The sequence below is a fragment of the Ahaetulla prasina genome, chromosome 5, assembly GCF_028640845.1.
Source record: "Ahaetulla prasina isolate Xishuangbanna chromosome 5, ASM2864084v1, whole genome shotgun sequence".
NCBI lineage: Eukaryota > Metazoa > Chordata > Lepidosauria > Squamata > Colubridae > Ahaetulla > Ahaetulla prasina.
Genome location: NC_080543.1, coordinates 36997108 through 37240016, shown reverse-complemented (window position 1 = coordinate 37240016; position 242909 = coordinate 36997108). Strand labels below are relative to the sequence as shown.

The following is a 242909-nucleotide window of genomic DNA, read 5'->3' as shown; positions in this document are numbered from 1 at the left end:
CATCCCGATCAAGGAAGGGGCGCAACTGCCGAACCAGGCGAACCTGGTGGAAGGCCCTCCTGGAGACGGCCGTCAGATGATCTTCAAACGACAGCCGATCATCCAGGAGGACACCTAAGTTGCGCACCCTATCCTTTGGGGCCAATAATCCCCCTCCAACAGCCAGCTGCGGCTGCAGCTGACTGAATCGGGATGCCGGCATCCACAGCCACTCCGTCTTGGAGGGATTAAGCTTGAGCCTGTTTCTCCCCATCCAGACCCGTACGGCTTCCAAACACCGGGACAGCACTTCAACAACTTCATTGGGGTGGCCCGGGGTGGAAAAGTACAGCTGGGTATCATCAGCGTACTGCTGGTATCTCACCCCGAAACCACTGATGATCTCACCCAGCGGCTTCATGTAGATGTTGAACAGCAGGGGCGAGAGAATCGAAGGGACCCCACAAGTGAGGCCCCTCGCGGTCGACCTCTGCCCCCCTGTCAACACCGTCTGCGACCGGTCGGAGAGATAGGAGGAGAACCACCGATATACGGTGCCTCCCACTCCCAATCCCCCCAACCGGTGCAGCAGGATACCATGGTCGATGGTATCGAACGCCGCTGAGAGGTCTAATAGGACCAGGGCAGAGGAATAACCCCTGTCCCTAGCCCTCCAGAGATCATCTACCAATGCGACCAAAGCTGTCTCCGTGCTGTATCCGGGTCGGAAGCCGGACTGGAACGGGTCTAGATAGACGTCTTCATCCAGGTATTGGGGTAGCTGCCGCGCCACGGCACTCTCTACAACCTTCGCAACAAAGCGAAGGTTGGAGACTGGACGATAATTACCTAAAATAGCTGGGTCCAGGGAGGGCTTCTTAAGGAGGGGTCTCACCACCGCCTCTTTCAAGGCGGCAGGGAAAACCCCTTCCAACAAAGAAGCGTTGATAATCCTCTGGAGCCAGCCTCGTGTCACCGCCTGAGTGGCCAGTACCAGCCAGGAAGGACACGGGTCCAGTAAACATGTCGTGCCGTGCAGCCTCCCCAACAACCTGTCGACGTCCTCGGGAGCCACAGGGTCAAACTCATCCCAAATGGGCTCAACAAGACGTGCCTCCTCTCCCTCGCTTGGATCATCCCAAATTCGGTCCAGACCGTCCCTCAGCTGAGCGATTTGCCATTTTAGACTTTAAATATTTGAGGTAGTACTAAATGTAGGGGAGCTCTTACTTTCTCCACATGTAAAATTTGAATTTAAATTTATTTAACTTACGCATTGAACTACAAAATGTAAATGGGGTTTGATATTTGTTGTAGGATATCCTTTTTATCAATATTGTTGAAGTGAAAATGAAATATACTGTATGTATATGAAAATATGTTGAAAAAGTTAAAAATAATAAATAGGGTGTACTTACTTTTTGCATGACTGTATTTTGAGATTTTTATGGTAAATACACAAAGAAATATATTAAAAGGAACAATTTGTATAAGCTTTATTTATGCCTATATAGTATAAATATGAGTGGATGTGGTCTTAAGTGAATTCTTAGTATAACATTCTTTTTTTTTAAATAGAAATTAGTTTTTATTCCTAAATAGAAGGTTGATTTTCAACAAATTCAGATGGTCACAAAAGTCCCATTGACCCACTTGCTGTTAATAAATCTGCTGTATATATTGTAATTCTATGTGTTCTTTGCTGATCAGTATTGTAGTCCACGTATCTTTTTCTCTTTTCCTCTTCTTTAAAATACTTTTAAATGCAAGGGCCAAGCTGAATATTAGTTGCATAAGTCCCAACGTCTATGCTGTTGAATGTAGTCCTTTAATATTCATAAAGCTAGGAATCAACCTAATACAGTTTTGATAAATCATCCTTTCCCCCCCTCCCCTTCCCCCATTTTTTATAGCCTGTGGTCATGCAAACATATGGTTTGAAATACGTAGTGTTCTCATTTTTACTACAGGTTGCCAAGCATTCCAGATTAGACTGCAAATTCATAAACTCATATTATGATTTATGTGATTTTGTAAAGGCTTTATGCAAGAGGATTCAGGGAACTGTGTATCTCTAGTCTTCATGCACTTTAAAGTGTTCTGTAATACATTCATTCTACTACATGGTGCATAAAAAGGCTTTTTCTGGCCCTCTGTCTCTCTGTCTTTCTCTCTCACTGAGAATTCACCTACCATAAATTCATTACAAAAAGCAACTGCTTTATTTTAATAAACATTCTATTTTACCGACTACAGATAATCCTTGGCTTACAGCAGTTCATTTAGTCAATGGTCAATTCAAAGTTACAATGGCACTGAAAAAAGTGACTTAAGACCATTTTTCACCCTTATGACCACTGCAGCATCCCCATGGTCACGTAATTTATATTCGGATGCAAGTGACTCATATTTATGACCGTTGCAGTGTCCCAGGGTCACTGTGATTTACCTTTTGTGACCTTCTGACAAGCAAAGTCAATGGGGGGGCCAGATTCACTTAACAACTGTGTTACTAACTTAACAACTGCAGTGATTCACTTAATGAATATAGCAGGGAAAGTCATAAAATGGGACAAAACTCGCTTAACAACTTTCTCACTTAGCAACATAAATTCTGGGCTCAATTGTGATCGTAAGTCAAGGACTATCTGTAGTTAGCTTTCAGTTACCTCCCTTATGTAAATCCAAATCAGTACAATGAATCTACTTCTATTTGTTTTAATGTTTAGTGGAAATTTGCTCTATTTCCTTATAAGTTTTCAGAACAGACTCTTGCTACTTTTCCTCCCTTATCAATAAATTGTGTTTCATACAAGAAAGGTATATTTGTTTGTTTTATTTTAATTTAGTTGTATATTTTCCTAATATGTTCAGCATTCCTCCTTTTATCCTTGTACTAAAAATAGAAGAAAAAAAAGATGGCAGAGTGTATAAAACCTAAATAGCTACAACTATTGTATTTCCTACCATTCCATATATCTCCTACCTCATCTGGATTAACTTCAGTCTAGCAATTAAAACAAAAACTTCTTGAAAGTTGGCATAAAATATGAAAGTTGAACAGTTCATATTTTTATTCAAAATCATTGAAATACAGTCATTAATGTGATGATTAATTCCTTGTTTAAAACTAAAATAATTCAGTACTATTGTAAAATATTGTATAACATTACCTGTTTGAATTTATTTCAAATCACGCATAAGAAGCAAATTCCTTGGCGTTACAAGTATCAGGGCAGAGATTATGAAAATGAATTATTCCAAATGTGAAGTACGATATCCTGTTTGCCACATCATGAGGAGAATGTTGTTATGTGTTTTAAGTTATTGAAAGCTTTCTAATGCCATGTATATTAATGTTTCAACTCATGTTATGAAACTTCCTTATTTTTAAAAATTGGTTTTAATTATATGTCCAATGTGGAGTTTATGAAAGGAATAAATTTATTTGATGTGATGCTTGTCAGATCGAGCCCTTTAATGCAGATCTTTATAATACAATATTTCTCATCCATTAATTATTTTAAAAACACTTTAAAACAGTAAATAGAGATCTTTTACAACAGCTTTTATATGTAGAGTTACATAAGCAAATGGACATCAAAAAAACTCCATCAGTCACTAAGGATGCGATATCTTATTTGTGCAACAGCCTGTATAACTTTGCCATGTTGTGTCTAGGATCTTGATGCTACCATCTCAGTTACAGTAACAGAGTTGGAAGGGACCTTGGAGGTCATCTAATCCAACCTCCTGCTCACTCAGGAGACCTGTACTAGGGATTCGAACCGCAGAACTGCCGCCCTTTCTGATCAACAAGCTCAGTGTCTTAGCCACTGAGCCATCTAGTCATCTCCCTTCTCTGTTTGGCTGGTTCCATTTTTAATTCTTGTATTAACAATATTAAATTGGAAAATCTACAAGCTGCAAAGGGGGAGTTCTTTCTCATCAAATGTGTTTTTTTAAAAAAAAACATTCATTTTGTGAATAGACAAATCCTTTTGTAAGAGCAGCAATGAAACTAATTACTCTGAGGAAGTGCTTGAGACCACAAAAAGAACTATGTCAGATGTACAAACAATGTTGTGGTGATCTTTGGTTACTGACTGATCTTAAATTTCAAGGAATCAAAAAGTGTTACTTTGGTATTCTTTAACTTTACAGAATGTGCATTGGATTATTTTGAATTATAATTTGTATATGTGTCCTTCAAGTTCTCCCATAGCCGTACAGATGAAAACTACAAAACAGTAAAACTAGAAAATGAAATCTGACATAATTACCATTTATATTCCAGAACAACTAAAATCAAGGATGATTATTTTAACATGGTATTGAAAATAGTACACCAATCTTGGCATTCACAAAATTGGGTGCCACTATAGAAAATGGCCTCCCCTTTATGAATAAATTCAGCACTTTTCTTAACCTAGTATTCTTCACATTAATATAAGATCATCCAATGATCTTCATGACTTAGCTATTACAACAAAATGCACCCTCCTCACTACATTGGTTTATACCGTACAGGAGCTCCTATTTTTCTTTTCTATTTTTCTTTAAAAAAAACACATACTGGTCCATTGTTGCCCAAATAGCACTGTACTATTAATTAGGAAATAGGATGGGAAGATAGGACGATGAGTTTCACTGACCATCAGTCTTATCCAATGAGAAAAAGTGATAAAGACTTTTTTTGCTTGAAGAAAATAAGAGTTAACCTTAAAGAAACTGCAAGGAGATGTGAAGTGTTGGATGCTGGATTACAGGTGATTTTTCTTCACCCCTTTCTTTTGAAAGAAAAACAATACTGGAAATGAACAATTGGTTCATTTTGGCTAATGGTGTGTATATTTCCAAGCTGAGATGTGCTGCACAAAATGTGATGTGCTAGGATGAATGTATTTGAAATATACATTTGGAGGAAATCAGTCAGAGCCAGGAGTGATGCACTACGCCCATCCTGCTCTTTCAAGACATTATCCAAAAGCATGATCAGTGCCATTTCTGTCCCATGTCCAAGGCTGAATACTAACTGAAAGTCATCCATATAATCCAAACTCCATTGAAACAGTTTGTGCAATTACTTTCTCCACAACCATCCCTAAAAAAGGGAAGCTGGGTTCTGGATAAACATTGTTCAGTATGGTGAGATCCAGAAATGGCTTCTTGAGGAAGGGTGAACCAATACCTCCTAAGGAGGAGAATTAAAGCCCAACTACATGTTACACAGACACATACATGCACAGAGTCAGCCTCCGCCAACCAGGACAAGCCTGGATCTAATGGGCAGGTGGCCGAGCTCACAATCATAAAAACCTGGCCACTTCGTCAGGTCCAACAGGCTCAAACCATTCCCAGATAACAAAGTAAGATTGTTCCTTAGGCAACTATGCAGAACCTGAATCAAGTCTGTCACATACAGTATGCATTACACAGCAATATGGCTGAATCCAGAAGGTCCCCTTACCTAGAAGGACTTGAAACACGGCCATTGAATAGCTGTCTGGATGCAATAAGGATAGAGAGATATTGACACTTTGCCACTCTTACCACCACAAGGTAGGTCCTAATAGTTCGTACTTCTGTTTGGTTGAGTTCATCTTCATCAACCTAAGGAACACTCTAGACATCTCCCATTTCATTTCCCTCAGTTCTTCCATAAACCACAGAGTGATGGGATCCATGGGAAGAGTGATGATGCAAGGTGCGATCCAATCCAAGCCTTGTCCGCATTCCAAATAACAACCAAAGCAAAGTTGGACCATGCAGCAGATTCTCAGAAACAACCTCTAGTTCCCTTTGGATTCCATTTGGGTCCTTTAGTCATCAGAGGTAGACCAATTTAATCTGCTTGAGATAACCAACCTAATCATAAGAAATGGATCAATTTTCCATTGATAAATGAAGGGAGGAGGAATGTGGTGATAATGTGGGACTTCAACTCCCCAGACCAATTCAATCAACTTTCCTAAAGTTCTGTAATGGGCCTTACTATTTTGTTTTCAGAAAGGTGAAAGAGAGGAAGGATTGGTTTTCCTACATTTGATTTAAATAATGAAGAAGAGCTGATTCAAGAGGAAAAAGTAGAAGAAACTTTGGAAGTAGGTAGTAACCATGTCATTTTGGAATTCAAAATACTACCAAAAGAGAAATTGGGAGAATGAATGTGTATGGATACTAGATTTCAGAAAATATCATTCCAAGAATCATAGAGAAACACAAGACAGAATCCCAAGGACAGAAATTATCATAGAAAAGACGTGGGCAGTATTTTTAAGTAGGATACCAAAGATACATCTGCTTACATTCAGAAATGAAGAATGGGTGGAAGTTTGGGAAACTGTTACATGTAAAATATAACTTAAAAAGGATATGCATAAGAAATGAAAAATGGGTTTAATCAGTTATAATAACTAAAGCTCAAAAGGAACTTAAGCTAAATAGGGATGCTGAAAACAACCCAAACTGGGGGGGAAAGTGTGCATGTGTAAATAATAAAAAAGGAGGATTGTATAATTCAGTCTGCTTCACAAGAACTGGATGTTAAATTTTTGTATATATTGTGGCTTAGCCAAACTTTCACATTTTTCCTGCTCTGCCTGCCAGAGAAGCTAAGCCTGAAGTGTATCTAATAGGAATTGGGCTTACACATGTAAAGACTCAGCCATAACAGGAACATGCTTGGCTTTCCAGATAGTTTTTCCAGGCAGAGCATTAAAAAAAACACATGTATTTATAGTTTAGTTCTGAACTGTATTGAAAATAAAGGGACTTAAGCATATAATGAATAATTTAACTTTCATTGATTTCTTCTTAATAAGACTAGATGTGTGCAATTGCAGTTTATGGTTGAATAAATCTTAACTAAATTGTATACATACAATATGCACCTACTGTATACCTATTAAATTCAATGGCAGTCTGGGGACAAAACCATTATATATTAAATTCTAACTAAGAGCTCTGGCCAGTAATTTTAGACTCGCATCTGGTGTCTTTTAATTTAAAATGTTTTAATGATCTATGTACCATGCTATGTACTATAGCATCAATATTAGAAATGGGAGGAAGTTAAATGAAAAAAGTTTCTAAAGTTTATAATTTCATCATTTACACACAAGCTATTTTGCCGTATATCTTCACTTCTTGACTAAATCAAATTTTCTAGCCTTTTATTATCAAAAAATGTCACCTACTTAAAAGGAAATATATATATATGAAAGGATTATTTTCTCTTAGTCTAGCATTCTAAAACTACTATATTATTCAAAAGTTCTAAATCATGGGTGTCAAATTCACAGCATCACGTTGCCGTCACTTGATGTTTTGCAACATTTTTTCCCCTTTGTGGAGCTGGGGTGGGCGTGGCCTGTGCATGACGCATCTGGCCCACGGACCGTCAGTTAGACACTCTTTTCTATATTAACTTTAGTCAAATTTTGTTATTTAGAGAAAAATTGTGAATTTGTATAAAATGTAATGTATTTATTATGTCATTTAACCAACATTAGAAATAAAGAAAAAATGGCTACAGCAAACCCAGTATTAAAAAAAAAATCATAAAACTGTTAAAGAATGTATCTTGTGCAGTTGTATGACTCAACAAAGGTTTTTGGCAACCAAGATTGAATGAAGACTTTAACATTCTTTAAAAAATAATGAGTGTAAGATTTAACTGTACAGTTCTCAACTTTGGAAATAATTGGACAGAGCAGAATGAACATCATATAAGGGATGCTGAAGAGTTTTGACCTCTCTGGAACCACTAGGACTCCTGAGTCTTGGCCTTTCTAATTTAGGAAAATTAATCCTGGTGGAGGTGAAATCAGTGACAAAGGAATGAATTAGGATAATTTATCATCAGAATTATCTCACTTAAATGTTATCTGCAAATAAAATTCATTCACACAAGTTTGATGCCAATGACACTTGTAGTTATCTGATAGTAGCAAAGATAACAATCCCTGTAGACCCTGATTTTGAGTTCTGTCTCTGAGTCAAGCCTGAGATATAATGTGTGGAACATTAGCTTCAAGTCTTAAAACTGCATTAGGGACACATTTTGGAGAACTGAATCCTAAGGAAAGGTTTTGAATTTAATATCAAAATGGCAAGAATTTCCTATTTGTAAATATATTTTTTTTACAAGTGTATACCTTAAATTTGGTTTGAGTGATTGATTTTAGTAGGACAAATCCAAACTGACTGTGGGACTTTAGCAGTTCTCTAAATAAAAAAAAATGTTTGAAACTAATGTCAAAAGTAGTAAGACCTTTGAGATGTTATATTCTAGAGCTGCGTATTTTTAATTAGTTTTAGTTTTGGATATCATCCTTATTAATTTCACCCAATACTACTAGGAGACAACATTGATATCTGTCTCTAGATATTCAACTAAGAACAAACACTGCACAGAAAATAGTTTTGTAGAATAGAGAATACAGAGAACTCAGTCAATAGATTTATCCCTTAAGTTCAAACTAAAATGAATGAAGTTTTATTTCTCTGTTAAACTGGATGTTTATTTGTATTCAAGAAAGCCTGCTGAGTTTTCACTTTTCTTCTTTTTTGAGTCCGGGGCATAGCTTTCCTTGGGTAAAGAATGAAGAAGTTATTAGTTATAATCACAACAGAAGTCTGATATATTTCAGTATCAAATGCAGCATGCTGCATCAGTACCACTAAATCAGTTCTTTAGAGAAATTCAGCTGCCAATGTACCCTGCTTTGTTTGTCTTTTCCATTAGGACAACAATATTGTACTGAGGATAATGGAATGACCTGAGATTCAAGTCAAAGTCAGAGTGTATGTATATTGATGTTTTGCTGTTCTGTGCTGTTCAGCAGGACATAAAATAGAGAATCCATTAACAATAGCAGAACCATGAACTTCCAGGCTGGTATAAATAGTCTTATATTCCTTTTTAAAGAAGGCAATGCAGAATCTGATATTTATGGTCTTTCTGTGTTCTAAAAGTTCACTCTAGTAGAAGTAACTACGGTCCTTTTTATTTAGTTATGAGGAAATTGAGTTAAGAGTTTGTGAAAACATAATCTTTTGGCTGAATCTGGGTAAAGGTGAGAAAATTCATATATCTCATGAACTAACACACAAAGGGTATTTATGGTTGCTACCACTGGTGAAATCCATTTTTTTTTACTACCAGTTCTGTGGGAATGGCTTGGTGGGCGTGGTATAGCTTGGTGGGTGTGGCTTGGTGGGCATGGCAAGGGAAGGATACTGCAAAATCCCCATTCCTTTCCCACTCCTGGGGGGAAGAATATTGCAAAATCTCCATTCCCACTCCACTCTGGGGCCAGCCAGAGGTGGTATTTGCTGGTTCTCCAAACTACTCAAAATTTCTGCTACCAGTTCTCCGAACTGCTCAAAATTTCCACTACAGGTTCTCCAGAACCTGTCAGAACCTGCTGGATTTCACCCCTGGTTGCTACTAAAATCCATCCAAGATGACCTAATTACTGAAATGCCTAAAAAGGGAGATGTCTGTATTATAACTTTGAAATTTATGTCTCGGTGCAATATAATTTTATTTAAAGTTTTAAAAACAACAGTAAAGTAATACAAACTAAAAGAAAAGAAAAGGGGAAAAGAAAAAGAAAGCTAGAAGAAAAAATAGAAAAGAAAGAAGATCTAAAGAAATGGCTTCCAATCTTCTTTTATAGCAATTATACATAAAGTACAATTGTAAATTTACCTCCTTCTCTAAAATTACCATACCTCTTCTCATTCTTTTTTATCTGCATTTATTAAAATTTTAAGATGAAAGGTTAAAACTAACCAGAATTACTATTTATAATAAAAAAGAAGAGAAAGGAAAGAAGAGAAGAGAAGAAAAAAACAGAAGCAAACATCCATAAAACAAATAAAGGAAATATAAAGAATAACTTCCAATTTTCTTTTCTAGCACTAAAGTAAGAAGTTAATTTACATACTTATTTATTATAAATGAAAATTAATCTGTTACTTATAGTTACAGCATTGTTTATATTTTTCTATAATCTACTTTTCTCTAATCAACAAAACCATATATCATATTTTTCCCAATTTCATGCAAAAAGTCAATTAAAAGTTTCCAATCAGCATTAAACTTAGACAATTTTCTGTCTTTTAATAAAAGCCACCAAGGAGAAGTACCAAAAGAAGGAGTAAAAGAATGACGAGAGCAGCTACTAAACGCAAGGAACAGGAAGTTAAGCTCCAACAAATTCAAGTGGCAGAGGCTACTAAAAGAAAAGCTGTGGCAGGAGCAAGACCCAAAGGAAAAGCGGAGCTACATTGGGTGTTCCAGCTTCCGACTGCCAAAAATGGCAACTAGTTTTTTATCCTGGAATGTTAATGGTTTAAATTCACCACAGAAAAGAAGAAAGATATTTCATTATTTGAAACAATTTAAAAATGATATAGTTTGTTTACAAGAAACACATATTAGATCTTTGGACCAAAAATATTTGATTAATTCGAAGTTGGGTACACATTTTGTTGCTTCGGCTTCAGAGAAAAAGAATGGTATAGTTGTTTATATAAAGAAGGACTTAATAGTGAAGTTAATTGAGACAGATAATCAAGGAAGATATATTGCAATTGAATTGTTACTGGAAGGGAAAAAGACACTTTTAATTGGCGTTTATGCTCCTAATCAACAACAAGATTTTTTTTTTTAAATTTTTACATAATAAAATAGTACAATGGGATTACAAATCATATATATTAATGGGCAATTTGAATGGAGTGATGGATACCTGGAAAGATAAAAAAGGATTACAGAATATTTCAAGTCGTGCAAAATTGCCAAAGGCTTTTTTTGATATGATGGAAGACTTGGAATTAAGAGATGTTTGGCGTGAACGTAATATGGGAGAGAAGGATTTTACCTTTTTCTCTGATAGACATCAATCTTTTTCCAGGATTGACTTTATATTAACTACCAATGATTTGTTTCCTAGGGTGAAGAGAACCAAGATATGTGCAAGAATTTTGTCTGATCATAGTCCGGTTTGGATTGAATTTGAATGGGGAAAGGGAAGAAAATCGTGGAGACTGAATGAAAATTTGTTTAAATATGAACAAAATGTAGAAGAGTGTAAAAAACAAATGAAAGAATTTTTAAATATGAATATGCAAAGCACATCTATTGAGATAGTTTGGGATGCAAGTAAGGCTTTTATGAGAGGTGTACTTATACAAATTAATAATAAATGTAGAAATAGGTTGCAAAAAAAAAAAAAAAGATTGGAATTAGAAGAGGCAATTAGAAAGAATGAACAGTTACTTATAAAGAATCCAGAAGACAAGTAAACAAAAAAATTAATTAGTATCTTAAAAGGACAGTTTAATATGATGATGCCAGATCAAGTGGCAACTAATTTACAATATGGCAAGCAGAACACGTTTAATAATGCTAATAAGCCTGGAAGGTGGTTAGCTTATTTAATAAGGAAGAAGCAGAAATCATGTATAATTGGTAAGATAGAATATAGAGGTAAAGAAGTATTTCAACAAAATTGGATTAAAAAAGCCTTTTTAGAATTTTATACAAAATTATATGCTGGAGATTTGATTAAAGACATAGATATAGAAAGATACCTACAAGAGCAAGGTATATGTGAGTTTATAGCAGAGCAAAGGGAAGAATTGAATCAACTTTTTACTTCAGAGGAAATAATTCTAGCAATTAGACAGCTTAAAATTGGGAAAGTGCCTGGAACAGATAGTTTAACGGCCTTTTGCTATAAGAATTTGCAAAATGAAATGATAGAACCGTTGAAAGAACTATTTAATAAAATAAAATTAGGAGGGGAAGTCCCTCCTTCATGGAGGACAGCTTTTATCTCATTAATACCGAAGGAGGAGCAAGATTGTAATAAACCGGAAAATTATAGGCCAATATCACTATTGAATAATGATTATAAGATTTTTGCAAAAATATTAGCAAATAGATTAATGCCAGTTATGTGTCAAATAATTCATACTGATCAATCAGGATTTATTATGGGTAGACAAATGAGATATAATATGAGATATATTGTAAATTTATTGGAATATTTGGAAAGGAACAGCCAAGTCTCAGCAGCATTCTTTTTTTTTTGGATGCTGAAAAGGCTTTTGACAGATTGCATTGGAAGTTTTGATTTAAATTAATAGAAAAAATGCAATTTGGAGACTACTTTATACAAGCAATTAAAGCAATATACCAGAAGCAGACAGCACAAATAATAATTAATAATAGTTTAACAGTCTTTTAGAATTGAGAAAGGGACAAGACAGGGATGTCCCTTGTCCCCATTATTGTTTATTTTAATTTTAGAAATTTTATTGAATAGATTACATGGTGCAAGCCAAATAAAGGGAATAAAAATTAAATATCAAGACTATCGATTAAGAGCGTTTGCAGAAGACTTGGTTGTTACTTTATCTCAACCTATTTATTCTGCTATATATTTGAAAGAGATAATTGATCAATATGGTAAGGTATATGGTAAGGATCCAGATGGTAAGGTATCTGGATTTAAAGTGAATGAACAGAAGACTAAGATAATAAATAAAAATATGAATATTAAACAAAAAGACGAATTGGAAAGAATAACTAGATATGAAATAGTTAATAAGGTTAAATATCTAGGAGTATCTATCACAGCATTGAATGTGAAATTATATAAAAATAATTATGAAGCATTGTGGCAGAAAGTACAGAAGGAAATGGAACATTGGAAGAACTTACAATTATCCTTACTGGGAAGAATAGCAGTCATAAAAATGAATGTTCTGCCTAGGTTTTTATTTTTGTTTCAAATGATACCAGTACTTAAGAAGGATGCAAATTTACAGGAATAGCAAAAAGGGATTAATAATTTTATTTGGATGGGTAAAAAACCAAGAATAAAATTAAAGATAATGCAAGATACACGTGAAAGAGGAGGTCTAAAAATGCCGAATTTGAAATTGTATTATGATGTAGTTGTTCTCTCATTGATCAGTGACTGGTTTAATTCAACAGAGGAAAGAACTTTGAATATAGAAGGTTATGATTTGTTGTATGGATGGCATGCCTACTTATTTTATGACAAGAAAGTGGATAAGATTTTTAAAAGTCATATTCTTAGAAATGCTTTGTTAAGGGTGTGGAAGAAATATCAATATAAACTAGATTATAAGATATCAATAAGGGTAATTGCTAGACATACGAGAGAGAATATAAATATAGAACAAAAACAAGAGGTGGTTACTTATAAAGAACTTCTTTTTGTAGAAAAGGGTAAGCTACAACTAAAATCTTTAAATAAACTGAGAGATGAAGGTATGAATTACATTTGGTTTCAGTATGGACAGTTGCAAGCTAGATGGAGATTAGATGAGAAAATTGGTATTATGCAAAACGAGGAAAATTTGGTAAAACAAATTAGAGATCAAGGTCAAATGCATATTAAGAGGTTGTATAATGTATTGGTAGAAATAGACTCTGAAACAGAATTAGTTAAGGAATGCATGATAAAATGGGCACAAAATATTCAACAACCTATAATGATGGAAACATGGGAAAAAATATGGGTTAGAAATGTCAAATTTACACAAGCACAAAGTTTAAGAGAGAATTTTTATAAAATATAGATGGCATTTAGATCCTAAAAAATTGGCATGTATGTATCCGAATATGCAAGCTAAATGTTGGCGATGTGAATGTGAGGAGGCTACTTACTTTAATATATGGTGGACTTGTAAAAAAATCAAAGCATTTTGGATTAAAATATGGTGGATTATGCAGAACATTTTGAAAAAGAAGATAAAATTAACTCCACAGTTGTTCTTCTTGGGTATAACTACAGATTGTACAGTTATAGAGACTAAGCTGATTCTAAATTTAATAACAGCAGCGAGACTTTTGGTTGCACAATACTGGAAGAGAGAAGATTTACCTACGATTGAAGAATGGACACTTAAAGTATCAACCTTAGCAGAAATGGCAAAAATTTCTACATATTTGAAAGAACATTCACAAGAAAAATATGTATTGGAATGGAAAAGGTGGATTGATTATGTTCAAAATAAGTATCGGACTAAAAAGTATCAAATAGTTTATGAATAATGTTATGAATGGCATATATTAATGTATATGATTAAATGGGAAAGGGGAGTTACGGGGGTTTTGGAAGAGAGTTGATATGAGCTAAGATTTTTGTGGTATTTTAGCTTATGATTGATAAATGTCATACCCTGCATTTTGTTCTGGGAAGTCTTGAGGGGGGGGTTAGGGGGGGCTGGGGGAGAGAGGGAGGAGGGAGGGAGGAAGTGAGGGGGGGGAACAATGGTTTAAAAATTTGTTCTTTTTAAAACTTTTTCAATAAAAAAAAATAAAAGCCACCAACTTAGCCATCTCAATCATCTTCACATCCATTCCTCCATTCTGGATAAATCCTTATAAGCAAGGATCAGTCCCCAAAGAAAAATGTCTCCACAAGCTTAATATGTCAAATAAAAATGATGACATTTTGTAGCTTACCTTGAGTGGTTTAAATATTCTTCTCACAGGTTTCATACGACTAACCCACCATTTTATCAGTCAATAAATATTTTGACTTTAGTTGAGAATTAATATCCAAAACAAAACTTTCATTTTTTTAGATCCTGCTGAAATAAATTATTTATCTATTTTTTATGAATCAAATATTTTATATCTTTCTTCCTAATGTGAGTCTCCTCTAAGCAAATTATATCTTGTTTCATTTTTTTTCAGTAATAGGATTTTTTTTTTCTCTTTTGGGGAGCATTTGCTCTATTTATATTTCATATAAGACACTGGTAATCTATAGTCAACCCAAGAGTTTAGAAAATCAGTATTAGTTGTTCCATTCAGTGTCATCTTTTTGAGTGTCCTTTCACATCTGTAATTTTTCTGAACTCTCCACTGAAAGTTCTGTTTGCTCTTCCAACTCTCCTTTATATTTTTTCAAAAATTTCTTGCCCTTTGAAAGGTCAAAATTCTGCTGCTTAAAAGGAAAAAATCATCACTGCTAATTTATTCTAGCAAAACTTTTTCTGCTTTAATTTTTCAGTCAAAAATGGTAGTACTTGACTTACAGGTGTTCAAAGTTACAATGGTGTTGTCAAAGTGACTTTCAATTGGTCTTTGCACTTACAATCATCACAGTATTTCCCCCCCCCCATCACATGATCAAAATTCAGACACTTGGCAACTGACAAGTATTTTCAATGGTTGACTTGAGAATCCCAAGGTCATCTGATCGCCCATTTGCAACCTCCCTACCTGGCATTTGCCAAGCAAAGTCAATAGGAAAAGTCAGGTTTGCTTAATGACCACATGATTCACTTCACAGGTTCAGTGATTCACTTAACTGTGGCAAAAAAGTCATAAAATTGGGCATGAATTACTTAACAGCTACCTTGCATAACAATGGAAATTCTGGTCCCAGGTAGTAATTCAAGAACTACCTGTATTTCCTTCTATGCTGAGGTCTGATAAGAATTTTTTTTAAGAATAACTATATCTGCAGTTTCAATCTTGTATCAAAATGGTACCTCTAGAACCTGATTTCTTGTCTTCTTCGTCACAAAATGCACCAAAACATCTCAAGGGACATTTTTTGTTCTTGCATATTGCGAATTTATTGTATTTATTTATCAATCTCTGCCTCGGTATCAATTTCCTTCAAATCTAGTCAAATAAACTAATCAAAGCTTGTGTAATTAATTCTTTACTATTTTGATCACAGCTTTCTGAAATAACTCTAAATTTCAAACAAAATTGTTTCTTTCTCAATTCCAGTAGAGCTCAGTTATCCAATTCTCTCTCTAATTTTGTACCAATGACCACTGTTTTACTCTCCCAAATTTTCCATCTTGTAATTAACTTGCTTTACGTGTCCAGATATTTGCCTTACAGAACTTTCAATTTTTTTTCAAATATGCCAACTATTTTCTTTTCAAAAGCTATAAATTTAGCCTCAAGTGATTGAAATCTGTTTCTCAATTGACCAAATATCATCTGAAGTAAGCCCAATTGAACTGGCTACTTTCTCTGACTGGTCAAAAGAGTCCAATTATAGAAGAAGACAAGATAGCAGGAAGCAATGATCCAATTTTCTTAATTTTCCCTTTTATTTCTTTCAAGAGGGGAAACAGGACAATGCAGCCTCCATCTAAGCAGCAACTGATCATTGACTGTCTGACTGTACTTTGCGCTCCGGTGTAGGGTTAAAAGAGCTAGCAATGACTAGCTGCAGGTTTCCTAAATATAACCATGCATCCTTGAATATACTGACTTCTAAAAAAACCTGAAATAGCAGAATGCCCTGGAAAAATATTACATGGATCTTGAATTGGCACCAGAAGAAACTGGTGGTAGGAAAACTAATTGCAAATTAAATCATATTTCATTTGAACAAGCAATAGAAATATTTAATGGTAGTTTTGCAATGTACTACTCTATTGTTATAATAATACCTTGAATTATAAGGCCCATTAAGTTCTTAGATGTTATAAATGCACAATGAAATATATCTGAATTAATTTTAAGGTAGGAAAAAGCAAAAAGGAAAAGCTGAGAATCATTAACTTAACATTGACTACAATTACTGAGTTCACAGCATTATATCAAGAAATGAATACTTTCTAATGGTATTTGAAAAAGCATTCAGCACTACTGGGACCACAGACTCATCTGTTGTAGGCTAGTGAAATGCCTTAGTGGTTTCTACTGCTTTTCTGAAAGAATATTTAGGAAAATTATCTTTTTCTATCTGAAATGTTTTTGCTGCTTATATGGATTGTATTCTAGGAATTTATAAGTATTATTAGCTATCAGAGAGATCAAAATCAGAGTTGTTCTAATTATAGTCCCCTCCTATTCTTTCATATTCTGGTAGCTGATATATCTTATCTGTTACTTCTCATTCCATCCTCTTCTAACATTCATGAGTTTTAACCAGAAATAAGAACTGACCTCAAATGGCCGCAGATGAACATGTTATAAGATTGTTATATTTATTTCTAATGGTTCATGTTTACTGTTTCAGCCAAGTATCTCCAAGTCACATTTTGCTAAAAGAGCACTGCATAAGCACAATAAACAGAAACCAATGAATTCCCTTCTATAATATTTTCCAGTCAGTTTTTGGAAATAATTTCAGTTGTCGAAAGATGATTATGTACCACTGGATTTTGTTGCTGCAGTATATATAAAGACCTTGTAACCCTCTAATATTTTCCCACCACAAATCCCAGAATCCTTCACCATTGATCATGATGGCTGAGGTTGCTGAGATTTCAGTAATATTTCAAAAGAGCCAGAAGTAAGGAGGAGGAGGGTTTGTAGAGAGAAGCTAAGCTCAGAGATCAATTGGAAAAGAAAATGTCAGATCTGGTTAAGACACCAGTCTAGCAAACAGGAGACTGAGAGTTCTAGTACCCCTTAGTCATAAAAGGAAGATGGGTGACTTTGGGCCTGTCACTCTCTCTCAGCCCAACTCACCACACAGGGTTGTTGATGTCAGGAAAGCAGGAGAAGGAAGATCTATTTGCCTCCTTGAGTTATTTTTAAAAATAATAAAAGTGGCATACAAATAAATAAATAATTGCTCTTTTGAGGGAAACTCAAATCTCTCAAGTCTTTCCCCCTCCTGTTTTAATTATGTCTAGTGGAAAGGACTTAAAAGGTTTGAGGATCCCTTAATTTACAGAAGAGAAGGATTTATATGTGTGTGTGTGTGTGTGTGTGTGTGTGTGTGTGTATAATGTATATATTATACATTTTGGGTAATGTATAATAATTTGTGATTTTGCAATGTACATTCTTTGTAATGTTTGAATGTGATTAAAAATGAATCCCTCCCACCACCCAACGACCACTTCAACAAAAAAGCTTACAGGAAGACTGGCTTTCCAGCTGTTCAGTCTTAATTATCTTTCAGCCTCCCTTGTTCCTAGCTAATTATTCATACAGGTTGGGAAAAATGGAAAATCCGGCCTCATGTAGATAAAGATATGGGGGAAATGACAACACATATCAATTGCTCTGCCTGTACCTTCCTATATTTCACAATTATTCTGTACCTTTACCAGAATCCTTCTGCTTCCTGCCAACCTAAGATAGGTTATCATCAACATGGTTGTATGCTTGGTGGATGTTAATAAGATGCATCTAATATTGAAACTTCAAAATCTGTATTACAAAAACAAAAGGTCACTGTACATTTCATGTAGAAGTAAAGGGAGACTAAACATCATAAATTCTAACAAAAGAAATACCCACCAGCATCCCACAGACTGTATAGAAAATCTATCTGGCAGGCAGCTTTATTGTTTCACTGTCTTTCTCTGAATACCCAATGCTCTTTATTAATAAAACACAACACCCACCCCACAAACTAACTTTTGCTGCTTTGTATTGGTTAGTTACATGGTACAATTAAAATAATCTATTTTCCGATATTTTCTGCCAACTGTAATTTACCGTCTCCTCCCACGTCATTTTTTTTTTACATCTGTTTAGACAATTTTCCTTTTCTGAGAATGAGTGATGCTTGTTAAATATGTTCATTTGCAATTTTTTGGTTAATCTGCATTTCGATGCCAACACATACTGTAGAAAAGATGTTTCTGTTTTAATGTTTAAACTGGCCAAGAATTATAATGACTATTAGACACATTTCAAAATGCATTTCTTTAGAGCTAGCAGAAATAATGACATGGAAATAGGCGAACTGAAGGGAAAATGGCAGCAGCACAGGGAAGATGTTCTGCCTGCCTGTAGAACTGAGTCTAACTTACTGGAGTGCAGCCACCATATTCCAATATAACTTTCAGGCAATGATAAAGAAGCAGAAGTCACTGAACTGCTGTGTAGATTATTCATATAATTACTGCAACGCTCTCTACATGGGGCTCCCCTTGAAGGGCATCCGGAGGCTGCAGTTAGTCCAGAATGCGGCTGCGCGGGTGATAGATGGAGCCCCCCGTGGCTCCCGCATAACACCCATCCTGCGCAGGCTGCACTGGCTACCTGTGGCCTTCCGGGTGCGCTTCAAGGTTTTGGTGACCACCTTTAAAGCGCTCCATGGCATAGGGCCGGGTTATCTACGGGACCGCCTACTGCGACCAGATACCTCTCACCGACCCGTGCGCTCTCACAGGGAGGGACTCCTCAGGGTGCCGTCAGCTAGGCAGTGTCGTCTGGCGACGCCCAGGGGAAGGGCCTTCTCTGTGGGGGCTCCCACCCTCTGGAACGAACTCCCCCCAGGACTCCGTCAACTTCCAGATCTTCGGACCTTCCGTCGCGAGCTCAAGACTCATTTATTCATCTGCGCAGGACTGGCTTAGATTTTTTAAATTTAGAGGGGTTTTAAATCGATTTTAATATTTATATTTCTATTTTTAACAATTGGTTTTATTAACTATTGGCATTAGAATAAGTCTTTTAATGATTATTTTAATTTGTATATTGATGTTTTTTATATGCCTGTAAACCGCCCTGAGTCCTTTGGGAGATAGGGCGGTATATAAGTTTAAATAATAAATAAATAAATAAATATCCTGCAGTAGCAACTGCTGTTCTCTGATTAGAATTTAAAGGCAAGTTTCCAATCAGAAACATCAAGAAAGCAGTTTCCCATTCACTTCTGTGGGAGAAACTATGTGCATGTAGGGATGTCTGTTTCGTTTAAATTGAATGTGCACCGGAATTTGCAATGTGCAATTGTTTTTTGGGTTAAGGTAGCTGCACTGCAAAACACAGCAAAAAGGCGGTTGGTTGCATTGTTCATTCCTTCATAAATTCAGATATGGAACTATATGTTTAGAATATTTATAAGGCAGGGATGAGGAACTAGTGGTCCTTTAAATACATTCAAACTCTATCCTCCCCTTCCCCCAGTAGCTCTAGTCAGGATAGCTAATGGGAGGGATAGCAAAAGCAATAGCACTTAGACTTATATACCACTTTACAGTGCTTTACAGCCCTCTCTAAATGGTTTACCGGGTCAGCATATTGCCCCAAACAATCTGGGTCCTCATTTTACTGACCTCGGAAGGATGGAAGGCTGAGTCAACCTTGAGCCTGATGAGACTCGAACTTGCAGTAGCCAGCAGGTAGCAGAAGTAGCCTTCTACCCACTGCACCACCACGTATTGCATTCTAGCCACCGAGCCACCAAGGACGCTAGGAGCTGTAGATCTGGAAAGAAAAAAAAATGACCTCACCTGCATTAATTGGATGGGAAGTGTAAGACATTTTGTTTCTCATTTGATCATATTTAAGAAATTGACTCTGCTATTAACTCAGTGGGTTGTTGGGAAGTTTCTAGTGAAGCTAGGTGTTGGTGAACGTCTTCAAAGCGCTCCATGGCATAGGGCCGGGCTATTTACGGGACCGCCTGCTGCTACCGGATACCTCTCACCGACCCGTGCGCTCTCACAGAGAGGGACTCCTCAGGGTGCCGTCGGCGCGACAGTGTCGTCTGGCGACGGCCAGGGGAAGGGCCTTCTCTGTGGGGGCTCCCGCCCTCTGGAACGAACTCCCCCCAGGACTCCGTCAACTTCCGGACCTCCGAACCTTTCGTCGCGAGCTTAAAACTCACTTATTCATCTGCGCTGGACTGGGTTAGTTTTAAATTTATGGGTTTTTTAATGGGTTTTTATTCTAAATTTTAATCTTGGCCAATTCAATAAGTTTTTTAACTGTATTTTAATTGTATTTATTGTATCATTGTGTATTTTAATTGGCTGTGAACCGCCCTGAGTCCTTTGGGAGATAGGCGGTATATAAGTTTAAATAATAAATAATAAATAATAAATAAATATCCTGCAGTAGCAACTGCTGTTCTCTGATTAGAATTTAAAGGCAAGTTTCCAATCAGAAACATCAAGAAAGCAGTTTCCCATTCACTTCTGTGGGAGAAACTATGTGCATGTAGGGATGTCTGTTTCGTTTAAATTGAATGTGCACCGGAATTTGCAATGTGCAATTGTTTTTTGGGTTAAGGTAGCTGCACTGCAAAACACAGCAAAAAGGCGGTTGGTTGCATTGTTCATTCCTTCATAAATTCAGATATGGAACTATATGTTTAGAATATTTATAAGGCAGGGATGAGGAACTAGTGGTCCTTTAAATACATTCAAACTCTATCCTCCCCTTCCCCCAGTAGCTCTAGTCAGGATAGCTAATGGGAGGGATAGCAAAAGCAATAGCACTTAGACTTATATACCACTTTACAGTGCTTTACAGCCCTCTCTAAATGGTTTACCGGGTCAGCATATTGCCCCAAACAATCTGGGTCCTCATTTTACTGACCTCGGAAGGATGGAAGGCTGAGTCAACCTTGAGCCTGATGAGACTCGAACTTGCAGTAGCCAGCAGGTAGCAGAAGTAGCCTTCTACCCACTGCACCACCACGTATTGCATTCTAGCCACCGAGCCACCAAGGACGCTAGGAGCTGTAGATCTGGAAAGAAAAAAAAATGACCTCACCTGCATTAATTGGATGGGAAGTGTAAGACATTTTGTTTCTCATTTGATCATATTTAAGAAATTGACTCTGCTATTAACTCAGTGGGTTGTTGGGAAGTTTCTAGTGAAGCTAGGTGTTGGTGAACGTCTTCAAAGCGCTCCATGGCATAGGGCCGGGCTATTTACGGGACCGCCTGCTGCTACCGGATACCTCTCACCGACCCGTGCGCTCTCACAGAGAGGGACTCCTCAGGGTGCCGTCGGCGCGACAGTGTCGTCTGGCGACGGCCAGGGGAAGGGCCTTCTCTGTGGGGGCCCCCGCCCTCTGGAACGAACTCCCCCCAGGACTCCGTCAACTTCCGGACCTCCGAACCTTTCGTCGCGAGCTTAAAACTCACTTATTCATCTGCGCTGGACTGGGTTAGTTTTAAATTTATGGGTTTTTTAATGGGTTTTTATTCTAAATTTTAATCTTGGCCAATTCAATAAGTTTTTTAACTGTATTTTAATTGTATTTATTGTATCATTGTGTATTTTAATTGGCTGTGAACCGCCCTGAGTCCTTCGGGAGAAGGGCGGTATAAAAATTTAAATAATAAATAAATAATAAATAAAGCTGCCTGCCAGCATGTTTACAGCAAGTACACTACAAAATGTTTTGGGAGAGTGATAGGGATAAGATATTAACACAACTTGCTTTGAAACAAATGCTGTTATTCCTAAAAATGCTTGGTCCACCTGCCTACCTACATTTCCTTTAGTATTCCCATATGTCTACATTGATTTCCACAGTTTTATGCTACATCTGAGCCAAAAAAAGTAGAAAGTAAGAAACAATCCCTGTAAAAGATACAGGAATGATATTAAGAGGAGTTGAGTTATGTTCTGGTTTATGCATTAATGGCCTGAGGAAGAAGAAATCAATGCATGACCCATAACTGCTTTCTCTCCCTTAGGCTATCTGGAAGTGTTGGCATTTGGGAAAGAGCAACAGTGCAGTCTCCTTGCTTCACAATTACCAACATGAGCTGAAGAAGCTTCTTGGATGAGAAGTGAAATGTCTTCAAAGAAAAAAACAACAAGAAAGTCCAGTTGCCTCCTGAAAAAGCACATTTGAGACAACCATGACTTGGATGACTGAGAATCTCTACAGATGTTTAGCTATACAATTTGGGATAAAGACCCTTTGAATGGTGTGGGAGTAGGAATGGATTTCCAGAGAAAAAATGGCAGACTACAGGAACTAGGAGCGCTATTCAGGTGACCCTGAGGACACAGATAAACCTCCAAGTGCTTCAACGACCCTCTAAAAGGATGCAAATGACCAGCTGTCTGCAAGGACTTTAAAACCTTCCATTCTGCACCATCCAATCAGAGCTGAAGAAGCTTCTTAGATGAGAAGTGAAATGTCTTCAAAGAAAAAACAAGAAAGTCCAGTTGCCTCCTGAAAAAGCACCTTTGGGACAACCATGACCTGGATGACTGAGAATCTCTACAGACTTTTAGAATCATTAACAGTTCTCACCAGCTCATGCAGGTGAGTTGATTGGGCATTCCCTATACCTTCTTCCAGCAGATTCCTGATCAGTCATGAGAGAAAGAAGTTGATAACGCATACCCTATCATCTCTTTCCCACTTAGACTATCAGTGTTCCTGGTCTTCTTTCATCCTTCTCAACCATTGTTGAGGATTCCTGATACTATCCAGCCTAGAACCATTTCAGCCAGTGCTGGGGGAGAAAAAGGAAAAATCCTTATGTCAGTATTGGACAAAGCATTTCCGGAGTAGATTGCTTCAGGAATCTTTGCTAAAATCATCCCATCTTGGACTATTTAACCAGCAGTTGGAGTGGATACTGGATGGCTTCAGAAAATGTCTCTGTTTTTTATTTTTGCCCCAACTCAGTTGTCTGGAAATAAGATAAGATACCTGACTTTGCTTTGCTTCCCTGAAAATTCTGGTAGTCGTGATTAACAAAAATAGAAAAGAAAATGAAATTTCAATGAAGAAATTAAGGAGGGCAGGGTTTGTCTTCACAATTGAGATAATTTAACATATGTTTCTAACATATAAAGTTTCATTTGTTCCAACCTTGTCCAAACATTTGGGAGGGTTTGTTGCCCTTTTTCTAAATTATAATAATAAGAAATGGTTAAATTAAAATATATGGTGAAGATATGCTCCTTGTTTAGCAAATTGCTAAACTTTTTCCAAAAAGACATCCAGGACTGCTGACCTTGTATGATGGGAAAACTCATATAGTAGCTCTAGAAATTACAAATCTATATAGCACCTTAAACTGTATTACAGGTTTATTACACAGCTAAAATACTATTTGGAATATCCTAGAGAAAATGCAGCATCATTTTTAATTGAAAATCAATAGGTAAAGTTTTAATATATTCAAAACATGAAGAATAGAAGAAAAAATAGAAGAAAAAAGATCAACCTAAAATTATCATCATCACTGGACAGTTTTTGTTGCATCAAAAATTATGATTCACTAGCAGCTTTTGGTTGGGTTGTAGGGCTGCCCATAGTCCTGGATCCTCAGATTTTAGCTTTCATTTTAGAATAAAGCATGGCAAATAAGATTAACTAGCCCTAGTCGCATCTCCAAGGGGCCCATCTAGTCCCGAGATCACTTTTCTGCCACCTCTCCGACCAGGGGATTATTTTTTTCTTGGGAAAGTAAAAGTACTAAATTTCCTCTCCATTCCTGCTGAATTCCTGACACTTATCAAACACTTCTGTTCAGCTGATACTATTGGCATTTTAAAAATAACTTTGGTGCAAAGAAGCTGTTAACTTCACTTTAGTTTGGCAGTAGTTTTACTGCCCAGGGGGTGATTATTTCTTTTTATGCTTAATTTTGTGTCACAGATTCACCAACTGCCCAGGACTTTGTCTCAAGCTTGGTTTTTCTCAGCTGTCAAGTGGAATAAATGTTTTCTAAATGGCATAAGGGTGATACCACATACGTGTGCATCAGGTGTTTGACTTTAACTCAATAGCCTGTGGCTTTGACCATCTGTTTCCATTATCTGAACTTTTTTGCTCTGTGGATACGTCATTTGTTATTGCTTGTAACATACTTATAGCCTAAACTATGCTATATTAATCTGTGGGGTGGGAAGCTGACATGGATTTGTACCAATTGGGCAATAAGAAATTCTTAAGTCCCTTTAAACCAGGGAGATTTTATGATTATCTTTTTCCCTATCAATAAATCGAACTTGGGAAATTTAGGTACCAATCTTTTTGAATTTAAAATCTGTCACCCTCATCAGATACGGAATATGCAGTAACATTGCAAGGAAAAAAGAAACAGGCTAGTTTTGGATAATATTTCGCAGCTGCCAAAACAACTAAAATAACATCCCCAGAATAACTAGATTTCCTAAATATCCTACAAGAAAAAAAACCCTCACACATGTTGCAATTAAAATATCCTTTGGTATTGAAAAAAAACTCCAAGTTTCTTCGTTGCTTTACTTAACTTTTTAGAGACAGAAAGAACATCAGTATAAGCTCAACAAATGTTTAACATAGTATTTAATGTATGACTTTAGAACTTTCCTTTCTAATTTTACTTGAAACTAGACTCCTCTCCTCCACCTGCTGCTCCTGCAAGAAACAAGCAATTTTTCCTGATTATTATTTTAAAAAAATACACAAATAACCTGTGCTGAACGGATAGCATGCATATTTCAATGTAACTACGGTTGTACAGTTATCTGTGGGACTACTGGCTATTACACATTCATTGAGTGGATAGTCTTATTATTGACGTTAACAATTTTGCCCATTTGCTTTCCCTCACAATAAAACATTATAGCTCTATTGTCAGAAAAAGAGGACAAGACTAGTAGTTAGATTATTTGTTTCTTTCTCCTTTCTAACAGAGGACAAATGAAGATGTAGCAACAAGGATCTGAAGAATCAGCAATGAGAAAAGTCATAGTTCAGTTGTGGCTCAAATATAGATAACATTGAAAGCAATCCTGTCTGAAACTTCAAAGAGTAACTGTTAGCTTGCACAGACAGGAAATACATGTTATTTGTCTGCCCAAATTCAGGTTTTAACCTTTGGCTGGATGCCAGAGGCACCAGAAAAAGAAATATATGCATGCAAGAAGTAGTGAGTTCAGGCTGAGGAATATTGAGCTAAAACATCTCTGAATGAACAGAGATGATAACCATGACTAATACTGAAGGGCCGTGATTAGACTGGTCATATGAAAAATCTCCAAATAAGGAGAGGAAGGGAGGTCACTCAGTTGTATTCCAGATGGCTTCTTCTCAGGAGACTACAGGACAGCAGTTTCCTGTAGGTTTGAGAACCATAAGACAAAAGGAACCATCATACTTTCAAGTACAACAAAGCCTTTTAAAAGCAGGAGTCTTCAACCCACGGCCCATGGCCCACTACATGTTTGGAACCAAAGTTGGCCAGCGTAAGAGTTGGCCAACATCTACATGCGCACAGCTCAAATTATGTGAGTGGCGGGCTAGCTCATGCACACATAGCTTGATTTGCATGTGCCTGTGCTTGTGCAGCTCAACTTCTGTAAGTGGGGAGCTAGTGCATATGCACGCATCTCAATTTGTGCAAGTGGGGGGCCGGTGGACATACATACAGCTCAACTTGTGCAATCAGAGGGCTGGCATGCATGCATGCATACCTAAACTTGCACGATTGATGGGCCAGTACACACACGCAGCTCAACTTGCGTGAGCAGCAAGCTGGCACACATGCACTTACAGCACAAGTTGTACAATTGGCAGACTAGTGCACAAGCCTGTGTAGCTTGATTTTTGCAGGCCAGTTCTCCTCTCCCCTCACCACCAGGCCATCAACCCATAATAAAGATTGGGGACTGCTGTTTTAAAGAACATTGAGTTCAATCATTTTATAATCATTTTTGAAAATTACCTGTTCAACGACCATCAGACAACTCCAAAACAATTTGGAGTTCAGGAACAACTTATCTGGTAAGTTGTTCCTGAATAAAATAAAAAAGTAACTATAAGCTTAAGAATGTAGAGAATTAGAAATAAATGGAAAAAAACTAAATAAGAATCTGATTTAAGAAAAGTTATAAATAAATTAAAGGATCAAACAAACTTTGAATAATGAAACATTGGGACCTTTCCTACAAGATTTTGGAAATAATTACATAAATTAACAGTAATTTGTGAAACCAACTTGTTTATCATCTTCAATCAAAACAGCATTTTGAGAGTTGATGTTATAGAAACAGAACACTAAAGGTGATTAAAGATTCCAGGCATAAAGAGAAAATTAAAAGCGAGTCTGTCTTATGTCTTTTATCAGCATTGGAATTTGTAAAATAACAGAAATGCTTTTACATTTGAAATACTTCATGTGATTTTTTAAAGAGTGGGGTCAAAAATAGTATTCTTATGCTTCTATGAATATACTATGCCCTAAAAACATTAAGGAAGAAATTACTGATGTGAAAGAGGACATCTTGGAAGATATAGAAAATGAAGAAATGAAGCAAATTTCACCTGATGCAGAAATATCAGAACATTAATGGAACATACTGCATTTTTTAAAAATAAAAAGCACTATAAGACAGATAAACTAACTAAAGTGGAGGTACAAATGTCAAATCAAGAAAATAACTTGGATAAGAGATAGAAATATTTTTAACCTGGATAATGATTTTTTTAAAAAAAACAAGATTTAGAAAAGAAGTTGGTTAAAGTCTTGAAGAAAGCTTCAAGTTGGGAAAAAGGAAAATGGAAGGGAGATAAAATCCTACAACATTTGCAAAGTACAAAGCTGGTTTGTTTGATTAAGGTTCAAACTACATGTTTGTATAAATCTGGGATCCCTATAACGATTTTTTTGCTGAAACTAGAACTGTAATGTTAATGATTTATGGATTTGCGTATGGATAAGGGGTGGGGTTATGGGAAGAAAAGATACTTGCATGGAATGTTAAAGGGATGATGGGTTATTAAGTTTGTATTTTGGATGCAGCTAGGAAGCTACTTTTTAATATTTCTTTCTTCTTAGTCTTATACTTTCCTTTTTCTTTATTTTCTCCTTTTGTCCTATACAGCTTTTTCCCCCTCCTTTTAGTTTAGTTCGTGTATTCTTTTTAAATTTATAATACAGTTAATATGAAGGTGGCTGTATATATTTTTATTATTTTATTATTATCTATTATTCCTTAAGGATTTTTTTTCTGGGTTGGGGGAATGCTGAGGTCCATATTCAAAAAAATAATAGTAGAGAAACAAAATTTAAATTTATGGACAGAACGTTGAATGCATGCTGAGACCTGATTCCTCTAGCTTTATAGGGGAAACATTTCATTCAATTTAACTTTATATCTTATTAAATTTATATATGATTACTCTCTAGCAGAGGTGGGTTTCAGCAGGTTCTGACCAGTTCTGGAGAACTGGTAGCGCAAAAGTTGAGTAGTTTGGAGAACCAGTAGTAAAAATTCTGACTGGCCCCACCCCCATCTATTGCCTCCCAGGTCCCACCTGATTGGGAGGAAATGGGGATTTTGCAGTAACCTTCCCCTGGATTGGGGAGGGAATGGAGATTTTACAGTATCCCTCCCCTGCCACACCCACAAGCCATGCCCACTAAGCCACGCCCACAGAACTGGTAGTAAAAAAAATTGAAACCCACCACTGCTTTCTAGTTATGTATTTAGTAACTTTATTTTTCTTTTATTTTGTAAAAGCTTTTAAAGGTGCTTTGGGTGGAGCAAATTCAAACCCTTTAAGGGCCCCATGTAACCCTGGAGCCTCTGCTGTAGATAACGTTTGTCTAGTTCTATCATGAGATTGATTGAGTAGAAAATACAATTTATAAGTTTCAGTGGTTTTTTCACTGAAATTAGTCTGTGGGAGTAGATTATGGTGTTCTTAACACATCATAATGACACTAAAATGACTATGGTTGCATGGTGACATCCTCATGTAAATATCCTAATTATGTACTTGAGGCCTGACATCATATTCAACCCTGTAAGCTGTTGTATTTTCAGGCAGACACCGTCATACATGCTTTGTCATTTTCCCTCCCTCCCTCACCTCCAATGGATGTCTATGGTTGCCATTGCATCAGGGAACAGGTATTTTATCCTATAATTAGAATAGAATAGGATATAATTCTTTATTGGCCAAGTGTGATTGGACACACAAGGATTTTGTCTTGGTGCATACGTTCTCAGAGTACATAAAAGAAAAGATACATTTGTCAAGAATCATAAGGTACAACCAGTGGTGGGATTCAGCCAGTTCGCACCACTTCGGGAGAACCAGTTGTTAACTATCTGAGCAGTTTGGCAAACTGGTTGTTGGAAGAAATCATTAGGCAGAGAACTGGTTGTTAAATTACTTGAATCCCACCACTGGGTACAACACTTAATGATAGTCATAGGGAAACAGTCAATATAAATCTTAAGAATACCAGCAACAAGGTTAATTTATAATTATAATTAATAATTAGATAAATGTTATAGACACAGGAGGAGTATTAAATCTCTCCTTATCAAAATATAAAATCATTCAGACTTTCTGCTCTGAAAGCAAACTTGTAAACTCCATTTAATTCGAAATGTTATCTATGGTTCAATTTTTTTTTGAGGCGTCTTACTTTAGAAAGTATTTCTTCAAGTTCAGTCATAATGTTGCCTTCATGTCAAGTTTTCATGTCAAACTGAGAACCCCATTTGTGCAAAACTCGTATTGAAGTACATACATTAAAGATGATGTGAATTGCTAGCCAAAGAATGTTACTACAAAAGTGACAGCTAGAAAAATGTTAAAATATTCACTGTGAAAACAGGGAGTGGGGGGAAACCTTCCTGTGAATTACACTTTTCCCTCTGTTCTAACCTGCCACAGAAAAACCTGTATTAAATTCCGAACAAAACCTCCTTAAAAAATTCTTCTTAGAGGATCTCAGTGTAAGTGCACTTCAATGACTACAAAACCAGCTAATGTTCAAGAATATTTTCTACCATCAAGATAGTCCTTGTTGGAGGAGATCTTAGGTTTCTCTGTCATTTAGCTTTTACAAACATCTTAGCCTCTGCATGACAAAAGGTTTCATCCTTTCATGTATTGCAAAATAACAGCTACTACTGTGTATCACAGGTGTCAACTTCACTCTGGAGATGGTGACCTTACACCACAGCTTTGCTAAAAACTCTTAACACTCAGATCAAGATCTGCAGTTCAAATCTATATTTTTATTCTGCCAATCTGCCTCCTTCTCTACTCCCTCCTTCTGCCTCCCTTTTCCAGTTGTACCTTACCATTTCTGTATACTGTATACCACATTGAACTGTAACCCTATGGATACTTTCATGAAAGCTACTCCAGTTAAATTCAATTAAATTTCATCAGATTGTGCAATTATTTCCAAGTGCTCACTGGGGATGGAAGGAGGAGATAATTGAAAGTCTTCATGAAATGTATACGAGATGTTTTAACCGAATAACCCTAAAATTATATTTCAACTGTATGTCACATCATAAATTATGCCAAATTTGTAATGCTTCTTTCCAACCCTCCCAAGATTTTTCTCTTCTAAAGTTTCTGGGTCTGCTCATATACTATTACCCTTACCTATTTCAGATACTGCCTTCTCCTTTATTCCCTTAATTTGTAATCAAATTGGTGAAATAATAGCAATAGCACTTAGACTTATACACAGCTTCATAGAGCTTTAAAGCACTCTCTAAGCTGTTTTCAGAGTCAGCATATTAACTCCAACAATCTGGGTCCTCATTTTATTGACCTTGGAAGAATGGAAGTCAACCTTGAGGAGGTCAGAATTGAACTGAGTCAACCTTGAGTTGGTCAGAATTGAACTGCTGGCAGTGGGCAGAGTCAGACTACAATACTACTGTGCTCTTAATGCAAAATAATGTCTTGGTAATGCATGAAATATGGTAATTTTAATAATAAATAGTAACTATGAAAATCTACATTTTATGATTACGTTGTTTGATTTTTATTATTCAGGATTGCAAGAAACAATCCCTTCCTTCTTCACCTTTTGACTGAAATTCCTATTTGTCCTGTAGACAACTATGATCTTCACTGCTACAATTTATTTTTGTGGTACTGCTAATCTGATTCATCTCTCCCCATCTCAGTTCTTCATCCAGAAGTGTAATAGAAAAGATAGTCACCTTTTTCATTAGTCAATCCATGTCCATAATTCCCACTCTTTATTCCACACTCAATACAAATTCCTTACTTTTGCTTTTATGACTCTTCATAGAATATCAATTTCATTCTTAGTTTATTGCTATAAACTTTTTATGACCTCTTTTATCTAAGACTGACATCATTATTCACTGGTGCCCATTTATAGTATCTTAGGCAATCTCTGTGGTTCTTTAATTTTTGTCATGTAAGAGTTCAATCTATGGTGAACTGCTTTAGAGCTAAGTCCTCAACAAATGACTAGTCCCTTAGCAATCATTCAAAGTTACAACAAATTGGCCAAAATATACTTACAATCCAGTTTTGAAGTTCTGACAGACACCCATTCCTTCAGTAATGTGACCACATTATGGGCACTCAGTAACTGGTCTGCATTTATGGCCATTTGCAGTGTTCTATGGTCTCATGACTGCAATTTGCAACATTTTTTGCTGAAAAATTGTATTTACTTCTGGTTTTTTTTACAAAAACAGCTCCATAGGAAACAGCAGGTTTACTTAATGACAACTGTGTTTACTTAACAACTGCTGATTCATTTAACAATCATGGTGATTTGCTCAACAATGGCCACAAAAAAATTGTAAAATCAGGTCAATCACGTGATGACATACTTTACAACTGTCACAATTTATGACCATAATAGACAGTTTCCATTACAATCATAAGTTGAGGCCTGCTCGTAACATTATCAATGTGAGAGACACTGAGGTTTTTTGTCTGTTTATATACAGTATAGTAGTTGTGGGAAGAGGGATGACTTCTTCCTTAATGCTTCCTTGATATTTCCTTGGGGTAGTGCATTCTCCCAGATTATTTATTTGTGTATTGGCTGTTGTATGTCTTTGGGGTTAGAGGGGTTGTTGTAGGGTGTTTCCTTCCTAGGATTTTGATTGAATCTTTGGATATGTAAATAGGATTTACTGTATCTCTATGTGTCTATTAATGGCTGAATTGTCTGAATTTCAGGAATTCTTTCAAATTTTTGAATTTGGCTTGATCTAAAATCTTGACTTTCCCACTTGGTTGAATTTATCCATGTGTTGCAGCATGGCAGAGTTTTGTCATGTCTTTGCATCACCAGATCATGTTCATGGATGTGATCTACTAGTCTTTTACCAGTCTATCCTAATTACTGTCTTAACATTATATGTTGTAAGTGATTCTTGTTTTTTCTTCTGTGGTTTTGGGGTCCTTTGGTTTTAAGATATTTTGGAAGAATTTTGTTGGGTTTGTGTGCTACAGTGATGATGAGTCTGAAATAGTCTGTTAATTGTCTCAGAAATGTTTTTGATATCAGGGAACAGTATCCTGATTAACACAACATATTAAGATTAATGTGCTAATGTATACAACAACCATATTTATTTTAGCTTAGTTTAGAAGTTGGTTTGGATCTACTATTGATTTCCAGAACATAGATTATGTCTTAGCTTGATGTGTGAATCAGCCAAGTATAGCTTATTCAACCAATCATAATTAACCAAAATTGTGCTAGGCAGAAAAAAATATTCTGCATTTCTTTTTCTACTAAATTTTATTCAATTCAGTCAAGTAAGACGACCCTTGGTTTAAGAAGAAGAATTTTAGCTCTGAGAAGTGAAAACCGAAGGGAATAGCAAGCACGAAGACTTTTATATGCATAAAGGTGGAAGGGCTTGCAAATGCCTACATTGGAAAAATGGATGGTTCAACTGATGGAATTGGTGATGATGATGAAATTGACAGCTTTGATTGAAGACTGATCAATCTTATTTCTACTTGGAGGCCATTTTTGGACTTTTTGTGAGACAGTGAGAGAAATGAAATTTTGAGTTTGAGTTTTGATGATTGAAGTTTTATGGGATTAGAGGTGGATACTCATTTTAGAGTAAGAGTTGGAATTATTTTTTATCTATATTTTATCTATATTATCTATATTCAAGAACCAATGAAACTTGAAAGGGATTTTTTTTTCTCTTTTTCTTTTCTGTTTTTCTTAGCACTTTTACCTTGCTTTTTAACAAACAAGACTAAATTAGATGATACTGCCCTCTGTGGTGGACTCTTCAACTTGGACTTTACAGTAACTTGCACTTCATGTCTAAATGACTCCTTCCAATTCCATTTTTCCAGATTCTATTATTTCCAATGTCATCTAAAGCAATGGTCACCAACTGTCTGTGGACCACTGGTGGTCCATGAGAAAATTTTGGTGGTCCACAGAAAAATTATTTGCATTTTTCATATTGCACTAAATCAGGAGTCCTCAAACTATGGCCCCTGGGCCAGATACGTGCAATGAATGCTTGTGTTGCTGCAGAGAGTCTCCCCTTCAGGGTCCTTTTGTGTTGGTCAGAGGAGGGCAGAAATTCCAACTTGGGGTCTGCTTCAGCCTCCTGGTGTGGGGCTTTGGGTGAAGGCTGGAGGGAAGAGCCACTGGTGGTGATGAGCTGGAGGGCCTTGTTCCAGTAGGACTGTATCAGTGGGATACAGTGGGAACTGGCTGACCATCTCAGCCCACTGAGCCTCCAGGCAAAGGTACCTGGCCTTGAACTCCCACAGGTCTTCCCTCTGCTTGGAAAGCCTATGCTAGTAATCCTTAGTGAGGTGCTTCTGCTGAGCCTCCTTCTTGGCCAGATCAATTTGAACTGAGCAGCTGTTTTGCCAACTCTTTCTCGTGGTGGCTGCTTAGCTCCAACTACTGCTTCCTGTTGGGTCCCTAAGGAGCCCAAGTGGGGAGGCGAGGAGTGGCTGGGAAAGGAGGGACGAGTAGAAGCCGGCAAGATACCTTTTGATGTGCGTGATGTCAAGTTGGCCATGACCACCCAGTCACATGACCACCCAGCCACTCCCACCCAGCTGGTCATTAGGCAGATCATATTAGTGGTCCGCAGGATTTAAAATTATGAATTTAGTGTTCCCTGAGGTCCAAAAAGTTTGTGACCTCTGATCTAAAGGGTTATGTAAAAGCTATTTTTATACCATTCTGTCCAAATTTAAAGCAGTTAGAAACATTTGATGCTATCATATTATAGCTTATACTTGACTCATATTAAATCTCTGATCACTTTGAATTAAACCTTGTTTCATTACATCTGAAATGTAAATAAAATCTTGGCTGAGTCATGAATCTCTACCGCATGAATTAAGCCCTTAATTAGCGCAGATGGTATTCTCTTCTTGCTCCTCTTGTGTGGGACAACCGTGATAGCCAGCTAATTTATTTCCTTATGCCACCTTGAAATCAACAGTAGAGATGCCTCATAATGCTGCAGAAGAGTGCTTTGAGCAGTTACAACATGGCAGGCAGTATTTCCATGGTAGGGAAATAGCATCTTTTTGGAACAGGTAGCTGAGGATTACAGTGGGACTAACCAGGCCTTCTTAAGACATGTGGGTTTATTTTTTATTTTTGTAATTATATTTTCTCTTTTGAATGCGTTAAACTTTTTTCTACAATTTTCACACCTGTTTTTTCTCACGCTGAAAATAAGTATAAATGTATTTTTGGGAATGGGGCAGGGTTTGGCAATTTGCTGCTGAATTACAAGAATTTCAAGAGGTATGGCACCTGCAAAAAGAGATTTGGAGCCTCTTTGTTGCCTATAAGTTCATGGGTTAGCCATCCACTAAATTTACATCAAAAGTCAAACAGAATCAGAATTCATTATTACAGCATTTCCAATGAATGCCCAGCCATACCCTAAATAAAAGTCTAATATCACCAAATAAAGAGGTAGTTTTTGGATGTGTCTCATAATATATTATTTTACCAAATACTTTTTAAAAATGTGCATTACCTATGCTTTCTATCAAGCATTTTAAAATGTATAAAAGAAAAACTATTTTCTTTCATACTTTTGCTCTGGCCCAGCTCCACTCTGAATGCTCAAAATGTTTATGAAAGGCTTTTTCTTTGGGTATAGTTCATCTATATTTGGAAGTTATCACTGGCATGCAGAGACAGAGGAGGAAAGAGAGGAGGAGGAAAGGTCTAGTTGATAAAAAGATTGAAGACTCTGTTTAAAAAGAACATCTCATCAGATTTGCAGCTTTTGAATAGAGTTTGTGCCAAGAGGAGCTCTTACAGGTCCATGTATAGTGGGCAAATGAAGAATAACTATCATTTTAAAACTCAATCACTATATTTATATCCCAGCTGTTATTTTAAAGCAACTTTCTGGGAACAAAACAAGACAAGACAACAAAAAAGCAGGTTTAATTACATTTCAAGAGGGCAGTACAATTTGTGGCTTACAACTGTACTACCTGATTCTGTCAACTCCATCTCAAGGATCTCAAAAGCTAGAATTTTCAATGGCCATGGCACATGGCTATATTATTTTTGTATGTGTTAAAGACAGGGGTGAAATCCAGCAGGTTCTGACAGGTTCTGGAGAACCGGTAGCGGAAATTTTGAGCAGCTCAGAGAACTGGCAAATACCACCTCTGGCTGGCCCCAGAGTGGGGTGGGAATGGGGATTTTGCAGTATCCTTCCCCTGCAATACTCACCAAGCCATGCCCACCAAGCCACGCCCACAGAACCAGTAGTAAAAAAAAATTGGATTTCATCACTGGTCAAAGACTTAGAGCAGTTTAAACACTGTAAGAATCAGCCAGCAGTAATATTGTTATCTTTAAGCAGAGGTCAATCATGAAGAGAGAAAACAAACTAATTCTTCTGGTTATGATATTAAAAGATTATTGACTGTACAGGTTTGGCTTTCTTCTGCTTCAAGGAAAAGTTCCAAAAAATGGACATCAAAAACTATTGCTGGATCCAAGAACGCCCATCCTGAATTCTTTCAGTATTGCACTTCTTAAAGCATCCTAGAACTGTAGTTGAGAATATTTGGTAAGTAATCCCTTTTGTTTACTTATGGCCACACCAATATCCGCACTTCATGAACTAGTTAAGAGAAAACAGCATTACTATGGATTCTTGATCCTGTGACAAATGCCATGTGAAAAAATATCTCGGCAGCAAAATGTTCTGAAAATGTGAGAACCAGCATGAATGTGTTGTCAGGAATAGTTCTGCGTAGAATATTTAAAAAGAAAGTATTTGTGATACTATTTATCACAATTCACATAAAGGCAAAATTATTCTATAGTTTGTAAATACTAAGCAGAAATCCTTGCTGACTTTCAGCAACTTTATCTCTGTTTTCCTATACAGTCTATGAGCAACTATAAATTGATGGTTTTAAATATCTTATCCAAGTTTTTATTTGTCTGATCATATATTTGTAGAAATCCAGACAATTGATGTTAGAAGTGTTAATTAGTAATATTTGAAATCTGAAAAAAAAGTTATTCCCCGAAAGGGACACCTTTTTATAAAGAATGTTCATGCCTTTGACAGCTTCTCCAACAACTGTCATAATTCATATACTGAAATCATAATTAATTTATGAACATATAATAGTTTATCTGTCACATTATCCTTCCAATGAACCTTTTTAAAGCAATTTCTTTAATATTGAAGGAGACAGATATAAATAGAAATAGTTGCCAAAATGGAAAGCCAAGTTTTTGTTTCAGTTTTTATCTGGCATTCCAGCTCCCAGATATCTCTAAAAACTCTGTCTGTATATGTATTTTAAATATAAGTGAGAGGTTCTTCTTCTTTTTACTTTTTCATATTACATTGCCTAAATTTTCATTGTTGTAATATAATAATAATAATTCACAAAATACAAAGAGTGCAAATAGAAACAGAACGGCTGGGGCAAAAGAAAGCAAAGATGGTACTAATAGTAATAAGCAACTTGGGTGCAATCCCAAAACAACTGGAATACAACTTAACACTTTCAGCACTGACAAAATCACTATCAGTTAACTGCAAAAGGCAGCATTACTTGGACAGCTTACATTGTGCAATGATATCATCAAACAATAACATCTGTCTAGCCCAGGTCCTTGGGGAGGTGAACAAAAAAGCAAAATCCAGTTTAAACATCTGGCTGACTGTGCAACAAACAACAACAAAAAATAATTTAGATCTGCTTATTCCAGTTTCTTGGAAAGGACTTGATAGGTAACCAAAAATGCCAAAACTAGTCTGAATATCTGACTGATTTTAAAGCAGCAGATTTGTTGGGAAGAAATATAGACATGGAAATTTCACAAGTGGTGGAGAACATTGAGAAGAAATGTGATTTCCCAGCTGTAAATTGGCCAGGAAGAAATATAGACTCAGAAATTATAGAGTCAATTCCATACACCTTCAGGAAGCTTCACACTGTGCTTTTATATAATAGCAGAGAACTCTCTAGGTGGATAAATGGCAAATAGTTTTTCTTAAAGAGGTTTGAAGGAGAGTGGGAAATAGACTTAATATATCTAATTGAGGAACAATTTTATCTGGTTTTTTGGGGAAAGGTAGGCTTTGGCAATTGGACTTAATGTGTTCAATCCATCAGCAATTGATACGACTAGCCTTGTGGTGCAACCAAAACAATCTGGAACTGAACACACTCAAAACCGTAGAAATGGTGGTAGACTTTAGGAGAAACCCTTCCATACTTCCACCTCTCACAATACTTGACAACACAGTATCAACAGTAGAAACCTTCAAATTTCTGGGTTCTATCATATCGCAAGATCTCAAATGGACAGCTAACATCAAAAACATCATTAAAAAAGGACAACAAAGAATGTTCTTTCTGCGCCAACTCAGTAAGCTCAAACTGCCCAAGGAGCTGCTGATCCAATTCTACAGAGGAATTATTGAGTCTGTCATTTGCACCTCTATAATTGTCTGGTTCGGTTCTGCAACCCAACAAGAAAACACAGACTTCAGAGGATAATTAGAACTGCAGAAAAATAATTGCTACCAACCTGCCTTCCATTGAGGACCTGTATACTGCACGAATCAAGAAGAGGGCCGTGAAAATATTTGCAGATCCCTCGCATCCTGGACATAAACTGTTTCAACTCCTACCCTCAAAACGACGCTATAGAGCACTGCACACCAGAACAACTAGACACAAGAACAGTTTTTTCCCGAAGGCCATCACTCTGCTAAACAAATAATTCCCTCAACACTGTCAGACTATTTACTGAATCTGCACTACTATTAATCGTTTCATAGTTCCCATCACCAATCTCTTTCCACTTATGACTGTATGACTATAACTTGTTGCTGGCAATCCTTATGATTTATATTGATATATTGATCATCAATTGTGTTGTAAATGTTGTACCTTGATGAACGTATCTTTTCTTTTATGTACACTGAGAGCATATGCACCAAGACAAATTCCTTGTGTGTCCAATCACACTTGGCCAATAAAAATTCTATTCTATTCTATTCTCTAATTATAATAAAAAAACATGGATATGTGATCCAGGACCAATTAAGGTTAATATTTGGGATGATTGGCGATTGAAGCTATGGTCAATTTTCTATGAGTTGATTACAATAAAAGTTTTTTAACAGAGGGTTTGGAATTTCAATCTTGTTTCTCTCATTACTGTTCACAATTTTTATTACTTTTATACTTTTACATAAGATGTTCATTATTATTGTTTTTCTTCTGTTAATCATTTTGTTCTTAATATAGTTTATTGATTTGCAAGCTAACAATTCCAAGTAGATTTAGTAGTTTAATAATTTAAAGGTCTTTTGGCCTGCTTCGCAAGGAGTGGGAAACCAACATTGTTGTATTATACTAATCAGCATTCAACTAGATAGGATGTTATGTGTATATGTGTCAGTCTTTTTTTTTAACACTTCTTTTGTGTTAATGTCATTTTTGTTGTATTTTTTCTTTCAGTTTCTAAAAAACATTTTGATGTTTTGTATTTTAACCTTCTTTGAATAAACTAATATTTTCAAACAAGAATCAAATTCTAGTGAGTCAGTTTTCCACCATTTCAATAAGAGGCTTTAAATTGAATATCACAGTTTTATAATTATATAAAATATATTTTAAAGGTTTTAGGAAAATTAACCCCTTAACTATTGTGTATGTGAATATAGAGATACTCACCCATATACAGATTATACCAGAGTACACTGTGTCATAATATTTCTTTAAAATTTCATGTTAGGTTCAGATCTGAAATTTTAAGGATAGCTGAATTCAATGAACTATGAACAGCATTTTTACATATTTTAGATTTCATTTTCCCAGAGAAGAGTTTAGATAATTTAACACCAAAATTATGCAGCTTTATGAATAAATTTAATCTAGTTTCTTTTTGTAGCATCAATTGACCTGAAGTAATTTGTCTATTTTAGAAAAATCCACTAAGCAAGATATATTTATTGTAGTAATATTTCAGACGTTTTGGAGTTTTGAAACCTAGATCATGTTTTAAGATTATCACCCACAGCTGAATATGAAAAACCTGCTTTTTGCCACTATAAGCTAACATAGCTCTGCTATAATGTTCTGAAAGAAGCCAGTGCCATTTGTAATAAGGTTTCTATGGAGATGTATAAAAAATTGGTTTATTGCTTACATTCTCTGGGAATAATTATTCTTGGAAAAATATCTTTGTTAATATAAATTTATGCCACAAAGTATAATACGTTGTGTTAAATACATATAATATTATATACAATTATTGTACATTTATGTGCAATAATTGTGTACAATTACAATATATTATGTACAATATAAATGTACATTTATATTGATTTGGCGTAAACCCAGGGGAAGCTCGTTCCAGAGTGTGGGAGCCCCCAAAGAGAAGGACCTTCCCCTGGGGGCCGCCAGCCGACATTGCTTGGCGGACGGCACCCTGAGAAGTCCCTCTCTGTGAGAGCGTACGGGTCGGTGGGAGGCATGCGGTAACAGCAGGCGGTCCCGTAAGTACCCAGGCCCTAAGCCATGGAGCGCTTTAAAGGTAGTGACCAAAACCTTAAAGTGCACCCGAAAGGCCACAGGTAGCCAGTGCGGCCTGCGCAGGAGTGGTGTTACGCAGGAGCTACGCGAAGCTCCCTCTATCACCCGCGCATCTGCATTCTGGACTAACTGAAGCCTCCGAATGCACCTCAAGGGGAGCCCCATGTAGAGAGCATTACAATAATCCAAGCGAGAGGTAATGAGCGCGTGAGTGACTGTGCACAAGGCATCCCGATCAAGGAAGGGGCGCAACTGCCGAACCAGGCGAACCTGGTGGAAGGCCCTCCTGGAGACGGCCGTCAAATGATCTTCAAACGACAGCCGTTCATCCAGGAGGACACCTAAGTTACGCACCCTATCCTTTGGGGCCAATAACTCACCTCCAACAGTCAGCCGCAGCTGCAGCTGACTGAATCGGGGTGCCGGCATCCACAGCCACTCCGTCTTGGAGGGATTAAGCTTGAGCCTGTTTCTCCCCATCCAGACCCATACGGCTTCCAAACACCGGGACAGTGCTTCATTGGGGTGGCCCGGGGTGGAAAAGTACAGCTGGGTGTCATCAGCGTACAGCTGGTATCTCACCCCAAAGCCACTGATGATCTCACCCAACGGCTTCATATAGATGTTGAACAGAAGGGGTGAGAGGATCGACCCCTGGGGCACCCCACAAGTGAGGCACCTCGCGGCCGACCTCTGCCCCCCTGTCAACACCGTCTGCGACCGGTCAGAGAGATAGGAGGAGAACCACCGATAAACGGTGCCCCCCACTCCCAATCCCTCCAACCGGCGCAGCAGGATACCATGGTCAATGGTATCGAAAGCTGCTGAGAGGTCTAATAGGACCAGGGCAGAGGAATAACCCCTGTCCCTGGCCCTCCAGAGATCATCCACCAATGCGACCAAAGCTGTCTCCGTGCTGTATCCGGGTTGGAAGCCGGACTGGAACGGATCTAGATAGACGGTTTCATCCAGGTATTGGGGTAGCTGTCGCGCCACAGCACTCTCTACAACCTTCGCAACGAAGCGAAGGTTGGAGACTGGACGATAATTACCCAAAATAGCTGGGTCCAGGGAAGGCTTCTTGAGGAGGGGTCTCACCACCGCCTCTTTCAAGGCGGCAGGGAAAACCCCTTCCAACAAAGAAGGGGTTGATAATCCCCTGGAGCCAGCTTCGTGTCACCTCCTGAGTGGCCAGTACCAGCCAGGAAGGACACAGGTCCAGTAAACATGTAGTGGCGTGAAGCCTCCCCAACAACCTGTCCACGTCCTCGGGAGCCACAGGGTCAAACTCATCCCAAACAGACTCGACAAGACGTGCCTCCTCTCCCTCGCTTGGATCATCCCAATGTCCCCAAGTCCTCCTTCCCGCAGGAAGAAAGAAGGTTCATCCATCAATTGCTAGTGCCGTCCAATCAACCCTACCTTAGGAGCACGCATCTGAGTCACTTCCTCATCCTTTCCTTGCTGCCCACTGCCATTAAGAGATTTTGAATTTGAGCCTTGGTCCCAAAGCAGCCAATGACCACTTACCTTTCAGGCCTTGCTGCAAGCTGATTAGTGCAGAGGCAGAGGGAGGAAGGAAAGAGGGGAAACATCCCTATCCTCCCTTGTACCACACAACTTATGGTATTGTGGGAAGTATATTCAGACGCAGAAGGCACTGAGGTAGCTACAACTTCCCCAGATTTCTCTCCCACATGAGTAATGAGTCCCAGCTTTCTGGAAGTCAGCTCATTTGAGTTACCTTGGTTCAATAATTGTTGCCCTGTATCTTCCAGTTTTAGCCAATTGAAGATTACAAAAAGTCACAAGAGTTTTAGTAATATAGAGATGTTTTGGCTTAATTCATTTTAAGATTCACTCCTTAAAGCTGCATTGTGTGGAAAAGGTCTCTACCAGCTAATGAAATGCAGCTACCTCTTCATTAAAATCAGTGAGATGTTTCATAGCAATTCTCTACATTGTAACCATGGAAATGGGACAATATATAGCATCAGAATGAAGTGATATGTAGAAATAAAATGCTCTTAGTCACACTAAACATTTGCTACCGCATCTTTAAAAAAATCAGATGACTAGATGGCTACTTCAATAACTAGAATTTTATTTCATAATCAAGTAGGAAAAGGTATGTCAAAGCTGGCAGACCAAAATGTTCACAATAATGGTTCTGATATAGTTCATGTACGTTGCATATGACTAGCAATCCAAAGAGTTTCTACATATCCACCCATATCAAGTTTATGAATATGCTAATCTTAATAATGCCCATACGAGCATCCCAGAGGCCCACAGACAGATTTTACTGCAGCCTTTCTATTGCTAAAAGTAAACGATTTCTCTGAGTTCCAGGAGTATATTTTTATATTCTTTCCTGTTCTCTGAGCAATAACATGTTTTAGCACTTCACTACTTATTTAGATTTGAATTCTTTCCCCCCTCAGTCATAAAAACAAAAGAGCTGATCAAAATAATAGATGTTATTCAACACTGTTCTCACTTTAGTTAATCAGATGCCAATAGAAAACTCACAAACAGATGATACAAAAATAGCGCCCTCTATTCATATTCCTTGGCAACTAGTATTGAGAGTTTGCCTCTGATACTGAAGATAACAGAGTCTCTATGGTTAACGTTATTTACAGAATATATAGGTTGCAAACCAGTGGAGGCATATTTTGAAGCATTCCATTCGGCAATTGGAAAATAGTTTCACATCAGAGGGAAGAAGTCAACATATTATTTTATAGACCTGAAATATGTTGCATTTGTCTTTGTCCAGTAGGATACCTTAATCCCATTGAAAGATGTCCATCATTTGGTTGATGTAGAGATATTTTAACTGTATCATCTTTAGACTGAAGTAGGGAAAATAACATCCTTATGTATATCAGGTTTTCTCTCCTGCTCTGAAAAGAATGGTCAGATTTCAAGAAACAGTTACCTAACAATTTATAGAATTATAAAGTTGGAAGAGGTATGATTTCTTCAGTTAATTGAAGACTGCTATCATGTCTCCCACAATTGTCTCTTCTGTAGATGAAATATATATAAATATTTTAACTGTTCTGAATGGCACACAATATTCTAAGTGGGGTTTAAACAGGGAAGAATTACTTCCCGTGCTCTGGACTATATGTTCCTTTCAAGGAATTTAATGAAGGTAGGATTTTATCAACTACATTACATTGCTGGTTCATTTTTTACCCATATGTGGCAAAAGTACACAGATCCTTTTCATATGGACTACTGTGAATCCAGATATTCTCTATGCCAGTGATGGCTAACTGTTTTGCCGTCACATGCCAAAAGCATGGGGAGCGTGTGTGTGTGGGGGGTGTCACGTGCACACGTGCCCACGTGCCCACACCCATAATTTAATGCTCCCCACGCACATGCAACCCCTCTCCAACGCTCCCCCCACTTTTGGCACGCGATGGCAAAGTGGGACCCAAAGGCCCGTTTTTTGCTCTTTCCAGGCTCCAGTGGCTTTCTAGGGCGAAAACAGCCTTCCCCACCCTCTCTGGAGGCCCTCCAGAGGCCGGAAACAGCCTGTTTCCTGACTTCCTATGGGTCCAGAAGGCCTGAAAATAAGCTGGCCGTGCACGCATGCGCTCTGGAGCTGAGCTAGAGGAACGTTTGCGTGCCCACCGATATGGCTCCACTTGCCATCATGGCTCTATGCTATACTTACACCTTTCTTTTTTCTTGCCCAGATTCAAAACTGTACTTCTCCTTATTAAATTCCATTCTATTAATTTCAGATGTGGATATCTCCCTCCTCTAAAGTATAAAACAACTTTCTAGTTTTTTTGTCATCTATGATCTGAAAAGATTCCCTTCAACTTCCTCACCCTTATCATTGATAAGCAAGTTAAACAAATCAGAACTTAGGGCAGAGCCCTCTGAATATTCCACTCAATTCTTCCTTCCAAGTAAAGAGGATCCATTAATCACTTATTATAAATTTACCTATTTGTAATAACTCCTAAATTCCATATTTTATCTCTTTATTAATTGGGATTGTGTAAGATATCCTATTGGGATTGTGTAAGATATCCTGTTGAAAGCTTTGCTAAGATATGTCTCTGACACTTATTTGATCTACCAAACAACTAGTTCTATAAATTATTTCTCACTACAGCTAGACAATGCTCCACTTCAGATTCCTAAAATGTTTCTGTCTCCCCAAAGTGCATAGGGACAGGAACTCAGCAGTTAAGTGTATCTCCTTAAAGCAGGGGATCACCAGGTTATCCTATTAGAATCCCTTGCCAAACTCTAAGCCCTGTCTGTCTTGGGACAATCCATAAGACATTCCAGGGTTATACAACATGGATTCCACAGGCACCAATATTCATCTTTTAATCTGCTCAGACCTTCCTGTTCCACCTGATTTCTTAAAAATTCTTTAAGTAAATAAAAAAGGAACTGGCTTGCCATAAAGCAAAGCACCAGGGGCGAAATGCTCCCAGTTCGGACTGGATTGGCTGATCCGGTAGCGATGGTGGTGGATGGTTTGGAGAACCAGTAGCAAAAATCCCTGCCCACCCTGCCCATGCCCACCCAATCGCCCAGTCACCCACTTGCCGCTTCTTTCCAGCTCGCTCGCTTTTCCTGCCCGAATGGTAGGAATAAGTTGTAAAAAATGCTTTTAAAATGTCAAAAAAAAAGGCTCTGACAATCACAGCTGAGGCGCGTGATCGTCAGAGCCTTTTTTTACTTTTAAAAGCATTTTTTTACAACCTATTCAGCCAAAAAGGTAGTTAAAAAAATGCTTTAAAAAAGTAAAAAAAAAAAAAAGGCTCCGACGATCACACGCCACAGCTGTGATCGTGGGAGCCTTTTTTTTTACTTTTTAAAATGCATTTTAAAAAGTAAAAAAAAAGGCTCCGACAATCACAGCTGGGGCGCGGGATCATTGGAACCTTTTTTTTTTACTTTTTTAAAGCATTTTTTTACTACCTATTCACCTGAATAGGTAGTAAAAATGCTTTTAAAAAAGAAAAAAAAGAAGCTCCGATGATCCCGCGCCACAGCTGATCAAACCCCACCCCTGCGTGCTGTTCTACTTACCTTCCTTTCCATGCCTCCTTTTGGCGTGCACTGCGTGTGCATGAGCATGCACCTTGCATGTGGTGCATGGTGCGCACTGCACATGCCTGTGCGCAGCATGCGTTTAGCGCATAGAGTGCATGTGCAGCCACCAAACCAGTAGTAAACCGGTTCAGATCTCACCACTACAAAGCACCCACTTCTTTATTGGAGGAATGTTTAATGGACCATAAATATCTTACTGGAATGACAAACAGTATAGCACAGAAGTTTCACTTTGTGGAAAATACTATTTTGCAATAAATCCTGTCTATTATAGCAGCCATTTTCTAAAAGGCAAATCCTGATAGTAGCTGTTTTTGTGTGTGTGTGTCTACCCAGTCTCAAAATACTAATTGAACTCTGAGACCAAAACGGCTGCCCAGTACAAACTCATTCACAGAAATAATAAAAAGAAATGTAAAGCATTGTGAAATTCATTCTGAGATACATAGGTAGAATGAGACATGATGATGATGATGACAATGATAGCCTAATTTTTTATAAATTTCTACAAAGCATCCAGTGTTGTTTTCTGTGATTTTCCATTAGTTTTTCCTTAAAAACAAATGCAAACAAAAATAGGGGAAAGACAAAGTGATTTGCAGCATAGGATGTCTTGCCCGAAAGCACCTTGATCTGCAATTTGAATAAGAAAACCTGTGTTATCCCTGTAAACAGAAAAGATAAGGTAAGGTAAGGATGATATTGGAGCACTCCCTACGAAACTGAGGATATCACACAAAGGGAGATCATCTTTTTTGGGATATATCCAAAAGAAAAGAAATATGATAAATCAATAAGGAAGGGTTGAAAATAGATATTGTTATTCTGTAAAATTCCAAGAGTGAGACAGGCTGATTCTTCAATGAAAAGGAAATATATTTTCTACATTGACTTAGCTCAACTCTATATTTTTCATGAATTCCAAAAGGAACTCATCGGGTGATGGAAAGGGAATCAGTAGAAAAGACTGATCATGCCACTGATAATATTATTTGTGGCGTTTGTCAACAAATGTGCACTTTATATATAGGGAATTTGTCTCTGGTGCATATCCTCTCAGGGCACATACAAAGTTATATAATCATAACATACCAATAGGAGAAAATATGAAAAACATAATGGTAATACAGCCATTATATGGATGAATATCCTTAGACATAAGATAGTACTGTGGTAATTAGTTGCTCAGCAGAGCGATAGCACAAGGGAAAAAAATGTCTTTGTGTCTATTGTTTTGATATGCAATGCTCTATAGCAGCATCCTAGGGGGAGAAGTTGGAACAGATTATATTCAGGATGTGAGAAGTTTGTAGATATTTTCTCATTTCTCTTTCTGACCCGTGTAGTATACTGTAGTCATGGGTTTCAAACATTTTTACTACCGGTTCTGTGGGTGTGGCTTGGTGGGTGTGGCTTGATGGGCATGGCAGGGGAAGGATACTGTAAAATCTCCATTCCCACCTCCCTCTAGAGAAAGGATACTGCAAAATCCCCATTTCCTCCCAATCAGCTGGGACTTGGGAGGCAGAGAATAGATGGGGTGGGGGCAGTCAGAATTTTTACTAGCGGTTCTCTGAACTACACAGAATTTCCGCTACCGGTTCGCCAGAACTGGTCAGAACCTACTGAAACCCACCTCTGGTATACTGGTCCTCAGTGGAAGACAAACTGGTTGCAATTTTTTAAAAACTATCCTTTGAAATCTGTACCTGTCCTGTTTGGTTGCTGTACGAAACCAGACAGTTATAGGAGTACAAATGACAGACTATATAATTCCTCTCTAGAACTATATCAATCAACAGCTCCTGGGGCAGTCTGAACTTTCTGAGTTGATGAAGGAATGTGGTTAATAAAAGGAAAAAAGCAGCATTGTGATAATAACACGTAGCAATATTGCCATTCCTCAATTACACAGAGGCAGAAATGCTATTAGGCTTGTATAGGAAAGGATGTTTTCAAATGTATGGGACAGTTCTGCTTTTCACTTTCTACAGGCCTTATTTTCTTTCCTTGTGAAATATTTAGTTTAGTTTTTAAAAGGAGGAGGAAAATCCCAACGAATCACCAGTTCAACGATCTAATTTCTTTCCCCCCACCCCACCCATTTCTCCTTTTAGTACCTTTCCTTGTTAACATTTATTAATTTGGATTGTGTAAAGAACAGAAGCCGGTGTTTCACAGCACATCTCTGCTTAATGCAAGTCAGGAGATTATATCGTGCCTGTCTTTTTTCTGGGCCCACATACTTTGATTCTTGCTTAGAATGCCAACTTTGGCTAATGATCAAGCAGTGTGTAGACATCATCCTTGGATTTGTTGTGGGTGCTGCATCTAGCTGTAAAGCTCTTTGAGGTGTCATTAAATCCAGAAAGGAATAAATAACAGGGGGCCTTGCTCCAATATGTTTTAAATGTGTAAAAATGTCACTTTAAAATGTTGAACTGATTATGCGCTAATTATAACTGACATTTTAACAAATTGAGTTTCTGTTTAATTTTAACACTTCAATCCTATGATGAGACCTGTGTTGTAATTTCTGGTCTCAAGGACAGTTTGAGCATGTCTTTGTAGCATGACACATTATGATGCAGAGAGGGTGCAGCCAACATTTTCTGAAAGATTTCACTGGCTCAGAAGAACAAACTCCTTTGAATCATGCTGCATAGTATACAAGGGTGGAAAGTTACATTGTCACCTAAGGAAGAACATTCACAGGTTCTTCGTCTCTCCTACTTGTAAAAATAAAGGAACATTACATTAACACCTGAACATCTGCTGCCCTTTCATCCCATGCAAAATTAGCTGCCTTAAGGTAGTCATAGCACTCTACCTAATCTAGCCCAATCATTTTTAATTCCAAACCTCATGACATCAAGCTACCCACCTCTATACATAAATACATGTATGATAGCATAAAGTAAGATGCTGGGGATGGGTGGGGAGGGGAGAAAGATGATAGAAAGGATCAAATACTGAGCTGAATGAAAAATGTGAGAAATTAATTGGAAGCAGGATGTACAAAATTCATAAGTAGAAAGGAAAGTAACACTCCTCCGGGCCTTTCCCTACTGCTGAGTTGGTGTTATTCACCTATGCTTGATTCAGCAGAAAACTCTATAAAGAAGAAACTTGCAATCTCCTGCTGCCTCTACTGTTTCTTTTGCAAGTCCCTGTAATCACCTGACTTCCCTCTAGGATAATGGATAACAAAGTTGAACAGATTTATATGAAGAATATCCTTATATTAGTACCAGTACAGTTAGACAGCTTAAAGTTTTGTTCTTCGTGGACTGGGGTTGTGAAGAAGGCATTGCCGTGAGGAAACAGAAGGACAGAGATGTGGTCAAGACAACAGTGTGTAATCATCACATGGATATGGGGAAAGTCTTTTAGACAAGTGGGCTGGCCTCCCTTGAAAAAGGAAAAGTAAGAGGATTATGAGACTTAATATTATTTGTTTCAATATGTCAGGAGACATTAATTAAAGTAGATGATATACATGATAAATGAGACAAGATGAGTTTCAGGCAAAAGATTTCACATCTCAGAGGCTATGTACAGAAAAATGAAAAGAAAATTACAACATTGCATATATAAATTGGGAAACAAGGTTATGGACTCAGGGCAAGAGATAACTGGCTCAGAACTGACAAGATAAATGTGGAGGTCATCAAAGAAAAGAATGGTAACATTGACAAACAGGAGATATATCTCTGTCATGAATGTTGAAATGGAACCAGGATGGGGGAAGGTGATAGAATACAGCATATGGCAATGCAGGAGAGAAATATACTGGGTGAAATTCAAAGGTTGAAAAGCAAAAGAAAACAGGTGTGATATGAAAGTTGAGAAAATAATCAGGGTCGGATGAAACATGGATAAGGGAACTTTAATTTTATAGTATCTACAAAATCTTGAATGAAATTCTTCTTGCCTTGTACTCATCATGTAGTAGCCATGGAATTTTAGGGAGGCATCCAAGCAATGTTGCCTCCTTTGTGTAGACTTCAAATATTTTCTTACATATTTTTTCCCTTTCTTCTTATTATTTCTCTAGAAAAATGTGTTAAGAATGGAAAGCAAGAGAGAGAGAGAGAGAGAGAGAATTTATGATGTGAAACTGGAAAGGGGATGGGGAAGAAAACATAAATATGAGATGAGTCACTTTGTATTGTAGTAAAACTCAGTGACTAACTGCACAATATCTTTAGATTGGGTGGTCTTTCCCAAAGGCAAATATTGTTGTCTGATCATGTTGTCTGATACATGTTAAGATATCATCACAAGATATAAGCTGTTCCAAGTAAGCTGTTTGCAAAGGACTGATGGTGATTACAACAGCTAATTTAGGTGCTGTACCATCCAGTGGCTCCCTGACACCAGTAGCAATTGAGTTACCTATGTAGTACCATTATAAGCAGCAAGCTGTTATTTTGGAATCTGAATATATTCTTGAAAGAGGAAGGGGTAGAGAGTAGTAGTAGGGGGCTTCATTCCATAGGTAATCAGAAATGCATCTTGGGGATGGTAAGGGAGGGAAAGAGACATGAAAAAGTCAACCGTGTAAAGGGGACCCATCAGCATGCAGAATCCCTGGCACTGGATGCAAGAAAAGATGCAGAACAGCATGTGGAAATCTCAACCCTATAACTGAGATTCATTTACTATCACTATTTCTACGGAAACTTGGCACTGTATTCCATGAGCTCCAGCCCACCAAATGTAGATCTGTAGGCTTCTAATGTACGATCACAGATCTCTAATGTGTGAAATTCCCAATGGCATTGGTGTGGTGCTGAATAAGAGTACTTTTATTCTATACAATGTTTATTAAATTATCAACTTAATCCTATATTTTTCTAACTTCTTTGCCAACTCCCATGTGATAAGGCAACCTAGAATTTGTGGTCTCTCCTTGGGTTCAAGACCTGAGCTCTGTGCAACAGGGTGAGTTCCCTTTACTCGCCCCAGCTCCTGCCCAGCTAGCAGTTCGAAAGCATGCAAATGAAAGTAGATTCCCAATTTGGTGGGAAGGTAACAACATTCTGTCTGCCTCTGGTGTGTAGCCATGCTGGCCATATGACCATGGAAATTGTCTTTGGACAACGCTGGCTCCCTCAGCCAAGAAGCAGGGATGAGCACTGTGCCCTAGAGTCAGACATAACTGATAGGGAAACCTTTACCTTTTTAAACCTGTGTTTTTAGAGATGTTCCCCCCCACCCCCACCCCCACATTCCTGCAACTTTAGTGATATTCCTCTTGAAGATTACATGGGGATTATCTTGGGTATTCCTCCATGTATTTTGGGCCTCTGACACAGGGTATCTCCTGGCATGCAATGCATGATCACTCATGTACTGTATACTCTTTGCCCAGTTTTCCTTGACTTACTGTTCAAGGAAACAGTAATAAGTTTACTGGGGGGGGGCAATAAGTTGACTTTGTATATAAAATATACAAATAGGATGAGACTATTGCCTTACACAATGTAAGCTGCCCTGAGTCTTCGGAGAATGGCGGGGTATAAATGAAAAAAAAACCTGTTAATTCACATGGACGGTTGCTATAGAATATGAGCCACACATATTGTTGAACGTATCATCTGCCTGTCTTTCAGATGACTACTGCTTTCTGTGTGAGTTGTTTGGGTGACAGCTCTGCTTTGCTATTTGAAAACTAACTGAGCACTACATGATAGTTTCAAAATGACTCAGACCCTGACTTGATCAAAGTGTAGCCAGCATGATGGGCATCTTCTTATCTCTGGGGGATGCTATTCCAGAGACCAGGGATGATGAAAGAGAAGACAGATTCCCCCAATATGTCAAAATATAATAGAAGCAACTTGGAGTCCTGAATGCACCAGGCAGGCAGGTAGAAATAATGAGGAAGAAGCAGTGCCTCAGATTGCCAAGGCCTGTCCCTATCTTTTTTGGTGCCATGCCTGTGCTCATTTTGGGGGCATCCCGCCTTACTCAGCCTTGGTATCTGCTGCAATGTAGCAAAGTGAGGGATAACTCTGCTTCTGGAGTTTTAGAATATCATTTAATTGACATAGATAGAGATATGTGACATTCATGCAGGATCCTAGTGAGTGAGGAGTACTTCCGTTTAGTTTCCAGATATTTTATGTGAGGTTTAATCAGTTTTCTTTTGATATAGCTCCTGTTGTGAGAAGATAAGGTACCAACATGTGCTAACACATATGTCTGTTACATTGGACCCCTCTAAAACCAAGTTGTTGGCTATATCTTCTTCAGGATCTTTTTGAGCAAGTCCACAGAATGTATGCTGTGTAAGCTTGGACCCCTTTACAAGCAGGCAACTCAATGTTGGCTTCATCTCCTTGAGCATCTCCTTGAGAAATTCCATACCATGTATAGTTTATTGCAAATGGAGCTGAATGAGCTTACCTGACAGTTGTCATCAAAGAATCTATAGATTCCAACCACATCTATGGATTCCAACCACATTCATATCTTGGGTCTCAAGGTATATGGATTTGACTCCTCCCTCCCTCCCTTGAATTGCTGCCAGCTTTCCCAGTTATTCTGCTTGTGGGAAGCTTGCAGGGAGAAAGTGAGTTGGGAAGCCAGCAAGAAATTGCAAGTATAAAGCCAACAGGCAGGTAAGTGGCTGCTGCTGGGTGGTGAAGGGAATGAGGTGATATGCAGTAGTGCAGATCAAGAATGGTATTTAAGGGTACATGAGAGCTGCCACTTAGGTTGAGAAGGGTATGTGGTTGTGCAACGATGTTGCTGCTTAGGTTGTGGATTATGTACAGGTGGGCGGCATAGGTCAGGAAGAATACTCAAAAGAAACACAAAAAGTGTAGTGTGGGTCAGTTAGAGCATGGAGGGAGGGCAGCATGAATCAGAAAGGGTATGTGGGTATCACAGAGATGTGTGAGAGGTGGTTGGAGCAAGTGCAGGCCTGGTGGTGTAGGTTGGAAAGGGTGTTTGGGAGTATGCAAGAGGTACCATGAAGGTCAGGGATGGCACACATGGGACAGTACAGTTTGGCCACTGTCACATACGGTGGCTGCATGCATGAGGAAGGTGCAAGGAGGGGCATGGGTCCTGGAGGTTATATAGGGTTAAGGAAAGCTCATGGGGGCAGGGTGGGTTGGGAATGTGCATGACAGCATGCAGGAGGAGCCACATGAGTCAGGGAAAACATGTGAGAGTCTTGGCTGGGTGGGAGAGGTAGCAAAGGATTGTGAGACTGACTGGAAAACTGTCATGGAATGTTGGAAACGAAGATCATGTGACTGCAGTAGCAGCCCGGAAGTGCAGTAGCATACAGCAGCACTGAACCAGCCACAAATTTCTTGAATTTCATTCCCTTAGAAGTTATGGGTCTGTGATGTTTACCTTCGACAACTCCTCTGACTCTTCCTCGGAGGCCAGCTTGAGGGAGGATGAGCTCATTCCTGACACCTCAGGAACTGGGTTAATTAATGACTCTGAGCTGCCAGTTGAGGGAAATTTGCAGGCTTCACTGGGGACATCTTGCACGTCAGTGAAGAGGAGGGGAGGGGAGGGAGGAGCTGCATTCCTGCTTTAACCAAAAACTTTCTACTATTGACCTCACCCCATTCCTAAGAGGACTATAAGGGGCGTGCATAAGAGCACAAACGTGCCTACCGTTCCTGTCCTATTGTTTTTTATTCTTATACACATATGCTTATACTTCCTCATATTTCCTCATATATATATCATATTTATATCACACACCATTTTGTGTGATGCTTATGTATATTGTTGTGACAAAAATAAATAAATAAAATAAAATTCTGTATTGGATCTGAGAGCACACAGGGCAGAGAAAAGGCAATAGCAAGAACAACAGATTACTCAGGAGAAGGCCCTACCTGTCTTGATGGGCTGCACTGGAAAGCTATTTCTCCGGGCAGGCAGAGGGAGGCCTTGCTGGGAACAACATGTTTGGTTTATGGCTGTGTGTTCGTTCATGGCTCAGTGGCTAAGATGCTGATCAGAAAGGTCAGTGGTTCGAATTCCTAGTATAGGTCTCCCATGTGAGCAGGAGGTTGGACTAGATGACCTTCGAAGTCTCTTCCAACTCTGTTACTGTTATTGTTACTGTGCTTCCTGCATGACTTTTGAAACTCTAAAATTTTCTTGACAAGTGAGCTCTTGTGGATGTACTTTCAGTTTTGCTTGGTGGGTTTAGTGGACTTGTTGGAGCAGCTTTCCATTTGTTTTATGGGCTATTGGCCATTGCCTTGTGGATTAATCTTGGCCTGCTTGTGGCAGGCTTTATTTGGGACAGTTCTGAGGCCAGGTGAAGGGAGGGAACATCAGTAAAACTCTCTATAAACCAGGGGTGAAATCCAGTAGGTTCTGACAGGTTCTGGAGAACCAGTAGCGGAAATTTTGAGTGGTTCAGAGAACCAGCAAATACCACCTCTGGCTGGTCCCAGAATGGGATGGGAATGGAGATTTTGCAGTATCCTTCCTCTGCCATGCCCACCAAGCCACACCCACCAAGCCACATTACGCCCATCAAGCCATGCCCACAGAACTGGTAGTAAAAAAAAATTGAATTTCACCACTGTTATAAACCATACTTATACTTCTGTGTGTGAATGGGACAGCACAGGATCCCAGATGTTGGATTCATTCTGTAAGTTAGCCCATTTGAGGTACTTTGATTCAAAAAATGTTGTCCCGTGATGCACTATTTCAGCCAGTTAAAGAATATGACAATGAGATTTTTAGTAGCATATAGATGCATGCAGAGATTTCTAGCTTTGTCTTTGTCAATCATTACCGTATGTTAGGGTTCCCCTCTCTTGCAGGTGCTATAGCAGAGATCTTTTCAATGAATTGTTATATTGGAGAATGGTTTAACGGGGAACTACAGTAGGGCACAAACAAAGAGCAATCAGAGACCAGTCAGATCAGTAGAGTTAAACATGTTGATGCCCCCAATATACCTGATGCAGGGTAAAATTGACAACCTTTGATTCGATTCGATAAATCAGCTGGATTAGTGGATAATTATAGAAACATGGCATTGTGTTACAACCACTGTATTCCCCCATTTATTCTCGAATCAGGCAGATATACAGCTACACATTTGAGCAGTCCGAGTGGGATGTGTAGTGGGCATGAGAGTGCATTGTTCTATGTTTGGAATTGGGCATTCGGCATTTGTATTGATTAAATCTGACTGTCCATAATTCCTTTTTGGTAAATATACCAAAAAGCTGTATACTTTGATTTAATAAATAACCATGGATAAAATTGCTCTACTACCATAGGCATCTTTGGAAACAGGAGGAGTGGCAAAATGTGTATTGTGATACAAATCTATTCCTTGTATAGTTTCATGTGATGTTGTGACCTTGGCACAAAAGTCTAGAGCTTGCATTGTGATATCAAGAGATCACGTTTCAACCCTTCGGCATGATCATAAATGCCTGGTCCTTCTCATTCAGGATTTATAAATACGAGTAGCAGAAATTCTTCAGCTTTTTAGGCTTACTAATTCAGATATGAATCAGTGATAGAGAGAAATGTGAATCATGTAGCTTATAAGGATCACTTTTGAAGAAAAGGGGTGTTTTGTCAATTATAATATTTCCAGGTTACTGCATATAGCTCACAATTTCAAACAAGCAAGATACAAATGAATACAGAAAATCAACCTCTATCTGGATAGTACACCACCCTCCATCCAAAGACCCATTTAAAAAATTATTGTGTAAATTTCAGTGTATCCAGATTTCTTCAGTTTTTGTAAACTATTTTCCTTTAGAGTATAAGCATGCTCTTATTTACAAGTAAATCTTACTAAGCTCAATAAAACATGCATCCTGGTAATTGTGCTTAAATTTGAAGCTCAATACCATTAATTTTTAAAAGGCAGCTTAAGCATGATTCTGCCTCTTGATTTAACAACTTGGCTAGACAGAAGTGGCATGGAGAACTCAGGAAACAATTTACCCTATACAACTTTATTGAATTGATAAGAACAATATCTAAAGAAAACTGAGTAAACAAATACTGTGCAGCAATTTGGAGAAGGCAGCATAGAAGAAAGGTTAGCAATTAAAAAGATAATAACACTGCCAGCTTACCAGAAAGCTATTCACAAGTGTGCTACAGAGTTTTTGTTATAAGAGTTGCAACCAAAGTCCCTCATAGAAACATGACACTTTTTCTCTTTTTCACATCATAGCATCTGTATCATTTTTCCCCATTATGCCAGATCAGTCACTTTTTAATTTGGTTCCCAATTCTCATGATAAACTAAATGAATCGGTGCCTGAATGGCTGTGCTTTGTGTCTTAAGGAAATTTTCCTTAAGTTTTCATATCAAATGATCTAAGTGCCAAAGCTCACTGTAACTACATCGCAAAAAAGGCTTTAAGAGTTGTAAACTTAATCTTGCGTAGCTTCTTCTCCAGAAACACTACATTACTAACCAGAGCATATAAAACATTTGCTAGACCAATTCTTGAATACAGCTCGCCTGTCTGGAACCCATACTTCATTTTGGACATTAATACAATTGAGCGAGTCCAGAAATATTTTACAAGAAGAGTTCTCCACTCCTCTGATTGCAACAAAATACCTTATCCCACCAGACTTGAAATCCTGGGTTTAGAAAATTTAGAACTTCGCCGCCTTCGACATGACCTGAGTTTAACTCATAGAATCATCTGTTACAACGTCCTTCCTGTTGAAGACTACTTCAGCTTCAATCACAACAATACACGAGCACACAATAGATTTAAGCTTACTGTGAACCGCTCCAATCTTGATTGCAGAAAATATGATTTTAGAAACAGAGTTGTTAATGCCTGGAATGCACTACCAGGCTCTGTGGTCTTGTTCTGTCCCCCCTTGCCTCCGTCCGAGCAATGGCTTAATTAGCCGGCACTATCAGCTCTGGCAGCAAAATAGTGAGCGTATGCCAAGTGTTTCTGTTATCTCCTCGATGCCGATGAGTCACTCAGGAACAAACAGTACTTCAGCTCTTAGTTAAGCAGTTAATTTGCCTGCTATGCTGCCTTTATATCCTGTGTGGTGTGGCTCCATGACTCAGCACTTCCTAGGCCTGCCCCACCCCTGCTTCTGTTGTTCCCGCCTCTCCTGCCTACGAAACCTAGGGTCCAGCATGGCCTGATTGCCATCAGCTGGGTCTGGAGGCATGGCCTGGGGGGGGAAGAGTCAGGGGACGGAGGCCTTGTTATCTCTTCCACCTGGCCTGCCTCTGGCTCCTGGAGCTGAGCCAGGGAAGCCGGTGCTCCCAAGGTAAGTCCTGATGGCCCTTCCCCCTCACTTTCCAAGTCACTTTCTGGCAGGAGGCCCAGCTCGGGGGGGCACAGACACAACAGGTCTCCTCCCAAAATCCCCAAAGCTTTAACCAAAAACTATCTACTATTGACCTCACCCCATTCCTAAGAGGTCTGTAAGGGGCATGCATAAGAGCACCAACGTGCCTACCGTTCCTGTCCTAATGTTCCCTTTGATTGTATCCAGTTTCATATAGTTATTACATACTTATGATTATATTTATGCTTATATATCGTATAGTTATTTCATGCTTATGATTATATATACTGTTGTGACAAATAAAATAAATAAAAATAAAGAAATAAAGAAAAATAAAGAAATAGAAGAGAAAGGCAATAACAGATAGGGAGAAGAAAACCATTGTGGCTTCTAGCTCTTTGCTCAGGGAAGGAATCTGGAGAAGTGTAGAAGAATGTCACCTACTGTGTGTGGAGTATTTCTCAATCTGGCCAACTTCGATATATGTGGATATCTCCTAGAATCCTTAGCAGTTAATATGATGGCTGAGAAAGCCTAAAAGTAGATGTCCACAGATATGGAAGCTGGGAGATTGGATTAAGTAATACACTTAGAGGTAAATGCAAGCTGCAATGATAAACTTGCTACTTGTTAAAGCTATCGGATTTGGGATGCAAAAATCCAGATAATGGTACCAGAGATACAGCAACTCAAGTTTTCTTCTGGTGGCTACCTATATTTTCGGTAGCTTGGATATGGTAGCTCTGTGATGCATCGGATCATTTTTTTCCCTGATGTCTCTGCAAATGCATCGTGGAACATCTTAATTTTTATCTTTTATATTGTAGGATTTTTCAAATATAATGAACTTCAGGTGGGCAGAACCTATGTATTCTATAGCCAGGATGAGAATCAGAAAAATAGGAGCACTTAAAAACAAACAGAAACTTTAAATGTTCCCTCTTTGATACTATCAACTTGTTTTAGAACTAACGTCACAGTCCAACGGAAAGCAATGCTGAGAAATGAAAAATAAAGATAATACATCAAAGTCAACAATTAATATCAATAAGGTACAGGAAAAGCCCCTTTCCAAGGGCATCCGGGAATGTAAAGAGGTTTCATAAATTGGAGATCTGGCTAAATTGGGTCTTACTGTAATCTCATTGGTAGTATCCATCTTGTGCTGCTTGTTTCAACTTTTCATTTTAATAGGTATGTATTATTTATAAGCGGTTGTGATGTGCCACACGTTGTAACTGTTGCTTTGCTATGGCTGCTTGTCAAGAGCACTCATTATATTTCTGGATATAGAGGATGTAAACACACATACACCCTTTTTATTGTGAGCACATTAATAATTCATCCATTTGTCAGGCCAGGGGATCTCTCTAGAGCCGTTTGCATTTTGAAAATACAAAGTTGTAGAACCCCAAGGACCTTTCTCACTTTTGACTAAAAAAATACTGTTTTTTGGAAAATAGAGGAATCTTATGGAGAATTTAGAGCAGGAATCTCTAAGCTTCTTAAACTATTGAGTGCATTTGGAATGTAAAGGCCAGAGCATTGTAGCAATTCAGAAGCAGGACTCAGATTCTTTTCTACTTTCAGGCATGAAAATTCAATGAGTGCCTCTGGACCTGACACAGTCTCTCAGCCCAACGTATTTCCCAGGATTGTTGTTCTGGAGAAAAAAGGAAGATGGAGCTGTAAAGATGCCACCTAAATTTATTTATTTATTTATTTTTATTTGTCAGGCATGTAAAAGATAACAGATATAAGCATAAACATGATTATGAATACAGGAAATGGATACGAATAAATTGAGACAGTAGGACAGGGTAGGCACGTTGGTGCACTTATGCACAGCCCTTACAGACCACTTAGGAATAGGGTGAGGTCAACAATAGACAATCTAAGGTTAAAGTTATGGGGGTTTGGGGATGAAACCACAGAGTCAGGTAGTGCATTCCAGGCATTGACCAAATAAACTAAATATGTATCAAACAAGATTGAAATTAAGAATGGAATTCTTCTTCACTCTAATTAAGAATGAAAAGTTAGCACAAAATGGTTATTTGGTATCTCCTGGTACACAAAACGGTTAGCCAATCACAAATCATTAATTTTCCAAAACAAAATCTAATGCATGTGTGACAAAAAAAGTCTTTGGACACAATCCAGACCGGGTGTCATGGTTGACTCGCTATGCAGCCCCACTTACAACCAGATAACTGTAACTGGAGGTGGGGAGGGAAGGCACTGGAATGTCAAGGAGGTTTGGGAGGGAAATTTGGAATGCAAGTGTGCTGATTGGAAGCCTCAGACAGACCCAACACCTCAAGGTTGCCAGCTGGGGAAGTCCGAGGCAAACAGATTGTTTGTAAAACAAAGAGAGTGCAAATACCGTATATACTCGAATATAAGCCGATCCGAGTATAAGCCGAGGTCCCCAATTTTACCCCAAAAACTGGGGTAAACTGGGGACTCGAGTATAAGCCGAGGGTGGGAAATGAGGCACCTACCGGTTGAAACCCTCCTCCCCCAGCTGAGAAGGCTGGCGGCCCCCCCCCCCCGCCCTCTCACTGCACCGGCAGGGCTTCAGTCCGGTAAAATGTGAAAAAAAGAAAAAAAAAAAACCTCGAGTATAAGCCGTATATACTCGAGTATAAGCCGAGGGGCTTAAAAAAAAAAAACTTGAGTATAAGCCGTATAGACCCGAGTATAAGCCGAGGGGACGTGTTTCAGCACAAAAAATGTGCTGGAAAACTCGGCTTATACTCGAGTATATACGGTAATTGGTGGGAAATGGACAATGGGAGGTCCAGGGAGAAAAGGGAAAGTTTCCCTATGCTGTTTTTGTATGAAATCATTAGAAATGGCTTTTCTACTTCTGTAACCACATTAAATCTTCAAAAACTTATAATCTTGGTAAAAAATGTCCCAGGAGTTTCTTTTGCTGTCTAACCTAATGGGATGGTTGACACCGGGTCTTCCAAAAAGACACAGGATAGAGCAGAGGACAGCTGCTTAAAGCAGAGATGAATTTTATTCAACAATGTAACGGACAATATGGCGACCAAAGATGACTACAAAATTACAGTTACTTTTATAGAAAAGCCTTCCCTTTGTTTCTCACAGGAACAGATCCCACCCTCTAGGAATTACTGAAAACTCTAATTGGCTTGATGGCCCAAAAGGGGTGCTCAATGGTCAAGCACCCTGAGGAGTGGGGGTTTTTTCCACATATTTAATAATTTCAACTGGTTTTCTACTTAACTAACATCACAGATACAAGTAGCAGGCACATAGAGAATTATATCATCACAGGGCTCAAAGAGATCTTGGAAGTCTTCTAGACCAACCCATTGCAGAGAAAGGGATCTTATGTTTATTAATGGGTGGAATCTCTGGTATTCTGAAAGGAATGTTTACCTGAATGTGCTGTCTCCTTTGGCCACCTTTCATCCTTTGTGTACCCGGGTGAAGATCTTGGACGATACGTCCAGGTCTGGGAAATTCTTCTGTATACCTAAGGGATTTCCATATCTTAAGGGGACTTCTAATGATTTTGATTGAGTTGCTGAAATTAGCTAATTTCCTAGTGGGAGATGCATTTCTCTTAATTGTCAGTATGGATGGAAAGACTTAAATAGACTTTGTTCTAATGAGGTCAGGACTGGGCTGGTTTGGTGAGTGGTCGGGTGGTGGGGATCGACGGTGACAAGGGGTCCTGTCTTCTCACAAATGCAAAATAAATAAGTAAATATGAATGAATACTTCAAGTGGAAAATGGGGAGGTGAGTTTCAGAACACAGCAGTGCCTTTTTCCGTTTTTCCCTTCACTTTTGTTCCAACACTAAACATTAGTTGAAAATATGAACTCCTGGCATCATCCTCAACCTACCATGTTTCCCTGAAAATAAGATCCTGTCTTAAATTTTTTTGAGCCCTGAAATAAGTGCTTGGCTTTATTGCCGTGTGCTCAAAAACCTGATTGGGCTTATCAGGGGATGTCTTCTTTTGGGGAAAACAGGGTACTTCCACCCCACAGTGAAGCTTCTGCCTGTCATTCAACGTTTGGTTCCAGCAATAGGGTTTTCCTACTTCTTGCACAAGAGACAAATTTCTGGTCTATTGCCAAAGGCATTGGAATTTAGACCCACCCACTTCCCAGCCTGATCAATTCAATTGCTGTACATTAAAAGTTCCAGAACATCCATGGAGCTGCTTCTCCTTTAGTTCTTGGCCCTGCCTCCTTTACTCAAATCAATAATGGCAGCAAGTAATATTTATATATTGGGCTGTAAATAAATGTGGGGATGGTGATGTGCCTTTAACCCCAGTTGATGCAAAACTAAGGACATAATACACAATTTAATTTCCAGACATAAAATTAATTTTATTATCTTGTAATTAATCATTGCGAAGAGTAAATATATGTACATTACAATTCTTCAGGCAACCAGCTATACACAATATAAAGAAGGGATTAAAAACTATCCCTTTATGCAGTAGTGGCATTATAGTATTCACTGTCAGTAGTAAAATCTCTGTATTCCATAATATACACAGGATTTAATCTTATAACAAATATATAAGGTATATAAGGGATTCTGCAGAAAGCGATACAAATGCATTATATACACAGGCACCTTTTTTAGAGCAAAACAGAAACTATCTAAGATGAGAACTACAAAACCCCAAATAGGCTGTTGTATAAATATTTACTTGAACATTATCAACAGCCTTTCCATGTTGGCTGATCATTATTTTAAGCATACAGAGCCTTATAAACATTTGTTAAAATGGCACGGACTTCCTGTAGTTCTTATGCTAGTTTTTAAACAGTCTTTCTGACTTTGCTTGCAGAACAAGTATTAAAAATAACATACACATTTATTGTGGACCGTTACAGTCATATCTGTCTTTGATCCTTTGAGTATATTTCTATGACTCTTATTTTAATCAGTGTTTCAGGCATTCAGTTTGTATTTATATTGTCATAATTACAAGCACTCATAGCATGGTATATTGTAATAGAATCACAATGGACTTCTATGGTTTGGAAGTATTATGGAGGGGATGTAGCTCAAACATACCTTTTTATTTAAATTGCCATGCAAATTAGTTATTCAAAACACTGTACTGTGAAAAGTATATCTCCCATGGCATTCCACAAAAGGCTTTAAGTTATTAAAGCATTATTCACAAGACAATATTTAAATATTCTGTGAATCATTTCTAATAACATTTCCACACAGTGAACTCTGAATAACTTTAATCCGTAGTTTGAAAATATGAAACTTTCTTTTGTTGTTATCCTGTACTCTCCAATACAAAGAGATAAATTGTTTTCATGCCTCTATAGCCCAATGAATAATTATGAGCTGCTAGTAATACACACCAATTGCTCCCAGGTGGAAGGTAACTGATACTTTTTAAAATTCTTTTTTCAAGAAACCTGATCATGTGACATGTTGAATAGGCAGCTTAGAAGAAATTGAAGGTATTTGGCGTAGTGGCATTTTGCAGGATTATACTTGGGCTTTGGGGAAAAAGGGTGACTTTCCTTTAGATAGTTTGGTGGCCTAATCTTTATCTATAGTTAGTCTTGACTTTTTTGGCGCTAGGATCAGCTTCTCAGAACAAGCTTTCTTTGAAATATAAAAGAGATACGAGGCACAATCTATAGTACATAAAAGCTGCTATCCATAATTTCATCCATAGTGCATCATATTTTTGATAGCAACCACAGAATTTCAGAATTTTGTCCATAGTAAGTGATTACAGATTTCTTTTAGGAAGCCAAGTCAAGTCATGGTAGGTAAAATGCAGAAACATTGATATGAATTGAGGTGGGAATGGGGCAAAAGCAGAAAACACATCTAAAGTGGCCAATGATTAGCTGTTGAGTATGTTGTTTAATTTCAAGGAATTTATAAATGTGAACAATTCAAAATTACAGCCAGTGCCTAAACAAGGAGCACAAATCTAATCTCTGCAATATTTTGGGAGATCAAGGGGTCATTTTAATATGACATGTTTATCCATCTTCCATAAATCTAGCAGACCGTCTAGCTACACACATAGCTATGTTGCAATACATGTTGTACAGTATAACATACATAGGCATGTATTAAATCTGTGGAGGTATGATAATAAGCACAAAGCATGGCAGCAATGTAAGAAAACAATGAAGTAGAAGTTTTCAAATTGTATGTAATTCTTTCTATAAGTCATTTGATGCATTGATTTAATCTATCATTAAGGTATCAAAAGCAAAATATGTCTTAGAATACTGTCAAATCCTGATCATTTGCTGAACCGTACTCTAGTGAAGCCAATGCCCCAGCTTTTGTTTTAAATGCTATGAACTAATGATTGAAAATTATATAGGTAGTCTTTGACTTACAACAGTTCATTTAGTGACCGTTCGAAGTGACAAGGGCACTGGAAAAAATCACTTATGACCAGTGGTGGGATTCAAATAATTTAACAACCGGTTCTCTGCCCTAATGACCAGCTGGGTAGGCATGGCTCAGTGGGCATGTGATCGTGTGGGCGTAACCAACTCAATGTCACTCGGGCATTTCTCCTTAGCTGTTACAATGTAATAAGGGTAAACCAGAGAGGCAGTTTCTATAAGCAGGGCAATAAAAATTAGGCTAGAAATAACACCAGAATGTTTCCTTCCTGCTTTCCTTACAGGATTAGCCCTGTAAAGTGGAAAAAAACAAACTAAGATTTCTTCCTACAATCGGTTGTCCGAACTGCTTGGAAAGTTAACAACCGGTTCTCCTGAATAGGTGCGAACTGGCTGAATCCCACCACTGCTTATGACCGTTTTTCACCGTGACAACCTTTGCTGGATCCCCATGATCACGATCCAAATTCAGATGCTTGGCAACTGTTTCATAATTATGACCACTGGAGTGTCCTGGGGTCAGGTGATCCCCTTTTGCAAACTTCTGAGAACCAAAGTCAATGGGGAAGCCACATTCACTTAACAATCATGTTACCAATTTAACAACCGCAGTGATTCACTTAACAACTGTGGCAAGAAAAGTTGTAAAATGAGACAAAACTCATTTAGCAAATTTCTCACTTAGCAACATAACTTTTGGGCTCAATTGTGGTCGTAAGTCAAGGACTAACTGTAATTTGACAAGTTTAAACCTTAACTGCTTTCTCATGAGATTCAATAAATAATGGTAGCCAAAGCTATTAAATTAAAATTAAAATTCAAAGAATGAAATATTGTATGTATTTGAAGTATTGGTACAGTATATACTTACTGAAAAGGAATGAATTCTTAGTATGTTTTGCAATCAAACTATCCCAACCCTGAAAATTTTTAATCTTACCGGAAGTGGCTTAAGCTTGAAATGACTGTTTAAAGACAAAACAAAGACTGGAATGGGTCAAAGAGACTGTACATATATAATAAAATTGAAGCCAAATATTTCCACCTGTTTTCGCTTATTATCCTCTCTACTTCATAAATTCTAGACATACTTCAAAGCAATTACAATAAGAACACAAGCAAAGGAAATGGCTTTTTCTAGGTCAAAGATTTAATCATCCAGACTGTAGCTGGACTTCAACTTGTTCTACCAATTGCTCTGGAAGAAGGAACCTAGAAGTATGTTCAATCTTTTTCTAATTTTGTTCCCAATTGTTCACACTGTTTTATCAGGCACTTTAGGAGACTTGATACATTACAAAAATAATGGCATAATAATACAATAAATAGAAATGAAAAAAATTACATATTAACATAGCATTGTCTTCACTACATCTGAGGGACTCTTAAATGAAACTAGAGTTCCCTTATACTCAAGTATCATGTCCAATAGAAGTGGATTAATAAACATAAGAATGCTAGGAGTCTGAGTCTAAGACATAATTAGAATTTTCATTTTTAATTACAGTCTGGAATGTCATAAAGTAAAGGCAGATTTAGCTGAATTACAGTGAAACCCTCTAGTTGTCTATTCAGATAGAATCCCTACTGAATTTAATAATTGTATCTTTATTGGCATGACTGCAGGCTTGAAGTCTTAAAAGTTATTTCATTTTGGTTGAAATGTATAATGTCGGGTTTAAAATATGTTACGTGTTATAAGTGTGTAATTTTCCACAAACTACAGCTGCATAATTATACAACTTTAGGTATCCCAGTAAATATCTTTCTCTATAAAATACTTTCCTACCCACCCAACATTGTTCAACACCTTTTTCCCTCCTTAATCAATGAGCATTATTAATTTGAAGTAGCAGACTCCAGCAATAATAGTAAGACATATGGTCCAGACCAGTGATAGCAAATCTATGACCTATGACACACCATGACATTTTGGGTGACAGGCCAGCATTCACTCACACCCAACAATATTCTCAAAAGCATATCCTCTTCGTGCATGATTTTCGGAGACTGTGCAAAAATGGAGTGTACTTTTGTGCAGCCACCACAGCCATCAAAAATCATGTGATAAGTTTTCTGAGGCTGCAGAGGCAGAGAAAGAGCATTGGGTAGGATGAAGGGCTTTATCAATAGAAAGAAATCAACCACAAGAAGCTATCTGGCACACGGCAAATCCTGGGAATCACACACAGGATTGGACTACATTTTTTAAAAAATAAATGAATATGTAAAGTCTTATTTCTTTTTTAAGGGGTGTGTGCGTGTGTCTGTGTGTGTAACACACCAGTAAAATCAATGTAGATACTTTTCAAATTGTTGACATGACAAACCCAAAAAATTTGCCATCACTAGTCTAGACCAAGAACAGTTAACTTCTTTTCCTCTTAAGGTTAACATTATCTCAGGGTAATCTTTTTGAAACCTACCTAGCAAACTGGAATGAAAGTAGCAATGAGTTGATCAGAGTTCAAAGTAAGTATAAGAGTTTTTTAAAAGTATTTTTCTTTTTTGAACACTTCTCACATTTCTCTAAACAATAGCTTATAAAAAGGCATAGATGAGACTCCTAACAAAGATAGAAAACTATCATTTAGGAAGAGCCTCTGAAATTTAGTAAAAAGGTACACATTGACTACTCTTAATTTAGATTATGACTAAGCATCTTCTGGCATGCAATGTCACCATAGCTTTGCTAAGTCAAGCACACATTATGCAACAGCACTGTCTCTTTTCCAGTTGAAATGGAAGGATTAACCTTTGTAATTGAATCTTGCATATGTATAATGCATAGGCATTTTGCAATATTCATACTGTATGATTTTTTAAATGCAGAATTTCCAGCAGAAGAGGAACATAAATTTTTATATTATTAACAGTTTGATTAAAAAAAGTGTAGCTTTTTGAAGTGTGCCTTCAAGAATCAAAATACAAACTGATAGGTAGAGAAATAGATGTAAAAAATAACATTTAACATTTTAAAGATAAAGCCTACTGCTGAGGTTACAATAGCATGGTTTGATAAAAATCAAATTGAATCAAAAGATTCAAATTACTTTTTAGCTGGATTTGCTTAATGACAGCATGTTTCACTTAAAACCATGATTTGCTTAATGACTGCAGCAAAAAGCCCATAAAAACAGGCATGACTCACTTAACAATCATATCCCTTCATGGCAGAAGTTGTTCCCAATACGGTTGTAATTTGGGGACTAACTGTACTCATTTATTAACTTCCTCAAAAATGAAACCTGGTAGACTGAATGGTGAAAATGGAAAGGAGCACAGTATTAATGAGAAAGAAGTTAACTTTTATTAGAATATTTAATTAGAATACCAATTATTATATTAGTATTGGCTCTGACTTCCAGCATAATTGTACAATGTTCCCCGATGTCTACATATCACCTGAACATAACATAACACTGTATTGCTGAAGGGGATATTGGCTTCAGATTGAATGGATAATTCTTAACAGTAATAAATAAGGATCTTCCTTATAACAAAAGGGAAATTGTCAGTTTTCAGCAAGCCAGGATCTCGGTTTCTTCTTGAGAACTATAGCTTTATCCAATTTATTCATCTCCTCTTTTCTTGCATAGTCTTTTTTTTTCTTTCCACTGGCTATGTTACCCACTTTCATCTTGTAACTTTCTGCTTTTATCTGCATCTTAATTCATTACAGCTAATCCTCAATTTACAACCATTCATTTAGTGACTGTTCGAAGTTACTAAATGAATGGCACTGAAAAAAGTAACTTATTTGACTTTATCATATTTACAACCTTTACAGCATCCTTCTAATAATGCAATCAAAATTCAGATGTTTGGCAACTGGCATGTATTTATGATGGGATGCATTGTCCTGGGGTCATGTGATCATTTTTGTTACTTTCTGACAAGCAAAGTCAATGAGGAAGCCCATTTCACTGAACAACCACGTAACAACTGCAGTGACTTACTTAATAAGTGTGGCAAGAAAGACTGTAAAATAGGGCAAAACTCACTTAACAGTCTTGCTTAGCAAGGGACATTTTGGGCTGAATGGTGGTCATAATTCAAGAACAACCTATATCTAAATTGGCTTCTAATACCTCCTCAATTAGGCATGTTAACATTTTGGATCTCTCTGATATGTGTGTTTTTATGGGATATACTTTCCTCAAATTCAAAATACTTATTAATAGTAAAAACAATCTGTCTTGAGCTCAAAATTTATTACATTCAAAACATTTTCTTTATTGCTAGACATCTTTTATCAATACCAATAGTGGATTTCCCTAAAAAAATATTATTTAGGAAAAAAAGTTAAAACTCGCCATGGCTACCGAAATCCTAATATTTGCATTAAAAAATCTGCCCAGCAGTACATGCAAAGCATCTTGCTTTGCTCTAGGATTCATACTAAGTATATTTGAAATCTGCCAGTTTCATTTTTCCTCTTTTGGAGAAACAAATGCATCCAGATCATTGAGTTATATTGTGTTAGTCAATTTTTAACTGAATACCAATAAGAAATGGCACTTCATATGCACTTGGTGCATTCTAGTCAGATACCATCTGCCAGAAAAGCACAGTACAGTTCTGAAGCTTGTTACAGAAAACTTGCTTAGGCTGTAATTAAAACCACAGTAAGAACTTGATTTGTTTATAGAATATGCAAACAAATGTATTTGTTAACTACAATCATGCAATGAGCTAAATACATTTTTAATGGTGAAGCTACAGTGTTCTCCTAGAATATGCATTGCCCTTCTGCACTATATATTCTTGCCGTTGGAATATTATTGCTGGGAGCCCAGAATCAAAATCATGACAGCTGTTTCTACACTAACTACTTGGTTCACTTCAGTTCTTTGGCTACAACAAAACACGTCAATTCTTTTAACATCAAAAAACTCAGCTGAGATATTTTTTGAGGCGGGGCAGATGCCAAACACATTAGCCTGATGATTATATTATGCAGAGTACAATGTTTTTCAAGATAAATTTAAAGTTCTCTGCCTTTGTTTAAAGATAATGCATTCCTATGCTGCAATAAGCGCTATCTTAGACGTGCACTCCAATTCTAAATTGTGCTCACTGTAAAAGCCATGTGTTGTCTAAAAAAGAAACGGTTAGCTGTTTTCCTGAAGAATTCCACTTTAACTTTTATTTATCAGATTTCAACCCATGCAACATATTAAGTTCCCCTTAATTAACAGCCCTATAATAAAGACTGCAAGTTCAAGACATAATTTCTATACACAATATAGAAACAAGCAAATCTTGTTATCAGTTTTTCTTAATCATTCTTTATACACTTGTCAAACAAGCAGGATCATTATCCAGATAATGCCTAGCACTCAATTACTGAATATACGAAGAAGAGATTATAACTTTACTGCTTACTCTTTTGACCAACATTCAGGAGCTAGGGCCACTGGTGGCACAGTGGTTAAATGCAGTATTGCAACTAATTCTGCCCAGTCTTGGCATTTGATCCTGACCGGCTCCAGTTTGACTCAGCCTTCTATCCTTCTGAGATCAGTAAAATGAGGAGCCAGATTGTCGGGGGCAATATGTTGACATTGGTAAATCATTCAGAGAATGCTGTGAAGCACTATGGAGTGGTATAGAAGTCTAAGTGCTATATATTTTAAAGTAAATGAATATATAAAGAATTATCTCTTTTGTTCAGAGGGTTAGTGACATGCTAGAAGAATCAAGTTAAGCATTTTCCCAATGTTTAACATGCCAAACCCAAAAGGTTTGCCATCACTGATTTAGTATATATTTCCTTCTTTTGCTCATAGTTGGCACCAAGTATGGAAGGAGCCACATGTTTCGTAATTTGTTTTAAGCAGGCATTGGGCTGTTTTTTCTGAATGCTTCTACTCATCTGAATGGATATATATTTGTTTCTCATTTTGTAGCCTATTGTAACATTGGTACAAGAAGTTAATTTTAATAGCATTTGTTTTTAAATATGTGTGTTAAAGAGCAGGAAATCCGATTCATCATTAATGTGTTTGTTTTTTTAGGAGCATTTGATGCTAATGTATTGCAGGTTTCACACTATTGATTTACAGAGTAATTGTTGCCTTCACACAATAGATTGTACAGAATTGTTGTCAGTTCTCATACTCTAATTCACTTCACTACCATAAAAATAAATATACACATTCAGATCAAAATGAAACACTTGTTAATGATAAATGTCAACATGTTCATAGTTTTGATGAGCAACTTTTCTTTGCATCAGGATAATTTTAAAATAAGTAGAATTACATATTAGTAAATACTAAGGAAAGTATCCTCTCTCTTTTTTTCTTCCAACATGTCTGCAACTGAAAGCATCCAAAACATAATAGAATAGAATTTAGTCATAAAGCCATTTTGATCCTAAATACAGTCCCATTTTCAGGTGCAAAGATTTTGGTGATTAATTTGAGTCCTAAGTTCTTATATTTCTTTATCCAGCTGTATTTTTCTTTTTCAAGTTACGTGGATGATACTTTCCCACCCACACATCTAAACAAAGAGCCAAATTATATGTTATTTTAAAGATGTAGCTAGCAGCCTTTTACTAAAATATAAGCACAGAACTGATCTGTATCAAAATCCAGATTATATGCATGCATATTCCCTAACTTGACTGGAATACTGGAAGGCAGCAAAAGGTTAAAGATATTGTGCTCTCCCCTCTGCTACTCAAATTAACAGTTTAACTCCTAGATGTTAGGAAAGGGTGTCACACTAGCCACACTTAGCACAGTATATCTTGCACAACAAATCTGTCTCATTTATTTCCAAGCAACTGATTACTTTTCAAGTTACTATTAAATCTATTATTGACCTTAATGTCTTTACTTGGTACAAAAAGAAGTTTTTTTAAAAAAAGACTGATAAATTTAGTATTTTTTTTAAAAAAACAACAACATTCAGTCAGAGGTAACTAAAACTTTGGCATGAGATGATCCAATTTGCTGCAGGAATTCTTACAAAAGAAGCAGAGTAACAATGCTCCAAGGTACTTTATTTAGCATTGTGTCCTAGAGCTAAGTTGGAATTTGATGGTGATGATGGCTGGAAATTTTGAGTGACAAATCCAAAGTATCCATCTGGAGGCTGTCTAGCTGGAAAGGGTGTTCTGACATGTTTCATTAGCTGCATGATTATTGTGTCATTGTCATTTCCTGAGAGAATGCAGTACATGTGAATTCTGGAAGTGCAGTAGTATGACTTTTTTTTTCTGATTTATACTATTGCTTTTGGCTGAATGCTGATCAGGTGGGAAAATATGGTAAAATTAGTTGTTGAATTGTAGTATTGGTGTTGTGCGCCAGTTGCGCCCTTTCCTAGAGAAGAGAGGCTGTCCATTCGGCACTCGTGCCCTGGTCATCTCATTTGGATTACTGCAATGAGCTCTACAAGGGGTTACCCTTGAAAAGTATCCGGAAACTTCAGCTGACCCAAAGTGCAACCCCATGACCTACACTAGGTGCCCAAAGAAGGGAAACACATTTGCTCTGCAAACTGCATGGACTACCAGTTTGCTTCTGGATCCAATTTTAGATGTTGGTTATGAACTACAAAGCCCTACACAGCATAGGGCCAGGCTACAGATGGAATGGGCTTTATTTCATTACATCAGTCCATCCCACCTGGCCAGGCAGGGGAGATATGTTGCAAACGCTATCAATTAAAGCAGAGAGCCTTCTCTGCGGTTTCCTCTGCCATATGGAATATTCTTCTCTCAGAGATACCAGCTCTCCTAGCCTTACAAAAAGGGGTTAAAACACGGCTCGGCGGCCTTATGTGGGGAACCCAAAGGAGTGGGCAGTCATGGCATTAGTGCTATGAAAGCTCTCCTTTGCTCTGGTTAACCAACTTTTACAGGGTTATCTTTTCTTGCCTCCTTAAAAAAATGTTAACTTCAAAAAAATTATAATTTTAAAAACATCTTAAATTTGAACTTTACTATTTTAATTTTTATACACTGCTGTATATTTCAATGATTTATTATATACCATCTTGGTCCCTGCTTGAAGGTGATGGATAGTTTAGAAATATGAAATAAAAATAAATATTCATGAATATATTCTAAGTATGGGGTATCCAAAGTAAGGAAAAAAAGTTTTTAGGAATGAATGGTGCCATATGTAAGCAGCAATATAACTACAAGTTGTATACCAAGATTTTGAAACTGTTCTGCAAAACCTAGGATTCCATTATAATTCCATGGGATTTGGTAGACGGTAAGGGGCAGGAAGTTTATTTGAATAAACCCAGGGGTATCCATAGCAATTTTTCTAAGATACATTGGAAAAAGCAGGGCTTGTCAGTTGACATTTAAAAAAGACTATGGTGTGTATATTTATAATAAATAATTGCATTGCTTTTTGATCAAAGGTTCCACTTTTTTAAAAAATTAAAACTTCTTTTCTGTGGTCTGAAAGTTTGAAAAATTTTGTTAAACAAAGTTTATCAATGAGAATATTTCAGAAAAATATGTTTTTAATTAAAATGCTTTGAATTAATAAAGAAAAAATCTTTTAATTGCTGTCTTCAAGTCATAAATTGAACATATTTCTTATACTCTGAATGGCTGAAGATATGTTAATATATTTGAACGCTTTAAAAATGTTACATTTTATGAATTATAATCTCTGGAATATTTACCTCTAATATATCTAAATATCAAATGAAATTTGTTAGATTTATAGTTTTTCTGCATGACACAAAACCAAGAAGATGTAATACAACTGAACACTTGAGACAGTTTTTCATTTTGCATCAGTTTTTTTAAAGTAAATACATACATAAATAATCCAAGTATGAAAAAGGATCTATTGGAATTCTTTTCAGGCACACAGATTAAGAGAGGACAAATGAACAGAAAGAAAGGTATGGCAAATGTGATATATATCCAGCAGACTGATAATCCTATTAAGCAAAGATTATAGCCATTCATTATAGAAGATTAGACTTTCTCACATAATTGCAGATAGCTCCTTTCACAAACCCACTATACATCATTGATATTTTGTAAAAATACAACTGTTCACATTTTAAATAGGACATGTATACACCTGTAAATAAAGCCTCAAGTAAAAGATTTAAATGTCTTAGACTGCAGGGGTTACCTACAATCAGTTTAAACAGACCATTTAGTATAATTCTTTAACAAAACATTTGGGATAATGCCCAGATTTAGTTTACAAAGAAAAGCAGATGTGAATTAATATAAAAAGGCAAAGTAGCTCCACATATGGACCTTTTAAAGGGCTGATAAAATCTTTATTTGAAAAATATGATCTGCAACCGATATTTGAAATGAATTGAAAGATCTGATCTTCCAAGACAGGTGAGCTGGCAATAGCTACCTGGTACTAAAACACAAATTAGATATTCACAGGGAAGCAATTCCTTGGAATAATAGGATGAAAAGATATTAATTTATGTTTTGACAAATATTTAACCACTATAGTTGACAGTCCATTGTGAACTATGGCAGTTGTATATTTTTATTCAAAAGATCACAACCTATGTACCTGACTATTATGTTGCAATTAATCATCTATATTACTGAATCAAAACATTTCAATTATTGCCTCAAGACCCGGAGTGGAATTGCTTGAGGAAAAAATGGGGAAATAAAACAATAGAAGATTTCAGCACTGGGAACTTATCATGTATGAAATATTTTTGGTTTTCAAAAAATGGATTATTGAATGTTAGAATTTAGAAACCAAAAAGTATCTACCATAACACATTTTATACTACATATGTTAGAATGATTATTTCTAAGAGAATAGGATAATAGTTCTCATGGAATGTATTTTATATATTGGAGACAGAGGACATCAGAAAACCTAACATAATTTCATGCCTATGAAATTCTGTACATCAATGGACTGGCCGTTTTCTATGAGAAGAAAACTATATAGTACAATGACAAATATTTTTGTGTAAGAAATGCATGTGTATGTTTTGTGTGTTTACATTTTAGGTGCATTATGTATGCGCATTATGTAAAAAGCAAAACTGTCCAGAACTTTCTATGAAAAACATTTAGTACAAATGTTTTGTGCAATATTGGTACGCATATTTGTTTATATTTTGGATTTAAAATGTAAACCAAAAGCTAATGATAAAATTATGATACCTGCCATATGGATATTACAATGATAGGATTATCATAAAGATTGCTGAAAACTGCTGTATTTCCATGTGGTCCCAAGTAGTCATCTTATTAACTTGAAAAGACTTCATGAGGAATTGTGAAAATAAATGAAATCAACTGAAGTAGTTTTAATAGAGGTAGCATCAGAATTAGTTGTAAAATACAGTGCAGCTGAGAGGCATAAATATACATTGGTACAAGGCAAACTCAATTATCATTATAGACTTTACTACAATTTTCCTTCAAAAACAAAAGTCAACCACCCCCCACAGTGAAATCACGTGATGCTAATGCCCTATTCTTATGCTTTGATTAACTCTCATCACATAACTGTTTCTTTTAGCATATATTTTATATAATTATTGAACATGAATCGATCTTGGGGGGTAAAAAAGCATTCCAAGTTTTGTACTAAGGATCAGAGCTTTTCCAGTCTCATTGATGATCGAAAAGCATGTACCACTGAGAATCAAGTGATAATTGTCTACAAGAACTCAATTTTTGAGTTTTGCAGTCATTATTCAGGGAACTATTAGTTCTTCCGGGTATAATCTGCAAAAGTAAGTTATTGCACGGTTCCTCACTCCAGATATCATGCTATATTTTTATTCTCACTCTGCCAGTATCTCCAGATCTTCAGTAATGGTTACCATGTACATGGAATATTCCAAGCCTATCAATGTGAATGTTCTGTGCGTGTCTGGCCTCATCTTGAAACCAGGTATTGTAGAAGGAATGCAGATATTCCCATCCTTCCTTATGTACAAATTCAATAAATGCTGCTCCTCCTCCTACTGGGAAGTACTGAACACTATGAGAACTAATACTCTTGTATGTCTGTATATGAAGATAAAGTTGCAAAGACTGTATATGCCTTTTAAAAGCTGATTGAACTTTTAAATGACTGCAATGACTGTTTTGAAAGCTGACCTCAGGGGTACATCTCCTTTTTATATATTAGACTTCACTCATCCCATTTATGTTATCTTTGTGATGTCACACTATACAACTCTTCTGAGTTTGCAAGTGAATATGTAGAGTCAACAAATGATAAGTGATTAGCAGCTACATTTATGCAACAGAGGTTATCTAGGAAAAAATAGTGAAATTCGCAATATTTTAGTTTGCTTTGTATGACACAGATTGAATTGCAGGTGAGAAAAAAAAGAACTCCTTTGCTTGTAACTTTCAGATATTGTATTAGTAAAAAGCACACTATATCTTTGTAAATAAATATATCCTATTTCTGGTATCACAGTACAATCCAGAGAAAAATACTGTCATAAGTACAACAGCATGATATAAGCTCCACAAGATTTTACATTAGTTTTGGTCTTGAATCTGGAAAACACCCTAACAGGATAATCAAAATCTAATGCACATATTAAATACTTTGCAGAACTCATTTCCCATCCCACCCTCTAATACAGTACTAACACAATTACATGAAAATGACATTACAGTATCCTCCCAGCTGAATCTATGCTTGCAATATCAGCTACTATGTGTATATCTCAGAAGTATATGAAATCAAAAATCACTAAATAAATAAACTACCACAAAGAAAACTGAGCAGTGCTAAATTTTATATTTAGAAAATATCTCATCTTCAGAAAGAGACCACAGAGGAGGGGAGAATATGTTGTTTATCTTATTTAAATTTTGTTTCTAAAAGAAAAAAGACACATACAGGTTCAGACCTAGAGGATATTGTTAAATGCATAAATACTGATAACTGCTAAATTAGAATGGGTTTGATAAACTATAATACAACATACTGGAATAAAAAGTAGAGAACATAATATTTTGGTTTTTTGAACTAGTTAAGGTGCAACATTTCTTGCTCAAAATGAATTCATGGACATAAGTTTGATAGTGACATTGCTGATATATGAAAATACGTATCACAGAAAAGAAATTTCTTTTAAAAAACCCACACAAATCAATAAAAAATAAAAAAGCAATTTAACAATACATTGTTGGTTTTGCATTTTGTCGTGCTAACAAATGTTCTTCCTTTCTGAAATCAGGGATCCCCATTCTAATAAATTCAGCAAGTCTCTAAAATTAAGACATCATTCAACAACAACAAAAGAAAGAAACTACAGGGCACAATTTATCTGGCTATTCTTCTGCAAAACCCCCACTGGAATGAATGGAAGCCGTGCAATACCTACATTCCAATGAGGATGGCTGCAGAGAATCTTCCAAGTGGGCTGTGCTCCTAATAAACTATAAAGCTTTGCAGGATTTCTGCTACTCTTGGTGCCTAATCGTTTAAAAATTAAGCATATCTACAGAAAAGTTTATTAGAATCAGAACACACTTGTATTCAGTAAATTGACCCATATTCATTCCCTTCCTTGTCTAAGGGATAGTCAACAAGTTTTGGAAAGAAAGGTAATCAAGATATTAATTTACTTAGAAAAAGCTATTTTTCTGCATTCTTTATAAAGGTACCATTCATACAAAGAAATATTTTAGGAACAACATAGAAATTTAAAATGGAATACAGACGATGTACTTTTGCAAAATGTAGTTATTCTAATGGATTCAGTAGAACGTGTTATGTTAGTACCCACTGTAATGATGAAGAGGCTGCACCGTAAAATATTTGGATTTTAGCTACTAACATATTTGAGCCATAGCTAGTACATGGTCATATATTCCTTTAGCTACCACAATATATGCTCAACGGTATGGCATGATGGCAGCATTCTATTTTGTTAAAATAATTTAGAAAACATTAACAAAATTGAACTATTAAAATAGCTCCACATGTGGAAATTTCTTCTACCTGAATTTTCTAACAAGTTTTTATTTTCTTATGCCTGTTGAAACTGTTTTTTTATTCTATTTCTTCAATATTTATAACTTTGAATGAGTTTTGATTTTTTTACATAGGCTGAAGTGACAATTTTTGTTATCATCAATTATTACAAAGTATATGATCTCTTGTTGTTCCTGGTTCAGACCCTGAAAAGACATGCACTGATTAGAATAATAAAAGGCTAAGCCAAGCAAGTTTTAAGAGTCACTTTTTGTATGGCTGTTAAATCCAATTACAAAAAAAGGGGGAAAAAACAATATTCTCTAACAATTTTGTCACATACAAATGAAGAAGGCCTGATAACACTGTGTAAACGCTCATAGAGAGACCTAATTAATATAAAAGGGTCTCACTGAACAAAACACTACCACAAAATTCCACCAGAGACAAGACTCATAGAAAATTATTGCTGGGGTCTGATCAATAGCATTTGGTTAAATCTTTGTGCTATGATACAAATCAAAATAGGGAAATTTCTTGTGCTGTGGAAGAAGTACCCTGTATTAATGTGTACATTTCCTGTCAAATTCTTATGAAAAATAAAATGTTGCCGCTAGGAGTATTGTTGCCCTGATCCAGTCAGGGTCTGTACATATGTGTAAGGAGACTTCCATTTGTGCATCCCTAGACAGATGGAAAACCGTGTACACAGATGCCAAATTCCCCTGCTTGATGTTACAGCAGTATTACTGTACTTGGGGCCTTGGACAAAAATTAAAGTACCACCTATCAATGATTTCATATCATGCAGCCAATTTAGGGTGTCTTTTTAAAAAGAATCTGTATAGATGATGCTGCATGTTGTGTTGAATGACAGGAAACTGACATATATAAAGTAATTAAGAAATAACATAAAGTAATAATAATTATATAAACCCTAGAACCTGCTCTGGCAAGAGATGTAGAGATGGGGAAAGGATGCAATACAGAATAAAGATAACACAAATTGAAAAATGGTCTATTTGATGGCCTAAATTCTGTAACATTATTCCTCAGTCATCATCTACTTACGCTATAATCAGCACTTTACCATCCCAAACTACCACTGGCACTTCATAAACTGATGCTGACTGTGCATAGTATTTATGACAATTCCAGTGTCCATAAAATGTAAAATATATTCATCAGTGTATATGTCAACTGAAAAGATTTTCCCCCAAAAGAGTGAAGTAGTACTAAGGTCACTTCTGAACAATATATTAATAGTATTTTCTCCATTTCACTGCTTTAAACTTAGTCATTCTGAATTTCTGTCCAAAAATAAATGAAATTTTCAAGGCTTGAAATTCAAACCAGTAATCTGTAAGCACTGCTCTTATCCGTATGCCTGACCTTTCCTTTAAATGTAAATCTTCATTATTCTATGCTTAATTTTTTTAAAAAAAAGCACAATAAAGCCTGTCAATATTTTTTTTGTCAAAAATTCTATCACCCTGGTGGCAAATTCAGAAAAGTGCAGAACTTCTTGGCCATATGGCCGCACATAGACCTCAAACAATGGTACACCTCCCATGCGTTCTTGGAGTCTACAAACAGGTTCTTAATTTCACTCTTAAATATATAAATGTAGGCATAACCTATTATATAAACCATCCGAGAACTTAAATGTTCATGTAAAAAGGACTAAGATTATCTAGTAACTAGTGCAGTGTATCAGTTCTTTCTTTCTTTCTTTCTTTCTTTCTTTCTTTCTTTCTTTCTTTCTTTCTTTCTTTCTTTCTTTCTTTCTTCCTTTCTTTCTTTCTTTCTTTCTCTGTATTTTTGTTTAAGGTAGCTAGACTTCATATGAACTACTTTTGACAGAACAGGTGCTGTGTGAGCTACAGTAAAGTTTGCCTTCTCCATGTAACTGTGAATTTACCACTTTAAAAACCTTCACTAGAAAGCAAAACTCCAGGATATTTCATTTATGTTCCATAAGAGAGAAATAACATCACTCTCATAGTACATTTTAGGCTCAAGCTAAAGGGACCTGGAACAAGCTACAAGTGAAATCTGTGCCACACTGAACATGAACCACTCATTTTCAGTCTATGAGTTTCTTCATCACATGGACTGACTATCATCCATTGGTAAAGACAAGGCTAGAATATTAGGTAAAGCACAATGTTTTACAAAAGGGTAGAGCTTCACTGGTCAGCACAGGAAATAAGCACTGGAGCCTGAGACATTTCTTTTGGCTGTCCATCACAGGGAAGAACTGCTGTTCTCTGATTCCTATAAAGGAAGAATAGATGTAATGTTAACACAGAAAACATACCCTTTTTTAAAACCCCGAACACTAAAATATAGCAAAAGCTTGTTTTACTTGAGTTTGATACAATGAATTTTTGTATGCAGCAAATTAGGAAGTGATTTATGTCATTTGTGTAAGCTACATGATGCAAATTACATCATTTGTATATTATGTGAATTGTAAATTACACAAATGATGTAATTTGTGCATTTCTGTAATTAGGTCATCATACAAATGACTAAATATCTACAATGTCCTACTCTTAGATTTAACAGATTTTCTTTAATAAATAACCCTTCTTCCAATTAGTGTGTTAAAGTAGGATGTCACTGTATAATCAATTATATTCAAAGTGCCAATTAAATCATCTAGTAAGAGTAAAGTAAACCTGTTAAAATGTTACAACTTTTGAGTTACAGATGCTTTGTTGAAGAAAAGAAATCTCTTGCAAAAAAACCCCACCTACAACGTTCAGATGAAACACTGTTAACATATTGGGGATTAAGAAAAAGGGCTTCTACTACAGGATTCCTGCATTGGGGAAGAGATTTAAGTAGATAACATCATTTTGAATCATTGCATTTTATGATTCAATGACCTAAAAAGTTTGATTTCCAAGTAATTTCTGTCATTTTAGAAATCGTGTTTTCCCTCTAAAAATAAGAGAACAGTACTAAATAGATACAGGATACTGGGATAACTGGAAATCTGCCTTTACATTTATATTACATCCACACTAGCTCCTGCTAATCATATTAATAAACCCACTCCTCAGTTTAGTGATAATAATGCACCAAGGAAGTGACCACACTAGTAGGGAAAGAACAGAAAAGGCACACTTCTGTGCACTTCAATAGTGAATGTATTAGACAATACGTCTTACAGTATACAATTTACATAGAATACAGACAACTAGAAGCAGTATTTAGAAAACAGCTTATTAGCTTTTATTTCCTCTTTCAGACTGTTTCCCTAAAAGTTCAGTAACAACAAAACTCTCAGAGTGCTGTTAAAAAAAATATATCAGGAAGCTGAACTGATTGGGCAAGTTATTGGGAATAATTTTTGCTATATGAAAATCAAGGCCAATTTATTCCACTGTAGTTAGAAATTTCCTGTTCTTAATTTTTACATAATTGCCTTTACAAAAACAACAAACCTTTTTTTTTAATTTTCCAAAGGCTGAATGGGATTTTTATAAAGTCTTTTATTTCCTAAAGGCTGAAGCTCTCCTACATGTCATAGAATCCCTTGAACAATTGCTGAATTCTTTTCCTGGATGTTTCCAATCTTGAGAAAAGGAAAGAAGTATGTTGGCTACTAAATACTGTAAATCTTCCGTCTACTATTCATAAAATATATTCCAATCACACAAGGACGGTGTTAGATTACTTTCCTTGCATGCTTATTTAAATCTTTTTTCATATACAGAAACATTTTTCACTATACTCTTTCTGTTTTCCTCCTTCTTTTGTTGGAAAGCAACTACTGCAATTTGAAAATGTGTGGTATGTGCAAATAATACTGTAAAGAATAATATGGGAATAATGTCATAATGGTAGCTAGGAGAGCAAGCTTTATTACAATTAAGTTGCCTTAGCAATAGTTTAAAGGAACCTAATCAATGTGGGGGTGGGGGTGGGGGTGGGGCGCGGCAGCCTGGTTCAAATTTCTAACATAGTTTCTCTCTCATATATCACAAGGCAGCCCATGCATATGAAACGCTGAGCTTTAGGGTTTTTTTAATAATAATTTCCCAGAGAACCACACATACATTACCAAAGATCCTAATTTATTTGAGTCACTCACTGTTATATGTATTCTAGAAAAAGGATAAACTGAGAAATCACTGTGTACAATATTGTTTATTGTTCTAACAATGCTCAACTTCTACTTCTTTCCTCATATTTCACATGAATTGGTCCTACAGAGCGATTAAGTTTTTGGGAAGTATCTTTAGGGAAACCTTCATCTTCAACATTAAGTTGCAAGTATTAGGATACTAAAATACAGAAGCTCTAAATATCTCTACTGAATAAATGCTCTAAAATATAAATTCAGAATTTGCTTTCTATATTGAACACTGTATTTTGTGTTCTCGTGTATTGAAACTTGTTTCCTGAAAGAGTCTTAATTTCGGTCTGGCCTTGGCTATAGACATGCTCTGGGAGTCCCTGGTATTTAGTTCATTCCAGAAGATGCCTTCCATTGTTCTAATCAGCCATACAATGTCTCTAGGACAAAACTGTCAGAAACCTGGTAAATGCATACGCTTGGCAGATAACATCTTTTGGAAGAATATTGTATTCTCAATTTGCTTACTATGGTAAAAACAGAAAGATTTGCATTTTTTTCGGAATAGATTTGGGAATTTATATATACACATACATATATATTTGTAAGTACATAGAAAGAGTATGATAATCCTATACTTTGGGAGGGCATCAAATCTTTGTGAAAGCTGGCATATTTTTAAGAAACCATTTTCATAACTTTGATTTTATTTTTCCATTTTTTGTTTCCCCCCCTTAAAATGGGAATTGAATTTAAGCCAAATTCTAAATTTAAAACAGAATGTTTTGAATATATATGCAATAGGTTTCACCCCATTAACACAATTGTTAACACTAATACAGTGGTCAAATAATTTACAGTCATTCCTATTTCCATTGGCATGGATAAGGTATGCATTTTGAATATCATTATAATAATTTCCCAAACATTTATTCAAAATTCCATTCTGGGGAAAATTAAAATGCAATGAAATAATGCCCCAATGTTTAATGCAAAAAGGAAGTTAAAAACAAGCAAAAATAAGAATAATAAAAAAGTATTGAATGATTTTGTTGACACAAAGGTGTTGCTTTGGCTGACCTATTAGCACAGCCAGTAGAACGCTTTGTTTATCACCTCTGCCTCTCCTTCTCAGTATTTGATAAAACACTGACTGAAATTAAATTGATGGTCTAAGTTCCATAATTGTATTACTGACACAAATCACATTTCAAAATGCTATCTTTGTGTTTAAAGGACATTCAGAATTGTACTGTTTTTTAAAAATCATTCTTTTGTGCTAAACAAAAAAAAAGTACAAGATCAGTTCTGAATGTACATTTATGTATGCAAACATATGTATGACCATAAAATAGAAATATACATAGACATAAACTTTCATTTCAATATTTTGGTTCAGAAAACAGGTAAAACTTTGCAAGTTCTACATTTTTCTTTTTTGAAAAAGGGTATGAGTTTAAACTAATATGACTTAACAATACACACCCATATCATTTTATTATATCAATGTTCATAGAAAATAATATATGCAACTAACTATTGGAAGAGACAATTAGTGCAAAAAGAATGTCACCTTCCCACTGCATTCTCACTCCAGGCCTTTCTAGGTACACAGACTGGCTTTTAAGAATTGCAAGTGCTGTAGCAGGGAAAAGAGAGATATACTTTTCCTTATGGAAACAAAATGGTAAAGAAATTAATGACATCAGTTATCAAATAATGTCTGTATATATGAAATGTCCAGCTAAACTGCTTCACGAGGCTCAAGTAAGCATCTCTTGATCTGGGTGCTTAATTTTAGGCAGAGCTACAGATATAAAAAGGCAAAGTTCCTTTTAACTAGTACTTACCTGTGCACATTTTCCATTGCTGCTACCTCTGCTAAGGCAGCTAGACTGAAGAATGCAGATACAGATGGCATGTCTGATGTCATATTATGATTTTCAGCTTCATCGTTGTTTAGCAAGGATTCCTTGCTGCATTCCATCCCTGTATTTAATGTTCTCTGAAGAGTATTCTGCAGTTGCCCTTTTGGTTTCTCTTCTAAAATGAAGCAAAATAGCAAAGGTTGCTTTAACAGAATCCAATCTTCCTTACACTGAGATGAAAAAATAAAGCCTTATTCAGGGTTTTTTCCTCTTTATGATCAAATCAACATGGAGACATACAACATAAAAACAAATCCAGCGAATCAATTTCCCATTCACTGTCCACTAAAGGAAAATATAGGAGAACTTCTGTCCTTCTAATACTTACCTTGAGATTGTGCTACTTTCTATAGTCTTTAGTATTTTATAAAATGTTTTAAATTGTGTGCATTGTACCACATTTTAAACAAGTCTTAATGTAGTACTTTATTCTTTTGCTAAGTAATTTAAGCATTATTATGAAGAAAAGTGAAACATATACTTTTGAAATATGAATTTAAATGAACTATATAACTGGTCACATTAGCTCAGATGATTACTAAGTATACCATAAGCTAAAATGAAAGTATGAAGTGACAAAAATACTGAAAAGAACAATTCATCCAATAAAAGACAGAATCATAAATACAATATTAAAATCAAGGGAAGTATATAAATATTAATTTTATACATGATAATGGATAAGTATAGATAAAATGGCAGAAAATATTGAGGAACTATGGCCAATTGTAAAAGGTGCATCATGCATGTCAAACTGAAAGTATTAAAGCAAGTAGACAACATAATACGTGCTATAAGAATAATGAAAGAACAAATTTAGTATGCCTGATTATGCTCGGCAAGATTGAGGGAAATATAAGAGGAAAACAATAGATACAATGGATGAAGGCGATCAAAGAGATTACCAAAATGTCCTTGGATTAATTTTATTACTGAAGAAAAGGAACCACAGTGGAACCATATAGTTGCTACAAGATGAATCTGCTCTGTGCTAAGTAGCTATACGATCTAGTCACAAGACATAAAAGATTACATGCTTCATTATGTATAGTTTTCTTGGTGTAATAGGTATAGAACTTCGCTTAATTCAGGTTGGATCATTTCTTTTTAGACTTTTCAAAATACTGGAACAATCCCAGGAAAAAGAAATTCTATAAAATTACAGTTAAAGAAATATTTTACCAGAAATCTGGACATTTTGATAAAAATATGAGGGCATATTTTTGGAACGGTCTAGGGCTGTGATGGTGAACCTATGGCAAGCGGCCAGAGGTGGCACGCAGAGCCCTCTCTTGTGGGCATGAACCAGAAACCTGCTGGTTTCTGGCATGCACATGCTGATCTTTGTATGTGCTGGAGACCCGGAAACCCAAAGACCAGCTGGCCTTTGTGTATGCGTGTGCTGGCCACCTGGACTTCGGGTTTCCAGGCTTCGGCATATGCGAAGACTAGCACATTGGAAACCTAAAGACTAGCTGAGTGGCACGCGCATAGGCACAGGCCAGCTGGTCTGTGAGTTTCTGGGGCACAAGTGCGTTCCAGTTTGGGCACTCAGTGCCGAAAAGCTTTGCCATCACTGCTAGGGCATTTTTTTCAAGTTCTTTCTTAAATATTTTAAAAATATTTTTAAAACTCTTTTTAAAAATTATTTACGCAACACTTCATTCTGAAACTGTATAACACTAATAACGCAAGATATATTCACTTGTACCAGTTTTTTTTAAAACAACTAATAACTTACAAATCTACATTTTTGTGTTCTCTTTTTTGTTTCTATGATTCCTGGAACTCACAGACAATTTGAGTAATGAATGAATTTGTAGTAGTAGCCAAAGAAAATCAGTCATATACTTACTTACCAAAACCTTGCCCTGCTGGTGAAACTCGACCATCTGCTGTCCGGACAAGATGTGTGATCTTGGTTTTCCTTGCTTTTCTCTTCTGACTTCCAACCAAAGGTTCTTGTATTACCACAGATTCTGGAATATTTAGAAGGAAGTTAGAGCTGTTATTTTTCCCTAGCACCACATTGGTGCTAGAATAAGGTTGCAATGGAGAAGCTACTTGACAGTTAGCAAAATACTCTACACAGATCTTTTAAGAATTCTAAATAAATGTAAGAGGCTAAGGAGAACTCTATCTAGTTTTAAAAGAGGCACTACAGTATTTAGTTATTTCACTGAATCAAAGTTTTTATCTGCACACTGGAACTGTGAAGGTGCACTTTATTAGCAATGCTATTGTTCTATAACATTTTTGATAGATTTTTCAAAGTACAGGTAATCCTCTATTTATGACTGTTTAATGACATCAAAAATTTTGATGACACTGAAAAAGTAACTTATAAGAGGTCCTCTGACTGGTAATGTGCGATTTTCCCAGAAGGCATCTGACAAGGAAATTCAATGGAGAAAGTCAGATTCACTTACTATGTGATTAGTGTAATAATTGTGGTAATTTGCTTAGCAACAAAAAAGTCATAAAATTGGGCATGACTCAGTGAACAGTAATACTGCTTAGCGATTACAATTGTGGTTGTAAGACAAAGACTCATAGGAACAATATTTGAAATGTTGACTCACTATTTCATCCCATAAAAAGCAAATAAAAGTAACAACAACAACAACAACAGTGTTGGAAGGGACATTGGAGGTCTTCTAGTCCAACCGTCTGCCCAGGCAGGAAACCCTACACCATTTCAGACAAATGGTTATCCAACATTTTCTTAAAAATTTTCCAGTGTTGGAGCATTTACAACTTCTGCAGGCAAGTTGTTCCACTGATTAATTGTTCTAACTGTCAGGAAATTTCTCCTTAGTTCTAGGTTGCTTCTCTCCTTGATTCGTTTCCACCCATTGCTTCTTGTTCTACCCTCAGGTGCTTTGGAGAATAGTTTGACTCCCTCTTCTTTGTGGCAATCCCTAAGATATTGGAACACTGCTATCATGTCTCCCCTAGTCCTTCTTTTCATTAAACTAGGCATACTGAGTTCCTGCAACCGTTCTTCATATGTTTTAGCCTCCAGTTCCCTAATCATCTTTGTTGCTCTTCTCTGCACTCTTTCTAGTCTCAACACCTTTTTTACGTCGTGGCGACCAAAACTGAATGCAATATTCCAAGTGTGGCCTTACCAAGGCATTATAAAGTGGTATTAACACTTCACGTGAACTTGATTCTATCCCTCTGTTTATGCAGCCCAGAACTGTGTTGGCTTTTTTGGCAGCTGCTGCACATTGCTGGCTCATATCTAAATGGTTGTCCACTAGGACTCCAAGATCCCTCTCACAGTTACTATTATTGAGCAAGGTACCACATATACGGTACCTGTGCATTTAGTTTTTTTGGCCTAAATGTAGAACCTTACTTTTTTCACTGTTGAATTTCATTTTGTTAGATAGTACCCAACGTTCAAGTCTGTCAAGATCTTTCTGTAACTTGAGCCTATCTTCTGGAGTGTTGGCTATTCCTGCCAGCTTGGTGTCATCTGCAAATTTGAAGAGTTCCCCATCTATCCCCTCGTCCAAGTCATTGATGAAGTACTGGGCCTAAAAGAGACCCTTGGGGTACTCCACTGTATAGTAACTTAATGTAACTTAACCTCAACTGAATTGGATTGTTTTGACACAAGCTCCTTTATTAGAATTCTTCAAGTTGAATTATTTACTAATTTGTTTTATTTTCAGTATTTTTCATATGGCTTTCTCAACTTAAATAACATTAAATAATTGGTTTCCTCTCTGAGGAGAATGCTTTCAATTATGCTTGCAGAGAAAAAAACCCCTCATGATTATAGAAGTAACTAAATTGCGGTGACATAGCTGGGTAACAGTAAAGTAGTGTAACATATTAAATATCATATGAAGCAATTTATTTAATACTGAAGCAACATTAAAAATAGCTTCGTTAACCAATTTGTTTACAATTTTCTCCATTTTGTATATAAACAAGATTCTAGATATGTATGAGAAAAGGAGTGACGGAATATAGTTTCTAGTTGATTGGTATTGTAGGAAAGCTATGACTCAGCAGCATTACTGAACAGCATTCAATTATGTCCCATTCTTGGAGACTGCAGTTTTATTGGCATGGTTTTTCCAAAGTGACTAACCATTGCCTTTTTCCTAGGGCTGAGAGAAAGTGACTGGCCCAAGGTTACCCCACATTGCTTCATGCCCAAGACAGGACTAGAGCTTAGAGTCTCCTGGTTTCTAGCCTGATGCCTTAACCACCCCACCAAACTGTCTGTCTGAAAAGTATCAGTAATAAATTATAAAACAGAAATATATTACATAAAACAGTCATGGATTCTAGTTCTGTCTTTTCTAGCCCTCTGAATTGCCAGTGGAAAAACAGAAAAAGAATGCAAAAATTCTGACATGCATAAATGAAGAATAGCACTTCTGACCTAAAATGTGGCTTCAAGTGAGTTTGCATTGCTGTAAGCACTTACCTTTGTTAGATTTTGTTTCGTCTACAGCATAACTGCCAACTTTCTTCTTTTTTCTTGGTAGAGAGGCATTTTTACGATCAAATGTGATTGGACTGTATTGAGGAAGGCTGTTAAACTTTTTCTCAAATTCTTCTTCCAGCTTTGCTAAGCTAAAGATGTGAAAGCAGAAAATCAAACAGATTAAAATAATGTAGACTTTAATATACCATGAAGATATTGAGTACTATTTTAATAGTATAGAAGGTGACCAAAAGATCTAGCAGGGCCAGTATGATTGCATTCCCTTAGCCATGAATAGGTAATCAATTGTGGTAACCCATCCATCAAGCAATATTACGATTTGCTCCTGTTCAGGGCAGTTTTACACGTATCTGTATCAGCTGCACACAAATGATTTTCCATGTCTTGAACTTTTAAAGTAAGTACCATATATACTTGCAGATAAACCTATCTGTAGATAAGCTAATCCTTGAATTTTTAATCAAAATGCCATGAAAAAGGTACCTTGGATTAGCCTCAAAATTTTTATTTTTATTTATTTTAATTTTAATCTGTGATAAATCAAATAAATATTAGAATTATTTCATAATTATCTGTGAGCATTTTTCATGGCATTTTAGTTTTTAAAAAATCAAGGATCGGCTTATCTGTGAATCAATATGGGTATTTTAAATATATATATGTATGTACGTATGTATGTATATATATATATATATGTATGTACGTATGTATGTATATATATATATATATGTATATGTGTGTGTGTGTGTGTGTGTGTGTTTATACTCTTGTTTGTTACTATTTGTATCTCTCCTTTTGAAGTTGAAAAAGAAACTGACAAAAGTAAGACAATAAGTGAACAAGATATCTGTTTCACAAGGTATTTCATTTCTAATCATTACCAAATTATTTTGAAAGTAACTTATACCCTTACATACTTATTATATCACTTACCCCAAAACAATGTCTTCCTTTGGCTTACTTCTTTTTAACTTTTTGTTCCCACTTGTCCCACTTAAGGAAAATGCCCAAGTTTCTTCATTCCAGCATCCTTCCTGATCAGAGTTGCCACCTTTTCCTGAGCTTCGTTTTCCTAAGAAAGTGGGTAGGAACAAGAAAAACTGCATGGAAATTACTGGGAAACTTTATAACAGAGACACACTAGAAACATAATATATTGCTTTTTGCTAAGTAGGATGACTGATTCATCTCACTAGGTATTTATCAGAGACTATCCTAGGACTCACAAAAGCATTATATCATCATTTAATATGGCAATTTCTGAGCAAGTCCCCATGAATTGATATACATAGCATAATGTAATGCTAATTAGTAAATATGAACCTAAAACTAAGGAATGAAAGAGGAAAATAATCTGCTTAAAATAACAAATATATCAATAGCAATCATTGTTTAATAATTCATACTGTTAGCATTTTACAGCCTTCATATGAAGTTTTACGAAGCAACCAGATATCTACTATCCTTAAGGCTAAAAATGGAAATGTATGTTTAAAAAACCCCTGCACATATTCCTAAGAACTCCAAAGAGACTCACATAAACAAATATACAAAGGGAAATTGAGTATTAACATAGACACTCTCCTCTCTATGTACTGAAAATGATAAACTAGTGCTGTTTATAATTGGATACAAAAATATTTTCCTGTCATAGCCAATGGTCAGCAGGATTTATTCAGATTCCAGTTTGCTTGAAGCTAAGAGCTGATTAATCTCTAGGTGAAAAACTACCTTGGAATCCTATGAATCCACAGTAAAAAAAGTGAGCTAGAATTGTAAACAATGAATAAATGCATTCTTACAAAATTTTTACATATGTTCCATAAATCTAGTACAATGGTTGTGGATGCTGGGTTGTTTTTTTATTAGTACAATGTTCAGCCTAAATGAGAAATCATTTATATAATGGCAAATGTATAATAGCAGATTTTTTTGGGGGTGGGGGGAGATACAGTTGTTATATGAAAGAACGTTTTATAATTAAGATGTAGAAATGTGGAAGGAGGATTTGGTATGTGAATTAAGAACGGTCCTCTGAAGTACCAATTATTCATTATGGTATGAAGGTTAGCTACATTCTAACAGAATTTCAAAGTATGTGGGGAAGGTTAGGATAGACTGCCCAATATTATCAATGACATAAAATGACTTTGGATGCTGCTGTAAAAGTTACAGACCTATAGTGTACAACAATGCACCTAAAATACCAATTCTTGAAATTAGGCTTTAAGTATCACCAAGGTGATTGAATATTTGGAATATTTGGAAAATATGGCTTATCATTTGTTTGATATGTCTTAGTTTGAACTTACTAGCCTCTCCCATCTGGAAAAAGCCGTTGAACCACATGGCATGTTAAAAGTATTATAAATAAGTAAGTTAAAACATGGAGAGAAGATATGCAGCCATTTGCTATTATCACTGACACATATTCTAGAAATAAGCTCACTGAAATCAGAATTGTCAAAAATTAGAAGGAATTATATTCAATTTACTTTGAATAATGAAACATAAAAACACATTATAATTTTGTGGGTTTTAAAATTTTGAGATGGACATATTAAAAGCTAAATACCTCTATCAACATTGGAACGCAGAGATGTAAGCATGCCTTCTGACACCAGAGTTTTGTATAGTGCACCTTTGCAAGCTCTTTCAGATTTTCTTGAGCCACAAATTTCTGCCTTTTTATTACAGTCACTGTCCTCAATTTTTACTTGATCTGGTAAACTCTGTGATAGTGTATCCTCTGTTGGAGTTAGAATATCTGATGTTGCGTTTTCAGATACTTCACATGGTACATCCTTGTCATCTTTAATGCTAAAAAAATCAGGAGGCTTTGATTCTTTGGTGGTCTCTAAACATTTTTCTTTCAGTGCTCTTTTTTCTTTTGACTTTACTTTCTTCTTTGGTGACTTTGTGTCCAAAATATTGCCCTTCACTGCAGAAGAAACGCGAATTTTCTTATGGGACATTTCTGTAAGTCTCTCTGTCCCCCAGTCCCCTTTTGCAACTGCTTCAATAGTATAAATGACACTCTCAATATCTGATTCGGAAGACTGCCTTTTTTTGCAAGTCTTTTTAGGAGTACATTTCTCAAGTCCTTGTCGGTCCACTTTATTTTTCTTCTTTTTCTTCTTCAGTTTTTCTGGTTTGTTTAATCCTAAAGTGCTGATGTCAGCTACTGATGTCAGCTCATGGGAACAGCATGCAGGATCTTTTGCTGTTGCACTGTCATGTCCAACTAATGTAATGCTGTTCAAAGCTGGATCTGAAATATGTATACACCTTGTTACCTCTTCGAAAACTCCAGTCTTTGTCTTTTCATGTTCTTGTCCCTTTATTTTCTGAGATTTTTCTGTTTTTACTTTTGCTTTCTCTGAATCTGCCACTTTCATCTGTTCAGATGCTTCCAGTGTTTTGACAGTCCTGGCTGTTTCAGGTTTTGCCTTCCCAGGTTCTCTCACTTTTACTTCCTCTGATGCAAGACACATCTGAAACAAATTCCAATATTAATTCTCCTTTATTATGGAATGTTAAAGATTGCATAACAGTTATACAGATTACTCTAGCATTGGTATACTCATTTTAGTAGCAGTGCATTCTATATTTCCTATACTACATACCATGGAAGATACATCTAACAAAAACACTTTTTGTGTCTTCACCGTGACTGCACTGAACTCTTTGAAAGCTGGAAATATATAAATAGTAAACAAATACTTTGGAACAAGCATGTATTAGACTAATACATTAACTGTCTACAATGGTAAACAAATTACATTCAATTATGTAATCTTACCGTAACAACCTGGTAGTGAAATCATTGAAAGGCATGGGGAAAACGCTGCTTATTTCAATTTCAATTAAACTATACGAGTTCTCAAAAAAACATTCAAATCTAGTTTCATTAGCTCTAGAGAACTTGCATAGTACCTTTTAACTTCAGCTATACCTCAGGAACTGATGCAATATGTCAGTTTTAGATTCAGTTTTATCTACAAAATTGTTGCTATTAAAACAACAACAACCAAAGAAGAAAATATAAAGGGTATAATTATTGGTGTAAAGCTATTAAAATGGCAGTGATAGCGTTTCATATTAAAAAAGGTTTTATAAAAGCATAAAATTCTTAATTTAATAAATTTCTTGCAGTTTGAATTTGTCAGCATGCTGCATTTGCCTCAAAGTTGGTGGGATGTAAAAAGGATTATGCTGACTTGTGAGATTCTGTCTCTGTATAGATTCTGTCCTCCATAGAATAACATGAGTACAGCAACAGTAGTAGAATTTAGACTTATATACCGCTTCACAGTGCTTTACAGCCCTGTCTAAGCAGTTTACATAGTCAGCATATTGCCCCCAACAATCTGGGTCCTCATTTTACAGACCTTGGGAGGATGGAAGGCTGAGTCAACTGAGTATGCTTGATTTAAAACTAGGCTCTGGTTTCATTTCTGGCATACTACCTTACATTGCTGCATATTTGACCCAATGATGAATACTGAGCTAAAATTAATTTATTAATTAATTTATCAAGGACAAAGTTTTGAAGTGAATGAAATGAATGATAACAGGCTATATATGGATGCCAAAAAAATAGTGTTTTTCTTTAAGGGCATTAAAAAAGGGGGAGTGAATACAAAGCATAACTGACAGTATCAATATATTATCTTTGTTTGATCATGTGGACAGAATGAAGGAGAATCAAATATATAAAGAATGAATGGCTCCAGAGGATGGGATCAGAAAGCTGGAATTGATAAAGAAATTTAAATAGCAAAAGGTTGGTAGCTCATGCAATTTGTAAGGCTAGAAAGTACAGGTAGTCCTTAATTTACAACCACAATTGAGCCCAATTGGTAAGCAAAACATCTGTTTTGTTGCATTTTGTAACCTTTCTTGCCACAGTTGTTAAGTGAATCACAGCAGTTGTTAAATTAATAAATGATGGTTAAGTGAATCTGGCTTGCCCATTGACTTTGCCTGTTAGAAAGTCACAAAAGGTGATCACATGACCCTGTGATACTGCAACCCTCATAAATATGAGTCAGTTGCCAAGCTTCCAAATTTTGATCATGTAACTGTGAGGAATGCTGTAATGGTCATAAGTATGAAAAATGGTCATAGGTAACTTTTTTCAGCGCTGTTGTAACTTTGAATGGTCACTAAATGAACCGTTGTAAGACAAAGACTACCTGCATGGAGAAATAAAGTGACTGGTATTTATTTTAGTTATGTTTCCTTTTTATCTCATGTCTTTAAATAGTTTGATTTTATTATTATTATATTATGTTTGTGTTTTGCATAATAAGCTTTTTCTTAAGAAGAACACAATGTGTATGTGAATACTGTATATATGTAATAAATTTCTTGCATAGGCTTTAGCCTGCTTGTCAATATTTTATTACAAAATGTGGTATTTTATTGCAAATTGAATGCATAGAATTTACACACAGAGGCAATTGCTATTGTATAATTTGTAAGGAATGTGATACTACAGACATGTACTTAATAGTGTTTGTTTCATTAACATTGACAAAAACTGAACCCTCTGGACACAAAATCAATTTAGACTTGGAAACATCCTAGTCTCAAGATGTTTCAAAAAGAAAAGAATGATAGCTTACATGTTTTATATACATTCAAATGTTTGTACAATGTATTACTCAAAATGCGTTAGAATTCATGCTGTTATTTGTTTGTCTTCCCCTGGAAACTTAGAATACCGTTTCTGAAGCTGCTTTTTCTTTAATTTTTGTTTTTAAAAGTTGCACACATGAAAACAATAGTAACAGTATATTATACATGTTGTCTGAAAAATAATAATAATTTATTGCCACTTGGCTGGTTCTCAGTGCAAATATATAGATATGTGCCATGTACCAAAACAGACATATGAAATTTCAATGAATTATAGAGTTATGTTCACGTTTGACTGTGCCTAAAATCTTACATTGCAACACTCAAAGAAGGTTCTTTACAATTATTTTCTTTTCCCTTTCTGACCAAATCATGAAATGTACATTTGAGGGAATTAATTCAACATAAAAAATAATAATTTACCCCTATTGTTTGCTATCTTTATTGAGAGCTATAAATCACCAACTGTGAAAGAAAGACAATGACAGAGGACAAGGTATATAGTTTAAACACTAAGAAGGTATCTTCAGAAAGTAATTTATTCTTGATTAATGACTACCTCTGAGACACTGACAGGCTTGAGAATGGTAAGGTAAGGTAGAGATCATGTAGCTGGATACAGCTTTAAGACACTCATATGTGGAAGCAAGAGAGCTAAGAGGGTATTGTGCCCTTGGCAAACTGCTTTGGGGCATACTGGGAAAAAGATACACACTCTCTGAATGAGAAATAGTTTCCATGATTTCACTTTTATGGTTTGCAACTGGTCAAGGACCATAAATCTCTAGTAATGAGCGATACAACTTATTCATGCATCGTTATATGAACTTCTTCCTTTAAAGATATGAAATGTTTAAAACTATTTAAGAGAACTATTGCATGCACTTTACAATTATGGTCTACCTCAATAGGCTACTGCTTCTTGGAGCTAGCTGTTTGTAACTTCCTGATACTACAGAGACAAAATGCCTAATGGTTAGACAAGGTAAATCTAGATTCTTGGCATGAACAGTAATTTAGGCTTCTATAAACAACAATGCTAATTATGTCTGTACTATAGCTCTATTTCCTAGACTTTGGCAACCAGCATCATTCAGCTTCTATTTCCCAAATGTACCAGTAGTAATTAAGCCACAGGATTTTAATACTACCTCTGCCAACTGAAACAATGCTGATGTCCCACACTGTTTCGTTAATTCAGAAGGACCTGAATGGGATGTACTTGATGAGATCTAAGTAGAAATAAAGAAAGTGAGGTGTTGAAGCAGATAATATCACAAAGTCACTAATAAAATTGCAAGTTCAAGGTGAACACTGAATGTCTATGGAAGCTTCAAATTTGACAGCAATATTTGGAATACTGGAGTTACATAAAAATAAAAAGTATTCCATCAACTAGGTTCAATTTCAATTCAGTTTTGATAGCAAGAATTAATGAATTATACCACTACAAAGGAAATTTAAATTTAAAAGTTACTTAACTACACAACTGGAAATTGCAACCATTTTTTATTTTTATGGTAGTTCATTTAAATTTTATGTACACATAAAATAGATGCAATGAAGTCATGCACTTGAATTCCAAGAGCATCAGCTATTTGCATTTATCATCTTCTTTCCTCCTTCCATTTAAAGGACAAAAATGACTTTTCTGAGAACAGAACAGTGTTTAAACCATGATGTTATAGCCATTGGAATGCAACAGACCTAATTCTAACAGTGAAAATTAATTAGGTTTGAAATGGCAGGGGAAGTGTACTTGACTTATTGACTCTGTATTTTTGAGATATTTTATTTAACTATTGTGCAACATTCTGAATTAATATATCGTAAGGGAAATATTCTGTAAGGTTATATAAACTGATGAGTGAGAATAAAAATAAAAGTATAGGGGAAGTGATTTGGAGGCTCAAGTATGAAAAAGAATAGTGAATAGAATTTATTTGCTAAGGAAAAGTTATATGTTTATTTAAAATACCTGGCTTAAGACATGGTCTATTGACGTGCAAACATGGCAAATGAATTTATCTGAAAATATGAGTGATTGTTGAAAGCTGAAAAAAATAGGGAGGGATGCAAGGCTGATGAAAGATTCTGAATTCTAGCTGGCTTTTGGGAAAAAATGAATATGATGAAAAAAAAAAAAAGAAACTTCGAGTGAAAACAGAATTGCAAGGATAGAAAATGCTGGCCTATATGGAAAAATATTAAAGAAAGGCTAATCTTGTAAAAGAAGGAATGAGAAAGAAGATAATATGGGAACTACTTGGGACAGAATGAAAAGAATTATGTTACAAAGTGCCACAGAAGACAAGGATTCTTAGTATGGGTGAAGAAAACAGCATATAAGAACGCTCTAGAACAAAGTTGGAATATGTTGTACAACATAGATATAGATGAAAATATAGTTGCAAAGACATCAGGGCATTGAACAAAGAATTTTGATGCAAATAAAATGTTTTTGGAAAAAATGAAGGGTTAGAAAAGTTAGAAAATGTAGAAAAGAATATTTTAGAAATTTATGTGGAAATAATATAGATATTTATTTATTTAGTTGTATATTAAAACTCCCATCTTCTCACAGAATGGTATGTTGAAAAAGTGATTGAAATTAATTCTACAAAATGCTAGAAAAATACATAAATGAATTCATAAACACTGTGAAACAGTAAAAAATAGTATGGCTGCAGATATAGACAGTATACTAAAGAAATAATAAAATACAGATGTGGTTTGTTGATAGAGTTTTGATGGTTTGTTGTTTAACCAGTGAAGATTGCATCTATTTCTGATTATTGGAGGAAAATTATTATTGTTATTTATGAAAGGTATCTGAAGAATTTTGATGCAAAGAGAAAAACAAATGACAGGGAACAAAATTTGGAAAGTGCAAAATGGCTTTATGCCAGACTAATCAAGAGTCCAGATCAGCTTTTTGATCACTTTACAAATAAATGGAAAAAAATAATTCTATATCTACTAAATAAGAGAAATATGATGAAGGTGCAAATATTATGATATATTCTGCACAAATATCAAAATAAGTTGCTGAATGTGAAAAGAGCAGGCTATGATGGTTTTAAAACACATAGAATAAATGAATATTTCATCAATGGTCCAACACTGAACTCTAGCTCCAGATCTTTCCTGTTTTTTTGTTAAACAGTCCTAAATAATTTTTGCTTTATTGAAAGGAAGGAACAATATATATAGATTCATTTTGTACTCTACACAAGATATCTGGGCGTTGATCAAAATTCAAACAAAGAAAGTTTTGTAGCAAAAATGTAGCTGAACTATGACCTTAGATTCTCCATTCAAAGGGACTGAAAGGACTACACAATATTTTCCCTGACTTATATTTTTTTATACAGCTCATCATCTTTCCTCATGTACTCCAGATGAATCTTTGAAAACAGATCCAGAGAGCTGAACCTAAGAATAATAATTACAAGGATGGAAATATATAGAAAAATTAAAGTATTATAAGACTCTCTGTACCCCTGTGTGGTCCTTTAGAGAAACTCCCATGAGTATAATTAAATTGACATTCTATTCCTAATCAAATTCCTAATATGTCTTGCTTAATATACAGTGAATTAATATTTAAAGAATTGTACTTGCATTTTTTTCATTACAGAACTGTATATAAATTCAATCATCTTTTCAGAACTAGAATATTATTTTCAGTTCCAGATTTCTAGAAACATGAAAGTTTTATTGGAACTTTTGGGACTTATGGGACTGGGATTCTGTTTAGAGGTTGGGGTTGCAAAACTTGCAAAACAATGTAACATCACTGGAACCCATTTTTTCTATACCATTTAAGAAGTGGTGTATGCTTGAAAGTGATGATCGATGTTTTGAAGTTTCTGTATATCTATCTACCTTTCATATATTATAGAAAAGACAGATGAGAAAAACTTTTGCTGAAACTATTAATATATGTCTTCTCTTACTATCTGTAAAAGCATTTTACAAGCAGATTTAACATTCACTGATTTGATATAAAATTGATTTGTGTTCTAAAAATAAGTTACATCACATTAATAATTGGGGTGATCTGTACTTACATATCCATATACAATTCTCAACTGTACCCTTTGGAGTATACTTCTGGTTCTTCTTTTTCCAAAGATCATAACATTAATAAAACAAAATTACCTCAGCCAACTGGAAGAGTGCTGATTTTCTATAGTGCTTGATTGGCTCAGGACCCTTCAACTGGAAGTGAAGATATAAATATTTTAAAATAAGCAGGAAAGAATTAAGTCCTTTAAGAGAAAACTAACACATACACGGAAAACGTATTCCTTTTAGGATATTTTATTCTGGCAGTGCTAGCATAACTGTGTTCTGCCACAGTTATCCTAAAAGTCACAATTTTACTGTAGATTCCAAGATTCTACAGGTGGTGCCTTTTCACATTCATCCTTAACAAGGTCTCATTTTTTTACAGTTCTTCTGTGAAAGAAGAGCTACTTCTTATTAGTAAGTTTCAGGATTTCAAAGTAATTTTGATTCTCTCTTTAAAAATGATAGTTAGATACACAAGACCATAGTGTGGAAACTGGTTGACTACTACTTTAGCTTAACTGGAAATTTACAAATGAGCAATTTATTATCTATTCTACAATCGATCCCTGGTTTCATAAGTCAAACAACCAACTATGCTTTCTTTTTTTCCATCTTTGACATTCTAAAAAGAAACAGATGATTGTGGGAAGTAAACTTTTATTTTTCCTTATACAAAAATTGATAGCTTCACAATCTAGTGGTCAGGCACATCTTTTCATTTCAAAATTGAACCCAAGATGCAACAATAAATTTGATCAATTGTAATAATTATTATGCATACTATTAAATGAGAAAGAATGAATTAATGCAATTAGAATTTTTTCATCTTAAAATGAGTTAAGTATGAAAATAAAAAAATGTGCAATAAATAATAAGGTAGGGAAAAGACTGATATAGAAAAAGAATTAAAGCTTATTTCTTACTGATATTTAGAATACTGAGTACTGTTTTGGTTATTTATGAATTATTAAACATATACAAAATCCATAACTAGTGGATATTGTATATGTATATACTACAAGTATAATACTACAATATTTCTCAGTAACTTCAAGGAGATGGAACTACATTTCAACATATTACTTGAATTTATTACATCAGGTAAGTAATTTACACAAATCAAAAGATAATACTGTAGTCCATATTTAGTGACAGCCTTATTTGTAACTGACCATTTGCAGTTACAAGGATATTGAAAAAGTAATTAACGTCTAATCCTAGCATTTACAACATTTGTGGGTCTTTAAAACAAAGGAAAGCTGATGTAAGATGATAAGAAAAGTTGTGGTTTCACTTAATGACCGAGGTGCTGGTCTCAAATGTGGTTGCTAAATAAGGACTACCTGTATTCAAATCAGTGCTAGAATCAATATGTGAAATACCCTTACTTTGAAGATTGTTCTGCACATTATATGCATTCTTTTCTTACATTGCCAATCCAACCCTCCATTTGAGCAGTGTGTAACTATCCAATATGTAATTGGGATTAAAACCATATACAACAAAATTTAAAACAACAGCTACATGTTATTTTTATAAAAATTGAGAGTTATTTCATCTCCTTTAAAAAAATAGTATTTCTATACCTCTGAGAACTGAAGTAAAGCTGATTCATCACTTTCTTTTGGATTTTCAGGAACAGTTCCCTTTGACAAATTTGAAGAAATCTGATGGAAAGATATTTTTTCAAAATTACCTTTAGGTTATCCTTTATCAACTATTTTTCAAATGACACATAACACAAATGATATTTATGACCACAATAAAATTGAGCATTATTTATTTATTAATCAAATATATAAAGCTGCCCATCTCACCAAAAGTGACTGTGTGGCATGTATATGAGCATATAAGGAATATAAATAGCATTTTTTAAAAAAAGAAATTGACATAATTTCACAATGAAAATCTTACCAAAAAACCAATATTATAAATAGGCAAATAGGGAATACTAAAAATAGTCTTAAACAGCTGAATGAAATTATGCATCTCATCTTGCATATTAAATGTTTAAAAGCAATAGAATGATTTTAAGGTACTGGACTAGAAATCAGTTGAGTTCTAGTTTTACCTTAAGCATGGAAAACTGGCTGGGTGACTTAAGGCCACTCATTCTTTCTCATCCTTACTCATTTCACAGGAGTATTTTTGTAGAGAAAATAGGAGGAGAAAGGAGTATTGGATATGATCACTATCTTGGGTTATTATTAATAATAAGTCAAGTAATATAAAGGTGGGGTTAAAAAGATTTTTGAAAAAAATAGTTTTTTCAGTCTGAATCCAATATTAGTTTATTTACAAGAAGTAATAATTGCATGATAACCAAGGCTCTCATGCAGGGGTGAAATGCTCCCGGTTCGGACCGGATCACTTGATCCGGTAGCAATGGTGGCGGGTGGTTCGGAGAACCGGTAGCAAAAATCCCTGCACCCCCCATGCCCAGCTGAGCCGTGCGATAATCAGGTGTTTTTTTTTACTTTTAAAAGCATTTTTCTTTGGCCGAAGAGGTTGTAAAAAAATGATTTTAAAAGGCTCTGACGATCCCAGCTGAGTTGACTGATCGTCAGAGGATTTTTTTTCTTTTAAAGGCAAAAAAAATGCTTTTAAAAGAAAACAAAAGCCTTTGATGATCAGACAACTCAGCTGGGATCGTCAGAGCCTTTTAAAAGCATTTTTTTACAATCTCTTTGGTCGAAGAGGTTGTAGAAAAAAATGCTTTTATAATTTTTTTTAAAAAGTTGGCCACGCCCACCCAGTCACATTACCCGACACCAAGCCACACCCACAGAACCGGTAGTAACAAATTTCACCACTGCTCTCCTGGGATTAAATTGTATTACATTAAGGAAATATTTTTCAATAATTATAAACTGTTTCTCTATCACTTAACAAAAGAAGGGTCATTATAAGGAGTTTACCTCAGCAAATTGTAACATTGTTGAGTTTAGACATCCTTCAGTAGAATTGGGGGAATCAGAATGACATATATTTGAAGAAACCTACAGTAAACAATGTAAGAAGAAAAATTTAAGAATTGAATAAATAATCAAAATTATTTTCAACAATATATAAGAGCAATAACTTTTTTCTTGGAGATTTACAATATATAGGAAAAAAGGAAAAATAAGTGTGTGTGTGTGTGTGAGAGAGAGAGAGAGAAAGAGAAAGAGAGAATATCTGAATACCTATCTGAAGAGAAACAATAAAAGACAAAGCCATAAAAATTATAAGCAAAAAGACTTCTAGTAGAACTTTTGATTTAACCAAAATTAACAAAGACATTTCAATAATCATGGTAGTATATTCCAAACACATAGGACAGCAGAGAAAATGAGAATGTTCTTGGTTTTAAGAAATATATATAGAAGAATGGAAACTTCTTAAAATAAAAGGAAGAGATGAATAAAAAGCAAATGATGAATAAACCAAAAGTATTTTAAATTAGGATAGGTACAGATATGAGATTATGGTAATTTGAAGAAGAAAAAGGAACTGACAAAAGACAAGGTACCTGACATATTAAAAGAGTTTTATAAACAAATAAACAAACAAACATGAGATCAGGAATAAGAATTCCTAACAAAACTCAGTAGAGGTAATTTTAGGGTTGCAATCGTATTCAGGAAGGACTAAATGCAAAATTCTTTCTGATTTTCATATATGTATGTACTAAAGAGCAAACAATGATTATGTTCCATCCTACTATAGAACTGAAAGGTAGTTTAGGAATTAAAGTAAATGAACAACAACAATAATCAGACCTTTCATTTTTATTTCATTTATTTATTTCGCTTATATTTCATTTTATAATCTAAAGGGTGCAATTTGCACTTAAATTTTTTTGTTACATAACTGCACTGATTATTCATTTTCATTATCAGGTTCAAACATTAAAAAAGCATTCTAAATCATTCACAGCTTTTTGCTACAAGAGACAGCTTCCCTATAATTAAGTTTTTTATAAGAAGCTAAGCAAAGTTAGTAATTGTCAATATCCATTTTTTATGTTAAAACTGTTTAGCAGATAATCATTACTACAATTAGCTTAATTGTCATAAAATATATTCTTAATGGAACACAATACTATTTAATTTCTACCAATGAAATACACATGAAAATTAAGAATGGAAATGAGTTTTTTTCTGCTCTAACACTATTAATATTTTCTTCTAATTTCTTGTAATTAAAAAGATTAAAGTTTAGGAAAGATTAGAAAAGATGCTAATCATAGGCTTTGTTCTGCAATATATTTATGAGGTTTTTAGGAAGTGCCTTCAATCTACAATTAAATTCTTAGAACTTTATAGAAATATGATTTTCTAAATGGAACTGTGTTAGCATTACAGTACTGCTAGTCCTCAGGCAATTGGGATTGGAATTTCTGTCATTCAATGATGCGACCATAAAGCATGATGTTGCATGACTTCATTGCTTAGCAACAGCAATACTGGTTGCCATCGTTACCACAGGACCATATGGGTCATTAAGCAGAAGGAGGTAAGAATTCCAAGCAATGAGTACAGGGGTGTATAGGTGCTGTGGATAGGATAGCCAAGGTGGTTGCTACAGAGCATGCGTGGGTTGAGGGGATTGTGGACAGGTGTAACAGAGTATGGGTGGGTCAGCAGGGGCATGGGTAGCTTGGTAGAGGTTGTGGGTGAGCCAGGGCCAAAGAATGGCAGGGCAGTGCTATAGCTTATGAGATTCCTGAGGTCTTGTTCTTATTTCACAGTGGGGCTCCTGAAGAAAAAGCAGCAGAATCAATTTCCAGAAACAACTTATGATCTTCCCTGCTGTCTTTTCCGCTAACTTTGCTACTGGGAAACTGTTAGTGAAGGTTGCAAATAGGGATCACATTACTGCAGTACATTACAAATACTGTAAGTGTGTACTGATTGCTAAGTGCCCTGAGAGCAATCACATGTTGGGGTGCTGGAATGGCTGGAATTTGAGTATTGGTCATAAGTACCATTCATTCAGCACTGTTGTAACTCTGAATAGTTGCTGAACTAATGGTCATAATCCTAGGACTGCCTAACAAATTCCCTTAATCTTCTATAAATTTGTGGATGAAGGCCTCCGTTTCATGGAAAGACTGCATAACAATACATTTACAGGTTGTCCTTGTTTAATGACCAGCCATACAGATACTGAAGTTATGCCAGTGCTGAAGAACACTTGTTCTTGTCCTTGCAGTAGTAGCCATTGCAGCATCCCTGCATCACGTGATCAGAATTTGGGTGCTTAGCAGTTGGCTTGCAGTTACAATAGTCACAGCAGCCTATGATTGCCATTTGTAAAAACCTTCACTTCTAAGAAGCAGTCAATAGGGAAGCCGGGAAGAGGTTGCAAATTGTGATCATGTGACATTGCAGTTAATGACTGTACAGGATAAATAATGGCAATCAGAACAACTACACCAACTCCCCGACCTCCGGACCTTTACGCGCGAGCTTAAGACTCTTTTATTCCAACGGGCAGGGTTGGCCTAATTGTAATTTTAACAGGGGTGGTTTTATTAGGGTCTATTTTATATTTTATTAGTTTTAAATTATGGGGCCAATTCTTGGAATCAGATTTTTAAATAATGTTCTTAATTGTTTCTTTCTGTAAAATTTTTACCTTGTCTGTAAACCGCCCTGAGTCTTCAGAGAAGGGTGGTATAAAAGTGTGATAAATAAATAAATAAATACAATTGCCAGCATTAGTTGGCACAAGCATGTGATGTCACACTTTATTATCAAAGCACTTAGCAACAGAGTTACCAATCTAGATTATTGTTGTTAAATAAGAATTCCCTATATTAATTGCTTTGGTTGGAAAAATATTTAATTTTTGCTTTATATTGAGCAGTGTTCCAAGTGTTCCCAAGATCAGTGTAAATGTCAATTTGTGGATGTCAATGCAGAATTCAGACAGCTAACAGAAGCTCTCATAAGTAATAAACTCTTTAGAAACAAAAGGAGAAAAACTGTCTAGTAAAGAAAACACTACAATACTTGCTCATATAATGGCCACCCACAAAGACTCAAAGTAGATTAAAATACACAGCAGTCATTCAAAATGCTCGATTTCTCCATCTTCTACAAACTATAAACATCTAAAATAAAAATTGTTACTAGAATATAATCAATCAAAATTCAAGGGGAAAAAAAGTCAGATATCTTCTAAATGTATCTTAAAACACAAATGATTTAACTGCTTTACAATAAGCCAGCAAGCCAGGTTTAATTAGTTTCAAGCCATGTAGGACTTGTAAGTTAATACCAGCACTTTGCACTTGATATGGAAAACTATTTCAAATAAGTGCAGGAACTTTGGCATGTACATTGTATTATTCAATGGGATATTGCCACCAGCCATCAAGTCACCATTCACTGAACAACAGCAGTTTGCAAATTATCTTTAAAGGCAATTCTAGGTAGGAAGTATGGAATATTTTATTGTATAAGTGATAAATGCCTGATTTGTAAGGGCTTGCTAGTTTCCTTTTCCAGTAGCTGAAGGTGTGCAAAGGCTCCCCTGGCCATGGCCTCCATCTGCTGCTTCACATTGCTAATATGCTCCTTTATTATTTATTTGTCAAAAATGTATTAGGTAATAAGTATAAACATGGATTGGATACATAAAATAGATACGAATAGTAGAAACATTAGGATGGTAGGCACGCTGGTGCTCTTATGCATGCCCCTTACAGACCACTTAGGAAGGAGGTGAGGTCAACGGTAGACAGTCTAGGGTTAAAAATTTGGGGGTTTTGGAATGAAACCATAGAGTCAGGTAGTGCATTCCAGACATTGATCACTCTGTTGCTGAAGTCATATTTTCTGCAATTGAGTTTGGTGCGGTTTACTTTAAGTTTGTATCTATTGTGTGCTCATGTATTGTTGTAGTTGAAGCTGAAGTAGTCATTGACAGGTAGGACATTGTAGCAGATAATTTTATGAACTATGCTTAGGTCATATCAAAGGCGGCATAGTTCTAAGTTTTCGAAGTCCAGAATTTCAAGTCTGGTGGCATAAGGTATTTTGTTGCGAGTAGAGGAGTGGAGGACTCCTGTGAAATATTTCTGGACACGTTCAATTGTATTAATGTCCGATATGCAGTGCGGGTTCCAGACAGATGAGCTGTATCTGAGAATTGGTCTAGCAAATGTTTTGTATGCTCTGGTTAGTAATGTGATATTACTGGAGAAGAAGCTATGCAAGATTAGGTTTACAACTCTTAATGCCTTTTTGGTGATATTGTTACAGTGGGCTTTGGCACTTAGATTATTAGATATGAGTACTCCAAGGTCCTTGACAAAGTGAGGGTCATCTACAAGGTTGTGTCTACTCAGCATGTATTTTGTGTTCTGGTTCTTTTTGCCAATGTGTAAGACAGAGCATTTGTTGGTTGAGATTTGGAGTTGCCAATTGTTTGACCATTCTTACACAAAGTTAAGGTCTTTTTGAAGGGTAGCAGCATTGTCAGTGGTGTTAAATATTTTTACATCATCAGCGAAGACAATGCAGTTGCTTATAATATGATCACAAAGGTCATTTATGTATAGTATGAAGAGCATTGGTCCTAGAACACTGCTTTGGGGAACACCACTATTAACAGGTTCAGGATTTGATAGGGCACTCCCTATTTTGACCACTTGTTTTCTGTTTGACAGGAATGCAAGTATCCAATTATGTAGGGGTCCGGAGATGCCATAGGATTTTAATTTTAGAAGTAATTTGTCATGTACCACTGAATCAAAGGCTTTATAGAAGACTATGTGAATTGCATCTATTGCTTTGCCCTGATCAAGATTTGTAGTCCATATGTTCTTGCAGTGTAGAAGTTGTAGATTACAGGATAATTTTTTTCCTGAAATCAAATTGCTTATTATACAGTAGGTTGTTTGTTTCTAGGTGGAGGGTAATGGAATAGTTAATGATTCATTCCATGACTTTGCAGGTGATGCAGCATAAAGAGATTGGTCTGTAATTTTCAACTAGGCTGGGGTCCCCCTTTTTGAAGATAGGAATGACCATGGCTAGTGACCATAGTTTGGGTAGGGAGCTGGTTCTGAAGGATTTTTCAAAGATTATGCTTAGGGGTTCTGCTATAACAGTGGACAGCTTTTTTAAGAAATATGCACATAGTCCATCAGGTCCGATAGAGATGGTTTTAGTCTTCAGTGTAAGTCCATCCCAATACAGAGCTAACCTATCAAGTGACTATGGCAGTTTGCCTGTGAACTATCGACTAGGGAAGAAAATACCTCATAACAAGTGGGGCAATTTTATGGAACAGATAAAATGAAAAAAATAGCTGGGTTCGTCAATGGTTTGAGGAATAGAAATGGAATGCAGCTAGCAGTGCTTGAAACAAAAACTCTTCATATTCATATTTTGTTTCAGAATCTTCCTTGTTATTAAATGTAATGAATCTGAAAATAGTTCTTAATTAAACCCTTTGAAATCTGAAATGCCCCATTTTGAGTTCTAAACAACCACTCTGCATTGAAATATACTTTTTGACCATTATTCAACTCTTGTTTATTGCAAACAATGCAGACATTTTGAATGTGAAATATTCTTAAACTTTTGCACATCAAAGAAGGAGGATTTTTCTTTGAAGCTATTTTTTTTACTGTCATTCAGATATCCTTTTTAACAACTAAAGTGGAGAATTTTCTCTTGATTTCAGATCTCTTATAAGCAACCGCATATATAAAAAAGTTTCGTTCTATTTCCTTAATCATTTAATTCTCATGCTGTACAATATAAAGAACTGTATCAATCATTGAGGAAAATAATCGAAGTTATGCAACAGGTTGTCTCTGCCTTCCCTTTCCTCACTCTCTCTTTGTGCATACCCCTACTCCTCTAAATATAGGGGGAGAAGGGAGTGTCGAAGTAGTAGATATTTTATAATGAGCTCTTTCAGTAAAAAAATATCTCTTAAATGTTAAAATGATGTCACTAATCCAAGACAAAAGATGTACCAAATAGCTGTGAAAATACATTATATAGTAATGTAACCTATTAAACGTTTTCTTTTTAAAAAAGAAATAATTAAGCAGTAAAGATAATTACTTACTTCTTGTGCAGTCAAGGCATGTTCTCCTGCTAACAGTAGCATGCTGAGGCCTCCCATTTGCGTAGGATCTGACAGAAAAGAAATTATATATGGAAACATTTTAGTCAAAATATTTATTTAGAAGTAGTTTAGGCAAACCTATTGCCTTAAACATCTGGAGCTTTAATAGTAAAGGAATCTGTAATAACTGCATACCTTAACCTACAAGGAAGGTATCTCAAAATATGTTGGAAAAATGGATTTTGTCTTTTCTTTAACAAAACTGTTAGGTGTTTTGTGTGTGTGTGTGTGTGTGTGTGTGTGTGTGTGTGTGTCTGTCTGTCTGTCTGTCTGTCTGTCTGTCTGTTTATATGCCTATATAAACTACCATAGAACTATTTTGACTCCTTTAACTGAAAAAAGAATTCAGGTTAATACAAGGTATTTACTTTAAAAAAATAGAACATCATGTTAAGAAAAATGAATCACAATAAGTTAAAAAAATCAACCTACATACAATAATACATTTGACAAATAAATATCAGAAAAGATACCTATATGACCTGCAAATTTTTTACATATTTATTTATATTTTATTACTGAAATTTATATGAAATTTAATTCCAGAATAGTTTTGAGTGGCTTATAAATCATGCAAACATACAAAGTAAAATATACAGCGGTTTTTTTTTTAAATCAAAGCCTAACAACAATAAATTTCTAAGTCAGTGATGGCTAACCTTTTCCGGACTGAGTGCCCAAAGCGTGTATGCACAAATCCTTGTGCACCCGAACCCCCCAAATGCAATGTGTGCACAGCCCCTGCGCATGTAGCTACCCTGCATGTGCCCCGTCCCACGTGCACGTGCCCTGTACAGACCCCACGCATATGCGCATGCCCCCCACACCCTGCCTCCCTGTGCATGCACGTGCCTCCCGCATGCACGTATGGCCCCCCTCATGCGCCCCCTTCACCTGCAGCCCCCATGCAGTCATGCCCCCCACATACCCCTCACCCCCATGCATGCATGGCCGAGACCCAAAGAACAGCTGGCTGGTAGGAGGCGCATGCATATGTGCAGTGAAGCTGAACTGGGGCAGCGGCTCACGTGCCCACAGAGAAGGCGCTGCGTGCCACCTCTGGCACACATGCCATAGGTTCACCATCACAGTTCTAAGCCATTTACACACCACAGGAAACAATCCTAGCACTAACAATTGCCTATGCAGTGAGGGGACCCACCATACAACCAATCTCCAAATGGCTTTTGAAACAGGCAGATCTTGAAAGCCAACAAGTTGGTACTGTCTAGACTTCATATGGAACACCATTCCAAGAAATTTACTGTTTAGAAGTTGGTATAATTTGGCATTCTAAGTCTTCTCTAATGGGAGTAGGGCAGAAAAACAGAATTAACACACACTCCCGCACAAGAATTATGGAATTCAGTAATACATGATTAGGCAAATTCACTAAGCAAATGGCTACTACTTGCAATCAGCATAATATCTGAGGACAGCTTCTGAATAACAGGGGAAATAAAAAGCTAATATTATACTGATGGTTCGGGAAGATACTACAGTTAGACATTATGTGAATGAAATGCAGAACTAGATAGGCCTTTATTCTAATGTAGGAAGGATTTAATGATGGGAGAATATATGAAGGGGACTTAGTAATTTTGTTGTTTTTCTTTCCACAAGTAAAAGCCACAATTCAAAGTATTCTTCTGGTAAGCTTCTAAAACTGGGATTAACAAATTTACCTGCCATTGCAAAATTCAGCTGAGGGGGTTCTTCTGTTTTCATCAACTTTTTTGGACTAGGCAAATCTTTTGTAACTTCTGATGGGAAAGCCCAAAGCTTTTTTCGATTTGTTAGTGTGGGTGACTGAGTTTTCACAGGTTTGCTTGTAGGTGGACACCATTTGTAGCCAGGATTTGCTTTCATAAATGCATCTTTATACTATGAGAAGAACAAATAATTTGCTTTAAGGCACAGCATATTTATTTGAGAAAAATGAATTAGTTTTAGGTTAACAGATCATTTATTCCATCAAACAAGCAGTCCACCCAATGGCCATTTGAAAATTGCCATAATGAAATGAAAGCTGCTCACTGAAATAAATGTGTCATGCCTGCCTATACACATCATAACAAAGAAAAAATTTCCTTAGAATAAGAAATGTCATTGAAAACACAAACCTTTATTTTCTATGTATATTTCTTCCTGTACAACAAAGAAAGGTTAAGGAGGCTCAATGGCAAGATTTTGTTGCTAATTACTGCTGTTATACTCTTAAACTGCATAAAGAATAAAAATTATATGTTTAATTGAATGTTTCTTACACATTCTTGGAATGAACCTTAATGGGCTGAACACTTAAGTCATATTGTTTCTTTTCAATAGAAAATGTGGAACTTACTTTTAGACTCATATCTGTAGAGGCACAGTACTGTATTCATTTTTTTAAAAAAATATTCTTTAACAAGGAAATACCCACAGGGTCCCAAGGGATGGCAAGCAGAGTGTGTTGGGGTGGTGGTGGAGACCTTGGAGGTCCAGAGAAGGCAGGCTTGGGACTGCACTAGACCTTCAAGGGCCTACTCTGACAGACCCTGAGCTCTGCTTAATGATTTACAAGTTTATTGAACAGCTGCATCAGGTGGGGATCCTTAAGCGAGACCACCTCACTCAATGGCCATCACCACTTGCAACTGCTATGGGAAGGAACTATTACAATTGTAGCTCAAGGACTATCTATATAAAAAAAATCACAGCAAAATTATACTAAAGTAGAATTAAAATATATTAATGTTACCTTTTATTTATTTATTTATTATGTTCAGGCAAACACAATGATGTTATTTTCATTGTAGCACTTCATTTACAGAATATTCTCAACAATACCATTAGCTGCCATAAACTTTTTAAATTGTAAAGTAATTTATATATTTTACTACTTTTCAATTTTACCTGAACTTGTTTGGATAAAGGGCATCAATTAGTTTAGATAAATATAATAATAATTCCTTATGTCAAAGGATCTTCCCAATTAAATATTATAACTTCTTCTATCTTCAAATGGGATAATAATGTCAGAAAACAGAGAAAACAATGAGGAAGATAACTAACCAGCTCCAAAGCCCTGCTGCTTCATTGCAGACAAGGTAATGGGGATTTTTTAAATATTTTAATTCCATGATGAACTTTATTTTTATAACTTTCTTATTAGTGAATCTGACACAAGGAAAATATATTTGCCAGCTCAGGACTGGTGATGGTAAGGAACAAAGAAAAGTATTACTTGATATAAATTAGTAAGATGGCTCAAAAATAAATAGGTATTTATCATTTTCTATTGTAGCTCTATATTCAAAATATCTTTAAGATGCAATTCTAAATAGGGAAATATAGGACTACATAGTAAAACATTTTAAAATAATGCTAAATTCTCCTGTAAATACACTGCTAAGAAAGAGAACAGTGATATTAATTATTTAATTCCTTAATAACTGAGAATCACCTTACCTAAGCATAATCTTATATTTCATACTTAACTCAGAAACATCTTTGTTTAAAATTTGTCTCTGAAAATTAATTCTATGCAAGGTAAGAAAACCTCTATGTGAGGAATTAAATAGCTCATAAAATATAGTTACATTTTCATGCATATCATTTTCTTACGAATGTAAAAAACAAATAATAAACTGAAAGAAACTTATTAACATACTTATCTTGTTTGGTTGCACTGTATTTGGGTGCTTCCCAAATGTTCTGGATCATTACTCACACAATTCTTGCCATTGCTGATTCCTTCTTTTGATATTTATTAAAATATTTCACTGAAAGATCTCTTCTACATAAGAGTGAAGAGAGCCTTTGGTGTCCGGGACCAAGCTATACAGGTCTAGCAAGAGCCGAAGGGGGTAGAACAATAAACCAAAGAGGGAGGAATGGAAGCTCTGAAATTTTTTTGTTTGTCTTCACTCTGCTTGCCACTTTTAACTTTTACTTACCGGTATTACATAAATTTATCATTTATTTTATTGTTAAATTTTAAGTTCTAGTTTTAATTTTATATACTATTCTTTTATTGTTAATTGTTAGCTGTCTTAAGGGTTTGCCTGAGTAGAAAAGTGAAGCATAAATCAAACAAATATATTATCATATCAAGAAAATGAACAATATATAATTGAAAGACCCATTGATCCTGTTATAGTATACCTCCTTGGCCATGTCGGTGTATTTTTGTTTTTCTTTAGGCTCAAGAAGAGACCACCAATCTGCCAATATTTTGGTAGCACCACGATTGTCCAGACGAGGATGTTCTTGCCGGACAAGGGAACGATGACGTTTGCAGAACAAAAGGAATGCATTCATTGGTCTGCGAGCTCTCTGTTCTGAAGATTCCTCATCTTCTGTTTCATCAGCATCATGATCAAGACCATCAGCACTTAGAATCGGGACCTATTTTACAATGAAGAAAATATAACATATACAAAGAATGTTACTGACAAGGATTTCTTATTACATCCACAAGTTATTTTCTCTGATACCCAGTTTCAAGTAAAGAAATATGTCTGTATCCAAGAATGAAAAAAATCCTTATTCTCCTTAAAACAGACTCTACACTAAGATTTTTAAATCTTCCAGTTTAGACAGTTTAGGAGTATGAAGTCTTTGATACTAGAAGCAATAGATAAATTAAGTAAATCATATAAAATATGTTTGTTGCAATAACAACTTCTTCCTCCTCCTCCCTTTCCCGTTCCCCTCCTCCCCCTCCAATAAGGGTTATTGTCCAATAAAATTGCATTTCTTTAACATTTCCTCCTTCTCTTTCCTTTCCTTTCTTCCTGTGATGTCTCCTATGGATGATGGCTCATCCACGTCTTCCTTGGGAGGCTTCGGGGGAGAATGACAGCATTCCTGGCATGTCCGATATTCCTGACCCTGAACTGTCTGTTGAACATGCATCGGCTGGGGAGAGCTTGCAGGCCAATGGGGAAGAGAGGGAGGAGCTGCCGGCCTTGGTAGATGCTACAGCTCATAGGGCAGAGAGGCGGAGATCTGCCAGATTGATGGGGAAAAGGCCTTCCCCTCTTACTGGGCTGCACCGGGAGAGGCTATTTAGCACGGCAGGCAGAGGGAGGCATTGCTGGAAGCAATCTGTGTGAGTTGTGGCCAGATGGTTGTTTGTGTTTCTGGAACTCTGCAGCTCTTGGATTTAATTCAGTTGCGGAGAGCGTTTATGTTTGTTTTTGGAGCAGCCAGTTATTTGTCGGGTAGACTAATTGGCCATTGCCTGGAAGGTTAGTCTGGAGCTTGTTCGTGGCTGGCTTCGATGAAAATGACCTCCCAAACTCCTGGCTTGGACTATTCCTGTGACTTCTCCTTGCAAGCCCTGAAACTCGGACCACCGGACTTGTTGACTAGCCTTAGTGGAGGCCCCTAATCTTGGAGGGGATTTTGAGCTGTTTGTTTTTGGAATCTATCCAGGCAAAACCTTTATTTTCAAGACTGTTTTGGTTTGACTGTAAGTTTGTTTTGCTTTTGGTTATCTATTTGGTTGTGAGCCAATTATTGTGCTAAGCTTGCAGCTGGGGCTTAGCTGAAAACCTGAAATGGAACTGTTGAGGGAACAGACTGAATAAAGCTCTCTACCCCAACCCTGACATGTGGGTGAATGAGGGAAGCACACTTCCCTTTTAGCTCATTTAACTATTTTAATTACCATTTGTCAATATATATTTTATGTTTTTCACATTACGCAGGTGTGTATGTACATAGGTAGGTCAAAGGCAATCCATTTTTTATATCACTAACTTGGTTTGAGTGGAACATGTTTAAATATTGAAATGTAGGAATTAAAAACTAAGATAACTTATTCTAATTTCATCAACAAATAATTGTCAAAATTAGCTTCTTCAATATTTTATGGGAAATTGAAAAAATTATAAAGAAAAATATATTAACAAGAATAGGATTTGGTCAGGATGAATTAGCATCAATTTACATAGGTAAGAAGAATATAGAATAATGTTGGAAGGAACTACCACTAAGTGTTGTGGTTATAAAGCACGAAGCTATCCTGGCAATTAAGTTCACAACTTCCTGATGGCTTCCAACAAGCAAAGCAGGCAGGAAATTGCAAGCCCCAGGTGGATTGCAATCAATCTGTGGGGCAGGAAGTGACTACTGTCAGGTGGAGGAGACTTGGCAGTATGGCATAAGTGCAGCACGGCTAGGAAAGGCTACTGCCAGATGTGGGATGGTAGGCAGATGGCTGGTGAAGAATGAGTGAGGTCATGCCAGGGATTGCTGTTCTTGATAAAGGAAGATGTGCAGGTGCCCAGTGAGACATGGCATGAACAGATGGCCAGTAAGATATGGCAGAGGTGGCTGCTGCTGGGTGGAAGAGACTTACCAGAGCAACTTCTGACTTTAACAGTAGGCTTTCCCCATTGATTTTGGTTGTGGGAAGCCAGCAGGAAAGGTCACAAATGGTAATCACATGTCCATGGGATACTGTAACCCAGGGGTGTCAAACTCAATTTCATTGAGAGCCACATCAGGGTTGTGTTTGACCTCGGGGGCTGGGTGGGAATGGCCAGCTTGACATCACTCACGTCAGAAGCACCTGTGGCCAGAGCGCTATGCAGGAGAAAACAGGCTCCCAAGCTCCATTTTCAGCTGGGATGGACTCCTGCAACCCTCTGCAGGCAAAACGGAGCTCGGAAAGGTTGTGTTTTCATTAGCAGTGGCACCATGGGCTAGTCCTTTGCTATTTCCAGAGCTCCCACGTGGGCCGGATCTAAGTACCCTGCGGGCCGGATCCGGCCCATGGGCCTTGAGTTTGACATCTGCTGTAACCATTCTAAGTGTGAGCTGATTGTCAAGTGATAACATGCTCATGGAGTTATTGGGACAGATGTGAGGACCACTCAGAAATACAATTCATTCAATGCTGTTGTAACTTTGTATGGGTAGTCATTAACTACATGTGACCAATGAAATTCATTTTCTGCTCAGTGCAGGAATTCAAGTTAAAACATATCTAATGGAGGGTTCAGTGAAACACCTATCAGTGTTGTAGGACCATGAGTGACAAGAGTTTGTCTTCCAACAGATTGTCAAAGTTAAGTTTCCTATCTCTATTATTTCTTGCTTCTTTGAAAGATTTGCAGTTTTGGTTTTGGACGAATCATCCATATTTGCTTTGATTAAGTGGATGATAACCGACACCAACAATATAACTTCTAGCGTTTGTCCACTGATCCTTAACAATATTGTTGATTTCATTACTTGGATTTCTCTGTTTATTGCTTCCAATCCTTTTAAACAAACTTTTTTCTTCAAATATTACAGAGTAATTCAGGACAGGAATTTCACTAGATGTTTGTTATGTTAATAAATTTTATATGCTTCTCTGTACTAGTTGATGCTCATTTTATTTTCCATATTCGGAACATCAGAATATACAGTAGACGAAGGCCACAGACCTTTATCATTCACTCTTCTTCTTGATGTTTCATACTGAGATGTAATAAGTAATTACCTACATTAAAGACTCCTACATTCTTCTACAATGTTCTAGTTTGTTTATCATTTATATCCTCACATGCACACTCCTATTTCATAAAGTGAAAAACAGTAATAAAAAAAATTAAAAATACAAAAACCAACAGAAAAAATGCACAAACATACATTTCAGATACCATCTTTTATCAGCTCTCCAATTCCCTTTAGAAAAGGTCTATTTTTAAATATAACTGGAAGGGAAGTAGAATTTGTGTCAAATACACAATGGCAGGAGGCCATTGCAGAAGGTCAGCCCAATGCCAGAAAAACAAAGCTTCTAAGTCTCAGTCCACCAATCTCCCCAAAATGGGGGACAATCAGATGCTTTCCCAGTATGATCAAAGTGGTTTGACTTATGCCAATGAAGAGATATTTTGAAGGTAACCTGATGCCAAGCTATAAGGCACTTTCTATGATACAGTTGTGGCTCCAGCCCCCTCCCCCCCCCCGGGCCTGACCCCCTGCCAGAAAGTGACTCAGAGAGTGAGGGGGAAGGGCCGTCAGGGCTCCCCTCTGCAGGGCTCTGTGGCTCAGCTCCAGGAGCCAGAGGCAGGCCAGGTGGAGGAGGTGACGAGGCCTCTGTCTCCTGTATCTCCCCCCGCCCAGGCAATGCTTCCAGACCCAGCTGTGGACAATCAGTCCTGGTTAGATCCCCGATTTTGTACACAAGAGAGGCGGGAACAACAGAAGAAGGGGTGGAGCAGGCCTAGAAAATGCTGAGTCACAGAGCCACACCCTACAGGGTATAAAAGCAGGAGGGACTGCTCTACTACTTCGTGACGGACAAACAAACTGACTGGAGAAAACATGAGCTGAACTATTTGACTGAACATTTGGCCTGGACTGCTGTTTGTTCCTGACTTCCTGGTTGCTCTGGTAACATCAGGGAAAACCTTGGCAGATGTTCGCTGGTCTGCTGCCAGAGTTGATAGCTGCCATGGACTAAATTGCTGGCTAATTGAGTCAGTTCACGTGCCTCCCGTGGGGGGTGGGGGGACAGAACAGATACAACCAACACTTTAAAGTGCTGTATGTACCTACTGGTACCCACACATCTCTGGGTCATTGCTGTTTGTACCATATGAAGCTTGTAGATGGTCTCTAGAAGCAGCCCCATGTACAGTACTTGCAGTATTTGATTTGCCCAGCCAGTAAGGGCTTACTCCAAGTTTCATGTCTTAAGCAATGTTTATCTGACACAAGACATAACTTGCCTGCTGCTGTTTCTGTTCGAACAAGATTCCCCTGAGGTTCAGATGCCCCTGCCTGCCTTTCTGAAGACTATGTTTTATTTCTAAGTAGTGAATCAGAAAGTTTTGTTCCTGTTTTTGGTTTTGACTCTTTGAAGTTGTCTGTGGCAAATATATTTTACTATATTTTAATGTGTTTTTCTTTGAATTTTTAATTTATTTATTGAATGTATATTGCCACCTATTTGCTCATGGCGATTCAAGGCAGCTTATAGACTTGTTATTTATATTCTTCTTTCTTAGTTTTCATTCCTTTTATTTCTTCATTTTGTCTTATATTTCTATTTAACACTTCTAATGTTAATACAAATAACAATGGTGATAATGGACATCCCTGCCTTGTGACTTTCATTATGTTCACTTTTTCTGTCATCTCTCTGTTCATCATTATTTTTGCCGATTGCTTTTTATAAATTGTTTTTATCATATTTATTAATCTCTCCCCAAACTCCATCTGTAATTATTCTACCATAAATTGCCAGTTCACATTATCAAATGCTTTCTGTGCATCTAGAAACATTATCGCCATTTCTTTTTCTGAGTGTACCTCATAATATTCCAAAGTATTCAAAATTATCCTCATATTTTCTCTAATTTGACTCTTAGGTAAAAAACCATTTTGATCCATATGAATAAATTCATTTAAGAATTTTTTTGATCTATTCGCCATTATTGAAGCAAAGATCTTATAATCCATGTTCAGCAATGAGATTGGTCTGTAATTTTTGACTTGTAGTAAATCTGTATCTTCTTTCGGTATAAGTGTGACATAAGCCTCCGTCCAAGAGTCTGGAATCTTTCCCTTCACCAATAGTTTGTTAAATAAGTCCAACATTACATTGCTTAATGCATCTTGGAATGATTTATATAATTCTGCTGGTAATCCATCTGGGCCCAGTGTTTTCCCATTATTTTTTTTAATTGCCTCTGTCAATTCCATCATTGATATTCTTTCTTCTAAAATTTCATATAGTTCAGGTATTTTAGGTAAATCAGATTTCTCTAAAATTGTTTTACTTTCTGTCAGTATCTTCTCTTGATTATATAGTCTCTCATAATAGTTTTCAATTATTTTTTTCTTTTCTTCATTTCTATAACATATACTTCCTTTTTCATCTTGTAGTTGCTTAATTTAACTTCTTCCCTTTTCCTTTTTTCATATAAATTACAAGCCTTTGCAGATGCTTTAGTTTTTATATTGGAAAAGCCTCAAACAACAGGCCCCAAACTATTAGAACAAATAGAAGAATATGGAGAGGTTGCAGGACTAAAAATGAATAAAGATAAAACAAAAATATTGGTTAAAAATATAACAGAAAAACAGACAAGAGAATTGACGGAGAAACTAAATATTCAAATTGTGAAGAAAATGAAATATTTAGGAATATATTTAACCTCAAGATTTATTTATTTATTTATTTACATTTATACCCCACCCTTCTCCGAAGACTCAGGGCGGCTTACAGTATGTTAAGCAATAGTCTTCATCCTATTTGTATATTATATACAAAGTCAACTTATTGCCCCCAACAATCTGGGTCCTCATTTTACCTACCTTATAAAGGATGGAAGGCTGAGTCAACCTTGGGCCTGGTGGGACTTGAACCTGCAATAATTGCAGGCAGCTGTTGTTAATAACAGACTGTTTTAGCAGTCTGCGCCACTCAAGGACCCTCAAGACCCACTCAAGGACACTCAAGATGTGTAACGATAAAGGAAAATAACTACTATAAACTAAAGAAACAGATTGAGGAAGACTTGAAGAAATGGAAAAATCTACGGTTATCATTAATGGGAAAGATAGCGATAGTAAAGATGAACATATTACCGAGACTACTATTCCTATTTCAGGCAATATCGACAAAAGTGGAAAAGACATATTTTGAACACCTTAATAAAATAATAAGGAAATTTATATGGCAAGGGAAGAAAGCGAGAATTAAACATAAAAAGGTTACAAGACGCAAGAATACATGGAGGATTTGGACTGCCAAATTGGGAACTATATTACCAAGCAGCAGCATTGACTTGGATGAGAGAATGGATTGGATTAAGAAATACAAGATTATTAACACTGGAAGGACACGATTTACAACTGGGATGGCATGCCCTTTTATGGTATGGCAGAAGCAAGATGCATACTTCTTTTCTTTTCTTTTTTATTAAAAACTTTTTTTATTTTTTTACAAATACACATACATAAAACAATCTTCAATCCAAATACGTTGCGTCAGTGGGTTGATCATCAGTCTTTGTGCAGATCACCATGTTCATTACAACTAATTTATCAATCTTTTTTTATCAATATAATGTATCTCTCGACATTTTAATCAGTTAGTCTCCATTAAAAATAACATTCCATTCTCTCTATTCTAGTCAGCTTTCTTAATTTGATGTTAAACATCTCCAATCTCTTTCCCTAAACTCCATCATGTAAATTAACATTTTCATTATACAATCTTATTTAAATCTCTTTAACATATCTCTCTAATCACTGATAAAAGAGATCCCATATTTTATAGAATGGTTTCTCTTCCTGTTCTCTAATTTCTAGTGTCAATTTACTCATTTCTGCACATTCCAACATTTTCATAATAATTTCATCTTGCAATGGAAGTCTTTCGTTTGTCCAATTTTTGGCAAATACAATCCTAGCTGCTGTTAGAACATTTACAATCAAATATCTCACTTCTCTATTATATGTTTCAGATATAATTCCCAATAAAAAAAATTCTGGTTTAAAATCATCTTTTCCAACCATGTGTGGATTTTAGACTTCTTTTAGCTTCTACACATATCCACCACATATTGTAATATGAACCGGGTGTCTGGTGATATTTCCAACATTTTGCAGGTTTATTCTTAAACATTCTAGCAATTCTTGTCGGGGGTAAGTGCCATCTATAAAACATCTTGTACAAATTCTCTTTATATGCAGTAGACATTATCATTTTGTAGTTTTGAGTCCAGAGTTTTTGCCATACTTCCAAGTCAATTCCATGTCTGAATTTTTTTCCCCAGGCAATCATTGTCTCTTTAACTTGTTCTTCTTCTAAATTAAATTCTAATAAATAACAATATAATTTCCTAATTAAATTGTCATCAGCACCTGTCAAGATTTTATCTAAATTACTCATATTATTATAAATTCCTTCTGTTTTGGAATCTTCATCATATCTGGAATGTATTTGCAAATAAGAAAACCAATTCATTTTTATACCTTGTAATTCTAATTCCTGTATTGTTTTTAGTTCACCCTTTCATTCAACAGTTCACAATATCTAACAATTTCCCCCCCCCTAAATATTATTGAATATGAAAAAGCCTCAATAGTTGATACCGAAACTGGAATTTTTAAATAGTGGTTTTTTTAATCTTTTCCCAGTTTAGCAGTAATGCCTCTCTTATAAAGTGTCTTCTAAAATAACCCTGTATTTTAGCTTCCCCATACCATAACAAATCATGTCCTTCCAATGTCAATATTCTATTGTTTCTTAAAGTTATCCATTCCTTGGTCCACATAAAACTAGCTGATTGATAATATAAATCCCAATTGGGTAGTCCAAAGCCTCCTCTAATTCTCGCATCTTGCAATAATTTCAATTTTATTCTTGCTTTTTTACCTTGCCATATAAATTTCAGTATTATTTTATTTAAATCGTCTAAGTATTCTTTCCCCAATTTAATTGGAATTGTTTGGAACAAATACAAAATTCTAGGCAATATATTCATCTTAACAGTTGATATTCTTCCAATCAGTGATAGTTGTAAGTTCTCCCATTTTACCAAATCTGATGTAATTTGCTGCTTAAGTTTGACATAGTTATTTTCTTTCAATGTACTATATCTTGTTGTCAGGTATATCCCCAAGAATTTAACCTTATTATCAATTTGCATCCCTGATCTTTCCGCCAATTCAACTTTGTATTTTATTAACATATTTTTTTGTCAGAATCTTTGTTTTATCTTTATTTATTTTCAAACCTGCTACCTTCCCATATTGTCCTAACTTATCAATCAATATATTTATCGAGTCTAATGGATCCTCAAGGATAAAAACCAAGTCATCTGCAAATGCTTGTAGTTTGTATTCTTCCCTTTTAATTTTCAACCCCTTTATTCCCTCTTCTTCTCTGATATTTCTATTTAGTACCGCCAATGTTAGTACAAACAGCAGAGGTGATAATGGACAACCTTGTCTTGTACCTTTTTTAATTTGTATCACTTCCATCATTTTTCCATTGATCATTATTTTAGTTGTTTGTTTATGGTATATAGCTTCTATGGCTTTGATAAACTTCTTACCAAAACCCATCCGTTCCAATTGTAGTATCATAAAATGCCAATTCACATTATCAAAAGCCTTCTGTGCGTCAAGAAATATCAAGGCCATCTGTTTTTCAGGATGGACTTCATAGTATTCCAAAGTATCCAAAATTATTCTCATATTGTCTTTAATAGATGCATACTTATTTTCAAAGACATTATGTAAGAAATGCATTCTTATTGGTGTGGAAAAATGTTAGAGATAAATATTATTTGAAAATACCAACATGGTTATCAACAATGGAAGTGTTAATACATCCAAATATTATCAATATTAGAAATATTCTTAGATATAAAGATATACTAACAGATAAGGGGGAATTGAAGGGGAAACAAGAAATAGAAGAACAAGGGATTGAGTTGGATTGGTATACTCATATGCAAATATGAACAAGATATGAAAAAGATGCTAAATTATATGGTTTTTATTTAGAAATGACAGAACTGGATAGGATACTCACAGGAACAGATGATAAAATAATTTAAAAAATATATAATTATTTACTTAGTATTGAATTAGAAGAAGAGAAGGTAAAAGAAACGATGGCTTGGGCAAAAATTTTTGGATATTCAATTGAGTTAGATAAATGGCAGCAGTTATGGGAAAGGAATTAAAAATTAACAATGTCCACAGCATATAAGGAAAATCAATATAAAATGTTTTACAGATGGCACATGCCACCTGAAAAATTGGCAAAAATGTTTTAAAGATAAATCAGCTAAATGTTGGAAATGCCATCAGACACCAGGATCGTATTATTATATGTGGTGGACATGTCCATTAAAATTAAAACATGGTTAGAAAAAATGATACAACAACATATAGATTTAAAATCTGAACTGTTCCTATTGGGTATTCTACCCGATAAATTTAATAAAGAAAATATATATTTGATTATACGTGTAATAACTGCAGCGAGGATAGTATTTGCGCAAAGATGGAAAGCAGAGAAAATCCCTACAGAGGGAGAAGTAATTAAGAAAATATTGGATTGTGCAGAAATGAATAGATTGACTTTGACAATTAAAGAAAGAGAGGTATCTGAATACTTTAAGATATGGGGACAATTTTACCATTGGTTAGAGAAGAAATATATATATAGGGTAATGTTGTAATGAAATAAGGAAGAAGAAGAGAGGTATCTGAATACTTTAAGATATGGGGACAATTTTACCATTGGTTAGAGAAGAAATATATATATATATTATAATGTTATATATATAACATTATAATGAAATAAGGGAAGAAGAAAGAAGAGAGAGAAGATTGATAAATGTATTAATAGTAAAGCAAGAAATGTGGGAGATATGTTACAATAAATTAAACGATGATATTATGAAATTATTAACACAGGAGAAAAAGAAGACACAAAAGATGTATTCAGATGATACCCTGAATGATTAATTATATGTTGTGTTTTTTAAAAAAAAGGTGGCTTACAGAATTGAATACACCATGCATGTCCGATGGGTTGGATTGACTTGAGTTGATTTACTAAATGAATAAAAATAAAATCTACATCTTTCTAAATTTGGAAATGTATGGGTGGCTCCCAGTTTCATGTGGTGTGATTAGCCAGATCCACTATTGGTGGTTGTTGTTTTCTTTCATAATTATATTGTAGGTTTTTTTTCTCTTTGGATTTATTGTACATGGCTATACTTTAAGAGCTGTGGTGGCACAGTGGTTATAATGCAGTATTGCAGGCTAATTCTGTCAACCACTAGCAGTTTGATCCTGATCTTCCATCCTTCCAAGGTTGGTAAAATGAGGGCCCAGACTGTTGGGGCAATATGCTGACTCTATAAACTGCTTAGAGAAAGGGCTGTAAAGCACTATGGAGTATATAAGTGCTATTGCTAAGATTGTCTCAAAATCAGGGCCTAATTAAATTAAATTATGTTCATTCTGCTTATACATTCTCTTTAGCATCAGATGTTAATAGCAGTATTTGGGTAAAGGTGGCACAATTTCAAGGAAAAGACTTTGAGGGTTTTAGGGTCTGGTGTTTTCATATATTAATCAAATATAATTTGAGGAATAATATGTTCATCTGTTGTAGTCAGGATCCCACAATATGTTTCAGGAAATATCTTCTTAGTTTTCAAAAACAGTATATGCCTTATAAAAATGCTCTTAAAAACACCACTAACGATATGGTTCATTGAGTATACAGCTCATTTGCAGGCTCTGATATGAAAAAAGCTATTAATAAATGAGCTTAATTTCTTAAAACATTTAATCCTTGATTTACAACATTCATTCAGTGACAGCACTGTTACAACAGCACTGAAAAAAGTGACCCAAGGCCATTTTGCACACTTACAATTGTTGCAGCAGCATTCCCATGATCATGTGATCAAAATTCAGATGCTTGGCAACTGGTTCATATTTATGATGGTTGTGTCCTGGGGTCATTTGATCAATTTTTGCAACCTTATGACAAGCAATGTCAATGGAGAAGCCAGATTCATTTTACAACAGTTTTACTAACTTAACAACTGCAGTCATTCACTTAACAACTGTGGCAAGAAGTTTTGTAACATGGGGCATAAGTCACTTAACAAGTGTTTCATTTAGCAACATAAATTTTGGGCTCAATTGTGGTCATAAATTGAAGACAACCTGTGTTTTGAGAAGATCCACATAAACTTAGGGGTGTCATTCTTAATTCTACTTTTCAAAGGGTAATTTTACCTTTTCAATATCTTCCTCGTCTTCTTCCTCTTCCTCCTCTTCAGAAAAGTCAAGAATTTTCTTTGCAAGTAGTGGATGCCACTGAAGACACTTCCTCTTTGGTCGTTTTCCAGTTCCTTCTCCGTCTGTTGAGTGATCTTTATTCCTATTGCTGCCTTTCATTACTGTGACCTGCCAGGAAAATAAACATGTATATTTAGTATATTAAAACATGGGTATGTGTATATTAATGCAATGTTTGGGAGGAAGTATTGCAATATTTGAAAAAATAATTCATTAGTAAGTGTAATTCACTGAAAGTTTTCAGCCTTTTGCAATGCTTCTATACAAATAATTAATTTTAGTGGGATGGAAGATGAAGAAAGATAGCAAAGAAGCCAGTGTACAATAGCACTTTTCAAGAATGTTACACAGAAGGTTAAGATCTGTTTTCCTTTATTTCAAGGACAGGGAAAGACAAGATTCAAGTTGAATCTTGGAGAAAATCAAATGATTAGAACAACTAACAAGGAAAAGAATAATTTCAATTGTTAATTTCAATCAGAGGTTGCACATATGTTTTATTAAACTATTACTAATGACATTTAGATTTGTGATATATTTTCCCAGTGGTATTGGGAGGAAGAAAGATGGTGTTAGTAGATCATTTGATTAATTTTCCATTGGATGACATCTCAATGTAAGGCCAAATTGTGCTGGTCTCCTAAATGTTGTTTTTATCAGCCATTTTGGTGGTGTGGTTATAGGCAGCTGACTAGAATCCAGGAAACCTTGAGCTTTAGTTCTGCCTTAGACATAAAGTCAGGGTCCCTACGAAATCTTCGGAACTGAGTAATTTACTCTGCATCTCAGAAAAACACCTTCAAATTTTAGCAGCAGGCCCTATCATGTTTTTAGTATTACAACATGATAGCACTTGCTGCTAAAATTTGAAGGTGATTTTGTGAGATGAAGAGTAAATTACCCAATTTCAAAGATTTTGTAGGGATCCTGGCTTCACATCTAAGGCAGAACTAAAGGTCAAGGTTTCCTGGATTCTAGTTTGTTGCCTTTAACTACAACAACAAAATGGCTCTTAAAATTTCCATTATTTAAACTGCATGTTCTCAGAATATTTTTAATAATATTTGGTATCATAAACTTATTTACACTAAAATGCAAATAACTCAGGAGATATGTAAGTACTTCTGATTGTTAATTCCAATTGCTCATTATTTCCTTCACTAAGCTATAATTCATCTCTGTGGAACCAGAAATCTCAGCTACCCACTGTTCTTGTTAATGGCGTATAGAAATTCATGATGTCCCAGGGTTAAGAACCTTTAATATTAGCTATAAATATATGATTAACATAAGGATGCCTAAGGAAGTACTCCTGTAGGTGTATTCAATGAAAATACAACTCCCACCCCCAGTTTAAAGGAAGTAAGTTATTAAATACTACCAGTATTACAATGGAAATCTACCATTTTCATTAGATCACATTTTACTATAATATACCACACATAACAGACTATTTCTTGTTTCCTTGGAGCAACTGAGTCTGTGCTACCACCTTTAATTTCATGCATTTTATTATTTCTGTGATTTTACTTGAAACTCATTTATAAATTTGCATTCAATTACAATGTAATTTAATTATATGTAACACATTCTTGTGTTTTTAAACCATATCTTTAATTATAAACCTGACTGTTATATTTCTTAAAAATAAGTAGAATATGTATGCGAATATAAAAAGGATAGCAAGTTTAGGAAATCTATGATCCTTGAAAAGTAAGACAACATTAAATTTCTACTCAGTTTTCATTATTTTCAGTGATATATACTGCATGGTAAATCAAATATTATAATAGGATTTTTTTTCTATCTTAACCCCATGTGTCATCCAGGGGTGAAATGCTCACAGTTCGGACTGGATTGCCCGATCCTGTAGCGATGGCAGCAGGTGGTTCACAGGACCGGTAGCAAAAATCCCAGCCCCCCCCCCCGCGGAGCCGCGTGATCATCACAGGGTTTGTTTTTTTTTACTTTTAAAAGCATTTTTTCTTCGGCCAAAAAATGCTTTTAAAAGTAAAAAAGCCTCTGATGATCGTGCAACTCAGCTGGGACTGTCAGAACCCTTTAAAAGCTATTTTTTCCTCTGGAGATCCCAGCTGAGTTGCCTGATTATCATAGGCTTTTAAAAGCATTTGTTACAACCTCTTCAGCCGAAGAGGTTTTTAAAAAATTCTTTTAAGAGGTTCTGGCAATCAGGCAACTCAGCTGGGATTGTCAGAACCCTTTAAAAGCTTTTTTGCCTCTGGTGATCCCAGCTGAGTTGCCTGATTATCACAGGCTTTTAAAAGCATTTTTTTACAACCGCTTACAACAGTCCCTGCCCATGCCCACACAATTGCCCGGTCCCCACTTGCCTACTTGCTGCTTCTTTCAGGCTCGCTAAGCCTTGCTTCGGCTGCTGCAATCAATTGCATCAGCTAGCAACTGAATCTGCCTGCCTGCAATCCATCTCATCGGTGAGCAACTCAATCTGCCTGCCTTCAATTGGGTAAGTAACTGGGGGAGGGGGGACGCTTTAAAAAATAGTTAATTGGTTTTTTTTAAGGAGTTATTTTTTTAGACAGCAATTTAACATTAAGGAAGTTTTAAATTTAGCTGCTTTTATCTAAAAATATAAATAAAATAAAATAATAAAATATTTGTGCAGCTTTCTGAGATTTGGTGTGTTTCTGTAGTGTTTCATTCTAACTACACAAACACACAAAATCTCACAAAGCTATATGTGGCATTTTGTGTGTGTGTGTGTGTGTGTGAGTCAGTTGTGTTGTGTTATGGGTGTGTAAAGTGTGAAAGTTGGTTTTTGAGCTTTTTGTGGCTGTATGAGGTACCTACTTGTTGCAGGGGCCATTTTGGGTGAAGTACAGCTGCTTTTACATTGTGTGTAAGTCAGCTGTGTTGTGTGTGTGTAAAGTGTGAAAGTTGGTTTTTGGTATCTTATTGTTTTGTGTACTTTGTTTATTATTTATATTATTTATTGTTATTGGCAACACCCACCCGGTCACCTGACCACCAAGCCATGCCCACCAATTAAGCCAAGCCCATAGAACCGGTAAGAAAATTTTTTAGATTCTACCCTTGGTGTCATCCCAAAATTGCTCTAGAATTCTCCTGTTAAGTAAATAAATACATTGTATTAGTTTAATATGGCCCTAAAATCTAAGTTTTAAAGGATCTGTGTATTCTTGGCTTACAACTGTAATGTATTTGAAATTTAGGAGGGAAATTTGGGCGGGAAAATACACGTTGCTGATTGGCTGGTGCCTCAGCCAAATACTATATAAAGAGAGGTGTTTGCCTGTTATCTTTTGCTGGGTTTCACAATAAACTAAAGAGCTGTTGTCACTTGCATTGTCTCCTGCCTCTTCATTGCCCAAACTTAACATTGGCGACGAAGGTGGGATATTGAAGGCAGTGAGACTAGGAAAAGAACTGAAGGAGCAACTTAGTTTCAAACACAGCCAGTTATCAAGGACGGATACATAGCGATGTCTAGTTATACGCCGCCAGCGCCATTCGACCCAGCCAAAGAAAAATGGGGGTCATACATGGCTCGCTTCGAGTGCTTCCTCGAAGTCAACGAACTGCAGGGAGTGTCAGATAATCGAAAGCGTGCTTACTTCCTGAGCCACTGTGGACCAGAAGTCTTCGATACCGCTGAATCGCTGTCAGAACCAACGCCGGTTAAGTTGGTACCATGGCCAGTGCTCAAGACAACGCTATGAGCACACTACGCGCCGGTGCCATCGAAGTTCGTGCAACGTTTCGAACTAAGGCAAAGAGTCCAGTGAGAGGGCGAGACGATCAGCGTGTATTAAGGAAAGCCGCGACCCACTGTGAGTACAGAGACTTGGAGGACACTCTATTAGAACAACTCATTTGTGGGGTCAGGGACATCCGACTACAGAGGCGGCTGCTTTCAAAAGCAACCTAATCCTAGTGATAGCCCTAGATGAGGCCAGGGCGCACAAGATGTCCACCAAAGTGGCGGAAACCTTACAGAAGCCGAACACGCCTAATTCCTCAGCGAAAGCGACACCGATTCACAGTGAGGAAATCCAGGCAGAGTGGGAAGAGGACGAAGAGGAAGAGGTTTTCCACACTGGCAGGCCGGAAAGAGGCGACCGTGACGAGTGTGTGAGTTGCGGAGGCCAACACCAACGACAGAATTGCAGGTTCAAGGACGCAATTTGTCAGCGGTGTGAAAAGAAAGGACACATAGCTCAGGCGTGCTGGGCCTCCCAACCTTCCCGCCAAAAATTCAAACCGGCCAATCAGCAGGGCACCAGTCCCGCGAGGCAGCCAGGGATTGGCCAATTCAAAAAAGGTGCGAAGTCGAATCACACCACTGTGCGAGTGGGTCACGCGTCGACACGACTGGAAAAGAAAATATTCACCAAGACCTACATCGAAGGAGTGCAGTGTAAAATGGAGGTGGATACCGGCTCATCAATCACAATCATGTCTTGGGACACAATCGCAAGGGACCTGCCAGTAGTCGCGAAACGCCAGCTGCAACCCCAAAAGCTGAGAGTGCAAGACTACCAGGGAAACCGAATCCCTGTTCGAGGAGTCACGTCGGTCAGAGTGAGATACGGACAATTCAATAAAACCCTGCCGATCACCATCATCGATGGAAACCTGCCCAGCTTGCTGGGTCTCGACTGGTTTCGAGCCTTGGGAATGGGCATCACCGGGGTTCACAGCGTCGGCGACAACCTAAAGGACGAATTGTTGAGAGAATTCGAGGACGTTTTCCAAGACTGCCTGGGCAAGTATGTGGGGACCCCCATTTCATTCAATTTAGACCCCCAGATAGCTCCGATTAGGCTAAAAGCAAGAAGGGTTCTGTTCGCGCTCAAATAGGGCCGTGGTGGCTCAGGCTGTAAGAAGCCTGTTATTAAAACACAGCTGCCTGCAATTACTGCAGGTTCAAGTCCCACCAGGTCCAAGGGTCTGGATGGGGAGAAAGGGTCTGGACGGGTCTGGATGGGGAGAAACAGGCTCAAGCTTAATCCCTCCAAGACGGAGTGGCTGTGGATGCCGGCACCCCGATTCAGTCAGCTGCAGCCGCGGCTGGCTGTTGGAGGCGAGTTACTGGCCCCAAAGGATAGGGTGCGCAACTTGGGTGTCCTCCTGGATGATCGGCTGTCGTTTGAAGACCATTTGACGGCCGTCTCCAGGAGGGCCTTCCACCAGGTTCGCCTGGTTCGGCAGTTGCGCCCCTTCCTTGATCGGGATGCCTTATGCACAGTCACTCATGCGCTTGTTACCTCTCGCTTGGATTACTGTAATGCTCTCTACATGGGGCTCCCCTTGAAGTGCGCTCGGAGGCTTCAGTTAGTCCAGAATGCAGCTGCGGGTTATAGAGGAGCTACGCGTAGCTCCCATGTAACACCGCTCCTGCGCAGACTGCACTGGCTGCCTGTGGCCTTCGGGTGCATTTTAAGGTGTTGGTTATGACCTTTAAATCGCTCCATGGCTTAGGACCTGGGTACTTACGGGACCGCCTGCTGTTACCACACGCCTCCCACCGACCCGTACGCTCCCATAGAGAGGGACTTCTCAGGGTGCCGTCCGCCAAACAATGTCGGCTGGCGGCCCCCAGGGGAAGGGCCTTCTCTGTGGGGCTCCCACACTCTGGAACGAACTTCCCCGGGTTTCGCCAAATACCCGACCTTGGACATTTCGTCATGAACTCAAGACTCATCTTTTATCCAGGGCTGGCTTAAATTGGGATTTTAATGTTTAAATTTATTAATTTTAAACGGGGTTTTCTTAGTATGGTAAATTTTAATCATTGGGCTAATTTAAAATAAGTTTTTTAAATCGTATTTTAAACTTGTATATTGTATTGTCGGTTTTATTATGCCTGTACACCGCCCTGAGTCCTTCGGGAGAAGGGCGGTATAAAAATCAAATAAAATAAATAAATAAAATAAAATAAGGTTGACTCAGCCTTCCATCCTTTATAAGGTAGGTAAAATGAGGACCCAGATTGTTGGGGGGGGCAATAAGTTGACTTTGTAAATATACAAATAGGATGAGACTATTGCCTTACACAGTGTAAGCCGCCCTGAGTCTTCGGAGAAGGGCGGGATATAAATGTAAACAAAAAAACAACAACACCCAAAATAGATAAGGAATTAGACAAGCTAGTAAACCAGGGAATCCTAGTCCCAGTCGACCATGCAAAATGGGAGACGCCAATAGTGACCCCAGTAAAACCGGCCGGATCTGTCCGTATTTGTGCTGACTATAAGGCAACACTTAACAAAGCATTGCAAAAGAGTGCGTACCCTGTCCCCATCGTACAACATTTGTTGCACTCATTAGGGCAGGGACAGGTTTTTGCCAAACTCGACCTGGCACAGGCCTACCAACAGTTACCAGTTGACAACGAAACGGCCGAAGCACAGACAACTGTCACACACAGGGGCGCTTTTAAATGCACTCGACTTCAGTTCGGAGTTAGTGTAGCCACTGGGTTATTCCAAAACCTCATGGAACGGCTCCTACAGGGTCTACTGGGAGTAGTCCCATATTTTGATGATGTGTTAATATCAGCCACAGATTTGGGAGAATTAAGGGTCAAATTGCGGAAGGTTTTGGAAATTTTCAGGACTGCGGGGCTTAAGGTTAAACTTAACAAATGCCATATCGGAGTTGAATCGGTAGAATTTTTGGGTTATCGGATAGATAAGGAAGGCATCCATCCCATGGAGAGCAAGGTGCGAGCCATTAGGAAGGCTCCACCCCCAAAAAACAAAGCAGAATTACAAGCGTTTTTGGGGCTTGTAAACTTCTATGCGGTATTTTTAAAAAATAAGGCAACGGTAGCCGAACCACTACATAAGCTGCTAGCGAAAAACTCTGTATGGACTTGGGGCAGGGTTGAGGCTAAGGCATTTGAAGGCGTTAAGAGACTTTTGTCCAGCGATAGCCTTTTAATTCAGTATAATGGGACATTGCCATTAGTATTGGTTTGTGATGCATCACCATACGGGGTAGGAGCCGTACTCAGCCACAAGTTACCAAACGGTTTGGAAGCCCCTATCGCATATTTTTCCCGCACGATGTCTGCAACAGAAAGGAACTATAGCCAACTAGACCGGGAAGCGCTTGCCATAGTCTCTGGGGTTAAAAAATTCCACGAGTATCTGTTTGGGCGGCGATTTGAAATAGTCACAGACCACAGACCTTTATTGGGACTCTTGGCGGGGGACCGTCCAACACCAGTTGCGTTATCACCCAGGCTGACCCGTTGGACTATTTTCCTGGCAGCATACTCGTACCAACTGTCTCACTGACCGGGCAAGGACTTGGGACATGCGGACGCTTTAAGTAGATGCCCATTGCCAGAGACTGTTGAAGACCTGACCCCAGGGACACCTGTCTTGTTAATTGATTCTTTGGACTCTGGCCCGGTCACGTCAACAGAAGTGACTAGGGCATCCTACAAAGATATTATTGTCCGGACTGTAATCGGCTGGGTGCAGAGGGGATGGCCAATGGCACCGAGAGAACGATTTAAAGAGTTTACCAAAAAGCGTTCAGAACTGTCGGTACAAGGGGGGTGTCTGTTATGGGGGGACAGAGTGGTTATTCTGGAGAAATTACGAGGGCATGTTTTGGAACTATTGCATGTGGGCCACCCAGGGATTGTGAGGATGAAAAGCCTAGCGAGAAGCTATGTGTGGTGGCCACAAATGGACAAAGACATTAGCGACCGGGTAGGGAAATGCCAAGCTTGCCAGGAATCAAGGCCACTACCCCCAACAGCCCCCATAAGGGACTGGGAGAAACCCCAGGGTCCTTGGTCTAGGATCCACATAGATTTTGCCGGGCCCTTCCTTGGGCAAACCTTCTTAATTGTGGTAGATGCCTACTCGAAGTGGTTGGAAATTATACTCATGAAAACCACAACAGCTGAGGCCGTAATCACAGTATTGCGGTGACTATTTGTGACTCATGGGCTGCCCGACACCATAGTGTCTGATAACGGCCCACAATTCACGGCCACTCAGTTTGAGGGGTATTTGGCCAGAGAGGGCATTCAACGTGCCCTCTCGGCACCTTTCCACCCGGCGACGAATGGACTTGCAGAACATTTCGTGCGCAATGCCAAGGAAGTGTTATCCAGAATTAGCCCAGGAGACTGGCAAGCCAAAATCGATACCTTCCTGGCAGTCCAACATAGAACACCCTGTGTGGCCACCGGCCGCAGCCCATTGGAGTTATTAATGGGGAGAACACTCCGGTGCCCCTTAGATCGGTTAAACACAACATACTCCCCTGATGGGTACCAGAATACGGGGGACAAAACTAGAACAATGACCACGGGCGAACTGGTATGGGAACACAACTACAGTGAGGGTCCAGCTTGGTTAAAGGGAACCATTGTGGGAGTAACAGGCCCAAAATCATATTTAGTGGACATGGGGGATGGCTGAGTGTGGAAACGCCACATAGATCAATTACGAAAAAGAATACAAAACAATCCAGAAACCAAACAGCCAGACTCTGACTACCAAATATTTGAACCAACAGCTAGCTCAATCCCGAGGCGATCGGAGGACTTAGCTGAATCAGAGGAAGCCCAGCGACGCCAACCGGTTCCTCCAGAGGACAGCAGGGACGACTCTGCCAATAATCCAGGGCCGGAGGGCCCAGAGGAGGAGCTGGGAGGAACAAACAGTCCCTCCGACCAGCTCGACTCCCTCCCAGGGAATGATTTGCGCAGGTCAGAAAGAGTTAGGAGATGCCCTGTCTACCTGCGTGACTACGTGGAGAAATAAGATGCAAATTTTATGCAAATAAGGGGCTAAATGTGTTCTGGGAGGGGAGGAGTGTAATGTATTTGAAATTTAGGAGGGAAATTTGGGCGGGAAAATACACGTTGCTGATTGGCTGGTGCCTCAGCCAAATACTATATAAAGAGAGGTGTTTGCCTGTTGTCTTTTGCTGGGTTTCACAATAAACTAAAGAGCTGTTGTCACTTGCATTGTCTCCTGCCTCTTCATTGCCCAAACTTAACAACAACCACCACTGAAAATTGATAAAAACACAAGTGGTACCTGACATTTGAGAGTCATCTACCTTGTGATCATGCTAATCCTGTGAAGAATTTTTATACTCCTGTATGACAAGCTTCACAGCAATAGAGTCGAGATTATAAATTATAGCGAAATAAAACTGGTCAAAAATAGGTCATCCTTGTTCAAAGACTACTCATTCAGCAAATGTTTGAAATTTCAATGGCACCGAATGAGCAATAATGACTAGTCCTTAAAGTCATACATGCAAGTTGTCTCACACTCCTGCAGTCATGTGATTGTGATCTGGGCACTTGGCAACTGGCTTATACATATGACAGTTGAAGTGTTACCTGATGACTCCCCATGAACAAAATCAATAGGAAGTAGAGGGACGGTTACAAGTCACTTCAAAAGTTGCTTGAATTCCCCCCCACCTGGTATCAGTCATCCCCAATATTTGTGCCATATCTGCCACCTGCACAGTCTTCCCTGCCTGGCAATAGCTATTTATCTGTCTGTTGGCCTGCTTGTGAGATCTCTGGCACTAGCTTGATGAATCCTTGCATAATGATCGCTACAGGGCCTGCTGGGATCGCCAGCTCTAAGCAATGTGGTCACATGATATTGTGACTTACAACTACATTGCTTGCGTGAGGTAAATTCTGGTTCCTTTGTTAACCGAAGACTACCTATATTTATTTATTTATTTTTATAATATAGATTTATAAGGCCATCAAACTCAACATTGACTCTGGATGGCATACAAATTACCGTATTTTTCAGAGTATAAGACGCACTCCCCCCCCCCAAAGGAGAATGAAAATTTGAGTGTGTCTTACTAATGTAGCTTTTTCACAGCTTTTTTCAGCCCTAATGAGGCGCTAGCGAGTGAAGCATCTCTGTGCTTTTGCCTGCTCCCTCTGACTGTCAGCTGTGCTTTAGAAGCTTTTTTTCAGCCCTAACAAGATGCTAGCGAGCGAAGCGATCTTCCTGCTTTTCCTGCTTTTCTCATTGCTGCTCCCTCTCAGCTATGCTTTAGAAGCTTTTTTTTATCCCCAAGCAGGGAATAAAAACCGCGGGTGCACTCAAAACCAGCAAACTAATGTGCTGAAGCTGACCAGACTAAGGAGCTAGCCAAATGAATACCTGGTAGGCAGATTTTTTTCCTATTTTCCTCCGCAAAAACTAAGCTGCGTCATATACTCTAGTGAGTCTTCTACTCCAAAAAATACGGTAAATGAACTCACTTTTTACGACTCTGTAGTCAAATTCTTAAAATCTGCCATTGAGAATTTAAATTTTCAGTGCTTTTAAAAAGGCTATTAAGGCTCAGAATTTGCAATTCCATTCTTGGATTTATGTTTCATACAGCATATTGTTTTTCATTTAACTTTACCGTAAAACACTAATATCCAAAAATTTACAATGAAACTCCTTGATTTTCTTTTTCCATATTCTACTAATTTTGGGCAAAGATATGGATTATAATAACTGCTGAATGTTTATATCTTTATCAGATTTGCTAATGACACAACCAAATCATTGCTAATGACCTTTTTAAAAAAATAAGTTGAAATAATACTTTTTGGAAGAGAACTATCAAAAAGAACCATTATATATTTCACTTTAAATTTAAGTATTCTAATGTTTACTATACTGTGACTTGGTATTTATTATGCCAGCAGTTTAGATTAGTTAGTTCATTTTCTTAAACTAGTCCCATCCATCTCTGTTCAGTTAATTAACCAGTTGGTAAGATACTTAATTATATGAAAGGGTACTAAAAGGTTTTTTTAAAAAAGGTTTGTGAAATTGCAAATAATTTTGCACAAAAAGGCACTGATGAATTGCTACCATTTTACAACCCATTAGAACTGGAATTATTGTGTTCCCTGCATCTTTTAACTGGATTAAGAAATCTTCTCAGAGTATAAATAATCTCCCAGCATGATACTAAGTGCTCTATTGTATAGTACTTGAGATCTTTCAGAATAAAATAGTGTCTAAAACAAAGCAGAACCAGAATTTTAAATAGTCCTTCCAAATTGTAATGAAAACTTTACAATATATATTACTTGTTATCCTCTCTGTCTTATGAACAATTGTTTACAAAATTGTTCACGTTTTTCAGATGTTCATTATCTCATTAACAATGTGAAATATAATTTATTAAATAGGTACAACATGAAGCTTATATTTCCTGAAATAAATTTTATTACTGTCATATTATTGTACTGCCTTTCTAAATCAGCTATTTGGTGTTTTAATATACAGTTTAATCAAAAGAAAATAAAACAATGATTAAAAAAGATAATAACAGTAACAATGGACTCTATCAACATCATTCAAAGGCATTTGAGAACCAAGAGAAGCTTTCCCTTGTTCTTCCACTCTCTGGACTCAAGTACTCCCCAATATACTTCAGGGATAATCCAATATTCTCAAGATCATATTTAAAAAGCATATGGAAAGTTGGAGGAGAAATCTATTCAGTATAATTTCCATTATAATGGCAGCAGCACAGCACAAAGTAAAATCTGAAACAAACCAGTTCATCAATTTGCCAGTGACTCATGATGCCACATAAAATTGAGTTTATGAAAACATTGAATATGGATCATTAGAAGCTTCCAGTCATGCTAACTAAACATTACAGTTTTGAAAGAGTCGGGGGTGGAATTTGTACTATTCAAGTGTTTTTATGGAAGATAGTAACTGCAGGAACAATAATGCTGTACTGATAAAATGCAAAACCTATGTTTATGTCCTTATATATGATTTTATCTATCATTTGACTTCATAATAAGATAGATATTTAATATTCCGAGAGCAGTTAATTTTAATTGGGATCTTAGCTCTAAGATAACTAGGTTATTCAAGTGAACTTATGAAATGTAAAAAAAAATATATATGCTCATTTACTTGGTACCAATTATTGACCAGACAGTGAATCAATTCTGTACTGTTTCACAGCAGACAGCTAGTAACGAGCATTTCTAACTTACAGAATTAATGGCCTAATGGAGAACATGCTGTGGGCAAATGGTTACAGTTTGCCAGCAGAGAAGAACAATAAATTGAGTTACCATAAGTAGGTAACAGAAAAGCAAAACCGTCCCTTGTTTTTTTTTCTGAGTATCGTGTCTTCTTTCCATTTTAAGACTGTTATTTCATTCTTTCCACAGTTTAAAATCAGAAGGGTAATGTGCTTATTTAGTTTTGTAACAGATATTTTTAAAGGGAACTAATATTTTAAAGAGATATTCCAATAATTCGCTTCACTATTATTAAATAAAAGAGTTGTTTTGGCAAAGTGAGAAGGAAATAGCTAATTAATAGTTTAGGAATGTGCATTTAATTTTCACCACACTAAATAAATAAGGATGTTGCAATGCAACTTCCAGTTCATTTCTAGTTCAAATAATTGTCAGGCTCATACATAACTATCATAAAGGAACTAAACATCTAAATTTCAAGAAAATTTAAAATTACTTTAGAATGGTCATGTAATGCTGAGAGATGTCCATAATTTATGCCATTAAGAACTATATGACTTAATCAAGGCAGACAAATAATAAATCCAAAACCCTAGCAATTAACAGAACAGTTATATTGAAAGAATATTGGTCAAGGCCCAAATAAAGAAAAACTATATTAAAAAGATAACCAAACAATGGAAAGCATATTCGTAAATGATTTATAACTTGCTTTAAAAACAATATAGTTTGTTGTCTTGTCGAAGGCACAGGATTGGGTTTATGAGTTTATCAGTTCTCAACAAATGAACCAGCAAACGTGTGGAAAACTCTTAAAAATATCTCTGGCTATGGCAAACCTCCTTTCCAGGCTGAAGGAAATCAACAACTGGCAGATGACCTGAACGTGTTTTACTGCAGGGTTGAAAGGAAACTACAGCCACCTATCTCCACAAACCCCATCTGAGACACACCAACAACAGCCAAGCCTTTTACAACTGACCCCATCCCATTGGGTTCACAACCCCTAGTGATCACAGAAAAGGAAATGCAAGACCTATTTCACAGACAAAAGCCAGGAAAAGCTCCAGCCCCAGACAAGATAACTCCTTCTTGCTTAAAAGTCTGTGCTGACCAATTGGCCCCCATCTTCACCTGAATCTTCAATAAATTGCTAGAGATGTGCTATGTTCCTTCTTGCTTCAAACGTTCTACTATCATCCCAGTGCCAAAGAAGCCCACCATCAAGGAACTGAATGTCTATAGACAAGTTGTTCTAACATCTGTACTCACGAAAACCTTTGAAAGGCTAGAACTGTCCCACTTGAAAACCATCACAGATCCGCTGTTAAACCCCTTGCTATTTGGATACCGAGCAAATAGATCAGGGGTAGTCAACCTTTTTATACCTACCGCCCACTTTTGTATCTCTGTAGTAAAATTTTCTAACCGCCCACCGGTTCCACAGTAATGCGCCGTGTATCGTCATCTCCGCATGCCTCTTGTGCATCATGGATTGGGGTGGGGGGGGGGCTGGCTACCAGCTCTGCTTGTCTGTTACAGCTGGGTGGTGTGGGGCAAGATGCGCGAGCTATTCTGGGACGAGGTTCTTTTGTTTGCGGTCGCACTATAGTGCCATTTAGTTTCACTTACATAACGTGAACTAAACTTATGTGAGGGCGATACAAATAGTATATTTTCAGAAATTTAAATTGTCACAGGGAATTTTATGAAAACCTAATGAAAATGTTTTAAAATAATGCTATGAATTTTTTTAAAAAAGTCAATTAAATTAAAAAAAAGGAAAGTGCTTCAGTATTGGACAAAACCCCTACCGCCCACAATGAAAGCTGGAACACCCACTAGTGGGCGGTAGGGACCAAGTTGATTACCACTGAAATAGATCAACAGATGATGCTGTTAATATGACTCTGCACTACATCCTACAACATCTTGAAACTCCAAAGACCTACGCAAGGGTCCTCTTTGTAGACTTTAGTTCAACATTCAATACCATCATTCCAGACACTCTTCTAACTAATACCATCATGCAGCAAAGAGGAATCTTAGGAGTTTTTTTAAAAAGTCTTTTAAAGGGTTTTTAAGGGGAGGGAGGGTTAGGATGGCTCGGGGGGGAGACCAGACTCTGCGAGGGCTCGCATTACAGAGGGTATAGGTTCGGAGGCTGAGTTGGGGGAGGGGGCTAGAGCCCGAGTCCATGGGGGCTATTCCATCGGCATGGTAAATGGGAGGGGCAGGTATGGCGGAAGCAGGGGCCTGTATCATGTTCGGGGAGTGCGCCCTCGCTGCTTACGAGCGATCGCGCACTCCAGGCCCTCGGTCTTTTCCCATTCCCCGAGTGGCTGGAATCCCCGGAGCCTGGATCTTCAGCTGATGTTGTGCAATGCCAGGTCTGTGATGAATAAAGCCCCCCTCATTTCAAATCTTATACAAGAGGGGGATGCGGGCCTGATGGGCATTACGGAAACCTGGTTGGGCACAGAGGGGGGTCCCCCTTGTTGAAATGTGCCCACCGGGCTTCCGTGCATTTCATCAGCCGAGGGCCCAAGGTAGGGGTGGGGGGGTGGCAGTTATTATTAACGAGAGTCTGGAGCCGAGGAAGGTCACTGTCCCGCAAATAACCAGGTGTGAGTCTCTCTTTGTGAGGTGGGGCCAGGGGATGCAGGTGGGTTTGTTGGTCACGTACCTGGCTCCTTGCTACGTGTCGACAGCCCTGCCTGAGCTGCTCGAGGTGTTAGCCGAGACGGCGGTTGACACCCCCAGACTTATGGTTATGGGGGATTTCAACCTACCGTCGGTAGGCGAAGCATCGGCGACGGCTCAGGAGTTCAAGGCTTCCATGATGGCCTTGGACCTGACCCAGTTAGTGAATGGTCCCACTCACACAGGGGGTAACACTCTGGACATGATTTTTGTCTCCGGACAGTGGCTGAATGGTTTTGAATTAGGGGACTTAGTTATTGAACCCCTGTCATGGTCAGATCATTCGCTCCTTCGTCTCGACTTTCGAACCGCAAACCCACACCGCAGGGAGACGGAACCAATTTGTTGGTTCCGTCCCAGGCGCCTGATGGACCCCGAGAGGTTCTTGATGGAGCTTGGGCCGTTTCCGGAGGATCTAGCCCATGGCTCGGCTGAAGAACTGGTCGCCGCCTGGGAGAGGGCGGAGGCTTTGGACCGCATCGTGCCTTTGCAACCTCTGACCCGGCGCTGTTCTCGACCGGCTCCTTGGTTCTCTAAGGAGCTGAAAGAGATGAAGCGCCGGAAAAGACGCCTGGAGAGCGACTGGAGGGCCAGCCGTTCTGAATCCGACCAAACACTAGTAAGGTCACATATTCAGACCTACCTAGTGGCGATAGGAGTGGCAAAACGTGAGTATTTTTCCGCTCTTTTCGCATCGGCAGATAACCGCCCAGCCGCCTTGTTTAGGGTGACCCGCTCCCTTCTTTCTCAGGGAGCTCGGGAGGACCCCTTGCAAGGACGTGCTGAGGATTTTGGATTGTATCTGCACGATAAAATCGCTCGGATCTGGGACGGGCTGGATGCTGATTGGGTAGTGCCAGGTGAGATGATGGAGGCGGTTCTTGAAAATGTTGTTTGGGGAGAGTTCGACTCTGTGACTCCCGAGGACATGGACAGGTTACTGGGGAGGCTGAATGCGACCACATGTTTACTGGACCCGTGTCCTTCCTGGTTGGTACTGGCCACACAGGAGGTTACACGAGGCTGGCTTCAGGGAATTATTAACGCTTCTTTAGTGGAGGGTGTCTTCCTAGCCACCTTGAAAGAGGCGGTGGTAAGGCCCCTCCTTAAGAAGCCCTCCCTGTGTTAACTAATTATTGCCCTGTCTCCAACCTTCGTTTTGTGGCGAAGGTTGAGAGTGTGGTGGCATGGCAGCTTCCCCGGTACCTGGAGGAAACTGTCTATCTAGACCCGTGCCAGTCCGGCTTCCGGCCTGGGTACAGCACGGAGACGACTTTGGTCGCGTTGGTTGATGATCTCTGGAGGGTTCGGGACAGGGGTCACTCCTCTGTCCTGGTCCTACTAGATCTGTCAGTGGCTTTTGATACCATCGACTATGGTATCCTTTTGCGGTGGTTGGGGGGTGGGGGGCACCGTTTTTCGGTGGTTCTCCTCCTACTTCTCTGACCGTTTGCAGACTGTGTTGGCAGTGGGGCAGAGATCGACTGCGAGGCACCTCACTTGTGGGGTGCCGCAGGGGTCGGTTCTCTCGCCGCTCCTGTTCAACATTTATATGAAGCCCCTGGGGGAGATCATCCTTGGTTTCGGGGAGAGTTGCCATCTATATTATGATGATACTCAGCTGTATATTTCCTCCCTGAACCACCCCAACAAAGCCGTCGAAGTAATGTCCCAATGCCTTGAGGCCGTTTGGGTCTGGATGGGGAAGAACAGACTTCGACTCAACCCATCCAAGACTGAGTGGCTGTGGATGCCAGCATCCCGGCACAGTCAGCTAGTTCCATCGCTGACTGTGGGGGGCGAGGCGTTGGCCCCCAGGGAGACGGTACGCAACTTAGGCTTTCTTCTGGATGTACGGCTGTCGCTAGAAGAGCATTTGACGGCCGTCGCCAGGGGAGCTTTTTATCAGGTGCGCCTGATACGCCAGTTGCGTCCCTTCCTGGACCGGGATTCGTCATGCACGGTCACTCACGCCCTCGTCACTTCTCGCCTGGACTACTGCAATGCTCTCTACATGGGGCTCCCCTTGAAGAGCACCAGGAGGCTCCAATTGGTCCAGAATGCAGCTGTGCGGGGGATAGAGGGAGCGGTTCGTAGCACCCATATAACACCTCTCCTGCGCAGGCTGCACTGGTTACCGGTGGTCTTCCGGGTGCAATTCAAGGTTTGGTTCTCACCTTAAAAGCGCTCCATGGCTTGGGACTGGGTTACTTACGGGACTGCCTACTGCCACTAACAGCCTCCCATCGACCTGTGCACTCCCACAGAGAGGGCCTCCTCAGGGTGCCGTCGGCCAAACAATGCCGACTGGCGGCTCCCAGGGGGAGGGCCTTCTCTGTGGGGGCTCCTGCCCTGTGGAATGAGTTACCTCTGGGGCTACGCCAACTCCCCGACCTCCGGACCTTTACGCGCGAGCTTGAGACTCTTTTATTCCAATGTGCAGGGTTGGTCTAATTGTAATTTTAATAGGGGTGGTTTTATTAGGGTCTATTTTATATTTTATTAGTTTTAAATTATGGGGCCAATTCTTGGAATCAGATTTTTAAATAATATTCTTAATCATTTCTCTTTGTAAAATTTTTACCTTGGCTGTAAACTGCCCTGAGTCTTTGGAGAAGGGTGGTATAAAAGTGTGATAAATAAATAAATAAATAAATAAATAAATAAATAAATGTGTGATAAATAAATAAATAAATAAATTCCAGCTACATGTACCTGAACAGACTTGTATGTGGATCACAAGCTTCCTAACAAACAGGAAGCAGCAGGAGAAGCTAAGCAGAATCACATCAGATACCTGTACAATTAGCACAGGGCCCCCCCAAGGCTCTATGCTCTCCCCATTTCTCTTCTCTCTGTATACCAATGACTGCATCTCCAACGATCCATCTGTTAAACTATTGAAATTCGCAGATGATACAACAGTGATCAGTTTCATTCAAGACAATGATGAATCCGCATACAGACGGGAGGTTGAACAACTAGCCTCATGGTGTGACCGGAACAACCTGGAACTGAACACACTCAAAACAGTAGAAATGGTGGTGGACTTTAGGAGAAACCCTTCCATACTTCTACCTCTTACAATACTAGACAACACAGTATCAACAGTAGAGACCTTCAAATTTCTAGGTACTACCATATCGCAAGATCTAAAATGGACAGCTAACACCAAAAATGTCATCAAAAAAGCACAACAAAGAATGTTCTTTCTGCACCAATTCAGAAACCTCAAACTGCCCAAGAGCTGCTGATACAGTTCTACAGAGGAATTATTGAGTCTGTCATCTGCACCTCTATAACTATAACCTCTATAACACCTCTGGTTTGGTTCTGCAACCCAACAAGACAGACACAGGCATCAGAGGATAATTAGAACTGCAGAAAAAACAATTGCTACCAACCTGCCTTCCATTGAGGACCTGTATACTGCACAAGTCGAAAAGAGGGCTGTGAAAATATTTACAGACCCCTCCCATCCTGGACATAAACTGTTTCAACTCCTACCCTCAAAACGACGCTATAGAGCACTGCACACCAGAACAACTAGACACAAGAATAGTTTTTTCCCAAAAGCCATCACTCTATTAAACAAATAATTCCCTCAACACTGTCAAATTATTTACTAAGTCTGCACTACTATTAATCTTCTCATTGTTCCCATCACCCATCTCCTTCCACTTATGACTGTATGACTGAACCGTGTTGCTTGTATCCTTATGATTTATATTGATATTGTTTCCTGATTGCTTATTTGTACCCTATGACTATCATTAAGTGTTGTACTTTATGATTTTTTATGAACATATCTTTTATGTACACTGAGAGCATATGCACCAAGACAAATTCCTTGTGTGCCCAATCACACTTGGGCAATAAAAAGTTCTGTTCTGTTCTGTTCTATTCTATTCTGTTCTCGGGTAGATTTATGTTGTCTGGCAAAGTTTTAAGTTTGAAATAGGTTAATGGGCATCTGCACTAAACAGAAGGGGAAAAAAAACAGAAGTAGAGTTCCTCATTTTATATCTTATCTATTCTCTTATCACCATTTTGGTAATAAAGTGATATAGAAAACAACTTGATTAACCAATCCAGAATCTTGACTAGAAGAATAAAATTACAAGTATTGCTTACTTCCTAATATATCAAAGTAATATTCCCACAATTCATTTCATCATTAGCAGGCTGTACTTGATTAAACATGAATTTAGGCAATTCCCAGGAGAAAGTGGAGGACAGAGGGCCTGGCATGCTATAGTCCATGGGGTTGCAAGAGTTGGATATGACTTAACAACCGGACAACAAAAACGTGCCTAAACAGTGATTTCTAAATCAAATAATTTTAAATGTCCCTTCATTAGCCAGATTATATCTATTGCCTCCCTCCCCCCCCCTGCAACTGTTAGATCCCTCAGGAAACACTCAATAGATTCGAGAGATACTAATGGTTAGTCTTTTCAGGGCCTTTCTGTGTTATACTCATTCTTAGAATATATTGTTTTTCTGCCTATTCAGTTTTTTTGGTAGTTGTTGAGCATTCTGATTTCATTTTTCATTATGTCCCTTGTGATCTTATTGACAACTTGGTTCTGGTACCTAATCATGTTTCCAGAGTCAGATTGCCCATTTATTTCTTTAATTCATTCCAAAAACTCTTAGAACATCTACACTTTGTTTTTATCCTTGACATGGTTCAAACTTGAATACCCAGTAGTGTATCTGAAACAGAAAACCTACAATGTATGATGTGGATTTATAATCTAATTTTAGATTATAAATTTATTGGTTATGTAAAAAAGCTACCACTATGAGATACTACCCTCTTTTGGTACCCATCATCTTTCATGATGCTTCCATTTCTTAGAATCGAATACATCTCTTAATTTCCTCTTAACTTGAGGGCAGATATATTGTTACAAAAACCTTTGCTTTTCCTCTTGTTCCTCTTTTTCCTTCAGACTGAATGCACATTAAGATAAATGTATAATTAGAGCCTTTCCATCTATCTGCTGCATTTCCTCAATGCAAACACAGACTGCTCTTTTGAGCATTGCTGCAAAAGGCCTTATTCTAAAATGTATAGAGCTCTAATCCACATAATTAGGTGCTTGACCCCAATGCCCTCTAATGGAGGGTTTCTAAATGATCAGATAAAAATATTTACATTTTTGTATATGCACTTAATAAGTACTTTTGTTGAAAGAGCTCAAGTGATGCATATATAAAAAAATAACTATGGACAAAATTACCTTAAAAATATATATACTTCTGTTATTTGACATTGCTGTGCCGCTAGAAGTAATATTTTTTACCTTTTGCTTTGTTTTCAGGATAACAAAACATTTTAGACAATTGCAAATTAGTTATAGAGTAGTATACAAGTAGTGCTGAAAAATACTAATGCAGTATTTTAAAAACAGACATTTATTTTTTCAGTCATTTAAATTAACGGCTAGTAACAACTACAGTAAAACAGTGTCAATTATATTGTATGAGAATTAGGTGCCACCTAGTGGTGATTTCAAAAAACTGACATATTTGTGAATATTTAATTAGCATAATTACCTAATTTTGTTTCAAAATAAAAAAATGCACCCAAAAATGTAACACTCCTGTTCAAAACTTACTTATAGGGCAATACATATGTTTCCCATTCTAATTATTTTCAGATTTTCTTTTTCTTTTATGCCCAGCAATGTCAGCATTTTCCCATCCTATAGTACCCTTATGGACTATTATTTAAATTATTAAAAATTTCCCTAACTCTTGTGTCTGGGTGATGGTTTCAATACATATACAACAAAGCCTATGCCTTAACACTGAAAACAAATAAACAAAATATAAAATGATTAAGAAGAAATATAAGTCACCAAAGAATCTTATGCAAGCATACAATTCTTTGCTATTTATCAAAGTAACCTGTTTGTAGCTGTTTCAAGAGCTGTATTAATTAATGAACTGACTCGTTAAAGCATTGTAACATTTTTCTATTGCATGAAAACCTGAAAAAAGAGGATTTAATTAATAGCAGGTAAGTGCTATGCTCATGTAATGTTTGAAATGTGTATTCCTAGTCTTTTCCAAAGTGTACACTTTGATGATTATGAGTCATGAGGTCAGTTTTGACCCTTAGCAACCAGAGACATTTTCTAAAGGAGGATATGTTCTTAATCTGGTCCATTGGGTTTTCCAATGGTGCACTATTACCGCTAAAATTGAGTCCAAATAAATTCTTGCTCATCATCTTTTTTCCTTTCCTTTCATTTTTCCCATTCACCACTATAGACTTATCCAGAGAGCAAAGTTATTGTAATGTGTCCAAAGCAGGATAAATTATATGTGATCACTTGTGCTTCAAATAAGAATTTTAGGTTGATTGTTTTTTTGATGAACCATTTGTGTTTTTTCTTGGTTATTCATGGCAATCTCAAGGAGGTTCTCCAAAACTCAAAGTTCAAAAGCTTCAATACTGATTCCAACTGCTTTCTCAAAAGGTCAACTTTCATATACAAAGAATGTCACAGGGAAACTATTGCCTGTACCATTCTAATCTTTGTAGGTTTAGAGGTGTACAGGCATCTGAACAATTTTTCCAAGGCCTTCATGGCTACTCTAAGAATAGAATAGAATAGAATAGAATTTTTATTGGCCAAGTGTGATTGTACACACAAGGAATTTGTCTTGGTGCATATGCTCTCAGTGTACATAAAAGAAAAGATACGTTCATCAAGGTACAACATTAACAACACAATTGATGGTCAGTATATCAATATAAATCATAAGGATTGGCAGCAACAAGTTACAGTCATACAGTCATAAGTGGAAAGAGATTGGTGATGGGAACTATGAGAAGATTAATAGTAGTGCAGATTCAGTAAATAGTTTGACAGTGTTGATGGAATTATTTGTTTAGCAGAGTGATGGCCTTCGGGAAAAAACTGTTCTTGTGTCTAGTTGTTCTAGTGTGCAGTGCTCTATAGCGTCGTTTTGAGGGTAGGAGTTGAAACAGTTTATATCCAGGATGCGAGGGGTCTGTAAATATTTTCACGGCCCTCTTCTTGATTCGTGCAGTATACAGGTCCTCAATGGAAGGCAGGTTGGTAGCAATTATTTTTTCTGCAGTTCTAATTATCCTCTGAAGTCTGTGTTTTTCTTGTTGGGTTGCAGAACCGAACCAGACAGTTATGGAGGTGCAAATGACAGACTCAATAATTCCTCTGTAGAACTGAATCAGCAGCTCCTTGGGCAGTTTGAGTTTACTGAGTTGGCGCAGAAAGAACATTCTTTGTTGTCCTTTTTTAATGATGTTTTTGATGTTGGCTGTCCATTTTAGATCTTGCGATATGATAGAACCTAGAAATTTAAAGGTTTCTACTGTTGATACTGTGTTGTCTAGTATTGTGAGAGGTGGAAGTATGGAAGTATGGAAGGTATGGAAGTATGGAAGGTATGGAAAGAATGGAAGTGCTAGTCTGCAGTTTATTTCTTGATTTACAACTGTTTTCTGCTGATACTTGATTTTAAAAGGCAAAAGCTATCTATCCTCAATATCTTCATGTCAATTATAAGAACAGTTATATCATTTGTAATCAGTTTGGTATACGTTATATTTAATCTGAATTTTTTCACTCTATTTCTTGACTTTTTTACTAAAGTAAGAAAACATCCTTCATTATGTTTTCTGCATAAAGGTTGAATAAATAAGAGAATATGCAGCCTTATTTCACTCCTAAAATGAGCACTGATATTGTAAATTCATTCCCATGAATGATTATTTTCTAGGGTATAGCCAATTAATTTAGCATTTTTAAAAAATTAGACGGAATGGTTAGTATCTTAAATTGCTTCAAATGATGAGGTTAGGATCCTAATGAATGTACCAGTATATAAAAGTAAATTCTTCTCAATTAATTGGACTGAATTATATTTATTTTTAATTGTACTAGATGTAAATTCCAAATATCACTTAAAAATAGACTGAATCAATTTTATCGAATTCTAAATAGTATAGTATGTATATTATATACACACACAATTGAATCTAGCAGTTCAGTTGGCAATATAAGTGATGATATTTTGTACGATCAGAATTTCTTAAGTTACAGAGTTTAGCTTTTGAAATAATCATATTTATTTGACAAAATTTCTCAAGATTGAGAGATTATTTCTCATAATTCAACTGAGTCTTACTTCTACCATCCAAGATTTCTTTAAAGCACTTACACAAAAATAAGGCATTGATAAGTTAAATTAAATTCAGTTTAGGCACTGCCCAACTTCAGACGGCTCTGGCTGGCTCACAATGTAATAACAAAAATCCAATATGCATTATTATTGACAAAATAAAGAAAAATAAGAACAAAAGAAAAAAGAAAAAGAACAAGATGACAGTTTGGCAATAATACCAAAAAGCACATTACGTAAGATAATGCTTTCGAATTGAAGAGATCTAAAGCTCATCAACCCTGCCGCCTCATACTGGTAGACTGCCAGTGCAACTCACAGAGCAAAGGTGCCATATGGCCATACTATGCCCACCATTGCCCATTCAGAAGCAATGTTGTGTTCTGGACCAGTGGAAGATTTCTACTGGTCTTTGAGGGCAGTCCAGGGCACAGTGCATTGCGTAAGTTAAACCGTGACTGACTAAGAAATGAGTGCCTGTCTGAAAGGCTTCCCAATCTAGGAAAGAGCACAACTTGTACATGAGATGAAGTTGGGCAAAGCTGCCACCTGTTCATAAAGCATAATATTTATTTAGAAATACCATATTTTTTGGAGTATAAGATGCACCCTTTTCCCCCCTAAAAGAGGGTGCAAATTTGGGTGTGTCTTATATACCAAATGTAGCCCCAGCCAGCCTCTGAAACCTCCATTTGAGAGACTGAAAAAAACCCCTCTGAAACGGAAATTTCAGAGGCAGAAAAAAAAGCAAAAAAAAGCAAGGCACAGAGCTCACAACCAACAACCTGTTGCTAAAGTTCACCTCTGGGAAGAGCTGATTGGGGGTATTCCGGGAGGCTCATCCACCCCCAATCAGCTTTTTTCTTATCCCCCCCACAAAAAAATACTCTGGTGCGTCTTATTGTCTGAAAAATATGGTAAATATATTTCTAAATTGTTTTTACCCAAATAAACCCATTTGATTTGACACTTCAATTAAGGCAGCCTGTTGATTTCCAGATACCATAAATTGTTTTACTATTTCTAGCATTCAGAAAATCAGAAATAGCCTAATTGGTTAGGATGATAATTACATCTTGACATATTTGGAAGACTCAAGGATGACTGAATGTCATGGAATCAAGGAAGACTACATTATTTTATCCTGTTGTTATTACTTTATAATAATTGCAGGCGCTGAACTTACATACTACTCCATCCTCTTCCTATTTTCCTCAAAACAGCCCTATGAGATCGGTTGAGCTCAGAGAGAGTAACTGGCCCAAGTCACCCAGTTAGCTTTCACACCTAACACAGAGTTACAACTCAGTGTCTCCTTATTTTTAGGTCAACACCTTAAAAACTGTGTATATATATGTGTTTTCGTGTCACCCCTAAATAAGAGAAATCTCATATAAATTGGAAGGAGAAAATTCTATATGTTAAAATGTATTATGAAAGTGTATTAATCTTAATTAATTAATTAATAAAACAAAGTTTGAAAAATTGAGATGCCAATTTGCAAGAAACTGTAAAGTTCCTTTTTATGGTTCCTGGTGCCAACAGGTTTGTTAAACCTAGTGGCCAGAGTTTGACATTTTTAAGCAGAAAACACTAAAAATTGTAATTTACTTTGTAAATAAAAAGAAAGAATATTTCAAATTCTACCTCCTCCAATACCTATAAAGGGAACATTTAAATACTATCATTACCCTTACCCTGCAATACATCATTTCCAAATTACAAAGGCCCTTGCTTCCCAGAAATGTTAATATATGCAAGGTTATCAAAAAGATCTCCCAGACTTGCTCTATATCAATGTTAAAATCTTATCGTGCTATAAATTTTACAAGATTAGTAAAACCATACACCTAGAAACACACAAACACACACAAACACACACACACACACACACACACACAAATGAACAAATTAATGTGTGTAGTTGCCAATTGTTAAATAGGTGGGTTTGCAAAAATAAATAAATAAATTATTGCCCCACATGGCATGTACTATATTTTATAACATAATACATAGATTTTATGGTTGTTCTCTAATTTTAATTAGTTGTATTTTAATAGTTGAAGGACAAGATATAAGTGAACAGTATCAAACCAATTTACTTTCAGAGACTATATCTTAACAAAAGAGAACTAAAATGATACCAGTATTTTAAAAAACTCCATGCAAAAGATGCATATACAGCAGACAATTCAACAGCAATAGCAGATGTTTGATATTAATAAGTTTGGGATAATATGCTATTAAATTCTCCAAGTGAATTTCCCTGTTAACCAGAAATGACAACCGAGTAATAGTAACAATAGGGTCAGAAAGACTGAGCACTGCGAAAGAAAGCTAGTAACAGTAAGTAAGTAAGTAAGTAAGTAAGTAAGTAAGTAAGTAAGTAAGTGGCATGCATAAGAGCACCAGCGTGTCTACCGTTCCTGTCCTAATGTTCCCTTTGATTGTATTCAATTCGTATAGTTATTTCATGCTTATACTTATATATACTGTTGTGGCAAATAAATAAAATAAAATAAATAAAACAGTTGATATCCACCCACAATTGTCCCAAAAGCATTTTTATTGGCAAATATTTGAATTTTATGTTGGAGCAAAACCAAGAACAACAAATCACATTTTAGGGGGATCAAAATAAGTGTAAACAAAAGGCCTAACGCTTTAGGTTAAAGATTTCATGTATTTTAAAAAGCATGGACAGTAAATTAAGTGATGATGTTACTACCTGAGTGCACTACAATGCATATGGTTCTGCATAAATGCAGACTGTAATTTACAAATCATAGTTCATGATTGTGTATAAAATCAAAATCAAATCAAGTTTATTACAATCAAAGGCCAGAACAAATAAAAACACTCAAGGAATATCCAGTAAAAAAATTCTAGAATAAAATAATAAATGACAGATAAAAACTATATTAAAATCACAATTTGGCATCCAATCTGTCAGTTACACATGGCCTAACTAAACTATAATACCAATCTTTAAACTGTGAGGCACATAGTCATTAAATACTAAAATGCAAAAGAGTAGTAATGCAAAAAGTTTTGCTACATTAGCTGTGTAAAATAACTATGGTGGATTAATTACCGATGAATCCCGTGCTGTACTGCAGAATCTAGCCACCTGAATCTGCACTATAATCACAGTCTGTTCGTCCTTAAACAGACACTGGAGATAAGCAGTGTCAGAATGGCCAGGATACCTATCAATTATAGGGTGATTCCCCCTCCCCCCCAAATATCTCTATAGAAAGAGCATCAAAGGAGTATGTGTCCATTGGTCTCCACCTCTCCTGAGGTACAGGAACAGTCTTTCAATCAATGGTATCTTTTTATATTTGTCGTATAGGATGGCCAATGGAAGCTCATGGCATTGTGCAAGTGAAAATGGTTTCTGATGGTTCGCCCTCTCCAATAGGTTAAGATAACTGTCAGGAGTAACAACATATCTAATAGAATTGGAGACAGAAACAACATAGCTTTTCCTAAGTCTGCTTGGTTCATGATTTAGTATGATATGTGAACTTGTCTTTAGTTTAATAAACTTATGATTACAATACATAATTGCTTAGCACAATGTATGAGCCTATCCACTTCACATTTTTACATATCTGTCTTGCGCATTGGAAAAAAGAATCAGAACATTAAATACAAGCTTTTTTTGTTTTTGTTTACATTTATATCCCGCCCTTCTCCGAAGACTCAGGGCGGCTTACAGTGTGTAAGGCAATAGTCTCATTCTATTTGTATATTTACAAAGTCAACTTATTGCCCCCCCCCAACAATCTGGGTCCTCATTTTACCTACCTTATAAAGGATGGAAGGCTGAGTCAACCTTGGACCTGGTGGGACTAGAACCTGCAGTAAATTGCAGGCAGCTGTGTTTTAATAACAGGCTTGATGGACATTACCTTGTAGATGACCCTCACCCCGTCAAAGACCTTGGAGTTTTCATATCAAACGATCTAAGTGCCAAAGCCCACTGCAACTACATCGCCAAAAAGGCTTTAAGAGTTGTAAACTTAATCTTGCGTAGCTTCTTCTCCAGAAATATTACACCACTAACCAGAGCATACAAAACATTTGCTAGACCAATTCTCGAATACAGCTCGTCTGTCTAGAACCCACACCTCATTTCGGATACAATTGAGCGTGTCCAGAAATATTTTACAAGAAGAGTTCTCCACTCCTCTGATCACAGCAAAATACTTTATGCTACCAGACTTGAAATCCTGGGTTTAGAAAATTTAGAACTCCGCCGCCTTCGGCATGACCTGAATATAACTCATAAAATCATCTGCTACAATGTCCTTCCTGTCAAAGACTACTTCAGCTTCAATTGCAACAATACACGAGCACACAATAGATTTAAACTTAATGTGAACCGCTCCAATCTTGATTGCAGAAAATATTACTTCAGTAACAGAGTTGTTAACGCCTGGAATGCACTACCTGACTCTGTGGTCTCTTCCCAAAATCTCCAAAGCTTTAACCAAAGACTATCTACTATTGACCTCACCCCATTTCTAAGAGGTCTGTAAGGGGCGTGCATAAGAGCACCAGCGTGCCTACCGTTCTTGTTCTATGTTCCCTTTGATTGTATCCAATTGGTATGGTTATTGCATGCTTATACTTATATATACTGTTGTGTATGACAAATAAATAAAATAAATAAAAAAAATATTGTGTCTATGTACAATGTAATCCATAAAAGGTGCTCATTGGCTTAGAGGGCCTGGAAAAGGTCTTTGCTCTGGAGATTCAAGTTCTATCGGCATGGTGGAATGAGCTCCCTTCACTTGCTTCTAGCTAACTTAGCAATTCAAAAGCATGCTATATGTAAGTAGATAGATTTTATGAGAAAATAATGGCATTTTGTGCGGTGGCTCAGGGGCTAGGACGTTGAGCTTGTCGATCAAAAGGTCGGCAGCTCGGCGGTTCAAATCCCTAGTGCTGCCGTGTAACAGGGTGAGCTCCCTTTACTTTTCCCAGCTTCTGCCAACCTAGCAGTTTCGAAAGCACGTAAAAATGCAAATAGAAAAAATAGGGACCACCTTTGGTTGGAAAGTAACAATGTTCCGTGTGCCTTTGGCGTTGAGTCATGCCGGCCACATGACCACGGAGACATCTTCGGACAGCGCTGGCTCTTCGGCTTTGAAACGGAGATGAGCACCGCCCCCTAGAGTCGGCAACGACTAGCACGTATGTGCAAGGGGAACCTTTACCTTTACCTTTGTGCGGTAGTATGAATCAAGTTGCCAATGTAACACCAAGTGTGAGGCGACACTAGTGGAAGTAGAAGTCCCGGATGACTACTATAGAACACCACTGAACCTTTCTGAGTGTGGAACTAGTTTGCTCTCTATGATGCACTCTGGATAATGCACAACCGTGAACTGAATGGACTAGCCATTGTTGGCAGTCAAACAAGTACTCTGTACTAACTGTAGTTTCCTGGTTAATGCAATATCTCATACACTAAATAAATGTAATACATACTGTAGTTATAACTTACTGTACTGTAAGTTATTAAACGGTTGTTTCCTTAGAGGGATCTGATATAGACCTATCAGTCAATTTCTCTTGTATTATTAAATAATACACATATACATTAAATAAACCAGTCAGAAATAGCTCAAGTTATCATAAAGATACATCAGAGAGTATCTACTTGACCAAACAAGCATTTATTCTTCATTCTGTAGTGTTCTCATTCAAAGACTGTTCTGCTCATCATCATGTTTTTATTCAATTACATCAAACATGGCTAAACGTATGTAAGATATTCTCAACAGGAGTATGCAATCAAAAAATTACAGCATTTTCTTCGTATTGGAAAGCATCTTACAGATGTCTTCACAAAATTCTTTAGTATAAATGGAGTTTATCAGCTATGTTTGACTCAGTAGAAAGCAAATTTAACATTATCTTTGTAAGCTTAAAAGGTTTTCCCAAAACATAGGTAAATTACCCCAAATTAGGTAAAATGTTTTTTTCTTTGGTAAAAACATACAAACCAATTACCCAATCACAACAGGGACATTTAAATTGACTTAAAAAGTTTTACCTATATTGGGTAAAAAAAAAGGCATTATGATATGCAGTTTGGGGTACTGAAGGAAAAGGTTTGAGAAGCACCATGTTAAAGGTATTGCTGCCTGCCATAAGGTTTAGTTTTCTAAATAACCGAGTTATCCCGGCGAGATATCCTATTCATTTTTTCCCAAAAGCTTAGTTATAAGCAATGTAGAGACAAATAGAGAAAGTGGCATAAAAACATATGAGGTGATATGTACTTTGTAACAAGTAAATATGTTGTCTCACGGGTGCTTTTTCAGGAGGCAACTGGACTTTGTTTTTCTTCTGAAGATGTTTCGCTTCTCATCCAAGAAGCTTCTTCAGCTCTGACAGGATAGTGGGGGATGTGGGGGAAGATGTTTCTATCCCCCACTATAGAAACATCTTCAAAAGAAAAACAAGGAAGTCCTGAAAAAGCACCTTTAGGACAACCATGACCTGAATGACTGAGAATCTCTACTTTTAACTAAATATGTTGACTTCTGTAATAGAACTTCATAAAAAAAAATACAATTACCTTCCACTCATCCAGAACGGCAATGTACAGTAGTATCTGTGAAGGATTCCATGTGCTAAAGGGACTGAAGAGAGATCTCCAGTAAGCAAATGTATATTATTAGATCACTATTTCTTCTAGGTCCATCATGCATATTTCTTACATAAAATAACCTCCTATAAATATCTATTTGCAAGTAAAACTTAGTGATTCAATGGGTTGATTTCCATGCAAAAAGTAATAGGCTATTACTTCAATCTGTTGAATTCTTCATCTAATATGTAGGGCACTCACATTCAACAGCTGAACACAGCGTAAGTCAGTTTTGTAATTATATATGCTTGTAAATATATATTAGATAACAATAACCTTTCATCTGAAATTTTATTTATTACTGTGGAAAAACCGGTAAATTATAGTATATGTATTTTAAAAACAATGCTCATAAAATGATATAGGTAGGAACAGCTCTTTGATAGGAAACATTAACAGATAAATAAGAAATTACATCTTGAATAAATATTTAAGTATTTTTTTAAATTTTGCTTTTGCTCACAGAAAGTAGAATATAAAAAATTACTTTCTTGTTTATTGCAGCCTGATATATTGGGACAACTTATTTCAGAATTCCCGCTGAGCATGCCTGATTGATATGCTGTTGGCTGATAATTCTGAGAAACTCAATTTACTTGGTTGGTACCAATTTGCAAAAGGCTATACTAATATTGTAAAAAATATATATTTGGCTTGATTTAGCAACTTACACAGTCTGCCTCAAATACACCATAGCAATATTATACTGATGAAGCTATCACAATGAGTCTTTATCTATTTCTGTCTAAAGAAATCTATTCAGCTAAACATACAGGAATCCTCACCACTTTGCACATTGTGATCTAGAATATTTCAAGTTCAAGGTTCTAGAACACTGCCTTATTTGTTTGGAGGGAAAATTAAGGCTTCCAGTTTAAATGCACATCGAAACTTTGATAGTTGCTCCCCCTTTGAACTACTACTATATTTCACAATTCACCTTTGGATTGTGATTAAAGTATGAGGCTATAAATCAGGAAACTTGGAGTTCTAGTCCAGCCTTAAGCACAAAGCCAAATGGGTGACTGTGGGCTAGTCATTCTCTCTCAGCCCTAGAAAGCAGGCAGTGGCAAACCACTTCTGAAATCTTACTAAGGAAATTGCATGGACTTGTTCAGGCAGCCTCTGAAAGTCAGATACAATCGAAGGGAAGAAAATCAAATATCACACATATGCGTAACTTGCACCTACTAAAACAGATTTCTGTCAGTAACTATGATGTAAAACAGACATTACTCAATAGGTTCATCTTTTTGCAGACATCAATATCAGTACTTTTTGCTGTTAAACGTTTTTATAGCAAGGGGGAAAATTAAACAAATTGTTGCAAGATATCAAAAAAGAGATAAGATTAGGCTTATATGATTTACAATTGTATTTTGCTGCTTGCTGTTTGGTACAGATGAAAGACTGGATCACTTTGAAAAAACAGAAGGTTACTGGATATGAAAGGATATGGTTCGAGATTTGAGTGTCATACCTATCTATGGTATGACAAACCATAATAGAGTTAAGAGATTAACCATGATAGAGTTAATAGAGATTTTCATGCCGTACTGACTTCCAAAATTCCTCTATAATTGTCACCCCAATAAATTTCTCAGAGGAAAAATGAAATCTATACAAATTTGGTTGACTTAAGCAGATTTATTGACTTTTTGAAGGAGACTTGAAATAAAAAACCTGGGAACAACTGGAAAAGGAGAGTTTTAATTGTCAATTGTTTATGTTCAACTGTTAGAAAGATGTAATTCAGATAAGAATTTTGGTTTTATAAATGAGAAAACTTAATTTGAACTGGATTAGCATACTAATGATGAGCATCTTGTTGCCAAGATGTATAAACATTTATTGAATGTATAAGATCAATGTTAAAGATTTTATGACTAAGTGGGCATTTTTTTTTGGATAAAATATAATGCTAAATCAGTGGCAGATTATATGGAAGGAACTGAAATTCACTTTGAGTTATAATTTAAAGAGAATTTTTACAAGATAATGTATGTTGATATTTAATACCTGATACATCATCAAAGAAGTATAATTGGTATGTTAAATATATGTTGGCAATGTAACCTCTCTGAAGCCACTTTTTTATCACCTTTGGTGGCTATATAAGAAGACTAATAGTTATTGGGATCAGATATGTACTGTAATTCAGAGAATTCTTAGAGTAAATGTATCACTGAACTGGAGGTTTTTCTTTTTGGTTTGATGGGTAAGCAGATGAAAAAAACCCGGGACTTTGTTTTTTATATACGATGAGATCTCAACCATGCAAGACATTCAGATATTAATCATTATTAATAATTTCTTATAAATAAATTAGGGTAGATTTCTTGTGAGTAGGTATCTACAGAATTGGATTGGATTACAAAGCTGGCACTTCACTAAAATTTAAACCTTTCTGTGGTTTTGAGAATGAGTTAATCTCTTAATACTGTTATCAGTGACTTGCATGGGTGTAATTCTCTACCTCCTGCCAGTTTTCATTTTAATTAAGAATGACACCAGTCATTAGAGCTGCATCATTCCATGCTGGAACAGATACATGACTTCCAGCTACTTGGACATCTTCAGCTACTAGAATCATTTGCAGGTTTCTAACCTTTAGTCAGTTTTAGAGGAGGACATTTAGTACCACTACCTATTTAGATTTATATTAATTAACATTACAATAAAATATGTTGAATTGCATGATGAATTTGAACAAAAGAAGAATAGACTTACCTCACATATGGGAGATCTTGAAATAAGTGAAGAAATTAAGAATTAACACTATTTAACACTCAATAGGGTATACAATGTAGTTGAAAGAAGTGCTTTACAATCTATGAGTAAAGCAATGTCTCTATTAATTCCCCCCTAGTTTACGTCAATTGTCTGACCTTCGGACCTTCCGCCGCGAGCTAAAAACGTATTTATTTATTCGAGCGGGACTGGCTTAAACTTTTTAAATTCTTAATTTTTAATTTAAATATTAATTTTAACTGGGGTTGTAATTTATATGAATTTTAAGGGTTTTTAAGTTTAAACATTTTAAATTTTGGCAAATTATAGAATAAGTTTTTTAATTCTCTATTTTAATTGTACATTGTTATTGTTTTATATTGGCTGTACACCGCCCTGAGTCCTTCGGGAGAAGGGCGGTATAAAAACCTAATAAATAAATAAATAAATAAATAAATAAATAAATAAATAAATAAATATTGCATTAAAACAATAATGTTCTTTGGGACATTTACATGGCTACTTTGAAGATTATTTCTACTCTGCAAAGGCAATATTTTTGGTGGGATAACCAATGAAACAATTATGCATGCACAGACACAAATACATAGCCAGCAACAGCCTCTGAAGTGGCTTTACACACCCTTCCGAAGTTGATGACAACTTTATTTTTTTTATTTTTTTTATTGAAAGAGTTTTAAAAAACAAAAACATTTTCCCCCTTTTTCCCCCCTCCCTCCCAAACCCCCCCCCCCGGCTTCCCGGGTCAATCACAAGGTATTGTTATACATAAACCAAACATAGAATAAAATTTTCCCTTCCAATCCAAATAACCACATCCAAAGCTTTTCATCTCCCAACCCCCTCCCCATTACATAAAATAACTTTCTAATTATTCAAAGGCAATCTGATATTTCTTAATCTGATATCTGTTTTGTAGATAATCAATCCATTTTTTCCATTCAATTAAATATCTTTCCTGCGTATTGTCTTTTAAAAACGCTGAGATTTTAGCCATCTCAGCCAAATTAATAACTTTCAGTATCCATTCTTCTATTGTAGGTATCTCTTCTTCTTCCAGTATTGTCCAATCAACAGTCTTGCTGCTGTTATTAAATTCAGAATCAATTTAGTCTCAATCCCTGTACAATCCGTTATAATTCCCAAAAGGAAAAATTGTGGCAGGAACTTTATCTTCTTCTTCAGTACATTTTGAATAATCCACCAAATTCTTATCCAAAAGACCTTAATTTTCTTGCAAGTCCACCAAATATGAAAATATGTAGCATCATCACAATCACACCTCCAACATTTCGCTTGGATATTAGGATACATACATGATAATTTTTTGGGATCTAAGTGCCATCTATAAAACATCTTATAAAAATTTTCCCTTAAATTCTGTGCTTGTGTAAACTTAACATTTCTAACCCAAATTTTCTCCCATGTTTCCAACATTATTGGTTCCTGAATATTCTGTGCCCATTTTATCATACAATCCTTTACCAAATCCTTTTCCGAATCTATTTCAAGCAACACATTATACAATCTCTTTATATGCTCCTGGGTCTGATTTCTAATTTGCTTTATTAAATTTTCCTCCCTTTGCATTATACCAATTTTTTGATCTTCTTTCCATCTAGCACTTATTTGCCCATATTGAAACATTGATGACAACTTTAATGCTTCAGGATGTAGTGCATAGTTCATATGAACAAAAACTGTGAAGTGCTTTTTTTGAACACTTTGCAAATCCTTACTAATTAATTCTCTCTTGGATTGCCAGAGGTTTTTTTCTTTTCTTTCTCAATTAGTAACATTATTAACAAATATTTAGATGGATGACCAATATCATAATGACTATTTGAAAGCACCACATTTTCCAATTAAAAAAAATCCCATTGAATTGTTTTCTGAATCACTTACAAAAACCTTCTGAAAAGAATTATTATGTGCCATCAAGTCAGTGTTGATTCTTAGCGACCACCTAAATTTTCTCTATGATGACCTGTCCCTAATTTGGTATTTCAATGGTGCCTCCATTGACCCCGTAACAAGGAGAATTTAGCTTGCTAATAAAGGATTCTCTTACATTACTAAACAGCATTTTACAATTCAACAAGAAATCTTACTTTAAAACCCTTTTTTCCAAGAGCAGTCACACAATTTTCTATTGTTTCCAGATTTCTAATGTATGCTAAGACGCTGAGCTTGTCGATCGAAAGGTCGGCAGTTCAGCAGTTCAAATCCCTAGTGCCACGTAACAGGGTGAGCTCCCGTTACTTGTCCCAGCATCTGCCAAACTAGTAGTTCGAAAGCACGTAAAAAATGCAAGTAGAAAAATAGAGACCACTTTTGGTGGGAAGGTAATGACATTCCGTGCGCCTTTGGCATTTAGTCATTCCGGCCACATGACCATGGAGATGTCTTCGGACAGTGCTGGCTCTTCAGCTTTGAAATGGAGATGAGCACCGTCCCCTAGAGATGGGAACGACTAGCACATATGTGCGAGGGGAACCTTTACCTTTACCATAACTGTTTTTGTAGATCAATTGTTGTTAGGTTACACTGAATTTCTTTGTATGTATATTTAAAATGTTACACAATATAGGCTGAAGATTTTATAAAATACATTCCAGGATTATTCTTGAAAGAAGGAAGAGTTTCCTTATGGAAAGGATAACTGACTGAACAAACAACAAAAATAACAATATAATTGCTGGTGATTATGCGCCATCAATTTGATGCTGACTTTCAGTGACCACACAGGATTTTCCAGAGTGATCCAGGAGCCAATATAACCTTCAGATCTTCTAAAATACATTCATTGTCACTCTAATTGATTTCATTCCCCTTGCTGCTGTTTGTCCTTCTTTTTGTTTCACCTTTTCCAGCATTAGATAAATTTTCTCATTATGTTCATAGCGGGATAATTTGAGAATGCAAGAAAACTATTGTTTGGGGACAGTTGTATAGGTTTTCCTCTTTATATGTAAGGAAATTTTGAATTCTGGCTAAAAAGTCCTCAAACAGGCATTTCTCCAGGCAACAAAACAAGCCATTTAATCAGAGTTGCTTGCCACAGCAGAACTCTCTCCAAACAGTGACATATAGTTTGTAGATAATCCTTCTTTTTGTGTACCGTGAATTTATTTTATTTATATGTAGTTTTCAGCAAAAGAGAACAAGAGACCTCTGGTGGCCTAACATAATATTGGTCTCTACAAGTAATCCCTTATCTTATAAAAATGGGTAAATAACATACTGTGGATATTTTATGCATTTCTATTGATGTATATTTTGCACAAAGAATTTTGTGCTTCATATAGGGAAGCATATTCCCTGACATCATATTCATATTCCCTGATTTGGGAAGACAAAAAAATCTATTAAGTAAACAAATACATAGCACAGCTTATCAAAACCTTAATGTGCTGATAGTTTTTCTATAATCTGCAGACTAACAAAGTGACTTTTTTGAAATATTTTCTATTTTTAAAACTATGGCAGGATATATAAATACAAAGTCCCCTCCCCAAATAAGTAGTAAATAAATGGTAAAGGTAGTAAATTGAAAATAAAAGAAAAACTAAATATAATTTGCCAATACTATTCATTATCTTTTTACCAACCTGATTTTACCATGCTTATAACATAACATATAACATAATAGCAGAGTTGGAAGGGACCTTGGAGGTCTTCTAGTCCAATCCCCTGCCGAGACAGGAAACCCTACACCATTTCAGACAAATGGTTATCTAACATTTTCTTAAAAATTTCCAGTGTTGGAGCATTCACAACTTCTGCAGGCAAGTTGTTCCACTTATTGATTGTTCTAACTGTCAGGAAATTTCTCCTTAGTTCTAAGTTGCTTCTCTCCTTGATTAGTTTCCACCCATTGCTTCTTGTTCTACCCTCAGGTGCTTTGGACAACAGTTTGACTCCCTCTTCTTTGTGGCAACCCCTGAGATATTGGAACACTGCTATCATGTCTCCCCTAGTCCTTCTTTTCATTAAACTAGACATACCGAGTTCCTGCAACCGTTCTTCATATGTTTTAACCTCCAGTCCCCTAATCATCTTTGTTGCTCTTCTCTGCACTCTTTCTAGCGTCTCAACGTCTTTTTTACATCATGGCGATCAAAACTGAATGCAATATTCCAAGTGTGGCCTTACCAAGTATTAACACTTCACGTGATCTTGATTCTATCTCTCTGTTTATGCAGCCCAGAACTGTGTTGGCTTTTTTGGCAGCTGCTGCACACTGCTGGCTCATATCTAAATGGTTGTCCACTAGGACTCCAAGATCCCTCTTCACAGGTACTACTTTTGAGCAAGGTACCACATATACGGTACCTGTGCATTTTGTTTTTTTTGCCTAAATGTAGAACCTTACTTTTTTCACTGTTGAATTTCATTTTGTTAGATAGCGCCCAATGTTCAAGTCTGTCAAGATCCTTCTGTATCTTGAGCCTATCTTCTGGAGTGTTGGCTATTCCTGCCAGCTTGGTGTCATCTGCAAATTTGATGAGTTCCCCATCTATCCCCTCATCCAAGTCATTGATGAAGATGTTGAAGAGTACTGGGCCTAAAACAGAACCTTGGGGTACTCCACTGCATACTTCCCTCCATGTAGATGTAGTTCCATTGAGGACTACACGTTGAGTGCGGTTGGTCAGCCAGTTACGAATCCATCTAGTGGTGATGCTCTCTAACCCACATTTTTCTACTTTATCTAGTAGTAGGTTATGGTCTACTTTATCAAATGCTTTGCTGAAGTCCAAGTAAATTATATCGACAGCATTCCTCTGGTCCACTAATTCTGTCACTTTGTCAAAGAATGCAATGAGATTAGTCTGGCATGATCTGTTTTTGACAAACTCATGTTGGCTTTTGGTTATTACTTTGTTTGCTTCTAGGTGTTCAATGATTCATTGCTTGATTATCTTTTCCAGAATCTTCCCTGGTATTGAGGTCAGGCTGATAGGTCTGTAGTTTCCTGGATCTTACACAAATTTATACAATTTTACTCAGTCCTTGGGATTTCATCAACCTCACTTATCCAAACCTTTTTCAGTTGCCCCCCTTTCTTTCAATAGATGCACTCTTTTTCTTTACAAATTTGTTTTCCAGTTTTAATATTGTTCATTTTCTCTAATTGACCAAACCACTTCAACTGACATTTTTCATACCAGTTATTCACTTTGAATTCAATCAACATATATATTCATCAGCCATTCATTCTTTTTTTTTATTGAAAAAGTTTTATAAAAACAAATAAAATTTCCCCCCCTCCCCCCCTCCAAAACCCCCCTCCCCCGACTTCCTGGAGCAAACACAAGGTATAGTTCAATAAACAAACGTTCATACATTAAATTTTTGGACTCTAACACAATTATAATCCTTCTCTTTCACTTAACCTGACTTCCTCCATTAAAATCAAAAACGAGATCCTTCATTCAAAGGCAATCTGATATCTCTTAATCTGATATCTATTTTGAATATAGTCAATCCAATTCTTCATCAGCCATTCATTCTTGATCCTATTTCTTATTTTACTACATATACTTTTTAATCAACCAAATTCAACTGTAATCATGGTTTTTTATTCTGACAAAATCAATATTCGTGTCAGTATAATAAAGTACACAAAAGAATATACATAAATTTTCCTACTTTCAATTTCATGTAATGATACACAAAGTATCTACTGTAGGACTGTTTGAATGTCCATCAGTTTCTTGATGCCATAGTTGCAGCATGTGCTGATCAGTACAGACAGTCTTTCTGTGATTGGGAATGCTGCTCCTAAAATATTCAGCTTTGAGAACCTATATGTAAAAGTAGGACATTAAAGACAAGCTAGGGATCCTGCTGTTGTTTTGGCTGCCTGGATACTCAGTAGGATCTTCCCTGGACTCTAGGACTTAACAGTAAAGAACCACTTCTATGTGACTTCAACTACCATGACTTGGGGGTGAGATCTGGTAAGTCCCAGAGGTTTATGGCATCCTTAGCATATTTCAAGTAATATCTTGTATAAACATGTTATGTGGCCATCGTCAGACCTTCTGTTAGTCTCAAAGATAGCAACTGGAAGATGAAGAGGACTTCTATCACCCTTTTTTTGTAGTCAAATCATGCCCACTCCAGATTAAGTCTGCAATCCCATCCACTGTATGTAACCCTCCACTCTGCAAAAATTAGTACCACTCAGTAACAGTGGATGGGGTTGCAGACTTAGGCACACAGTACACTTTCATTCCAGCCAGTAACACATCTAACTATTTTAGATTCAACTTGTTAAAAATGTTCTTGGTGCAAAATTCTATAATTCTGATTGTAGCCTTATGGCAAGCAAGATAATTAGGATATCGCTTGTTTTATGATTTTTAATCATAAAAGCTTTACAAGGGAATAGTATGAGTTTATCAGTAACAAGCAAAATCAGACAAAAAATGGTTGCTAGAGCTATGGAAATAATTATTTCAAACATGGACCATTACTTTCTGACCAGCTTTCATAAATGCATGAAAGTGATTTCAGCAGTACACAGAAGAATGGGGTGGAGCAAGCAAAAAATGAGCAGAGGAAGAATGAAGCATAGACAAGACAGTTATAGACTATACTTAGCTGCTAAATTGAAGAATACTGCATTACTGACATACCAATAGCATTGCTAACATAAACAATAATAACCCAGTCACTCTTTCATGTGGCATTGAATGTTTAGTGGCCATTAAAGTATACATTATTAGACAATTGGCCCATCCCCCAAACTGAATCACTGAAGACGTTCATATTATACTGAAAGCAACTTGAACTACAGGTATGTAGGTTTCCAATACATTTGTTAGCTAAAGTCCTATAAGAACAATCATTAGAAAATTGAATATTTTTGGAGTATTGTAGCAAGTGCTGGATAAAGTGATAAAAAGAAAAAGAACCTGGAAGTGAAAAGTCCTGTGCCAGGGTTCCCATCTTCAAATCATTAAAGCAACCATTGTTTATTTTTCAGTCTCATCCAGCTGCTTTATAAGTTATTTCCAATGTCATATAGCAAATGGGAATACTATAAAAATGCAGAGCAATGCAAAATTAGCCTAGTCCTTATCTTGCAGAATTCTGTGTGAATAAGTGCCCAGTTCTAACTTCGTACCTTAACTTCACGTTAATGAAGCATCTTTGCATTATTTTCATATTTCCTATATTTACTTTTGATATTGTTAACCTACAGAAAATTATATAGGCACAAGCATGTATATAAATCCATAGCCATATTAAGAATAATGATCATATAAAGCTTAGCTGCCATGTACATGGATATCAACATTTTATGTCCACATAAAACAATGGGAAGAGTATTTTTCTGAGTTTTACAATTTTCCTTCAAAAAGATTTTTTAAAATAGATATAATGACTGGATATACAATTATATACAATTTGAGTAATTGAACGCTAGTAAACTCAATTTGTGAAAATAAGCAGATTTTATCTATCTGTCCACTATAGTTTTATCCTGTTTGTTTTCCCTTTATGCTCCCAGAGGGTTATCCATAGAGTTGTATCTTAATTAAGAGTGCCTAGAACTAAATAAGTCAGAATACATATTTTACTGTAGCAAAATGAATATGAGTAAGACATATAATTCTAAGGTTTGTATGGAACTGAGGTTATTCTGTTAGGCCACAACGTGATCAAGTAATCTGAAGTTGGCAATACTAAATGAAATCAATTTCTGGAAAAGGAATTCATGTTGAAGACAGCATGCTTCCTTCTGATAAGTCTAACTGGTACAAATGAAGAAAATAAATGTTCACTATATCATAATTTTGACTTAAATTTTCTGCAGATAATTCCAGGAATGTTTTAACCTAACAGCAATCCATAATAAAGCTGAAACTCTCTCTATCATTTGAATTTTTTAAAAAAACATGTTTATTTTGGTTTCAGAATCTGTGCTTTCAGATTTACCTTTGTCAGTTATCTGTTTATGGTTTAGCTAATGCCATCCAGAAAAGTGCATACCACTGAGATTACTTAGTGGAAAAACAGATCATTGCTCTGAAAGCCTTTATAACTGCAAGGCAAATTTGTGGAAACCTGTGCACTATAGCTGGTTTTATTATTTATACAACCTTTGCACTCCATTTAGTAAATATGAATGACTGTCCAAATCACTAACAGAAAATATGCATCCTTCTAATAATTCTGATCCTGGATTAAATAATATACCTACTTGTTAAGTGTAATCAAGGTAGGTCCAATCCTGCCAACTCTATGGATAAATGCTCATAATTTCAATCTTATCCTTGAAACAAATCCTTATTTCTTCCAAAGATACCCTTGTAATAACCTTCATCCAACCCTATAGCTGGGCTTATAGCTAGTGAAGACCTTTACTGCATATTAGAAAGAAGCAAAAAAAGAAGAAGAAGAAGAAGAAGTATCTCTTAACATCTTTTTCAACTAACACATTTTATTAAAAAGCATGAGATTTCATGACTTAGAGTTTTCACAATATTTAAAAGGGATCAGCTAAGGCAATATAGAAAAACTTTATTCTATGTGTTTTAAAAGTTAAAGAGCCAGTTTGCTCTAGTAGCTAAGGCACAAGATTAGAAATCAGAGACAATGAGTTTAGGCATGAAAGCCTCCTTGGTGACCTTGGGCCAATCACTCTCTCTAAAGTCCAACTCATCTCATAGAATTGTTTTGTAGAGAAAATAGGAAGAGGAGGAAGTACTAGATATGTTCACCACCTTGAATTGTTTATAAAAATAATAAAGGCAGGATATTAAATAAAAACAAACAAACAAACAAACAAATACATGCTTGTTTTCTGGCCAGTTTTGTTAATTATTAAAATCATGTCTTCTTTATTCTAGGAATGAAGATCTATAGTACTGTTGTAAGATTCCAGATGAAACCTCTGCCTATGGCTGAATAGCTTTGGTAGCCACTATTTTTTCCCATTAATCTGAGTTTATGAGATCATTATGCCTAAACTTTGTAATAATTTTGTGCAATCAATGGGTAGTGGACCACATATCTTTATCCTTCCGAAGAGTTATCATTATTGCAGAACTGGAAATGATGCAGGAACTAACTGAAGAACTTTGGGGGGGGGGAGGTGTGATTTTTAAAACCGGGGGAAAAGAGAAGCCCAGTAATTATCAATTACTGATTACTGATCTCTAAATATATGTTAGAGCGGGTAATAAATCAGGCTAGTATATGTACCCTGAAAACAATTGCTAATGATCTTTGGCAGGGTAAGTATTCCAGTAGGCAAAGGGAATACTGTGAATATAATTCACCCAATTCGCTCAACTGGCTAGCTACCTGCCCTGAGAGACAGCTGCTGCTAGACATCAATCTATCTTGAGGTAAATATTATTTAATATTTTTTTGAATGATATGGATAATTACACTGATGGCTCATTATCAGATTTGAGGATAAAATTGGGAGACCTGGCAAACTTCCAGAATGACAAAACCAAACTAGACTAAACTGGACAAGTTGGAAAACTGGATGGACAGGATCAAGATGTCATTTAACAAGGAAAGATGTAAGGTATTACATTTAGGAAAAAGCATATAAGACACACGTATAAATGGAATCATGATATGGAAATACTACGTTATTAAAGGAATTGACAATAAACTAAACATAAGCCAGCAGTGTGAGAAGCTGTCAGACAAGCTAATCCAGTTTGGGGGATGCATTAAAAGTTACATTGTATCAAAGGCACATGTTCTTATTCCTTTCTATTTGGAATTGGTGAATCCACACCTGAAGTACTGGGGCACCATATTTCCAGATGGATATTTACAAGTTTGAGAAATTTCAGAACAGATTAACAAAGATGATATAGGAATTTGAGGGCATATGCTTTAGGAACAGCTGAAGTTGTTTCTCCATGTCCCATTTTATACTTAGCAGAATGAAGATGGGATTATTTTCAATTTCTTTCTCATGGAATAATCTTTTCTGAAACTCTCTATTAATGTTTTACTCATTTCTTCCTTATACCAATGGCCAAACGCCATTTCTTCACAGCACAACTATGGATCAGTCTACTACAGTGGTAGATTTTACATATCATCTTTCATCTATGTGGTGAACAATTAAGATCAAAAGAAGGATAAAAATTGGTTAGAAAATATTGGTTAAAAATAGGACTGCATTCTGCTAGGGGTGATAATTTATTACTTCTCCTGCATTCATGTTCAAATGGAGAGAATATAATGTAAAATAAACTGACAGCTAAGAGATTGAAAATATAGTATCAATATAGACAAAATCTAGACACGTTAATAACATACCTAAATTAACAATATGTTAATGACATATCTAATCAGCTGCTACACAACTAAGTCACATCAATTCCTTGCTATTCAAACAGCCTTTACACTTACCATCACCTCACCAGATTAGCAGAGCCTTTCTACCCATCCTTAATTTCGCCTCCTAGAATTTGCAAAAATATATTATGTCAATATCTTCTGTTTCATTAAAATCCAATTATAAATTAGCAATTTCTAATACACTTTAACAAACCTTCAAAATACTATGGTATTAATGTATATTATGTTAAAATTTGCAGGTAGAACACTATTTTTGAAATTTACAGTATAAAGGAAATGATCGATTAAAAACCATAGACAATACAGACAGAAAACAATGAAACTAATGGATAATTTATGAAAGCTAAATGTAACCCAAACTGTCAAATTATGCATATGTTTACTAGTAAGTTGTTATTCTTTTAAATACGTATGAACTGATAAGGTTAGAGTTCTGTATTACTGTTCAAAACATTATTAGGAATGTATAAGAATCCAAAGGGATGTCTTTCCAGCCCTGTTTTATTTTGCAGGTTGTATGCATCTTGAGTCTCTGCCCCTGCATGCTTGCAAAGAGAAGGCACCCACAGGCATTTGACTGGCTAGTTTAGGCTGTGCCAGTTTAGGACCCTAGCCAGCTTTTTTCATTTTGGTGGTGCAGGAACTGCATGAGAAAGTTTATTTATTTGTGTATGGCCTATCAAACACAGACTAATATTATATATAACATTTCACCTAGATTAGTAAGACACAATAAAATATAAATGTTAAAAAAGATCTATGTTCAAATACAAATGTCTAGGCCAGTGATGGCGAACCTTTTAGACACTGAGTGCCCAAACCACATGCACACATGCCCAAACTGAAAGGTGCATGCAAGCCCGCGCATGCCTGCATGTGCAAAAGAAACCAGCTGGCTGGCGGGAGGTGAGCATCCCAAAACCTGCAGCATGGCAATAAGTAAGATCTTTTTCTTTCATGAGCTTCTGTTTCGTTGTTTGCAGGGAAACAGAAGCTCACTAAAGAAACACCACGGAGATAGAATAGAATAGAATAGAATAGAATAGAATAGAATAGAATAGAATAGAATAGAATAGAATAGAATAGAATTTTTTTATTGGCCAAGTGTGATTGGACACACAAGGAATGTGTCTTGGTGCATATGCTCTCAGTGTACATAAAAGAAAAGATACGTTCATCAAGGTACAACATTCACAACACAAATGATGGTCAATATATCAGGATAAATCATAAGGATTACCAGCAACAAAGTTACAGTCATACAGTCATAAGTGGAAAGAGATTGGTGATGGGAACTATGAGAAGATTAATAGTAGTGCAGATTTAGTAAATAGTTTGACAGTGTTGAGGAATTATTTGTTTAGCAGAGTGATGGCCTTCGGGAAAAAACTGTTCTTGTGTCTAGTTGTTCTGGTGTGCAGTGCTCTATAGCGTCGCTTTGAGGGTAGGAGTTGAAACAGTTTATGTCCAGGATGTGAGGGATCTGTAAATATTTTCACGGCCCTCTTCTTGATTCGTGCAGTATACAAGTCCTCAATGGAAGGCAGGTTGGTAGCAATTATGTTTTCTGCAGTTCTAATTATCCTCTGATCTGATCTGATCTGGGGCAATGGCACATATGCCAGCAGAGAGCGCTTTGCATGCCACCTCTGGCACGCATGCTATAGGTTTGCCATCACAGGTCTAGGCCATCTAACCACTGAAGCACAGCATTGTTGGGCATATTTTTGAAGTAGATGCCCAGTTACCCCTGTTGCCAAGCAGGAATAAATGTTCTAGACTGCCTTCCACTCTGCTTGGGTTGGGGCTACATGCAAGAGGATCCTTGGAGGTCTATCCTTCACTGCTTCTTCCCATTTTCCAGTGCTCATATTGGACTAGGGATGTACCCTTTGCAATATGCATACCTGGAAACCCCCTTTCTCCCCACATCAACCCCTTTCCATCCAAACAAACCACCACTATCTAAGTCTGCAAACCAAAACATCTTATGTCTCTGCTCCCAACGATGCCTATCCTTGGCATCTCCCTGCCCTTCCATGTTGGCAGTCCCAATAGAGTGATTAGAGATGAAGTGATTAGAAGAGCAGCTGCTGGAACTAGAGCAATGCTTTCAATGTGATTATTCTCTTCTTATTTTTTTCTCTCCAATAAATGTAAACACCATTTTTGTTAACTATCCAGGAGTGGGATTAGCATTCCAAAGAATTGTTAGGAGGCAACCATTTAATGGTTTTTAAATGGGGTTTTTATTGGTTTTATAGTTTCCAGCCAACTCTGAATTTTTGCTTTTTAAATTGGTTTTAATTTCTGTATCAATTGTTTTATTCTGGCTGTAAACCGCCCTGAGTCCTTTGGGTGAAGGGCGGTGTAGAAATTTAAATAATCAATAAAATAAAATAAATAAATTAAACTAAGTGGATGTGTGGAGAGAGGTCAAAGGAATTGAAAGAGTATATACTTTTTTCTCTAAGATATATAATACATATTCCAGAATTGATTATATTTTTCTTTCTAAAGATTTGCTGAACAATGTGGATAAGGTAGATGTGGGAATTTTTAAAGATTCTGATCATGCAGAAGTTATGGTGGATTTAGATTTTAATTTTGAGAAAAAAAGAAGGTATTGGAGATATGAGGAGAAACTGTATAAAAATGAAAAGGATAAAAAATGGATACTTAAAAAATTGGAGGAAAGTTGGAGACTAAATGATAATGGGGAGGTTAAATTTGAAATTGTTTGGGATGCGATGAAAGCGGTGTTTAGAAGGGAGAGTATTAAATTATCAAGTAGGAAATATAAAAATTATAAAATTAAAATGGAAAGGGATAAAAATCAGATTAAAGAATTGGAAAATCAATTTTTGTTTACTAAAGAAAAAAAAATCCTTGAGGAGCTTAATATGTTAAGAAATAAAATGATAGAAGAGGATACAGAGTTGGTAAAAAGAAATTTGAGATATTTAAATAGGAATTTTTTTGAATTTAGTAACAGAAACTCTTAAGTTATTGGCAAAGATGGTGAAAAATAAAAGAGAGAAGAGAGAAATTGGAGCTTTGATAGATGATAAATACGTACGTACCCAAAGAAGGCTGTTGCTATTAGGGTAATTAGTAGTGTTGTTCCTGATAATCAGACGTTTTTGTTTAGGTATGAGCCGTAGTATAACCCCCGTGCGATGTGAATGTAAATACAAATGAAGAATATTGATGCGCCGATTGCGTGTAGGTTTTGTATGATTCATCCGTACGGGACGTCCCGAGTAATGTGGACAATTGATGAGAAGGCTAAGTTGATGTTGGCAGTGTAGTGGATTGCTAGGAAGAAGCCTGTTACGATTTGTAGGATTGAGCAGGTTAGTAGCATGGAACCGAAATTTCACCAGGTTGAGATGTTTAATCCTACTGGTAGCAGGTTGAATGCAGTAAGTATATGTTGGTTGGGCATATTTTTGTAGTTGATTTACAACGGTGGTTTTTCAGGCTGCAGGTCTCTTTTGAGCAAGAATTATGTTAATTATTAATTATATTATTGGTTTTATTTTGGTGTTTGTGGTTCTTGGGGTGGTTGTTTTGGGTTCGGCCTCGGCCCCGTATCAGGGGGTTGTTGCTCTTATGGGGGTTTCTTTTTTTTGCTGTGTGTTTATGGTTGTTTTGGGGCGCACGTTTGCAGCCTTGGTGATGTATATTGTTTATTTGGGTGGGTTAGTGGTAGTTTTCGGGTATTGTGTTAGTGTAGAGAAGGATAGTAGTGATGTTTTTGTTGGTGGGTTTAAGTATTTTGTAGTTTTTGCTGTTGTTTTAATTGTTGTTTTACTGATGATGTATGATGGGGTTGGTGGTGGTATTATGCTGATTGAGAGGATATAGTACGTACGTGCCTGGAGGCCGTACGGGTCTGGATGGGGAGAAACAGACTCAAGCTCAATCCCTCCAAGACGGAGTGGCTGTGGATTCCGGCACCCCGGTACAGTCAGCTGCACCCGCAGCTGACTGTTGAAGCAGTTAGTGGCCCCAAAGGAGGTGGTTCGCAACTTGGGCGTCCTCCTGGATGGCCGGCTGTCCTTTGAGGAACACCTGGCGGCCGTCACCAGGAGGGCTTTTTACCAAGTCCGCTTGGTTCGCCAGTTGCGTCCCTTCCTTGACCGGGATGCCTTATGCACGGTCACTCACGCTCTGGTTACGTCTCGGCTGGATTATTGCAATGCTCTCTACATGGGGCTGCCCTTGAGGTGCACCCAGAGGCTGCAGTTAGTCCAGAATGCAGCTGCGCGAGTGGTAATGGGAGCTGCTCGAGGCTCCCACGTAACACCACTGCTCCGTGGTTGCACTGGCTTCCTGTGGTCTTCGGGTGCGCTTCAAGATCCTGGTTACCACCTTTAAAGCGCTCCATGGCTTAGGACCCGGGTACTTACGAGACCGCCTGCTGTTACCGTATGCCTCCCATCGACCCGTACGCTCTCACAGAGAGGGCCTTCTCAGGGTGCCGTCCGCCAAACAATGTAGGCTGGCGGCTCCCAGGGGTAGGGCCTTCTCTGTGGGAGCACCGACGCTCTGGAACGAACTCCCCCCTGGCTTACGTCAAGTGCCTGATCTTCGGACCTTTCGTCGTGAGCTAAAAACATACTTATTCACTCAAGCAGGACTGGCATAAATAGTTGATTTTAAATTGGGGTTTTAGAGATTTTAAATATTTGTAAATTTTTAAATTATCGGCCATTTATTAATAGTTTCTTTTAATTTCTTTTAATTGTATATACTCTGTATTTTATTTCGGCTGTACACCGCCCTGAGTCCTTCGGGAGAAGGGCGGTATAAAAATCTAATAAAATAAATAAATAAATAAAGGTATAAGATGTTACAAAAAATTAGAGAAATGTGAAGTGGTTAGAAACTTTTTTCAGAATCTATATTCAAAGAAACCAGTTAATCGGGGAAAATTGCAAAGTTATTTAGAAAAATATGTGGTGAAAATTGATCAAACATATAAAGAATTGATGGAAGAAGATATAACACAAGATGAGATTAATGGAGTTATACAAAAAATAAAATTAGGGAAAGCTCCAGGTGAGGATGGATTACCTGCTGAGTTTTATAAAGAATTTAAAGAATTAATAATACCAAGATTGCAAAAATTATTTAATGGAATATTACATGGTGGAGAAGTACCTTCGTCATGGAATAGAACGGTGATATCCCTAATTCCTAAACCAGATAAAGATTTAGAAAGGATTGAGTCCTATCGGCCCATTTCTTTAATTAATCAGGATGCAAAGATATTTACTGCTATTATAAGTAATAGATTAAATAGATTTATAGATAGATATATAAGTTACAACCAAGTAGGTTTCGTGAAGGGTAGATACATGAGTGATATTGTTAGAAGAGTATTAAATATTATAGATGTAGCTGAACATAATGGTGATAAAATTGGTATAGTATCATTGGATATTTTTAAAGCTTTTGATTCTGTACAATGGGAAGCTATTAAAGTAATTGTGGAGGCTTTAGGCTTTGGTAACAAGTTTATACATGTTATTTCAAAATTGTATCAAAAAAGTAGTGCAAGAGTGAAGGTGAATGGAATATTAACTGAAGAGATAAAATTAGAAGCGGGTACGAGACAAGGATGTCCCTTGTCCCCAACATTATTTTTATTGGCTATGGAAATCTTGACAAAAATGATAGAAAAAGATGAAGAATTAGAAGGATATAAGGGATATAAGATAAATTTGTATGGATGATACTTTAATTATTTTGAAAAATATAGAGAAAGACCTGAAAAAGATATATAAGCATTTGAAAGAATTTGAGGAAATGACAGGTCTGAAAGTAAATTGGTCAAAATCAGAATTATTGATGGATAGTAATGGTAATGAGCGTGAGAATATGCAAGAGCAATTTGGGATAAGGACTAAAAATACATTGAAATATTTGGGTATAGTGCTTTCACTCAAGGTTAAAGAATTGAAAAAACTTAATTATGATGTGGTGATCAATGAAATTGAGAAGAAGATAGATAAATATAAAATGTTAAAGTTGTCTTGGTTTGGTAGAATTGCAATGTGTAAGATGATGTTGCTGCCCAAGTTTAACTTTTTATTCGAGATGCTACCGTTAAATTTGACAGAGAAAGATATTGAAGGATATCAGAAAAAATTGGACAAATTTTGCAATGGTGGGAAAAGACCTAGATTAGTGAAGAAAATGTGGTATCAAAATCAAAAGGAAGGTGGATTAGGAATCCCCAAATTATTTAATTATTACTGTGCATATGGTATCCGGATAGTGGTAAAAATACTTAAAGGTGAAGATAATCATTGGAGAGACTTAGAGTTAAGGGATATAGAAATTTGGATCAAGGTGGTTTTAGATAAAGCAAACTCAAAATGTGTAATTAGAAGTTATTGGTTAAAGGGATTAAGTAAAATGTGGAATAAATTTGTTAAAATTTTAATTCGGATATAATCTTTTGGGAAGACAATTGGAAATTGGCGATTAAAAATAATATAAGGCGTAATGAAGTGATTAAAGAGGAAAATATAGAAATTATTAGAGATTGGATAAAAGTTATGGAAAATGAAAGGAGGAATAAAGAAATTATTGAAAAATTAGGGTTAAGTTGGTTTGAAAAATACAGATAGAAAATGGACAAAAAATTAAGGAAAATTATTCGATAAATCGATGTGAAACTGAATTTGAATATTTAGTATCTCGGATTATGAAAGATGAAATTGGGCTAAAGGGACTCGTTAGTAGGGTTTATAAGATTATAAACTCTGATGAAAAATTACAAAGAGTGATGAGGACAAATTGGGAAAAAGATCTTAATATTGAAATACCAGAGTCAGATTGGAATGTGAATTGGAATAGTAGAATTATGAGAACTTTATCTATAAGGATTAAAGAGCATAATTATAAAGTTGTTTGGAAATGGTATTTGACTCCAGTAAGATTGTCACAAATGGATAAAAAAATTAGTAAAAAATGTTGGAGATGTGAGATGGAATTGGGGACTTATGAACATATGTGGTATAAATGTGATAAGGTTAAAAAGTTTTGGCAACAATTGGAGAAAATGATATTTGAAATGATGGGGAAAGTAATAACATTGAGAGTGGAAACTATATTATTGTTGGTAATTAAGGAAATAGAATTAACAAAATATGAAAAAGAATTGATTAGAATTATGATTATAATAGGTAGAATTATAATAGCTAGATATTGGAAACTAGATGTGATTTTTAGAATAGAAGAGTGGAATTCTGAAATGTGGAAATTAGCTTTAAATGATAAAATGACATGATATTAAAATTAGAAGTGGTGTGTATAAAGAAGATATTTTCTGGAAGACTTGGAAACCATTCGTGGACTATGCGCTTGGAATATTGGACGCCTCGGTACCTGTACCTCGAGAACGTGGATTTTGGCAATCATGAGGACATATACGAAGACCCAAATCTTCCTTTTTTTTATGTATAGCACAAGGGTGGAAAATGTATTTTCTTTTTTGTTTGTAATGTTAAAAAAAAGTAATAAAAAAATAAAAAAAAATAAACTAAGGGGTCCTTGGTGCTCTCTGAGCTTGCTTGTTGTCTTGCAGAGTTTCATTACCCTAATTTGGTAACCTCATCAGTGCTAGCAAGGAGTGCTTGTTTGCTGTCAGTTTATATTGTGATGACATGCTCGTCTGTGTAGATGAGTCTTAAGAGTTTCTTGGTTGGGCTGTTTACTGACGCCTCTTTGGCAGTTTCTTGATTGGGATATTGCTTACTTCAGGGGTGTCAAACTGAATTTCTTCCAGTGCCGGATCAGCATTGTAGTTCTCCTCCGTGGGCCAGCCAAGAGGGAGAGACAGGATGGACGCCTCCTGCAGCACCCTACCGGCCAAAACGGGGTGCGGGGGGAGGGGCGCACCTGGATGGCCTCCTGCAGGACCCTGCCAGCCAAATCGAGGCACGGGGCCCGCGTGTGGCTTCCCGTGCCCCATTTTGGTTGGCAGGGTGCTGCAGGAGGCTGTCCAGGCTGAAAATGCGACTGTGGGGGGATGCACATGCCCCCATACCCCAATTTGGCTGCCAGAGGCACTGCGGGCTGGTTCTTTGCTATTTCCAGGCTGGCACGGTGGGTCAAACTTAAGCACAGTCAGATCTTGATCACGGATCTGGCCAGCAGGTCTTGAGTTTGACACTTCTGGCTTACTTGATTGTTGGTCCAAAGTTATCTTGGAGTTAATCTATGCTGATCTGGGGCTGATTACTGATGGAGAGATTCTGGAATCTTTTTGTTCTCTTTTGGGTTGGTTGGTCGTCTCTTTTGCATAGTCTATAGATGTTGTTAATATCTATGTGTCTATTGCTGATTTATCAGAATACCAGGCTTCTAGAAATTCCCTGGTATTTTTGGACTTGGCCTGGTCTAGGATTGTCATATTTTCCCAACTGAAACTATAGTTAAATATATCTATATGTTGTGAAATTAAAGAATTTTTGTCATGTCTTCTGACTGCCAGTTGATATTCATGGATGCGTTCTGCCAGTCTTCTGCCTGTTTGTCCTACATAGTGATTGCTGAAGTTCTTACATTGTATGTTGTAGATGACTCCTATTTTTTCTTCTGGGGTTGCTGGGTCTTTTGGTTTGTTTAGGATGTTTTGAAGGGTTTTAATTGGCTTGTGTGCTACACCGATTCATCAAGAATATCTCAGAAACTATCAACAGACTACTACAACCACATGGAATCAGTGTGTGCAATTCTTTTTAGGGTTTGTGTTGGTTGTGTTGTATTAGGTTGAGTGGTCAGTGACTTTTTGATAAAAGTTGTGTGGGTATCTATTTTGTTGGAATGTGTCGTATAGATGCTCCATTTCCTTTTTCTGCTATTCTGGGTGTGGCAGACGGAGTGGCTGTGGATGCCGGCACCCGGTACAGTCAGCTGCAACTGCGGCTGACTGTTGGGGGCGAGTCATTGGCCCCCACAGAAAGGGTGCACAACTTGGATGGACGGCTATCGTTTGAAGACCAATTGGCGGCCGTCTCCAGGAGAGCTTTTTACCAGGTTCGCCTGGTTCGCCAGTTGCGCCCCTTCCTTGACCGGGATGCCTTATACACGGTCACTCACGCTCTTGTCACTTCTCATCTGGATTATTGCAATGCTCTCTACATGGGGCTACCCCTGAAGTGCACTCAGAGGCTTCAGTTAGTCCAGAATGCAGCTGCGCGGGTGATTGAGGGAGCCACACATTGCTCCCGGGTAACACCGCTCCTGCGCAGTCTGCACTGGCTACCTGTGGTCTTTCGGGTGCGCTTCAAGGTGCTGGTTACCACCTTTAAAACGCTCCATGGCTTAGGGCCCGGGTACTTACGGGACCACCTGCTGTTACCTTATGCCTCCCACCGACCCATACGCTCACACAGAGAAGGTCTTCTTAGGGTGCCGTCCGCCAAGCAATGTTGGCTGGTGGCCCCCAGGGGAAGGGCCTTCTCTGTTGGAGCACCTACCCTCTGGAACGAACTTCCCCCTGGTTTGTGTCAATTACCTGACCTTCAGACCTTTCGCCGTGAATTGAAAACGTACCTGTTTATCCAAGCGGGACTGGCTTAATTTTTTAAATTTTTCGAATTTTAATAATTTTAACTGGGGTATTTTATTTATGGGTCAAATTTGACGGTTTTAATTTTCGGCCATTTATAGAATAGGTTATTTTAACTGTGGTTTTAATTTGTATATTGTACTGTTTTAATTTGGCTGTACACCACCCTGAGTCCTTCGGGAGAAGGGCGGTATAAAAATCTAAATAATAAATAAATAATAAATAAATAAATGTTTCTGCAATGCGTTTGTGCTCATTTAAATAAAGTCTTTGCACAGCTTCTCTTGTGAGAGGTTGGGTTGTTGCTTTGGTAGTGGAGCACCTGGTTAGTATGGGTGGTTTTTCTGTAGACTTGCGTTTCTAGTTTGCCATTGTAGCCTTTGCTGATCAGGATATCCAGGAAGGGTAGCGAGTTTTCTTCTCTACTAAACTCGATTCCTTAAAAAATGTTATTAATGGTTCTGTGGGTGTTCTCTAATTGGTCCTTTTTTATTATGGTGAAGGTGTCTACATACCTGATCCATAGTTTTGATTTATCTATAGAAGTTCTATGGCTTCTAGACGTTGCATGACAACCTCTGCTATAAGACCTGAAAACTGTGATTCCTTGGGGGTCCGTTTAATTTGTTGGCAAATTGGGCCATCAAATTGGAATTATGTAGTTAATCAGAGGTTTATGAGATCCATAGTCCTGGGTGTTTCGATCTTTGTATATTCAATTAAGTCAGGTATATTGTAAAGCAATACAATCATGGATTCTTTGGCTAATTCTGGATCTATAAATGTGAACAGGGCCGTGACATCAAATGAGACCATGATTTTAAACTGTATTTTAGAGGTGTGGTGGTTCAGTGGCTTAATGACACTGGAGATGGTTTCTGTTCCAGCAGTTCGAGTCCTAGCCCTGCATGTCAGGGAGAGCTCCTGTCATTCCCCTCATCTTCAAAGTTCGAAAGCATGTTGTTTGTGAGTAGATAAAATAGGTAGCACTTAATTGGGGGGAGGCGAACTGTTCCTCCGCGCAGGCAGTCAGATTCCTTCCCACTGTACTTTTCTGTTTGAGGCGCCTGTTTGTGAGGAGGCTCCGGGGAGGGAGGAGACCTTGGATGACACTGTAGGAAGAGACACTTTTTTTCTTTCTGGTGCGAAGCCAGCTCGCCCTAATGTGGCACACTATAGGAAGTGTGTGTTTCCTACAACAGAATTGGTACCTTGCATCCAAACTACTACTCTGCAACTGCATTGTAGTCTTCTGGCTAATGTAACAATGCCATACAACAACAACAACAACAACAACAACAACAACTGTATTTTACTGTTTTCTTTTTGGTTTAGATGACAGCTTGTTAAGAAATAAACTTTTAGAAAGTAATGATATGAGGTTTGGCATGGTTACTTACAATATGACAAGGTTAAAGCAGATTTTGAAAAATAGTATTAGGAATGAAATAGTACATACATACATACATACATTACAGAGAAAGCCATCCCAAAATACTTTTACTGGCATCAGTCCAAGAAGTGTTTTATAGAAAAGAGGCAGGCAATGACAAATGATTAACGTATAAATATTTACTAGTAGAGAGCCTGTTTGGTGTTGGTTAAAGTGCTAGCCTAGAAACCATGAGACCATGAGTTCAGTCCCGCCTTAAACATGAAAGTCAGTTGGGTGACTTTGGCCCAGTCACTCTCTCTCAGCCAACCCACCTCACAGAGTGATTGTTGTGAGGAAAAAGAGGAGGAGGCTGTATTATGGATGTTTGCCACTTTGCATAACTTATAAACTAATTATGTTGAGATAAAAATCAAATAAATAAATAAAACACAAAAATAGGGATTTTAGGATGAAATCAAGAGGATAACTGATTACAGAAGGATTTAGATTTCAATGGTTCTCATATGCAGAATTTAAAAAAAAGATTTAATATAGATAAAAGTATTCCAGGAATATAATATGATAAAATAGATGTGAATGAATAAGATATAAAACAGGAAGAGCAAGTTATGAACGTTCAATAAAATTATCAAGAATTTTGATTATAATATCCAAATGGATCAATGAAAAAAAATGTGGTTAAAAATATGAAGTTCAATGTAACAGAAAACTTTTAAAACTGATGTGTCATTGGTATATGATACCAGAGTATTTTTTCTTAAAATTACTCTGTAATAAATGTATAAAGATATTACTGATCATTGTTGGAAATGTGAAAAACATGAAGGTGCATTTTATCATGCATGGCAGACTTGTAAAAAAGTGAAAAGATATTGGGTACAAATACATGTTGTAGAAAGTTAAAAATAACATTCAGGTGAAACCAGAACTTTTCTTATTAGGTCAACTAGAAAAGTCTCATGGATGATTGGTTTTATAATAATGTAGGAATGATTTCTATAACCCAAAATAGAATATGTCAAATTGTCCTATTACCATTATATAGAACTAATAGACCACACTATACAAAAAGTAGCTGATTAACACTGTTTATAGCACTAAGGATATAAACAAGATTTACGTTTTTTTCTGTTTTTGCAAATAGACTTCTAATATATAATGCAGTGCTTCAGTGTCAAATATCATGTAGCACCTGTTGCAACACCTGAAAGCAAGTGCTCTGGGCCTTTTCCAGTATTGCACTTTGTCCTTCTACAGTATACCTACAGTATAACTCCACATTATGTTTAAGGAGCTGCAGATAGGTGCTATTTGTGTATTCTCCCCTGCCAATACTCTTAGGTACTTTCTGCCTTAAAATACAAAGCATTGCATTCTTACTATCCAGTGCCTTGTAGTAAAAGTATAATAAGCATTTAATATAATACAATTAGCACTTTACATGGAAAAACATCACAATAGAATTGTAATTTACAATAGATCTCTTAATAAAGTTCTTAAAGCAAAATTATGAAATAATTAATTTGTACTAAATGAACACATTAAGTTGTAAAATTACTGATGTTGAATACTATGATAAAATTACTGACGTTGAATACTAAGAGCACAACTAAGACCTAACTATATATTTGACAGATGCTTGGAGGACACAATTTGCTACCAGTCATCATATAAGTTCATTTGCAAAGCATATTAAAGCATCTGATTTCTAAAAGTTGAAAGTGAACAACAGGTAAGTGAGTCATTTCCTCTTTGTCCCCCACCCCTTTTTTTTCTTTCTAGGACACTCAATATCTTGCAGCTGTTTTGGACAGGATATCAAACTGGATAAACTACTAGTATAACTCCGTATACTAATTCTTTATTATATTACTTTCTTAATTTTTGTTGGATTCCTAAGTCCTCACACCATTTATTACTTGTCTTTAGCAAATACTTGATGCTACGCATTATACAAATTCTTCAGTTTGCAATATATTTAACTTTTATACCAGTTTTGTAACAAGAACCATTCATAAATAAATTGTATGTGTGTGTAATGCAGCAAAGTATTCTTAAGGGAAAGAATTCAACGTGACAATTTCATATGTAACTATGAGGAAATACTAATTAACACATGCATGCGAGAAGGAAATATCAATTAACATTTGTAACTTGAAACATATCCTTTTCTTTATGCCATATAATTATGCAAAACTATAAGAATGGATACAATTTATCATCAAATTATGTATCTGCGTACATATTATTGCAATTTTCTACTCTTGTCAAAACATTTTTTCTTTCTTTCTTTTTTTAGGTATTACCCAGAGATGTTTTCATAAGCATGACATTTTTATCTGATTAGACAATACTATGCAATAATGATTAATAATCATATATTTAATCAGTATTTAACCTTACAATGATTTGGATGTTTTAAGACTACAAACTTCATGGGAATTTTCAAATGAGAGATAAGCTGGTTGATGTCTGCTTATCTTTTTTTGCTTGATGCTCTGGTAGATGTCACAATTAAATATGCATTAAACTGACTTCTCATTTATTCCTAGTATTAGATATATTTCATCTATACTACTAAAACTGGGATTCCTGACAGGTTTAACTAGGTGAAGGGTAAAAAATTTAGAACCAAGTTTAAAAACGATATAACCTACAAAATGCATCAAAAATCTGGAACCCATGACTCCTGTAGAACTGAAATTTGAAAATGTTTATAACTCATTTTATGACATAAACTTTATCATAATACAAAATGTCATAAATATTTCTTGTGCTGATATTTGACTGTGCTACACGATTCAACATGGACTATTTTTAAGGCAGATATATTTCTGAATGTACAGGTAGTCTTTGACTTACAGCAGTTCACTTACTGACCATTCAAAGATACAACTGCACTGAAAAAAGTGATTTATTACCATTTTTCACTTATGAATGTTGCAGCATGCCCATGGTCCCCTGATTTACATTTAATGCTTGACAACTGACTCACATTTATGATGGTTGCAGTGTCCCTGGGTCATATGATCATCTTTTGGAACCTTCTGACAAACAAAGTCAATGGGGAAACCAGATTCACTTAACAACCATGTTACTAATTTAACAACTGCAGTGATTCACTTATCAAATATGGCATTAAAGTCATAAAATGGGGCAAACTCACTTAACAAATTTCTCACTTAGCAACATAAATTTTGGGCTCAATTGTGATCATAAGTTGAGGAAAACCTGTATTGCAATTTTTCTAGCGAGGGCAATACATTTTAAATCAATTTTAAAAGGCATTGTGGAATCTGGTAAGGAAATATCTTTGAAACAATGATCCAACAGTCATTGTTTGTTTTTTATGATCTTTGTAAAACTTTTAATAAAAATGTATGTATATATAAAAAAGAAACTTCTGGTTTTTTTTCTACTAGGAATTGTTTCAGAACAATTAAAGAATACAATTTATTAAACTATATGCTGATGGATGAAAATTTGGCTCAATATTGTAAAAGGGTTTTTGCATACAATATCAGACTAGGAGAGCAAACCTGGCGAATACAAGGCAAAATATACATTCAGAACACAAACTGACTAAATTTAAACAAAAATGGCTCCCCGTAGATCATGTATTACACAAGAAAGCAATTTCAGACTGGTTTCTAAGAGCAAAACAACTGACATAATGAAGCAATTTCAACATTTATGAATATGCTTATATAATAATAATCAGTCAAGTACAGAGGGAATTTTAAACTATGTAGTTTCCTAATAATGTCCACTGAGTTTTCCTTTTTTAATTTTATTTCTATTTTTTATCTTTTCTTTCTATTTACATATTATGTGCATTTACTTTTAGAACAAAGGCAAATGTGGCATACTAGTACTAGTACAGTTAGTGTTTTATAGAAATTTCCAGTTTTAAGATGATATTATGAATTCAGTTCTGTATATTTAATAATTAATACAATGAGTTTAATTTTTTATGATTATAAACTCTTTATATACTGACATTTTTTATCCACAATGTCTCTTTTTTACTTAATTATTTTTATTCTCTGTATTTAAATGCTTTAAGAGACAAGTAACTGATTAAAATACCATAAGGAGATGTAAGTATAATTCTTTTATTATCATTAATAAAGATGAATGAATAATGGTCAATCTTTACTCTCAATTTGTCCAATAAAATGAGGTTTGCTGTAGGTACATGCATGTAGAATTTATATTTGTTGACCATTTTTGCAGCTGTTGCTTGAAAATAAATGTAAAAACTACAAAAATGATTTCACAAATTGAAGTTGCAATTATTTTGAGTGGCATTCTATTCTTTATTTTCCTAAAGAGCTAATATATTAAGTTGCTATGGTAGAAACCAAGATAAGCCTGTCAGATAACTTTAAACCAGTGTTGATCATTCAGCTTTACAGATAAAAAATAGAAACATCCATTCTTTGAATAAAGCTTTCATGTTGCTGATTGCAACATTATAATTAATAGTATAATAAAAATAACATACATATTTTTTCTAAGAACTTAACTAGAATGGAACTGGAATAGATTCAAACTAAATGTTAACCGCTTCAAACTTGATTGCAGAAAATATGACTTCTGTAACAGAGTTGTGAACGCTTGGAACTCATTACCAGACTCTATAGTCTCTACTCAAAATCCCAAAATCTTCAACCAAAAACTGTCTACTATTGACCTCACCCCATTCCTAAGAGGACAATAAGGGGCGTGCATAAGAGCGCAAATGTGCCTACCGTTCCTGTCCTATTATTCCCTTTCGTTATAACAAATTAACAAGGTTGTTGCATACTTTTGCTTATATATATTTTTTTCTTTTATAATGTGTTGATTTTCTTATATTGATGTTTGTGTATACTGTTGTGACAAAATGAAATAAAAAAAATGTGGTGCTTGCTTCAATTTAATATATAAAGCAGATGGCACATTTCAGAATTCTTATTTCCCAAATTCCACTTTGCTATTTTGTAAAGTGTTAGCAAGCTAAGCCCTTTGCTTGCCAACAGAAATCAATGAAATGTTGTCCAATAATTGTGAATATTATTTTTCTATATGTGTGTAATCTTATTTTATTTAACATTAATGTATTTTGCAGTGCAGCAAAACCCATTTGTCAATGTTATTTCCAGTCAAAGCTACTTCTCACCTAACATATTGGACTTATTAAAAATGAAAAGTCTTCACTTTTGAAGAATACAGTAGTTTGTTCACTTAAAATGAATGATAGCAGCATATTAGCGTGATCTGAATAAAATAAATAAATAAATAAATAAATAAATAAATAAATAAATAAATAAATAAATAAATAAATAAATAAATAAATAAATAAATAAATAAATAAATAAATAAATAAATAAATAAATAAATAAATAAATAAATAAATAAATAAATAAATAAATAAATAAATAAATAAATAGTTTAAAACTTATGGAAACTTGATCAGAAGGAAGGGAAACTTAGGTATAAAACAAGAGAAGTAGAATGCAAATGCAAAGGCTCAGATGCCTATACATTAATACTCAAAGTATGGGGAAGAAATGGGGAACTTGAAGTCCTAATACATGAGGACAGGTATAATATTGTTGCCATTACTGAAACGTAATGGGATTGAACCCACAACTGGAATATACTGTTAGAAATATATAAATTGTTTTTTAAAAAACCCAGACCCAACAAAAGAGGGAGAGTTGTATTATAAGTAAGGAATCACTAAACCTCCATAGAAATACACAACATCAAGGGTGAAAGCCTTCTCAAATGCATGTGGGTGAAAATTAGAGGAAAAAGAAATGACATTGCTATATGTACATACCATACTTCAACGGATAATTAGAACTGCAGAAAAAACAATTGCTATCAACCTGCCTTCCATTGAGGACCTGTATACTGTACGGGTCAAAAAGAGGGCTGAGAAAATATTTACAGACACCTCACATCCTGGACATAAATTGTTTCAACTTCTACCCTCAAAATGATGCTATAGGACTCTGCACACTAGAACAAGACACAAGGACAGTTTTTCCCTGAATGCCATCACTCTGCTAAACAACTAATTCCCACAACGCTGTCAAATTATCTACTAAGACTATATTACTATTCTTCTTCTCATCCTTACTAGTACCTATCTCTTCCCACTTATGGCTATATCCATGGTGCTTGTATCTTTACGTTGTTTTTATTGTTTCCTAGTATGATTTGATCGCTTATTAGTATCCTATGACTATCACTAAGTGTTGTATCTTATGATTCTTGACGAATATATTTTATTTTTTCTTTATGTACACTGACAGCATATGCACTAAAGACAAATTCCTTGTGTGTCCAATCACACTTGGCCAATAAAGAATTCTATTCTATTCTGTTCTGTTCTGTTCTGTTCATCACCTAATCAAGCAAAGGTAACTGATGAAACTTTTGCTATCAAAACCAGCACAGTGTGAGACAGAACAGGAATGCAGGTGAAAATAGGAAACAAACTGCTAAGAAAACATTTATCCACTCTAGACAATTTTAAATTACCAGGACAATAAGGTTTATATTCAAAAGTTCTGAAGCAGCTTGCAGATGTGTTCTCAGAACCACTGAACAAAATCTTTCACAGCTCCTGGAACATGGGGGAACTGCCGAAGTACTGGAAAATAGTTGATGTGGTTCAGTGGTGAAATCCAAATTTTTTTACTACCGGTTCTGTGGGCATGGCTTGGTGGGTGAGTCAGGGGAAGCATACTGCAAAATCTCCATTCCCACTCCCCTCCAGGGGAAGCATACTGCAAAATCTCCATTCCCACTCCCCTCCAGGGGAAGCATACTGCAAAATCTCCATTCCCACTCCACTCCAGGGGAAGGATACTGCAAAATCCCCATTCCTTCTCCACTCCTGGGGGAAGGATATTGCAAAATCTGCATTCCCACACCACTCTGGGGCCAGCCAGAGGTGGTATTTGTTGGTTCTCCAAACTACTCAAAATTTCTGCTACCGGTTCTCCAGAACCTGTCAGAACCTGCTGGATTTCACCCCTGATGTGGTTCCAATCTACAAAAAAGGGAAAAGGTGGATCTAGGACAGTACAGGCCAATCAGTTTGATATTTGTATCTGGAAAAATCCTGGAAAAGATAACCGAGCATTGGATTTATGAACATAAAAATGAAGAAAGTGATTGCCAAGAAGCCAACATGGGTTTGTTAAAACAGATCATGCCAGATTGCCTTCTTCAATAAAGTGACTAAATAAGCAGATTAGGAAAACACTGTGGATATAGTATACTCAGGTTTCAGTAAGACATTTGACAAAGTAGACCACAGCCTACTTCTAGGTAAGAAAGACCAATGAGGAATACACATAGCACCACCAGATGAATTCACAGTTGGCTGATCAACTGCATAAGCATGTAGTCCTTAATGGAACCACATCTATATGGAGGGAAGTATGCATTGGGGTGCTACAAAGTTCTGTTTTGGGGCCAGTGATCTTCAATATCTTCATAAATGATAAAGATCGAGATGAGGGGGTGGAAGGGGAACTCATCAAATTTGAAGACACCACCAAGTTGGGGGGAGCAGCTAACACTCTGGAGGATAGATTCAAGATTCAGAAGGATCTTGCATACCGGACCGTAGCCAACAAGATGCAGCGTAGTAATGAGAAAAGCAAGGTCAAATGTGCAGGTATAAAATAGATGGTTCATAGCTCAACGGTAGTAACCGTGAGAGGGATCTAGTTGAACATCATTTAAGTATGAGTCAGCAGTATGCTGCAGCTGCCAAAAAAGCCAATGCAGAGATGGGTGGCATAGGCATTTAATAAATAAATAAGGTGCTTTTAAGTGACTTGAGACCAATTTCATTACCTTTTTTCATGATTGTTAAGTAAATAACTGAGATTGTTAAGTGAATCCCATGAACATTAACATCCTGGCTTCTCCTAATGGCTTTGCTTGTTGGAAGCTGATTGGGTAGATTGCAAATAATGAACCTGACATGCCTGTCGCCATGCACCCTATTTTGATTACATGACTGCAGGATGCTGTGACATTCATAAATGTGAATACTTTACATGAGTTACTTTTTTCAGTAACATCAAAATTTCAAATAGTCATGAAATGAATTATTGTAAATCAGCTTTTCTGGTTTGTTTTGAAATAAGAAATCCGTCATCCATTCATTTTAGCCACAAGCCAATTGCTTCATTCCATCTAGCAGAAGAGCAGACCCAACTGTTGAATCATGTTAAAATAATTCAGGAGTTTGGGATTTTACATGGTATTTAGAAAAACAATGCTACAGTACATTATTGAGAAAGCCAAAAAAAAGTTATTGATTATAACTATTCTTTTCCTGTTGATATTTTAATTTTTTGTTGAGGTGAAAGGGTTTTCCAATGGAATGATGTGGGTTTGTACTGATAGTTATTTTATGTTTTTCAGTTGCAGACAATATTCTTTACTATATACTTGCTGTGTCATTTATAAAAAATATAAAGTATATAATTAAAACCTAATTTTTTAAAAAAACCAAAGAATTCAGATCAAACCTAACCAATTTTTTTCCAACATGATAATTTTTAAGTATTTTACTGTTATCTTCCATAATTTTAGGCAGCATGACCTACAGTCAAAAAGGTCGGGAAAAGGAAGCACTGTTATTTGCATTTCTTATTGATTTTTATACATTTAATAAATATTAAGTTGATTAGTTAACTGCCTGATAATATCATGATGTCTAACTGAGTGGCTAGTACCTGCATGTCTTTCTGGAGCTGGAAGAGTCATATGATCTTTCCTTTCCTATTCTCCTTGACCCTCTCTGAGATTAGCCATCTGGATTTAGGAGGGTCTAACCCATATATCATGCAGATATTCCTATATACAATGCCAGGTGCTTAGTTGTGTTATTCAATGTATATTTTGCTACCTGCAAAAGTTAAAAGTTAAAAGGTCTTAATCTACTTCACTAATTTTACCCATGTACATATAAAGTCACTTTTTAGTTTATATTTGGGTTATAATTTCATTTATATTTGGAATTCTCTATTTAATATTTACTAGCTTTTATTACATTAATTAAATAAATAAGGTGCTTTTAAGTGACTTGAGACCAATTTCATTACCTTTTTCATGATTGTTAAGTGAATCCCATGAACATTAACATCCTGGCTTCTCTAATGGCTTTGCTTGTTGGAAGCTGATTGGGTAGATTGCAAATAATGAACCTGACATGCCTGTCGCCATGCACCCTATTTTGATTACATGACTGCAGGATGCTGTGACATTCATAAGTGTGAATACTTTGCATGAGTTACTTTTTTCAGTAACATCAAAATTTCAAATAGTCATGAAATGAATTATTGTAAATCAGCTTTTCTGGTTTGTTTTGAAATAAGAAATCCGTCATCCATTCATTTTAGCCACAAGCCAATTGCTTCATTCCATCTAGCAGAAGAGCAGACCCAACTGTTGAATCATGTTAAAATAATTCAGGAGTTTGGGATTTTACATGGTATTTAGAAAAACAATGCTACAGTACATTATTGAGAAAGCCAAAAAAAAGTTATTGATTATAACTATTCTTTTCCTGTTGATATTTTAATTTTTTGTTGAGGTGAAAGGGTTTTCCAATGGAATGATGTGGGTTTGTACTGATAGTTATTTTATGTTTTTCAGTTGCAGACAATATTCTTTACTGTATACTTGCTGTGTCATTTATAAAAAATATAAAGTATATAATTAAAACCTAATTTTTTAAAAAAACCAAAGAATTCAGATCAAACCTAACCAATTTTTTTCCAACATGATAATTTTTAAGTATTTTACTGTTATCTTCCATAATTTTAGGCAGCATGACCTACAGTCAAAAAGGTCGGGAAAAGGAAGCACTGTTATTTGCATTTCTTATTGATTTTTATACATTTAATAAATAAATAAGGTGCTTTTAAGTGACTTGAGACCAATTTCATTACCTTTTTCATGATTGTTAAGTGAATCCCATGAACATTAACATCCTGGCTTCTCCTAATGGCTTTGCTTGTTGGAAGCTGATTGGGTAGATTGCAAATAATGAACCTGACATGCCTGTCGCCATGCACCCTATTTTGATTACATGACTGCAGGATGCTGTGACATTCATAAGTGTGAATACTTTGCATGAGTTACTTTTTTCAGTAACATCAAAATTTCAAATAGTCATGAAATGAATTATTGTAAATCAGCTTTTCTGGTTTGTTTTGAAATAAGAAATCCGTCATCCATTCATTTTAGCCACAAGCCAATTGCTTCATTCCATCTAGCAGAAGAGCAGACCCAACTGTTGAATCATGTTAAAATAATTCAGGAGTTTGGGATTTTACATGGTATTTAGAAAAACAATGCTACAGTACATTATTGAGAAAGCCAAAAAAAAGTTATTGATTATAACTATTCTTTTCCTGTTGATATTTTAATTTTTAAAAACAAAAGTCCCGAAACCCAGCGACGGAACCTTTTTCAAAACCGGCTGCCGAGCCGAGAAGTGACGGACGGACGGACGGCCGACTCATGAGGCCAGAAGGTAGCCCGCCTCGTCAGGCTTTTCTCAGTTACTGCGGCCCGCTCTCCCTTCCTCTTGCAGCGAGTCCTTTCTACCGCAGGCAGCTAGCTCTCGTTAGTGCGCGCATGCGTCTTATTCCTATGTGGACACACGCACCCCCTCACGCACAATTACCCGCGTTAGTTATAATTGTTGACAGCGTTGACAGAGAGGGCACGAGGGAGAGGCGAGGCAAGGCAAGGGACCCGACCAAGAGTTATAATTGTTGACAAATACACACGCAGGGAGCGAAGAGTGAAACCTCCCGGTTTCAAGCGAAGGAAGGAGGCGCCTGGCTACACACCCGCCTTCAAAGAAATAGCTGGCATTCCTCGCGGCGGACGGGCGCAGACACACACACACACACACACACACACACACACACACACGCCGCCTCCTAAATTCATTTCCCCACCCCACCCCACCCCTTTTTCTTGGCTGCTTCTTCTTTTCTCCTCCCCCGGCGCCGCAGGCCGCCTAGGGCTCTCCTTACCCAGCCCGTGCAAGTGCGGTCAGCTGCCAAATCGCACGTTCCTCTCCTCCCACTGAGGAGGTTTCAAGCTCTGGATTTAAATACAACCGAAAGGGGACGCTGGGGCTACAAACAAGCCTCAGCCACCCTCCCTTCCTGCGTCGAGCCTCCAGCTCCAGCAGCTGTCTATCCCGGTGGACGAACGCCTCCCGTTTTGCCTTCCTGGAGCCTAGCCGGCCCCGCTCTCCCTCCCCTCCGTAGCGGTTCAGCAGGGCTGCTTTGGAAGAGCCTTAAACGAGCCCGTCCTCAGCCACCCCTCCCCTTCCCCTTCCTTCGAGCCTCCAGCTCCAGCAGCAGTCTATCCCGGTGGACGAACGCCTCCCGTTTTGCCTTCCTGGAGCCTAGCCGGCCCCGCTCTCCCTCCCTCCGTAGCGGTTCAGCAGGGCTGCTTTGGAAGAGCCTTAAACGAGCCCGTCCTCAGCCACCCTCCCTTCCTGCGTCGAGCCTCCAGCTCCAGCAGCTGTCTATCCCGTGACGAACGCCTCCCGTTTTGCCTTCCTGAGCCTAGCCGGCCCCGCCTCCCTCCCTCCGTAGCGGTTCAGCAGGGCTGCTTTGGAAGAGCCTTAAACGAGCCCGCCCTCAGCCACCCTCCCTTCCTTCGAGCCTCCAGCTCCAGCAGCAGTCTATCCCGTGACGAACGCCTCCCGTTTTGCCTTCCTGAGCCTAGCCGGCCCGCTCTCCCTCCCTCCGTAGCGGTTCAGCAGGGCTGCTTTGGAAGAGCCTTAAACGAGCCCGTCCTCAGCCACCCTCCCTTCCCTTCCTTGAGCCTCCAGCTCCAGCAGCAGTCTATCCCGTGGACGAACGCCTCCCGTTTTGCCTTCCTGGAGCCTAGCCGGCCCCGCTCTCCCTCCCCTCCGTAGCGGTTCAGCAGGGCTGCTTTGGAAGAGCCTTAAACGAGCCCGTCCTCAGCCACCCTCCCTTCCCTTCCTTGAGCCTCCAGCTCCAGCAGCAGTCTATCCCGGTGGACGAACGCCTCCCGTTTTGCCTTCCCGGAGCCTAGCCGGCCCCGCTCTCCCTCCCCTCCGTAGCGGTTCAGCAGGGCTGCTTTGGAAGAGCCTTAAACGAGCCCGTTCTCAGCCGCCCCTCCCCTTCCCCTTCCTTCGAGCCTCCAGCTCCAGCAGCAGTCTATCCCGGTGGACGAACGCCTCCCGTTTTGCCTTCCTGGAGCCTAGCCGGCCCCGCTCTCCCTCCCCTCCGTAGCGGTTCAGCAGGGCTGCTTTGGAAGAGCCTTAAACGAGCCCGTCCTCAGCCACCCCTCCCCTTCCCCTTCCTTCGAGCCTCCAGCTCCAGCAGCAGTCTATCCCGGTGGACGAACGCCTCCCGTTTTGCCTTCCCGGAGCCTAGCCGGCCCCGCTCTCCCTCCCCTCCGTAGCGGTTCAGCAGGGCTGCTTTGGAAGAGCCTTAAACGAGCCCGTCCTCAGCCACCCCCCCCCTTCCTTCCAGCCTCCAGCTCCAGCAGCAGTCTATCCCGGTGGACGAACGCCTCCCGTTTTGCCTTCCTGGAGCCTAGCCGCCCCGCCTCCTCCCTCCGTAGCGGTTCAGCAGGGCTGCTTTGGAAGAGCCTTAAACGAGCCCGCCTCAGCCACCCCTCCCTTCCCTTCCTTGAGCCTCCAGCTCCAGCAGCAGTCTATCCCGGTGGACGAACGCCTCCCGTTTTGCCTTCCTGAGCCTAGCCGGCCCGCTCTCCCTCCCTCCGTAGCGGTTCAGCAGGGCTGCTTTGGAAGAGCCTTAAACGAGCCCGTCCTCAGCCACCCCTCCCCTTCCCCTTCCTTCGAGCCTCCAGCTCCAGCAGCAGTCTATCCCGGTGGACGAACGCCTCCCGTTTTGCCTTCCCGGAGCCTAGCCGGCCCCGCTCTCCCTCCCCTCCGTAGCGGTTCAGCAGGGCTGCTTTGGAAGAGCCTTAAACGAGCCCGTTCTCAGCCGCCCCTCCCCTTCCCCTTCCTTCGAGCCTCCAGCTCCAGCAGCAGTCTATCCCGGTGGACGAACGCCCTGCTTTGCCTTCCCGGAGACTGGCCGCCCGATCTCCTCCCTTCTAGCGGGCAGGTGTCTAGGGCTAAAGAACCTTGAGCTCCACCACCCCTCTCCTTCCTTCCTTGAGCCTCCAGCTCCAGCAGCAGTCTATCCCGTGGATCCCAGCAGTCTATCCCGTGACGAACGCCTCCCGTTTTGCCTTCCCGGAGCCTAGCCGGCCCGCTCTCCCTCCCTCCGTAGCGGCTCAGCTGGGCTGCGAGCCCCGCCTCGGTCGCCTTCGCCTGCCCTTTGCTGGCCTCGCCTGGGCAGGGCTGGGCAGAGCCGTGACATCACCTCCACCGCCCGCCGCCGCCGCCGCCGCCGCCGCCGCCGCCGCCGCCGCCGCTGCTCGCCTCCCGCTTTGCCTTCCTGAGCCTAGCCGCCCCGCCTCCCCCACCAGCCAGCAGCATGGCCGGGCCCCCCGGCGCGGCAGGGCCGGGCTGGCGACGCCCTCTCCTGGCGGCAGCAACGGCGGCGGCAGCAGCATCAACAGCACCAGCAGCACCAGCGGCCCCCGCAGCAGCCCCCGCAGCCGCCTCCTTCCCCGGGCGCCACCTGCATGAGCCACCGCAGCGCGACAAGCCGCCCATCAGCATCCAGGAGCACATGGCCATCGACGCCTGCCCAGGTCCCATCCGCCCCATCAAGCAGATCTCCTCCCTTCCCTTCCTTCGAGCCTCCAGCTCCAGCAGCAGTCTATCCCGTGACGAACGCCCTGCTTTGCCTTCCTGAGCCTAGCCGCCCCGCCTCCTCTCTCTCTCTCTCTCACACACACACACACACACACACAGAGACTTCTAAAGTGGGTTTAATGATATTAGAGACCCTTATTGCCCTGCCAAAAAAAAAAGAGCCACCCCAACGCCTATGAAAATTAACCTTCTCTTCCAAGAGACACTGTGCAGGGTATTTTCACTGTTGGTGTGCATACAGGCTTAGATTTGTGCTGGGTTCTTAGTACTTAGAGCACTGACCTTCAGAGGCACCCTGGTCCCTTGGAAGCTAAAGGAGGACTCATTTTCATGCTTGCAGTGTTCAATTTGGGAAGGGCATCCAAAGAAGTGGTAGATCCTTGTGTGTCCAATCACACTTAGCCAATAAAAATTCTATTCTATTCTATTCTATTCTATTCTATTCTATTCTATTCTATTCTATTCTATTCTATTCTATTCTATTCACTCATTCATTCATTCATTCATTCCTTGTGTGTCCAATCACACTTGGCCAATAAAAATTCTATTCTATTCTATTCTATTCTATTCTATTCTATTCTATTCTATTCTATTCTATTCACTCACTCATTCATTCATTCATTCCTTGTGTGTCCAATCACACTTGGCCAATAAAAATTCTATTCTATTCTATTCTATTCTATTCTATTCTATTCTATTCTATTCTATTCTATTCACTCATTCATTCATTCATTCATTCCTTGTGTGTCCAATCACACTTGGCCAATAAAAATTCTATTCTATTCTATTCTATTCTATTCTATTCTATTCTATTCTATTCTATTCTATTCTATTCTATTCACTCACTCATTCATTCATTCATTCATTCCTTGTGTGTCCAATCACACTTGGCCAATAAAAATTCTATTCTATTCTATTCTATTCTATTCTATTCTATTCTATTCTATTCTATTCTATTCTATTCTATTCTATTCACTCATTCATTCATTCATTCATTCCTTGTGTGTCCAATCACACTTGGCCAATAAAAATTCTATTCTATTCTATTCTATTCTATTCTATTCTATTCTATTCTATTCTATTCTATTCTATTCTATTCATTTTATTTTGTCAAATACATATTAAATAATTATATAAATATAAGCATGAATTGAATACATAAAAGGAATACAACTAAAGGGAACATTAGGACAGGGACGGTAGGCACGCTGGTGCTCTTATGCACGCCCCTTACAGACCTCTTAGGAATGGGGTGAGGTCAATACTAGATAGTCTTTGGTTAAGGCTTTGGGGATTTTGGGAAGAGACCACAGAGTCAGGTAGCACATTCCAGGCATTAACAACTCTGTTACTGAAGTCACATTTTCTGCAATCTAGATTGGAGAGGTTCACTTTTAAGTTTGAATCTATTGTGTTCTCGTGTATTGTTGTGGTTGAAGCTGAAGTAGTCATTGATAGGAAGTACATTGTAGCAGATAATTTTATGAGCTATGCTCAGGTCATACCAAAGGCGGCGTAGTTCTAAATTTTCTAAAGCTGGGAATCCTCCTTCCCCCTTTTGCACTTTTATTGTTTTTCGTTCAAATAAATATTCATGTTATTTTACTTGGCTCTATCTTTATTTTTTACATTGACCAGTAGCTGCCTCATTTCCCACCCTCGGCTTATACTCGAGTCAATAGTTTTTCCCAGTTTTTGTGGTAAAATTAGGTACCTCGGCTTATATTCGGGTCGGCTTATACTCGAGTATATACGGTACTTAAAATTAGAAATATATAATTCATCATGAAAGAGACAATCTACTTGAAAAAAGCCATGTCCACTGAGATAGCTGACCAAACTATTCTAATTAAATAAATATTTAGAATAAAACTCCCTTTTTATGACCCTGCAATCCCTTAATTCAGGGTAGAATTGAGATGATGGGATGGAGCTGAGTGTTTACTGGCCAGATGCCCTTCCTGATGCCAGTTCTCAGCAGATATTTTTTCTTTGCACTCTAGGAGAGAAACATATGTAGCTACCTAGGATTAAACTCTCAACCTTCTGAATGGGAGACAAGCATCTTCACACTAGGCCACCACATTGCTTGAATATTTCTAGAATATTTACCACAAATTAGGGTAAGTTAATTAGTAGAGTCAATCAAACAATATAAAGCAGTAACTTTTATTGTACATAGAAACTAGACTTCTTGATCAATTGAGGAAAAACAAAAAAGGTGTATGAATATTTGAAAAACTGTATATGAAAAAGAATTTAAAGATTGTATTACTAAAATAATTAAGACATTCAATAAATGCATGCAACTGATTAATAGTTGATAGAAGATATAAAATAAAATGCTTCGTGTACAGATAGTCCTTGACTTACAACAGTTCGTTTAGTAACTGTTCAAAGTTACAATGGTAACTTGTTACAAGGCAATCTTTCAACATGACAAGTTTCTGCATATTTTATTAATTTTTTAAAAAGTACATGAAAAAAAAATCTAATGAGAAAATTCTAATAGGAAGTTTCATATGTTTATAAGCACTTGGCTGCCCACAAGGAGCATGTTACCTTCCCTTGAGCTATAAAATGCAATAATAGTTTGAGCACAAGAATTGAAAGTTTTATTGACACAAAATATAAATGAATCAAGATAATATATTTGACATGATAGTCTCTAACTTGGATATCAATTTTATTATTTGACACTGTGTCCTCTGCCTATAGTTTAGTTCCCAAACAATTTATTATTCAAATTGGCATGAATGGATGCTATAATTAGGAAGTTTAGGCTATGCCTTTGGGCAGTAGTAGTATGGTCTAATCCCATAAATTGAAGAGTGTTGTCTGATGGGGTGCAGAAGAAGAGCCTTTTCTGCTGTGGTACCTGCCCTCTGGTATATCATCCATCCAAAATTCAGACCTGCCCAGCTCTGTTGAACCTTCTGCAAGACCTTAACTTGGTTTTGTTCCCGAACCTCAGGTATGTGTAAGAGTCCATTTCCCTGCTATTAATAACTGTCACATCTATAGTTTTTTTGTTTCTACAGTATATATTTCATTTAGCCTTTATCTATTATCCTTGTAAATTGTTCCGAATCACAAACAGGAAGGAGGGTAAGATATAAATTAATTAAATAAAATAATAAAATAAACAAAATTAAACGAATAAATAAAACAATTCTGTGTTTCTTAACTGTTTTGTGGAACACTGGTACTCTTGTTTAACTTAAAAACCTTTTTTCTTAGTTTCACAGACTGCACATTTAAAAGCAGCATCCATTTTGAATTCTCCATGGTGAATCTTTGGACTTGCTTCAAATAGTATTTAAAATAGAATGATTATATTTACATGAATATGGCCAAAATACATGTATAATATAATGAAATATAATTACAAAAATTTTGATTAACAATGTTGTCCCTGTGCTGTTACAATGGTATGACTGTCAGATAAATGATGTAATCGTTAACAGATTACAATTTGCCAGTGAACATAATTCAGACAATTTAGTAGAGTATTAAATTTGCACTGCCATTTTACAGCACCCATGGAACTTGTCCTCCATTCTCAGGATATTACCTTCCACAAATTCAATGAAATTCAATGGTGAAAAGGGTAAAGTTATACACTGAGGCAAGAAAAACCAAATGCACAGGTATAGTACAGGTGGTACCTCGCTCAATAGTAGTAACTGTGAGAGGGATCTTGGAGTCCTAGTGCATGGTCATTTAAATATGAGCCAGCAGTGTGCTGCAGCTGTCAAGATAGCCAACATAGTTCTAGGGTGCATTAAGAGAGAGATAGCATCAAAATCCCGTGAAGTGTTAATATCACTTTATAATGTCTTGGTAAGATCACACTAGGAATACTGCATCCAGTTTTGGTTGTCATGATATATAAAAAAAGATGTTGAGACTCTAGAAAGAGTGCAGAGAAGAGCAACAATGATGATTAGGGGACTGGAGGCTAAAACGTGTAAAGAAAGGTTGCTGGAATTGGGTATGTTTAGTTAATGAAAAAAAGAATTAGGGGTGAAATGATAGCAGTGCTCCAATATCTCAGGGGTTTCCACAAAGAAGAGGGATTCAAGCTATTCTCCAAATCACTTGAGGGCAATATTGAAGACAAGAAGCAATGGATAAAAACTAATCAAGGAGAGATGCAACCTAGAAATAAGAAAAAATTCCTGACAGAACAAGTAATCAGTGGAACATCTTGCCTTCAGAAGTTGTGAATGCTCCAACACTAGAAGTTTTTAAGAAGAGATTGGACAACCATTTGTCTGAAATGGTATAGGGCTGTGATGGCAAACCTATGGCATGTGTGCCAGAACTGGCACACAGAGCCATCTCTCCGGGCACGTGGAGCCATTGCCTATTACTCTTCCGGTTCTGGTGCGCCAGCCAGCTGGTCTTCATGCAGGCACATCAGAAAGCGAAAGAGCAGTCGCGCAGTGCGCATGCACGCTGGCCACCTGGTCTTCTGATGCACATGCATACTTTAAGAACAGTTCGTGAGCCCAAAGACACAGAGACGGGATCCCGGAGGTTGTTTACTAGGAGAGTGAGCTGTGAGGATGGGTGGGCCAGAGCTTCCCTCCTTCCCCGCCTAAGCGGGCTTCTTGCATGGCCCCAGCCCTCCAGCCCACAGCAATGTGTGTCCACAGTCTGGAGCGCCACTCCGGCTTGGGCACCCCAAAAGAGCAGCAGCAACAGCACTGCTTGTTCTGAGTGGCTTGCGAGAGGGGGGTAGCAGTTCTCCTCCAGAATCCTGGGCGCAAGTGGAAGGATGAGAACCGCTGCGCAGCCCCAGTACAGTAGCAGGGGCAGTGCTGCTTGTTCCCAGTGGCGGCGGTTTTCACTCTGCCACTTGTGGCCAAGATTCTGGAGGAGCACTGCTACCCCCACTTTGCCTGCCTCCTCGAACAAGCAGCGCAACTCCTGTTAATTTCCTGGGGCTGTGGAGCAGTTCTCACCCTGCTGTTTGTGGCCAGGATTCTGGAGGAGAAATACCTCCCCCCCTTGCCCGCCAGCAAGAACAAACAGCGCAACCCCTGCTACTTTCCTGGGGCTGCGCAGTGGTTCTCACCCTGCCACTTGTGCCTGGGATTCTGGAGAAGAATGGAGTCCACGCTGAAGGAATGTCAGTCCGGCACCAGGATGAGAACCGCTGCGTAGCCCCAGGAAAGTAACAGGGGCAGCACTGCTTGTTCTTGGGGGCGGGTGAGGTGGGGGCGGCAGTTCTCCTTCAGAATCAGGGCCACAAGCGGCAGGGTGAGAATCACTGCCCCCCTTCGCCCACCACCGAGAACAAGCAGTGCTGCTAGAAGGGCTGGCTGGGAAGCGAACACACTCCCTTGGCAGAAGGAGCGGGGAGGTTGTGCTGGCTTGTTCTTGGTGGCAGGCTGGGGGGCACTTCACTGACACTCTTCCAGGTTCCAGTGGCGCCCCTCCAGCCTGTTTTTGGTCCCGGGAGGCTTCGCAAGCCCAAAATGGGCAGTGGGGGGTGCTGCACACATCATGAAGGGGGGATTGTGTGCACTTGCACAGTGGGAGCGGGGTCATGCGTGCATGTGTGGGAGTTGGAGGGAGTGTGTGTGGATCACATACATGCCCAATTACCCCAGTGCTCCCCCCACTTTTGGCACGTGACAGGAAAAAGGTTCGCCATCACTGGTATAGGGTTTTCTTCCTAAGCAGAGGGTTGGACTAGAAGACTTCCAAGGTCCCTTCTAACTCTTTTATTCTAATTTTAAATGTTTGAATTAGAAATCTAGTCATAATTGTAGTAACCCACAAGAGTATTTCACTTATTTTGACTCTTGGCTCTTTTAAATGATTTTGGGAGGAGCTAAATTCAACACTATCCAAATATGGGAAAAACTACAACTGAATGTTTCTTTTTGTTTGACATACATGGAACAAAATTTTCCTATAAAGTTATTGTTGAATATACATTAAATACAAAGTCACATGATAACAGCAATTTATGGTATTTACACAATGATATCAGTTCATAATAGGGCCTCTGGTGGCTCAACAGACTAAGACAGTCTGTTATTAACACAGCTGCTTGCAATTACTGCAAGTTCAAGTCCCACCAGGCCCAAGGTTGACTCAGCCTTCCATCCTTTATAAGGTAGGTAAAATGAGGACCCAGATTATTGGGGGCAATAAGTTGACTTTGTATATAATATACAAATGGATGAAGACTATTGTTTAACACAGTGTAAGCCGCCCTGAGTCTTCGGAGAAGGGCGAGATATAAATGCAAATTAAAAAAAAAAAGTAGTGCAAGTCACTGCTGAAGCTGTGAGTTTCAGATAATTAACATATCTATCATTTATGGGAGAAGATTCAGACAAAAACGTAGACTGTGGTATCCAAATACTGCTAAATGAGGAGTCAATAAATTTGAGGTTCCATTGCAGAGAAATCAACTTGCTAGAGAACCAAATGTAATGATTCAACTTTCTACATTAATCTTAATGTTAATATTAAAGGATTTGTGATAAAAATAAGCAAGAAACACCCGATTAAATGTTTGTGGGTGTAAAAACAGGCAAAATTACTTGTAGAAGTCAAGTCATTTGTAAAATTACTGGAAGAACATCATGATTACTTTTCACTGATTAAAATTTTCAAAGTCTATTAACTTTTTTAAAAAAGAACTTTAAAATAACATATGATCAAATTTAATCAGTATAAAAATCATTTCTCTTGGAGGAAATATGTGTGAACACTGCTGTAGCTCATACAGTTTTCCTATTACTATATGGTGCTGTATCCTGCAAAGTACTACCTAACAAAAATAAGATCATTAAAAAAGTAATCTCCGTTAAGCCTTTTCTCTATTAACATGAACAATTTTGCTATAAATAATACTTCTAAATTAAAGTCAAGAAATTGGAGTCAAATATCTTTTTGAAAATATTCGGATAAAACATGGTATGTAAACATTAGTCTTTCAAATATAAATAGAAATGCAACTGGGATTTTGCAAATATAGGTCCTCCATTAATGCACCTAACTTAGCTTGGTCACTAAGTGAAGTGGTTTTTTTAACAGATATGTGACATGACCATCCCACTTAGCAATGGTATTTCTAGCAGTCCCTGTTACTGTTCTTAAACAAATCTTGTAGGTCATTAGGCAGGTACTCATCCTGATCCAAACCATTCCTAGCTTTATACCTACCAGCTTGAAGTCTTGATTCTTCCAAAGCAAGAGGCTGCCTCCAATTCAAATCTCCCCACTCACCTATGTCTCCTCCTTCCCATGTTTGCCCTTTTGGCTGCTCTGCACAATATGAAGGATGGCTGTTCTTCTGGCATCATCCCTTTCTCCCTGTCCTCCTCAACATGATTGCTATGTTCTTTTCCTCTTTGCTGAACTTACCACCACCATGAAGTTAACCCTCAAGCCCTGCAGCACATCAACCAGCCCCGCTGCATCAACAAGATCCTGAGCCAAAATGGGCCAAGAAGTTCTGAACTATGGAATACCAAGCAAGCACCAAGCATGGACAGCAAGCAGTGCATGAACTGCAGTGTGGCAAGAAGTTCCTGCTTAGGACCCCTTCTCCTCCCAGGCCCCATCAATTGCTTACTGAATGAGAAGTGTCTAGCATTGCTCACCTGGGTTGATCTTGTCTATTACTCTGACAGTATGAACCATTTTTGCAAAACCCACACCTCCTAGAGTGGCACTCATACCCTGGGCTTGATATCACCTGCCAGCAGGATGTTTCTGTGGTGCATCCCCCAGCAAGCCCAGTGGAGGGAAAGCAGACAAAGATGATGACAAAAGTTAGCTGGGGGGGGCGGGGGAGGACCAGTCACAAATACAGGCATGCTTAAATTTTTATCACATGCCTGCATGCACACTGCAACAATTGTAAGTTTGAGGACTGGTCACATGTTCATTTTTCAGTGCTATCATAACTTTGAATAGTTGTTGAGCGAATGGATGTTAAGTGAGGACTATATGTACCAATCTAGGGTATTTTGATAGGATTTTTAAAAAATAAACACTAGACTTCATGATTTTGAGAAAAGACTAGTAGATCTTATGCTTTCTGTGCTTCATAATCTATAGTGTATAGTATAAGCATAAAGAATAACTGGCAGCATGGTCACTGAATTAAAAGCTCAAATTGTCTACATGTTTCTTTACTTGTTTCTTTTGGTTAGAATAAAATACAAACCAGAACATATTTCAGATCTATACTCCGAAATCCTAACTAAAAGGACTTTATAGTTATCTGTGAACATGTGCAAACAGTATGAAAAATTGGTCTGCACAGATATAACCCAAAAGTTAAAATTAATTCAGATATCTGTATTTCATTTTCCCAAATTAATTTTTGTTATTGAAATTGAGCTGCATTAATGAACAGGGATCCTAATACTCATCAGAACCACTTACATTTTATGCTAAATTGAAGATGAATGCTTTTATTTCTAGCCAGTTAGATTAATTTGAAATAAACAATTCTGTCCATCCCCTACTACATATTAGAAGTATTTATTGACAAAAGCAGGGCATGAATAAATAAATTAGTGTATTAACAGTAAAACAAAAATATGCGCTTTACTACCAAAAAAATTCATCAAGATTTAACTATAATTTATATTCAGAAAATATAATTCAGAAAAAAGCGTGCTTATTATAGAACTAATGTTAATAGGGAATGTTCTATCTAATTATATTTTGTACCACAAATTTTTGCCATGGCCTCTGCCCTCTAGAACATGATTTCTCCAGAGGTGAGGTTTGACAAAGTAACTAAATTAGCAGAACAGCGAAATGCTGTGGACATGATATATTTAGTGTTCAGCAAGGCATCTGACAAAGTAGACCACAAGCTACTTCTTGGTAAGCTGCAAAAATGTGGGATAGACAGCATCACCACCAGATGGATTTGTAACTGGCTGACAAACTGTACTCAACGAGTAGTCTTTAATGGTACTACATCTACATGGAGGGAAATAAGCATTGGTGTACCATAAGGTTCCATCTTAGGCCTAGTACTTGAAATTTTCATAAATGACTTAGAACGGATGAGAGAATAGAAGGAAACTCATCAAATTTGCAGATGACACTAAGTTGGCAGGAATAGCCAACATCCCAGAAAACAAGCTCAGGATCCAAAAAGATCTTGACAGATTTGAACAATGGTCCCTCTCCAACAAAATAAAATTTAATGTGGAGCAAAGAAAGGTTTTACACCTGGGCAGGAAAAGCTACAAGTACAAATTAGGTGAAACCTGGCTCAAAAACAGTAACTGAGAGAGGGACCTTGGAGTTCGAGTGGACAATCATTTAAATGTGAGTCAGCAGTTTGCGGCAGCAGCCAAAAAAACTAATACAATCCTTGGTTATACAAACAGAGGCACAGAATCAAAATCACATGAAGTGTTAGTACCACTTTATAAAGCCTTAGTAAGGGCACATCTGGAATACTGCATCCAGTTTTGATCACCTTACAAAAACAAGTTGAGACTTTGGAAAAGTCTTTGGCAAAGAAGAGAAGGGGAGGGAGGGGAGAGGAGAGGAGAAGAGAGATGATTAAAGGTCTGGAGACTAAAACATATGAAGAACGGTTGCAGGATTTGGGTTTGGCTAGTCTAGAGAAAAGAAGGACTGGAGGGGACATGATAGCAGTATGCCAATATTTGAGGTTGCCACAAAGAGGAGAGGGGGTCAATGTATTTTCCAAAGCACCTGAGGGCAGGTCAAGAAACAATGGATGGAAACTAATCAAGGAGGGAAGCAACCTGGAATTAAGGAGAAACTTCCCAACAGTGAGGACATTTAACCAGTGGAACAGCTTGCCTTCAGAAATTGTGGGTATTTCATCACTGCAGGTTTTAAAAGAAGAGACTGGACAGTCACTTGTCTGAAATGGTATAGGGTCTCCTGCTTGAGCAAGAGGCTAGAGTAGAAGACCTCCAAGGTCCATTCCAGTTCTATTCTGATTGACTGATTAACCCTTATAAAATGTGTTTTTTTCAGTAAGACTGGGATCCCCTGTAACCTGAGTGCTGGTTGTCCTTTATGTAACATGTTTCCTCTTGTGCTCTTGTTTCACCTATTTTTATTGTTTAAATGGGTTTGTAAAGTGGTTTAATTCCTAGTTTTATTCTATGCTGCCCAGAGTTACTTTGTATGAGATGGGCAGCCATATAAATTTAACTAAATAAGCAAATGTATGTATGTATGCATGTATGTATGTATATTGAGTATTAAACTTTTGAAGCTAAAGACAGATTCATAAAATGACCACCATGGCAATGTGTCTATCTCTAAAAAGGTTACCAAAGTGGGAACTTCCAGTAACAAAACACCTATCTACCAGAAAGTAATAGTCTCCCAGGTTACAAATGCAACGTTTGTGGGCCCCAAAGATGTTTCTTGAGATATATATTATGCTGGATGACATTGAGTTCCTTTGTAGTATGCTACAAAGCTTCCACTTTTTAAAAGTTACTTTTAAAAAAAGTTTAAGCAAGTCTGTAGACATTGGGGAAAGTGAATGAATAATTGTTGCCTATTTCTATAGTACATTATTAGTTAGGGCAAGAGTAAGCTACTGTTTGCAATTTAATGCAACACTTATTTATTTTCTGAATCTGACATTTAATCACTATCAGAAATTTAAACTTTTTTCAGATCTTTATTTTTATAATTTTATCAGATCTGAAAATTGAAGTTTTAGCTATAAGACCTGAGTCCCAACTTTCTATCCTTTTCACACATTATTTTTAATTTTTTTAAAAATGAAAATACTACTTGAATATTTTATAATTTACTTTTCTTGTTTTTCTGACTTAACACTATATAGTACAAAAAGATAAAGAAGTTAGTTTTTCAATAGGAATTTATTACAAAATAGCTTTATTTCACATGTAGAAAATTATCTTAAATTAATCTCAATATGTATTTACTTCAGGGGAACTTCTGATATCTAAAAACAATTGTTTTTTGCCTGAAAGTTTATTTCCTAATCTTTAGCCATCATTCTAAAACAGAATGAAACTTCTTTGGTAGTTATTCAGTTGTTTCAAAATAAGGCTTTTATTATATTATTATTATTATTATTTATTATATTTGTATACCGCCCATCTCCCGAAGGACTCAGGGCGGTTCACAGCCAATAAAACAACAGAAAACATATAATACATATAAAACAGCAAAAAGAATAGACAATTAAATTCAGTTGATGCCTTAAAACTTTTAAATACAAATTTAAAACCCATTTAAACCCCTGATTTAAAAACCCCAATTTAAAACTACGTTCAAGCTAGTCCTGCTCTTCGAAACAGCAACGTCTTCAGCTCGCGGCGGAAGGACCTGAGATCGGGGAGTTGACGAAGCCCCAGAGGGAGCTCGTTCCAGAGGGTAGGGGCCCCCACAGAGAAGGCCCTCCCCCTGGAGGTCGCCAGCCGACATTGTTTAGCTGATGGTATCCGGAGGAGGCCCTCTCTGTGAGAGCGCACTGGTCGGTGAGAGGCTAATGGTGGCAGTAGGCGGTCCCGTAAATATCCCGGCCCTAGGCCATGGAGCGTTTTAAAGGTGATAACAAGTACCTTGAAGTGAACCCGGAAGACCACCGGGAGCCAGTGCAGATTACGCAGGAGGGGTGTTACACGGGAGCCACAAGGTGCTCCATCACCCGCGCAGCTGCATTCTGGACCAGTTGGAGTCTCCGGGCACCCTTCAAGGGGAGCCCAATGTAGAGAGCATTACAGTAGTCCAGGCGGGATGTAACAAGGGCATGAGTGATCGTGCATCCAGAAAGGGGCGTAACTGGCGTATCAGGCGAACCTGATGAAAAGCTCCCCTGGCGACGGCCATCATATGATCTTCTAAAGACAGCCCTGCTGTTGTGACCCAGGTTCCTGGACCCGGACTCCTGGACTCGGATGATTCAGAAAGTGAGGGAGAAGACCTGGCCAGCCCTGCTTCTCTTGAGCCCTTTCCCTCCCTGGCACCCACTCAAAGGGAGGAGGAGGGGCCGGCACAGCCTGATTCCATGGAGCCTCCTTCTGATTTGGCAACGCCCCAAGAACAGTTTTGGAGCAATGCAAGGTTACGTAGACAGGATCGCCGTGCGCAGCAGCGGAAGAGTTGGGACAAAGCCAAGTCATAATTGTCATGCAGTGACATCTGCAGAGACTATAAATAGGAGGCGGGACTTCCTGGTTTTTTGTCTTGGACAAAGTAATGAGTTGGCGCGAGCTAATGAATTGGCGCGAGCTAACTGTTTCAATGGAAGGAAGAATATATTCGTGAGTAATTCTGGCCTTATCTATAATTTCCTCGTTATCTCCAGAAACTTGGCAGGCCCGTGGGTAGACGTGGCCAGGACATGTATCTATGTAAATAAAAGGAAAAAAGGAAGGCCTCTGACGGACTCTTTGCTGGGAGTATTGGGGGAAGGGAAACAGAACACCTGCATCCAGGAGGACACCCAGATTACGGGCCCTTTCCGTGGGGGCCAATAGCTTGCCCCCAATGGTCAGTGATGGAATTAGCTGACTGTACCGGGCCGCCGGCATCCACAGCCACTCGGTCTTGGTGGGATTGAGTCTGAGTCTGTTCCTCCCCATCCAGACCCGTACGGCCTCCAGGCACTGGGACATCACTTCAACAGCCTCGTTGGGGTGGTTAGGGGTGGAAATATAGAGCTGAGTATCATCAGCGTATAGATGACAACTCACCCCAAGACCACGGATGATCTCACCCAGCGGCTTCATATAGATGTTGAACAGAAGAGGCGAGAGAACCGACCCCTGCGGCACCCCACATAAGAGGCGCCTTGGGGTCGATCTCTGTCCCCCCGTCAACACCGTCTGCGACCGGTCGGAGAGGTAGGAGGAGAACCACCGATGAACAGTGCCCCTCACTCCAAGTCCCCCGAGTCGGCGCAGCAGGATACCATGATCGATGGTATCAAAAGCCGCTGAGAGATCTAATAGGACCAGGATAGAGGAACAACCTCTGTCCCGAGCCCTCAAGAGATCATCAACCAGCGCAACCAAGGCTGTTTCCGTGCTGTGACCAGGCCGGAAACCGGACTGGAATGGATCAAGATAGACAGTTTCATCCAGGTACTGGGGCAACTGTCGTGCAACCACACTCTCGACAACCTTCGCCACAAAGCGAAGGTTGGAGACCGGACGATAATTTGCTAAAATAGCTGGGTCCAGGGAAGGCTTCTTGAGGAGGGGCCTCACCACCGCCTCTTTCAAGGCGGCAGGGAAAACACCCTCCATCAAAGAAGCGTTCACAATTTTCTGGAGCCAGCCTCGTGTCACCTCCCGGGTGGCCAGTACCAACCAGGAGGGACACGGGTCCAATAAACATGTGGTCGCATTCAATCTCCCCATTAACCTGTCCATGTCCTCAGGAGCCACAGGATCAAACTCATCCCAGATAATAACATCAAGACCTGCCTCCCCCACCCCGTCCGGATCCACCCAATCTGTGTCCAACCCTTCCCGAATCTGAGCGATTTTATCAAACAGATATTGTCCAAATTCCTCAGCTCGACCCTTTAAGGGATCCTCTACCGCTCCCTGATGAAGGAGTGAGCGGGTCACCCTAAACATATGATTGGTGTACTCGCATTATAAAATTTAACAGACCATTCAGATAACAAAAATCTTCCATCTGTAATTTTTCCATTATTTTGTATTCTTCTGCCTTTTACTCACCAAAATTATTGCCACTATTTATACCACCCCACTCCAATTGCTGTATAACTTACATATTTAACATATTTTGACGGAAATATATGCCATGGTGGTTGTATGCAGAATTCCAACTTTAAATACAGACTCCATTATATCTAGGTATGTGGTTTAGAATAACTATTGACCATGAAAATCAATGTGAAATCAATCCATTGATTTACACAGGAACTATCAGAGTTTAAATCTAATCTAAAATATTTACCTTTAAAGGGAAGGTAAATTTTCTTGAAAATTGATTTAAAATGACTCAGGAGATAATAATAGCAATAGCACTTATAAGCGGTTTACAGAGTCAGGCTATTGCCCCCAACAATCTGGGTCCTCATTTTACGACCTCAGAAGGATGGAAGGCTGAGTCAACCTTGAGCCGATGAAAATTGAACTGCCAAATTCTGGCAGTGGCCCGTCAGCAAAAGTAGTCTGCAGTACTGCATTCATTGTGCCATGGTTCAATGAAAAGTTAAACCAAGAATAAAATGACAACTTTCAGAACTCTATGATCTACCTTTATCTTGGTTGTAAGACATGAGCTTGAATTTTCTGAATTCTACAGGAATTGGCAATACATGAGTATACCTGAATGAAGAGTATTTGTTGCGACCTGTAATACTTTCTGAACCAACTAATTTTATTAAATGAAAAGAAAAGAAAAAAAGGAGAGGAGAGGAGAGGAACATGCAAAGCTTTTTTATTAAAGAGTTTGTAAATAATTTTTTAGAGTAGCTTTGCATCTCAATCAACAAAGCAAAACAAAGACTGAGACAATCTGGGAGGTTAAAAGAAGCCGAAGTTAATAATCGCAATACTTTGCCTTAATAAATATATATATTTATTTGAATTTATATCCCGCCCTTCTCCGAAGACTCAGGGCAGCTTACCTTGTGTTAAGCAATAGTCTTCATCCATTTGTATATTATATACAAAGTCAACTTTTATTGCCCCCAACAATCTGGGTCCTCAGTTTACCTACCTTATAAAGGATGAAAGGCTGAGTCAACCTTGGGCCTGGTGGACTTGAACTTGCAGTAACTGCAAGCAGCTGTGTTAATAACAGACTTTTATTTTTTATTTTTTTTATTTGCATTTATATCCCGCCTTTCTCCGAAGACTCAGGACGGCTTACACTATGTCAAGCAATAGTCGTCATTCATTTGTATATTATATACAAAGTCAACTTACTGCCCCCAACAATCTGGGTCCTCATTTTATCTACCTTATAAAGGATGGAAGGCTGAGTCAACCTTGGGCCTGGTGGGACTTGAACCTGCAGTAATTGCAAGCAGCTGCTGTTAATAACAGACTGTCTTACCAATCTGAGCCACCAGAGGCCCTTATATGGGTGTTCGTCATTGATAACACTGTCATATTATGAATATCCTAAATACACTTTATCAAAACAGTTACAAAACGTATTTCCTCAAAATTCTAGATGTATCCAAGGTCTTCAAAATCTTATTCCTGTCCACAATGGCACACTTCCATATAAGTTTTCCTCATTTAACAAAGCTAATCGGGATTGGCAATTCCACCACTAAATAAAGTAGTTATTAATTGGGAACTGTGATTTTTCTGCTGGAAAGAAAACAGGACCACTTAGCTTCACACCTTTAACTTTTATCTTCTAACCCTTCCCCAACCTTTGGAATGGTCCAGTACCTGCTTACTGTCTTGTACACATCAAAAGCAATGCAACTGTGCTGGGAGCGGAGTACTGGAGCCCCTCTTGAAATCCCTTTCTTTCTAATTCTCCACTCTGGGGAATCAGGTGGGGGAGGAAACAAGAGATTTTTGTAGGCAATCTCTCCTTTGCCTGATCATTTCCCACCGCCAGCGTGGGAAATTAAAATTGAAATGTTATGTTGAGAGTGATTATGCCAACGATGTAAAAACTAGAAAGTCCAATTCTGGGATTGTTTGGAGGGGCTTTAATTGGTTGGAAGTCCAAAAAGCAAACAACTTTAGCCATTTCTACTGTGGAGGCAGAATTTATTGCTTTATCTGAACTTTGTTCAAAGGTAACTTGGTACGTACAGCTGTTGCAGGATTTAAATGTAAAGGTAAATGAAGCTGTAACGGTGTTTGAGGATAATGCTGCCTGCATTAAAATGGCAACAGGTGACAGAGTAAAAAAAGGAAGCAAGTCATTATAGAGTAGATAGATACAGAGGCAAATATATTGTACAGAGGCTCTCCTTACAGAGGCCAAACCAACTCTTTTTATGTGTAAAAAAGCAAAGAATTTTCTCTTGTACTCATTTCCAATTTCCTTGCTCTGTGGTGAATTGGGGGTGGGTGGAATTGATAAAGGGAAGAATTACCTACAGAATGTGCTTATTTCCTGTCTACCCCCATAGAGCAAAGAGAATGAAGAGAAAGAAATTTCAAGAGAATATTGTAAGTTGCTACATAGCACACCTTTGGATCTGAGCCCTGGGCTGCCAATACAAATTGTATTGCTTTAAATCTATAGAAACAGTAAGCAGGCACAAAGGAAAGTAATTTTTTAAGGCAATTTCTCCTTTGTGTGACCCAATCTCTCTACTCTGCAAGTGAGGAGGGGAGAGCAAGTTATATCTGTAGGCAAAGTCTCCTTTGTCTGATTCTTCCTTTCACACCACAAAGTGGAGAGATTGGAGCAAAAGAGATTTCAAGAGAGAAAGATATTTACTCTTTTACCCATAAAAAACAATGCAATCATGAAAGGCTCAGACATAGGACAGAATGCCTCAGAAACTGATAATCCCTATCCCCTCCACAGGATGAAGATTGGAAAAGAGATTTCAAGAGAATAAGCTGTTTGCAGTTTTTCTTTTTGGCAAATGTGAAACAAGAATTTATGTTCTTCTGCCTAACTACTCTTCCATGAACTCCATTTTTATCCAGCACTTTAATAAACACTGTCTACAAATTAGATAAGTTTTAAAGTCCCTAAATGCTATTTTGGTTTTTTGCAGCTACTTTTTAGTTATAAATTACATGTGATTCAGATTGAGCAGCATTTTGGAGATGATTCATCAATAGAACTCCATTGCTTCAGAAATGGTTTTGTACCTTTTTTCCAAACTAATAGGTTATCAATGATGTTCTAAAGGACATTTTCATAATTTGTGACCCTAAAGTATGCATGATAAAAATCCAAGAATGATAAAATGAGCCAAGGTATGTGGCATTTATATATAGCAGGACTGGGATTTTAGATAATTTAAATTAGTATTTACTCAACTGGCCCCCTTAATCAGAATAATCTATGAAATTATTCATTTTTCCCGCAATTATGCCACTACTTCGATCGAGTTCCTGAAGCTCTAATACTATTAAGGTATACAAATATTCAGAAATTGGAAGGACACTTTTTTATACAACTGAACAAGCAGTAATGCATAGGCATACTTTCATTCATGCAATCAGAGTTTTCTTTTCCTTTTGACCACTTTAAAATATGTACAATTCCCCACTAAAAAATTCTGCTCTAGTGAACCACCTAAATTTCCAAATATGGAATATTTCTTCTCCGCACAAAAGACCAATTAATTACAACTTATTGTACTGCATATATGTCAATCACAATCCACAGTATCAAGATACAACTGTCTTTTGTGAGATTTTAAGGAAAGCATGCATAGGATTCTAAATATTATTTTTAATTTAATTGTATTAAGCCCCACACCTCAATTATTTTGGTTTCCTGCCATGTAATTCAAGTAAGTTTAAACAGTTTTTTCCCTTAAAAAGAACAACAAAGTAATGTTCTCTATACATTGTACAGTAGCAAGACTTCATCAAATTTATTTTGTCACTTTAGGCAGTTTGGTCTAATGACTAAGGCTCTAGGCTAGAAACCATGAATTCCAGTCCTGCCTTATGATGAAAGCCATCTGAGGGACTTTGGACCAGTTGTGCTCTCTCACTACAACTTGTCTCACAGAACTGTTGTTGGGAAAATAGGAGGAAGAAGGGGTATTAGGTGCGTTCACTGCCTTGGGTTATTTATAAAGATAATAAATGTGGAATAAAAAAATACTATATCTATATAATCTAAACCTATTCTAAAGTAGCCACATTTACTCTGCTATAGAAAAAGTTAAAAATAAATCATTTTTGTTTCTTTGTTCTATCAGTAAGTCAAACTTACAGGTAGTCCTCATTTAACATCAATAATTGGGACCAGAAACTCTTTGTCATGACAATGGTTATAAAGTGCAATGCCATGTGACAGCGCTGACTTGCAATGGCAGTTCCAGTTGCAGTTATTAGTCGAATCCTGCATGGCCATTAGAGTCAATGTCACATGATCATCATTTGCATCCTTCTGCCAGTTTCTGGCAAGCAAAGTCATCGGATGCAAATCAAATGATGATCATGTGACATTGCATCTAATGGCCATGCAGGATTCGACTAATAACTGCAACTGGAACTACCATCGCAAGTCATCAACTTTGTTTTATTTGTCTTTTACACTATGGGGGGGAAATCTAAATCTATTAAAAAACAGAAAACAGCAGTGAAGGTGACAAATACTGACCATGTGATCATAGAATGCTGTGATCCAAGGAGGCGTGGCCAGCGTCGCGGGCGACATGGTCGCAATCCCCGAGGTCTCCGGGGTTTGCGCCGATATCTCCCCGACTTGGGGGTCCGTCCAATTTTAGGACTGGACCATAGCTGCCTTGAAGGGGCAGCGAAGATGGGGGAGCCCCCGGAGTGAATGGGGAGATTGCAAACTCCCCCCCCTGACCCAGCGGGGCAGAATGCAGCACACATTGTTCATCCTGGCAGCTGCAACGAAGCTGCAGCGGTCACAAGATCGAGCAGGAGGAAGAAGCACTAAGGAACAAATTGTTGAAGTTGGGTGAGTCATGATCTCACGAAGAAACTGCATTTTAAAATAGGCACAAGCCTCGGGGAAAACTTATAGACTGGCGGCTAATTGAATACGAAGTGAAAGTGGAAGGAACTAATTTAAAGAATACACATTTTGGAAGTGAATCAGCACCGATGGGGCTTGGAATGAAAGTAGAGCCCTATTCAAATAAGGAAAGGAAAAAATAATTTTTTTAATAAAGCAATTGTTTTGAGATTTTTGGAAGTTTCAGTGGACTATATAGGAAATAAAAGAAATAAGAGAAAAGAGTTAAAGAAATTATTGAATTGATTTTAAGCGAATATCCCAAATCCTTCTACTCTAAACTTATGGAACATTTAAGAAATCAGCAGGAGACAAGAATTTGGAAGACAAATCTGAGAAATATAAAATGAATATAGTGTTAAATTGAGATTGTAATTTAAAAGAGGACAATTAAAGATAGAAGAAAAATGAAGGAAAAATTGTTTCTCCGGATTTAAAATATTTACAACTTAATTCCATAATATAGTTAAGGAAAAATCTTGGAAAATTGACCTCCACGTAATAAAGCATCTGAAAACAAAGAAACTTTGTCACCAAAATGGCTACTCATTATTTGCGATTCGCAACTGTTTCAAAAAGAGACATCTAGAGGCAAAGGAAGATAGCAAGAGTCGAATAGTTTTCTAATGACTATTCCCATGAGGATTGGTGTTACTGGGACTTCACAACAGTTTTGGAAGAGAACTATAGATGGCTTATCTTTAGATTATAGAATTAAGTGGTGGATTTGTTATTTAAGCGAATATCCCAAATCCTTCTACTCTAAACTTATGGAACATTTAAGAAATCAGCAGGAGACAAGAAGTTGGAAGACAAATCTGAGAAATATAAAATGAATATAGTGTTAAATTGAGATTGTAATTTAAAAGAGGACAATTAAAGATAGAAGAAAAATGAAGGAAAAATTGTTTCTCTGGATTTAAAATATTTACAACTTAATTCCATAATATAGTTAAGGAAAAATCTTGGAAAATTGACCTCCACGTAATAAAGCATCTGAAAACAAAGAAACTTTGTCACCAAAATGGCTACTCATTATTTGCGATTCGCAACTGTTTCAAAAAGAGACATCTAGAGGCAAAGGAAGATAGCAAGAGTCGAATAGTTTTCTAATGACTATTTCCATGAGGATTGGTGTTACTGGGACTTCAAAACAGTTTTGGAAGAGAACTATAGATGGCTTATCTTTAGATTATAGAATTAAGTGGTGGATTTGTTATTTAAGCGAATATCCCAAATCCTTCTACTCTAAACTTATGGAACATTTAAGAAATCAGCAGGAGACAAGAATTTGGAAGACAAATCTGAGAAATATAAAATGAATATAGTGTTAAATTGAGATTGTAATTTAAAAGAGGACAATTAAAGATAGAAGAAAAATGAAGGAAAAATTGTTTCTCCGGATTTAAAATATTTACAACTTAATTCCATAATATAGTTAAGGAAAAATCTTGGAAAATTGACCTCCACGTAATAAAGCATCTGAAAACAAAGAAACTTTGTCACCAAAATGGCTACTCATTATTTGCGATTCGCAACTGTTTCAAAAAGAGACATCTAGAGGCAAAGGAAGATAGCAAGAGTCGAATAGTTTTCTAATGACTATTCCCATGAGGATTGGTGTTACTGGGACTTCACAACAGTTTTGGAAGAGAACTATAGATGGCTTATCTTTAGATTATAGAATTAAGTGGTGGATTTGTTATTTAAGCGAATCCAGAGACAGAGGATGATGCAAGAATGGAATAGCGGACTATTCCCACAGAGAAAGCTCTGTTGATGTGGTCACACGACATTTCTTTTATGAAAGGACTTAATGGCTGCTCTCAGAATTATGTTAAGAATTTAATTAGAAAATGTTAATATTTAAGTTAAAATATAAGTGACAACTGTAATAACAATAATTGATGTTTTGGGGAATGGAAGGAAAGATAGCAGAATAAATTGGGATAAGAGGGAAATGAGTGTTATTACGTTGAGGAAAAAGTCACTTTCTTTCTTTCTTTTCTTGCTTTTATAAATAAGCAAGGCAATAAAACAATTTGATAAAAACTTCTAAGGAAACAATTTAACATACTGGAGGAATAACCGATGGAAATGATTAGTAATTACCCTTTGAAATGTTAAATTTTTTGTTTGGTATTAAAAAGTGATTAAACAGAAAATTTTTTAATAAAGCAATTGTTTTGAGATTTTTGGAAGTTTCAGTGGACTATATAGGAAATAAAAGAAATAAGAGAAAAGAGTTAAAGAAATTATTGAATTGATTTTAAGCAAATATCCCAAATCCTTCTACTCTAAACTTATGGAACATTTAAGAAATCAGCAGGAGACAAGAAGTTGGAAGACAAATCTGAGAAATATAAAATGAATATAGTGTTAAATTGAGATTGTAATTTAAAAGAGGACAATTAAAGATAGAAGAAAAATGAAGGAAAAATTGTTTCTCTGGATTTAAAATATTTACAACTTAATTCCATAATATAGTTAAGGAAAAATCTTGGAAAATTGACCTCCACGTAATAAAGCATCTGAAAACAAAGAAACTTTGTCACCAAAATGGCTACTCATTATTTGCGATTCGCAACTGTTTCAAAAAGAGACATCTAGAGGCAAAGGAAGATAGCAAGAGTCGAATAGTTTTCTAATGACTATTTCCATGAGGATTGGTGTTACTGGGACTTCAAAACAGTTTTGGAAGAGAACTATAGATGGCTTGTCTTTGGATTATAGAATTAAGTGGTGGATTTGTTATTTAAGCGAATCCAGAGGCAGAGGAAGATGATGGGGAGTGGTCTTTGTGAGTTCAGGACTACTCCTACATAAGAAAGAAATTGTCTATGTGATCGCTGGGCAGTTTTAAGAAAGAGTTTTTGGATGGTCTGACCTCTGATTAGTAATTACCCTTTGAAATGTTAAATTTTTTGTTTGGTATTAAAAAGTGATTAAACAGAAAATTTTTAAATATATGTTATTGATTTAGAGGCAGAGTCGCCCTCCTCTCCAGCCGAAATTGAGTGCGGCGGCAGGGGAGGCCGCCGTGAAGTGCCGGCTGGGGAGCCCGGGATTGGCTCCGGGCTCCCCAGCCGGCACTTCACGGCGGCCTCCCCACCCACCCCACTGCCGCCGCACTCAATTTCGGCCGGAGAGGAGGCGAGTGACAACGCCTCCGCCCCCACCGCGGGCAAGAGGAGGACGAGTGAGAGGGGGGCGAAAATGTCGAACGCCCCCTCCGCCCCCCGCCCCCTCCGCCGACCACCGCCGCCGCCGCCATCAAAAAGCGGCGGAAGAAAACGCCGGAGGCCAGCCGCCGCCCCAAAACGAGCCGGCCGAGCTGGCAAAGCATGCCGGCAGCATTTGGGCTCGTCCTGCCGGCCCAGCTGTTCCCGAGGGCAAAAAACCCTCTCCCTGGGTCGGCTCTGCAAGGGTAGACTCGAGTATAAGCCGAGGGGGCGTTTTTCAGCACAAAAAACGTGCTGAAAAACTCGGCTTATACTCGAGTATATACGGTATATGTTATTGATTTAGAGGCAGAGGAAGATGATGGGGGGAGTGGTCTTTGTGAGTTCAGGACTACTCCTACATAAGAAAGAAATTGTCTATGTGATCGCTGGGCAGTTTTAAGAAAGAGTTTTTGGATGGTCTGACCTCTGATTAGTAATGAAGACATAAAGCTTTGATTGCTGAAATTTAAAAAATTAATAGAAGATTTATTAATGATGTTTTAGGAAATTGAGCTTGGGGACTAGACTTCTTTTAAATACCTTTCAGAATTTGAATTTGATTTTTTTTATTATTAGATCTGTGCAGATAAATAATTAAATTTAAGAAGAAGAAGAAAATACATTGTATTAGATTATAAACTGGGTGAAATTTAATATGTTTTAAGATGTACCTGACCAATAATTTGTACACAATGATTTTTTTTATGTTCATAAAAAATTAAAAAGTATTTTGGAAAAAAAAAGAATGCTGTGATCCTTGTAACTGTGAGCCAGTTGCCAATTATTTGAATTGTGATCATATGATTGTGGGGATAGCTAAATGTTTGCATTTGGCTATAGCTTCCAACACAGATATGATCAGACAGGTACTGTCCCCAGTTGAAGCTTAATATATATTCTAACCTAGAATGTAACAAAGTGCCTGAAATGCATTTATTGTATACAACCTATATGTACATAATAACAGTTTCAAATCTAGTAGAAAAACGATTAGAATTTAGGTTAAATTATATCATTAACTGTAACCATCTTTCAAAGTGAATCTGGATAAGGTCCCTGACATGCTATTTGTTCAGTTACTATCTCTCATTTGTAGCCTCATAGAATATTGTTGCCACTGACGCCTATGCTTAATTGCATTGTCCAGTAGTACAATTGATATATTACATCTAACTGCCTACTTAAGTCCACCCTTGTTCTCTAAGGGATGTTTCAAAATGAATGCTTATATTTTCTGATAAGTCATGTACAGAACTTGGAATACTGTACCAGATGATGACCTTGTCATCTCCACAGGGATTGATTACACTCGCTGTTATGCTTCCCATGTTTTATATCTTTTCTGTCTGCACATGCCCAAATGAATTCTCCATAATTATTACATAACAGTGTAAGAGCCTGTATATTTCACTTCATCAGTAAAATACAAAACTAATTACACTGCTGAGGACCATAAGATCTTTCTGGTCCACCTTGCACTTAGCAAAGCATGATATATTTTTGAATATTCAATTAAACTTGAAAATAAACAGTATTGTTTTCCTCCCCATGACCAACAAAACAATATCCATCAATTATTTTCTATGGATCTATTGCATTAAATTACCGTGACTCCTGCTGCTCTTTCCTATCTGCAGTAGACACAGAGCTATTGTCAGAGCTAGCTGTTTGCAGGCAAAGCCAGCTCTGTGCAGGGAGATGAGCACACTAGAAAAAGAAATAGGCTTCTGGGGACAGTCTGAAAGCAGGCTAGTGTTGAATCAATTAACCAATTGCTCAAACTGAAGACTCAGGGCCAAGTCTAGGATATTCTAAAGCAGGGGAATTTTCCCATCTTATCTGACAGGTGCTGAATTAGTTTCTAAAGTGTTCCATTTTGATCACTGATACCGGTGCAGTAGTGGGTTGCTACTGGTTGGCCCAGGTCAGGCAAACCAATAGTGGCGGCAGCGGGAGGCTCCACCCACCCGCACAGCTCTGCACATGCGCAGAAGCTTCGCACATGCGAACATGGGTGCTCCCACGAGCAAACTGGTAGCAGCCAAAATTGAAACCCACTACTATACTGGTTGTATTCATGTATGATTCAGAAGTTGTAACCATAATCAGGCATTTTGACCTTATTTTCACAGTCCATGACTGAAATATCTGGCATTTAACTTAGATGTGGTAGACAGCAAAACCAAATGCAGGAAACAAAATTCCAACTTGTCTATAAATTTGTATACATTATTGTATTCTTGACACCTGATTCATGATTTTGAATGGAATTAATTCACCTGCTAATGTATTTGTTTCACACGATCCATGAATCACTATGTGAATCAAGTTTCTTGACGATGTGCAATAAAAGCAACCAAATGAGTATCAACAAAAACATAATTCCTAAATATGTCATATACTATCCATCAAGACCAAAGGGACCATGGAATAGGTCTTCATAATCTTATAAAACATTGGGTAGGATGGGGCTGCAACTGTTTGTGTGGTACATTATTCGATAGAGTAGGGTCACCACTACTCTAGTCCACAACGCAGATGAATTCTTGGATAAAATAGGCACATTCAATGACAAACTGTTCTTCATATACCATACAGGTAGGTCATATTGAGCTTTAAAAGTGATGATCAGAACTTTGAGTTAGGCCTTAAAACTGATTGGCAATTGATGCAGTAACCTTAAAATTGGTGTTAATCTACACAGTTGGATTATATTAGTAGTCTGGCTACCTCATTCTGTACAGTTACAATTTCTGAGTCATCTCCACAAGGGCAACACCACATACACAGCATTACAGTAGTCCAGGCATATGGGATTCAAGGTGTGAAGTACTGTCACGAAAGCATCATCATTTTGACCAGGCAGGGCTGAAACTAATGCACTGGTAGAGCAAAGGAAGCTTAGTCTGGACCTTCCGTCTGCTGTTTAAGCTTGAGCTAGAAATTGTATAAAACTCCCATATCACAAATTACCATTTTAGGGGGTAACTGCAACTCTGCCAGAAATAATTACTTGTACCAATGCCACCAGATATTTGTTGATAAACAGCAACTCTGACCTGGAAGAATTTAATCACCACTAATCTCCAGTCATTGGTTTGGGATTTTTATAGTATTTTCAGCTTGGCTGGGGTGTCAATGTATAACAGACTATCATCAGCATACTGATAGTGCTTCACACCAGATCAACAGATGACGTCTCCCAGAAGCCTTGTATAATTTTTTAAGAGGCTGACTGAATCTTCCGGTCACGAACATTCAGACTTAGAAAACAATATTCCTGGTTAAGTAAAATGACATGAATCACATTCTGTTAAAAAAAAAAAAGCTTCCAGAGTTTTTGTATTAATTTGTTACTGAGCATCAGAATAGTTTTACATAATGGTCCCTACTTTAAATATGGTTGACAGATCTGTGATTAGTGAAGATACTTTTTCTTTCTAAACTATGGATTCTAATATTCAGACAAATACTAGTTATGCATTCACAGCCTTTCTAATTCAACATCCTTCAGATATGATAAAATATAATTCTTAATACACTACTGAGGATGCTGATCTTTGTCAGTTATATCTGATGAAAGTTGCACTGAACTATCTAGGAGCATCATTTGTGCCATATGAATGTAACATCTGAAATACTTCAAAACTATAACTCTATTGACATTATTAATTTATCCCATTTATAATCCATTTGGGCTCAAATGAGCCAAAGCAGCAAACAAAACATAAATAGTTCTTAAACCAACTGATAATTAACATTCTGGCCTCTTTCTAATTTTTTTTTTAAAACTGGAACATAGAACGGACCAACTACAACTCTGAAGAGAATCCAGAGCAGTTTAGAAGAAAGCCCTTTCTCCCAGCCTCCTAGCACAACACACCTCACAGGATCATCGTTGTCGGAAATGAGATGAGGGAACACTGCATGCCACCTTGAGACAAAAATAAGGACATGAATCTAATAAATAAACAACAGAACAAGCACCGGATACCAGGAAAATCATCAGTAGGACCTCTCCTGCAGATTGTGATTACTGGTAAGCTTGTAACTAAAAACATAGTTTAGTTGTACGTTAAGCTGCACCTTTAGGCTATTGTTGCATCTTTAGGGTATTAAATATGAATCCAAGTACCATGTGTTTCTTGTATCTTGTATGGGACAGCAGTCTAGCTGACACTTTTTCAACTAATTACTACTTGTTTTCTGCAGTAATTAAGACAGGATTTAATTAAGCCACAGATAACTTTACCAATTTACTGGCTCAGGAAAAATAGTAGGAGGTACTGTACACTAGTTGCAAATGTTCAAAAACAATCTCCACCAGTCACTATCTTTGAATTCCGTGATAGCCAAGGTCAAAAGCTCTCTCAAAAAGCAACTCTGTTGTAAAGTAACTAAACAATTACCAAATGTAGTTATCAATTTACAAACACCTGCATTTATCTGGATTTTATTTAAATATCCTAAGGATATTTAGTATATTCAGCCAAATAAACATATGTAGAATAAAGTCAATCTGCATTCATTAATTATACTCTCAATCAGATTTGAATTTGGTTCAAACTTAACCATGCTTTCCACATGGTTAATTGAAAGCCGAATCTTATTTATTCAACTCAAACATAATATAAAAGATGTAAAGATAAAGGCAATACTGGAATTTAGCTGATGGTTCTGCTATTAACTCAGCTCACAGGGTTGTTATGGGGGAAAATAGGAGGAGGAGGGTATACTGGATATATATGCTACCTGTCAGGGTTCCAAGGAACACCCCCAACAAAATAAAGCTCTGAGGCTCGAGGTTCCTCAATGTTCCAATTTATTAGAGATGTCATGTTGGCACAGCTGGGAAAACCCGAAACTGAAAGCTTCCAGGTTTTCCACACCCCGTTGACAGTTCACAGCCCTGCCCCACACCCACAAGTTCATCACACTGTCCAATCAACTCTTCACACTCAACTGGATACAATCTTCAGACAGTCTAGATCAGATGCAGGCAAAAGTCCTTGAATACGGAATGTTGTTATGACTAATTTTCTACCGCTCCAACAACTGCCACTACCTTGAGTTATTTGTAAAAGTAATAAGATGGGATATAAATAAATAAATAAATAATTTTTACCTAAATCTAAACTTATTAACAAAAATGTGTTGATATAGAGAAATCCTCGATTTACAATCATAGTTGAGCCTGAAATTTCTGTTGCTAAGTGGGACAGTTATTAAGTGAATTTTAACCCATTTTATAACTTTTCTTGACACAGTTAAGTGAATTACTGCAGTTATTAAGTTGGAAAAACAGTTGTTAAGTGAATCAGGTTTCCCCACTGACATGCCTTGTCAGAAGGTCACAAAAGGTGATCACATGAACATGGGACACTGCAACTTATAAATATGCACCAGTTGTTAAGGGTCTGAATTTTGATCATGTGACCATGGGATGCTGCAATGGTAAGTGTGAAAAATGGTCATAAGTCACTTTTTCAGTGCCGTTGTAACTTAAAACAATCACTAAATGAATGGTTGTAAATTGAGGACTAGTTGTGTATATTTGAGTTTCTGGACATTTACAACTCAGTGCGCAAATTTACAATAAATTACTTCAGCACTGTCTTTAAAAATTACATTTTTTTAATAAACCCTAAGCTGCCTCTAAAACTAACCTATGATAAGAGTTTGTTCAAAAAAGTTTTACACTTGTAAAGCTTTGATACAATTGCATATTTATAATGCATAATAAATGAAGATATTATGTGTATGTGTGTGTACACAAAGGTGGTCAGGACAATAAATATTATTTACTTATAGTATAGTTTTCTGTATTCATCACTTTCTTAAAACTCTGCAGTAATACAACAATGTGAAAGAAGGCAAAACAATTTATCTTCCTACATCATCATACTTCATATTAGGCATAGAATTTTAATGTAGTTGTACATTAAGGTATTTGAACATCCATTATCTTACTACTGGTATGTGGTAGAGGAATTTTTTTATGCCAGAATATTGCAGTAGGGAATCTGACAAATTCTTTGTTCACCACTTATATGACAGAGATGAAATATTCCTAATACATAATCATTAAACCACATCGTATTATGTGTTATCTGTTTTGGAAGAGGGATGCAGATAAAGGGAGACTGGTTGGATTTATTACAGTTAACTAGTAACTACTTCTGCTTGCACTCTGATTTGAAGACAGACCTACTCTGGACACTGAATTTACTACATTTAATTAAACAATTGACAAGAGAGGATATTAAGAAACAAACATAGATTTTTGACCAGGACAATCTATTTATAACTTTTGGGATGATTCAGGATAGTTAAGATGCCATGGTAAGTTTTTTACAAGTAGATTACAATAACAGTTTGTTAACAGAGAGTTTTGAAACTTCAATTTTGTTCTGTTTTACTATTATCATTTTTCCTTAAATACTTTGTCACTATAACATATAGAAGACAAGTCAATAAGTTGTTAATAGATTTAGTAATTTAAAATTTTTGGGTGGGCCTGTTTCGCAAGGGATGGAAACTGATGTTATAGTAATATACATTAATCTGTACTTAACTAGAGGGGATATGTATAAAATATAGTTGTGGTTGTTGCTCTGATGTACTTTTTTAAATGTTCTGATTGTTTTGTGTTTTTATCTGAATAAAATAAAAAATGGTGTGTGTGTGAAACTACTCATTACCCAAAACAACAGCATAACATATTTAAAATGGCAAAATAAATATGAGCATCCATTCATGTAAGAGTGAACTACTAAGACCGTTTAAAAAATTTTTAGGTATGCACAACCAAATGCACATAGTCCATAATAAGGCATATCAATAATACATCAAGCAACATGATGCAGAATCAAGTCTGCAAGTCTTGTCTAATAATCAAGAGAGGGTCTGCCACGATTCTCAGCTCTGTACAAAGTTCATGGGGCATGGATCAGGTAACAGGACTTCCCAGGACAGTCCTACTTATGAAGTACCTACCAGAGAACTTTAAAAGGCCCAACCTGGTTGTTATTTTGTAAGCAGATCAAATCAATTTTATTCAGTGTGAGTTTGGCCCTTAGTTTAGAATATCCAGTCTCAGAAACACCCATGTTTATTGATGATCTTTTGATGATGCCTTAACTTTGTGAACTTTTTTTCACTTTTATTGTTCAAATCTTTTTTATATCCTGATTCTCTCATGATTGGGACAGGCTATAAATATTGTTAAATAAATAAATACTAAAAAAATTGTAGGACCTAAAATACGACTAGTGTTCCTATAGATGCCATGTTCCAATAATTACTAATAATTATTATTACTATTCTTAATAGTGGAAAATTAAGCAATGCAGTAAATATCCCATGGATATGAAGGCCTGCATGAGGAAAAACAGCTTTCAGCTTAACCCTGGCAAGACTGAGAATCTTTGGGGTTGGGGCCTTGCCAGTTATAGGACTATAACATCTTTAGTGCTGGGGTTGGACACCCTAGACAGACCCAGTGTGCAATCTGGCAGCCCTTCTGGACTTACAGCTCCTGCTCAAAAACTAGTGGCAGTCATGGTTAGGATGGCTTTTGCACAACTTTGTGTTATGTACGAATGGCGCTCATTAATGAATTGGAAGGCTCTGCTCAGTCACTCATGCCCTAGTCACTTCCCATATGGATTACTGTAATGTATTCAAAATGCAGTGGTTCAGTTAGGTGTGCTTCTAGGATAACAATTGTTACACCTCTGGTCTATGAACTGCATTAGTTGCTAGTCTGCTTCTAGATCCAATTCAAGGTGCTATTTTTGGCTTTTAAACCCTTCATTAAGCGTTAAATTTGTACCCTATGACTATCATTAAGTGTTGTAAGTGTTGTACCTTGATGAAGGTATCTTTTCTTTTATGTACACTGAGAGCATATGCATCAAGACAAATTCCTTGTGTGTCCAATCACACTTGGCCAATAAAATTTTTATTCTATTCTATTCTATTCTATTCTATTCTATTCTATTCTATTCTATTCTATTCTATTCTATTCTATTCTATTCTATTCATGACATGGGGGGCCAGGTTATCTGAGTGACTGCTCGCCTCAATTACATCTGCCCTTCAAATCCAGCAGAAAAAATATGCTATGGATCCCACTGTTAAGGAATTACATTTGGTGGCCCTGAGGAGGCATGCCTTCTTTGCCATGGTGCCCTCCTTATGGAACATTCCTCCGCCCCCTTAGTTCAATCCCTACTTATTTTCCAGTAAGTTCCTCAAAACCTGGCTTTGTCATCTCAGGGGAGCAGTGGGATTTTGAGGTGACTAGCTAATCCAACTATTCTAATATATGCCTTACACTTTTTTAAAACTTTTAAATAATGAATGGGATTTTTTTTTACATTTTATTTCCATAAGTTTGTTGTATGCTTCCCAGAACCACTTCCAGTGAGTTGGATGGCTTTATAGATATACAGATATTTAAAATCTGGAAAATTATTTACACCAGGAAATTTAAAGTATATCAAAAAAAGTAAATTGGACTTGGAGATGAAATTTCCTCCCAAATTCTAAAAAGACACACATCCTAATATTGAGTGAATGAAATAACAACGAAGTTATTACACTAGCATATTTATAAGAATGACATCCATTATAGATATCATAGTAGGGATATTTAGTTATTAGTACTATGTGAGAAATACTCAACTTTTAACTATTCAAGAAAAATAAGTAATTAAAGTTAATATAAAAAAGATAAGAGAAATTTCAGTAAGCATCAGTGTTGAAGTAGAATATCTGAGTTTTAAAATCAGATGAACTTGTTCCCTAGTTCTAAAAGGCATGTCTATTCTATTTTATTTTTAACCCATAACTTTTTAATTATTACCATTTCAACTAGTTATAGTTCTGAAACTCTATGTTGTAGAACTCTTTTGCATATTTTAATAATCTATGACATTTCTTACAAAATATTAATCATTTCAAAGAAACAAAAATTATTTGACAAGGGAGGTTTATGTCTTAAAAATTCTAAATGTGTTTAAAATACTTATTGAAAAGAAGTTTTCAACAAAATCTAATTTATGTATTAACACACCTCGCACATACTGTACATATAGTGCATATTCTTACATTTGCTGACAGTGCTAATGGGAGACATGTTTTATGAAGAACTACAATGTGATAAAGCAGCTCTGACCCTAAATAGCAAATGTTATCTTATTATTATCAGTAATTTGTATATATAGTTCACATACTTACCTGGGATGGTAAATGAAAATTACAAGGACAGGAAAATTAAACTGGCTCCAAACTTTAGACATGTGCTAGTGACCTAGAAAATATTAAATAAAGGAATATCAATACTGCAGCAAGGCTGATGGAATCCCAAACTTACTTCTTTTGCTTCAACTTTTAACCCCCCAACATTAAGTTATTAAAATGTGAATCAGGGTGTGCCTTGAGAAAATAAAAAGTAATATGCTAAATAACTAACAAAAGAAGCATCGTGCTTATAAAAGGGCACTGGGACTAAGCAATCAGAAGGATAACTTATTTTTGTTTTTCCCACACTGTCTTGGACCACTATATCTAATATATTTAATATGGCAAATACCAAGAAAGTTGAACTCACATTGAAATAAGAATCTAAACAGGAAGGAAATTCCCTTGATGTGCACATGTAATTGTTCAATCAGGGATGAGTGTGTATATATATATGTGTGTGTGTGTGTAATATAAACTATTTCACCATCATACATCACCATCATTTACCAAATAAAATCTGGTCTGGAATCCAAAGTGTAGATTAGAGATCTACAGAGAAGAAACAGCAACATTGTAGCATACTTCCTGATTAAAATCCCTGTTCCCTTTTCTCACCAAGAAAATCCAAAGAAAGAGGAAAAAATAACAAAGATTTGACTCCCACCAGCTCACAAAAAAGGAAAAGAGCTTTTGCTTGCAAACCACCCCCACCCGACTAGCCATCTACCCCACCATGCAAAGTGTAGGCAGGGCCAGCTGGGTCTGAGGGTGACTGAGAAGGTTATTAAATATGGAGAGCAGCAGAAGAAACCTAGGGCTTTTCTCTTTTTTTCCCTTCTGGTCACCATCAAGTTTGCATCTTAGTTACAAAATGTCGATCTTAAAGGGTGACAAGACAGAGAGGAAAAGAGTGAGGAAAAGAGAGTCCATCTTGCTGGGGTGGGGGTGCTTAATGAAAGACAGTCATGCAGTATATAAATCTCAACCTTCCTTGGGGAAAAGTCTACACAACACCTTGCAGGAGAGCCTGAAGCAGAAGAGAGAAGGTAGAGAGACAGCATGGGTGCCCGGAGAGGGGGATGCCAGATCTGTCCCGATCTTCCTCCTCCACACCCTTTGCCTCCCCAGCGATATTTGGTGAATCACACTGGCAGAAAACACCTCCCTTCTGCCGCTGCTTTTACTTCCCTGCTCCTCCCCCCCCCCCCGCGCAGGCCCAAGCTATGATCCCGCGGCTGCTGCCACCGGGGAGGAGGAGAAAGAGGTGCCGCTGCTGAAGCCACATGGAAACTCAGAATCCTGTGGTAGCTCCATCTTCTAACGCGTTTGGGGACCTACGGACTGGAAAGGGGGAGGGGATCTAAACATGCGCGCATACAGACACCCCCCCCAGAAGTAAGCGGTAATGGGTAATAAAACTGTCCCTATCTCATCCGTGCATGGGATGAGAGCAGGGATCTAAACGTGTCAAGAGTAGGACAGGCAATGGTCTCAAAACCCCAGGCCAAGTGGTCGTCCTAAGCAGCCTGCTTCTTTCCTTTCCATACTCACCCGCCCCGCATGTCTCTGACAAACTTTCCGACATCTACCGGCAAGTAGTCGCTAATTTGCCCCTTGCACTTTTTTAAGGGAAACAGAAAATGAAAAATAAATGAACTAATCAAGAACCAAACGCTGATCGTGACATGAATGACCGCAACCCGGGTATTTGCTTTCCTCCCCGCCCCCCTTTATTCCCCCCCCCGACAGAAAAAGGAAAACGGACGGTAGCATTTATGTCTCCAGCCCCCTCGCTACAAACACATACACACTCCCCTGGTCGTACATGTTGCCTCAGCTTCTTTTTGCACCGTTTCATTTCACCTTCCTCATTCAACGGCAGCGGATTGTTACAGAGATATTCCTAACACAAACCTACCGCTTTCTAGATCCCGGGATTAAGGAGACGTTCTCCGTCTCCATCTCCTTTTGCTCAACTGTTGTTGTTTTTTTTAAAAAAGCCCCGATGCTGGATCCAGCTATGCAAGTTTCACATAAAACACCCGGGAGGAAGGAGAGAAGAGGGAGGAAGAAGAGAGAGCAGGATGCAAGTCTGATTTCTGTAATTTACCATCGACCCGATCTCGCAGCAGCAAATAACAGTTTACCACCCCGTCTGCTGGTTGAAACCTCAATAACGCCTCCAAGACACACATTCTTTTTCCTGGGCAAATAATCTGCAAGTTTTCTGTCATCGCGACCATTTGGTGTTAGAACTTACCTTTAGAAATAGGACTTTAAACTGCCAAGGCCTTCCTCTCCCCCCCAGCCTCGCTCGCTCTCCACCTTAAACTTATTGACACAACATAATCCTACATTCATGCAAAATCCTGACACAGCCTCTCTCCTCCTACGTCCTTTCCTCCCCCCCCCAAACAATATCTTTTATTCTTTCCCTCGGCTCGCACTATCTCCCCTTTTTTTTAAAAAAAATCGCCTAATAATTGCACATTTTGTTGTTTGTGTGGCAGAACGAAGGGAGTGAAAGTGCTTGCAAGATACGGTTCTGTACCGGAAAATGCCGATTCCTAACTCATAAGTCTAAACTGAGCCCCGCTAGATGGCTTTCCGCCCCGCACCCAGCTTCTCTTCCCCCCTCGCCGCCCACTCTGACACAAAACACGAGCCACGCAACGCAAATAAATCAACGCACCAACATGCCCCCGCGAGCTCCGTGCCTCCACTCTTACAATTAAGTTTCATTTCTTGCTGCCCCTGTCAAGACACACACACACCAGGAGAAAGGGAAGGTTGTTTTCATTCCTCCGGTGGGGCGCCAGCTTTTATTTTATTTTCCTCCGCTCTCCCCGTTGCTGCCGCCGCGGCTGCTCCTGTCTCTGCGTGGTGAGAGAGGTGCTGCTTTTCCAACGCCGCCTGGCACTGGCTGGCCTACCCTCGTCCCCCTCCCGCGCCGCCTTTCCTCCTAATGCATTGCATTACAACTCACCTCTTTCCTCCGCCTCTCCCACCCCACGATCCCGGCGGGCGCGCGCGCACACAGCCGCACACACAAACGCACACACACACTACGGAACCCCCAACCCCACCATCCGCTGACCTTCTCTCGGGCTCCCCCATGCAAAGTTTCAGGGGACAGGCGAGCGCCGAGGCGGAAAGTGAACGGGAATTGAGGCAAGAGGCAAAGGACGTCAAAAGGTCTGCGCCTTCCTCTGAAGAGTCCAGCCTGCCGGTTGTGGCGGCTATCGCTGCTGGCGGCGGCGGCGGCGCTGCTTGGCGGAGTCCTTGGGGGTTGCCCCAATGCTTTTAAGTGAGTAATAATAGAAAGGGAAGTGTTGGGAAGAGGAGCCTGTTTTCCAGAGTCGCTCAGGAAAAAAGGGGGAGACCGGGGCACTTACCTCCCACTTGTGTATGTATGAGAGAAAGAGAGAGAGACTGGGAGAAAGAGAGGGACAGCGCAAGCAGCAGTGGTCACTCAGTGTTTCTTTATGTGAAAGTGAAGAGAGAAGCTCTGAACAGAGCCCACCGCACACTGTTTCACATACAGTACATGTTAGCCTGAGAGACCGAAAACATTCATTTTTATAGAAGGGAGCCTGCCATTGGCTCGCGGACTGAAGGACAGATTAGCCAGCCATACAGCTCGCCTGTTACACCCAAAGAGAAAAACGCACGCAACTACACTCACACGGAGGCGCACACATACGGCCCCGTACAGGGTCTCCCGCGCGAGGCGCGTGCACGCTTAGATACACGCAAATGTGATCACGTACCTAGAAATCGGTCTTTTCTAGACCTGTGGGCAGTTTGGTGCCAGAGATGCAGGTAGAGAAGAGAAAGAGGGAACTCGGCTCTGAGAAGAAACGGGCGCTCGTACACGCGCATACAAATGTCCATTAACTGACGTGGGAGGGTTTCTTGGGTCATAAACTCCCAAGTCCCTTGGACCTAGAAGTGGGTTTCTTGGTCGCCGGCATGTGGTGCCCCACGGAAAAGCAGGGCTTTGTGTGACGACTTTCAACGGGGAGCTGGTAAACAATTGCCGCGGGAGTAAAATTTTAGTGGCGGTTGCAGAAATGACTCCAAGCTGGACTGCTCCCACAGAGGCCAGGAATCCCGAAAAGAGAAGTTCATAACGCCCAAAATGCCCCTTTTAGAGGCGCTGCCCGGCAGACGGATACTTTCCTAGGTAGAAGTAGCACCCCTCAGGAATGAAAGAAGGGAGGGAAAAACTGAAATGGAACTTTACTGTCAAAAGCTTCCCGGTCAGTATTAGCACAGCAAAACGATGAGAAAGCTGCACGATTCAGATTTAAAATATACTTGAGGTGCCAAATCTACCTTTATATAGGAACATTTAAATCACTGCTGGAAAAAACAGTGATGATTATTCAGACGACATCTCATTACAGCAAGACACTGTTATGGCAGATTTTCATGGATTACAGACAACTTCATACAATATATTGTATCTGGTCAACTCCTGCCTATGTATTTTGTATCTGGTATATTGAACTGTAGTCCACTTTATTGCGTGGCTCTTTTTTCAGATTCACTGAGCTTTTCATATGCTTCAAGAGGCTAACATGGCTGATCTGCTGGAAATCAAATTTAAACTGGCAACCTATGGTTGTTCAATTGAACCAACATGTTATCATCAATATCAAATTTATGTTAGTTGGGGTATTTTGGATCTTGCCTAATAGGCCTAATTCATTGTACTGTATATTGTGATGTGGACCTTGAATTTACCACAATATTGAACAGGAAGAGTAGCTAGCAGGAATTTTCAACAATAAGTAACCACAGTTTTCATCACCCATCTAGTTACATGCAGTCTGATATCAGAGAATATTTTAGCATCAATTTTTCTGAAATCTGCAACTATTCAGTATAATATATATAATACATGTTCCCCTAACTAGTAATAACAATTGAGCTGTAAAGTACTATGAAGCTGTACATAAGTCTTGTGCTCTTGCAATGATGTTATCATTTATCATTTTAATTTGTCACTGACCATCACTTCTCTCAGGATTTATAGAAATTGTGCATTATAATGAAATAATAATGTGATGGGCAGAGAGACTTAAGCAAATTTGAGAAAAGGTTTTAAATTGAAGAGTTACCCTGTGGTAAGTTTAATGACAATTTTTTTAATAAAATAAAAATGAAATAAATTGGTTTCAAAATGTAGTATTCTTTGTAAAATATTATTATGCTCACTATTTTCCTGTATTTTTAGCACTTGAATAAGAAAGAATATTCTCTCTCTATAGAAAAAGTTTCTCTAGGATGTAGATTTTTGTGTGTCATTCTTAATGTTTGTTTTTCTTTTTACGGGGAAGGAATGACAAAGGGTATATGAAATTGTAGGGAGCTCATTGGTCACTTTAAAAATTACGATTTAGAAAATAATTATTTTACCAGTATGTTACAGATGTCGAGATTTGTGCTAATTCAGGTTCCCTGATATCTATATGATAAAGTTATTAAAGCATCCATGGCCCTCATTCTGCTGCTACTTAGAACAGCCCTAAAGACCTGGCTTTTCATCCAGGGAATGAGATCAAGACTCCTCACTTCATGCACTTATCATCTTTTATTTTTATTTTATTTTTGTATTTTCTTTTATTGTTAGCAACCTAGATTTGGGTGGCATATACATTTAATAAATTATTGTTATTATCTTTCATATATCTACATATTGGATGAATTTCATAACATTTCTTAACCAGTTACACTTACTCAAGGGACACTTATAATACTTAGATGCTTTTCTCTATTCAATCTGTAAGAATACTTTTGAAATTTAGGGAATTTTCAAAAGTAATACAATGTGTCACAATGTTTTATTAAATAAAAATATATAAGTTCCTGGTTTATTAAAAATATTGAAATAATGAAATAATCACTCAGTTTTAGCACATATTAAATAATACTTTAGATCATAAAAGAGTTTTGACTAAACTCTTGAACAAAACTAGAAAATCACTTTCATTATGTAAACGGTGGTTAAATTGACAATGACTAAGCATATTGTCTAAACCAAAGGGCCAGGTTTGCAAAGAAAAAATATGAAAAAAATTGTAACTTTTATTAATCATATTCTGTTTCTTAAATTCACACATATACAAAATATTGAACCACTAGATGAATCTATATTGAGCCATGGTGGCACAGTGGTTAGAATGCGGTATTACAGGCTAATTCTGCCGACTGCCAGAAGTTCAATCCCAACTGGCTCAAAGTTGACTCAGCCTTCCATCCTTCCAAGGTTGGTAAAATGAGGACCAAGATGGTTGAAGGCAAATAGGCTGATTTGGTAAAGCACTTAGAGAGGGCTGTAAAGCACAGTGAAGCAGTATATAAGTCTGAGTGCTATTGCTATATAGGATCAGTGGTGGGTTGCTCCCGGTTCTGTCCGGTTCTATAGAACCGGTAGTAAAACCAGTGGGAGGCTCCGCCCACCCACCCCAACATCATCAAGCGGCTTCTGTGCATGTGCAGAAGCACACACAGTAAAGGTAAGTAGAACCCACCCCTGTATAGGATGCACCTAAGAAAGGGAAACCATTTTTCCTCCTTGATTGTTGCCTTTCCAGGTTATAATCAACTCTAATGTGAAATCTTACAATCTAGAGTAATCTTTTTTCAAAAAGCTATGCCACAACTTATTTATTAGTCTTTTATGTGCCCGACAATAATTGATGTTTATGCAACATTTAGGAAACCTATATGGACACTCATGTCATAACTCTGGTCCACAGCAATAATTCTATTAATATGAACAATGTTCTGGTATGTCCTGTAATCAACAATATAACGATACGACACAATTAAATAATTGAACTTCAGTAATTATTATTACTTCAGTAATTATTAATAGTTCAACTATTACAGGTATTTCACTGAAAATTATTGTAAAGTAATATACAATCATATCTATGTTATGGCAATGTTTGAAATTTGAAATTTGAACATGACATTGAATGATTACACTGTTGAAAGATGCATAAGAAATGCATATATAAATCTGTTCATCTAACCATAATTAGAGCAGGTACATTTTTTGTGATCAAATAACATATTAGATTGGATCAAACTTTAAACTAGCATATCAATTCTTGATTTATGGAACAAACCATGTTTTATTTTATTCGTACATTGGCCACACTTAATGGTTTACACATCATATTAAGTCAAAAGTAAATAAAATTGGATATTATAAATACAATATATATTTGACAAGAAAACATTACATATATTTGACAACAAAACATTTTAATATTAAAAGATGCATATTATGATTATCTAAATGATCCACCTTGTATATTGATATCTGGCCAAATTTATTTAAAAACAATACTTTCAGACATTTCCTCAGATATCAGTGACAATTTTCTATCATTTCAGAATGAGGAAGCATTCTTATTCTTAATTGGCCAAGCCATATCTCTGCAGTACTTTGATATATTGTTCTTAAAATCAAGATGTTAGTTGAAATTAGGAAAATGGACTCTTAAATTTAAATTATATATTGTAACAAGCTTTGTTATACAGTATTTACACACCGACAATATTTAATAGTTGACAATGAATAAAGTTTTGTACAGATTTGTAACATTACATATATTTATTTTTAATAATAGTAATATGATATATTAGCATTTTGCTATCAGTGATCAGTTTTTAACTAATGATAACATGGCCATCTCTATAATATGTGCAAATTTTGCCCCTTTTGTACTTTTCTGATACAACATAACTCATAATACATAAGATGTGTGCATTGTGACATCACTGTACACATTTCATCATTTTGATGAAATGCTGAGTTGCTGTGACTGCTCGTTAAGAACAATTGTGGAGAATCAAACTTCAAAACAAATTTAATAAATAACAAAAGGAGAATCTTGTTGAATCAATCAGAATTATTTGATTTAAATGAAAAGGAATTGAATTAGATATGTCACTGCATTAGTGCTTCATGAAATCATTGGATAATTACATTATGAATGAATGAATGAATGAATATTTTAATTTGTATACCACCCTTCTCCCGAAGGACTCAGGGCGGTGAACAGGCAGATAAAATACAGATACACACAATAGTTAAAAACATCCCTTAAAAAAACTAATTTAAATTTGCCCAAATGTTAAAATAACACACTCCCCCATAAAATTACAAAACTTTAAAAACCCATCAAATTCAATTAAAATTCAAAGGTAAAAATCAAGCTAGTCCAGCCATACGAAATAAATAAGTTTTAAGTTCGCGGCGAAAGGTCCTAAGGTCAGGTAATTGTCGAAGTCCGAGGGGAAGTTCGTTCCACAGGGTCGGAGCCCCCACAGAGAAGGCCCTCCCCCTGGGGGCCGCCAGTCGACACTGTTTGGCTGACGGCACCCTGAGGAGTCCCTCTCTGTGGGAGCGCACCGGACGATGGGAGATAGAGGCCGGCAGTAGACGGTCCCGTAGATAGCCCGGTCCTAAGCCATGGAGCGCTTTAAAGGTGGTAACCAATACCTTGAAGCGCACCCGGAAAACAACAGGTAGCCAGTGCAGTCTGTGCAGGATAGGTGTTATGTGGGAGCTCCGAAACGCTCCTCAATAACCAGCGCAGCGCGTTCTGAACTAGCTGAAGTCTCCGGTGCTCTTCAAGGGAGCCCCATGTAGAGAGCATTGCAGTAGTCCAGGCGAGAGGTAACGAGAGCATGAGTGACTGTGCATAAGGCATCCCGGTCCAGGAAGGGACGCAACTGGCGGATCAGGCGAACCTGATAAAAAGCTCTCCTGGAGACGGTCGCCAAATGATCTTCAAAGGACAACCGACCATCCAGGAGCACGCCCAAGTTGCGTACCTTCTCCATCGGGGCCAATGACTCACCCCCGACAGACAGCCGCATCTGCAGCTGACTGTACCAAGGTGCCGGCATCCACAGCCACTCCGTCTTGGAGGGATTAAGTTTGAGCCTGTTCCTCCCCATCCAGACCTGTACGGCTTCCAAACACCAGGACAGCACTTCAACAGCTTCACTGGGGTGGCCCGGGGTGGAAAAGTACAGCTGAGTATCATCAGCGTACAGCTGGTATCTCACCCCAAAGCCACTGATGATCTCACCCAGCGGCTTCATATAGATGTTGAACAGGAGGGGTGAGAGAATCGACCCCTGCAGCACCCCACACATGAGGCACCTTGGAGTCGATCTCTGCCCCCCTGTCAACACCGTCTGCGTCCGGTCAGAGAGGTAGGAGGAGAACCACCGATAAACGGTGCCTCCCACTCCCAACCCCTCCAACCGGCACAGCAGGATACCATGGTCGATGGTATCAAAAGCTGCTGAGAGGTCTAATAGGACCAGGGCAGAGGAGTAACCCCTATCCCTGGCCCTCCAGAGATCATCCACCAGTGCGACCAAAGCTGTCTCCGTACTGTATCCGGTCCGGAAGCCGGACTGGAACGGGTCTAGATAGACAGCTTCATCCAGGTACTGGGGTAGCTGACATGCCACCACACTCTCTACAACCTTTGCCATGAAGCGAAGATTGGAGACTGGCCGGTAGTTCCCTAAAACAGCTGGGTCCAGGGAAGGCTTCTTGAGGAGGGGTCTCACCACCGCCTCTTTCAAGGCCGCAGGAAAGACCCCCTCCCGCAAAGAAGCATTTGTAATCCCCTGGAGCCAGCCTCGTGTCACCTCCTGAGTAGCCAGTACTAACCAGGAGGGGCACGGATCCAGTAAACAGCCAGGATAGCTCAGGCAATAGAGAAGCCTGTTATTAAAACACAGAGCCTGCAATTACTGCAGGTTCGAGCCTGGCCCAAGGTTGACTCAGCCTTCCACCCTTTATAAGGTAGGTAAAATGAGGACCCAGATTGTTGGGGGGGCAATAAGTTGACTTTGTAAAAAAATATACAAATAGAATGAGACTATTGCCTTATACATTGTAAGCCGCCCTGAGTCTTCGGAGAAGGGCGGGGTATAAATGTAAACAAACAAAAAAAAACATGTGGTGGCGTTCAGCCTACCCAGCAACCTGTCCATGTCCTCGGGAGTCACAGGATCAAAGTCATCCCAAACCACCTCAACAAGACGGGTCTCGGAACCCTCGCCTGGATCTACCCAATTTTGATCCAATCCGTCCCGAAGCTGAACGATTTTGTCGTATAGATAACCGCTAAACTCCTCGGCACGCCCTTGTAGGGGGTCCTCCCGCCCCTCCTGTTGAAGGAGCGAGCGGGTCACCCGAAACAGGGCGGCCGGGCGGTTATCTGCCGACGCAATGAGGGAGGAACGAGGAACGCCGAACCCTCATTGCCACTAGGTAGGTCCTACTATAGGACCTAACTAGTGTCCGGTCAGCCTCAGAACGGCTGGATCTCCAGACACTCTCTAGGCGTCTTCTCTGGCGCTTCATCTCCCTCAGCTCCTTGGAAAACCAAGGAGCTGGTTGAGACCGACGGCGGGTCAGAGGCCGCAAAGGCACGACACGGTCCAAAGCTCCAGCCGCGGCCTGTTCCCAGGCCGCAACTCGTTCTTCAGTCGAGTCGTGGGCCAGGTGCTCGGGAAACGGCCCAAGCTCCGTCAGGAACCTCTCCGGGTCCATCAGGCGCCTGGGATGGAACCAACGCATTGGTTCCGTCTCCCTGCGGTGGTGGGTAGCGGTCAGAAAGTCTAGACGAAGGAGAAAATGATGTGACCATGACAAAGGTTCGACAACTAAATCATTTAAAACCAGATCATTAGACCACTGGCCAGAGATAAAGATCAAGTCTAGGGTGCCTCCCCCGACGTGGGTAGGGCCGTCAATTAATTGAATCAGGTCCATGGCCATCATGGAAGCCATGAACTCCTGAGCTGCCGAGGACGCTACGCCGGCTGATGGCAAATTGAAATCCCCCATGACCAACAGTCTAGGGGTTTCAACTGCCAACCCGGCCAGCAAATCCAACAGCTCAGGCAGGGCTGTTGTCACGCAGCAAGGAGCCAGGTACGTGATCAACAAGCCCACCTGAGTCCTACGACCCCACTTCACGTAGAGGGATTCACACCCAGCTATCTGAGGCACAGTGGTTTCCCTCGGCTCGAGACTCTCCTTAATAATAACCGCCACCCCGCCACCCCTACCCTGGGCCCTCGGCTGATGGAATGCTCGGAAACCTGGTGGGCACATCTCCACTAGGGGGACCTCCCCTTCGGTGCCCAACCAGGTCTCCGTAATGCCCATAATGTCCGCGGTCCCTTCCTGAATAAGATCTGAAATCAGGGGGGCTTTATTAACCGCGGACCTGGCATTACATAACATCAGCCGAAGGCCCAGGTCCCGATTACTCTGGCCACTCGGGTCACGGGAAATTCCTGGGGGGCCGGAGCATGCAATCGCTCGTAAACAGCGCGAGCGAGCCCCCGAAACCTGATTTGGCCCCCCCTTCCATCATATCTGCCTCTCCCACTTACCGTAGTAATAGCTCGACCCTGACAAACTGGAACGACACCCCTCTCCACAACCCCAGGACCTATTAAGTTACCGCCGCGAACACATGGTGGACCTAGCCCCCTCCCTGACGGGTTTCCCCCCCCCACCCATCCACCCCCCTCTTAAAATTCCCATTAAAACTCCCCTTAAAAAAACGGTTAAAACAGTTAATTAAAAATCCCCTAAGTCTCCTATTTTTTTTGGCATGCCACCTCTCGGGGTTCCAAAACCCATCCTCAAGATGGGCCCTCGATAGTGTAGGGGGCCAAACCCGCGAGAGAGGGGAATCTCGCAGGGCAAGAAGGTCAGCCGCTGTGAATGTCCGTATAGTAAGAGTCCGGCAAACAGGCCCATTAGTTTTAATTTAGACACTGAACAGGATAGAAAACGGAATTCTTGATACTTCATGGCATTACTATGAACCAACCAGCAGGTCATAAACATACAATGGCTCCAAGTCATTCTGAACAGCTTCCATGGAAAAATATCATGATCAAAAATATAAAAAAACTGGTGAATGGTTCAGTAGAATTTAATCAATGACAAAAAATAGCCCTTAATCTACTTTTTTCACACATCATACATATTTCTTTGGAAGTTATCTTGAAACATCAAAATTTACAAAATTATACATTGGGTGATAAGTCTTGCCCTGATTTTTGCTTTTCACCTAATTCATAGTTTAATGTCATTCAGTTCTAATATTATGATGAAGACAGAACTATTCTGCCCATTCTTTTTGTTGTGTACAACTTTCCATTCCGCATTCCTAGGGGGCGCTATACTAACTGCTGATTGGTTGAAGTGTTTGACAGCCGGGCATAAATAGCACGCTGGCACAAACTCAGCTGTTGCTGATAGCTGAGCAGTATTTGTGTTAGCAGCCGCTCCCGTAACCTTATTAGCCACCTTGTTAGAAATAAATTTACTGTTAGCCTGTTATCCTCCATCTTGCCTCCATTCTTGCCCATCGATCACAGACATAACATTTTTCATATCATCTTAAATGCAGCCCTACTGCATCAGGCCAAGATCCATCTTAGTTGAGCATTTTATTTCTTATAGTGGTCAAACAAGTTCCTTGGCTTATAAGTAGAGCATAAAAGTACACTCCACTGTTGTTCCCCTATCATTTGTTTCATATGTAACGCATAATATCTCCAACCCATATGTAACAGTTTCCAAGACCAATAGTCCTTGATAGGTATTGTTGCATAAATATCTAATCCCCTTTTAAACTCATTCAAATTAGTAGTCTTTGTCACAACTTGTAAATTTGACAAGTTAATTATGCTTTCTGAAAAAGTTTGCTTTGTCTTGTTTAAATCTCATTTCAAACAGCTTTATTCCCTAGGCAATAGGCCTTTAGTGTTAGTATTTTGTGAGAGTTAGTAGCATCTTTTAGCATACCAATTGAATATTCGAACCTCTTTCTGAGTCCAGAGACCTTTTGGAAGACTCCTTATTTGTTCATGTTGCTTTCCATGTCCAATGTTTTTACATATATGATAATACTGGGTTGTTGTTTTTTGCTCTTTCAGCAGCTTTCTGAATTCTTTGTTAAATTCCTTCATAAGACTGTTGTCTTTTTTGCTCCATATTCTCTTCTTGGCAATTTCTATATCTTGTTCTGACATCCACTTTGCTTTGTTCTATATTGCTTGGTCATTGGCAATCTCTTTTCACATTCATCATTTGTAACTTTTTTATTACAATCAATAGTTTATCCTGTTCTCTATCAATGAGGTTCAGGACTACAGAATGATTCCCTGATTCATTGTTCTTCCATGAAAACAGTGGGTACTTTACATGTTCAACATCATATAATAGAAACTGTTTGGTTTTCTTCTTTTATTTCTACTTGTAACCTACATACATGGAAGTTCTGATCTGTTTCACATAAAGCCTCCAGCCATATCTTTGCTGCTATAACTGAGCTCTTCCACCTCCTTGTACCAATAATGTAGTCAATTGGTGTTGTCCATGTATATCGGTGTGTTGGTTTTTTGAGGATTGTGTTAGAAATGAAGATGTTGCTGCATTAACTGAAATTGGTAAGATGTTCTCCTGCTTTATTTCCATTTTCTAGGTCATATAGTAAGCTACATTTCTTCATAATATTTCCAACTTTAGCATTCCATTCTACATACATAAGAAGCACTTCATATGTCCATTTCTCATTTTTATCCATCTCTCTTAATCATAAAATTAATCAACCTTCTGTTTTTCATTGGTAGTTGATGCATCAACTTGGGTGATCATCATATAAAAAGATTGTCCACAAAGTTTAATGTGGTCATTGACTGCTTATTGTTCTTGCTATACCCTTAACCATATATAACAGCAATACCATTTCTTCTTTGCTTTTCATGTCCTATGCAGGGAACAGTCTGGTGTGTTTGAAAGTGCTAATTGCAGTCACCCTCAATGCACTGATACTGCCCAAAGTTTACAGTTTATTCATTTTATTCATTTCAACTTTCCTATATTTATGTATTTTACGTTACACATTCCCACTGTAATTCTGTCTCTGTATCTTTGGATTTTTTTTGTCTTCAAGGCAACATCAGCAATTAGATGTCCTGAAGACTTTAATCTGGCCACATCATACACATCATTATTATTCAGTAAGATCCCATCTCTCACAGAGCAGCACATTGACTGCTACCCAACCTGCTATCCCTTACTGGACTGTATATTGTTTATAATTTTTTATAAAGATAGAATGTACAAAAGCAAACCTGTTAATTGTGCAATAACGTTGGTTATTAGTAGAGAATAAAAAAAGGATTGCAATGCAAAATATCTGGGGCTATCAATTGGAGAAGGCCATATGATTCTGAAATATTCTTTAAATAATTTATAATTCTTTCTTATTATTTGAAGTCCACATTCAGATAATCTAGATTAACTATTTTAGTTAACAATTACTGAAAGAAAATAGGTGCTATTGAAGAATGCTATTGGTGCAATACATAAAAACTTCCTGTGCTAGCATTTTACGTATCCATTGTACTATCTTCCTTTAAAAATAAACAGATCTCCTCAGATTGAAGTTTATTAACTTCATTGAGAAATGTATGAGATATTACATTATTCTGCTGTTTTTGCACTTTGCCTGGGGCCTGAAGTGACCATTGGTGGATCTGCAGTGCATGATCTTTCTGGGTAGTGTTACATGTTGTATTATGAGAGATGTGCATCCAGCTGCTGCCTGAGCCTGCAGGTTTCATATATGAGTTGTTACCATGACCAGCTATATTAAGGGCCATGGTATTCTCAGGAAAGAGAGGCTATAAGGCTGCCAGAGAAGCACATATTTTATTTGTTCAACAATATTCTCATAGTTATGAGTTACATCCACAGACCTGCCAATTTTATTTATGTGTAATATATTTTGCTCTGCCCTCATCAATAAACTTATTGGCTACTGTATCTTTCAGTTGTAGAAAAAAATCTTGCCTGGAACCCATATAAATAGATGATCCAATATATTTGTTCTCATCTTTTGTTTTAAAATCTTTCCATCTTTGCATTTACAGTATATGTTGTCTTTTCTCAGGATTTCTGCACTGTAGTCCTCACTTTTTTTTCTTGGAAAAAGAAATAATAATTATTTCAGGCACTTGTGGCTTCCATAGTCAAATAATGATTTATCTTTGTTTTTATTAAGAATATGAAGAATCACGAGCAATTATTAAGTTCGTTCTTGGAATTTTATTTTGCCTTAATATGGAAGTCACCTAGATGCTTCTGATTGAGATGGCATATAAGTTAATTGATTAGATAAATATAAATGCATATCTCCTTGGCATTCTTGTAGTATATTTATCATGGATTCATGAGTTACCCCAATATAATTATTTAATATTACATTCAAAAGGAGTATACCCAAATTATATGCAACCTTATGATATTCAGAATTCTATCGTTTCTCTTTGTACAGGAATAAGTACTGTAAGTCAGAACTGTATTGATGTACTAGTTGATGCAAAAGTTAGTGTTATTACTATAGCTGTGTGTGTGTGTGTATATCTGTTGTGTGTTTTTATAGAAAGTCCTTCAAACTCTTACAATTTCAGTGTTTCTCTTGATTCTTGCCCTCAACTGTTATCTAATGACTAGATATTATAGTGATTATCCCATTGACATGGGACATCAGAATTCAAATCTCAGCTGGTATCAACCTTACCAGTAGGGATTCTGACCCAAAACACTTCACCTGCCTACATCAAATATAAGATGATCTAGGAGAATACTGCTGGCTTGGACATTGCCTAGAGTAACAAAATCCACCTCAGATGTTGGGGAACCAGGACAATTGGATGATAAGTGGGCTTTGGAACAAGCCATACATGGATGAGACAAGAGAGCCTGGAACTGATAGAATGCTACTACGCCAGCACACCTAATGAGAGGGGATATATGAAATGTATGAGAGAACTATAAATGGACAGAAGAAACTGCTAGTTACTCAATGCTTCAACATAGTGAACAAAACCTGCTCTCTCACAACTTTTTCAGAAATATGTTGCCATTGTCTCTGTTCAAGACTCAAGATCTAGATAGACTAGCCTAAGCATAGCCTGGATTGACTATAAGAAACCCTACAACTCAGTGCTACACACTGAGGTACACATCTTGTAAATGCCTGGCACTATAAAGGTCAAGAGCACACTAAATATCTTCCACAAGAATTAAAAGGGATGTGGCAGACAATACTGGAAATCAAATCAAGATTGCTTACACAAGTGGCCATCAAGTGCAACATACATCAAGGTGATGCAATGTTCCCATTGCTATTATGTATAAGCTTGAACCCCCTCAGCCAGATAATCACAAGGACTAGATACAGATACTAGTTCAAGGATGGAACTACCATCATCCATCTCCTCTACAAGCAGGCAATGGCAACATATTTCTGAAAAATCCTGCCAAGAAAACTGCAGGGACTTGTCCAGGAAGTCACCAAAGTGTTTTTTTTTTAAACCCACCTAATTTGAAGGTACCAAAAAACCAAATGTTTAGCTAAAAAAGAAAATTAAGTACTTTTTAATATCAAATAACTTATCTGGGATTATCTTTGAACAGTAATCAAAAATTGCAATCAGTGTTAAATGTAGTAGCTAGATTTTCTAACAGATGCACAATACAAAGTTCACGTAGCATCTGTATATAAATATCTATACATGTTTTCATTATCTATCAGATATTACGGCTGGGCTTTCTGAGGAACTGCCTCTTCCTTTATAAACCTGTCAGCCATTTGCAGTATAATCTTATAAAAATGCCTCCACTGCCAGAGTTCATTTGGGTAAAGGCCTTTTCATGCATTACTCTTAGATCATTTTGTATTTGTATCTTTTGTATTTTAATAATTAAGGGTTTATTGTTAATATACAGAAAACAGTTCCTTTGAAAAGGTGGAATATGAATCAAATATTTCAACATAATATTATATTTACTTTAAAGAATTTAGCTATCAGTTTAATTTGATATAGGCATGGTAGTATTTATTTCTTTACATTTATCATTTAAACTTATTACATTTATTTTAAAAATACTTTTATACCTTAATACGATGCCACAGAAATTTCATATAGACATTTGCAAATACCAAATTCTTGAAATATCCCTGCTACAAAGTACAATTTTTTTTTGTGCTGTAGAATATTTCTAGTATTCTAAAATAGGTAGCAAAAATTTGCTGCTCTCTAGTTGATATGGCTTTCAACTTCCATCACTCTTGCCAGCATGGCCAGTAACTATAATCTATTGTGGTAAATTAACCAATTATGGATTCTTGGAACTTCATCACTGTCTGGAGTGCATGGAATTATTTATTCCTGTTGAAACATAGAATAAATATACCATGAGCCTATCAAAAATATTTATCAGCTGACTTATATCTACTTAACCGTCCCACGTTAATATCTGTGTAACATACAAGTGAAACAAATCAGTATTAGTACAAAAACAAAATAAAACTCCATTTAAAATGCAACAAATATACACATAATGAAGTGTATGCCAAAAGCATGTTGAAAAGGGAAAGTTTCACAATTTTTTAAAAATTTCTTTTTGTCACAACAGTATACACAAACATTGTTATAAATAAAACAACATATCTTGAAAAATATATATATATATATATATATATATATATATATATATATATATATATATATATATATATATAAAAATATGCATCAACTATATTAACTTAATACAATGAAGGGAAGAATAGGACAGGAACGGTAGGCACTTTTGTGCTCTTATGCACGCCCCTTATAGTCTTCTTAGGAATGGGGTGAGGTCAATAGTAGACAGTTTTTGGTTGAAGATTTTGGGATTTTGAGTAGAGACTATGGAGTCAGGTAATAAGTTCGAAGCATTAACAACTCTGTTACAGAAGTCATATTTTCTGCAATCAAGTTTGAAGCGGTTGACATTAAACTTGAATCTATTTTTTGCTCTTGTAATATTGCAATTGAAGCTGAAGTAGTCTTTTACTTTTATTTTCCTTTTTTTTCTTTTTCTTTTCCTGAATACAAGAAGGAAAAGCACTGGTCAAACCTCCAGGATTAACATCAGCAATACAGTAGCTGCGTAAAGATGACCTTCCATCATGTACAAATCCATGAAGTTTAGGCATAAAAGGATCCCTTAAAAATGCCTTCTCTAGCTGTCTGAATGAGCTGATTTATCTGGCAGAGCATTGACTGATGTAACACAGTGCTATGCTTTATAAGAAATTTATAAGTAATGGCTAACACTTTGAACTGGGCTTAGAAGATAATAAAAAGGCAGTGCAGAAATCTCAAAATTGGTTTTACTCTGCAATGATGGGATTGTCCTGATCATTTTAGATTAATTGGCTCTTCCTAGCTATCACCAAAGACTTCCCCATGTGGAATCCCTCCACATGGTAATTAAGATGTGAGTTACTAGTCAAGCGTTACTATTTGAGCAAAGGTGAATGCTTGCAAAATGAATATTATTCCAAGATTTGTTTATATTCTGAGAACAATTCCAGTTTATATATCTGGAAAATATTTTCAGAAAATAAATTCTTCTTTTAGAAAATTTCTGCCAGGTTCTTAGATTCCAAGAATGTCTTTGCAGAAAATGAAATTATCATTTAATAAGGGAGAACTTGGTTTTCCAAATCTAGAGCTATATTATCATGCTTACCTATTTATCAAGTGCTTAATACTGGAAGCCAAAAATCACTTAGCCAACAATATATATCGCGCCTTTGGTTTGATGATTAGTATTGGGATCTAAACATACTAAATTTCAGGCATCTCTGGAAACAGTTATGTCAGTTACAAAGTTATAGAATGTAATATCTAATATTAAAAAATGACCCATTTTCCCCAAATTGACTTTATGGAAAATAAAACCTTAAAAATTGAGAGAAAGATGGTGAATTGGAAAAATTGGATATTGATTTTGGATCAATTAATGATGACGACGAAAATTTAAGATTAGCCAGGTTAAAAGATAAATGTCTATCATGTATAACCCAATGGAAATGTTTACAGTTTTAACATTTATTAAAAACCTTGTTTAAACCACCAGCATTTTTAGCATCTGAGACACTAGAACACTTTGTTCAATCCTTTAAAAGTAAAAAAAAACCTATGAGTTTTTATAAATATTAATTATCAATAAATCAATCTGATTTAAGAAATGAGTCAAATAAAGAAGTCGAGATTCCTATATTACCTAGACAATGGAAGAGTGTCTTAACTTTTATAGTAAGTAAGTGGACCTCAAATTATGACATATAATAAAAATAATATTTAGAATTTATTGAACTCATTACATTTGTAAAGAAAAGAATAATTAAAAAAGCACTTTCTCTGAGATGTAATAAGAAGACATCTCTTTAAAACATATGTTCTACACTGTCCTCTACTTACCAAGTTTTGGGAAAAGTAGTGAATTATATAAATGATGATTGTGTGATAAAAGCTAAAATTTTCAAAAAATACTATTGTTTTGATCGATTTACTTAGTATATAGAATTTGATAACAGGAGAATGTAAATGGGTTATTCATGCCCTTACTATGGCTAAAAGTAATATTGTAAATATAAATATTGGCTCTATTTATTCAATGTTTTGAAGATCAGATTGCACTTGCCACCTATGAGTGGATTGGCTATAGATAGATGCAGACTTTATGTATATAATTATATATGGGACACATTTATACAGAATATATGAGGTTAAAAAAGATAAAAAATAGATGTATACATGTATTAGAAGTATATACGTATTTTAATAAGATTTGCATTACAAAAGTCTATCTGAAATATTTCCTTTCTATTGATTGATAATGGCATATATTATGGTTTTTTTCTTTATTGTATTTTTTTCACTTTTTTGTTAGAATACATTTCATGTATGTTGCTCCATCATTATTCCTACCCTGATAATCTGCCGTAATTTAACAGATATATTTGCAAACCAGTTACCAAATACAGAGCTTAAAAATGTTCTTCAAGTTCTAAGATACTGCAGCAATAAGATATTTATTTATTTATTTATTTATTTACTACCATTATTATATTCACAAACAATTCAAGGCAGCAAACAGGTCCAACACACCTTTCTCTTCATACTTTCCCCTTAACAAAACCCTGTAAGATGAATTGAGCTGAGAAAGAATGACTGATCCAAGGTCACCCAGCTGGCTTTCATGAGTAAGGTAGGATTTGAATTCGTCATCATCCGGTTTGTAGCCTAATGCCTTAACTACTAGAACAAACTCAGTCTGAGTTTAAAAATTAAAGCAGGATCCTGGAGACATTTCTTCTTAGTTTCAATATCAAATATATATATATATATATATCTTACATTTTTCAAGGTCTCATATCTCATTTTTCTAGTGAAGATACTTCTGTCTTACTATAATGAAAAACTGATCACTATCATTCATTATAATTTCTCTGAATTATATTTCATTCATATAATTTCTCTGAATTATATTTCATTCTTCTGCCTCACCTATTAGTTTATTAACATTATATTTTCATGGTTGTGCTAAAACTTTGTCAACCCAATATGGCAGTATATGTAAGAATCTTTTAAAGGTAATAAAACACATTTCATCTATGAGACTGTAAATGCTTTATTAGATACTTCAATGGGTCTTCCAGTTGGAAACATATTTTTATTTATGACATAATGCTTTACAAACTAGAAGGGGCAGGGGCGAGAATTATTTGAAATTTTCAGCAAAAACCAGTACAGGTTTTATTTTGAGGCATTTGCTGGCCAAGGTTCCTACCGCTACCACAACACTGAAAATGGGGAAAACACATTTTCTGCACATTGAGCTGACTTAGATGGATGATGCAGAGCTTCTTTGGTAGCTCTGCATTTGGTATTTATCATGCAATGTAGTGCCACATAACAGGGCCTAGTATTATAATTGCTAGGGATATATAGAATTTGAAACATTTTTTTTCCTAGTTTTGAAATAACCATAAGCAATTTGTTATTGCTTTGGGTTATTTTTTATTTAGTTAATTAAATACATTTACACCTGTAGCATTGCTCTGGAATGCAATGTTTCTGAATAAATAGAACAGTTGTCACAGCTTTGTAGTTCTTCTACAGATGAACTGTGTTCTTTTCCTTTTATTTTTACTTGGTTGCCATATTATTCTATGACACTCAAGGGATATACAACAGATCCAGCAAGACTCACAGGCAGGGCCTTTTTTGTATGTTCAAGAAGTGAAGAATATAATAAACACTATGGCTCAATTATAGCTGTAACTTGAGAACTACTATCTGTTTTTTTTTATTATTATCTTTAGAAAAGGCTTGACACACAGCACCAGTAGCTCGATATCCTGGATGATGGTGAGTTGCTTTGCTGCAGGGGATAGCTATGCTGGTTTTCCTAAGTTTTGCTTTATAATTTCTTTTTATAATATATCCAAAGGTAGATCCAGAATGAATAGGAACCCCTTATTCATTTTAAAGGCAATGAGCTTGGTTGTTGTGGTAGATGTACATGCTAGAAAACCAGTAATTAAGCAAAAAGCTTAAACAAAAAAAAAATAAAATAAGTAAATTTTACCCAAATTGCAGAAGGATTACTAATATTACATTTTTCTCCTATAAACAGTTTTAGGAGAACTAATATATATAGCAGAAAGTGAATGCATACCAAATACAAAGAATATTGCAGATAGATATTATAGTTATAGTTGCTTCTTGGAATTTTGGAATGTTTATATATGAATGTTATCTGAATTCCAGAAGGGACTTGTTGATCTATAAAGGGAATCTAAAGTAAACAGCACCAAACAATGATGCTTATTTAATCTTTTTCAAAAACACGATCACACAAAATGAATGCATGTGTCCCATGAAACAAAGCAATCTTTCTTATAATATATTCCATTAAAAATTCATGATTTTGATCTGCATTAACTATCAGTAAATACTTCACTAATCAGCGATCAATCTCTCACATTGCTATGTAGGAATTTTGGTGCATTCCTCCATTTTGAACTCCTTCAACTTAGTATTATTGAAGAATGAACTTTTGCTGTCACAACCTTTCGGTGTAGTTTTAGTCTGGATTTTGACAATTAATATTCTTTTTCATATAAATATTCTTGCATATTATTTTGTTGCTAGACCTACTTGCATTCAGAATATGGTCTCCAGCATATATAATAATGCCCATATAGTTTTAAAAGTTCCATTTATAGTTGAAGAATGAGAAATTAATATTGGCACCAACAGGGCAGAGCAGGTATCCATGGCAGTTTCTGAAAAGGAGGCAAAAAACTTAATGCCATTGGATAAAATTTTCAACCAAAAAAATATTTTTTAGATTACTCCAGAGATTTCTCTGGTAGTTATGCTATTGTTGTTAGACTTAAAGATTACTGCTTGTGAGAAAATGCATGCTTACTTATTGTTAGATTTTTTTTGGCTAAGTTATGTCCTAGAAACATTGGAACAGAAATTTATTTGTGCCAAAGAGTGAGAAGTGACCATTTGCTTTGCACCATTACTTCCTCCATCTCCTTGCACTGTTTATGTATTATGTGAGATTTCTGATTAACGTTCTATACAGGTATTGTGTTGTTGTTCCTACAATTAAGTAGGAATGGTTGCATTGTTTGTTTTTACTCAAGCTACACTAGAGGAGAGCATAGATATAGTTTCCGATTTGTTTTATCTAGCCTTACACATTTAGGGTGAAGTAGAGAAATTGTAGTGAGAGATTTATTCCTTTCCTCTCTGATCATTTTCCATTGGTTTTTTAGAGTGGTTTTTGAACAGGAAACAGATGGAACAGATAACTTTAGTTCTTTCCTTCTGTTATCCTAATAACATTTTATCCTGTAATTAATGCATCAAATTGATCACAGGTAATTCAATTACTGTAACATACATAGAAATGAAGGTTTAAAAATATGTGATAAAGAATTATGATCAAAAGAATAGAATGTTTTATAATACATCATAATAGGATTTTTATTGGAATCAGTTGCATTTAAATTTGCACAAATGTATGTCAACAGTAGCCACTGTATTGCAGTATAGGGGCCATGGCATTGACAGAACTACAATTTTTGCATTCTCCTATTCACTGACTAGAGGGAACATTGATTGGCTAGTGGTGATGTCAACCATGCCATTATAAGTAATCTTTGATTTATAACCATTCATTCAACGACCATTTGAAATTATGATAGTGCTGAAAAGATGGACATATGACCCATCCCTGAAGTTATGGCCATTACAGTGCTCCCACATTCACACGATAAAAGTTCAGGCATTTGTCAGTCTGCCTACAGTTATGACTACAGGTCTGCAACTCCCCCACCTGTCTAACTCCCCCTGATCTATGTCCTTTTGACTGTCCTGTATAGTGGCATTCATCAGCACTGGAACTGGGTTAACAGCAACAGCCAGAAGTGACAGGATTGCAGTCATTAAATGATGTAGTAATGTGACATTTGCTTTATGAGTTCATTGTTTAGCAACCAAAATTCTGGTTCCACTTGTAGTCATAGGTCGAGCACTATCTATAGAGGAATTGGGCAATTGAAATGGAAAAAGAAAGTATACAAATGTAGGATATTTGTTTTCTGAGGTTTTCACGGGTGTTTGTATATAGGTCTTTGGTTGTTCGGGTTTTCTCCCGTGTAAAATTGGAAGTGTCTTGGCGACGTTTCGACGAAGTCTCATTCGTCATCTTCAGGCTTCAGCTTCGTGCTTCTGGGAGCAATGTGTGATCGCAGCTGTTTCTTCCTTTTAACTGCTAGTGGGGGTTTGAACTGATTGGGTGGGAGCTTGGCTGTGCTCT

The 242909-nt window shown here is 37.4% G+C and overlaps 1 protein-coding gene across 16 annotated transcripts; it reads right to left on the bottom strand.

The window, feature by feature from the left end:
- Positions 1-72621: 72621 nt before the first annotated feature.
- Positions 72622-222845, bottom strand: BBX (BBX high mobility group box domain containing). Of its 16 annotated transcripts, none has more exons than XM_058185038.1 (18): positions 222183-222845; positions 219080-219152; positions 163203-163254; positions 149979-150042; positions 120400-120570; positions 108769-109011; positions 106308-106506; positions 104563-104630; positions 98406-98486; positions 97074-97154; positions 95575-95634; positions 92562-92642; positions 88343-89261; positions 86701-86839; positions 85747-85895; positions 83156-83275; positions 81219-81411; positions 72622-77555 (listed from the first exon to the last, which is right to left on the bottom strand). In XM_058185038.1, the coding sequence occupies exons 5-18, from the start codon at positions 120559-120561 to the stop codon at positions 77468-77470; spliced, it is 2583 nt and encodes an 860-aa protein (XP_058041021.1). In that variant the 5' UTR covers positions 120562-120570; positions 149979-150042; positions 163203-163254; positions 219080-219152; positions 222183-222845; the 3' UTR covers positions 72622-77467. The 16 variants fall into 16 exon arrangements, 15 of the variants coding, with proteins under 15 accessions (XP_058041021.1, XP_058041020.1, XP_058041018.1 ...); XM_058185037.1 differs by lacking the exon at positions 222183-222845 and adding an exon at positions 221778-222039; XR_009155329.1 differs by lacking the exons at positions 163203-163254; positions 222183-222845 and adding an exon at positions 221778-222039 and having other exon boundaries at positions 83152-83275.
- Between the last annotated feature and the right edge of the window lie 20064 nt (positions 222846-242909).

Excerpts from the sequence above, each read along its gene's own strand:
- BBX (XM_058185029.1), bottom strand. The coding sequence starts at position 219,141 with ATGTCTAAAGTTTGGAGCCAGTTTAATTTTCCTGTCCTTGTAATTTTC. Across the intron at positions 97,155-98,405 it reads CAATGTTACAATTTGCTGAG|ATTTCTTCAAATTTGTCAAA; the intron begins GTAAACTCCTTA and ends TCTTTCCATCAG. Across the intron at positions 89,262-92,561 it reads CATTGTTTCAGTTGGCAGAG|ATGTGTCTTGCATCAGAGGA; the intron begins GTAGTATTAAAA and ends AATTTGTTTCAG.